Source organism: Neopsephotus bourkii, unplaced genomic scaffold, assembly GCF_033783945.1.
Source record: "Neopsephotus bourkii isolate Nb327-2 ecotype Australia unplaced genomic scaffold, CSIRO-AGI_Nbou_v1 NB_1686, whole genome shotgun sequence".
Classification (NCBI taxonomy): domain Eukaryota; kingdom Metazoa; phylum Chordata; class Aves; order Psittaciformes; family Psittacidae; genus Neopsephotus; species Neopsephotus bourkii.
In genome coordinates, this window is record NW_026902160.1 from 535,812 (window position 1) to 824,169 (window position 288,358).

A 288,358-nucleotide genomic window follows, 5' to 3' on the forward strand; every position below is an offset into this window, starting at 1 on the left:
CCCAGTTCCTACAGTTTAATTCATGACAACAGGATAATGCAAATGTAGAAGAAGACTGAACCTGCAGGAAAATGGTGGCTGCTGAAGGAAAAGCTTTTAAGTAACTTTCCTTCACTCCACCTTTACTCTGATGATTGGGTGACTGGGAAAATGGCAGTTGTCTGGTGTGATTCTGCAAAGGTAGGGTCACAGCTGACGCTTAGCAAAAGTGAAAAGTGGAAACTGAATGTCATATCTGAAACAGAATAATGAAACCTTATTATATCTCTGTCTGCAGAGCTACTCTTAAAAACAGGACTATTCCTAATGTCATATGGGTGACCAGAACACTTGCCAGAGCACTGTCATACAGGCATATAAGAGAGAGGGAATATATGTTGTGTGCTTTGTCATAGTTTTATACATTCCAGATGTCAGCCTATTGGGTAGGCTGATATATCCACGTCACAGTGTTCCTGACACTTTAATTTGTTTACAGTAAGATATAAAGAAACTATTCCCTAACTCCATGGGAATTAAAAATATTTACTGATATTACCTACTTGAATCTTATAGCAATTAAATCCAATTAATAAGCAATAACAATGGCAGCAGATTTGAACCTTGCACCTTAGAGTAGATAGCCTCTCTCCTTGCATGCTATGAGAATTATAATTCCAGTGCTACAGGAACACAGGAATGGAGGAAATCCACTGATTCATTCCCTGCTAGCACAAGCAACCATGTCATATAATCCTTTTTTGTAAATGTGTGGACCTGTATCTTAAAACAAATTACATTTTTGTTCAAAGAATTATATGAAGAGCTGCATTACAGCTGGGTAAGCTGCAATTTAGGAGATTGCTTCTAGGATTATTCCTGGTCAATGTATACTAATTTCTTCTTGTATGAACACTGTGATTTTGCTGCTTTCTGTAGTGTTTACTCTTGAGAACCAGAGGTCGAGTCCCATGCAGCCCTTCTTTTGTAAGGTAGGGATTATTCTGATGACTGTTTTGCTGATTTTGCTCTTTGAGTTCATGCTTTTTAAAGGTGAATGACCAAGATGATATACAGCATTCTAGATGAGACTTTGAACATTGTCTTACATAACTGCATTAAAGGAAGTAGTGTTTTCTGAAGGTTGTGAGATTCTGTTTCTCTATAAAACATCAATTTTGTAGTAGTTAAATTTAGAAGTTTAAAACCTCATCTCTTTAACAAAGGGTTTTATTTCCATCCTTCTGGGTTATCTGTTTTCTAGCCCTGTTTTTATCCACAGAGTGAACACAGCACTGCTTTAGGCAAATAGAACTAGTTTCATATATGACAGAATTTTTCTAAGACTCTTTTTGGCAACAGTTTGAAAATTCCCTCCCTACCCATAGTTTCTTTTTTGCTGCTGTTTTGTTAGCTTTAGTAATGACTAGGCATTTACTTGAACAAATAGTTTGAGTGATTTTTCTGTGTGTTTGGAGGTTTTGCTTATTTTTTGTTATATGTTTTATAAGTTAGGCATAGATTTCTCATCTATCTGGGACTGTTAACTGCAGGTAAAGATAATTTAAATATCTGAAATATTCTGACTAATTATAACTTGAAAGACCTGCCTAGAATTAAAACACTTGGTACAATTCCTGGTTTGGCAAAACTGAGACACTGCTGCTGTGTCTATATGAGTAGGGAGTTTAGAGTGTAATAAGTATTCAAGCAGAGCACATCAGGGGTTACTGAAGTTTATCACTGTAACTATGACATTAAAGGAACTCCCTCGTGCCTTCTCAAAGTGTGATCAACAAATAAACTCTTGCATAGGAAAATAAATTCCTTATTTTCAGGGTAGTAACGGGGTCAGCACAGTACGATATCACTTTCACTAAATGGAGCGCCTGTATTACATAAACACACACAGATGGTGCAAATGGAAAAAAATAAATAGGGGAGGAAACACACTGCCTGGAGGCAGGTGACTTTGTGAGTGATGTAAAAATAGAATGGAAAAGAACCTGAGGAGGCAGATGAGAAAACGAGACATTGAGAAACATGGGAGCAATTGAGAGGCGGATTGTGATAAAAGGAAAGATAGGAAAAAAAATGTTGGGCAAAGGGGCAAAGTAAACGCCTCCACAGAAAAGCTGGTAATGACAGGGATGAGAAGGAACACAACATTTTAGAAGACAGGAAAGTGAAAATGGAAGGAAAAACATAAAGCTGAATGGGAAAAGGTCCATTACGAAGAGCTAACACTAGTGAAATTCTGTGTATTTTGAACAGATAACTCCAAAAGATAACTTAGACAAGTTATAAATAGGATACAGTGAAGAGTGACCCCACCAGAGAAAAATAAGCCTCTGGACAAATATTTGGAAGCAAAAATATTTTTCAGAAACTCACAAAGAGCTGTTAAGTAATTTTTATAAAGATCCCATTGTAATTAAACCACATTCTTTCATGTTGGTATTAACAATTTGCTGCTTAAAATAGTTTGTGACTTTTATTCCTTGAATTCAAATTGGAGAAGCATTTTAAGATTTAATTTTATTTCAGGCCCTGCCAAGGTTAACAGTTATCCACAAAACCAGGCCATATATTTATGGACATGGAATCTCTTTTATGATGTTCTCAGTAAACAGCTATCTCTCTTGGAAAGTACAAAATCAGCAGAAAAAAACATGTCCAGAATTCCTAACTTACTTTTCCAGATTTGATCTGCCCAATTCAGCAGAGGCAAGAAGAGTTTATAACTCTGTAGCTGTACCCTAAATTGGCAGCCTGGTTCTGTGAACAGTCTGTTGTACTACAGTAAATGGGACTACTCAAATGAATAAATTTATTGAACTCAGTATGTATATGTTTGCAGGATCAGTTCCTATGCTGATAATGTAATGTGAAAGGCAAATTTGAAAAAGAAATTTAGGAACATTTGGTGGTGTTATGCAGCAAGTAAATACTAACCATCTGGTCTCTAGATTGCTAATCTATTTCCCCTGATTTTATGGGTAGCATACTTCCTGTGTGTGCAAGCTTGAGACTACATCGTTAAACTTTTGTGTTGATCTTTTTTTTTTTTTAGTGTTTTAACAGAAATATTTAACTTACTTTGCCATTTTGGAGAGGGGGAGAATTTTGTTCCTATGCATAAATTTTCTTGATGGAAATTCTTCATTCTCCTACATGTTATTTTAAGGTGTTTTATATAAGGATGAATAATTTCAAGTATGTTCTTTGAGAAACAGACCAGACATCCATAGTAAAAGATGTGAAGTTATATAGAATTGACTAATTACTACAGGTAAGATCTCAGTTTGATCCTGGTTGAAAGTTATGTCATAGAACCATAGAACACCAGGTTGGAAGGGACCTCAAGGATCATCTGCTCCAACCTTTCTTGGCAAAAGGACAGTCTAGGCAAGGTGGCCCAGCAACCTGTCCAGCTGAATCTTAGAAGTGTTGAATGTCAGAGAATTCACCACTCACTGGGGGGATTATTCCAATTGCTGATGTTCTCATTCTGTCCAAGAGGGATCTCCTTAGGAGTAACTTGTGCCTATCACCCCTCTTCTTTTCCATTTGACTCCTTATAAAAAGGCAGTCTCCATCTTTGTAGCCATCCTTTAAATGGTGTTAAGGTACATGGTGTTAAGGTCTCCCCTGAGACTTCTTTTCTCAAAGCCAAACAAACCCAGTTCTCTCAGCCTTTCCTCAGGTGGCTTTCCAGTCCTTTAATCATCTTTGTGGCCCTTCCCTGGCGCCTGGGCTCTCTCCAGCCTGTCCACATTGATTTTGTTTAGTAGCAACAAAAATGAACACAGTATTCCAGGCCTAACAAGTGCTAAGTAGATTGGGACAATGACATCTTTCTCTCTGTTGGTGATGCCCTTGTTGCTGCAACCCAGCATCCTCTTGGATGTTTGCTGTTGCTGCTCACTCATATTGAGCCTGTTGTCCACTGGGACCCCACAGTCCCTTTCCACAGTTCTGCTCCCAAGATAGGTAGATCCCAGCCTGTGCTGTACTCCTGGATTATATTTTCCCAAGCACACGACTTTATGCTTATCCTTGTTGAACTCCGTAAGGTACTTGGTAGCCCACTCTTCCAGCCATACCATGTCATTCTGCAGGGTGGCTCTCCCTTCCTAAATGTCCACTTCCCCACTGAGTTTGGTATCATCAGCAAACTTTGCCATGGTACACTTGATCATCCAGGTCACTTACAAAGACATTCAACAGCATTGGGCCCTGTCAGTCCCTGGCAAACCCCACTTGTGACAGGTTGCCAGCTGGAAAAGGAGCCATTAGTAAATGGGTGCAACTGGTCAGACAGTCCCCCACTCACTGCACAGACCACTTGTCAAGAGTGTAGCACGTCAGTTTCTCAAGGAGGGGGCTGTGGGAAACTGTATCCAAGTAGGAAATGTCCACTGCTCACCCTCTATCAACCAAGCAGGTTACTTTGTCAACCAAGTTTGTCAAGAACAATCTGCTCCTGGTGAATCCATGCTGGCTTTTCCTAATCATGTGATTTATTTGATTGGTGATAGCCGCCAGGAGGATTACTTCCATAACCTTCCCAGAGACTAAGATAAGACTGATAGGCCTTAATTTCCTGGATCCTCATTTAAGCCCTTGTTGTGGATGGAGGTGACATAAGCCTTCTTCCAGTCTTCTGAGACATCTCCATGATGTCTCAAAGATTATAGAGAGCACCTTGCAACAATGTCAGTCAGCTCTCTTACCTTCAGGTGAAAAAATTCAGAGCCTATCGATTTATAGGAGCCAAGCTCCTGTTTTAGTTCATGTACCAACTATTCCTCCATTGACAGTGGGTTTGTATTTGCATCAGCCTGGATTTTTGTTCCCAAGGCCTGGGACTCAACAGTGCTGGTGGAGGCAGAGGTGAAGAAACTGTTGAGAGCCTCTGCCTTTTCAGTGTTCTGGGGACTAATTCACCTCTCATGTTTAACAGTAAGCCAATGCTTTATTTCTGCTTGTTGTTGACATACGAAGAACTCTTTCTTGTAGTTTTTGACATCTCTGGCCAATTTCAATTTGAGCTGAGCTTTTGCTTTTCTAACTGCATCTCTGCACACTCTGGCAATGTCCTTGTAGTTCTCAGTGGGTATTTGTCCACTCTTCTATCTCTGGACACTCCTCTTGGCTTTGAGCAGACTCAGGAGCTCACGCTTAAGCCAAGGGGGTCTTTTGCCTGCCTATTTTCCTTGCCTTTAAAGAGGATGAACTGCTTTTGTAATTCCAGGAGAATGTTACTTGAAAAACTGCGAGTGTTTGCTAACTCCTTTACCCTCTATGGAAGCTTCCCATAGAATCTCCCCCAACCCCAAACTGAAGTTTGCTCTTCTAAAATCCAAAGCCTTTGTCTTAGTACTAGCCTTCAACAAGCTCAGCAGGAAACTCCACAATATTGCAATCACTGCAGCCAAGGCTATCACTAACTGAGATATCACAAAGCAGGTTTTCTTGGTTTGTGAGAAGCAGGTCCAGCAGTGCCTCATTCCTGGTTGGCACATCTAATATTTGTATGAGGAAGCAGTCCTCTACACATTCCAGGAGCTTGATGGATGATATGTGAGTTGCTGTGTTGTTCTTCCAACAAATGTCTGGGTAGTTGAAGTCACCCATCAGAACCATGTCTGTAAAATATTTGCAATGTGGTGAAGGGTGTTTGTTGTCTTCCAAATCTCTTGTCAGTTAAAATATTTCTTTAAAGAAAGTAGCTCATCTAAAAGTGTCTTTCAAAGTAGCTGCCTTTAGTCATCTGAAAATGAACCCTTTTATAATTCTGCTTTCTTAAAATGTGCTTCCTCCATCAGGTTCTAAGAATTTGGCAAATAACTCCTAAAATGTTTAGGATGTTAAACCATACATATCTGAATTTAGACTTGTAAATGTGTTAGTAACATTTTCAATGCAAGTCTAACTTCCTGACTGTAAATTGTTATCTTATGGGTAAGTTCTGGACTGCTACACATTGCAAGAAAAAAATGAATTGGTGCATACTACTAAAGGTATAAAATATGCTACATACTTAAATGTTGAGAAGTGCTTATCACAGCTTGAGGAAGTCTTGTTTCACTGAGGGAAGCAATAGGACTATCAATTTTCTATGAACTGCAAAGTAAACATATTTAGAAAATTAATTAAAACTACTTTAAAAACTCTCCACAATCCTCATCCTTCCCCCTACAGATTTAACTATAATTTATCTTTAATTCATTATAATTAAATCGAATGCAGTCTCCTTTATGGATGCATAAAACCTTGCTCACATGAACTTGTGTGATGTCAACTGTAACACTGTATTTTCTTTGAACTTATATGAATAAGATCTCATATTCTTCTTTTACGGTTACCTTGGAGCTTCACTAGACAAAGATGAAATCCACCACTGTAAAATCTTTCACAAAAATAAACCTGTCCACATAGGGTTTAATTCTACATCTTGTTTGTGTTCAAGAAGAGTTTTTATGCTCATAATCATGATGATTTTTGGCCAGAATGAACAGGTATCTTCTAATCTTAAAAGCCTTTCAGAATCCAGTTATGAGGTAGAGGAAGATGAAGTCAGCCTCAGATTCAGAAAATCAGGAATCAGATTTGAGAGCCAGGGGGAATCCTATCATTCTGCTTTATTAGGCATGGAAGCTGTTAAAACCAAAAATGCCTCTTCCAAGGTGGACCCAAGCATTTCTGCAGACCTGTCATGCCTTTTCAGCTGAACTTCAGGAGAAGAAGTGGTCACAAGCAATGCAGTGCATCTCTAGCAGGGATCCTAAAGACAGTCTGAACTTGGTCCAAAAGGACCTTCTGTTTTCTTCAAAGTTTGAAGATAGATGAAAAGCTTGGATGCAAATGGGACTTGGATTTGACTTGCCAAATCCCAAGTGGAGAGAGGTAAAATGCATTCTGATTCCAGAGTTTACTGGGAGTAAAGGGTCCCTCCACCTCTGTCTAATGCTTCCTAGTTTTTCCCGGAGCCAGGGTCCTTTACCAGGGGAGTTACGTTAAAATGAATATGCAAAGTCACCTTCTCCATTGCTTATCATGTGTGAACTTGAAGAGCTCTTACTTAGCCTTTTTCCTAAGGGTTAGGAATATGAGTAGCACTTTTATACTGACACTTGTGCCTCAGCATTTAGGAAATATGCTTAGCAATGAACTCAGCCAGCAGAGTCCAGATATGTCACCCTTGTATGATGTTTGAACATCACAGCCAAGCGGAAAGTGGCTTTAAAGAGGAAAAAAGAGGAGACAGGAGCAGAGCACTGGGATATGCCACTCATGATCCTAATTCTGCTTGCTGTTTAGATGCAAGGATAGAGCTTGCTTTCCCTGTGAGGAGCTATTGCTGAATATGATGATAATGACTTTTTTGGCATTTCCTTAGAGCCACAAGGAACACTTGCCTGAGATATTCCTTTTCCTTACAGCACCAAAAATACACAGTGCTTCTTTAGTACATGTAGCTGCTAAACAACACGCATTTTTAAGCCCAGTGGGACTGAAGACACTGCTTAAATAAGCCCAATGTGACAGAAGACACAGCTTAAACGGAGCAGCAAGGCCATGGCAGGTTAATTAGGCAATGTTGAACTATAAGGTTAAAGCTCCAAGGCTTAAAGAAAAAGAAAACCAAATCACAAAACCAACAAATGCTTCAGTAATGTGTCTCAGATATTCCTTCAGAGCAAAAAAGAAAAAAAAAAACAACCCACAAATAAATAAGTCTAGTGTATGTGTTTTAACAATACTAGGTGTCTGTGACACAATATGAAAGTGAAAGTTTAACATCATTCTGGCTCAGCAAGGTATTCTTCAGAAAATTAGGAATTTAGGACATATGCTATTTGCCCAGAAGAAACGGTGGGGTAAAGGTTTCTGTGCTTTCACTGACACCACTAGGGCCAAACCTAATTCTTGGGTCTCCCGTTCTTGGCAGCAGTAATTAGGTAAGCTTGAGCACTTGGAGTAGAAGCTTTGGTTATATATGTTGTATATATACATATATTTGTATATATACATATATACAATGCTCATTAGCATTGGAGGTTTATCATGACACCACCTTTAACCATATGTAATCATAGGTAAGGGAAGAAAAATGAAGGTCAAAGAGCAATAGTATTTCCAGATTTTGTATAAACCAAAATGCTTAATTTGATTTATGTTAGTGAATTTGGGAAAATAAATACAGCATACTATATTGCAGGGAGATAACTTTTCTGAAGATATGAAATAATTTGTTCGTATTGCAGTGCTATGCAAAGGTGCAATCATGACCATGGCCTAGCTGTGCCTGCTTTCACACTGAGAAAGATGTTCTAGGCTGTTTACCTTGTAAGCCTTCACTTTTGCAAATAGTACTGATCACAAAAGAGTATATTTAAGAGTAAGCGCACATAAGAGTCTGTCAACATCCCCCCCCTTAATCATATTTAATTAAATAACATAGTAGGTAAGGACACAATTACAAAGCCAAGTAGATGCACAAGGTATATAGATAGATCCTTCTAAGTCTAAGCAGGATTTAAGAGGATATATTCTCTATTGGCCAGTCCAGGTTTAACAAGATCAGTATCCTTGTTCTATTACTTCACAGTTCCCTGTAAAGTTTTCTTTACAACTGTATGCTAGGGTGGGAGACACCATCCTCCAAAGCAAAATGCATTTATTCTTCCTTTTCCCACTGCCACAAGTGTCTCCTACTAGGGAGAAGACTATGGTTAAAATAAAGGAAAAGATATTTCTAAAGATCAGATTAACAAGTAACCCAAGGTAGATATTGATGGCTAGCTGGTCATATGCAGTCCTCAGTGTGGAAAACATGATCTTTACTGATCCCTTGGGTTGGATTTTGACAGTTAACTGAAGGAGGATAATGTTTTGGAATTTAAGAAGTAAGTTCTCTAATAAGGATTCTGCTCCCAACCATGTTTTAGCTGACCAACACAAGCTAATGATAATGTATATGACATACCATATTCCCTGATGTTCAGAACAAAATTAAGCTAGGAAGACTGAAGTAAAGCTTGTATATTGAAGAAACATTTAATGCTGACAATTCTATGCAATTTTATTATTTTGAACATGTTGATAACATTAAATAAGAAAATAGTAATTTACATGAGGATATTTTTGTTTGTCTAAAATAAAATCTTTTAGGAGCAACCAACACTTTCATTCCTTTAACCAAGGTAATTAAACAATGGTGATTAAAATCACAGACTTTGCATCATGGAGCACATGTTTTGGTTGCATATATTAGGGTTGCTCATCAACACTGCAGGTTTAACATGACATCAACTTTAACCACATGTAATCACAGGGAAGGGAAGAAAAATTGAGCTCAAGGAGTTCCACTGTATACAAATATTTCAAATTTTTGTATAAAACAAATACTTGGACCAAGTTTATTTTCTGACTTCTCATCTAGGATTTGTGACTGCAATAATCACACTTCATTACAGGATGCATTGTAAACCCCTCCAGATCAAATCTGACAAGCTGTTTTGTGACAGCCACCCTTGGTGTGATTGAGATGTGTGTACACCCAGTGTTAAGCTCCTTAGGCTTATAAGCCAAAGCTGTTACAACCTAAAAGCCATAAATCCTTATCACTTTGTTTCACACTCTTTCTTCCTTTGTCTCCAACAGAGATGAAAACAGTAAGAAAAGTTAAAGCTGAGATCTTGTGTGGGTTTTTCAGGGACCATTAATCACCTTGCTCAAGAGTGTAAAATAAAGTCTTAATCACCATTTCGAAAAACACTTAAGAAAAGGACTAAATTAATTAATGATGAGATGGGTATTTCTGACTGCAAGTGGGCTGTGTGAGCACACCTCTTTCCACATCAGTCTTCGGTGCTCACTTCTTCCTTTCTGAGCAGTACTCATGTAGGAAATTCTGCTCTACTACAGAAAGCTGCCTGCAAAGACAAATTACATACTTCTACGCTATTACAAAAGTCCAATCAACTCTGTTGGCTATCACATACAGAATAGCTTTAGTATCTGTGAAAGAGGCAATCTGACACTGCCATGGAGTAATGATTTTATAGTTACGAGATGCTGATGCCACTTCTTAGCATGAAAACAAAATAAGGCATAATTTCTTTCTGTTAACTCTATAAAGACTCAAGGGGAGACCTGCAGATACCTCTGGAATAGTTACAATCTCACTTAACTACTTGCCACTTTGAAAGATTTTCTTCTGTTACAGTTGTATACAAGGTCAGGATGTTAGAAATACCTCATTGACCAATCTTATCTCCTCGTAGGCAAGGAGGTAGTGCAAGCCAATGCTAGATCTGGTGGGGTAGCACAGGCAACAGAAACAGTGGCAAATGACATACAGCCTTAGCAGCCTCATGGGACTGTTAATTGATGACAACCCAAAACACCACCTTTTGTTTGTGGAATGCACTTCTTGTCCCTGCAACTTCCTCCCAGTCAAAGGGATAAAGAAGTGTTGCTTCTTTGGGCAAATCTAGACCTCTGCAGTATTTGTTTAAATTACAGAACACCTGGAAGGATCAATCATGTGAGGCTTAAAATCAAAGGCAATTTTCTTCTTTATTCATTTTGAATTTTAGACTCTCTAAAGGATCAGTAACTACCTTTATAGGGCCCAGTGTGGCTGCATAAGTTAGGAGGTCTACCACCTTGCAATTTTACATTCGATCTTCTGTGAGGATGAGGTTATTTGGTTATTTTCCCTTTCAGAAGCTTTTCCTATAAAAACTGGTGAGAGAACAAAACTGGGATCTAAAATGATCTGACATGTTTCATGTTGGTAGGAATCTCCTTGGGACAGACTGACAAAAACACAGCAGAATAAGAACGCGGAGGTTAGAGTAAAAGAGCAGGATCCTCTATGCCTCCAAAGAGCTTTTTCTCTTGGCCTGTGTTTTTGTTTTGCCTGAAGACTCCAGTATACTGTGTTTCAGAAAGGGGAAGGAGATACTAAGAAACAATTGCCTTGACTGGATAAAAATCAGACAACTTACTGAACTCAAACCACCAAGCCACAGTTTTGCAGTTTAAAAGTTACCTTACAGGTATAACAGCAACAGTGAGTTGTAGGATTACTCTGGAGACTAAAAAAACCCCAAACACCCAAAACAAAACAAACCCAAAGCCAAACCAGACAGAAAAGGGAAGTGCATACTCCTTCACACAGTGACTGGTAGGCTCAGTTCTATTTCAGGTTTCCAGTGCACAGAGAGACACTTAAATTAACAAAACTCCCCACTTATAAAGGATTTCTACAAGTCCTGGCTAACAATTGAAGATTGCAATTTTCAGCAAAGATAACGATTTTTTTTCAGGTTCTGTAGGAAAGCCAAAGAGGTTTGGGTAATTGTTCCCTTTTTCTGGACACTCTATTCCTCACATATCTCTCAACTGATGTTCACTTTATGTGTGCTATCTTCCCTTCTATTTTTCCTATTTAAATTAAGGTTTTCTAGTATTTCCCTTTAGAAATAGTGCTGTTCCCAGTGTATTTTGAGAACTTGCTGCTTGTGCTCTGCTCTATATAGGTGGTAAAACTTCCCCTTTACACATACTCTTGCCCTTTGGACACTCAATTACTACGAAACGCCTCACCTACCCCCTCACCCTCATGGGATTGTTGAACCTAGTGCCACCCTGCTCCCTCCCACTTTTACCTTGTAAGCTCTGTCTCACTTTCTTCCCGGCCTTCAAAGGCACGGCATACCTGTTTGGTGCACCTCTGAACGCCTCCCGGCCCATCCTCCCTGACCAACCTGTCCCTTCTCAGAGCCGCCACACAACTGCGGTTTATTCTAACCGGTCTCTCCCCTAAGACCTAACATCAAGGTGCTGTTTAGGTGAGTACCGGCTCCACTTTGTTCTCCCGGCTCCAAGAAAACCGAGCAAGCTCTCGTTGGTGAGCGATACTGACCATTTAATCCCTCCCTTCACCCCGGTTTCGACCGCTCCTCCAGTCCCCCCAGCCCCATTCGAAAGGGCGCCGGCAACACGCGCTTGCGCACTGCCCCCACTCGGCGCGAAGCGAAGAGGCGGAGCCCCCGCTGCCCACCGCGCCCCAGCGAGGAGGCTTGGGGTAGACAGAGGAACTACGAGTCCCGGCATGCCCCGCGCGGCTCGCTCACCACGGCCGCAGCGAGCGCGGCCCTCGCAGAGCACGCCGGGAGCTGTAGTTCTTTAGCTCTGGGTATTGTCTCTCCCCTTTCTCTGTCCGGGAACCCGACCGCCACCCCTGCCGGGCGAGCGCGGTGACTGACAGCTCCCTGCAGCCAGTGGCCGGAGCGCTCTGAGGCGCAGCCCGGCGCCCGTCTCCTCGGTGACCAGGGGAGCTGGTGCCTCCGTGGAGTGGCCGGAGTCCCGGGACACGGAGGTGAGTGGGTCCGGGGCGAGGAACGCCCACCCGGCTCTCCCTGGCCCCTCGCCACCGAGCGCCTGGCCTGGGACCCCGCTCGGCGTGTGGCGGGAGGAGGGGGGCAGCCCATGGGCGGCCTGAGGGGAGCCGGGGGGAAGGGAAGGGAGCGCCGCGGACGGAGCCGGGGGAGGGCAGCCCCCGCGCCGCCCCCTCTGCGCGCCCCTCGCCTGCGGCGCTGCCCGCGACCCCCGGCGGGCACCACTGGGGCGGGGAGCGGCGGGGGGGGGGGGTCTCGGGCACTCCTCGCACCCGTCCTTTTACCGCTTGGGTTTTCAAACCGTCCCTGCGGGCTCAGGTGCCGCCTGTCCCCTCCCCGCAGCTCCACCCTCCCGGGAAGCGGCTGTTAATGTGTAACCCCGCGGACCGTTGCTGGGATGGCGCTGACCCCGCTCCCCTCGCCCCCCTCCGCGGCCTGCCGCTTCCAGCGCCCGCGGTGCTCCCGCCGCCGCCAGGTGCGAACCCTTCCCGGGACGCGGCTACGCTGGTGCCGCCGGAGCCCGCAGTGTAACGCGGAGAGCGGCTGCACCGGGTGCCCCTCTCCTGGCTCCCCGCTCTCCTGTAAGCGCCGTGGAGTGCGGACCACCCCGAGCCTGTTCCCGAGCGCTTTTAGCGCCGAGCAGACCTCGCGTGTCGCTGCTTCAGCCTGAAATGCTGCCCCTTCTCGCCGTTTTGGAACGTGTTTGCAAGAAAAGAAGGGGAAAACCACGCCAAAGTACCCAAAACCTTTTCACCACTTTAAATACACCCAAAAAGTTTAATCTGAATTGTAAACACACAACTTCATACGATAGCTTCAGAAAAGCTTGTCTGCAGATGCTTAGTCTAGTCAGACAAAACAGCGAAATGTCCTCTGTTCTTTATACAAGTGCTTCGGTGTGAGAAGAGTCGTTTTAGCCTGCTGTTACTAATTAAAGTCAGTAGCTTTTGAATGATTGCAGTAGGTACACCTAATTGTTTTCTGGCAGAGCAGTTGCTGCTTATACAGGAAGCATAATGGTATGTTTTGCCAATTGGGAAATGCTGATAAGGTTTTTTAGTAAAATACTGTCCCGCCCAAGTTCTCAAACAACTGGTAGCTGTCTTCAATGGGCTGTGCTGTTATATTTCTCGTGTAACTTGTCTATAAACGTGTACCACATTTGAATAGTGAGTGGAATTCAAATTACATAGCTTCATTTGAGCTTTGTAGTGGCATCATTTGCAAAAGCCAGTCCTTAATGGGTGGCACCACTGCTGAAGTCTTCTGCAGTACTTTCAGATGTGAGGGGTGAGGGAACAGTCTCCTCTGTGTGCTTCCACTTTGCATGTTTTATCCTCTTACAGTCTCACTATTGAAAACTGAAGTGAAGCACGTTAACATGGATCCTGTAGTGCTGAGTATCAGCTCGTTGTCACAAAATGAACTGGTGGTCACTGATGTGCTCTTTAACTTCGCATGCTCCCTCACTGCCCTCTGTAACTGTTAAGGTTAGAGTCTAACACAGGAGAATGCCTCCTCCTGTGTCTGTTAGTTTTGTTGCTATGAGTTAGTAAGAGCAGAAACAGGAAACAAACTACCTCTCTCCCTTGAAAGTAAGCAAATAAGTATTATTTTCTGTGGTGTATAGGGTTTGAAAATGACATGGAAAGCTAGCATGGGTATGTAAAAACACTACATAAAGAAATGCAGTGTTTGTGGGCTAAAGTGCAATTCAGATGTAACCAATATTTTTTGGTGTTTTATACAAAACAATTGATTGAAATGTTAGACTAAAATGAATGCTGGCAGGAAACCGAAGTCTTTGTTTTGCAGTTCTGTGACAAAGCTGATGTATAGGGGCAAATTATGTTATTTCACATATTAGAATGACTCTTAATTTGTAGATGTTAGTACTTCTGTCTGAAATACATTGTGAAATATTTTGAAGTATTAAGCTGTATTTGTTCTGTATCATATTACTAAGCTGTGTTGATTAAAATTTTGATGAACTTTCTGAAATCATAGGTTTTTATATTTGCAGTGTGCTTCAACTGGTAGTAGGATTTCGGTATTTCCAATGTTTGTAATAAATATATTGAAGTGTCACAAAACTGTGTTGTTTCTTTAAGATTTAGTTATTATGTGTTACAAATTATTCTGCCTTTATAGGCCTGTTTTTTCCTATTAAATGCTCATATCCTCCTGACCAATATTCACTAATGTGTTTTGGTATTGTACAGGCTTTTTTCTTTAGGACTTACTTTATCATACTTGGTGATAGTAGAAGGTCAAAGTAAGCTTGGCCATGTGTAGTATTGTGGTGTAACCTTTTCTCTGACCTACTGGATGTGACTGAATGTAGTTATGCTATCAAATTAATAAAAATCAGTGCTATAATTATTAGGAACAATTACAATAGTGTATTATTGGTAGGCTGAGTAAGAATCAGTATTTTGAGCTGAAAACAGCTCAATTTTGTCTTTGGTTACTTGTGACAGTTACTGTACATTATATATTTCACTAACAGTTCCATGGATTAGTAAACATGCAGACACTTGCAACAGTGCAACTAAATGATGCCTTTGTTTCACTGGATGCACTACACATTTTGTAATTTATTGCAGGAAAAGGGTATTCAGTTGTGTGTTACTTTGAAACTGGAGGTTTGTGCCATTTTTGTGCCATATCTCTTTAGCTCCAGGTTTCAAATCTGCAAAGCAATGAAAAGAAAACTTAGGCAATTAGACAATATGGTGTTTTTTTTTTTTAACAGTTTGTTACTCAACTAATCTCTGTTGGAACCTCTGATTATGAGAAATGTTATTTTCATGATTTTTCCATTTTCCTGACGTACTGCTGTTGAGTAAAGTGTATTTGAATGCTGAGGGTTCTTGCAGAGAAGCTGCATTTGTCCTATGTCTTGAAGTTTCCTAGATAATTTCAGTGAGCTGTTATTTGTCATGGATGTAGTTGGCACAAAAATTGCACAAGAATATTCAGTGAGGGAGGAAATCACTTTTCCAGTGATAAACCACAATTTTTTCCTCCTTTATTTTTAGTGTAAATACACTTTAATAGCAAAAAAACTTTTAATGTTGAATTACTTCCTAACTTAGCACTCACAAAATCACACAAATACATTAATATATCTGGAAGTCTTCACGTCTCTGGAACTCACATTTGAGAAAAGCAATGTATTAGCAGCTGCTGGTTTGGTTTCATAATGGTCAGGTTTTGATATGAAATTCCCTTATCAGTGGTTATCATGTGGAATAATGCTTGATGTGTAAGGGGTGTAAGTTAGGACGGCAAGTAGATAAATTGACTTGTGAATAGAGTTAAAGTAGTAAACGTGGAAGCATGAGTTAAGACAGCTCTGGGGTTTGCTTCTTCCCTAGAGCAGTCTAACTAAATTTTCATTGTGTTGTTTTTTTTTTTTTTCTAGTTACATTTAGGGTATTTTTGTTGTAGATTAGAAATGTAGCTGGAAAAATCTGTTCTTCTTATGAATCACTTCAAAATTAGAATATTTAATGTTATTTTTTTAATGACTGCTTTTTATTATATTTTTTAAAATCAGATAATTTATAATTTATAATTTAATATTCCTAATAGTTTCCTTTCCTCTTGCAAGCTAGGACCACACTTTCTGGTGCCACATACTGCAGTGCTTTATGTTGGCTGGCTTAGCAGCACAGTTTTGGAGGATACCTGTGGGACACATTGGGCTATTCTCCAGACAGTCAAGAATAGAAATATTCACTGTGAAGCAAGCTAAACCATGTATATATTCATGCTCATAGACTTTTATTTATTGTTGGGCATTTGTTGTGTCATTTTTTTTTTTGGCTGGAGAACTGTATCTTGAAATGTTTGAAATGATTGTTCTCAGAAAGTACCAGACCTAATTTGAGATAGCTGAATGCACAGTGACCTCTTAGTTCACAAGTTTAGCCTCATCAGGAAAAGGTCAATTTATGTTTAAGGCATGAGATTGGATGCGAGTTGGCAGGGGTCTTATACGGCAACATGTGAGTTTGGTTAAATGTTTGCAAAGCATTTCTTATGTTATGATTTCCATTCAAAGGTTAAGTGTGAATTTTCATTAGTTCTTAAAACTAAGAGTTTCTCTCCTCAAATTATAGGGGAACTGTTGTTATAGAAGCTAGATAATTGCTGTATTAAAACAATTTGCAAAAACTGTACTACACTGAACAGTCACAGCTGCACCATGGAGATATAAAAACCTGATAGCCCTTTGTTCATAAAAAATACAAATTAAAACCCAAAAGTAAAGCCAAGTGAATGTCTTCCAGTATGTTGAAGACTGTCGTGTTTAGGATTTGGAAGGATCATAAGGGAATCATATCCTGTAGTTGAGTATTTAGCAGAATATTCAAGATATTAGAGTGTCCAAGATATTTGGTTATCAAACAGCACATATGTACTGAAGTAGTCAAGAGAATCTTAAATTGTATTTTAGCTGTTTTCTGTAGTGTGGAACTTTGGTTTGCTCTGTTCCAGCCAGAAATACTGTGACAGTAGAGTGCTGTGAATTGCAGCACATTTTGAGTGTGGGGTACTTCCTTATTTCTGTAGCTGAGACCAATGTCAGAAAGCTTTCTTGGTCATTTTTCTTTCATGCAAGTGCTGGGTTGGACGCTACTAATTTAACACTTTAGATACAGTAAACAATGTGCGTCTTCCTGTGTGTGTATATTTGTATGCCTATCTATCTAAAATGTTGCGTGTTCTTTGCCCACATACACCAGATACTTGCTTTTAAGTACCTTGTACACTTTAAATATGTTACAATGTGGCAGAGTTACAAGTAAGCCAGGGGACCAGCTCAAAGCAGTAATTACTTTCAGATTAGTTCTCACTTGCTCAGACTGAGTTTATTGCGGTTTTATGTAGCTGTAGTCCTCCGGTTGTGTAGTCAGTCTTCCTCCAGACCTGTGGAAGTAAGAGTTCGTATCATGCCACAAGGGAATAGTTTCAAAAGTTGAACAAGTTATCGTTTCTCTTCTTTGTGTTGAAACTTTTTTACGCATTTTAACTCGCTTAGTGGAGGAAACCTCTCTAAAACAATGGAATTTACCTGAGTACAATTAGAACAAGACATCCAGATTCAGAATCAACACCAAAATGTAATGAAATTTACTATTTCTTGCTGTTCATATAAAACTGCTTTATCTTAATTGTAAATTCATTACTAGATTAATACTTGCAGCATGTGGAGCTTCCCCTAAACTAAAACACATGGATGATGGAATGACTGAAATGTATTTTCTACAGTGTTTGCATTCTGATAAATTATTTTTGAGTAGGTTAATTGCTTGGTTTAAGAGTAAATATGATTTTGGATCCCTTTGGTCAAATACATGACCTAATGCCCATTTGTTGTTGCATATGTAACTGAAACATATATGCCAAAGTTGAAGTTTGAGATACTTGTTTTAAGTTGCTTTTGTAGTTGTTTAATGGAGAAATGCAGGCAACTAGGGGTAATTTCTCCAACCTTTTTTACAAGTTTACGTTTGGTACCTGTTTCTGTATATTGAGTATAAAAGGGGGTAGGCTACAGCTGAGTAGATACACTTGAGCTCTAATTTGTATGTTGCTGGGAAAGGATAGATGAGCTGTGCTGTAAAATGTCATGGTATTTCAGTGGTGGTGTAAGCCGGAAGTTAAATGTATAGAATGTAACGTGGTGGAGTTGGGTAAGGTGAAACATGCTGTAGTATAAAAACACTGGCTGTCCATCAGAAGACTTTGGTTCTGGTTTTGATGCTTTGCCATTCACTTTGTCATTTTGGACAGACACTTTGTTTGCGTCTGCTATTGCTTTTGTATCAATAAAATTAAGACTGTGGTACCTATTCTTTTCAAATTGCTTTGAGTGTTATTTCTGAACAATAAAGGGAAACTGAGTACTAAAAAGCCTGAAATATGAGTGAGAATTAAAATATCTTTTTTTTTTTTCTTTCTTTTTTTTTTCTTTCTTTAGAGCTCCATCAGACGAAGGAGTGATACTCTTGCAGCATGACCAAAAAATGGACTAATTAAAAGTTTTCCTTTGTTTGGAAAACCAACAAAAATGTTTAGACCAGGGGAAACAGTCAAACGTCGACTCAACATGCATGCTCCTCCTCGGATAAGAAGTGTGGAAGTTGCTAGAGGAAGAGCAGGTTATGGGTTTACCCTTTCTGGACAAGCTCCTTGTGTTCTTAGTTGTGTTATGAAAGGAAGCCCTGCAGATTATGTTGGACTTAAAGCAGGAGATCAGATATTTGCAGTTAATGAAATCAATGTGAAAAAGGCCTCTCATGAAGATGTAGTGAAACTTATAGGAAAATGTTCTGGCGTCCTACACATGGTTATTGCTGAAGGGATTAGTCACATAGATTCATGTTCAAGTGATGAAGAAGTTGGTTTCTATGATGGGAAGGGGTGGCTGAAACCCAAACCTGACTCTAAAGCTCTGGGTATAAACAGAGCAGAGAAAGTTGTTGAAGAAATGCAGTCTGGTGGCATTTTCAACATGATCTTTGAGAATCCTACTCTTTGTGCTGGTAACTCAGATAATTCTGGACCAAAACAAAGATCGTTTTCAGCTTCTGCTGCTATCAAATTTGATACTGGCAATGAAAGTGTAAGCAATCCAAACCTGCTGTCAAAGGAAGACATATCCAAACCCCTGAGTGACGATTCAGTTTTTAGAATTGGGCTGGAGAGTGCAGACGAGTTCGGATTAGATGCAAGCATTTTAAATGTTGCCATGATTGTAGGTTACCTAGGCTCAATTGAGCTTCCTTCGACAACCTTGAATTTGGAAAATGAGAGTTTGCAGGCTATTCGTGGATGCATGAGACGTCTGCGTGCAGAACAAAAAATCCATTCACTGGTGATGATGAAAATAATGCATGACTGTATACAGCTCTGCAGTGACAAATCAGGTATACTGGCGGAATACCCTGCAGAGAAACTGGCATTCAGTGCTGTTTGCCCAGATGATAGAAGGTTCTTTGGACTAGTTACGATGCAGACAAATGATGACGCAAGCTTGGCTCAGGAAGATGAAGGGGTTCTGAGGACATCTTGTCATGTTTTTATGGTGGATCCTGAATTATTTCATCATAAAATTCACCAGGGCATAGCAAGACGCTTTGGACTGGAATGTACAGCAGATCCAGACACAAATGGGTGTCTGGAGTTTCCAACATCATCTCTACCTGTTCTTCAGTTTATTTCTGTCCTGTACAGGGATATGGGAGAATTGATTGAGGGAATGCGTGCAAGGGCTTTTCTTGATGGTGATCAAGATGCTCACCAGAATAATAGCACAAGCAGCAACAGTGATAGTGGAATTGGAAATTTTAACCAAGAAGAGAAGAATAACAGAGTTCTGGTAGTTGATTTAGGAAGCAATCCAAGTAAGCACATTCCTAACAGCATATGGGAAAATCCAGTGGGAAGGGGACCAAATCAGCCTTCTTCCCACTGGAATGGCTTCTGTCATGAACAAGAAGGAAACATTCCTTTAGAAGTAATTCAGAATGATAAGTCCCAAAATGTAAGCAAACACTTAAGTCCTTCTGCTCGTATTGAAGTTCCACTGGTTTCCTCCCGGAATTCAGTACCCCCATCAAAGAAAAATACTGCTGGCATGGGCAATCAAAGGTGGTTGCCTGTGCATGTTTTACAGGAATGGCAGCATGGGAATGTGAGTGACCAGGAGTCATACACTGATTCTACGGATGGCTGGTCTAGTGTTAACTGTGGAACTCTTCCCCCGCCAATGAATAAGATTCCAGCTGACAGATACAGAGTCGATGGCAACTTTGGTCAGCCACAGTTAAAATCGCATAAAAATGAATGGTCTAAGAAGATGTTTTGCATACAGAACAAATTTGGTCCTCCGCACGGCATTCGGAAGTCTAAAGAAGATAAAAAGGTAAGAATATGCTAATACTGGTTCTGAAAACCAAACAAACCCCAAACCCATCAGCCTATGATATGTTTACACCATGATATTTGCATACTAAAATTAAAACGTGTATTATGTCATTTACAAAGTTTCATATTAAGAAAGTAATATGGTTCTCTCTCCTTTGCAGAGGCTTTGTATATTCCTGTTTAATTGAGTGCAGCTCTGGAATTGTACTGCTGCTGGAAGTGTTGTCTGTTAGAGCTTTCTCACATTTCTTCTTGTCTCTTCATTGTTTCCAAATGTTGCAGTGGCATTGCAATAAAAGGAGACATGACATTCTAGTAACTTCAGTTCCTTCTGACCTCCAGCAGCAAAAGAATGGGAACAGTCTGGATCTGCAGCCTGGTTCCTTTTTTATTGAAGGCTGGCTTGCAAACTTTAGTGTTACCTATCTTTATAGAGATGTACTCTAATCATTAGTCGAAAACCTGTGTTATACACTTTTAACTTTAACCAATTTTATAATAAAAATTCACTCCAACAAATATCTCAATACAAGTAGTGTTAAACCTCTATTTAACACTACTATCTGTTTAAAAGGATAGTTGTTCATGGTGATTATAATGTCCAGTATAAGGTTGCAAAGCTAACGTTCTGCCAGTAAGATATAATTAAAATTTTATTCCAAATTATTGTTTCATCTACTTGTTTTGTCTACTATTAGGCTTCTATAAACCAAATAGAGAAGATATATGAAAAAAAAATTATGGGAGGAGTATCCGAGATAATGACATACTGTTCCCTTTGTCACATACATATTTTGCTGCTGAGGGAACTAATCTCATGGGAGTCTGCTGTTGATAACTGGGATTCTAGTGAAGTGGAAGTCATTGATCTTATACTAAAAGAGATAGTAGCAGTGTTGTATCTGAAACCTGCTGACTCCAGGGAGAGGCAGAATCTTATGCTCCACATTAGTCTTCAAGAAGTGTTGTTCTTCCTTGCAGTATTGCTTATATGATTGATTTAAGTGTCCATCATGCTATCCAAATCTGGCCTTTGAAAGGTTTTTTTTTTTACCTGATTAAAAATATCCAACTACTGCTCAGGTGGGTGACAGTAGAGATTATGTAGTTGTTTTATACTGTAATAAAATCTGAATTGGTGTAACACTCAGGCATTGACTTTTTGGGTATTAGAATGCAGAACTTTAGAACATTTTGATTTTGGTGTGGAAGGAGAAATTATTTTTTTATTGCTTTTCTTGCACTGTGAAGCCAACAGTTCTCACATACATTCTTTTATATACTTTTTGTGCTGAAATACACTGGTGTATTTTAAGATGAAATGACTGCTGCAGGCAGCAATGCTTTCCAGACCCACAATAATGTATTATATTTCAAGTGATCTTAAATACAAGTTGATTAACACTTTTCAAAAAAACAAATAGAAGTTATCCAAGCAGAAACTCTAAATTCATAAGTACTGCCCATGCAAAACACCTAACAATCAATTCTGTCCGCTACCCTGATGACTACAGGCTTTATGATCTCTTTGCTTATGGACCAAGGAAAAGGCCACCTGGTGCAGATGGATGTTGTTGGTCCCAGGTGCTCTTTGGGAGCTGGACCAGCTGCATGGGGTGCTGTTGAAATTCCTTCAGGGTCTGCAACAAGTTTGTGTCTGTAGTGCTGTCCACGATAGTAATATGGATTGTTTTCTTCCCCCACCCCCAAGATTTAAAATTACAAAAACAATTTCTGAAATGTTTGAGACCTTTATTTCATGGAAGTCAAGAATATACTAATGAAAATTTCTTAGAAAATTTTACACTTAAAGATGTCCAATATCTGGGTAAACAGTAATAATATTTTTCCTACTGTATCAGTCAGATCAGTCTATGCCAGAATATATGTTCCAATGCTAAATGTCTCAGTTAATCTTCCCTTTTAAGTCTATTTACTAATAAAATAGGCATTATGTTCTTTGATTAATAACAAATTTGTTTGCAAGACACATTTAAAACCCTCCTGCATGGCTTTAGCATTTCTTCTCCTCATCAAAGCTTCAGAACCTCTTTTACATTTTAATTTTGTTTTTCAGTATTATTGAAGGCTGTTGAAACTGATAAGAAAAGCTCATGAAAGTCTTAAAACAATTTGCAAGCATGAGGTGCAAGCACTTAGCATTATTCAGAGTAATTCACACAGAGGAAGCAGTGCTATGTTCTTGTCTTAAATCTTTAATGAAAATAGTCAGGGGATGTCATTATTGATGATCCTACCTCTGTACTTCTTTAGGTACTGCAGAAATAGGGAAAATCTATGCTTTCCCATATTAGAGCACTAATTTGCAGCCATTAGAGAATGATATTCAGAAATCGAGACCCTCTTTTTGCTTTGCATGAAAAGAAGAGGTAAGATTGTCTATTGCAAAACATTATTCAGCTCAATTAGATGCTGTGTTCTCTAAAACTATATAACCTCAGCGTCCTGTGACCTTTTTAAGTGGTAAGGACTGATTTTATGCAGCACGCTCAGACACATTCCAGTTATAGAATAAAGTATATAAAGTGGTCCCATGGGATTACATTCTTATTTTTACAATGTAGTGGCTGAGTCTAATGCTTCGTTTGGCAGAGCAGTCCTCAAATTGCTTTTTAATTAAGGTGGGGTTTTTTTTGTCTTTTACATTAATACTGAAGGGTAATATATCCTACAAGTGGGAATATGGAGAAGCCACTAGAGGGAGGAAAGGTTACCAAAGCTACAGTATTTTTGTGATGGACTCTGCACATCCATATTGCATATTGTCTTCCTTGGAGCTTTCATTACACCCTGGGGAAAGAGCGTGAGTTCCTGGATGCAGGTCTGATGTAGCAGAACTGCTGTGCAGCAAACAGGGTTGAACATAACATGTAATTCAGGAAAACATGCTGTACTGTACAGTGCTAGTGGGGAGTAAGAGGAACATAAACTCTGATTTTATAGCTGCACTGATAAAACATTTGTGAACTGTACACAGTGCAAGAGCAGATGTGAGAAAGCATGAGTGAATATAGCTATTTAAAATGGCACTTTCAGAACTGGACTTTGGAAGTGTTTCTTGTGGGTAGGAATAGATATGGTGTTCCAGACTTTGGGTTACAAGGAACTAAATGTGTTTACTGAGCTTTGTTTTCCCTTTAGTGTTGGAGTTACTTTAATGATGATTTGTTCATTTCACAAATTAAAATTGTGGTTAATTTTGTAATGATTAGCAAGAAACATTTTAAAAATATTAATGTTCTTGACACCGCTGCATTTTAAACTTCAGTGTGTGAATAGCTGAAAAATTTAAAAACACTTAATTTGGTTAAAGGTTACTGGATAGCATGAGGATTTTTGTTTTACTTTAAAATGTAAGAAATTTATCCCTCAATTATTGAGCTCATACTTTCACAATTTCTGTGTTTTATTTAATTAATTCATTAATTAATCTTTGCTTTTAACATTGTTGATGAATTTGGGAAGAGGAGAGCTACATCTGGGAAATTCTTGTTCTATTACCTCTCTTCTGACTGAGCTTCACTGGGAGGTATCTCTGGCTCTATGCACCTCTAAAATGATTTGCTGTGCTGAACTTCACAATTCCTGTATTTCTTAAAAGCTTCATGTGAACAGGTTTCCACTGAAGCATCTTACGAGACTCTCTGGGGGATCTCCTTGACTTCTATGGTCCTTAGACTAAAACAAGCAGTGGGGGGTAAGGTGGCTTCCAGTCTCAGAATGACTCAGGAAGGTGAATTGCTGTAAGAGTGCTACTGGGTAGGGAGGGGTGTGTGGTCTCATAAGGTCTAGGAGACTAGCAGATGAAGAGTCTGGTTATGGTTTCAGTGGGAATGGAATAACTCCTGCTTTTTTTTGTTTGTTATTCCTTTTGTACCATATTAACTTTGCTGTTGCACTGTTACTTCCACCTCTTCAGCATTTCACTAAGTTCCAGACACTTACCTACTCACCCTTCTGCGTGATTTTGGGTTACACAAATGAAAAGCACTATAAGCAATATGAAAACATCAGGGGATGTTAGGATTGGCAAGGGACTTGAGAAATTGCTGAACAGGGAAGCATTCCTTTCCCTCTAGACTAAATTAATATAATACATTTGATTTTGTTCAGCCCTCGCTCTCTGTTTTTGGGCTAGTGCCTGGCCAAAAATGTGTCTACCCATTACTGTTTTAAATTAAGTTTTACTGTGAAAATACTCCTTTTTCCACTAAAAAGCTTTGGAACAGGCAGTTTAGTCTTTGAGTTTCCTCTTCATGAGGACAGAATTGTAGGCATTGACCTCTGACCATTCTTTTTTTTCTTTTTGAAAGAAAGTCTGTTTTAATATTGTGGAGGTAAGTGTAACATTTAAGATCACAGGAGGTTTTACAACCTGATCTTAATATACAGTATTTGGGTACTAGGTTTATTCCAAAATAATATATCCATTAGAAAGTAATTAAAAAGCTGTTTAAGATTTTAGATATTGATTTTTTAGAAACTCTTTTCTGCTTCATATTTGTTGTAGGACTTCTATCTTGATGGCTTTATTGTTTGTGGTCTTGAAGACTATGAATTTGTAGATCTATTTGCAGATCTTAGAGGAATAAAAATCTAGATAATCTTATTGTCTGAGACTCACTGGGGAATGGTATTGCAAATACTTTTTTGTGTGTTTGTGTTTTTTTTTCTTTTTTAACCAAAAGCTAATGCTTTGTAACCTTCATGACTTAAGCTACAGAAAGTATTGTAAAAATGGTAGAAGAGAGGAGCCAGGTAAGCAGTACTGTGGGGTTCACTACTTCTACATCTCTCATTGCTATTACGTTTCCTGGGTTACAATGATTATTACTCTCTTTTGATTAGTTTAACTGTAACTTCTTCAGAATTGTCTTTGTTTCCAAAGCAAGTATTACTGAAAAAGATACACTGTTCAAGTTAAAAACGGAATAGATTTTTTTGTGAAAATTTGTAATTTGCTTCAAATCCAAGAGTTGCGGTTTTTAATGTTGGTAACTGGATGGTGAACCAACTGAAGGCAGATATTTTAGATGCAAAGACAATGTTGGCAAAGCTGTGTCATTCCCATATTTGTTTTTTGTTGTATAATTACATGGTTTTTTTCCCTTTCCTCTACAATTCTGTTTGCTCACTAGCTTAAATTGTTCCACCCCAGCTGTTTATAAAGCAGAATTAATGGCAGCTGGATTGCTATTCTTACACAGTACAATTTAATGCTAACATTTGGAATTATAGGCTTTGGTCTGATTAGAGATGTACATATATACCTTAAAGAGAACTGAAGTGAAATCCCAGGCACCAAGCTAGATCTGAGAATGTGCTAATGTGAATTAATGTGCAAAGACACATTTATACGAAACAGGTGGTCTAATAGATTTTGCTGGAAGAAAATAAAAAACAGTTAAAAGTTTAGTAATTTCATACAGCCTTTTCATATGTATTGTAATCTTCTAAAATAATGATTTAAAAAAACATCAGTTCTAGGATTTTTAATTATATCTGTAAAAAATAAAATGCCGGGTACTTTCCTCTGAAAAAGAAATGGGATAACATCTGAACAGTAAATGTCTGTAGAGCAGTACTGACTTTGTGGAACTTTCTCAATTCAAATTTACATCCTAGAGAGCTAGAATTTTTCATTACATCTGACTTTGAATGTTTTCTAAATCAAGCATAGGCTTGGACTCCAGTTAACATCATGACAATTAAGGGGAGATGAAGGCATCTTAAGTATTTCTGAGCTAGTTTTGAGTTGCAGTCATAGGAGAAAAACATCTTGAAAAACAATCAATGAGGAAAATAGTGTGGAGAAAAATAATTAGCATAGAATGATTTGAAATAATGAAAAATGGCTCTAAGTTTTGAATGTGGAAGCTTTGAGATAAGAGATTATAAAATTATTGTCTGCGTGTTCAGTTGTACGTAGATAGACCTCAGTTCCTTGCTGTTGAGAAGATTTAGGAAAGAAAAGGAGCTGTAAAATACCAGCTCTTTACCAGAAAAGAAATAGATCAATATGGAGTAAAGCTCTTTAATTAGCAAAAATAAATATGGAATTGCTAAAACTTCTCATCTGAAGTGTCTATAAACAGAAACATAAAAAAATGAAGCCTTGAGACAAAGACTTGAAAATTATTCCCATTAAAAAATGGCCCTTAAGACATCAATAAGTATGCAAAGATGGTACTAGAGAAGGATATTCTGCATCAGCAAACCAAATTTCAGCTCTTTTTGGCAAACTTGTAGTGTTATACTTTCCACACACCCCTAGCAGCTGTACCTTCGAAAAAACAGTGTGTTTGCAGCCTGCCTCCCCTTACGTTTTCTTCATAGCACATACCACTGGTGGTTAATACTTATTTTGTAATCAATCAGTAAAAACATCCACATATGTCAGATGAGATACCCAATATTGAGGTCAATATTTTAGACATTTTCCAGGAACAGCTGCTTAGAAAAATCACAGAAAAGGTGTGAAAAATATATTCTAATTTTCAGCACCATGTGATTTAGAGACTTTGCTCTGGTAAAGACACCATCCACATCATTGTGCATAATAACCTTTGTGAACCTTTGTTCTTGGATTTGTTTTTTCTTAAACTCAGTTGTGCTTTTGGCATTCTTAGTATCACTTGAATTATACATTTTGCAGCTTAATAGTATGGAAAGAAAATGGTGCATAATTGTAATTTGTATATAGTTTCATTTCAAGCTTGCTAATGTTTGTTATGAGAAATACCAAACAATCTTACTCACTTTATTTTCTTAGTCATTTTGTTTTAAGTCTCAAACACCAATCACTTACTTTCCAAGCAGAAGTCGACTTGGTTTTCTGCCATACAAAAGCTTTTTCATGACTGTAATATTCCTCAGTTGTACTATATTACTTTTGAGGAGGTTGACCGGAACTATAAGCAGCTTTTAGAATGTGTAAGCAGGCAATGTATTCATGAAACTTATTTCTTGATGACTTTTGCTTTTATGTTGATTATTCGTTTGCCTTTTTGTTTGTTACTGATTACTAGCCCGTACTGACTTAATGTTCCCAGCTAATGCCAGCTTAATGTTGAGGATGATTTGGAACCACTTGTAATGCTTGTACTTGTTATTTTCTTCACGTTTTTTCCTAGCGTACTCAGGTCTTTCTGTTCCTCTGCAATTTCCAACTAATAGGCTTCCAGCTTATAAAAGATTCTGTTATCTAGTTATACTGAGAAAACGATCTTACTATTCCATCTGCATTAATACCTCTAACATGTGTTTTCTTGTTTGGAAAAGGATTAGGATAGTACTGAAGCACAGGTGGTCAGTATTTTGTGCCTGCTATCCTTACTACACAAGAAAAGCAAGAAATTTAATTTACTTGGATGTCCAGTGTGGCAGGGCAGCCTCTTTTCTATGTCTTCCTGGAGTACGTAAAGATCTTACATTGTACACCATTCTTGATGATATTATGGGCCAAAATCCCTCTGTAATGGTTATAACACAGTGAAATGTGTCATTATCGTCTGATTAATAAAGAGGTATTCCTAAAAGTGATCAAATCTATTGACCAGTAATAGTGAATACTATTTGAATCCCTTGTCATAATGGTGCCAAAAAAAACCCCAAACCCCAACCCAACCAAAACCATTATAAGTATATATAATGATCAAGCAATCATTAAGTTGTTCAACCTGGAGAAGAGAAGGCTCCAGGGAGACATTAGAGCAGCCTCCCAGTACCTAAAGGGGCCTACAAGAAGTCTGGACAGGGACTTTTACAAGGGCATGAAGTCACGGAACAAGGGGGATGGCCTTAAACTGAAAAAGGGGAGATTTAGATTAGATTTTAGGAAAAAATTCTTCACTGTCAGGGTGCTGAGGCCCTGGCACAGGGTGCCCAGAGAAGCTGCGGCTGCCCCATCCCTGCCAGAGTTCAAGGCCAGGCTGGACAGGGCTTGGAGCAACCTGCTCTAGTGGAAGGTGTCCCTGCCTGTGGCAGGGGGGTGGAACTGGATGAGCTTTTATGTCCCTTCTAGCCCAAACTGATTTTAGGAATTGCAGTGTAATTAAAGCCTGTGGAAAAGCTGTCAGTAAAATTTGCATGATGTTAGAGTTTTTTTAATTGACCCTCACCCATGTAATCCAGCTTTGTGAGGCGATGCCGATCCATGGTGATGGCAGCAGTGCATGACAGCCTGGAGAGTGTTACTTCATTCTTGTTTTGATCCATAGCATATGGAACTCCACCTAGCAGCATGCCTACCTGTACCCCAGGACTTAGTGCTTCTGTTCCTGTTGGGGTCCAGGGCATGACCACAGCAAGCTCTTTTCCTATTTCCCTCATGTATTATTTTTATCACTTTCAGGGTAGGAGAGGCCCTAATCCAGAATCCTCTGCTTTGAATCCATCCTGTTTTCAGGCCCTTAGACCCTCACTTTACAAGTCCTACAAGTCTGCACTGTCAGTTCTTGAGTGGAGGAGCATGTGATGCTGGCTGATGGGATGAGGAGCAAAGGGAGGTCTGGCCTGCAGTCTTGCCTGCTCCCACTACTATAGTGGGGCAGTCAGCTGACTGGGCTGGTAAGTGGAAGAACGGGCACTTACGGATGGTAGCTAACAGCAGAGGAAGACTAAGGCAAATGGTCCAGAGCAGATTTGGGACCAATATTGATGACAGAATAATGTTTGTATCAACTACTTTGCTCCAAGATTTTCGGTATTTTTTTAGATCTTGTGCTCTGACTATATTGGCATTACTGTGGCATCCTTGTTCCCCATCCCTTTTCAGAAGGGTCTAAATTAGGAACTTTTCTTTCTGAAGTCCTTAACCTCCATTTTTTGGTAAAGATGAACTGCTGCTCCAGACTGACCCTTCTGCTGTTTATGATCTGAGAGTAAATTTGGCATGTTTTGAATAGCTGCAGAAGTTTCAAATTATGTGATCTGTGTGTCTGGCTTCTGAACTGTTATGTGCTTTACCATACAAAGTCATAGAGTCTAAACCTAAAAACAGTGAGAGTTTTTAAAAGCTTTAATAGCTGAAAATAGAATCATAGAATAATGGAATAGTTAGGGTTGGAAAGGATCTTAAGATCATCTAGTTCCAACCCCCTTACCATGGGCAGGGACACCTCACACTAAATCATGTTGCCCAAGGCTCCATCCAGCCTGGCCTTGAACACTGCCAGGGATGGAGCATTCACAACTTCTTTGAGCAAACTGTTCCAGTGCCTCACCACCCTCACAGTAAAGAGCTTCTTCCTTATCTGAACTCCTTAGCCTAATCTGAACTTCTCCAGTCTTAGTTTAAACCCATTACCCTTGTCCTATCACTACCATCCTTAAAGATGAAATAGGAGTAGGACAAATTATAATTTGATAATGTTATGGTTAGTATGATTAAGCTCTGTGACACATAGTAAAAAATTCTGTATTAGTTGAGCTCCTTAAATTGAGGCCTTTTAAATGGTGCTGTTCCTTCTTTTTTTCCCCATTAAAATCTGTTAATAAAAGCACCCTTCTTTTGTTACATGCTTTTAGAGGCAATTAATCAGAAATCAGTACTTAAATTGACACTTTTGTACAGACACTCACAAACAGTGTTTTTGTTAAAAGAATCTAATTTCTTCGACCTTTTAGTATAGGGAGATGCTTACCTGGGGATTTGACTCTCTGGAGCAGGATGGCCAGGTCTGTCTGAGTAGTGATGGTTGTTTCGCTTTTAAGCAGGGTTTAGCTGGGTTGTATAAGTCTCCCTGAACTGTTGTTCTGATGAATTTTTCTACCAGCTGGCAAGTGGTCCTACGAGACTGTTCTGACATGTGCTTGGTGCTTTTGTATTCTCTTAAATGCTCAGGACACAGAATAATAGACTTGCTCTACCTACACAGGAGGAGAAAACAATTTCTATCCAAATTACTAGATATCAGTCACTAGGGTTTTTTTAATTTGTTTTAGAGCTCTTATAAGTTTGTTCATATCATTCACTTTTTTATTTCTTTTTTCCCACAGACATTTAAAACAATTATTTCACTCATGCCTGTGAATCTTGTCAGATTAGATTTCATTGTGAAACAGTTGTGAGAGCATTTGAAAGCATCCTTCTGTAAAAGCAGGTGATCAGGCTTGTTAATGTTTTTCTAACTCTTTAGATTAGTCCCCCCTCCTTGTATATTTTATCTTTCCTTCTTCCTGCTTTTCCAAACAGCAGCCAAAATCTCTGTCCCATAAGATTCAGTCCCTTTAGTTTCCTCTCAAGGTCACAAACAGTAATGTGTTTTCCATGAAGAGATTAAATTTGTTAGATGTTGTAAAGCTGGCCTAGGCCTCACAATTTTTCTCCTTTTCCCCCCCTTTCTTGGTTCTTGCTGCTATCTTCCTGCGTTTTGTCATTGTCGAGGATGCTTGAGCACCTAGCAAAAATCTCCCACTTCCTTAACCTCTTGTAATACCAGACCTGCGAGTACCCTTTCCTTGCTACCTCTATCCTGCTCCTGTAGCTTTAAAACAGAGGAGAGGAATATAATTGTTTTGTTAGTTACATCCAGGTATTTGAATGAGAGGACATTATACGTTGAACTGTAGAAAGACACAAAGACTATGTAGTGCAAAATGGAAATTTTAGGTTGTTAAGTGTGCCAATTTGTTAAAAAGTTGCAATATTGATAAGTGCATTTGCTAGAATAAGAAAGAGCATGATAGAGCTTATGTCTATAGCTGGGAATTTCTTTAAGGTAGTTGAAGATGCTTTCTAAAGGTGTTTGGTTTCTTTGGCTTCTGAATAATTGATAAGGCTTCATCAGCTTGCTTCTGTGCACTCATGCTCAGGTTAGAGTATCGTGTTGACTATCATAGTTTCACATTGCATTTCTTTGAGTGCCACAGAGGGACTGTAGTGGTAGGACAAGGGTAATGGTTTCAGACATCAACAGGGGAAGCTCAGGTTAGATATAAGGAAGAAGTTCTTTGCTGTGAGGGTGGTGAGGCACTGGAACAGGTTGCCCAAAGAAGTGGTAACTGCTCCATCCCTTGGAGTTCAAGGCCAGGTTGGACAGAAAATTGGGTGACATGGTCTAGTGTGAGGTGGCCCCGCCCATGGCAGGGGGTTGGAAGTAGATGATCTTAAGGCTCTTTTCAAACCTAACTATTCCACCATTCTATGATTCCTTGGTAGTACCAATTTAAAGAGTTCCTGTCATGGTCAGGCTGGATTGGCAGGGAGCATCATCAGTTGTGTTGGCATGACTGTGGATCTGTGTTACAAACAGGATTATTTCATTTTGTAAACTACAGTTTATTGTTAGTGGAGGTGAGGGGAGAGCCTGCTGCAATTTGGGAGCTGCAAGAGTGGTCAGAGGTACATGCAAAGAGCTTGCACAACTGCTCAAAATAATACTGTATGGAACTTCAACCTAACCTGTTTATCAGAATTACTTTTAAGAGCTCATCCTTTTTCTTTCTGTCTTTAAATAACTAGATTTATGCAAGTCACCTTGTATTGTAACATTTTTGTACTTTCTCTCCCACTGTTTGCAGTCTATCATAAGCCCATATGCTTCTTCACTCCGTCTTGCTAGTACATGAAGTACGTTTTCCACTCTCTCATTTGTACTTTTCTTGTACACCTTTCCTGTTACCAGACATAAACTGTTCTCACTTGGACATATTCACAAACTGCTGCTATGTCCATCCCCCTGGGGGGACTTTTGTTTTCAATGCTTTACTTGTCAAGTAGATTAGGAAGTAGCTCATCTACAAGGCCAAATAAGCAGGTTAAAAGTTAAAAAAAAAATAAATATGCATTTGAAGGGAAAGACTACAGTTTGGTCAGTGATTGATGGTTAATTTAGGGAAATGTATTTGCACTTGCCATCTCCTGTTAGCCTAAGGAAAAGGGGTGATCTAGTCTTATGTTAAAATAAAATTATGCAGACCCATTAATTGTCCTGCTTTTCTCTTATGATTTATATGTCTAACTGGTATTTCAGTCCAAGCTAGTTCATAATTTTTACTTTGTTATAAGAATAGAAAGAGGAATGTTGTTTTTTAGATCACCAGTGTGTTAATTCCTTTAATCCTTTGTTGTTTTTCCTCTCCATCTGCCAAGTCATAACAGGATAAAGGCTTTTAGAGATATGCTCTTTTGTACTTTCACCATAATAGTAGTAGCAGGGTTGTAAGTATCAGTATTGCAAAATTCAAAGGATGTATTGCTGTAGCACGTGCTTTTCACTAATCAACTTGTTTTCACAAGTTTCTGTGCTTTTCTGTTTGTTTCTGGATTCTTAAAAGAGACTTAGTGAAATATCAGATGGACTTTATAGTTTCTAATACAGTTCTGTGAAAGGGCAGATTTTCTTGAATATCTAGGTATTTTTAGAGTTTTATTTTATAGATTCAGCAACACACTTTTTCCAGAATAGAATCTTAATGATATGATAGTAAGTAGTTCTAAGGTTTACAGGCAATCTGTGTTTAAACACAGCCCAATGCTGACGTAACAAATTTCAGTGTTTTAGTTTGGCAGATACCAACGAACAGAACAGCTTTTTGTTGGTCCTGTAGTGCAGTGTTTTGAAATCTTTTTAGGTTCATTTAATGTTTTTTAGTATCTGTTTAATAGTGTAATAAAGGCTTTTAGAAGTATACTTTTTATAGGTAATAGACTGCAAAATTTATATTAATATCAGTCGTTGCACAAGCAGTATCTTTTTGGTCAAATACTTTGTATTTCTTTAGCCATGCTGATTAGTACATTACAGTTGCAGTGGTTGTTCTGTCTTCAAGTCTTAGAAGCTTTTATTTCCAGCTGTTCAGAGTCCCATGAAAACCATTTGCCAAACAATGCTGTTATTTGCTTTAGCTACATGACTATTTGTGTGCATGTGTGTATGCAAGGCACTTTTTCAGATTGATCTGCAGAAGGAGGTTTGCCTTCATAGGCAAACCTTCCAGTCTGAATGCCTGGAACAGAGTCAAGAAAAGATGAAAAGGGAGACTTCTCAGCACCATTACCAGGAAATTAAATATATTGTGAACTGCTGTCTTTTTATTTTTCTTATTCTTTTTCTTTTTTTTTCTTTTTTAGCAATGTCTTCCTTAATTTCCTAGATTATTAATTTGACTCTTCAGAGCAAGAATGAGATTTTTGTCATCTGAAAAGGTTTTCCTCATTGCAGTTTTGGGGGAGACTAAAATTGGGAAATGGTTAGTTCAGTGAATTTTTATATTTTGGAAGTGTTTCTTAACCACCATTTTATTCTCAAGGTCCCTTTTTCCCTGGTCTTATCTTTGCCATTAAATACAGTGCTTAGTAGTGAGTTTTGTATGAGAATATCAAAACCTGTAAATAAAAACTTTGATTGGATCCTAATTTGCTATTTTTTTCCTATTACCACACAATTTGCAAGTTTTTTTGTCCACTCTTTCTCTTTGTTATGTTTCTGACCACGAATAGGTAAGCAGCATTTGCTTCTAAAATGGGGCATCTGGTGATAATTAATCTTATCTAGGATCTGCTTCTCAGTGGAATCTAATTAGATTTGTCTTCAGGCAGTTTGCTCCTCTTCCTCCAATTTGTAACGTTAATGCTTCAAGATTTTTTTGAGTGTTTGTTCTCTGGTTGTATGTTTTAATCTTCCAGAATTGTATACAGCAATCTCCACTGTTCAAACATACACTGGACTGTTTTTATTCTTTTTGAGCTCAATGAGAAAGAAAAGTGCAAGTCTGTTTGTTATTCAAAATAGATCTGACTGCTATTGATAATGTTTTGCCTTTGTTTCCTTTCACCATTTTTCTTTTATGAAAGATGAAGTCCTCTGAGGGGTGCATCTTATTTTGAGAAATACATGAAAGACAAGCCAGTAATAGTTACACCAGTTCATTAGTTTCAAAATAGCAGTTGTACTTGCACTAATGATGCCATTAATTTCACTGGTTTTAGAATTTGCTGAGCTGTTTGCAGTCTGATAGGGGTTAGGGGTTTTTTTTACTAATTCACAGATTAGAAACTTAAAGAATGCAAAACTAGTGAGGTCATACTTGACGAGTGAAACCTAGTGATTAATACACATTAATACACATGTATTAATGCTGTTTTAACAGGAATATACCAGGGGGAACCATGTTAGTGTTTTGGTATGTTATGCTGTAATAGTAATGGATACTGCTGAATTTAGTCAGGGGTTAATGTGGAGTTCACTGTTGGACACAGATTACTGCATTAGGTATAAGCTTTCAGTTCAGACAGGAAAGACTGCTGTGACTGTAAGGTTTGAGCCAAATGTGAGCCACTTCAGCGGTATCTGCCTGGATGAACTTTGAAAAGTTGCTCAAAAACCCAGGAACTGTCCTTATCCCGTGGGTGCTATCTGTGAACACTGACAGAGCATCTTCCCTTACCACACATGTGGTTGATCATTTTCGTAAAAGACATCTTTCCTTGTTTATACTGTACTTTTTAAATATTTTCTTAAAAACCTTAGAAGCTAATCTCCAGTTGCCAGATTCTGAGTTTTTCATCGAAGAAACTGCCCAGTTTTCTTCTCAATTTAAAAAAAAACCCTTAGTAAATTGAAAATTGGAAGGGAAGGAGATTTTGAGATTTCGTATGAAAATATATCACTTTTAATACTGAATGAAGTTGGAGTCTCAGCCTGTTGCAGTGCTGAACCCTGCTACATACTTGGGATCCAGATTCCTCTATGCTGTGTTATGTCTTGACATTTCTGAGAGCTTGTAAACAGAATGTGTTGTCAATACTGGTGGCAGTCAGAGCCCTGTTGCTAAAGAGTACTGTTTACTCCATGGGTATAAGCAAAGAAGCAGATACCTTCTGCTGGATCCCTTTTTTTTTAATTGCAGTAAGAAGGCTGTATAATACTTTCAGTGCTCTTCCCTACTCACCATTTGCATGAGATTAGAAAAATATGAAATTTATGATTGTCCTTTTGGTTAACGTGATGTATATAGACTTTCAAACAAATGATCAAAGGGATACCAAAGTATTTCAGAATTGAGAGCACAGCAACCTGCCCAAAGGAAGAAATAAATACAAATATAAAATTTAATAAAATGCAAATATAAAATTTAATAAGCAATTATAAAAGGACAAATGCATACATTTTTAAGCTTATTGTGATGGAGAAAGATGCTGAATTGAAATAGAAGAAAATTTACTCTGAATTAAAAGCCTTCCTAAAGCAAAAAAAAGTATCAGAAGACAGGAAGGAATTTTCTTTACATTGAGAGTTACAGTGAAAGGAATCCAAAATTTCAGGCACATAATCACAAGTTTTCATAATGCAGTGAGTTTATGTACATCTGCTTAGCACCAGTCACTATGTGCCTACTCTTCAGTTTAAGCTTACGCTTTGCCATTTGGCATAAGCCAAATATGTACATGCTGAGCTGTCATAGCTTAACTGACATCTGGTGACTCTTTAAAGAGGAAGAGTATTATTACAGGGAAAAGAGAAAGCCATTAGATGTAATTATTGCAGCACCAATTCTAGTCATAGAACATCCAAGTGAGGTAGTTTCTTTCTTCAGAACAGAAGTTCCCGCATTTTGTACTGTGTGATTTAAAATGTTGCACATCACACTAGGAAGCGCTTTTAAAAGACAAAAAAGTAGTGAAAGTAAGATTTTTAGAAGTGTGGAGAAAGATTCTAACAGCAGCTGGGTGAGATGATCTCTAGAATGGTAATTTCCTATAGAAAGACACATATTTTGTCATTGTACACGTTTTTCAGTTAAGGCAGTGAAAAGCTAGGATTGTCTTGTTTTTAATTAAGCCCTGTTTATTAATACTGACATGTAGCATATGTACATTTTAGCAACCTAGCTGATGACTCATGTTTATACAGTAACTTAATGCTGTATATTTATGATATTTGACTTGAGACTGGAAAAGTCAATACATGATTTTGCAGGGACATGGGAAGTGACCAGCTTGTGTTCAAATTGTGGTCCTTTTACAGGTTTGCAAATCCATCTCCTTGGAATTCTGTACCTACCAATGCTTACAATTCAGGCGTTGTCACTGTGATCAGCAATGTACTAAAGCTGAATAAGTAAAATAATAATACATATTTTCTGTTTCATTTAGGGTGCAAAATTCGGACATCCAATGGGATTAAATCAGGCTCCTCCCCCACGTTCTTCTGTTCGAAGATCATTTGGAAGATCTAAGAGATTTAGTATTACTCGATCTCTGGATGACCTTGAGGTAAATAAATTTCACTTAAAACTTACAGTAAATCTTAGAGAGGAACCTACAGTAGTTAATGCTGATCATTAATGAGAGAAAGTATTATCTATAGTGTAAGTTACTAATCATCCTATGGCGTTTAGGTGAGGGGAATGCAGGTTTCATGTATGACCTGACTTTTACAGTGTTTCTTTAATAGTTTAACTTGGTGCCAGCAATGGCTGCTCTTTCTGTGGTGAATTTTGACTTTATTTTACCAAAGAAGTGGTAAGTGTTCCATCCCTGGCAATGTTCAAGGCCTGGTTGGATGGAGTCTTGGGTGACATGAGATGTCCATCCCCATGGATGGAACTAGATGGTTTAAGGTCCTTTCCAACCCTAACTATTCTATGAGTCTGTGATCACAGCTGGTCATTTAAAGCAAAACAATACAGTTTTGCTGATCAAAATGTTCATAATATCTTATAAATCATGTAATGGTATCATATAAAATATCAAATGCTCATTATGCCTTATCATGCTCTGGTTTTTCATTCAGCTGATGATCATTGCATTGAGGAAATTTTGGGGGGTTAAATTTGTTTCTGGACCAGGCTCTTTGTATAACTTCCTAAGAATGTTATCTATTGACTATGGAAAAGTTTTTAAAAATACTTAAATATGTTTTTCCTTCTTATATGTCACCAGTTAATAAAAGGGAATTCCTAGTCTACTTGGTGTTGGTCATTGGTTATGGTGATTTTTGGCCTCTGATGTAATATAATAATGCTATTTCACATCTGGTATAACATCAGCTGATGCCTGAGCCTTAGTGGCCAGACCTCATCAATTTTGGTAAAAACAAAGAATGAAAAGCCATCTGAATTTAAAAAGCTGCTCTGCTAAGAGCCTTGTTCAACCAGCTGTAAGAATCTGGCTTCTTTATATCTTCTTCTCTGGTGTGCTTCCTTGGAAAAACCTGACCTGTAGTGATGTGAAGGTGAATGGAGGAATTTTACCCTTACCCCTTTGTCACGCTTATCTTGAAAGGAGGTTTGTGGCTGGGGAGAAACAAAAATATATGCAGAGCTCTTGGCATAGGAACCATGTAGTGCAGATTATACCTCTTTTCAGCATGGGAGGGAATGTGGCACAGTAAGTCCTCTACATGGGAAGGAGGTGTTTAAAAAGTGTTTGTGATGGGTGGAGGGAAGAAGGAGATATTCTGAGTTTCCTGCTGTGGGAAAATGTAGGAAGAATGGCATTTCACTGAGACTGAACTAAAGGGGAGCTCAGGGCACTGGATTTTTAGGGAAGACAATATATGGAAGGAGTTTTTGGCGTGCTTAGGGAATGCAGGTAGGAACTGTAATTACTTATTTCTCATATGTTTTAAAGAGTATTTTTCATTGTGGTCTATTTCTACCCTCTTGTCTGAAGCTTTTAAGTGTCTTGCTTTTTTTCTAGTCATGGAAAATACTTTGTCATTTCTTTGTACTTGTAACTTCAGTGCAGTAAGTGCATAACTTTAACAGAGCAAGATCCTCTGGATAAAGCTGTTTGGGACCTACCTGTCTAGCTACATCTTTCTTAATCAGAAAATGGTGATTCTTCTAATTTAAAAAAGCTTGTTACTATATATTACTAGTTTTGCCAGAATTTCTGATCACAGTAGGAGAGAATCCTCTCAGAATATCTAATAGCCTAGTGCTAGTAATTCATGTGCAATAGGAAAACCAGTTCATACCATGTTCTTCCAGATTAAAATTTCATACAGATTTACGTGCACGTCTCGTATTTGAGAAAGTGTTTTAAACACCAAGGATATAATTTAATTTCTGTTGTTGGAGCTGTTTTACATATATAAATATTCATTATAATAGGGACTTGATACTTTCCATTAATTTCAAAAGATGTGTTATAGTTACTGGCCTAAAAAGTCAATTTACCTCCATTATGTTTTAGTTGGTATTCAGCAATGTGTATAAATTGAGTAGCATGAACAAGAGAGATTGAGAGGCTGTCTCTGTTATGCAGTGTCCTAGTTCTTAAAGCTGTTACTTTGGATGGGGAAACTTACATTCTAGGTCAGGATGTGAATCGGACAAGAAGCAATTTGCATTAAAATCTGTATTTGGATGATTGCCCTTACTACATGTAACTATTTGGGTGTGGACTGCTCTCTCTCAGTACCTTCATTTGACTTTGAAGTCTCCTTTTTTCCCTCTGCATGCCATAAGAGACTGATATCCTAGCCACCAGGAGAAATATCAATCCAGAGAAGAATTAAAAAAACTCCATAAATCAAAGTAAAATAGTTTTAAGGTGTTTTGATTTTGATTCTAACTTTAACATTGCTACTGCAGCACTTTCCCCAAGTACTGTTATACTAAGTGTACTAGAACACAATGTTGTTAGTACGTGTTTAGATTATTTCAGCCATCTATTTAGAGTTGCTGGAAGAAGAAATAACAATACCAGGAAATTCTTAGAGACTCCACCTTTGGAATAATGTTTATGAGTGTATTATATAGGCTACTTGTTTGCTTTTGTGTTCTTCCTAGTTATCTTAGCAGAATGGATAAAGTACTAACCCAAGCATGAACTTGGGAAATTAATATGCTTCTCTGAGCTTGTGGGTTTGATTCCTGCTGGCATCTAACTTAGTCTTCTAAATTGAGCAGTATAAGTAGGTTCTGTGCAGTTTCTTTTATGGGCATATGCTGAATACTTTTCATTTGCTTATGGGTCTGAAGAAGGCTGTATTTGGATTTTTTGTGAAAGTATGAGCTTCCTCTTCCCATTCTGGGAGCTGTGGTGTGCGAAATACCAGCCGTCGGTTCTTCTGTCTTCTGCCATAAGGTGGCGTGATTTCTTTGCAGTTTCTTTTTATTTAATCTATGCAAGAATAAAGCATATTAGTATATATTATTTTAATAAATAAAACAAATGACTGAAAGAAAACATTTGATTTTTCTTTTAAACTGTTAGATTATGGCTGGCTATACATTCCCAGACAATATTCTTATCAGGTTAGAATTAGCTCTGATGATAGTTGCTTTCTCCTTAAGCATTTTCCTCTTACCTACAGAAGCTGTATTATGCATAAAAGAAAACAGACAAGTTTGTAGGATTAACCTCTAGGTACTGTTTTTACTAATAGAACCTGTATACAAGATTATTTTAAAGTTACATAGTTTGAAATAGGATGAGAGTGCAAAGTCAGCTGTTGCAGTTATGCTATGACAATGGTACAGAAAATGTCTCATAAAACATGCAATTTTATTTCTAAACTGTGGAAGTTGTGCTTTTTTACACCAGGGCTGAATATGACTGTCTTGTAAGTTTGAATTACATTCAGAAAATCAGCATGTCTAGTATATACTTTAATTATATTGTTTTCACAAGAAATGCATTTAAAACTTTTTATTAGATTGCAAGAAATCTGGTTTCATTAACAACAGATCCCTATTTCCTGTGTAGTAATACATTTTTGTATGTGGCTCGTTTGTTGTTACGAAATACTGTCCATTAATAGCCACATTGAAATTCTGTGATTTCCACCAATTTTACTTTATAACATGTTTGCTGGTTCATATTTGCAAGGTGTAGCTTAAGCTAATTGAAATTTGCCATGATTTAGGATTATTTAAGTTTCTGAGCATAATCCTATCTTTCTTCCTACTTCTGTTCCCTGTAGGTAAGTGCCAATGCTCTCCTCTTGCATTATTCTATCTGGGCAAAGACATTATTTATGGATTTATAAACACATTAAAGGCGAATTTGTGAGACTGCAGAGACTAGGACATTGCCTTTGTAAAAAAAAAAGCATTAAACAGAGTAATCCTTTTACTCTTTAACAATTTTGGAACCAGATTCCTGGACACTTTCAACTATAGGTCATTCTGTTCATATTTTTATTTTTCTTGAGGTCTGTAAAAATAGGGGACCTTTGTGGTATTCCCACAAAGTCAACAGATTTAGGTTCCTCCTTCACAAGGATAACATTCAAAGCTGCTGTTTTTTTTCTGAAAATGTTTGTGGCACTTTTACATTTGGTATTACTCTGTGCTTAAAAATAAGGCAGAGTAGCATCATCAGAGACATAATATCTTCGACAAACAAGCGACATGGTCTTTGAATATTGTTAAATACTCTTTCAGTGTAGACATCCTTTTAAAATTAAAGACTATCTAATTCTTTTAACTAAATACCAGGACAAAAGAGATGGCTGTTGATGCTTTTCTTCTTGTCTTCACCCTGTTTTGGAAACCTTAAAGCTATATCCTATATGAAAAAGAACATCTGCTGGAGCAAATTTTTACAGTTCAGTAATGTTTTCAAAGTTGGAATGTATCACAGATTTTAAAAATCAGTGTGAGGACTTTTGGTAGAATGTTCTCTCTTAATAATACCATTAATAATGTAGTGTTATTAGCTGTTATTACAGATGATAATGCTTGATTTTTTTTCATGTTTTGTTAATTTCACTAAAGCAACTTTTTTTTTTTACATTTCATTTGCTAATTGAAAGCACACAACACATCTCTTTGGTATGAGGGTTTTATACTAATGAATGACATGTCTCTGCTGGATATTAGCTTTGGCATCTGTGGGTGGCAAAACCCCCTAAATGCTCATTTGACTTAATAATGTGTTTTTAAGTAGGTACCTGTCTTTGTTTGACTGATTTAAATAATCAGACAAAGCTTACACAGGGAGATAACAGCTTGCATTAGACCAACTAGTAGACTGAGAGAATCCGATAAGAAGAGCTAAACATGCTCCTAACTTTTCTGACCTTGGTTGGTCTGATAAAATCTATTTATCTATTTAACTCTCCCTGCAGAGCTTGCTTTGCTGATGTTCTTAGATCGTCTCCACAACCATAACGCCACTACTGGCCAGTATAATTATGTGCTTTAAATCAGGTGGCCTGTTCATTCTCAGCTTATAAATGTGAATTTTAAAACATGTATTTTGTCTTAGGCTTCATTGCTTTTATTAAGCCACGATAATTTGCTATGGGCTTCCAGTACACCCAGGTTCTACCATGTCCTACGTTTAAGCATTGGATCTTTTGCATGCATTTTGTTCTATTTTTTATCTAAGATGTAACTGACCAATAGGCAGTTTTGCTGTCTGCTTTCATGAACATGGAGAAAAGGCCAAGTGTGAAATAAAACTGCGTGCAGGAATGAGATCTCCATTTCTGTATGCAAAAAGTAGTTCTGTATTTCTAGCATGCTAATAATAGGAGTATTAAAGGGCTACTCCTGTCTCCTATATGGATATTCTCAAGTTGAACTCCTAATGCTGCTGATTTGGATGCCCTATGGATCTGTGACCACAGTCTAGGGTCTCTGTTTCTGTTTTCCTTTCCCTAGAACTTGTCTGGTGTTGGTGGGTGCAGTAGCAGTGAATGACAGATCCTTCTTAGAGTGTGCCATCGGGGGTCATCTTTTTGGGCAGTGCAAAGTGTAAGATATGTGCTTAATGATTTTACAGCCACTTCCTATAATAGCTCAAGCCCTTTTAAACTATAATATCAAGCCTAAAATAACAAAAGTTAGTTATGACAATAAACACTGATTTCTTTACTTGGAATTACTGTAGCATATGTGGTCATGGAGCTGATAAGTATAAGGTTTTGAAAGCATCCAGTGGTTTCTGCCAGGCATTCTGCTCTGTTCAGACCTTGGACTGTTACAGTCCTGCTGGAGCTGTTCTGTGCTGGTAAGTGAAACAGTGCCAGGACATGGTGCAGGCAGGAGATTGCAATGGTTGTACTGTCACGCTGTTAGAGCTGTCATTTATGTGGCTTTGTCCTGGGCCAACATGTATTTTCAGACTTGGTTTAGAGGTTGGTCCTAATAGCTAGCATCACTGTGCCCAGCAGGCAGTTTGAATGCAAGCAACTTGATTGATAGGAGATTGGGAGACCTTGGTGGTATGATAGGGGCCAGAAAGTACCGGCTGTCTTCAGAACTACAACAGAAGCTTATGGTGCTATTAATGTGACTAATACGGATGCAGCCATTGTGTCTGTGGGTTATCATCATCTCATGCTGGATGCTTATCCCTTAGAAATTTTTATTTGGTGTCATCATTCTTAGTATGTCTTAAAGACTTCCAACAGCATATTTTATCCACATTTGGTTCTCTAGAGTGCTCTATTAAGAATTTCAAACTCTTCAGCATACTCTAGAGGATCTTCAGGCTTTTACTTTGGCATGTGTGATCTTACCAGATACTTTAGTTATATCCATTGTTACTCCCTAAAGAAGGAAAGAAAATGCTAGCAGTATGCATATATTGTTTCCACAGACTGGGCAGTAGCAGTAATGTTAGGCCTTTGCTGTTATTCGGTACTGTTCCATAATTTTTAAGAGATTACCAATATATGTTCCTAAATCTTCCCTGCACTTGTAGACTTTACCCTGGAAAGTTCTTATGCTTTTCACATTGATTTGTAAAGTATCTGACGAAGGTAGTTTGGTCAACAGATGAGTACAGTTGTGTGCAATCTCTTTATTGTGAATTGGAGATACAATCCAGAATGTTAAAGCGTGTGGGCTTTTTTTCCAGACCCTGAGAATAACGGGATTTGTTATTGCAATTGGTAAAATGACCATACTTTGATAATTTTACTGTTTAGTCTTTTATTCTGCCTTTGGGTTATTTTCTTTATTTCAGATTCTGGAGAAATCTGCCATGCAAATATGCATGTAAAATGTGGAGTAGTCAGAGAATGTGCTGAAAGCTGGATCTGGTCTCTACTTTGTGAGGTGCATATGGCAGTGCTCGTCCCTTACTGTGTTGCCTAGGATGGATTCCCTAAGGAATTCAGTCCCCCTTTGTGACAGTTGCCACTGTATGGTGAAATTTCTTCCTGAGGAAGCAGTCAGTGCATTGTCTGACCCTGCCACTCAAGTGCTGTCCAAGCATTAGAGCCTCTGGGCTTGGCTCTCCAACGCAAGCTGATTTCTGTCATAGAACAAGAGGCACAGCATATGTTTTCGGGGACTAGATATGAACTTGTATTCTGCATAAATCTTCAGGCAGCAGGCATTACTTCTTGTCAGCAGCAGTACTGCCATTCTTAAGATGTATGATTAAACGCATACAGGTGAATTCTTAAGTTGTCAACATCTCTGCTGCAGCCACTTTTGTGGAACTACAAGGATCAGCCACAGTGAACAAGTTAAAGTAACTACCTAAAGCTGCAGAGGGGTCATATCCCTTAATTCAGCAATATAAGTATCAGACCTTGCTTTTGGCTCTAACCTTTTGGTTCTGGTTTCCTTATATAGTGACAAAACAGTCAATGCTCACAGAGCTGGGACTTCTGGTATGTGGGCAATATCTCAAGAGTGTCTTTGTAAACTTTGGTACCCAGCATTCTTTTAAAATTGGGCTTACTCTCTTTTAACTGAAACTGTTTGCTCTTCTGGGTCTAATTCATGAAGCACATGACATTAAGACAGAATAGGAGCTTACTGCACTGGGGTCTGTTACTGAAACACACCATTATTTGTCCTTTGAGGCTGGCCCTTGCTTCAGTTCCTTATGTTATACTTGTTGCTTCAAGAGCATCTTTTAAGGCTCCTCCCAAGAAGGTGAGCAGTGAGTTGAAGTTACTCAAGGTAATAAGGACAACAACATTCTGTGAAGATGAGAGCAGGCTGCTCTTTTAAGACTGAATGACTGGAGAACAAAATGGCAGATGAAAATATATGCAGAGAAATGTAAAGCAATGCAAATGAGGCAAAATAACCCTAGCTTCCTATATCAAATGATTAGGTATGTCTCTGAGTTGCTTCTTGTCATAAGGGAGGTCTTTGAGTTATAAGGGAGAGTTGCGTGAAAACATCAGCTTAGTACAGTAGCAGTGACACAAAATCCTGCGTTATGAATTACCAGGGAAGGAATAGAGATAAAAAACCCATAATGATTTCATTGTAAACATCTCTGATTTGCCTACACCTGCTATCTTTATTTCAAATATATTATATTAGAAGTAGAAAATGTTCAGAACGGTGTCAGTAAAAAATCATGGGTGGCATGGAAAAGGAGTTGGGATTGACTTCTCCCTGTCTCCTTCGGGGTAAGAAGTCAGTCCCATTAATTAAAGGTAGCTGGAGCCAGGAGCAAAACAAACAGCAGAGGAATGAGATTGTTCATGCCGGAAGTGAGTCGGTCTGTGGGACGCCTCAGCCCTGAGTGCTGTGGATGCGAGGAATTTGCATGTCCTGGGGGAAAAGTGGACATGTATTTGGAAGAGAGAGCCACTGGGGATCATTAAGGAGACAAGCCATGCCGGGTTCAGGAGATCTCCTGAACTAAAGATACCTGGAGTCTGGGAGAATGTAATCAGGGAAATGTCCTGTATGTTGCCTTGTGCTACTTGTCAGTAGACATCCATGTGTGGCCACTGCTGGAAACATAATACTGGGTTTGATAAACCCATGTTCTGAACTGATCATGTTCTTAGAGTCAAGGATGGACATAGCTTCTCTTTAACTGTGGGATTATGGATCATCCTCTCGGCACAGGACGCTGAGTTACCTTTCACTTGGTGTAAACTAGTTTGCTTGTAAAGTAAAGGGCTCACAGACCATAATACCTCCTAGTGCAGTGTAACTGCCGTGGGCTCTGAGAGCATTTACTGTTCGTGCTAGAGCTGTTGGAGGGAGAGGGCATCTGCAACTTTCCGGCTTAGAGCTTCTGCTGCAACACGGCGTGCCCATGCGATTCCCTGATGGCAGTGAGGAGCTGGGTGACTGGTTTCATGCCTCACTGTTCCTGCCCTCCCTTGGCTGCTCTTCCTGTTACCTGGTATGTCTTTTTGTCGTGTCGTGTGTTAATGGGGGGTAAGGAGAGAGTTTTGTTCTATGAGACCTGGTCAGTGTTAGGGAATGAATTAAGGAGTTATTGAATGAACTGAATTGGTATTTCTAGGGTATAAACACAGAATATATATGGCAAAAATGATAGCACTGTAGCTCTGCAAAAATTGTTTCCTACCCCATATCTATGCTTAAAACGCTGTGATTTTGGCTACGAGCTGTTACCATTTAATTTTCATGGATTTGTCAGTCCAGTGAAGTTTAAGAAACAAAGTCATCTATGGAGCTTCTAAAGTTTTAAATCATCAGAACATTTCATCTGTTCTTCTGATACTTAAAGAAATACAGTAAAAAAAAATACAGTAAAAATCCCTTTACTTCCATCTGGACTGTGGAACTGCACAAGGATGGTATTTAAGCATTATTTGTTGGACAGAAAGCGTGTGTGTTTCTTTCTTAAAATACACAGCTTTTGCTGCTCTGTCTGGAGGCTAGGTGTGGTACTTAAAATTAGGAGAATCATGTTTCACTTGGAATGCAATCCTTGTAAATGCCAGTGCCCTGCTTACTCAAAGGAACGCGGAGCGTTTTGGTAGGATGAGGTAGATTGCACAATATGCATGCATGTGATTGTAATCATACCGAGACACGTACCTACATGCCAGAAACTGAAAGAAATTCACTGTGAGTCTTACAAGTTTTAACAATTTTTTTTAAAGATATTTTTAGTTTATATTGTAAGTATTTTTAATGCAGATTGATGACCTAATTCATTCAGATAATATACTCATCAAAGGGGAATGTATTAAGAAACAGAGTACTTTGGAGGAGTAAACGATGTTGACTCAATGCTTAAAACAAGTTTGGACAAACGTTCAAGAGAGTCCTGTAGGCCCTTAGTGAATGCATTTTGAATTAGCAGATTCCTCAGCAGCATGCTGTTGTCTTCACAGGAGCTTTATTGTTACACAGGACCTGCCTAAACACCATTTTAAAAGCTGCCTGTTCCTTTTGATGAGAAGATACAGAACCAGTATTGAGGGCGGAGAATATGCTGGGGAGGGAGGAGAATGGGAGAGGTGTTGATAGGACAACAGACAGAGAAGCCTCATTTTTTACTGGACTCTGGAAGAAGTAAATATGTGTTCAGAAAGAACGTAATAACAAAGTTGAAGGGACTGTTTCTTAACAATGAGCTGTTAAACTACTTATACATGGAGAAAACTTTTACTGATAGTCAAGTGTCTGTAAGTATAAAGTTTTGTTTGTCTAAAGCGAGCAGAAAACAGGAATATGGTTTAATGAGTGGTCTTCTGAGCTAAGAAATCTTGCAGTGAAATGTGATAAATAATGCTTCTAAGGATTCAATGAGGTTTTAAAGAGACAAAGTTTGTAAGTATAAGTATTTAAGCTGACTTTCTATGTAACCTTTATTATTAAATTAACACACCATTTTTATAGACATGTTTTAAATCTTTAGCACTGTATTGTTTTTAAATGTGGAGTGAGTATAATAGATATACCGATACTTCTCTAACGAAGATTTTTATTAATCTTTCACTTAATTTTCACTTCACTTGCACGTGTTTCTGTAAAGCAAGAGTGTCATGTTATAGCTATGTTAACCTTTTAATTGTTACAGTGTTTCCTATGTTGTGCAGTTGCAGTGATTTTTTTAATTTTCTTCCAGCTGGATTTTTATCCAGTAAACCAGAATCCAGATGGTAGGAGTTATTAAAATAACTGAAAATAGATGAAAAATAGAAAATATGAAAATTTTCATGCAAAACTTCAGATGAGTTTTAGCTTTTTGTTGCTCAGAAAGCGCGTATTTTTTAAGTAAAGGTACTGGCTGTATTATCAGTGTTTTACATGATAGTCCTTATGTTTATGTGTATATGCCTCAGAGTATAAACATCTTTAATGCTACAAGTATAGCAGCAAAACTCAGTTTTTAAAATGAAAAGGGAAAGAAACAGTTGAAAGGCTCAGGATGATATATATGCATTGTTTACTTAAACATAGTAGGTTTTATGCTTGGTTTTACATTGCTTTCCTTCAAATCTATTGATTCTTAAAGGTTCTGCCTGCAGTAGCAAGAAATTCACAAGTGGCTTAATGTGTTTCAGTTACCTGTGACTTATGTAATATGTAATTTAATTTACTATTGGGCTGCAAATCACCTTCCATCTGGATGTGCAAGCTGTACTGTTTCTACATGTTTTTATTAGTAGAAAAAATTAATTTGCCTTAAAATGTAGATCAACAGAAGGATAAAAATAGTAATTATCTCAAAACATTTTGGAAAAAGTGTATTTTTTATTATCCATTTACAATCAGGATATACAGAGATGTTTTTCAAAGTTTACAATACTGCTTTAAAAGCCAAATACTTGGTTTTAGAGTAGCTTTATGGATGGCAAATCTTCCTAAACGTCACTTTAAAATGTGTCCATCACTCTCAGAGGTGCAGGCAGACAGCAGGGGGCACCCGGAACAGCAGTTTGCTTCTATTCCCTTCACTGAATTTATTGTATGGGAATTCTTAGTGCTTGACAAGGAAGCTTGTATTCCGGTTATTTATACACAAGCAGATTCCAAGCGGTTTGTCTTGAAAACATTTTTCACTATAATCTCCCTGGAATAGGAAGGACTCTTATCTTTAAAATACATGGAAAGAAACTGCAGCATTGTAAATAACAGAATCTTCTCTCTTAATCAGTAGCATATATGGGATCTGTTTATTATTGAGTAGCTGACAAATCATTGACAAAAATATATCTAATATATCTAGAGAGATTATAGAAAATTTGTAGAATTAGGAAAATATCCCCCTCCCCCCCTCCTATTTTATGTTATAGCAAAGTTTTCTTAAATTTTGTGGGGCTTTTTGATACTCCTGCTTTTTATTTCAATACCTAGGGTCAGGGAGATAAATCACACTCTTAACAGATATTTTTTTCCTCTGGCTTTCATGCAAGTAGTTGTTACTTTCTTTAATATGAGATAAGAAAAGAAATACTTGTTGAGGCACAAGGTTTTTGATGGTGCATTCTGCCAGTGTCAAATTTACTGTAGGAATCTGTGTGACTGGGAGCTGGTCAAAGGGGTTGCCTGGTGGGTTTGGTGTGTGTGTTCCTCTTTAGGAGTCAGTGATAGATGAAATCCTATTCATCTTTTGACAAGTTAAAACTTATCCAGGCTTCCTGTCATTCTGTCTTTCTCTTCAGTTTTTTCTGCTCTGAAAACAAATGTAGGAAAGAAAATATGAGCAGGAAGTGGAGGGAGGGTAGAAGAGAAAAACAGATCAGCAGTATCTGGGGTCTCTACCCCTTTCCACAGTTTAGCTTCTATAAGCAGATGGATGTGGGTTTACAAATGTCATCTTTGGTATATCTGAACAAGGCTTTTAAAGCTGTTGTGTTATATTTTAACACTTTCCACTAATAACTTTGCAAATTAGCATTCCTTCTGCTTTTGACCTTTGAACTTTGAATTGCCTGCCTGGTTTACAAATATGGTACACAAAATCACAAGATTTTGAATTTGGCAGCTGCCAAAATAACTTGCGAAAATGAAAATATAGAGGGATGTGAGGTTTTTAAAGGCCTTTCCGAGTCACGTGACATTTTGTAGCCATTACCATTAACTGCTGCTGTCTAGTTTGCAGAGCTTGTTTGTGGTGCTGGTAGAGTCACTGTATGGAAAAAATGTGGATGTGCAATGCTTAGTTCAATGGAATAAAATCAACAACTCAAAAGGTCTGTTTAAATGAAAGGATTATTAGGTTTATAATGCCAAGAACATGTGCCTTGAATGTATAAAACATTGCCCACCCACAGCGTTCCTTACAATGCTCATTGCAGTTGCTCCGGTGAACTGCTACTCTTGCAGCTACATCCCATTGCATTTTTTAGGAGGTTTTTTTCCTCCTAGTCATTCTTTTGCTCTTATGGGGGACATTTTCACCTGTTAAGACTCTGCTAGTACATTTGGTCTTTCTAGGTGATTCCTAGTGGATTTAGGTTAACACTCAAACAGTAAAAACTATTGATAAGAGTCCTTTTTTGCTTTACCCCAAATAGGTGTTCACAGGGAAGTTGTGTAGGCATTCCTGATCCATTTATGCATTTCACTTACCCAATGGAAGGATTATTATTCACCTGGTTACCTGCATATTTGTAATGGTGTTGCTGTTAAGGTATTGACAGTGAAAATACATTCTGCATCCCACTTGTTTGGTGTCCAGCAAAATGCAGTATGTAAACAGCTCTGGCATTTTTTCTTTACAAAATTATATATTTTGAATACTTCTCTGCAGTGTTCTTCTGTGGAAATATCACAGCGTATTAGCTTCTTAAGTCGTAAAATAATGGAGGGTATAATTTGTAAAACACACTCCTTCCTGTCTAACCACCCATTTGTTTCCATTGCATTTCTTCACTGTATTAAATACTCGTAGAAAACAGCATTCAAAAGTGCAGTGGTGTGCCTACTCAAACAAGTCATCAATCATAAAATGAACTTTGTCCACTGCAGCAATTTGCTTATGTCTCTGGAATGCTTGTTAAAGTATGCTTATGCAATTAGCTTAAAATTTCTCCTCTGATCACTCCAAATTAAATTGAGAAGATTGAATTTTTCTGTTAACTAAGTCTCTTCATCCTAAGCCCAAAAGTAGGATTGTGTGCAGACTTGGACTGTCTTTTGCAAACCAGTCTTAATGTGAGATCTGGAGTAAAGTTTCTTGGCTTTTTTGCCTCATTTCTCTCTATACAAGTTCAGAGTAATATATGCCTTCTTCTTAGGGTTGTTTTTATATTAGGGGCTCAACCTAGGAACTGTATGGATGTGCTGCACTGAAAAAGGGAGAAGATTCCTCTTCCCTAAACTGCTACTATTAAGTTCACCTTGGCTTCAAGGAGATCCCTCTAGCATAAAAATGCCCACTAATAATTCCCAGTTTACAATTCTGGTGTTTATTTTTAGCAGAAAATTGTATTCTGATTGCTTAAAAGTAATAACAGCAATGAATGCTTTAGATGCTATTGCTACTTACTTGTGAACAGCAGTAAACTTTGTGAAATCTTATACTTTCCATATACAGTCTTTTGAAGACACTGCTGTCACAGGCAAGTTAATAGCACTTCCCTCTTGCATTACAAGTAGCCTATTTTGCTCTCTGTTCCTAAGGGGCTGTGCACAGAACTGCATTAACATCAGTTGAGCACAGGCTCAGGAAGCAAGGAAGGAAGGGAGAATATCACTTGGTTTCTGGAAGGAGAATTTTGTCTTTAGTGACAATGGGCTGCTCCTGGCTTTAGCCAAATATGCCAGGTTTCCTTGTGCTGTGGATTTTTACAAGCAATTTCTAGTGATAACCACTCAAAAGTTAAGCAGGATAGACCATTTGAGGTCTTACTTTATTCTGGCTTGCATTATGTAAACCTCTGAAAATAGTGGTTTACTATGTAAATATTTCTATAACTAATGTTAGGGTGATTGACTAATGTTTTCCTGAAAACTGTCTTGGAAATCTGTTTTATCGGATACAGGACTATCACACAATTCGTCGTCATTCTGTTTTTCTGATTTGTTATAGGAAACGTTTTAAAACACGATTGGAATGATTTATATAAAATGATCTAGATTTTCTGGTGAGAGATAATTGAGATCTAATCTGAATCCCTGACGAACCACAGCTTCCTGCATTGGCCTGTTGCTATGGGTAACATAAAGGGAGTAAAATAGAACTTCATACGAAATGCCTTTAAACTTTACTGGCATGTACAGGCATGGAACAGGACTGAATTTTTTAGTTTAATCTTTGAGAAGCTGCTGTGTTGAGGAAATGTTTTTTCCCTATTAAGTGAAGATGAATTTAGGAAAAGTACTGTTAGGAAAAATAACTGCCGTTTCTTATGAAGAGCGGGTAAGTGATATGAATTATATTTAACTAAAGCAAGGCATCGTTGCAGTGAGAAATTAGAAGAGGCTGTTGTTATTGGCAAGAAATCGGAGAAGAATCTTATCAGCTTCAGAATGCTTTTTGCTTAGCCTTTAAGCTTTTTAACTTTAAAGTAACTGAGTTAAAATTCCTTTGTAAATGCAGACATTGTGTTTCATTATCAGAGAAAAGGGAAGCTTACTGTACCAACCAGCAGTCAGATTTTAAATGTATTTATGAACTGTGCCCAATATGTGTGAAGCTAAAAAATCAGTATATTTATAATCTATGCCTGTCTTTCAATTCTGTGCAATGTATTGTGTATATGCCTTCTGTACCATCAATATTATATCTTTAGGTGAAACTGTATATGTGTTGTATATGTCTCTGTAAAGATCATTTTAGGAATGGATTTGGCATTTAAAGCACTATGTTTATATGTGATAAGGTTGGTTTTGTTTTGAGTAGAAAGTCGAACATTTATTTCTTAAAGGAATTCCAAATGTCTCACTGTTTACAGTTCATATATTGTTTTTATAGACTCAAATATTTGACAAAACCTGTAACCTTCAGAGAAGAATGTATTCAGCAAAATTCTTGTACAGTAGTTGTACTGTATTTCTTTTTAACTTGTGAATTCTTCCATCTATAATACTTTTATATTAATTCTAAATGCACTTCTTTAGTGGTAGAGAATTGAAAAGGCAAATTAGGTAATAGCCCTCCTTGAAGGGACATTCTGAAAGGGCATCCTTCTCATAGAACTCTAAGTCATGAAATTAATCACAATAGTATTCTGAAATGAGGATAAAATACTTAAATATTACTCTAAGATTTTGGTGAGAAGTACATCTGAGAACATGTATTAGGAGGAAAATCTAGCAATAGCTTAGAAGTCTTATGGCTTTATTTTTTATTTAAAATGTTAGAACAGTGCCTATCGTATTTTGAGACACGATCTCTCTCCCAGAGATCATTTGAGTTCATGGCATTTGTACAATGTTCATGCTGCAATGTATTTAAAAGGATAAAAATACGTGCATGTAATGTAAGTCCTGGAGTAATGTAACTGAAGATCTAGGGACTTGCTCACAATTCATACCTTGGCAAAAGGAGAAGTTGCTTCAGGTGATTTAATAATGGGTTTGAACAGAGCAGGATGCAAGCAGACGGTTGACTGAGTGATAGGCTTTCCCTGAGCTAAGTGGCAGAATGTTTGAAACTTGGCTATTTGTATTCAGTCTGTAAATGTTTGGTGCTTCATCCCTTACAGAATACAAGTTTCCCAAACTTATTCTCTATGTTGAAATCATATGGGAGAATCAGTTTAGAAGGCTGGTGGAGCGAGGTATGCTATTCCAAGGGGAAAGGCTTAATTACAGAGGCTTTTGTAAAAGCGTGTGTGCAGTATAATATGATGCTAGGCAAGTCTAACAGATTCTGAAGGCAGCAGTTGGAGAATTTGTTGCATGCAGCAAAAGGTCGATGCCTGTATTAGAAGGAACTGTACTTTTAAAAGGGCACAGGGAAAGGTCATTTTGAATCCCTTTTTCTCTGTATCTTCTTGGATGCCCAGGAAATAAATAGGCGTTTCTGTTTAGTTTGTCATTTTGTCACTCTTAGGCTAGGAGAAGAATACGTCTTCACTCTCCTAATAGATTTTATCCCTCCACATCTCAGAAGGAGTTGGAAATAGATAAGTCTTTTTTGCCTCAGGAAGGCACTCGCCCACATTCGATTAGCACAGATGATTTCATGTTGCTTCATTTATTGCTAAGGCCTGGCATTTCCTAGTATGTGTCACCCCTCCCAGTGTCCGCATATTTCCCTTTGTTCTACTCAGGTACTTGAGCATGACTCTGACTTGAATGACAAATCTTGAGGTGGAGAAAAAGGACATTTTTTTTGTGTTATCTGGGCATTCTGTACGCATGGATTTATTTGCTCTGTGTTAAATCTGGGATATAGGTAGGGTATTTTTTGGTTTTTCTTTGTGAAGTTATTATGACAGACTTTGACAGTACTTAGTTACTTTCCTGGGAGCTGATCTCTATAAAATGGAACTAAGTGGATTTTCTGGATAAGAGTTTCTGTCAACTGAAAGATGTCATCAGACTGGTTTCGTGCAGTGGTGTACACATCTAGGAGGTTATAGACCATGAAAGCTAGAAGATTCAGGTGTTTCAACCCTATGAATTATTCTCCTTTGTGTCCTATCTCCCTTTGTACCATGTTGTTGGTGCAAGATACTATGTTGTCTATTTCTATTCTGGAAGATGAATTAAAGTGCTCACAAAGGAGTTTTCTTGTTGCTAATTATTGTAAGCTAATACGTTTTCAGATTTATTGCAAGCAGATTCTGAGCACAACATCAAAAAACTCATTGGCCGTTCTGGTTTTTCCACCTAGCAAAGAGATGATACAAAGAGAAATTATCATGTTTTCTCTTAAACAGAACTTTTTGCTATCTAATATATGCTGGTGCATTTGCCAGTTTACAGAGACCTGAGACATCTTTTATGGTGTTTAATAACTGGGAAGCCGCTGTTCAGCTTGCTGGCCCTGACACTGAGCTCCTCACTGGAATCACAGGGATCACGAGCTTGCCCTGAAGTCTGAAGGGAGAGAGTTGCATCCTCCAGTCTTGCAGGGGCTGTGTGTGTGCCTGTATGCCTCAGCTGCTAATCCAGCTAGATGAGCAAGCAAAGTTCCCATTAAGAGATACACTTGAAGACATTTTAGTCTTCCTAAACTAGGTTTATTTTTTAAATTTTGGTAATTTGTTACCATCAGACATCTACCATGGGCCCTTTCCTAAACCAATTTGGAAGTCAGGGTAATTTGAAGAATTAATTTCAGTACTTACCTGGTTGTGAAAGATTTGATCGTGGAATGCAATTAGATTTTATCTCTGGGTAATAGTTCACATGTACATTCATAAAATGAATACATACATGTCCTGTCATTTGGAAGGAAATACTAAAATACTTTTTCTTTAACATTCACATTAGCCCTAACTGGCATGGGGTCATACCCTGTCCTTTCTTATCTTTCAGAAATGGCTACACACAGGATTTGTTTAATTTTATAGCTTTTTAATACATATAGTTTTTAATAGACAGTTATTAGTATGTATGTGGTGTTAAATTTCATCAAATAATCAGACACTATATGCATAGTAGCTCAGATTTTGTCCTGAAGAGCCTCCAGTGGTGGTTAAGCGTGAGTACCAAAGAATAAAAACAGCCCCCAACACACTGAACTTTTAAAATGAGATCATCATAGTATTTAAAAAAATCTGGTCTTGCAACTTATACCTTTGGACGAATCTAGACAAGTTTCAGCTGAAGAGTTTAGAACAGAAACTGCTTTGTCTAATTATGGATTGCATGCAGTTTCTGACAGGTTTATAGTTCTAAGATTTCTAAGTACTCACAAACACGTTGTGAACATAATACTGTAAATTCTTACACCGTAATTGCAAGCTTTAGTTTCTAGCTGTTTTGTTGAATTAAGTAGATTTAATTCAGTTACATAGATGAATTTAAAAAATGTTCTTAAATTATTCTGTGATCTACAGAAGTGTAGTATTTGAAATATCTAAATAGCACAGAAGTAGGTGTTTGATATTTGATACTGAGTTCTTTTCTTCGTATGGGTGATACTTTTAAAACAGGTTTAAAAGTAATAATTACTTAGACCTTGCAAGGAGAGGTTTTAAGATGTTGATACATGTAATGTATGCATATTAGCTAGAGCATTTAACACAAACACACAAACCCAACCCATGGTGTGTACAAAGCTCACTGTATTAAGTTATGCTGAATGGATTGAGGTAAAACTGTATCTCATTGTCCACAGAACTTAATTAAGTGGTACTATTAGTGTAGTGTTTGAACTTTTCTATGAAATCATATAATTTTTCCTTTAAAAATGATATTTTATAATTGTTAACTTCCCAGTTTTTTAAAAAAAAAAAAAGTAGTGTAACTTCTTTTTACATCATGACAATCCTATTCTTTTTACTTCATAACTTTCAAGAAGAATTATAGTTGATATTTAAACAGATTCGTGCAAACTGCAAAAGTAGATGACCATTCCTAAAATGTACATAGTTTGAAAGTATTTTTACTTTTTTCTATCTAATGTGCAAACTGATACTATTACTTGACTTTGAGTCATCCTTCTTTCATTGTTTGAGTAATGACATTGAGATTGTTTCTAATTTCTTATTCACGTACTGTACAGAACAGCTGATGATTAAACACTCACATTTATAATACAGATTTCAGTAATGTAAATTTGATTTTCTAAATTACAAACATGAATTAAGTTACAGCTTCTGAATGCATAGTATGCTTACTAGACTTACGTGCAAAGTGGAAATAGGAAAGATGTCCAAAGCCTCACTGAAGAACTGTACCCAAAGCAGAAACACTTTTTTGATACCTGAAACAGTGCTATTAAGTAGTGAGAGGCCTGGATAAACTTTTGAATATATTGATATGCTTCACAGATTCAGAAGCATTCATTTTTGTGTAGTTAAAGAACTATAATTTTTTTAATCTTACCCATGAAAGATGTATTTGTGTTCATTTGATGTAGCGCGAGGCGAATGATGTCAGTAGGGGCTAATTTAGACTTACATTAAATAGTAGATCTGCTGCTGTGAATGGTGAGAACACAACAGTTTATAATGTGTGATGTTCTTCAGATAGTGTTAGCAACAGTGTGAGATCTTGCAGTGAAATAGAAAATAGTAATTTTTAATAGCCATTAGAAATCGATCAAAAAATGAGCTGTCCTTCCAGTCATTCACTCATCTGAGTGTCAAGGTATAAGCACTGGGGTACATGTTTGGGAAGTGGTCACCTATATGGTGGTGTAGAAATATTAGCTGCTTTGAGGTAATTTGCAATCAAAGATGAGAAGTTTAGGGCAGATAAGCACATAAACTTTGGCGTGTCACTAGAAGACTATTTGTCCTTGAAAATTTGATGTGCTAGTAGAGGAGGTGAGGAGTTCTTGCCTACCTTATTGGAAACACTCTTAACATCCTTTTGGCTCTGTGGAAGTCAGAAATGAACAGCAGGGCAAGTTTTCAGAGTCACCTGACTGACAAAATATTGAATTTTAATTTTGATTCCCATCTGCATCATGTTTTCATTTTAAGTCTTTGCAGGTCAGTTTTAAGATACCTGCTTTCTCACATACACTGATTGATTGACTCTATTCATCTAAGAAGAACTGCTGGAATCGGTGTGGCTATTCACAGCAGGAAGTACTTTCTGCAATAAATACTAGTGAGATCAAATTCCAGGACAGTGGTTAAAAGGCCTGGGATGAATTTCATGGTTGGGAGGAAACACCTATGAGAAAGTAACAGCTGGTTTCTTTAGATTTTCCTCTCTTATCTGTTAATAAGATGATAAAAGTAGCTAACATTTCAAATACTATGTGAAGCTCAGAGATTTCTAATACCATGAACCTTAAGTAACACTTATTTTTCTCTTTCTTATTACAGTCAGCAACTGTTTCTGATGGAGGTAAGCTGAAGCTTATTTTTACTTTTATAGTGAAAAAAATCAATTTTCCATGTTAAACAATACAATATACGGTAAATAAGGTGACATATTACAGGATGGTTGTCCAAAGTGGTGCAGAACTTTATGCCTTCTTTCAGAATTGTGCTAATGAAAATACTGCAGGATTGTGTTCATATCCTTTCACTGATTTATTTGCATATTATTTTTTGTGACACATCTGTATATGCATGTTTTTATTGTAACTAGGCTTCTTCATTCATACTAATAAAGAGGCAGAGCTGGTAGACTTTTGTATAATAGGATGGTAGATAAAATCTTGGTCTCTATTTTATTGTCCTTTACACATACTCTTTGCTTTTGAAGAGGTAATGCTCTAGCTCCTAAGTTATAAGATGTATTGGTGCATGTGATGAAGTTGAAATTTCTTTGCGGGTGATGCATTTTGAGAAGGGGGTAAGTAATTTGATACTTGGAAAATCCCAGTATGGAGGTTTTGCAGTTCTGGAGTACTTCTAAATAAACTCCTCTTTATGTCACCTAACCTTGTTTGTTTTGATTTTCACATGGCTTTAATGTTTTAAAGGACATACACTCTTTGTTAAACATCAGAAGATGATTTCTCTGAACCTTTAAAGTTAATTGAAACAGTTAAGTATGCTTCCTTAATGGAATAAAGGAATCTGTTTAGGGTATACAGGAGATGGCTTTTCTCACTTTTCTTGCTTGGCAAGAGTTGGTTTACTGATCCTGCAGAGAAACTCACATACATATTTTTATGTTTGCTATTCTTTCACAACAGTATAAGGCAGTTTTATGGTATAAAAAAGGGACAATCTGTGTTCCCCAGTGCAATGAAATTGATGAAATATTTTGAAAGGTAAAGATAACTTTTTCTATGTAAATGCAAAATTAGAAATACTATTCACAAAACTCCATTGTGCCCTAATTTCTGATTCCTTGCAAAACTTAAACTACAAAACCTGTAGTTTTTACTGACTTATTTTCAGTTCTTCCAATATAAGTTTTGTGTGTCATTCCAATCCCATTTCCATGCTTTCACAATAAATTTTATACAGTTTTGTGAAGTGATGAATCTGAAGGCCATGTAGGTTGCAGAGGTGAAAGAACAGGCAATAAGTTATATGCATTTTTCTGCTGAGTTGACCTATTTTGTCAGCTAGTGTTGAAGATTTAACATGGATTCTCTCTTCATTGTTAAATGCTATAAAAGAGGAGGGATGTGATTTGTATAAAAAGTGGTAGTTGAACTATACTGCATAATATTAAATCAATGCTTAAGTACCTAGAAAGTGGATTCACAAAATAAGAACCAGAGAGACTACGGCCTGGAAAAGTGAAATGAAATAAAATCCTTACCAGTTTTATTTAAAGCTGCATTGAGTGAAAAGCTCTGGTTAATTTCTGAATTACTTTTTCAGGCTTTCACTTTTATTGAATATGTCACAGCACTGATTTTTTTTCAATCTTCTCTAATCTCACTAATTCATTAGTAGATCCACAGATTTACACTTGTTAAGGCATATCTAGATTAGGGAAATTTTCACTAGTGCAACTATTAGTATAGTAGTCCATAATTCCCTTCCTAGACTAAATTCTAATGTTAGTATTTGTAAGTATAGAATCATAGAATGGTTTGGGATAGAAAGGACCTGAAGCTCCTCTTGTTCTAACCTCCTGCCATTGACAGGGACACCTTCCAATTGACAAGGTTGCTCAAGGCCCTGTCCAACCTGGCCTTGAACGCTGCCAGAGATAGAGCAGCCACAACTTCCTGAGCAACCTGTTCCAGTGCCTCACCACTGTCACAGTAAAGAATTTCTTCCTTACCTCTAACCTAAACTTCCCCTGTTTAAACCCATCACCCCTTGTCCTGTCACTACAGGCGCTGATGAGTCCCTCTCCAGCATCCTTGTAGGCCCCCTTCAGATACTGGAAGGCTGATACATAACTAGGTACTATAAATACTGTAGTTAAGCTTTAGCCTGGGAAGGGAAATTTATGTGTAAAAAGCAATTATTGTGTGTTTATATACATCCCTTCAGTATAATAGGAAGCATGACGTCTACCTGTACATTTTATTTTGAAGGTCAATAAAGCTTCATGTCATATGGCTTTTATTTCATTAGAGCCAGGCACTGGGAATCATCTACTTCTTGATGCATTTACTTTACATGGTAATTCAGCTTGCGCAAGCCTGGGATGCCAAAACTGTGTGCTTGAGCTTTGCAAGATAGGTAACATGTAAAAGATACAGGTTCTTGAATTAGTGTTGTTTCCAGAGATGCCAACCAGTAGCAACTCTTAACTGTACCTGATTTGCTTAATGAATTGCAGAAAGTCAGAATGCAAGCTGTGATACTGTTTAGGTGCAGGATAACCGCTATGGATCAATTAATCTGCAGCACCTGGGCTCTAGAATCACAGAAACCATTTTATGTTACTACAACAACCTCTCATCAGTTGATTTCTCCTACTTCCCATTTTGGAAGCTGTCCATTCCTGCTGGCTGTAGTAAGAGTGAGTGTGTACACAGCATGCAGGCTGTGGCTGTGTGGCTGATGTTTTGAGCACTGTGCCACCTAAATCATCACAGGGATGGTCAGTAGTCCCCAGTTAGTGTCTGACTGGCTATTGATACCTAGATGGCACTTTACCTTGCTTAGATGGCACCTTTACATTGATCTGAAGGGAAAACCTTAAGGTCAAAGGACATATGATAGAACTACATGATCATTCATATCCCACATAGATATGTGGTGAGGTATTTGAGCTACTGAGAATTTCTAAGTCAGCTTTTACCTGCTATTCCCTACAGAGATCAGTTCCACAAAGCTGATCTATTATTTCCAAATGCTTAAGCATAACAGACACATTACAAAACGTGTCTTTTTTTGAAGATACTACTTTGCTGTAGTTTCTGCTGCTTTTTGTTTTTTAATGTTCTTCACCTGGAAGGAATCTTCATAAGAAAAAGCATTCTTAAAGATTTTTTTTTGGAAGGAATCTGATGTTTACAATAATAAATAATGTAAAACCCTATTCTGAAAAGTAACTCAAGAAGGTAGAGCAAAATATCCACAATGAAGTGCAAAATGAAACAAAACACTGTTTATACTTTTTTACCTTACAAATACAGAAGGATTGTCTCCTCCAACAGGTATATGACTTATTTGTCAACTGCGTTTTCAGCGCATGCTTGTGTGGCTGTGTTCCACCGTAACATAAATAATTCAAGTTCCTTTAGCAGCAGTGGCAAAAGGTCTTTTCTTTAAATTATTTATGTAGCATTTTATAATGCTTTGTGTTAAGTATACTACTGCTTTCTTCTGCTTGAAGCCATGAGGGTAAAGAATCAATTTGTTTAGAACGGTGTTAGAGGCTACCAGGAATTGCTGAGGGGGAATGCATTAGCTTCTCTTATCCCAAAGTTGCAGAGGAGCGATGTGCCGTACAATAAGGCTAATCTGCACCCAATGGGTTCCGGGACATTACAGCTGAACTTGGTATGGATTCAGAAAGATGGCTTTCAGTGAATGCCTTGAAGTATTTGATTAAGTGGCACCACAGTGGTTCTTACCAGCTTTATCCAGGTAATGTATTGAGTGATTAACTGGATTATCTTAATTATATGAATGTACACATTCTGATGATTACAAGTGATACGTGTAGCTTCTCACAATAATAAAAGGTCTTAGAGGGTTGAAAATATATATAAATATTATAAACAAATCCATACAAAAATATCCTTAATCCTAATATCCTTAATCTAATATTTGGATTTACTTCTTTATATGATTTGAATAAAAACCTTCAGAGCCATCTTATCCTGAATACTTTCAAGAATTTAGTTGATTAAATGCCTACATTTTCTTACCTAGTGCTATTTTTATGAAATGAAGGTAATAATTTATGCACTGAATACGTAAATAAAAATGTGTAAAATATGGGGTCTTGAGGATTTTTAGAAAGCATTCTGCATCAATTCTGTATTTGAAGAAGGCAATAAATTAAATCAAATGAGTTACCACACAAAGTAGTACTTCTTTGCTAGGTATGGTGGTTCTCAAACAGAACAGAAGCAAATTTAGGTCCCTGGGATTTGGGATGCTTGAGTAAGGATCATCCTTTTACATGTGTTGTAAGATCAGTTGGTGCTTCTACACAGCAAGGAGAAAGGAAGGCAGACATTAGGAAACTTCACAACACTGCTAAGTTGTCCATGCACCTAAACTGGGATTTTTCCAGTAAACTTCTCTGGCATCCTGTGGTTCCTGGTAGCTGGTTTTCTCTTTTTAAATGCTTTACAAGAAGCAGGAGGTCACTTTGCACAGCAGCCTTGTGGTTAGAACGTTTGCATGTGGGAATCAGAGCTCTTAGTTTCCTCTAATGATTATCACAGTGCTCATTAGACAAAATATGTGACTTGGTTGGAAAGTTTCTCCTTTCCTGCTTTCCAAGGTGGGCTGTGTGTACCTAGGAATGCAGGAGTTGTGAGAGTCAGGAAACCTGATACTGAAGTCTTACACTGGAAACATTCCTCTGCAAGAGGAGTGGAGCAGGAATTACAGCTTATACAGTCTTCATTTAAGCATAAATTAGATAAATTGTGTATTAGTATTGGTGAGTTTTTCTTCCTATCTGACCTTTCTTTTTCTCAGATTCTAACTGGTGTACCTGCACTAGGTTTTAATTGCAAGTTATCTATGTGATAAAAGAAACTAGTATAACTAAGCCTTTTCTGGGAAACTTTTCTGCATTGTTTTCAGGTTGACAAGTACTCCAGCAGAAATCTGTACGGATTTTAAAAGCAAACTGATCACATTTTGCTTAAAGGGGAAACAAAGTAGTGTCAGGGTTAAATATGAACATGAACAGTTCTTTCTGAAAAAATCTGAATTAGCTGAATAAAATTCACCCAAGCAGGGACAATTTACCGTGAATGAGTAATCCTTTAATGCTGCTGTAACACATTGGGAGGACCTGTGCTGGGAGCTCTCAAAATTGCTGAAAATGCAGCCTGATTTTGGTTCGTTTTCATGGGATCTCCAGAGTGGGCAGCTTAACAGGGGAATAAGAACCCAAGGCAGTTAAGAGCAAGCGTAACTCTGACAAGCTAGAGAGCAAGCAGCTGCTAGCTGTTAAAGGTAGTTAGCAGTCACCCACTGGTGTCAACACTCAGACTGTAATTGCTGCTTGGCCTTCTTGCGTGCCATAGGGAAATTGAACAGCCACCAGTTAGAGGGAGGAAGGTAGAGTTGACCTGTTAATGACTGCTGGGCATACAACTGTATGAAATCCCTCCTGAGTCCCAAGGTGCTGTCACTTGTGTATTTACAATTGACCACTTTGTGTGGCTACTCCCTAATTTCCCTCTGTCAGCCAAGTAGGTTTAAATGGTTTGGGTTGTGGGATGAGTTTACTTCTCATTTTGCCTGAGAGGAACTAGGAAACGTTCATCATTCATCACTGGAGAACACTGGGGATTGAACCCTCTAGGAGTGAGGCAGTATCTGAAACTGTTACAGATCTATCAAGAAGTTGGTGTCTATTTATATCGTGGAGTGTAAAATAAAATGTATCCCCCTGCAGAGTTAAAGCAAAATACTTCAGATAGTAAATTTAGATATCGTTCTCTTCAGATTCACATTAGCTTCTTTCACAATAGTTTTGCTGTGGTGACAGGTATTCTCTAATGAAGCTAAGAGTTGATTTTGTTATAGTGTTTCATATGTGTTATAGGATTTGCTATAAGAAAATTTGGCATTATTTGCTGAGTGCTTTTAATTAGTTTGAATTTATATGATGATTAGGCAATGAAAAATAGTTACAAAACTTATGTGTTATTATGGTCCTTAAATGTTATCCTTATTGAAAATACAAAGTTATGTTTTCATTCTTCCTTAATCCAATTCTGTATCTTTGTCTTCAAGAACAGCTTTGCTCATAGAAATTCTCAGTAGTTGACTCTTACATCTTAGTAAATATTTGCGAGCTATGGGATAAATTTAAAAATGAAATTTCAGAAGTTTTTTGTTTTTAAATATCTTATCTTTACAACTATTTTATAACTTTTCCCCTAATCTTATATCTTTGAATGGTCCTTTCATCAAAATTTACACTTCTAGGGAGGTATACAAAACATTCTATGTAGTAGTGCTTCGTAACATAGAAGTTGGAAATGTGAAGAGCTTTGAATATATGTATGTAACTATATATATAGAAGAAAATGAGATCTCAGGAGGTCTTATAAAGTAATAATTTGGTGAAATTACTCCTTGCTTTAGTTAGTCTAGGTAATTAACTGAGGGAGATAAATACCAATAAAAAATGTTCCTGCGAAGAACAGGCCATTTCTTACTGGTTGTGAATTCAGCTTTCTCAATCAGTTTACATTTATAGCAAGCTATACATTTGCTTTTCCATTTGGTATACAACAATTGAAGATACCACCTATTTTACTTGAGCATATTATTTTCTCACATCAATTACTACTAATTTTTCAAATAATTTAATAGCTGCATTTTTTTAATCCCATCATTGCAGAATCACATCCAGTTTGGTATCTCTAGTGCAACCTCTCCTGCTCAAAGCAGGGTCCATTATGAGATCAAAACATAGAATCATAGAATAGTTAGGGTTGGAAAGGACCTTAAGATCATCTAGTTCCACCCCCTCTGCCATGGGCAGGGACACCTCACACTAAACCATGTCCCCCAGGTCTCTGTCCCACCTGGCCTTGAACACTGCCAGGGATGGAGCATTCACAGCTTCCCTATGCAACCCATTCCAGTGCCTCACCACCCTTACAGTAGATAGCTCAGGGCTTTATTTAATTGTGTCTTCAGAATTAATTAAACCTCAGTTTACCTCTGTGTGCGAGTACAACTATAGCAGTTTTACGCTTGGGTTTACCAAGAGATGGGGAGAATGGTGGTTTGTAAAAGGTCATGCAACAAACAAGTAGCAAATTTGTGAATAGGAGCATATTGTCTACAGATCGTTCTACTTAGAGCATCCGTTTCTTTCACTTTTGCACTTTCATGAGCAGGTGGTCACTTTAAGAATATGTTTGTGCGTGTTCTGTCTACTTGTATGTGATAAAGATGATCTGGGGTTAACACTTGAAATTATTAGTTAGGCTGCTGCACGAGGTTGTCTTTTCCTGAATTCTCTGCGGGTTCTTGTTAGTTTGTTTTCAGAATAAAAAAAAAGTACTTTTGTTTTTGTCAAGATCTAAAGAATCTGGTCGTTTCTCAGCTTCCAACCCCTAGACCATTGCACTATGTTAGGTTGAGTCTGGAAGGGATTCACAGATTCCTGTTCTTATCAGAAATCAGAATAAATTGATACCTCTACTTACTGTGGATGAGGAAAGCAGCTGTTACTATCTCATTTTCCTTAGCGTCCTTTTCTGTAGTTGACTCTTTTCCTAAATTTTCAGTATTTAACAGAAGTCTTTTGTTTCCATGAAAAAGTTCAGAGTTCCTGTTTAAGGGAAGGTCTGCCTTCCTTGGTGCAGTCCACAGGGTGAGGACTGTAAGCACAAATTTATTTTGCGAAACAAGAAAAAAAGATTTCCTTTTTGTTCCTGCCCCTTTTGCTTCTGGCAGGGGATTGCTTTGAAGACACTCATTTGATTTTCTTTGCAGTGGAACAGAAGAAAATTGAGAGATGTTTTGGGTTGTTTTTTCTATGCTGATGCTCCTAATAAAAGAGGGGAGGGATATTTTGAAGTCTGCACTACTGTGAGCTTGAGCGTGAGGTGCATTAAATCCAGTAAACAATGCTGAAGAGTAAAAGTGAGTAATCCATTATTGACAGATTTGTTCATTCTTTCTATCAGAGCTGAATAGTACTGATCTAAAAGACTGCATCAGTGAAAACAGCCTCAGTAGCAATGCTAGTCTTCCCAGTGTACAGAGCTGTCGACGACTTCAAGAAAGAAGAGTTGCAAGCTGGGCTGTTTCATTTGAGCGTCTTCTTCAGGATCCTATTGGTGTTAAGTATTTCTCGGTAAGTTTTGAGAGACCATAAGATGCCTTTCAAAATACCTAATACTGCTGCGGTAATCTTCCTGTATTCTTTCTTCTTTCCTGGCACCATCCTTGCATAGGACAAGAGATAGGAGTTCATTCTTAACATAGTTATCTGAGCATGTTTCAAAGTTTGAACTCATTCACAGTTAAATAAGAGTTCATAGTGATACACATATTGCTATACATTTCTGAATGGTGAAAGTCAGATGAAAAAGGAATCTATATTGTGCTTCGTACCTAAGCTTTTAGAAAGCTTCCCTGTTTTGTAAAGCAGTTACATTTTGTTGTATTTGTATTTGTATGTAATTTGTATTTGTATAGCCTTTGTACAAAAAAAAAAAAAAAGGCAGCAGTTTCAGTAGTTTCCCGTAGTTTCCCAAGACTTGGTAATATTTTCACATTTACCTACTGAAATCTCAGAAGCCAGATAGAAGACTTTTTTCAGTGGTACAGTTGCTTCTGTTACTGCAAAATGCTTTTAGAAATATTTTCTGAAAACAATCATGGTAGCTAAAAGCATTGTTAAAGCTGCAGCTTGCAGGATAGTGCTGAGTATTTGCAAAATATAAATTAAGCTTCTTCACAGCACATTTATGAAGTTGTAAATACCATGATCTGTTTTATATTTGGTGGCATGGTTTAGTGGGAGGTGTCCCAGCCCATGCAGGGGGGTTGGAACTAGTTGATCTTAAGGTCCTTTACAACCCTAAATATTCTATAATTCTATGATATGTAAGGAAATTAAAGTGTATATACTTTTGCATTGTTGTTCTGGGGAGTATATTGTAGGTCCCAAATGTGTTGCACAAGGACAGCTTGTTCTGCCAAAATGGTTTTCACAGAGAGAATGTAAAGGAACCTGTGGTGTAGATGTAGATTATTGGAACCTGCAGTAGTCCAGAAAGATTCCTTTACTTGGTATAAAAGTATTTCAATATCAAAATGATTAATAAGCAGACTTCCATCATTACTGGCATGGGGACCCAAAGAACACATTAGCAGTGAACATCTGTTTGAGAAAACAGAGATGATGAAAGCAAATAATATGTCCTAGATATTATATTCCCTGTCTCTTAATTTTTCGTAGCAGAGTAGCCCAAGAATTATTAGTATTTTTGCTTAGATCTGAGACTTCTCATCAGACTGAAAGAAAAATTCCAATTCTGATCTGAAGTTAAAGTTCACCTGAAACATGATGTGGTTTGTGGCAGCACTACTGAAAATTTAGTTGTCTTTTCTAGTTACTTTTAAGCCATCAGTAAACTTACTTATGTGCACTTTAGAAATAGCTGCAGTAATTTTTCAGTCCTATGAAAGTTCAAAACTTGAATTAAATAATGAGAAAGTAGCTAATGTCCTTTGATTAAATTTGCGTACTGAAAGGTTAAAGTTACATTTCATTTCAGCAGAAGGCAACCTCAGATATTCAGGAAGTTTAACTTTTTTACCCTATTTTATTCTAACTAGAAATTATAAACATTGCAAAAGTGCATGTGTTAAATACCCAATTTAAAAAACAATTAGGGAATGTTGAAATCTATTGCGTGCACCACCATTTTCTTAAGGCTGGGTGGAAATCCAGAGCCATTGCTTAGATTCGCTTGCAACCTGACTATTGTAACACTGCACAGTTACAGATTTGTGCCAATATTCAAGAACATTGAAGCATCAGCATTTAATTCACAATTGCATAGCAAGCATCTTGGTGCATTTGGGATTCAGCATAGGCCTTTCCTGAGGACAGCTTTGTCACAGAGCAGGAAATACTCTCTAAGAAGAACAGATTTTGCATGTTTTGCAAATACTCGCATTTTGCATAATAGTTTGGTGATTAGAGCAGTCATCCGGGAAGCGAGAGACTTGATTGCAAGTTCCCTCCTCAAGTGGTTCAGAACAACATCTCCAGCTTCCCAGCCATGTGTGACAACTGCTAGGCTACTACATAATGTTCCAACAGGGGCACCACTCAGTCTTCTTGATGAAGCTGAATTGTACAGCCAGCTGTGCTCAAATCATGTGGCCTTAAAGAAAGCAAGCAGGAGATTGTAGTTTCATAGTGAAGGTGCTGAGTGAGGATGTAGGCAGTTGAGTTCCAATTCCTGCTCACTAATTTAATTCTCTTTTAATCTGTAATTTTATGCAAAATGAAGAAATTTCCCCTGACGCCTCTGGATTGTCTTTAGTACATTTGCTGTCTCAGGTTAGGTACATGAAGAGCTTTTGGTTTAAATTGAGAGCTTGCTAGTAGATTTAAAACCCTGTGTTTTAGTTCCTTTGTTGCTTTCCAACAGTTGGACTCCATGCAAATCTTAAAAGCGTAAATAAAAATAAGTTTTAAGTATTTTTGCAAAGATTCCCCTTACACTTCATTCTGAGACTTCCTTGGATGTTAAGGAAGCTTGAGTAATACCGGTGTGACACCTGAAAGAAGGTTGTGCCTTGCAGGCTGACTTAGTATTTCCAATGAAGCACTGATACCTAAAGTTCTGAAGTACAAACAAGCTCTGTTCCAATTTCATGAGTGCCTAGATAATATTTTTAGGCAACCAAGTTGTATTTTTTCTTTACCCTCTTGGCCCCAGTGGTTAAAACACTTTCAAGAGACATATGATGAGAAAATATCATATTATACAGAACTGAATCGGGGCAATTTGTGGTTATACAATTTCCCAGCTGAATGGAGTCCCATATAAATGTCCTGATTATTGTGTTGTCCTGGGTGTTGGGTATTTCTTTTCCCCACTAAGTGTATATTTTCCAAAGTGAACCCATGTAACCACATCAGCAAGCAGTGCTACAAGACTTTTTGTAGTTGCCGTGTGATGCAGAAAAACATTAATACATACAGGATTGATTATAGGCACTGCTTGATAAATACCTACTCTATTTTACTAGGAGGACAGCAGTTAAAGATAGCTGTTTTATAGTGTAACTTTGAAATGTTTTATAAATTACTTAAATTTATATTAAAAGTTCATTCACTAGTTTGGGGGTTGGAACTAAATGATCTTAAGGTCCTTTCTAACCCTAACTATTCTATGAATCTATGATTCTATGATAGTTTATATACTACTTAACACAAAGTTTCAAACTTTGTCTTTATACGTGCAAATGATTTGATTGCTACTTCATGGATTCTCCTCAGTCATATACATTTAAAAAGAAATCAGAAAGAGGAGAGGCACTAGGCTTATATCGAATAGGCATCGACTTTTACTTTAGAAGAAAACTGGAGTGTGATACTGACTGAAATGTCACTTTTATGCAAACTTACCAAGCATTATAAATATGTCACTTGAAATGGCAAGGAACGTTCCTCTGAGACATCTATTCATTTTTTTCCTCTAGGAATTTCTACGGAAAGAATTTAGTGAAGAAAATATTTTATTTTGGCAGGCCTGTGAATATTTTAACCATGTACCTGCACATGATAAAAAAGAGGTAAGTCAGTGTTGTACATGATGTGGCTTCTTCAAGATTATTGAAATTATTGGAGCTCTGCTTGGTCTTTGTACTGTGCCTTCACTAAAATAGGGTTGGAGCCTCAGTCTCCTTTTCTCAGTCCCGTGGGAGTACTGTCCCAAGTTGAAGATGTTTGATATGTTTAGACCACAGTGCAGTGTGGAGTTAGCTCTGTAAAAATGAGCTAAGGTTTACTGGGTGTTGAAAAATGGCTAGCTGCAGTTGCCCAGCGCAAGGGACTGCAAAGCAAGTTAATTTAACGTCTCAAAGAGGTAGAAATTAGCCTCTTGTGCTTTTTCAGCTAGACTGTCTTTAATAGCCAAGATACTGTGTTTATAACTAACTTAGCTGTACCTGCTGTCGTAAGTGTAATCATATTTGTTCACAAGTTATGAGAATCTCCATCTTATCCTTTTAAGATAGTCCTACATTGGTCAGACAGTTTTAGTGAAGTTTGTATCATGTGCAGGTTGGCAACGCTTCTGTCTACGTCACAGCCATATCTAGTCAGGTTTACACTGTGGAAATACATTTTCCATATTCCTCTTTGCTCTTCTGTGGTCCACTGAGGCTTTTCCCCTACTTTCTTCTGTCTTCTAGCTGTATTTTCTGAACACCAGCCTTAAGGACTCTGAGCTAGGTTTGGTGAGGTTTTTTTTTCTCACCATATCCTGAATGTGGGTGTTTCAAAGTAAACAAGGTAAAGATAGAACATGAATGTTTTTTACCGTAAACATTCTTCTGTATACTTACCTCTTTCTAACTTCAAGAATTTGAAGCTCAGACGATTTATTTAAATAGTAACTGTTATGTAAAAGGTCTAAAATCTAAAAAAAATCTGTTCTCCCTGCTCAAACAGCATTTGATTGCTTCATTTTTATTGTTTTCATAGTTTGATAATTTGATGTTTTATTTAGATGGCCACTTTTACTGCTTAAGAAATATTTAATGAATATTTGTACTTTTAAAGGGAAAACCGTATTTGTATGCCTAAACTAGCAAAAGCTGTTAAGTAAAAAATGCTTATATATAAAGGAAACTGGAATGGCTGTGTATATTTGGGTGGAATATATCAGTGTAAGAAATGCCTGTCTAAAAATATGGTTTTAAAGCAAACATACATTTAACATTTATTTTCTGTAGCTTTCTTACAGAGCTCGGGAGATCTTCAGTAAGTTCTTGTGTAGCAAAGCTACAACCCCTGTTAATATTGATAGCCAGGCACAGTTGGCAGATGATATTCTCAATTCTCCACATCCTGATATGTTCAAGGAACAGCAACTTCAGGTAACCATACAAAATGTGACTGCTGTACAGTTATGTCAATTATCTTTTACTTTGAAGTACTTTAAAATCAGTAAAAGTAGTTTCAGATGCTGTATGTATTACTGTGTATAAAATACATTGCAGTGAAGATGATATAGGTCCTGTTAGAATAGAAAAAAGCTGTATAATGGAAAGCTGCTTGACTTCTTTTTGTATATGTGTAGAAAATTGCTGTTAACTAAAAAATAATATGAAAAATGCTATTATTGAAATGAAGGTTTAGTGCAAGTAAATAATTCCATGTGTTGCAACACCATTGCATATGGTGTTTGCATACGGTTGCGTATTCATTTCTGTAGTGGACAGTTGTTTACACAAATAGTGTTTAATTTGGGTCAAAGCGGTTTGTAAAATATGTCTGTTGTGTTAAGGGAGTCCTTCCCTTAAGCTTTAATAGAACTGTTAGACAAAGAGCTTGTTAAAACTGCTGGTGTCTAAAGACCTCTGAAGTGGATGTATATTAATGTTCAGAAGAGAACAGTTATGTAACAACAGGATAAATTGTACATTTTCTGTAGAATTTAAGTTTCTTCTTTATTCTCCTAAGTAATCTCATTGGTAACTCCCCCACCCTAACATTTTATTAGTAGAAATAATTTTGAGATCATGTTATTTAGACATCTAGAATATAGATTTAACTACATAAATCTATAATTTTATAATTATAGATTATATAAATCTATAAATTATAATTCAGTTATGCAGATAAATCTGCATAAATGAAGCAGGTCACAATCTTAGTCTTTGTGCAGCATCAGATCACATGCTTTTGAGGCAATCTGAGCAGGTGGTTATAGTACCTCCCTACATCTGTGGAGATAGAAAGGTAGGTCTAATTGCTGGTTTAGTAGCTTCTAGCACTACAACTACCCCCAGTTTGCCTACCAAGGCCTGAGGCGTCTGTGAATTACCAGCCACAATCTTCACAGACATTCTTTTGTGCACTCTTCATCTTGGTTTTGTGGAGCCTGTACCTGAATTGTTTGGTGGAGCAGAAAGTGTTCTTATGAGCATGGTGGCTGCACTGAGGCACGTTTTCTTCCTTCTTTGAAAACCCCTTGTCCTTAGGTTGGAGGGCTCATGTGCTGGGTGAAAATGCTGATGTTGAAGTGCTGCTGTGGGTCTAATCCCAGCCACGTAGCTTGTGTGGACCTGACACGCTTATCTGAAATTGTCAATGCCTCTGTAGTTCTCCCATCAGAACCCTCAGTCAAACCTGGTCCTCACAGTGTAAAATTAGGTGAAGCAGAATGAGAGTTATTTCTGCCGAAGTGGACTTGGAGCTGTGTGTGCCAGCTGATTTACTAGTGCTGTGTTGCCTGGCTGAGGTCAGTGCTGAGTCATCAGCAATCTTGATGGCCCTTAATATCTTGGTTTCACTAAGGGAAAAAAGTCATGGTGGCGACACCATCTTCATAATGCAAAAGCTATACATTTGTGGTCTTTGACAAGAGCTTTTAGATTTCAGTGGTGAGCATAGAGTGACCTGAGGTGGTCATCGGGTGTTTATGATGCTTGAGAATAGGGAGTGTTGCTGTAGGGCTGTTGTGGATTTACAGAAGTGTGTGTGGGAAAGTGCTTTGGAAAGCGTTGCTGAGGCTGTTATCTCTCAAGCTCTGCCTGTTGGAAATGTTGCTAGAAGCTGCTTTCTGTCCATAGCCCGACAAATTTGCCCTTGATCCTATCAGCAGTGTTGTAATATGACCGTGTGGATGCAGCCAAAACACCTGGTTAGGATTTCACTGTTTCTGAGGAAAAGAACAAGCATTTTGAGTGTTTCCAGATGCAAGACAGTGTAGGCCACTGGAAGATACTAAGAATAATAATAATAAAAAAAGAATAAAAATCATTTACTTCATGTAGAGTTGCATAGGTGTGTATGTATACTTTTCTACCCTTGCTTATGTATAAAGTTCAAATGATTTTTTAAGATACATTTCTTTTTCTCATTTCTAAGACAAGAAATAGCATCTGCTAGATTTTTTTCCAAATAATCCTAATAATAGTGCTAAATATAGGAAATTGGGGATGTAGTGTGGGCTAACAACATACTAGGGCAGATGATGATCAGCTCAAGGTAATATACTTATATAGTTAACCTGTCATCAATCTGTCCAGGAAAGTTCAAAGGTTGGAATGTTTTTACTGTATTACTTACGCTTACTCTGCAGACTTCACCTCTACAGTAACTCTGTCTCTTAGTTCTCTGCAATTGCTTTCCTTTATTCTTCTGACCTAACATGGAATAATAATTTTATCATCTTCTGGTGCTAGACTCTGTGACAGGAAGTAACTCTGAAAAGATTTGGTTTTCATCCTGAAACTGTATTTAATTTAAGGTATTCGTTCCACACCTGTACTGTGGAATCAAATCATATTTTGGGGTCACAAATTGCATTTAGCTTAAAATACAATTATTTGTTGAGGAGTGCAACCTCTAAGTTTAATTTTCTTAAAACCTCAAAAAAGGTGAAATCTTTTGTATTTTTCAGTTACGCTGGGTTTTGCATCTGTTTTAGTGTTTGCATTTTTCATACCATTTTTCCCCAATAACCTTGCATCTGCAGTGCATCAGTGGGTCCTTGAGATTGAAGCTTTCTGATGTCCTGTAGTTACCTCTCTGTATTTAATGTTGTTTTGGCAATACACCACAGTATTATTCTTTCAAATCAGCAGAACACAAATTTTTCAAATCTATCTGAATAATTTGTTGAGCAGTGCCCTGAAGACTGCTTGTGTTCTGTAGTTGCCTTTTCCAGTTCTGCCTGTGTACCTGTAGTCAGAGAAAGATCTTAGTTTTCATAGCATGAGAGAGCAATTCCCCTTTGTGAGCAGTTTTTTAAGTGGGACATCTTTGACACTGGATTATCAATTTGATACTTCATTGAGGACACATCAGACTTTGTGCCAAGCTGTTCCAGCAGGTTATGCTGGTAAAACTAACCCTACAGAAGTATTTTTTCCACAGCTTACCATGCAGAAAACAGTGCATTAAAAAGCCCAACAAACATGACAGGAAATGGGAATATATAGGGGGAAGGCAAGATTGTGGAAGTCAGCATTCAGTCTGAATAGGTTTCTGTGATGCTGCAGGATCAAATTATCTCTGTGCCATCTTGCTATCTGCCAGAAAAGTTTTGGACTAATGCTTGTTGAGAACGGTGTCTTTGCACAATCTGAAGAATGATTTCCATCAGCAACTGCCCTACTGTGACTTCCCTGTAGACTCTTGGGAATGCCATGAACAGTTGTGTTGCCTATAACTTTATTTGATTTTCATGTCTAAAGAAGGTGGCATTCATACTGTTTTTTCAGATCAAGTGAATCATTGGAGAGCATATAAAGGTAGAACTATGGATTCACTTAAAATAACAGGTTTGAAACTGGAACAAGAAATTTAAACACTGTTTAGCATTTAAGAGAAAACTTTTCTTCCTTCACTTTCATGAAGTTAGCTTTGGTTGAATTAGCCTCAGACATTTGCTCCAGGACTGGTGTAGTGCTGCTTCCTTCCTATGTAGTTAAAGACAAATGTTGGTTTTGCCCAGAGCAGCCATTTTATGTAAACTGTTCTTTTGCAGGGTCTTGATTTTACATCACCTTGATAATTGAATCTTCCAAAGATGTTCTGGTTTTCATTATGATTGGGCACATGAACTTTGCATTAGTACAGCTCTCAGCTTCTCATGCGCTTTGCACAAAACATAACATTTTTCTGAACCTGCGCTTAAGGAATAGATCATAGAATCATAGAATAATTAGGGTTGGAAAGGACCTTAAGATCATCAAGTTCCAACCCCCTTGCCATGGGCAGGGACACCTCACTCTAAACCATATCACCCAAGGTCTCCTCCAACCTGGCCTTGAACACTGCCAGGGATGAAGCATTCACAGCCTCCCTGGGCAACCCATTCCAGTGCCTCACCACCCTAACAGGAAAGAATTTCCTCCTTATATCCAATCTAAACTTCCCCTGTTTAAGTTTGAACCCATTACCCCTTGTCCTATCTCTGCAGTCCCTAATGAAGAGTCCCTCCCCAGAATCCCTATAGGCCCCCTTCAGATACTGGAAGGCTGCTATGAGGTATCCACGCAGCCTTCTCTTCTCCAGGCTGAACAGCCCCAACTTTCTCAGCCAATCTTCATACAGGAGGTGCTCCAGTCCCCTGATCATTCTCGTGGCCCTCCTCTGGACTTGTTCCAACATTTCCATGTCCTTTTTATGTTGAGGACACCAGAACTGCACACAATACTCCAAGTGAGGTCTCATGAGAGCAGAGTAAAGGGGCAGGATCACCTCCTTTGACCTGCTGGTCACGCTCCTTTTGATGCAGCCCAGGATACGGTTGGCTTTCTGGGCTGCAAGCGCAGACTGCCGGCTCATGTTCATTTTCTCATCAACCAGCACCCAAATCATCATATTATGTTTCACTTTAAACTGGTGCGGTGTATTTAACGAGGTCTAAACAAAGTCACACCTACTGCTGTTTACAGCAGAATCGTTATGTCCTAATTTTGTGGGAGTTTGCATTTGCAAAATAGCCTCATTTTCTTGATGTTAGTTGAGCTTATGTAACCATTATCCACTGCATTTTCATTTCAGATATTTAACCTGATGAAGTTTGATAGCTATACTCGCTTTCTCAAATCTCCACTTTACCAAGAATGCATCTTAGCTGAAGTCGAAGGTCGTCCTCTTCCAGATCCGCAGCATGTTCCCAGCAGCCCCACCTCTAAACACAGCATCAGTTCAGAGAAGTCCAGTGTCACAACACCAAAAAAGGTTACCTTTTTATTCTTACCTGAAAACTATGTTCTTCAGTAATGTTTTTAAAGTTCTTTGGAAAATCAAAGATAATGTATAAAAACCATTAAAAATGTTAGTTTAGCGGTGCTGGCAAATATAATTACAAAACCTTTTTGTACACAGGAAAATATTTAGGTCTTTTAATCCACACTTTTGAATTGAATTTCTAGCTATGGACTTCCTGAATATAATTTTAGATCTTTGTTATTATTTAAATAAAATAAAAATGAGGATTATTTTAATACATCAGTTTAGAAGATAATTTTGATTGAGCAGTGAGCTTAAGATGTAATATTTTAACCTTTGCTGAGAGCAGATATTTTATCAGAAGGTACTGGGGAAAGGCTTAACCTAATCTAACTCACCTTTGCAAAGGATAGTTTTTTAATTTCTTAGCCTCCACTGCACTAAGATAACTCTGTGTAAATCAGATACAGTTGCTTAAAATTAGACGAGTAGTATTACTGATCTCCTGAAGTTATTTAGAGTTTATTTTTTCTTCATGTAGATAATACCACCATAGTATTACATAACTGCATGGGTAAATTATAACTTTGCATTTTTCATGTCAATCACTACACATTAGCCCATCTGCTATCACATATTTTTATGACTAGGAACCTTTTTAAAAGTAGTATTTTAAGGAATGCTTGTATAATCTAACAGGAATAGCTTGTTAAAAGCAAGTTTACTCTAATATCAAACATTCCTGACATTTGTACTCTTCAGCACTAATAAATACTTTGACTATACATGTAAATGTTAAGCAAAACTTTTTCATTGCCTTTAAATGCAGTTCATGTTTAAGCACAGCCTAAGGAAACTATCTGAAATACAGAAATGAATTTTTTTGTTTTAAAGGCAAGGTAAATGGTCTTTCCACATTAACTTAGGCATACTGGTGAGCTGTGGAGAGTTCTTTCATATGTGCAGGAGCTTTCAATGGCTTGTTTCCAGCTACTGTTTTCTGCTCCCTACCAAGTAGCACATTTCCATCTATGTATTTCCTTTTATTTCCACTGAGGGTTTTTTTGAGCTTTGTTTTTTTGCTGCTGAGGGGGTTGCTGGCACATACGCCTGTGAGTGGGGTAAAGACGACAGCTAACCTGACCATCACACTCTTCTTTTGGGAAGAAGTGTGGGAAGGTTTATTTTAGATAATATACTTACAACTGTGAAGGTTTATTTTAGATAATATACTTACAACTGTGATCCAACCATCAGAAAGAGCTTTTTCAAATACATGGCAGGTAAAACTAACACCAGAGGCAATGTAGGCCCGCTGATGAACGGGACGGGTGCCCTGGTGACAGAAGATACAGAGATGGCAGAGTTACTGAATGACTTCTTTGTCTCTGTCTACTCTGCTGGAGGCAGTCCTGAAGAGCCCTGTACCGCTGAGACCCCGGATGAAGATAGGTCAACGGAGCGGTCTGCCTTAGTTGATGAGGAATGGGTTAAAGACCAGTTGAGCAATCTGGATATCCATAAATCCATGGGTCCAGATGGGATGCACCCGCGGGTGCTGAGGGAACTGGCTGAGGTCATTGCTAGACCGCTCTCCATCATCTTTACCAAGTCTTGGGAAACGGGAGAGGTGCCTGAGGACTGGAGGAAAGCAAATGTCACTCCTGTCTTCAAAAAGGGCAAGAAGGAGGACCCGGGTAACTATAGACCGGTTAGCCTCACCTCTGTTCCTGGGAAAGTGATGGAACACCTTATCCTTGGTGCCATCTTAAGGCATATCAAGGATAAGAGGGTTATGAGGGGCAGTCAACATGGCTTCACCAAGGGGAAGTCGTGCTTGACCAATCTTGTAGCCTTTTATGAGGAAATAACGCGGTGGATGGATGATGGTAGAGCGGTGGATGTGGTCTACCTCGACTTCAGCAAAGCGTTTGACACGGTCTCCCACAGCATCCTTGCGGCTAAATTGAGGAAGTGTGGTCTGGATGATCGGGTAGTGAGGTGGACTGTGAACTGGCTGAAGGAGAGAAGCCAGAGAGTTGTAGTCTATGGGGCGGAGTCTAGTTGGAGGCCTGTATCTAGTGGAGTGCCTCAAGGGTCGGTACTGGGACCAGTATTATTTAATATATTCATTAACGATTTAGATGAGGGAATTGAGTGTACTATCAGCAAGTTTGCTGATGACACTAAGCTGGGAGGGGTGGCCGACACGCCAGAAGGCTGTGCTGCCATCCAGAGGGACCTGGACAGGCTGGAGAGCTGGGCGGGGAATAACTTGATGAAATATAACAAGGGAAAGTGTAGAGTCCTGCATCTGGGCAGGAACAACCCCAGGTTCCAGTATAGGCTGGGGAACGACCTGTTAGAGAGCAGTGTAGGGGAGAGGGACCTGGGGGTCCTGGTGGACGACAGGGTGACCATGAGCCGACACTGTGCCCTTGTGGCCAAGAAGGCCAATGGCATCCTGGGGTGTATTAGAAGGGGGGTGGTTAGTAGGTCGAGAGAGGTCCTCCTTCCCCTCTAGTCTGCCCTGGTGAGACCTCATCTGGAATATTGTGTCCAGTTCTGGGGCCCTCAGTTTAAAAAGGACAGGGACCTGCTGGAGAGAGTCCAGCGCAGGGCAACTAAGATGATTAAGGGAGTGGAGCATCTCCCTTATGAGGAAAGACTGAGGGAGCTGGGTCTCTACAGTTTGGAGAAGAGGAGATTGAGGGGTGACCTTATTAGTGTATATAAATATATAAAGGGGGAGTGTCACGAGGATGGAGCCAGGCTCTTCTCAGTGGCAAACAATGAAAGGACAAGGGGTAATGGATACAAATTGGAGCACAAGAGGTTCCACTTAAACCTGAGAAGAAACTTCTTCTCAGTGAGGGTGACGGAACACTGGAACAGGCTGCCCAGGGAGGTTGTGGAATCTCCTTCTTTGGAGACATTCAAGACCCGCCTGGACACGTTCCTGTGTAACCTTATCTAGGTGTTCCTGCTCCGGCAGGGGGATTGGACTAGATGATCTTTTGAGGTCCCTTCCAATCTCTAACCTACTGTGATACTGTGATACTGTGATACTGTAACCAATGATTTAATTTTGTTTTGGTGATAGTTAAGTGGTAAATCGAAGTCAGGAAGATCTTTAAATGAAGAGTCAGGAGAGGAGGACACTGAGAAGAAAAAAAGGGGAACATTTTTCTCATGGTCAAGAAGTAAGAGTTTGGGGAAATCACAGAAGAGAAGAGAAAATGGTGATTATCCAAATGGTGAGTAATCATGTTCCACTTTGTTTCAAAGGTGTTTCAGCAGTAGATGTGACTAATCTCATCATGTTTACTTTCAGTCTAAGTGCATCCTTGGGTGTGACAGAGGGAAAAGAAACTGTCAAGTCAGAAGGCCATAGTGTGGCTAGTATCACTGGAAGTTTTGCGGAAGCAGTTGTACAAATAAATAGATAAAAGTATGAAAATAGTTAAATTCATTTTTATCGACTTTCAAGAGTTTCTTTTTTTTTCCACTGCTTTTCAGTAGACTGCTTTTCTCTGTGCTGGAAAATGCTTTTTCAAGCAGAGAGCTACTGTTTTCATAGTAAGATAATTACAGCTCTTTACAGAGAAGTTGAGGAGCTCTGTATGCAAATAGTGCCATAGTTACAGCTATTTGAAAATTCCTTCATTATCTCTGTTTTTTTTCTTTTATTAGTACCACACTGGTATGCTCACTTTGAACACATTCACTACCTGTTTTCCACCTTTCCTGATTAAAATGATCAAAGAGTCAGAGTTAGGGAAACCCTTGCAATCTACTGTTTTGTTACTTATCTCTTTGTGAGAGTTTAAGGAAGAGTTCCTCTGTGAAAGCACCTGTACATGGCCTCTAAAGGAAGAACTGAAAGTTTTGCATAAACTCCATTGAGTTAAAAATAATAGAGAAATTCCACTGAAGCACTAAATTTGGACCATATTGTTACTGTGGTTTCTTCTTCTCTATTTTCTATTATAGGCCCAGACCCACAAGATGCCTTTGACAGTATCGATAGTTTAAGTGTTCTCATTATACTCACGTGTGAAAAGACATCAGAGGCATTTGTTTTATTGCACAGTATAAAGATTGGGTAATATTTCCTTTAATGAAAAATGTTTTTCTGAGCAGAGGAGCGTATTTGAAATAGCTTTCTGTATTATAATATATAATAAAACCAAGCCTTTTTACTGATTGCTGATTCTTTCCACAGATTCCCTTCAGTCTAATGGATTATCATACAGACGGGAATCACAAGGCTCCATGTCATCAACTGCTAGTCTTGACTTGGTAATGCCTGGCTCTTAATAAGAAGGGGGGAAGTGGTGAAAACAGTGAATTACTTATAATTTAAGTAATGTGAAGTAATTTCTTTGAAGTAATACATTGAGAAAGGACTTTTAAGTGATAAGGGGGAGGGAAAGGTTTAATATTAAGCAATTTTAGAATACTAGAAATGTAACAGGGGTTGTGTTTATATACCACTTTTTATTGTGTGCTTATACAAAAGGTATCCATTGTATCTTGTTTGTCTTAACTTTGGGCACCAGTAGAATTCCAGAATAAAACTTTGCTTTTCAAAGGGAGCTACTGTAGCTCTTTATAGAGTTTCTTCGACCTACTAGAGCTTTGAGATTCTGCTCCGAACGACACGTTAAAGCTTTCCCTCTACTTTGCATGTAAGCAAGTAGTATCAGGCTCATTTCTGTGGTACTAGCATATGTTGTGTTTCTTTGCTCTCTGTTTCTTTTAAAGTTGTGAATTTTAATTCTTGTCATTATGACATAACTATGCTCCTAAAATATGAGAAAAGAGAAGCAGGGGATTTCATTGCAAACACTGATTTTGTCATAGTAGGTAGGAAAATAATGGGTGAAAAACACTAACCATTTCTAAGCAGTATAACATGATTTCTAACCATCAAGTTATAACTTGATGGTGTAAAATTAATGAAATGCAAAATTAAAACAGTATTGAAAGTAGAACATAAGTGCAACATTTAATATTTATCTGTGTTGATATAGAGAAAGGCTATAAAATGGGAATTTTTACAAGTTTTTTCTTAGTCTTGATATCCCTCTAGTAAACTAGAGTTTAGCAACTATGTCATTTTGCCTATGCTACAAATATTGATGAGGGAAGCAAGCATGGCAAAGTGATGTCTATTTCTGTTGCAGAAAAGTCTTATCCCAAAAAGCAGAAAATGGGAAGCCTCCCTAAAGCAACAATCATAGAATCATAGACTGGTTTGTGTTAGAAGTGATCTTAAAGATCAAGCAGTTCCAATCCCCCTCCCATGCGCAGGGATACCTTCCGCTAGACCAGGTTGCTCCAAGCCCCATCCAGCCTGGGCTTGAAGACTTGACAGGAATGGGGTAGCCACAGCTTCTCTGGGCAACCTGATCCAGTTCCTCATTGCACTTATAGTAATGATTTTCTTCCTTGTATCTAACCCGTAGTGTCCTTTTAAGTTATGAAAATGGAACAGAAATTCACTTCAAAGATACTTTTGATATTTTGTAGTAGTGTTATTATTCTAGTGTTACTCTAGAGTAAAGGTTAATGCTGTGATCTTTAGCCTTTACCTATAACATTGTGCTTGTTCCCTTTAATAAAAAAGGCACACAGTCATTAAGTAAATTGTTTTAATATTTTAATTTCTCTGTGGTGTATTTGTAGCACTCGGATTGTGTTGAAAGAAGAGGAAATTTGTTTGGGGAGCCTGATGTTTAAAGGTGTCCCTCATCTCCTTAAATGTTGAATCACAATGTGCCAATAGTAATTTTTACACCAGAAGGTTATTATTAAGTATAGACACTTCACTATTGGAACCTAAATAAGATCTTATTTACTTGCACTTTTGGATTAACAGCTCTGTTCTATAGTTTGAGAGTCTTGTAACCTGTTTTGCACACTTTATCTAAAAATTCATCTCTTCTTAAAACAAATTTAGACTTGTGGAGTGCTGTTACCTGTACCTAAATATTTTTTCCTCCAGAATTTAAATTTATCTGACATTTGAGATATTTAGAAGGGTTTCTAAACTATATACATAGTAGAAAGTATGCTTCTTGGCTTGGTTGCTTTGTACAGACTCTTAAGGTTTATGCATATACCTAAATTTCCCATTGGGCAGTGACATTTTTTTCCTTTTTCCTGTCAAGTCTGAACCCTCAAGAGTACCTGCATTTGTACCAGATAAAGAGAAATCTCCCAAATACTGCTGCGTAAACCTTCCGGATGGTTCGTCTAGCAAAATGGCTGTGAAATCCGGATTCTCTATCAAAGAGATGCTCTCTGGGGTCTGCGAGAAACATGGCATTAACATAGCTGCAGTGGACCTCTTTTTAGTTGGAGGTGATAAGGTATCACATATTCTTGTGCTTTTTTAAAATCGCTTCCATACTTATTTTATGAATAAGAAAGTCTGTACTCAATTGTAATACATGTCTCATGGTTCTACCTGTTGGAAAACTGGAAAACCCAGTTGATTGAAGAAGAACTTTAGTAAAACTAGGACTGGTGGGTCATTGTGATCGCTTGTGGTATCTACACTACAGAAAGCAGAATGCAGCTGATGACAAAGATTTCCTTATAATAATAAGTTAATTTAGGTATCTAGCCCACGTGGCTTGTCCAGGGGAATGGTTAGCTTGTACTTAATTGAAAGTGTCCACAAAGAAAACAAATGCATCATAGCAGATGAAACTTTATTAAAGCAAAGAAACATAATGAAATTCAATAGTTCAAAGATGAATGAGAGGAATTAATGCTAGAAATAAGGTATGGTTTTTAATACTGAAGAAATTTTCCAAGACAGCAGTCTGTGTTGGGGAAGGTGGTGTGTGATAGCTCTTATTCCAACAGAAGTACCTCCAATTAAAAGAGAAGCTGTGGATTTGAAACATTTATGAATTTAAATTTGTGTTTACAGTCAATCTAGATTATTGCAATCACATAAATCAATGTATGTGCATAGTTATGTGCCTGTCTTTTAAAAATCTTAAAGATTGTTAACTTGCCACATTTTCTAATGCATCATTATATGCAATAATTTATTTAAGTTGAAGGACCTAGGCTTGGTTTAAAACATTGAGTTCCTGAATACCCGCTGAGTCCTGTGGAAATAGAAGTTTGGTCATTGTCTCACAACTATATGATATAAAGTAAAATACACTTTAGTCAGGTTGCATATTGTAAATTAATATCCTCTAGAATGCATACAGCCTATGTTAATAATTTTCAGTTACTTGAAATAAATTTTTAACCACTTTGCTGTTCTTTTAAAACATATTTTAACATTAATTTGCTCTATCTCCTTTTGTTCCTGACATGTGCTCTGTAGCCACTTGTATTGCACCAAGACAGTAGCATCCTGGAGTCTCGGGACCTACGTTTAGAAAAACGCACTTTATTTCGGTAAAAGTCAAAATTACTGTCTTCCTCTGTCATTTTCCACTCCATTTTACTCTTTAAGTGCACTGAAGTATATTGTCAGTTACCTGTGCAACAAAACAGCAGTTAATGCAGAAAAGAAGTTGTCTGAATCCAGTAAAAAAATCCAATTAGCTATGTAATGCAGCATCTTAGATTGTAATCCAGCATTAAGGGATCTAAGGTTCTTATTCGTTGTACAGGGACATTAGAAGAAATAGGTCTTAATATCAAGCAAAAAGTCCCAGTGAATAAGGAAGGTGACCTAATGTTTGTTACTGAAAATGATTGACTTCCACTGTTAACTCACAGTTTGAGTTTTTGTTAAAATCCATTTTTACTTAAGATTGCAATAACACACATATAAGAGATGCCTTTAGCATGGGGATTCTCTGAGTTACACAAGTGCCTAAGTTAAGTATCTTGCCTACATTTAGGCACCGATATTCCCTCAGATATGTTTAGTTTTAGAGCCAGCTACTAAATGTTTCCTGTACAGGTAATGGTGAGATTACCTCTAAAAGGTGAGATACCTCTAAAAGGTAGTTCAGATGAGGGTAGCTAGGGTAAGGATCAATGTGGTCCTACAGGGACATTTCAAACTGAGTACAGAAACATATGGTGAGTTTTAAAATGATGGAAACGGAAGCTTCCTGGATTGCTGTCTTGGATGCAAGTGGGATTTTGATGCCAGCATTCCACTATAGGGGTATTTAAATTATTATGATGTCTCAAGATGAAGCAGTTGTGAGCAAGCATGAAGGACAGATCTGAGGCCCAGAGGGACCTTCCACATTAGGAAGAAACATGTTTAGTAGTTTGAAGCAGCACAAGAATGAAAGGGAATCAAACTGCCTGTCTCCTAGTCTAATCCTAAATGCAACAATAAAAGAACAGGGCTTTGATATTAAATGGATATATGAATTGACTACATATTCCCATCCAGTTACATCTGTAGTGATGTGTCTAACTGGCAGATTACAGTAAGACTAATTGTATAAAAATTCATCTGAGTAAAGTTTTGTAACCCTGAATCTTAAATCAATGTTATAATATTATCATTGATATGGGTATAATATAATTCAGTATATTATATAGTAGTAGTATATAATATTTTATAGTATGCAGTTTTTCCCGATAGTCTGTTTTTTCCAAAATGCCAGAAAATGTTTTAATGTTTCTAAATTCTAAAAACCCAAACTAGTTCCATGAAAACACCTGAACTAAATATTTGAGGGAAAGGTTGTGAAGTAGAATGTTTGTTACATTATTGAGTTGTGCTTTTGAAGTTAATAAAACGTATTTTTTCAGGTGTTCTTCATTTTGCCTTTATATAACTCTTCTTTAGGAATCAGAGCTATTTCTATGTATGGGTACTTCAGGTTAATGAATATTAGCATAGCATATTCAATTTTGAAATGGAGATTGAGCAGTCTTTTATTAGGTGTGAGTTTGTTGAGTTTTCAAATTAAAAAGGAACAGTAAGTAGGCAGCACCATATGTTACTTGTGTGCTAATTAAAATGTAAAAATGTTCTACATTGTTTCCTTCTGTGGGTAGACACTATGTAAACAAAAATACTCCAATATTTGGATATTTTCAGACATAAGAGAAGTCTTATGTGGGTATATTTGGTTACCTGAATGTCTGCCACTTCTGTGTCAATGCCAGTTCATAATTAAAATTGATCATTTCTATTTAGTAGCTGTTGTATTTAGAGAAAATATGAAAGACAGAGTTTCAGTTATCCAGGTCCCTTGTTGAAGGGAAAAGTCAATCAGACTAAACATCTCCTATTTAATTTGTGTAAAAGAAAAGATGGGGTTTACATTGAATTGTGTTGGACAAAATCACTAATAACTTTAATTTCTCCTGATGATGTAAATTTTTTTTTCTGAAAGATTTTTGTTAGTAGTAAGCCTTCTTTTGTTTTCGGCCTATAATGCTGTTATAGTCAACTGTGTCTGTTATGCAGGAATCAGAGCACAGATGAAGAGCATTTAAAGAAAACCAAGCCCAAAGCTAACCATGGATCTGTGCAGGGAAATAAAGAAACGTAATAGTTGTTTGGGCTTAAAGATTTTCTTCTTATTTGATTTTTTTTCTATTTTGATGATATAAAATCCCAGAATAGAGTCTGAAGAGTCTTTATCCTTCAAATTCCAACCAAATGATTTTATACCTTTTGCGTAAAAACTTCTCTTGCAATTTTTTGTGATATGTCATCTAGCCAGCATTACCTGGAATTCCCTTCTATTTGTTCCAATGCTTAAAGTAAAACTAAAAATTACTGTCCAAGCTCACCTCAAGAAATTAAATAGGACATTGTGAGTTTCTTCTGGAAATAGAAAGAAAGATCTTTCTTGTATCTAAGGTATAGTACAATCATGGAATCTCTTTGGAAGCACTTCTGGACCAAAATAGAACAATCTCAGCATAAAGGTGAAAGTGCTATGGAATGTATCTAGGTGGTCTGAGGATCACCTTGCAATTAGGTTGGCTCATGTCTTCACTCAGCTCTGGCGAGTGAAATGGTGGAAGTCTTATTTGTATTAGAAGCACTTTATACCTTCAGGTTAGGATAGATTTGTGCTAATGAATGTTCAGGGTCACTAGCTGTAATCTAGTACAATTTTGCTGTAGACTGAATTTTGTATATTCTGCACATTTTGTTTATTGGAATATTTCATACTTAATATTACAATTGATGTGTTTCAGCCTGGATCTTGTTCCAATCAATCGATCAGTTGGTTTGAAGGCTAAACCCACTAAACCAGTGACAGAGGTCTTAAGGCCTGTGGTTGCAAAATATGGTTTAAATCTTAACGAACTTGTGGCAAGACTAGTAAGTATCTTTTGATGTAATTCAAGCTGCAATATTTTTGTCTGTAGAAGATCATAAAGTAGTCCCTGAAATTATTCCTATCCTTATAATTAGGTATTAAAATCTGTATTTATAACTACATGTTGAGATGGAAATGCGTAGTAGTCATAACCATTATGCTTAATAGTAATTATCTCAAAGCTTCAGTCTGCATCTGTTTCACATTCTCTTTCAGAATAAATCCAACATCCTAAATAATAGGGCATGAATTTAGCTTATTCCAGAGCTCAACTTTTACCATTATTAGCCAGGGAAAGTTAGTTGATGGAGATTAATAGCTTTAACAAGCTATTGTTCCATTATCCTGGGAATCATGAAAGTTGCCTCAAATTCCCTTGCAGAAAATTTTTGCAGAAGCCAACTGATTCAACTTTTCTACTACTAAACGTGACCAACATTTTCTTTATTCTATTATTTTGGAAATTCAAGAAGTGGAAAGTTCCTTTTGTGGTATTCCTGGGCTGCATACTGTCTTGGCTGAAGCAGGGGATGTTTTTAAAACATCTGAAAAACTTGTCGGTATAAAGTTAGCTAAATTACAAATTACAAGTAGTTTAGAATATAAAATTATCTCAAGCTTCCTCTGAAAAATATGTTTTCCTGAACATACTGATGATCCTAGAGTATTTGTGCCACCTCGCAAATTGGATGGTTTTTTCTACTTGTATCTTCTTTTCCCCAAATACCATTCTCCTCACATAGATGGGTTACACTCATTGTAATCAAGGCAGTTTTGCACAAACAGAATAAGCATTTTTGGAATGGTAATAAAAAGATTTATTGAGGTAATACTGAAACCTAAAAATGGTTTGATATTTTCCTTCAAAAAATGTCGGACTGCATAAATTTGCTCTGAAAACAGCCTTTTCTCTATTATATACAAACTGTGATCCGACTTTAGAATGGTGAGCAGGAACCACTTGATCTTGGTGTCCCTATTTCTAATCTGGATGGTCAGCGGGTTGTTCTAGATGAAAAAGAGCCATCGAAGGGTAGAGGTAAGTTGGCATAAAAGCTTTTATTTATCATATCAATTGAGTTTCGTAAAACTTTACCTTGGTTAGTTTCTTCTTATGATGCACAGGTGAGATAAATGTGATTAAATTTAGATATGTCACATCTAACATATATTCTTTTTAACTAAAATGGAGTGCAGTTTCTAAGGATGGAAGATTAAATTCATCTGTTGATAGCAAGTCCTTAACTGTTGCTATATGAAATTTTGCACTAGCAATACTTGAATGTTTTATTGGCATTCTGCCATAGGTACACATGCCCATTTAGGGATATAGAACCTAGTAATAATGATGAGAATAAAATGCCAAATAGCTTCTGTGAATTTGGCAATTTATTAATAAGAAACATACTGTATAAGTAAAACAGATGCAGTTTTTGCAGCAGCTGCATGTACTGCTATGGGAAAACTCTAACATGACAAAGTATCAGAGTCTGCATCTCCAGTTTTAAGTAGTGATTTCTGGATATAATATTAAAAAGGATATAATTTGTGATTTCCCTATACAAAATACTTTGAAAAACAGTATTTGATAAACATAACAGCTAACAAACTTTTTGCTAGATTAATGTAAGAAGCCTTAAGAGTGAAGGTTTGCTTTCATTAGGAAACCTTCTTATGAACATAGAATGCTTAGTTTTAAAAATTAAATGCAATGTGGTTAAACTAAATTGACTTAGAGCAGAAATTCTCTTTGAGAAATAAATAGGAGAATAAAGATGGAAGTATTTATTAAAGAGAATCAGATTTGTCATTTTTCTAGGAAACAGAACCAGTTGTCATTTTGATACAAAATACCAATCTAAATACTCTTGCAGATATTTAGTTTAAGGATTACAAGTAAAACTGCCATCCTATGTGCTGTCAACTGCTATAAAAGCCTAAATCATAAAGGACCATTCCAGCAGTAGGCTGATTATTTGGCATATACCAGTAAAAAAAGGGCCATGGTTCTGTGTTTGCAGCTCAGTCTGCAACAGTATGTTTGTTGTAGGCAGATGTAATTTGAAGGAGCCATTTAATTACTTAGAAGTAGATGAGGAAGATATGGCAACATCTGGAAAACAATGCATGAAACAGGTTGGAAAAGATTCAACATGAACTTTAGATGGTCTTTGTGACTGATTGTTTCTTTAAATTCTAAATTTGAGAATTGCAAACTGAATTATTAGCTAAGATTTTAAAAGCTATTTGGTCTAAATCAACTGAACATTTAGGAGAACTTTAAAGAAATGTCAGTTTCTTCAAATTTAAAAGTATTGCCAACGTTAGGAAACTTTGAAGGTGAAAGGAAGATTCTGTTAGGTTTTGACTGAAAAATATGAGGGATGTCAACTTTGCTCACTCTTTATTTTCTGAGTGCATCTTTGGGAAATTTTAAAGCAAAAAAAAACTGTTTTGTGCATCATTGTCACTTAAATATTTATTCATTGGGAAGTTATAAATTTGTAGTTACAGAAGGTATGTTTATGTTCAGCGTTTACAGATAAACAAAAAGGTGCATCAGTAAAACAGACTGCAACTGTCACTACTTCAAGGAATCAAGTATTTACTGTAAGTCTTCTGCAAAGATTTTTGTCCCTTAGATCATCTTTTGCATTCATCCATGATTCTGAATCCGCCAAATTCTGTAACTGGCTTGAGTATAGCTGTAATTCATTTGATATTTTCCCCACTGTCAACAGCATTTATTTGTGAGAACTTTGTCTTCACGATGAATCAAGTAGTTCTTTCACTGTGTTGTGTTTGTTGTTTTGTGTTTCGTCGGCTTATTTATATTTGAAATTATTAATTACTTGGAAATTCAAAGGCCCTTTCTATTATGTGAATTATTCAGAGTAAATCATATTATGTTTATTTATACATTTTTGGGTACTACCACGGCAAAGTTCTTTACGATAATCGAGATTAAATTAAACCATTTGTTGTGGTGAAAGAAAAATGTATTTTCAAACTAATATTTTTATTCACTTAGAGCATATTATGTATACAATGATATAGTCTAAATGTAAGTAGTACCTTAACTTTCCTTCTAATGCAGGGAGAGGGAAGAAGTCTAGGAAAGTCTAATTCTATCAAAATGAAAGGCGAAAATGGAAAAAATGCTAGGGAAGTCCGGCTGTCAAAGAGAGAAGACTCTATTGCAAAGATTGGGAAAAAAAAAAGTCAGAAAATAAATTTGGATGAAGCAGAGGGTATGTGAACTTTATAGTATTAACATAAGTAGTCTTAGAAAAATTAGAATTTTGTGTACGTGTAGCAAAACATATCATGTGTTTAATATGTGGAAATCATAGTCATGATGCTTACATTTTTGTTTGATACTGTGTTTGAAGTGTGAAGTTTTTGAAGCTGCAGGTAAGACTTTAAGAATACCTAAAGGTAGACGTAGGTGCCTAGTGGGATTTTCAACAGTGGAAGTTACCTAATTCAGGTAAAATCCTGAGGAATTACTCAATTGCAGTTGAATATCCCATTTGATACCCTTTGCAAGCCACATAGATTAAAATTTACTGCTGAAGTTACATAGTGTGCATATCCAAAGCATGGTTATGCACAGTTATATAGTTAATGAATGTTCATCTGTGAATAAACGTCCACTGACCAGAGTTAAAACAAAAAGCTGTGGCTGAAACTTTTATTGCAGGATAGATGTTTGTTAATATAAATGTTATTAGAAAACCTTAGTGCATTTTAACTTATTTTCTGTTGCTTATTATTTTGTTATCTTGTTTTCAATATTTTAATATTTTCATTTTTCTTCCTAGGGCTGAGTAAAAGTAACATAATTTGAAAACTTCAGAATTCGAGGCTTTCACATTTTATTTTGATTTTTGTGCAATTTGTCCAAGTTTGGAAAATGCGTATCAAATGTTGTAGAGTGTACTTTAATGGAAAACTAACAGAAAAAAAGAAAAACAAAACCCAAAACCAAAAAAAAAAGACAACTGTTCTATGAAGTTTGCTATTTCAGAAAGGAACATTTTTGTACGACGCATATTAGAAATGTTGCATGTTTTAATATGCATACTGCCATTTTTGCAAAACTTTGGCAATAAGAAGCATTTTGAAGCTTCCATCTTGGCTACGTTCAGGTTTTATGGCATTTGACAAAGCATGTTAAAATGTCATTTTTATGAATACATTGCAAAGCCTGCCAATTATGAATAAAGGATAGGAATAAAGTCATACAAGTGCAAGTGTATGACTTCATATTGTGCTAAGTTAAAACTGTTACTAACAGTCTGTGCTTTATTTTGTAATGGCTTCGGCTTCAAACAGTATTTATAAGCTAGGTTGAAGCTATTGATTTTAATGCATCTGTTGGAGATGGCCTTTTAAGCATCTTTAATATTCTGTAGTTTCAATGCTCTCTTGAAAAATTAGGACATGCAGAGACCCTGTATTAAGAATTACATATTTTTTATATTTATATGTTTTGCAACAAAGAGTTTGTTAATTGTTGTAATGCTACTTTTTTAAGGAGTGGTATAATTCTTGGCTTATGATTGATAAGTTTCTTGTTGCCAAGTTTTGAGACTTTCTAGAACAGTGGTGATTTACTATGAGTATTATTTATATATATATAAACATATTAAACCATGGGACATCATTAAGGACATGATCAGAAAATTCCTTGTAATTGTGTTAAAAATTCTATTAAAAGGCTGCCCCATCACTTTTAGTAATGGCTTCTTTAATGGTTATTGACTACCTATATGCTACTGATTCATTGCAGCACAAAATAAAATGGGGGTACTTAAATCATCATCTGATCATGTCCTATGATGATAATATCCTAGATTAAATCTACACCGTGAATTGAATTTAAACTGTGATACATACTATTAAACTGAGAGAAAGTCAATATAACTAGGAAGTTTACAACATTCTGAATCATTGAACTTTCAAATGGCATGGCTATTTTTGAGTTAAGATGGATAAAAACCATCCAGAATACAAAAATGTGCACCCATTGTCAGTGAGACCAGAGCCGCCTTTTGTATTAAGAATTAAAAAATCCTCTGTGTGTGTGTGTGTGTTCAGATTTATTAACTGAGTAAAATAGAAGATGTGTTCAAGGCTCAGTGATTTGCAGCTGTTTTAAACTGCAAACCTCTTACAATAGCAATCCTGATGGTCTTAATTATAGTGATGCTAGTGAACATTGCTGCAATTGAAAAAGTTCCTAATTAACATGGGATCTTATTTCAAGGCAGCATTGAAAGAATTGAAGATCTTCATGGAAAATAAATGTGCTGAAAATTTGTGTTTTAATGACATTGCACTTTCTGACAAAAACTTGTCAATTTTGGGTTTTTCCCCAATAGAATTTTTTGAACTCATATCCAAAGCTCAAAGTAACAGAGCAGATGACCAACGTGGACTGCTAAGGAAAGAAGATCTTATTCTTCCTGACTTCCTTCGTTTACCGCCCACTGGACCAGAACCATCCTCATCTACTCCCATAGGCCCTAAAGGCCTCAACAGGCGAGTTTCAAAAAATGATGGCAAGGATGGGTGTGCATCACCAACTGGAAAACAGGAGTCCGTACAAAACTTTAATGAAAATTCAGTTAAGAGAAAGGGTTACTCAGAAAATAAACATAAATCTGCTTTGACAGGACTCCACAGTCAGAAGACTTTCAGTGTTCCTTTTAATACTGCATTGTCTCCAATTCCGCATGCACAGGAAAACAATGCAGCAATATGGAAAAGGCAGTCAAGAGAATTACAAGCTGAAGGCATACAGATGGTAGATGATGAGAATGTGGCAGACTTGACTCTTGTGGCTGAAGGAGATATTAGTAGCCCTAACAGCACTTTGCTACCACCGCCACCACCAACACCACCATCAGACGTCAGTAAACTCACAGAAGCCAACTACCCACCCCCAACTCCTTTTACAGGTAATCAGGAAAAGTCTGGATATCAAAGATCCAATTCAGGTATTTCTAGATTTTAATAGTCTTTCCTTTTCTGTAAAACTACTTTTCCTTGGCACTCTTAATCAGTATTTGGCACCCATTAAAACAAGAAGGGAATTTCTCTTTGCACCTTAATTTTTTTACAAAAAGAAAAAAGGAAAAAAAAGAAAAATATTTTCATTGCCTTAGTCTGTGCTAACTGTAATATTTCTGGTTGCCTTTAACTAAGTACATTTGTTTGGATTTGGCATGTGGCCAGAAATGGACACATGCAGGCAAACCTTTCAAATACATCTGTACGCTATAATTATCTCCTTCTTTACCCTCGGAGCACAAAACAGGAGATCAGTGTTTTGAGCTCCATCGCACTATTGCGTTCCAGATTTTCTGATCCATTGGTCATAATGAGATACATGATTGGGGTTTGGAAGTTTAAGTGCTTTAGCAGGAACCCTAATTATGTGTTGAAAATTGCAGTACTGTTTGTGATTGAAATTGGAAATGGATAAACCTTAATTTAAAAAATAGCTCTCTAATAAATTAGGTATTTGTGACTAACAATAAAAACGTTGCAGGCTTTTTTTAACCCATTCTTTTCTACAGAGAAATAGATTGCTTCTATCACACTTTCTCCCAGAATATTCACACGTGAAACAGCTCTTTCTATTAGATAATTTTAAAGAAAATATGTAACATTTTTTAGGATGTAAGTTTCGTGGTCTAGCAATATCACAGAGCAATATTAGCCCAAGGCTGAAGTATGGAATTCCTTTATAAACATGGACTCTAATAATAATTGCCATTGCCAGAAACGAGTTTGAAGACAATGGGTGTTATGACGTTGACATTTTACAGTCACTGTACTGTACATTTTAATGTAAAATATAAGAGGTATCTATGTGCTATACATTTATTTTTGATGTTTCACAAACATATGGTGCCATAATTTGTATGATCACATTTCTTTGTGATGTGGGAATATACATTTTAATTATTTATCTTTTTACACAGAGTATTTGATACTGTTCTTTATCTGTATGGTTGATGATTTGTAAATACTTCTTTGGTTGTTGGATGCTTATAAATGGCGATGCAAATTATTAGTAGTATTTGAGAAATGTTCTATAAGCGCTACCACTTAATTTCTGAGGCTGAGTATTGAACAGACTTGTAACCAGTGCCTATGAATAACAAAACCACAAAATGTATTTCAGACATATTGATGTGTAAATGCATAGATTTGTGTTGGTATCTTTCTAATAATATGACAAGTGTACAACATAGGTATCAATTTGCGTATTTTTCAGTGAGAACTGTTAAAAAAACCATTTGCACTTAAAAAAACCTTCATGAATTTGCAGTATTTTAATGCATGCCATACATTTCTGTGTAACCACTGAACTGTAGCTTTCCCTTTTCCCACTTTCTACTTTTTACTTTGTAGAAATCTTTGTGTAGCTTTCACATGTATTTTGTATCTTTGTTCTCTCAGGAGTAATAAATTCTAGACCTAGTTACACAAACTGGTTTTAAGCTCTGATTTTCTTCCTTATTTAAAAACAATCTTTTCAGTCTTGGATTAAGAATTCTGATTTAAATTATCCTCTAATAACAAACAGATTAATAGATATGAACTAGCAATTACTGTGAGACAAAGTTGACAAACATTGTGTTTATTAATGATCAGATATCAAAGGGCAAATGCTGGCTTGAAATGCTGCTGGGTCACATGTGAAATCCATGGCATTGACAAGGCAGATAAAACAGGAGATTTCTTTCTAATGGGTCATAACAGGAACTCCTGAAAGGAGAATCTCTTCTGTCTTTGGGTTCTTGGGCTAAACTTTACATTCATTACTTTCCTTCTTATTTTAAACTAAAGCAACTTTTCCCTGGTCTCTAAGAAAAGAGCTGGTGATCTCTGCTCATTCGATGTGAAGTAGCCAATATAACAGCCTCTCTGTTTGGTAGTCTGGGGTAAGAAATGAAGGGTTGGATGGGTGCTGGAGACTGCATTACCCTTTCCATTCTCAAAAATGGGTCCTACATAACAGTACTGTGAAGCCATATCAAAGAGCCACTGCAGAGGCTTGTGCTGTTACCTAGGTCTCATTGTGCTCTGGGGGCTAAAACTGTAGTTTTTCCAAAAGTCACTGTGTTCACACATGGTCATGGACCATCATGAAAGAAAATGAAGCAGTTGAAAGACCTGTAGCAGTTCCCCTTTCAAATTATTCAGACTTTTCCACAGCAGATAACTAATACCCTACATAGTTTAATGTTTTTATACAGATACTAATTTTTATGTATTCCAACTGGTCTACTCTGCTTTCACTGGTGGTCGTGTAATCACCTGTGAGAGACCTTTAAGTAATCAAATAAAATGATTTTTCAGAACTAAAAACCTTAATTTTTTTTTTTTTTGAGGAATAGCAAAAATCTGAAATAAAGTTTCTAATCACTTTCCTGTTTTGCTACGGCCTTTTTGCATATGGTAACTATTCTACACTCCTCTCCCAATGCACTGTTTTATGGGGACTGTATTCTACAAAAGACCAGTGATTTTATGGAAAAAGTGTGGGACGAAACAAAACTTCTTTTTCCATGATTTCATGGAGTTTGCATGGAAAAACTATTCAGAGATGTGCAGTAATTATAATAAAGACTGCTGGAAGCAATCTCCAGTCAAGAATCAATATTTCAAAGGACTAAGTCATTAATACTGGTTGCTTTTTTAAGTGCTGTAATGGTTGTCTGTTCATAATCTCCTATCAATGGTTTCTTGAATTGAAAAGTTTGGATAAAAACATTAATGACTGAATAATTTTAAGTGGTCTATGGTCTTGGTTTCAAATTGGTATAGAAGCAAATGACATGTAGGCTTTCACTATGCACTGGGCTTTTATACATTGGGTTTATATATGCTGGGAAAAGGGGTGGGGGAGTGATGTAGCTACAGGGGACAATTTGCTAACCACAATCTGGTGTAGCAAAGCCAGGCCAATATCCATCCTTGTAATGGGTGATTCTTGAGGTTTTTGTTTTTTTGTTTAAAGGTCTAGAAAGCAAAATACAAGTAATGGGAACCAGCAAAATGAGGTCTGCATTGCTCAGAGCTATTGAGAACAGTTTTTCAAACACGGATCTTAACTTTCTTAAGTCAGATGTGTTTATACTGTAGTAATAGTTGGTCGTGAACTAAATATTAAATCAGCTTGCCACACAAGAATCATTACTAATTCTGGTTGTGTTTCTCATCAACAGAAAATGTCTTTATTTTAAGCCTGCTAGTTCTGGCAAACTTCCCACTTTAAAAATCAGGGGTTTCTGGAATCTAAAGACTAATTCTGAAATGCACTTACTTCATGTCTCTACAGATAATGCTGCTGGTACCCATCTGTGAAAGAAATAACCTAATTATTTTGTGGTGCAATTCGCTTGAAGTCATGCATTCCCTTTTGAAAGTGTTAAAATACTGATTTAATCTCTGGGTTTATGCTTTTTTTTTTTTTTTTTTTTTTTTTTAATTGCACAGTACAGTCTAGGTAATTTGAATGTTGTCCAGTTTTTCTTAGGGGGTTAGGTTTGCTCATTACCCAAGTGAAAAATAGCTGTCAGGGGGAGAGGCAGTCTTTCAAACCTTTACTCCCCTCAAGAGCTGTGAATATCAAGCCAGGGGCTTTGCACCAAGTTATTTATTCAGTGATATTCCACTGGGGCCTGTGAGTCGTTCACTGTGATTGTTACCTCTACTACAAACTAGGTGGGCATTTAAGCTTGGCAGCAATAGGAGTACCATTTCAGCCTTAGAAAGGATAATTGCAGCAATCCAGACTGAAATGCAGAGACAGTAGGTTTGTTCTTCCATTATAAAAAATAAAATATCCCCCCCTTTTTTCTTTTTAACATTTAGGATGAGAAATATCCTTAAAATGAAAGCACAATGACAGTCAATGGAGTTATTGCGTGCCAAGAAGTTATTTTTTTGAGTAAATGTATAGACCAGATACAGCAATTCAGTCAAAGAGTTTATTCAAATCTCTTTTCTAATAGGGATATAATGGTATTAGTTAAGTAGAGAGCCAGCTAGGGAAAATAAAAGCCTGGTGAACCCTCTGGAATCATACTTCAATAATATGGCTGTGGAAGGTAAAGGGTGAATTTAGACTACTTAAAGTTACATAACTTTTTTCTGAAGCCACCAGTTTGTTTCTGAAATAGAAGTACAATTGTATCCTCAAAATAAACTTGCTTCCTTTCCTACTGGAAAGAATCCTTTCCGAAATGGGATAGTTAGTACCAGTGCTAGGGTGGTTTTGCTTTGAGAGATAAATTATGCAGAAATAAAAGGCAGGGTGGACTCCCAGAGCCTGGGGCTGCCTATTGTTGCCAAAGACAAAAAAATAATTTCCCAACTGCTCTTTTTCATTATTCAGGGACAGGATGCAGTATGCTACAGGCGAGGAATAGAGAGCACATAACAGCTGTATTTCTGTGACTTCCACCTTTTGGCTGCCATGCTTTTCATTTATCAGGGTAATGAATTCCAAGCACAATAAGCCATGTTATGGTTAAGGAGATTAAAACTAATCACGTGTGGATATTAAAAAAAATCAAAACAGTCATACAACATATTTTAAAGACAATCCAGTGGTGTTTCCAATGTAAATCAAGATAACAACAAAAAGGAAAACACAAATGAAATAAAATGTTAAGAAAAAGAAGGGATTATGCCTTAAAAGGTGTAAAATTAATGCAAATGATTGTTTTTTTAAGAAGGCTGTTGTCCTGCAGTTAATTACATCCTTACTGGTGCTGTGTAATTTTATAAAAGATAATTGGATTCTAGATCAATATAGAGAAGTCCTCGTGGGGATTCAGTAATACTGAGGCCGAAATCTGTTAATCCTCTTTTAATCAGAGCATGGTTAAATGGGAGAATTACACGTAGGACATGATGGAGATCAACAATAAACAAAGGAGAAGGAGAGTTATGTGAAGAGTAGACAGCCAGGAAGCAAGGAAGGCCTGGAGGGATGATTATTTGAAGTGTAAGCTGCTTTCAGTCAAACAGATATGTGCTGTAGAAAGAATAACAACTTTTATCACCAACTAGATGAAACGTTAGAAAAATTACAACTGCTCTTTGAACCAAATGCGTATGGGCTAAACCCAGATCTATGAAAACACATGACTTGCATTTGGATGATGAAATTAACTTAGTTAAACTATTAGTTGAAATGTAACCGGTAGCCCTGCTAAACCACATTTTCAGATTTCTCTATTGAAAAATAGCATAACGAAAGGCAGATGAAATTGAAACTGATTCGAGTAATTCAATCCTCTATTTCCCAACATACTACTCTCTGGAATAATTAAACCTGTTGTTACCAACTACTGATGGAAAAACAAAATGAATATTAACAAGAAATGCTGGAAGGTCACAGTGAGGGCTGAATACTTGTAGACTTGCAGAGATGTCACATCAGTGCTTGGAAAGCAGTCTAAAAATTGTTTCAGTTTTAGCAGTGGAGAAACAAAGTTTAAGCAAATTGGCTGGTGTTATTGAGGGCATGCGTGTCCGTCTGGATCAGAAGTCAGAACTTTGCATTTTATCTATTCTTGGGCTGCTCATGGCTTTCAATGAGGTTGTGTGCAGTTCCCTTCAGCAGCTGTTGCAGTGTATATAAAAGATCGCTGCCCTCAGCAAACAGAGTTTGCAGTGTTTCCGTTTTTGCCTATACATGCCACTGGTGAGCATCAGTAGTCCTACCGGCTCCCTCTCCTATGTAATATTCAGAATTTGTCTTTCTGAATAATGTTTTGTGCTTTGTTCTGACAAATGTTTTTGAGATGAGTGTGATGAGAGAATTTCTATCTGCCCTTTCTAAACTTAATGCTGCAAATGTATTCCAGGAATTTCCAGGACGAAAGTAAATAGGCTGGTAATGCTGAGTGTTACTGCTTTGTAGAATAATCCACGTTCTAGCTTGATGCCTTCACTGTCACTGAGTCAGATTTCAAGGCACTGAGCATATGCTGCAGTTGATGTTTCATCATGTGAGTGAAATAAAGTAATATTTCCTTTGAAAAGATTTAGCATAAACTGTAGGTAGGAATCTTTAATTCAATCCGTTTCTCCTCAGTGTTGTTATCAGTTAAGAGATAAAAGGAAGGGAACTATTAAAAGAAATTTAACCTGCAGAATTCTAAATCTGAAATGTAAAGCATCCTTTTCCCTTTGGAAGCATAAATCAGTTTACAAACTTGCAAAGATTAACAGTATTAGCAGTATGTCAACCAGTGTGGAACTCATCCACCACTTTAAATAATCCACATCTGAGAAGGCTTAGATTTTGAAGTACCTTTTCCCAACAGTTTAGGACAGGAAGGGAGAAGTGTCTTTTCCAGAGTGAAACTGCCAGAGTAGATGTATCTTAAGGAAAAGAGTTATTTGTACTGAAATATTTCCAGGACTTTGAACATCCACTGCAGAAGTGACCCTAGCAAAGCTCTTTTTTAAGTCTCATGTGAATAAACGGTCTCTCAGGCAGCATATTATCGTCCTAGAATACGTTGATGTATGGAATCAGAGATGAGAACAGTGTCTGCCCGATATCCCGCATTATGATATACACTGGAGTTTTAATTTTGAGACCAAAACTGACTGGTTATATATGGGGATGTAAATAACAAATTTCAGGAACTGATGAAAACTTTGGTGATTTCTTTTCACAAGTATTTTAAGTAATATGAAATAATAGAATCATAGGATCATAGAATAGTTTGGGTTGGAAGGAACCTTAAAGATCATGTCGTTCCAACACCACAGGCAGGCACACCTTCCACTAGACAAGGCTTGTCTAAGTCCCATCCAGCCTGGCCTTGGATACTGCCAGGGATACTTCAGATTCCTACCTGCTGTAAGTCAGCACAAAATGATTTAACTGGAGCTCATTCTTTTTAACTGAACCTTTCTGACGTTGAAAGTTGAATGCCTGGGTTCAGTGGTGTAGAAGTCAGCAGGGCATTCTTGTTATCTTTCGGTAGAACTGAGCACCACCTAAACAGTAATTGGTTTGGACAAGAAAAGTAGGATTTTTAGCAAAGGTAGAATGCTCAATGAAGTGCTGAATCTATATGGAAGTGGTATCTGTCCATACAAAATTGTGTTTGGAAAATTATAGAATAGATTTTAACATTTTGTCATATATGAAATCCACAGACTACAGACTTTGAAATATAGAGCTCACCTCTTACAGGGATAGTTAAAAACCATCTACTTGCTTTGATTAAAAAAATGGTAAATATGGTGAATGGAGCTATAATGGGTATTGATGATTTTAATCTATAGGTGCTGAATTTAAGATCAGATTTAAATTATGCATTAAGTGAATTATAACTAAGATGTGGAGCATTGGAAATTAATCGATTATTAGATCCAGTATCTATTATGGTACAAAAACATTAACATTGCAAGATATGGTGTGTGGACTTTTAAATCCCAAATATCTGCATTAGAGTTATGTTTATTTGATCCTGTCATCTAAATTTGACAGTTACTACTCTTCCTGAAATTTCCAGGTGACTTTGTCTTTACCTGGAATATGGCCAAATGCTCCTTGGTCCTAAATAGTCTTCTGATCTCGTGCTCAGATCCTACTTAGAGCTTGAGGAATAGTTTATACAAAAGCAGAAAAAAATCTCTTTGTCTTCCTCTGTAAAGACATTTTTGCATAATTATAATGTTAAATTCAGCGACCTTTAGAATAATATACAAAAGCAAAATATCAGAAAAAGAGAAATATTGGTAAAGCAAGTCAGGAGATGAGCCAAAACCGTGCCTGATCATTAACATTATGAAAGATGCAGACCACTGTACTTAGCCTCCTAAGCAATCATTTAGCCACTCCGATTTAAAGACAGAAGGCAAGATGCATCATCCCATCTTTAAACAAGCTGGAACATATTAATGGAACCAGATGCACAAGAAAATTTCCTTAGAGATCTGTGGAATGCTGAGCAGGGGAGGTGAAGGTTACCAATAGACGTGATGATGCTATTCCAGTCTGAAAGTTAATCTGGTCAGCTAGTGCTCTCAGCACTGGTTTCCTTTCCCTTCTGCAGTTAGGTAGGGCATTTAACAGATTAGATGTGGGAAAACGTAGTTTCTGACAGGATTTGTGCAAGGCAAAACAATCCACAGAGGTATCCGTGGAGGTTTTCATCAATTCAGTGCACAAATATGTGAAGGGAAATTTAATCAGTGAAAGCTCTCAGCATGTTAGATGGTGCCCTGCATAGCTAAGTTTGCTCAAGTGTTACTCAAAAAGAGAATATGAGAAAGAAGCCAGTGCAGAAGTGTAAGCATCATTTAAGCCTCATAAAGCTCCACTGAGTACATGCAAACCTTGAGTCTATTTTAAATCTTGTGGGATACATTTATACACAAGTTATTTGGGGGCATCTCTCCTATTGCTTGTGTTAAATGGCCTTGCTTCATAAATGCTTTGTTTTCAAAAATGAGGAAAAAAAAAGGCACACGAAAGTATTTTTTTCAATGTAGTCCTACTCTTAAATCATCTTCCTGTTTGGTGTAAATGAGCCAAGATCTTTTCTGCTCTGGCAGAAAAAGAGAAATCATTTTCATGGTATCATCCCTTAGTAATTCCATAGTCTTTTGAACCAGAATCTTAGATAAGACCTTCTCTATTGCTGTCCTGCCTCTAGTAGTAATTTATTAAGGTGCTTCTGAGGGATTGCTCCTTAAAACAGCATTAATAGAAAATAAGATGGATTTATTCATCCTCAGGTGGGCTTATGCCTTGTGAAGCGTTAGAGCTGACATTGGCTTTATTTTTTCTTTGTTCCTATTAGAAAGCTTGCAAGCCCAGATGCTTCATGGCATGACTCAGTGGCACCATAACTCCAAGACTTAATGGGATTTCTTATATTTAGCTGTATAAAGACTTAGCAACCTAATAAAAACAGCGATACTTACACCTTCCATAGCGTTCCTTAGTAGGAGTTTCCATCTCTTTCATCTGTCATAGCCTGTTAATGCAGGCTGTATCTTTTGACTGTGGAAAGTGTTTCAGCTTGGCTCAAGTCAACAGAGCTATGAGACCTGACACCACCAGCAAAGTTGTTTCTCTACATTGCATTTAGTAGAAGGACATATTCTCAACACCAGCACAACTGGATGACTCACACTCTACCAGTGCAAACTATTTGTTGTAATTTATCATTACTTTGGCTTTTTAGAAATCAGAAATTTCGAAATCAGAATTTAGAAATCAGCAATTTAGAAATCAGAAAATCTCTTTTAAAACAACTTGAAAGAGATTCACTGGTCTTCAAAGGGCATAGAACAGTAGATTAAAGAGACCAAGAGTATAATTCTGTACATTCATGTTAAGGTAAACAATTTGGAATAAAAAAATAACATTTTACACTTCAGTCATACAAAAAGCAGTTAAAGTTAATAAAATGTTCAGCTGCAGGAGGAAGATGTAAACATGAAGCGTAATATAGCTCCATTAAATGTTAGCTGTAATTTAGTGGGTTGGAGTCGTGCTGGGCTAGCAGGGCTTTCTGCCTTCTCTCTGCTATTGCTCAGCTGATTGGTTTGGAGTTTGATCCAATTCCCATGGATGTGAAAAAAGGCAAGCATTACTGATGTGGAACATCCACATTATTAATGTGGGGTTGCACTCTAACCAGAGCACTAAAACAATATCGCACAACTTAAAATTTTAACTTGTTTTCATTAGATAGAAAGCTTTAACCCTTGAGAAGACCCTGGAGTCTTGATTGAAGCAATTTGAAATTGCTTTTTTGTCCTTTCATTTGCATTTTTCCCCTTCTCTGTATCAAAATGTTCTTGATTATGATGATTGCACAGTGAAATTTATTTTTCTTGAAAAAAATCTGTACACATCACTCTGTGGAACAAATACAAATAAAACATTTCAAAGCCAGCTATGGCATTTAACCACATGAATCCCATGGGATTTGCATGGCTACCTGTGCGAGTCAGGCATATTGGATAAGATGGTGTCTTTTAAAAGACAAGCTGATATACATAGAAAAAGGAGATTAACTGGAAGCCCTTACTCAGGTCTGCCTTTGTGCCTTGAAAATGCCTCTTTCTTCTTAGGTATCAGTTGGCCTAATAAAAGCAGTTCTCTCTCCCTGACAGTTTTGCCCCTTTATATATCATTATATAAATGTATATAGTTGAGGGGCCACCTCAACTGCAGAAAACGTGTTGATAACCTGATGCGAATCATGGCACTGGCTCATGCTTCAGTCCTCTTGTCTTGTTGCCTGTTGGAACAGGCAAACCAGGTTCACCTGCATTTACTTTAACAAGTGCCTAGCAGTTTGCAGCATCACACCTAATGCAAAACTAGCTTTTGTGGAGCTCAAGGTTTTAATCTCGGTTTAACTTGGGATCATGAGTTTGCATGAGTGGTTCTAGAGAATAGACTGCCCAAATCCTAACAACTGTGATTTTAGAGGCACTGTATCAAGAAAAAATCTAAAGGTTAAAGAAGTCGTGCATAACTTTGGTATTTCTTTAACATTTAACGTCCTTCATCAGATTAAGTTTTTTCTTTTCTAGTTGTCCTGTAAACCATGGCTCATAATTTCTTGGTTGAGGTTCAGGACAGTGAAGTGCAACTTCAAACTATCTTTCTTAGTCTCATAGAGAAATAATCTCTAGCCAAGTGAAAATAAGATCTCAGCAGGAGTCAGAGACCAGTTCAAGTGAAGGAACATGTCTTGTTTTGCTCCGGTGGAAGCCCTGTGTTCTCCTCTTTCACGTCTGGTTTTGCTGATGGGAGGGTTTTTGTTCTAGAGATGTGCAAATTCTCACTAAGTTGCTATTTTTGATGCAGTTTTTTAGAAACCTCTGAAAAAATGCTAAATTAAGACAGATACAAAGTAATGTTTTACATTTATCTTTGAGGTCAACTGTTTATTTACCTGCCTCGTACATCAGTAAGACTGCTTGATGGAGTGGAGAAATATCCCAGCTGACTACCATTGGGACCTCAGAGGAGGTTGCAATATTGAAAACTGCTAAAACCAGAGGGTACATAACACTTTTGTCTTGTGTTTTTTGTTCTTAATTCTTCTGTTAGGTGCAAACCACAGAAAGAAGAAAGATTCACAAGGGACTTCAGGAAACTCTTGTGAGCAGATGTCTCACAAAGCAAAGTCCAGCAGAAGCTTTAGTCCTCCTGCTGCAAGAGACAGCCCTGGAACAGAGCTCCCTGTGAACAGGATAATAGATGTGGATGGAGTCAAACTGGAAGACACTGGCACACGCTCCTGTGATGATTCTGAAGGGAACCTCAGCTTTGAAGGTTACATCTCTGAACTGAGGTCTTGCCAAGGGAGGATGAGGACTGGAGTTTACAGGACCTCAGACCTTCCCTCTCTGATTACTGTCAAGAGTGAGAAGAATAAGGGCACTGAGAATCAGTATAAAGCTACTTTTGTTTAAATCTGGTTTTAAGAGTTCTGGTATTTTCCTTGGCATTGGCAGCAACAGAGATATGCCTCAGAGACATGTTTCTGCAAGTTATAAGTTGTTTTCAATACCCAGTTGCCTTCAACGAGCCTGCCAGACCATCTCTTCTGACACGAGTCAGAATGCATAGAATGAACAAATCGTATTTCAGGGGAAGTGTTGAGTTGCTTGGTTTTGTTCTCTTACAGTTTCTATATGATTTTCCTGGGGATGATTCCACTGCACAGTGCAATTAAAATTATGATTTCCACCCCTACCCTTCTTGTCTTTAATAAAGGCAAACTAACTTTAAATTCCCCTATCCAAACTTTTATTTAAGATAATTTCACTTTGATCTTCTAATGCTTTTTTTTCCTTGTCTGCAGGATTCCCTGTGTGTCCGTAGGCTTTTGAAGTAAAATCAGTTACTGGTCTAAAAAGATTAGGATTACTTTCTTACTGTTTCATCACATTTGGGAAGAGGTCCAGGTGGAATTCAGTCTTGTCTTAGGTACTGCCTGGATGGATATGTGCAATAAGACCATTGTTATACAAGCAGCAAGAAGCAAAAAAACCCCTGTGAATTTCTCCTGCTGGAAATAATAGCTGCTTTTGTAGCCAACACTGGTGACATTCCCATACCAGAAATGTATATACTAATTACACAGTGGTGGAAGGGTCACCGGTTCCCTCTTCGTCGCTGCTCTTGGTGTCTTTGAGCTTTGGGGAAAGGTGGATTTTGACATTGCTCTTTTGATAAGTGGTTAAGCACACCTCAATCTCATTGTCAGTTCTAGTTTCAGTTAACCTTCTAGCCTTGGGGGAGTTTTGAGAAAGAAAAAAACCATTAAGACTACTGAACATGTTGCTTTTGCCACCCGCTCTTTTTCCTCCTTTTCCGTTTCTTCGGAAGAGGTTATGGGTCTGGACATGCAAAAGGGGACATGAAGGAATGAGAGCACTGGACCTCTGTTCATCAATGTGAAACAGTGCCGAGTGTATATATTGAGACCTTCTCGTGGTTCACTGCTTTGAGATAATTAAAACATCCTAGATCCTAGACTGCAGATCCACACAGGCAGTAAGTTTAAAGCATCACAGTAGCTATTCATTAACTTCTCTTTTTTGCTCCTCATGCACACCAAGAATCATGAATTTCCTGAATAACTGAAGATAGCAGAGATGGTCACTCAGTTTTCTTGAACTCAAATCTGTAAGATGAGAGAAAAGTACATGAAAGTTACATGATTTTGTAGCACTAAAGTAAGATTCCTAAAGCTTAAGCATTACACATCCAATACATCAGTGATGTAAATGGACCCAAGACCTATTAGTTTTAGTACTTCAATTCTTTCCTACAGATATGTGATTTCGCTCTTAATATTAAGGAAAATCCTTGTTAACATTGGGCTCAACTCTGTGTGACTGAATGAGGAAAAAGACAGCTGAGGGGCGATAAAGGCTGGACAACCCTGAGTGCCGTGGAAAGGGATAGGGACTGACTGTCGCATTCTTTTCCAATACAAGAACTAGGGGCCACCAGGTGAAGCTAGTAAAAGCCAAGTTCAAGTCAAAGAGCTGGATGTTCACCTTCTGTTTCCTTTCCACAAGCTGTGGTGCTCAGGAAAGAAAAGCATACAAAAATGCTAGTTATTAGATTCTGGGCGCAGCAAACTGGATTTGAGTGTTTCAAGGATTCAAAGGGAATTTGACAGCATGGGAGAGTCAAGCTGTGTGCAGGAAAATGAAGGATGTAAAAGAATGGAGTTTTCTTTAACATGGGGAAAAATCTTGGCACAATGCCTGGAAATCCTGTAAACAAAGGGACATGGGAAAAGCTGTTCCCCTCCCCACTGCACTGCCATGGCAGTTATTGGCATATTGTTTAAAAGAATAACTTCTTAACTCGGACTTATGGAGATTAATTTCCTAGACCTAGAAATAATTAACAGTATTAGCTCTTCTATTCAGTATCTGGCAGAATATAATATCTAAAGCTGCTGGAATCAGTTGTCACAGATCATGGAGTTAATAAAGAGGAATATGGACAGCTTGTCTCTGGCTGATGTTTTCCAAGATTTTACGAAGGATGTTGTCCAGTTTTAATCATTGTGTGACTTAATGTCATAATATCATTTTAAGTTGCCTCATTATACTGTGATTTCCACTACTAATAAAATCTACTTGCAATTAAAAAAGCAGCCCAACTGAAGTCCTGCTTGATAGCTTAATGCTTTATCTTGCCAGCTAGCTCCTAGAATATAACAAGATTTGATGTGACTTTCTCCTTTACTTTTCCCAGTTTTTCCCTGTTGAAACGCTGATTGTACAGAGAATTACTGTTACGTCTCCTTAATCCCACTATGATAAATAGAAGGGGAATTCAGTCTCCCCATCCTCTTATGTGGGAGAGGGAGTCCCGACCTACATCACTACTCAAATCTGAAACTGTAACAGCCAGTGGTACAAAAACCCCAACCCCTACACTTAGAAAAATTTGCAGTACTCTAAATCTTACTGAATGTACCAGTTGTCTTATATTTCCCTTGTTGTCATGGTGTCTGACTTTCAAATGGTAGTGGTTTCAGCTTCATGGGCTACAGAACATAAGTTGCAGTTTTGTTGTTTTTGTTTTAAAGACTCTGTGAAGAATAGAAAATATGCATATAGGGCAACTTGCAATGGGACTTCCCCCTTAGTATTACTCTAGCAGTGTGCCTTGTCAACAAAGCTGTGATATTACACACAGACAAAATAAACCACTGTGCAATTTAGCTCTAGGGGACTGCGTGACAGATAACCAATGTTTTTGAAATCACATAAACAAGCTTTGCAAAGAGACTTTGCAAGAGATTTACTGCTCTGTGGGAAGTAGCCAATACCTGGCTGTACCATGTCCTTTCTCATGCCCCTGAAGTCTTCTGGGGGATATTTAGCGTCATTCAAGGATGCTGGGTCCTTCATGTACTACTTCTCTGCCTGAAAGTTTTGGCCTCTTGCCTTTGCTGCAGTGTGTGTTGCCTTATTGCTCCTTTTCCTCTGATGCTGGAATTTACTGTTCCTAACATAAAACTATTAAAAGACGTGGCTCAGCCAGTAGTCTTGGTCATTGTAGCAGGGACAATCAGGACTTACTTATTTGGATTTCTGGGAAGTAGCCTGATTTTCACCACAAAACCAGTAGCTGTTTCTCAGCAGTAGTGCTACTGCTCATCCCAGACCTCTGCAGCATGGTGAATGTTGTCATTTAACTTGGTCTCCCCTGAGGCACTTGGTACCAGGAGGCCTGGCGATGTGCAGTAACGTGCCATAGCATAGAATCATAGAATCATAGAATAGTTAGCGTCTGTGATGCAAACACCCAGAGGTATCGTTTCACAGTTTCTCAAAGGTTTTGAAAAGATTCCAAGGGCTTAATCAGACAAAGGCAAACGCCAGGGCCCAATGGCAGGTCCTTATCAAACGGTGTGAGAAGCCAAAACCGTTTGTGGTCCAAGGCACTTCTAACTCCCAACCGCAGCTCATTGTGTTTGGTTTAGAAACAACTGTACGTTCTGCATCAACAGGCAGGTTTCCAAGCTCTGTGCGACTGTAGCAATCCCGTGTGACAACAGTGTTGCTCTGTGGATAATGTGGGTGTTTACCCTGCAGCGAAAAACAAGTGGCACATTCAACTTCTCTCTGCCTGTGCTCTTGGAACAGCATCCCAGCTAGCATCATAGGGTACTGAACCCTAATCCAATGCCAATTAAAACACAGGAAAATCTTTCATTGATCTTACTGAAATGTTTCCGTACTGTAGACCAACTGTCACTTTTAACCAGGTTACTCTTGATTTCTTTCAGGAGACGTTTATCTTCTGAGAAGTGCTGGATGATCAGGTGTCTGCAAATCTTGCCTGCATTACACTAAATGTTAGCAAATCTAATCCGTTGCACATGAGCCAACATGTTTTCTGAGTTGTTTGTGAGGAAGATAAGGAAAGAAAATATATTTTTTCATCTCAAGGGATCATTCTGTTGTACATTTTAAAATGTTCTTGTACAGAATTTGATTTGTATTCTTATTTTGTTTGTGGTTTTGTCTTTAGATGTCTATATAATGACTTTCTAATATGAAAACGCACATTGGGTTTATGTCTTATGCCTTGTCTCGATTGAGAAATCTTGTACTGCACAATAATGTTTATAGAATCTTAAGTGTGTTAAACTCATTTAAAATGTTAATTGTCTATGTAGTAAGTAAATAATTTATACCACTGGAACTGCTGGAGTTTCATTGATATCTAATTTCAATGTAGGGAAAAGATGTGGTCTAAGATTGCGGCATCCCTGCCCATGGCAGGGGAGTTGGAACTAGGTGATCTTAAGGACCTTTCCAACCCTGACTATTCTATGACTCTATGAACCTGCTGCCATTTGGACATTACAGCTTTGATGGAAGCCTGAGACAGTGTGAAGCTTGCCTGCATTTTATTAGATTTTGCAAAGATGTCTCCTTAAACCTAGCTTATATAAAGAAATTCCTTTAAAAAGAAGATTGTTAAGTATTTCTGCCAAATATTTATATACCCATAAATAGCTTATCCTCTGGAATTTAATAATAGTGGGTTAGGTTTTTAGCCTTTAATTAATTCCTTTTGCTCTATTCTAGCAACACAAAGGGACTGCAAACCTGAGGTAAGACAGTAGCTGAATGTTTTCCAGGTACAGTATAATCCTCTCTGGCTCCCCTTCTGCATAGTCTTGGTGGGTTGTCCAGTTCTGTGGTTTCTGAGTGGACAAATGCATCAGAACTGCTCTGCCTTTGCAGTAGGCACTGATAAAATATACAAATGCTCTGCCTAACAGATTGCAAGAGTGGAAAAAGTGGGGGACCTGGTGGTTCAGTATCTGTAGGCACTAACCAGAATACAATAACACAATGGTCCTGAAACCGTTCTCTTCTCATTCACCATCCTCTTGTCTGTTCTTTGGATGCTCTGAGCCAGAACAAAGGGGCATTCAGAAGTTTAAGTGCCAATTGCAGAAAGTAGCTACTGGTGGGAATGGGATGAAACAACTTTTCTAAGTCCCTGCTGACACTGTGTTGCTCCCCATTATAATCTCTTACCAGTTCCCAGTGATAATGCTGAATCCCACTTCTGCTGGCACTCCAGAGCATTTTCAAGTGAGCATAGTTTGCAGCGTCAGGGCAAGTAGGGGGCCTATAAGGATGCTGGGGAGGGACTCTTCATTAGGGACTGTAGTGATAGGACAAGGGGTAATGGGTTAAAACTTAAACAGGGGAAGTTTAGATTGGATATGAGGAAGAAGTTCTTTACTGTGAGAGTGGTGAGGATGGCAACTGGAATGGGTTGCCCAGGGAAGTTGTGAATGCTTCATCCCTGGCGATGTTCAAGGCCAGGTTGGACAGAACTTCGGGTGGCATGGTTTAGTGTGAGGTGTCCCTGCCCCTGTCAGAGGGGTTGGAACTGGATGATCTTAAGGTCCTTTCCAACCCTAACTCTTCTATGATTCTGAGTACTGTAATGGCCACTTACCCATCTCACTGGAGAAGGCCAAGAAATCCCGATTTTGGTAATAGATTCTTGAATACTTTGCATCTGCTTTGGCAGGATACACCAACCTGTGCCTTGTTTGATTTTCTGCCTGCAAAGATTTGCTCACAATCTCAAAACAGTAGATGACTTTGTTGCTGTACATCTTTAACCATCAATTCCTGATCAGGCTGATACAGAATAGAAAGACCAGCTAGAAGTTCGTTTAATTAAACATTTGGAGTTGCATAGTCTTCGATCAGGGCACAGAAATGAAACCAATGCCTCTCCCCATTCCTGAGAGAAGTAACTGGGGTCTATCTTGATGATCTGAATCTCTCCTGGAAAGATGAAAACACGTGATGAGTGGAAGCTACCCTTTAAGTATTATTGTCCCTCATTTATAGACATGTACAAACATCCTTTTCTGTAACTCTTTGCTGGTATTTACCAGTATACAAAGAGCATGAACTCAAATACCAATAATATCTATGTGCCTGCAACCTCTTCCATGCTTTAGAAATTTCCAGAGTCAATTCTATGGCCAGGATGAGGCAATGCCTGGCTGAGATCAGCCCTCTGTATGCAAAACAGTTAGCTGAAACTTGTTTCCAACAGGGAGATAATGGGTGCTGGTGGGCACGTATCTGTGATCTTGTGCTTGCTCATTTGAGTGTTGAGTAAAATGTGTGTGTGTATTGGAAAAACCAGAGCAACACATGCTGCAGCTTCACTCCATGGTGAGGACGGGAAAGCACATGCAGGAAGATGTTCATCTTCCTGTTGGAAGGTGCAGATGGGTAACACACTGCACTGCTTCAGTCTCCTGGAGAATGCTGCTTCTCCCATTAGATCTTGCCTGGGTATTTTCTATGCTCCTATGGGAAAGGGGCAGATACAGAGGGATGAGATTTTGCTGTTATTCATTGCAATGATATCAGCTTATACCAGGAAAGGACTTACTCTGCAGTGCAATAAGATGTCATTTTCCTTGTTAGACAGCTGTGAGATTAACAGGATTGGTCCTCAAGTGAGAAAAAGAAAGTCTGCTTTAATTCAAAATATATTTAACAGAACTGATCTAAAAATCATGATTTTTCTCTTAGGAGAACCCAGTTTGGATCTTCTTGCCTAACTTCAGGTATCTATTCCAAAGCTGCCTTTGTATTCTAAACACTGGTATTATTTTATATATATCTTAGAGATATAGCTACTACTTTCTATGGATATAAAGACTTAATTGTTTAATACTGTCCATACACATAAAGAATGATTTGCTTCATCCTTGAGTTGAGACATACATTTGGACAGGCAACTCATGCCTTGGATTTCACTCTTCAGTGTTTCCTAGTCTCCATTAATTACACTGAGAGCCCTGATACCTACCTCAGATGTAAATACATATGCAGGAGGTCCCTGAAGCTAGGTGGGGTGACTCTGATCTGCCAGTTCCTCCTGATGTGTGAACAATGTAAGTCAGTGACAGCTCAGATTGTTTCTGCAGCAATTACACAGAGCAGCAATTACATTTCTGCAGCAATTGCAAGGAGGTACAGGGAAGTGGGGGGGAAGAGAGAAAAGGAAATACAATTAGGCCACACTGCAATCTTCAGCTTAAGCCTGCTCTTGAGGCCAGCAGTGAGGTAGGGAGTGGTACACAGGTCACTTCTGAAGCCAGGATTTATGCAGTGGGGAGAGGGTTGTTCACCAGGATGGACTCAGGTTCTTCCTGAGACATCTATCTCTGCCTGCCTTACTATTGAGTGTGGCTGCGTGGAGACCTCATAGCAGCCTTCCAGTATCTGAAGGGGGCCTATAAGGATGCTGGGGAGGCACTCTTCATTAGGGACTGTAGTGATGGGACAAGGGGTAATGGGTTAAAACTTAAACAGGGGAAGTTTAGATTGGATAAAAGGAAGAAGTTCTTTCCTGTAAGGGTGGTGAGGCACTGGAATGGGTTGCCCAGGGAGGTTGTGAATGCTTCATCCCTGGCAGTGTTCAAGGCCAGGTTGGACGAAGCCTTGGGTGAGATGGTTTAGTGTGAGGTGTCCCTGCCCATATCAGGGAGGTTGGAACTGGATGATCATAAGGTCCTTTCCAACCCTGACTATTCCATGATTCTATGATTCTATGAAAAAGGGCCTTTTAGGTTTTGTCAGGGACAGAATTCCTATTGATTTGCTGAAAAAAATGTGCAGCAGTGTCAAACAGGATGAGACCATAGACAAATGAGAGCAGAGGGAGGTAATAGAGGGGAGGAGGCCATCAGCAGCGGGGCTTTTGTTTGCAGTGAGAGGGGAGCCCTGGTAAAGTACATCCATGTTCCTACATAGAATCATAGAAGAGTTAGGATTGGAAAGAACCTTAAGATCATCAAGTTCCAACCCCCCTGCCATCCATGAGGTAAACTTATTTCTCTGCCTACTGGTCACATTACCAGCTCTCCCAAACATCCCCAAGGCACTGGACTGAGCTCCAAGGGTTCTGCTTCTGCTTCAGCAGGGAGATGGAGAGGAGAAGCCCGAGGAGTCCCTTAGAGATTTGTCACCAGATTTGTAATGCAAAAACCCCAGGGAAAGCCTAGGCAGACACTGTGGTAGATTAGCAGGTTGACAATACAGATTGGTAAATCTCAGGTGAGTATCCTTATGATGATATTGCAACATCCAGTGTCCAAGCAACCCTGCCTGTCCTGGGCAGCTGCTGCAGTGACACCAAGTGATGGGGGTGTTCCATGTGCAGGATGCAGGTTTAGCAGAGGGCACCTCATTGTGTGTCTTCTCCTGATCACCATGGTCAAAAGGCTGATCAATGGGTTGGGTGTCACTTGGCACTCCAGTGCTTGGTGTATGGCTTACCTGTGAAGCAGAAAGTGAATGTTTGATGAGACATCTGGTTCCCATACATATATATACATGAAAAAAAAGAAAACAATATATGTGTGTGTATATATATGTATATAGATTTCCAAACAGGATATTTATTAGGGCTGCAATCAGAATCATTACAGCACTGTTTGTGAACTCTGCTCTCCACCCTGGAAATAACCCTGAAGTCAGGGCAGGCTGTGGGGCTGCTGTCCTTCCTGTGGGGATGTCTCTTCCCTGTTAGTGCTTTTTCCTACTTCAAAAAGGAGGACTTCAGCTGCCTTCAGCTGCAGCAGTGGAGCCACCTTCCCTCACACCTGCCTGACTTACAGACCATTTTAAAGTAAGCCATGGGGGCGTCTAATATGCTAATGAAGAAAGTGGGTGGAATAGCAGGAATTTGAGCACAGCTAAAAATGTACATGCCTAACAATTGCAAATCAGCCTGTGCTGAAGTTACCTAAACGGGTTGGCATCAGTGGAAGGTGGGTGCCTCTACACCTCTTCTTGTCAGTTTTCAGTGAGTACACGGCTAAAAAAGAAGTCATACGCCTCTGTATATGGGCCTACTGTTTCAGCCAGGGTTATCGGCAAGGGTTTATACCCAAGCCCCTGAGAAATGCAGTTACCTACTTCCCACTCTTATTCGTACGGTAGGAGGAACAGTCTCTTCATGCAAACACATCCTAGACTGGTTGCAGGCATAGTATTCTAGATCTGTCATGACATCTGGGCATATGAGCTAAGTACAATCTTGAAATGGACTTCTAAAATCTCAGGTAGTTTTTGCAACTAGGTCCACGTCTGAGGTGTGTACATGAAGGTTGTGCGCATTGTGGCTTGTAGCAGAGCTTTAAACCACTCACAGATTTGTGTGATTAGGGGTATAAAATCACAATCTGTTTTTGTTTCTGTAGCTCAAGCCCAGCTCTTCCACTGCTACTTTTGTATGATTTGATTTTTCAGTTCAGAATGAAAGTTCTCTGGATGCATGAAAGAAATATTTGTAAGCACAGCTGCAGGTATATACCTGCAACTGCACTGGCTGAATCTGGCTAAAAATGGGATTTCACAGAGAAGAAAGCACGAAGCCATTACAAAATCAGTGCACACAATAGCAGTCAATTGAAAAGAGTAAAATGACAGGCAGGATGTTGCCTGATACTGCATCCTGAAAGGGCAAAGCCACCCATACCAATGGGAAGAAGTATATGAGAGGTCATGCTCACAAAGTTGCAGCCTCATCAGTATGCTACATTCCTCTTTGGCATATAACATAAGTGTTAGCAGGAAAGACTGGTGCAGGAGTGGATGAAATGTAACTACATCTAACTACATCAGAGTAACATTTAGGTTAGTCTGAATGTGGACATGATGGTGTGGAAAGAGAAGATGCAAGACCAAAGAGGCCATGTCTGAGGGGTAGCAGTGAGATAAGAGAGTAGAAGTGGCAGATAAGCACCAGAATGTGGAGTCTGGTGAATAAGGATGTTTAACACCAAGGAGGAGAAAAACCAGGAGTCCAGGAACAGATCCATCTCCACGAAGAGCTGTGATGGTAGCATAGAGGTTTGCAGAGCTGCCAAAGGAGGGTCTTGTGCCCTGCAGAAGGCAGAAGGAAGAGAAAGACCCAATAAAGCCACACTGCTCATGCTTGAAAGGAAGACATTCACTTTGCTGCTCTGCAGTAGTGAGGCATTGGAGGCTGCTAGCAAGGCTGTGAGCCAGGATGGGGCATCCACAGCCAACATACTGGGGGAGGAGGGAGGGATGGAGGCAATGAGGGATTGAAATGAATAGAATAACATGATAGATCCGAGAACATTTTCGGTCCCTGGAGACAAGAGAAAGGAAATCAGTGCAGAAACCCCCAGAGCTGTGAGCTTGTGGGTGAGGGAAGCTGGAGGTGCCGGAGGAGTGTGGGAGGTGAGAGGAGTGAGGAGGAGAAGTAAACATTTGGGTGAAGGCGTATCTTTCTGTCCCAGGATTACGTGCTAAGCACAGCAGCACCAAACCCATGTTTGCTGGATCCCAGCAACCAGCCTCCCGCAGCTGCACTTCTCCAGCCTCGCTGCCTCTAGGAGAGGGGAGGATGGTTTGTAGAAGGATTTATTTGCTCTGCTGTGGTGTGGCAGAGGTTATGCACAGCTTGGGGGCTGCCAAGATTAACAGCAAAGCCTGGTGCAGGAGAGGAGGGACCGACACTCCGATTCTGAGAGGGATGCCAAAACCATGTTGATTTATTCCCCTGGGATTTCTGAATCTACCATGGATAGGAGGGGGTCTCTGTGGTTGCAGCGTGGCTATGTGTAAAGCTGTGTGCTACAGTGTTTAAGGCCCATATGAGTAACTCCACTTTTCAGTTTGATTTGAGCCAAAGCTTTTTTTTTTTTCTTGCTGAAATAAGCAAACAAGTGAAATGGTCTCAACATTTTTTCCTTTGCACATGGCTTTGGCAATAGGAATGCAATGGCTTTTCCCTAGGCACCAATCCAGAATAGAGAAACAGAGGTGGAAGGCTCACTTCTTGGCCAGTGGTGAATACTCTGGTTTTGGATGTGAGTGACCAGATTCCAGGGACAGATGTGACCTGTGTTCTTCAGTGTCAGGGCAGCCCTGATCAGTAAGTGTTAGAGGGAAGTGGAAAAGTTCCTCATGCACTCCATGCTTGTCATTAGACTTGGACCCCATGAGTATTAATTAGCCTCAGTTTTGCTGATTAGGATAGTCATTAGTTAATGAAGACAGCTGAGGTTTGGTAACAGGTCCCAGGACCAGGAAATGGGAATGATCTCAGGCAACAGAGATGAAGAGAATCCCACCTGACAGTGACAACAAGGTCTTCAGCATCATTTCCAGGTCCCCCAGAAGAAAGATTAGGGAGGATCTGTGTGTCAGCCTCATGTTGGCACTGAGACTCTTGCTAGTACAGCAGGAGCAGAATTGCCACAAAAGACTGCTTGTGTCCTATCCCTTCCTGAAAGATAAATAAATTGTTTTCTTTTTCACACTAGAAATACTTCTAATTACTTTTAATTGAGGTGCACTCATCAGGTGGTATAAATGTCTTGGTCACTGAACACTTGCAGAGACTTCAGATCTAGTGTTAGTTCCTTGTGCCAGTGATGCTGTAGCCTGCACTTCTCTTTTATCCAGGAATCTGGGTTTGGGCTTCATAATTAAAATAGCAACTGAAGCCTGGAAATCTGATCATCTCAGGAGGTAAAACCACCCCGTTATTTGGCTGTCATATGTTACATTCACAAAGGAAGAACCTGGCTTTGACAGAAGTAAACCTTATTACCTTATTACTATGTTAAAGCCTAAAAGTTTGCAAAAATGCATGGGGGAATAAATCATTATTAAAGTTTTCTTCAGTTTTGTGGTATCTGTGATTTCTCAGGAACATTTACAATGGTCTGGAAATGTAAAAATGGAGAACACATGAACATGCAGTCATGGGACAACCCTCCCCCTGGCTGCTTGGTAGCTGGTACATAGCAATGAATACAAATGGATATATATGTGTTTAAACTTGTCTTTTCCACTTCTGTCTAGTAAAGTAATTGCTGGAAAAAAAGGGAATTTTATTATTTCATATTTGTGGCTATGGTTAATTTAGTTTTTGTTGATATTTAATGTTTCAGGTTGGTTGTTAATATTGTTTCCTTACTACTAAGTAGCTCAGAGTCTGGGCTCAGTTTGTGCCTTTAGTAATTATTGTTAAGTTTAAAGAAATTAAATGTGGGAAGTGAGGAAAAGGCAGCATTTCCTGAAGCAAGATTCCTGTCTCTTTCTCATCATTTGTTGTGTGTTTATTTGCCTTTCCATTTTCCCATGTTGATGTCAATATAGAAGGAAATATGATTGCTGAAATTGAGGGGTTTTAGTCTTTGAAACATAAGGATTAGAGCCTGTAAACACACTAAAGATTTCCTAGTCTTATTTTGAAACCTTTCATTGACTTCAGCAGTAGCAGAATCTGGCTTCAACTGCATTTGGATTATGTGCGCTCCACAGGAAATGTTTAATATTGTGTGCAGCAAAGTTAAGAATCAAAGTGTGCCTTGCTTTGAAAGGAAAAGGGAATTTTGTTGGAAAACAAGAACCAGACTCTAGCTGCAGTTTCACTGGTGAGATGAATTGTGGCACAGTGTCCAGGCCTTAGAACTGACAAATATTCATCACCCCAAAGCCAGGTCTTTCCTCTAGCTCCTGTTTCCAGATTTTCTCTCTTTTATATATATATATATACACACACACACATATATATATGTACACACACACATTTATTTTTTAACTTTTATTTAATATTTTACATATCCTCATTTGAAATGGGCACTAAATGAAGTTTAAAATCTAAGGCTAGGGACTTTATCTTGAATGCCATGTAGATGGTTTCCATACCTTCATTATTTTTGTTGTTGTCGTTATGATATTTGCTCCATATACTCCTGACTCTCTTCCCCCTCTATGGAAAGTTTCTTTTAGTACTCTGGAAATAATGGGTCACAGGTGGATTGACTTGAGGATGTTAAGGGGAGCAGCTCTGTGGCCTTATCAACTCAACCTGTGGGATGATGGCTTTAGCACAGTGTTCTGGGTCTCTCAGGCTGTTGGGTTCTTTGCTGCAGCAATACAAACCAAACAGCATCTCTCTACAGCAGAAGGCACTTCTCTTATGGTAGGCATCCCCAGAGGTCTTAATAATGTGTAATCCAGTGATATCTTGAATGTGAGGGTGACTCTTTGGTCTTTGGCGGAGGGCTGTTGCAGGCATGGACTATGGATGCTCTGTGTGCTGAGGAGGTGGCTGGCTGCCTGCAGTGGTGTTGCCTTTGTCTCTGGTTAGTCCATTCCTGAAGTCAGGTGTGATTTCTGCTAGCCATCTGAGCACCAGTAATTGTGGCACCAGTACACATGATTCTTGCATCTCAGCTCTTTGCCCAGGTTTGTTTCCCATGCACACTCCTTGTGCTGCTTATAGCCAAAAACTTCATGATACACAAATATCTGTAGCCAAGACCTTATTCTTCATATTTATGAACTCCCAAGTGCCCAAAACTCTGTGAATTTTAAAAAAACTTAGTATCAAAATTGAATCTTCATTTTTTCTGAGTAGTTTCTTGCCAATGAGATGTGATGTTTCTCAAAAAGATATGTGGCATACTTTGTAATTACTGATTCTAAGAAAAGCCTGATGAAGGCAGGCAGACTATCTCCTGGTTATAAATAGCTGAAAGAATCACTGATCATTCAGCATAGTTTACAAAAAAACACACCTCAGATTCTATCTCCTCTCTATGACCTGTTCAGACACCTCTCTGCAGACCCAATGCAAGCAGCCTACATGTAGTGGTTAGGGTTTTCTAATGATTCATATCTGCCTGAGCCCTGAAATCACTATTGGGTCGTTATTCAGACTTCACTCAGAGGTAATTCCCATTGCATGGTGGTGCATCTCTGGTAGCTGTTGCAACTCCCAGCTTTGAAGTGTTTTCCTTTTCCTTTGTGACAGCACCATCCTTTCTGCTGCAGTGACTCCTGGTATTGGTGTTTCCTTTTTCTTATGTTGAGGAATTGGTTTGAGCTAAACGCTTAAGAGTTGTGACTCCTCATAAAGACATTCTGCATCTCCTGCTTGTAGTTCAGTGACTACGAACTACAGCAACCAGGAGCAGATACATGAACAAAGAATGCATTCTTGCTTTTCTTCTTTCTTAAGTTATGGGAAAATGCTCTCGTACAACCTGCCTTGGTCACCACAGAAATACAATGTTTCTGGGCATGGAAGTGGATGGTTTTTATTTTGGAAATGGGTGGAAGAGGGTATTTCTGCAGCTCTAAAGAAGTATCTTCATCTTCCCCTCTTTGTCAAGTCCTCACTCCCCCACTCCTCTCATTCTGCAGAACTTTTGGGAACTCTGAATGGAATAGCAGCTGATGGATTGTTTTGCTTTCTTTGCACAATTTCAGTAGCTTGGAGGATAAGCAGATGTATACAAGCCATCATATAGGCGTTGCTAGCTTGAATCCCGATGGTCAAAGTCAAGAATGAGGGTAAGAAGTAGAAATCTATGTTCCAGCTTTGCCAGGTGTCCCCAGCCAGATCAGAATGTCTGTACATCCTATTTCTATGTTTGAAATAAATGAAAATTGGCAGTTCTATTCAAAGAGTCTATTCTGAAGTTTTATTTACTTCAAATCTTCAGGCAGCAAACACTGCATAGAGGCAAAGAATTTTCTTTCTGCTTGTTTCTCTGTGCCTGATTCCAGGAAGAAAATTCTACACTTGCCTGGTTCCTGCTGTTCCAAAGCTTGCTGACAGTAGGAAAGATTTGTCCATAAACCTATATATGCATAATTATATTAACAAGAGCTGTTCCTGTGACAGCAGACACAGCAGTGGGGTAACACAGCCGGTGGAAATCCCCTCCAACGTTATAAAACATAGCAAACTCAGTGCTGAGGTAGCTCCATTGCACTGCCGGACCCTACTGCCGTGGTCTTGTTGCATTAAAAAGAAATAGAACAGAAATCAACAGCATCTGTTCCATAGCTGTGTTGGGTAAACTTCAAAGGGTAGAGCACAGCTTAAGCAAAGAGCATCGTATCCTTTCTGTTGTTGTGGCTCTGGGGATTTTGGGTGTGAAGAGGTGCGGTCCCTGATTGACAGGACATGGCTGGCAAAAGCCTGGAGCACAGACACAGTTGCACCAGCCAAACCTGCGGATTTTGGTTGTGGGGAAAGGTGGGGCTGAAACAGACTCCACTGGTGAAATCTCAGCTTTAGCAATACCCTCCCCATCCCTGTTAGAAACGCTTCTGCCATGCAGCTGTCTCAGCCAGGCACTTACAAGGCAGAGGTGGCTTTGCTCAGGCAGCTGCAGAAGGGAGCTTTTTAGTACACAAAACATTTTGTCAGAGTAATGTCTATTTTCTTTCCTTTCAGTTTTCCCAATCTGTTGCTGAGAGGCTGCTGCTGTAAGTCACAGCTGGGCAGGTAACCATCTGTTAATGAGTAATTCTTGTGTCTGATATTGGCATTGATCTGGTTCGTGTTTTGCAATGTAATGTCATCTCCTGAGTGGGCTTGCTTGAAGTTTCTTGTTATTGCTATACAGTGCTTTTAATTAGCTCCTGAAGGGAAGGAGATGAGAAACGTCTGGATGGTAACTGGTCTCTGATTGCAAGCAACATTGGATCGGCTCCTCCAGAGGTGCTCTTAAATGCTTACTGAACAATTAGTGATCATTTCTAAGGGTCAGGCACTTTGTAAACTCCTCACTCCCTGTGGTTTAGGAGAGTATCTTGCTACATGGCATTCCCATCTACCCACAAAGACCCACAAAGACATTAATGATTAACAATGAGAACAGCTCTGCTTACTTTGAAAACTAAAATACCCTAAAGTCAAGTAAATCACAGTCTCTTGCAAAAGCTCATTGCTGATTCACCCTCCTGCCTCAGCCCAGCCTTGGAAGTTTCCCTCTGCCAGACAAAACCTTTGTGAGAGGAGAGCAAAGATGAAAGTCTCTGCTCCTTTCACTGTTGTCTTGGCTCTGACTCTGAGCAGTGACTGTGCAAGGATGGTAAGTCTGATTCTTCTGTTTTGGAATGGTGGATCACCCATGTGCTGACTGGCAAGGCAGTGCTGCCTTGGGGCTGGATGAGTGAAGCTGCTGACCAGATCGAAAGGAAGACTGCTTCAAATGAAAAACAGGGATTTGCTAGGTGAAGGCTCGCAGCTGTGGTGAGAGGGGGGCCTGTAGGAGGGCTGGTCCCATGCTTATCTGCAGTAAAAGAGATAGCTTACATCCATGCCCTGCTAGGGAGGAAAAACAGGACGGGAGGAAGGACCACAAAAATTGAAACGCTTTGAAAAAGCATCTCAGAAGTGTGCTGACACCAGCACATACCTGCAGTAGCATGGAAGGAGAGCTGTTACCCTGCCAGACTCTACTGCTACCTGGTAACCTAGCATGCCGGCTTAGGTAACCATCTCCTTCTTTCCAAACCTCTCTGTTTTCATGCCGTGGCCTCCAGTGTTTCCACTGTGTGCTTTGTGTCTCTTTTTGGGTATGTCTGTGAGGCACCTGCAGCACTGCTGAGCATGGCTGTGGTGGTTTGGGTTTGCTAGCCTGCTTAAATGCCACCATGGCCTGGCATCCACCGTGGACTCTCAGCGCAGTAATAGTCTGGACCCTCAGTTGTGTGGCTTTATGATTAGCTTTATTTCACTAGTTAGGTTGAAACTAGCTCACATATAGTTGAATGATGTAATCCTAATTATCCCAGTGAAGTGCAGAAGGACCTCCCTCGATATCGCAGGTGGGAGCAGAGAGGAATACTCACAATGCTTAGGAAGAGATCGGTCCTGGCTAAAGCTGCTGCAGTCTGTTCAGTGCTGGCATAGTCAGCAAAGAGTGCAAAAACCTTTTCTTCCTCAGAACTGTTCAAGCCCTTCCTATATTTATTAGCAACAGATTTGTCTTACCACTTACTATGTCCCCTATTCAGTTCTAGGTTCATGATGTGCTGCTTCTTTGACTGTTTTTATGATGTTTCTATTTTGCTATAGCTCAGCTGTCAGCACCTTTGCTGGCAGCAGCACTTTATGTATATTACCATTTTAAATTATTTCCTGTGGTTTAAAATCAGCTCAGCCCAGTGCTCTGCATTTGCTGATCAGCAAACCCAAATAAAGCAGGGGTTGCTTTTTTAACTAATGCCCTGGAGGTTACAGCTAAGTGGCAGGAAAAGCCAAATGCTGGGATGTAATTTGTAACTGTGAACTGGCTCCAGAATGCATGTATGCTTCCTGCCGAGAGAAACAGGAGATGTGTCCCTCGGCAATAGAAAGAAGGAGAGCTTTGGCCTTTTTTGTGCTGTGCTGGGTCTTACTGGTTTAACAGAGACGTTTCACGAGCCAGTGTTTATTTATGCTCTTTCACCAGACTGTGCTCCAGCAAAAATCACACACAAATAATGAGATTTACAGAAGCATTGGAACAAACACAATTTCAGGGCACCCTGGAAAACATGTTTGTCCCTATAGGATGGTTCCCAGAGTGAATTTGTCTCTACAATCCACATTCTCTTTTTCTCTTTGTAGCACTACAAATCTGGGGCAGGAAGAGGCTCAAAACATGAGTTCATTCACCCACAAGGTACAAAGTCAAATCCAATAGGTTTCATGACAGTAAGAATGATCTGCCTGTCTGTATCCATGCTGTGCAAGTCAGTAGTAAGCCTGTCTTTGTTTCAACATGAATAAGGATTATGGAATGGTTATGCCAATATTAGTTTATGTGTACAGGGGAATTTGGGATTAGTTTAGGAAACTCAGGTAATTTTCCTTCAGGTGCAGATTAATGGGAAGATGCTGATGGTATTTAAGTTTTTCTGAGCTGGCATGGTTTATATTCACTCATAACACGGTGTGGCTGTAGATGTGCAACTCCTTTTGTTTTAATCAGAGCTGTGTCTGCCCTGTGACTTTAAAGCACATAAACTCTTTTTACATGTAGGTTCAGTTTCTACAACAGCTCTTGATCTTTTGGTGAGAGAAGGTTTTGAGCCCTGTGCAATTTGCTGGGTTGCATTTGTTTCGATGGCACCAAACAATCAGGCATCCTGTCAGATTGGGCTGTATGTGGGCATTGCAGACTTTCATTTTTAAAGCTTTTATTGTCCTGAGCTTTTGCTGTTAAAGATTACATGAATTGGGCTGCTGGTGGTGCCTTTATAGCTTAGAACAATCTTTAATAGCCTTTGGGATGCAATATGTCTTCTAAATGAGGATGTATTTTCACAGCTCTCTTAACTCATTATAATGAGCAGTATCAGAGAAGGTAGATATGAACCTTTGCTTAATTAGCTCAGACAATGAGCACCAGGTTTGACAAGGGGATAGCAGAGGGGCTGGCAGTAGCTGTTTCTCACTGACAGATAAGGGGATAGTTAGGGCAGATGGAGTGATCTATTTCCAACTGATTATGAAGAGTTTGGATAAAGGAATATGTTAATTTTTCCATAATGCTAATAAATGGCCTTAGCAGCTCTTTGAGATGACGAGTCTGGTCTCATGAGGGTTAACAGATATCTGAAAGATGTGCAGGAGACCCAGCTATCACGGAAAGGGTAAGCTCAGGACAAGGAGCAGTCATACATCGTCACTGAGAAATGGAGATGCACTGTGCTGCCGGCTCGCTTGTAAGCCCCATTTCTCTTCTGCAGCAGTGGTTGGCTTCCCATTCACACTCCTGGCTCTCAAAACTGATTGCTTTTAGTTTAATGGTTAAATAAGCTCTGACAGTTTTTCATTGTCTCTTTTATCTTCAGTCTGTCTCATTCTCCAGACTCATGTTGAGGGATTTTTTCCTGCTAGACTCCCACCACCCTTCCTTAGACTGCCATCACTGATGTAGTGAACATGAAACTTGTCCTTTTTAGACACTGGTGTCATTGATTTCTCACCAGTTGTAAGGGATCTCCTTATTCCAAAGGGAGGGTGGTATGATCAAAACTCTGTCTTCACCCAGCCTTTAAACCCTTCTTTCTCCCTACTGTTCCTATTTCAGTTTGTACTGTCTGGTTCCTTAATTGTCTTAAACAGATGTTACGATGTGATATGGAGCCTGAAAGGATGCTACTTCAGAAATCGATTTAATATGCTGTTACGATACTACGTAATTAGAAATGATAATTGCAATTAATGAATATAATTGGCATTTGCAGTACCAGCAATTGCAATATATTTTGAGCTGAATCGATCTGAGATCTTTATTCTACTGCAGAGCACATTAATCTTTCTTGATTCAGTCATTATGTGGGATTTTAAGCCTCTTTTTATGCACTAGAAATTGCAGAGACAGGAGTCCAAAGTACAGATGGAAAATGTGAAGATTTCTATCTTCATAATTTGAAGTAATAACATGTAATGTATGTACCTGTGGGTTGGTGATTGGCCGCATGATGAGTTTTTATTCTTGTATTTCAGTGTTTACGGAGGATGGAAATATATGCAAATTTCCTTTCCGGTACGGTGGAAGGTTTTATCACTCGTGTTTATCAAATCTATTTTCCCAAAAGAAATGGTGAGTTAACATTGCTCATAAATGAAGAGAGCATTCAAAGGAAAATGTCATCCTTTTAGTGTGTTAATCTTGATTCTAGAATAATTAACTTGAGCTTAATGTTGTGCCCAAGGAGACCCATGCAGTTCTCTTGCTCATAGTCATGGCCTTCAGGTCATGCTCGTGCTCAGAGGGGAGAGAGCCCAGTGATGGGGTCTCCAGGGCCACAGAAAGCTCAAGAACCCTGGAAATGTTTCCTTCTTGGCCTTCATATTGGAGTTGCAAATTACATGAGTGGGAAGAGCTTGTACAGAAAGGGCAGGACTGATGAAATGACCTGATGGAAACTCTCTGCTGAGGGAGAGATACAGACATCTGTAATAGATGACACTTGGTTAAGGAACTGTTTGATTTGTGAGGGTCATACTTGTACTGCAGCAGACATCATCTGATTTTTGAGGAAAGTTGGGGTTTTTTTAACTCCATGTCTCTGATTTCTATCCAGATTGGCACTAAATCCCTTTTGGACAGTTCTGTAGTAAGAGGTGAGGTATTACTCCTGTTTGCCGGGTAATGATTTATTCTAGTAGTGTGTTAAAGTCAGGTCTCCTTATATTGGACAAAGGTTATTCTTTTATGTACTCAGAAGTTGTTAAAAGCATTCATTATTCAGTTTGCGGTGGGGGTAACCAAGTGGAAACCCTACTGAAGCAAGCACTGAACAAACAAGCCTAACTTTGCAGATGAATCTGTCTCATGGACATATATTAAGGGAAATCAAAGGCAACAAAGCAGGGAATATATGGGTACCAGTAATGTGAAAATATATGCACAGCTGAACTATGTGAAAGGCATATAATTAGACGTTTCCAGTGTGGAAATATTTTATAGGATTACTTTTACCTGTCCATGCAGAGCAGAAATCTCATTTTTTTTTATACTGGGATATCCCATTTTTTATACCAGGATATCTAATTTTTTCATGATCTGTGTCATAATTCTGATGGCGAATCTGTTTGAAGTTTAACTGCTAGTGTAATGTAAACAACACAGCACATACCCTCTAACACAAACAGACATAGGGCTTCAGTCTAGGAGACCACTTCTGAATTTCTCTGGCATCCATAGGTACAATCCAGATAAGAAAACCCTCCAGGAAAGAACTGAAGAATATCTCAACTAAGGGAAGAGAACAGGAATAATTTTACAGTGTGAATCCTGTCTTGGATGAACTGTAGTCACAAAGAGCTTGACTTTTGGATCCACTTGATTTCATGCAATGTTTAAGATGATCTTGTTAATACATGACTCTGTGGATTTGTTTTTAGCCAGCTGGGCCACAGAAATGTTAAAAGAAGAAGGAAAACCTGTGACTGGCTGGATCCAAGGTTATAGTACATGCACTTCAGAGCTGATCTTGGGCAACTTGCTTCCATGCTTCCAGGTTTTTCAAAGCCATTTACAAGTGGGGAGAGGAGGAGGAGCACAGCTGGAGCTGTTTGGTTTTGACAGGCCATTTCACCCCATAGCTGACCTGGCCAGTGTTTACTCTTTTTTCATAAACTAAAAGCAGCCTAAATGTGTGACTTCAGGCACGGAGATGCCGGGAAAAGAACCCTGAATAGCGGCTGGGAAACTGCTCCATGAATTTTTGTTTGACTTGGCACTAGCCCGTGCTGGACTGATGTTGAATAACTGATCCCAGGGCACCTGGCAGGCAGCAGGCAGGGCAAGGCTTGTGCCCTTCCTGCTCCTGCCTGCTTCCAGCTGCTAGTAGGGATGGAGATGATGGAAGTCTGGATGTAACCTTCCTCTTTGGGAGCAAATAAAAGGAGACCAGAGCAGAAGAGTGCTAGATTATACATACACTTAATGGCTCCTTGTCCTTGGTCCTCAGGTCATACTTTAAGACAAGACTACAGTCAGGACTTAATAGTGTAAGCCAAAGCCTGCTCCAATAGGTTTTAATTTTATTACATATATTCTCATACTGCATATTACACAGATAGTGTGTGCTAGCCCATCATATTCAGCTCAATAAAAAGATAGTCCTTCAGCAGAAAGCATAGCAGAGCAGTGTCTGTCTTAATACAAATCTGGACATCGTTAATGATAGCTGCTCTGTTGATTCAAAGGGCTAAATGTGAAAGGCAATCAGATGTGACCTTGTCCATTTGTAACATTAAATGTTTCAATATAAGTCAGTCCTGACTGCAGAAACCTCTCCCTACTTTCTCTGAGAGCAATAAACAAGTTGTATCTTTATAAATATTTATTGAAAATATAGGAAAGGAGAGTAAATAATTGCAGTATTCAAATAACAAACTTCCTTTAACAGCATCCTGTATTGCATTTCCCTGTAATTGTAATCTGTCTTCACAGATAAATTCCTATTTAGTGGCCTCTTAACAGGTAATAAAGATGTCATGTAAGCTTGCCTGTTGTGTTGAAGAGAAAAAAAATTAGCTGTAACAGTAGTTAAAGTTCAGAGTATCTCCAGAAACTCAAAGCAGTTTAGGGACATACAAAATGGGAATGTGTTTAACACCCATGAGAGCAAATGGGGAGTGTGGTCTGCATTGCAGCCAAACCGTGGCTGAAGGAATGCTGCCAGTGCCCTGCCCCTGTGTCCCATGACGGGATGTGTTCCCTGAGATCCTGCACAAGAGGAATAGTGGGAGCAGACTTTGGTCAGATTTTGTCTGTGAAGGTGTTGACTGACACCTTGGAGGTGTCTTATCCTGCACTTGAGTGATGGATGTGAAGGTCCCCGTTGTGCCAGGCTGTTTTGGGTGGGCTTGGGTCTGTATAGGAATGGCGTGATCTTACCATCTTCTCTAGGATTAGGAAGATTAGTTATTTTGGCACAGACTGAAAACCATGCAAAGGAGAGCTTTTTGGCCATTATAATTGGATTACAAGATAGAGAGTTTATACAAGTCCTGGGAAGGAGAAGGACATGTGGGTTGAGCCAGGAGATACCAAGTGTCAGGCTCTGGATTTTTCTGGTGCTCATTGTCATTACTCTGGTGCTCTCAGGCAAAGTCTGGCCATCTCCTGGTCAGGACAACACCTGAAGTGGGTCTGAGGGAACCTCCAGACCTGGAACACTGAGAGCACCAGGTATGATCTTGGAGCTCTTTCTTTCCACCAATCTGCCACTAGTCTGAGGCTTTGCTTGCTCTCCAAAATGTCCTGTTATTAGGGCTCCCAATGCTCCTGATTGGTAAAATAGCCTGCTTTCCATTTATCCTGCCTATCAGTTAGGCCTCATCTATAATACACCATTTATGTCTCCATTCCTATGTTGTTTGACATACACAGATTTAAAATGTTGTTTAAATCAGTCCTTAGTAGTAGACTTCTATATTGGAAAGAAGTTCATCACTGTGAGGGTGGTGAGGTGCAGTAAGAGGTTGCCCAAAGAAGCTGTGGATGCCCCATCCCTGGCAGTGTTCAAGGCCAGGCTGCACAGGGCCTTGAGCAACCTGCTCTAGAAGAAGGTGTTCCTTGGAACTGAAAGAGCTCTTAAGGTCCTTTCCAATCTGCACCAGTCTGTGGTTGTATGCCTTTTCTGGTGTCATTATTTCAGCACCCATGATTTCAAGTTTTCACTTCTTTATTAACAATTTCTTGTAATGGGCTGATGTAAAGACTTTTGTTATCTCATAAATTTAGAGAGTGAGCCCATTTACAAGTAACAGAAAGAAATACTAAGCCCATTTTTTTGATCTGGCTGCTGGGGGTAGCATCCCATGAACCTGGAATGTCATCACCTTTCTGATAAGCCTTCCAGCAAAGAAGACATTTTAAAAAGCAAAGGAGGAAGACCAGAGAAGTAGGTTTGAGGATGTGCTGAGCTTTTCCCAGACAGCGAGAAATACATATCAGAAAATACAAAAGGATTATGTGAATATACAAGGCTGGCACTGAGGAGGCAGCCTGGCATCACAGGGGAGGACCAATTCGTTATAGTCACTACAAGGGGAGGGGAAGAAGGGGACTGCTTGTGAAGAACATTGGCGTAGGAGATCCAGTGGGTTGTGGAAAGCTAGTGGAAGAAGCCTTAGTCAGAATCTCTAACAGCAGAAAATATCTAAAAGGGGAAAAAATGAGTTCTCCGTTTGCTTAGAACTTGGCTGTTGCTGGAAAGACTACAGAGAGCATTAATTATAGATATTTTTTTAATCCCTAATGATCAGAATTCACTTGCATTTTTTAGGTGTATACAAGACCTTTTTCATTTGCCTCTTCCGTGCTGCCCAGTGTAACACTGCTCTTCCAGATCAATAATTACGTCAGCTAGAAAACCTGGAAAAGTTTGGATTCTCCTTCCCTGTCATTGCTGGCACAGATGAAGTGTTCAGTCAGAGAGTGTTTTGCCACCAATGACACAGCAATGCTGAGAATCACTTTTAGTGTACTCCTCACCTTTATTGTTCTGCATAATAAACTATCCTTTAAAAAAACACAATCCACTCCCCAATGAAGGAGCACAGAGAAATTTCCATCAGTTCCCAAAACAGTCATGAAGCTCGTCCTGCCTGTGAGAAAACAGCCTCTTTAAGTACATGCCAAGTTAATCTGTACTAGACAGACAAGCACCTTTCTTTTTCTGCACCGTCTATAATTGAGGTCACCAAACTTAATATATGTGGCCTATTCAGATGTTCCATTTGAATGAAAGCATTTTTAATGCCACATAGCATCTAATTAAGAAGCAAAGTAGGGCAGGTAAAATGGTAGAAGTGGTCTGCAATAAAATTTCGATCTAGCTTGTGACATCCTAAGGAGAAAAAATTTGATAACACAACTCTTCAAGGTATGATAAAAACACACATAATGAAAATGGATTATCAGGCACATTAAATAAAACAGACTCCCATTTCTTTGATGCCTTGTAGCTGATATTTATTATGGAATCACAGAATAGCTAGGGTTGGAAAGGACCTTAAAATCACTCAGTTCCAACCCCCCTGCCATGGGCAGGGACACCTCACCCTAAACCATGTCACCCAAGGCTCTGTCCAACCTGGCCTTGAACACTGCCAGGGATGGAACATTCACAGCTTCTTTAAGCAACCCATTCCAGTGCCTCACCACCCTCACAGGAAAGAACTTCTTCCTTATATCCAATCTAAACTTCCCTTGTTTAAGTTTGAGCCTGGTACCACTTGTCCTGTCACTACAGTCCCTAGTGAACAGTCACTCCCCAGCACCCTTGTAGGCCCCCTTCAGACACAGGAAGGCTGCTATGAGGTCTCCAGGCTGAGTTATTTTGCTGCATTAGAACTTGTTAGGGAGGATGTTTTGGTGGATAGCGCATTAGGACAGGATGCGGACCTCCAAGGTTAGGCCTTGGTTCACTCACACACTCCCTGTGTGGCCTCAGGGAAACCTATGGGTCTGCTTCTGCAAATGGAGAATTAAACATAATGCTCCTTGGAGTGTTTTGAGCCTTGGAGGTAATAGACCGATGAGGGCAAGGAATGTGTGCAGATAAAGTTGTCAAAGTTTGTCTCAGTAGGATTCCCATGGGCAGTGTGGTGTGCAGGGTTCAGCTCACAAGGAGAGGTTTTGTCTGTGCGTTTGGAAATCACCGCAGTATCAGTTATTTCCTCATTTCATCTGGCAAGTTAAAAAATAGAAATACTTTAGAGGAACTGAGTGCAAAATATGTTTGCTGATGAAAGCCACAGAACAGTGCTTCTGTGGACAGTCTCTTGCCTCCACAGGTTATTAAAGTAACTGACCGGCATCAAAAATGGGTTGGGTCCTCTTTTGCTTGTTTTCTAATGAATAAAAGGGACATAATTTATTTACTTTGGTTTTCATTGCTGTCTTTCATTTTCTAATTTTAGAAATGGGAAGAAGGTTGGGTTTTTCTGGAGGGTTCACTGGGGATTTCAGATCTGCTTCTATGTCTCAATCCGTATTTAATTTGAAAGAAATGGGGCAGAGCATCTTTAACAAAAGAAAGCTTATTTTCCCTCTGATGTTAAAAGAGTTTTAATGAAACAGATGCTAATTAGAAAAAAATATGAGCTTCCAGGTTGCTGAAGTTTGAAGGCCATACAGTCTCAGAGCAAACATCCAGGTTGTTGAAAGCTGCACTAAACTTCACCTTTTCTTCTTTTCAGGTGTTCAACAACACATAACTATGACCGGGACAGGAGATGGGGACACTGTGTTTTGTTTCCCAAAGACCATAGAGGTAAAGCAAGCCATTGCTGAGTTGCTCCAGGTACCTGGCTTCTACTTTGCCACCTGCAGTAAGGAAAGACAGGGGACAGTGCCTTCCCTGATGCTTTTATTTGATGTACACAGAGCAAGCCTTCACATTAAATGTTTCCAGGATCTCTCTGTGACTGTGCATAACCATGACATGAGATTGTGAATACCACACAGTCTTTAATGCACTTTCTGTTGACTAGTTTGAAATCATGGGGAGAAATTATGGTAACATCAATGTAGAAATCTGAACTCTTGCTGGAGCTGAGCACAGAGGTGATCATCTCCTTCACAGGCTGGATGTTCCTATTAGGTTTCCTTTCATTTAATCAGCTGCATTTTCTGTCTGACCAGTTAGGTTTTTAGAAGGCACAGGAACATTTCACGGTTTGTACAACACACAGCCATCACTTCCAGCTCTGCTTCCTTGAGATCTCATGGTGAAGAGCAGACCTTCAAAACCAGACTTCCTTGGGCTTTGGGCTGTGTCAGAGAAGACAACAGGACAGACGCATTCATTGCAGGAGTACTGAGGGACCATGCAAGGGTTACTTTGGTGAACAGTGCTACAACTTCATGTGGTCACCACACTCCAGTGCGACAATTACCTCATTGTGAAAGTCTGTCTAAAACAGGAAGCCAAGGTCTGTGGCAAACTCTTCTTTCTATGTGAGTCACTTTCATTGACACGCTTGGTGAAAGCACCATGTCCCAAGCAGTTCAGTGAGGATCATGCGTCCCTGTCCTCAGGAGTGCCTTGATGGCTGGTCCTTGCTTGTCTCTGTCTCCCCAGCTCCATGCTTCATGAACTGGATGCTGGGGAATTTCATTTTATGAAGAACGTATGTACCTAATTCCTAGTCCATAGAGTGACAGACCAGAATTGAAAAATCCAGTGTTGCATTGATCAGACTTGATGCCCCTGAGGTTTTTTTTGGATCTTTGTCTAAAAGCTGATCCTGTTCCTCTTTTTTTCATCTAACCACTTTCAAATGCAACTTATCTTCCCTCGTCCATGGGATATAGAATCATAGATTAGTTAGAGTTGAAAAGAACCTTAAGATCATCTAGCTCCAACCCTCCTGCCATAGGCAGGGAAATATGACCAGATGTCCTTAGATGTTCATTTCCTACTTTCAAATGAAGGACATTTTCCACCATCCCTTTGAAGGGAGTTTGCTGCCTGTCAGGAGTCTCACCGCCAAGCTGACTGTAATCTACTAGAGTGCTTGAAAAGCCAGCGTTAGCTGAATCATGCTGACAGTCTAAAATTAAACAGTGCACAGCATCATCACTTTAAACTTAACAACTTCAAATTATTTTCCAGCTTGGCTTTAAAACAGATTAACAGTAGATCAGAGACAAATGGCCTAACCCCGAAACAAGCAGCAATGTATGTGCCTTTGTAACGCAGTATGTCAGACATGAACCTAGACTTTATAGACACTTATGCTTGCAAGAGTCAGGTTCATGAATGCCCTCCCAGAGCTTAAAATGTTGGAAGCTTTAACTAATGACTGCTTTAATCCTCCAGTACAATGCTGTCATGGTAGTGTCTGGCTTTTCCATGAACTCTCCAAGCCTAGTGTTGCATTTCTGGGGTGCCTTGTGTCACCTCTGTCCCTTAATCTGCCCATCACCATTGCGCTGTGAGCCCCATGTGCAGCCACTTCCAGCCTTTTTGAGCTTGCTGCCTCATTTTTGCCTATTACTCATCACAGTGTTGGTTAAGGTGGCTTGCAACAAGAAAGGCACTGTGTCTGCCTGCCCCTTGCTGAGGCAAACACGGTCAATATCATCTGTCATTACATTTTAATGTCAGTGAGGGTTACTGTTCTTTCTCCAGGAAAAAGAGGTTTTATGAGTTATATGAGTGAGAGAAGAAAGCAAAGAGAAAAAAAGGATGGGATAACTGAAAGAGATCATTGCTCGCTGATGCAAAGACGAGACTATTCCTGGAAGGATTAAGAAATAAATTAAATAATATAAATAAATAAATAAATTAAAGTTCTTTAGCTGTTAATTTATTTAGAAACATAAGTCTGCTTATATTTTTAAGAAGCAAACATAGTATTTGGTCTTGGAGACTGTTTAACAGATCACCATCCAAGAGAAAAGATTTACGGTGAGACTGAAAGGAAGGAACGGCATAATAGCTGAAGGGAAATTCAAGCAAATGGGAGGCAAGTTTGCCTGCTGGGGAAGATAGCTAGGAAGAAAGAAGCAGTCAAACAGAATAATGATAATCTTTAAAATGTGGAAAATATATGTTTTTGTTTTGTAAAATTGAAAATCTTTGGGGCAATCTCAGCCACTTTAGAGATGCTTAAAAAACAAGGAAAAAATAAATTTTGGGGGAGAGCATATCCTTTGGTCATGAGAGATTGGTGAGGAGTATGTGAACTGGGGTGGCGAAGGAGCTGCTTGAAAGTAAAGGTTGAAGCACAAATTCTCTCCAGACCAAGAATACCGTGTGTATGTGGGGAGCCAACTTGAAACCGTTGGATCTGCTTACAAATCAATGTTAAGCAAGTGTTGGAGGCATTGATCCAGAAAATGCATCTGCTAAATTCAAGAGAAAGTTTAACCAAAAAGGACTTAACATCAGGATGAAGTGAAGCTCAGGTAGGAAGGCTTTGCTGGAAGGACATCTTACTGTGCAGAGTCAGAGCTTGCTGTATTGGCACCCAAAGCCCTTGTTCAACCCACCCCTAAAATCAGTGGGAACTTTATCACTGCAGTCAGGGAGTATTTGCTTAGGTTTCCAGCTAATCCTCCACTCCTGCCCAGGAGATGCCTATGGAGACTGTGTAGTAGCTACCCAATGTGAGCCCGTGCATTCACATGGGCCAACTGATCTGTGCATGTATGTACATATATGCTTAAATGTGCAATGCCTCTATGTGTGGGACTTCCAGATTTTGGGCACTCTGTTAGGACTACTGCTCTGAATGTCTGGAAATCTTGGACAAATGACCAAAACCCCAGGGAGGCCCAGAGTTGTCAGGAAAGTGTCAGACAGTGGGTCTTTTAGAGACATTTGGACTCATATGGAAAGAAGAAGTAGAGCAGTGTGGGCTGCATAGGCAAGAGGAAGAGGCATCATCCCAGAAGGGGCTCTGGGGAAGAGCAGTCCTGGTTCTGGGGAGAAGAGTGGCAGAAACAGAAAGTTTTTGTGGGAAGATGTGGGTAGGCAGGGGAGACAAGAGTAGTGCTCATTCAGCAAGGCCTCAGAGAGGTGAAGCTGAAGTCAAGGTGATTGCTAGCAATCATGGAGTGCTTCACCCATGCGGGTGGGGGGATAATGCTGGGTGGCTTTAGGCATTGGCAGAGCAGGCAGGGACTTGGCACTCCCCAGTTAATGGGTAGATACAAGTGGGCAGGATTCCCTGCAGGGAACTCTGATGTGTCCATGTGCGTATGAATAGAAGATGCTCCTGGACTTCAGGAAAAGTGGGAAGAGATGCAGAGCACCCCAGGGATGTCAGACCAGAGGGGTGGGTGGAATGTAGTGAAGAACTCCAGCTAGGAAAGAAATAGAGGACTGGAAGTGTTTTCTGCACGTTTAATGGGGGTATAAAAAAATTGCTAGAGCACCACTGTACCAGAATATGGTTTTGGAGACCAAGTCATGGTTTGCGTGTGATGGGAATAGGAAATACAGGATTTTCCTTTGAGAAAACATTACACCACTGAAAGTTTCATAACTATCCAACAGCAGGAACAGCAGGAATGTCACTGCCTTTACTTGTTTACCCTTGATATTATCCCACAGCGAAACTACCAGTGAATACATCCAGACCTGCTATCAGATAACAATTACACCACTCTGTTCTGAAGTAAATATTTTGATCCATGCAGGGGAGCCTCACATTTACATCACTGCAGCAAACTTCAGGCCGTACCTTCCATGCTTTGCTTCAACCCCGTATGTGTGTGCCTGTTTCTATATGTTGCATCCCATGCTTAAGTCCCACACTCTACTGAAGGAGCACCTGGATTGAGTAACCCTAGAGTTGCCTTTGCAGAGTTTGACTAGCATTAAAAAAACATTTGAATGCAGGCAAGCTGCTGGGCCAGCTCTGCAGCAGGTGTAAAACATGATGTTGGTTAGCTTCAGGGCAGATCCATCCCTCAGCACTGCCTGAAATCAGGAACATTGCCTGGCCAGCAAGACTCTTACGACTTTTGCATTGCATCTTGCCAAGTAAAGCTTCTGTCACAGGAGTTAGAGAGTTTCCTGGCACATCCCTTCCTCTCCCACTATATTTTCCCATGAGTTAGAAATCCCTTAGAAAACAGAGATATACTAGGCTGATCCAGTTTAATCTTGCTTGGCCTGATTTACTTGGACATGTCCTTGCCTTGCTTTATTTTATTTCCCTTTGTTCCAGCTGTCCATTAGTTTTGGCATAATCAAACAATCCATAGCAAATTCTTCTGTCGAGGGTTGTCCTTTGTGTAATTTGAAAGGGAGTTGCATGGCCCTGGTCATTGATGCTGAAGCGAGAAGCATGCAGGGCAGTAATCAGGGCAGAGACAGAGCTTCAGCCTTCCCTCCTCAGTGTAAAGGCACAGCTCCATCTTGTGGGCATTTGTCCCATCTTCTTCCTCACCACGGTGGCAGCTCTGGCAACTTCGTGCATGTCTCGACCTGCCACCTTCGAACAAGTTACTCTGGGGAGAAGGTTCAACTCAGTGATTTACCAAATGGTTTTTGAAAGCTGAATAAATACAGCTGCTATACAGCTGGAAACGAACCCAATGTAAATTGGTTGAATAAACTTTGTTCTAAGTTAATGATATTAAATTCACTGTGCATTGAACCAAAATGGTTCATGGAACCAAGCTGATACCTGCTACAACAAAGCATGGCTTATCTAGTGCCTACTGACAACAACTTCTTGTGTTGCATGTCTAGATCACTGTGCAAACAACCCTTGCCAAAACGGAGGGACCTGCTCTCCTGCACATGGCCATCGGAGGTACCACTGTTCCTGTCCCGAGGAATTCACAGGCGAGGACTGTCAGATGAGTAAGTGTCTTCTTCCATGAGTGTTACAACATGAAATACGAGCAGTATGCACAGCTTGTTAATGTTTGCTTAATGAAAAGGTAGTGCTGTTGTGATGGGAGAGACCAGTGCAGCACGAATGCTTGTGTAGGTGGATTTGCAAATGGTTCTGACAGACAATCCATTACTGACAGGACAGCAGAAAATAGCTTGATTATACAATCAGGAGAGACATTAAGCTGTGGGAAACACACAGAGCCTCTTCCCCGCCCTTTGCTGGTTTTAAGATTTAAATATCCCTAACATGCTTGGAAATTACTAATAATATCATCTAGTATGTAGGGCAGAGAAACATGAAAAAGCAGCAGAATTTCAGGTGATGCTTTTGTCCTTTATGTACATGCACACATGGGTCTATCACAACTTTTCTTGTGATGTCCGCTTTGCACTTGGGCAGCTTCAGGGTAGTAATTTTCAATGACAGTTAGGCCAAAGGGCTTTGTCTGGGGTATTTTTCCAGTTTTATGGTGATGCCATTCCCTATTTGCTGTGTGTCAAGCAAGGAATTAGTCTTTTAAACTGGGGGGTTTCAGCTGTGCTTGCTGCTATTTATTGAATGCTTTTCATAAAATCGTTTGGGTTGGAAAAGATCCTTCAGGTCATTGAGTCCAACTATTAATCTAACACAACCAAGTCCACTACTAAACCACATTCCCTGTAGCTCTAGACTTGTCTCCCAACAATAAGCAACAAAGCCCTTTTCAGTCCTGGTGATCCACAGCCCATCATCTTAGATGGTGCAGTAAAGTGGGACAGACACAAGTATATACCACTGATTTGAGTTTTTGTGTTTGCTGAATGAACTTTTAGAAGGACTTAAGTAATTGTGATGCTGTCATGATCATAGGGCTTTAGGAGAAACCTGCCTCTGCCTTAAGGTCCTGGAGCTGCTGCTACAGTGTTTTAGTACCTTCACGCTATGAAGGCTGGCTTGCTTAGAAGCATTGTCAACAAACATCTATTTGCTCAACAGAAGAAAAAAGAATGAGCAGCGAATGATGGAGATTGTGGTGCCATTACCTGTGAGAAATAACCTCAGAAAGCCTGTGTTGTTTTTAAACTGTGTTTCAGAGAAATGTTTTGACAACAGTCTCTATGAGTTCTTTGATGTGGGCATGAGCTGGTCAAGAGTCCAAGAAGGAGCTGTGGAGCAGTGCATGTGTGTGGACGGCCAGATTGAGTGTGAGAGTGCTGAACACAAAAGTAAGGCACTATTATCTGTTACAGCTATTGGCCTGCTTGGAGTGGGGATAAAGGACAGCAAGGATTTCAAAGCTGAGCAGCGATACACACAGTAATACTGCTTTTGCAGTTTAGGTACTCTCCCCGAAAGAGAACGTTTCAGCTTTTCTTTCTATGTGTGAGCAGTAATGCTGACCCAGGAAACCACTTTATTGTGTGCATTTTTATTTGAGCAAGCAATTATATGCATTAATACATTATATTTAGGGACATATGTCAGTGTTTTCTTTGAGAGGGATGCAATCCTGATCTGCCTTACGTAAAACTGTGCGACAGATTACATAGTTGAAGTGGTAAAATTTCTCCCCCAAACCTGTAACATGCCTGAGGCACACCCTCCTCTACTCTTCCCTGCACACCTACAATTGCTTCATATTGCTGTTTCACCTCCGGGTTTTCTTCCCAATCCTATCCCACTCTTGCGTTGCCATTGTATAAACTCTACCTGCCTCCAGGATCCCACATGCCCTGTAACAGCCCCAGAGTCCCCATGATTTTTGGCCCAACATCCCCACCGCTGGCTGGAGTGATGCTTATGTTATGAAGCCTCGTCCTTGTTTTGGGCCTGCGAGGTGCCCAGCTCAGCTGGCCAGATAGCTGCAGGGTATGTGCTTTGGGTTGTCACTTTCCTGATGAAGCCAGCACAGCACCTCCCTTTTGGAAGGAGAGATTATGATAAGTAAACCATATGCCTCACCTATATGTATGCTCTGGTATGGCTATTGTGCTGTTCAGTCTGGCTGACTGTTAACCTCCCAAGTAACTTACAGTGCCAAGTAAGCTTCATAAAAGTCCTTTGAAATAGGTAGAGGTGTTTATTTCCACCTTACAGAACTGGAAATTAAAGGATGGAGAGTTGGTGGCTTTCTACAAGTCTTTACTAAGCTTTATTTAGGAGAGTAGCTGGCTTTTCTGGGGGATCCATGGAAGACTTGGGAAATATGATAGGACTTAATATGTCCCAGTCACAGATTCTAAATATTTAACTGAGCTCCCTACTAGGTACAACACTATACATTTTAATGCAGCTCAATGGCAAAGTTGGAATTGGCAGAACCCTCTGTACAGAAAGAAGTGCTAATGCCATCACCATCACCACTAGTAATAATAATCACCACCCCCATTTTACCTATTGTTCATTGATAATATTTTTCAATAGCTAGGCTGACATTATCCAATAAGAGTGAAAACAATGAGACAGACCTCAGTGGGAAGAAATCAGCAGAGTTTCCTTTATTTTACATCAGGTGTACGCCTGAGATGAGTAAAAAAGGGAAAACTTCCCCAAACTGCACATGCACAGAGAAGGTGTACGAAAGTGAGTTAAAATGGACTGATTTTCCTGAATAGCTTGTACTTTGGTTTGACCTTTCATTTCTGCTTACAGCTTGTGTTCATGATCCTTGCCTGAATGGTGGAGAATGTAAAATGGTTACCCTCAGTGGGAAAACAGTGTGTGATTGCAAAGGAAATTTTGCAGGAAAGTATTGCAATATTGGTAAGTATAGCAACCCACTGCTGGGCAGAGAATTTGGAGTTTTCATCTGAGTGGGTTTGGCCTGTGTGTTGTATTCTGCCTTTGCAGACATTTCTTGTAGTAACTGAAGAGTCACACAGAACAAGTGATTAATGCAGTCCTCCGGCGTAAAACATAACACGCTCTTCACCACCAACACCTCGATTCTAAAAATATTTGTTCATGTCCTTGACTCCATGGAAAATTAAACACAGAATTCTTAATCCAATTATTCATGCCCATAAAATAAGCTCATAGCTCCATTTTGCAGCGTCAGTCTCAGAGCGGTACTCTACTGCAAACACTTCCCCACTCTATGCAACCCTTCATGGAGCAGGGATTTATACTTTGACAAAATCTGGCAGTTGACTATATTTGGTAGCACCAGATTATTGTGTGAAGTAGACTAAAAGTACACACCCTTTGTTTGAGTTATCTACTTCTTTAATTTAACAGCACCTTTAGCCCAGTATAGTTTACCTAAAGACCTTTAGTGGAACTGGTGTATCAAGGCAGAGAAATCTGTTTTTTGATGCCCACGTTAGTTCTGTGTGGTTTCTTATTAGCCGTGACATAGTTTTTGATATAGTTTTCCTCCATAAGGCTTAACATTTCTCACTGCAGAGGTTAAAACTGCTTGTAAAGCTTAATTGCATGCTAAATCCTCAAGTTATATCAGTGGCTACTTTTCAAAGAGAGCAGGTTTTAGGCACAAATTACAATAGACTTTTATTCATATCGGTCTTTGATCCCATCAATTTACTGGCAATGTCTTTCTGAGTATATAAATCCCAGGGCTCATCAAAATTGAAGACAAGGTTCCCAGTAGCTATGTGGTCACCTAGTTGTTCTGAGAGCATGGTGTGGTGAAAAATCATGGTAATGAACAATGGAATTGGCGTCTGGTGTTCTTTTTTTCGTATTCTGATAGCTGACATGCTGTAGCCAGCTATTTAAGCTGGGGAAAGAAATGATCTGGGAGACCAGCAGTACACCTGGAATAACAAATAGCAGAACTGGCAAATTAAATGACATATGAACTGGTCTTGAACCTTCACTCACCAGGTACCAGATGAATTGTGCAAAATGGGCTTGTGATTAAGTCCTTCATAAGGAGCAATATTTTAGTGATATCTGGATTTTTGTGCTGTAGTTGTGCTAGGGACACTTGTCCCATGCTTTGTGAATGCTGCTGCATGGATGTGAGTGAGGGGCTGTATGTGTATGACACATGTGAGACCTGGTGTCCTGGGCAGAACTGTGCACTGTTCATCTTCACATGAAACTGCTTTTCCAATTCCTATTTCGTTATCAGCTTCCCATGCCCAAAATGTGCACAAACATTCACCCAGCATGTCCTGGATTATAAATATCTGGATGACAGTGTTATAGCTGTAATACTGGTTTCTGTCTGCTTAGCTGAAACAAGAAATAAGCAGGTGCTCTTTGATTACTTGAAAATAATCAAGCACACATTTGGTTTGCTAAACAAATGGCTCTAGATGCTTACAATCCATCTGCACTCAGCTGCCTAACACCCCCACACAAAACGGGAACTGGAGGATTGTGTGTATGTGTCAGGGCCTTGCAAATGAGTTTAGAAACGGAAAAAAAAAAGCCTCTTTGCCAGGATTTAGTAATTCTAAAATTAAGTTGGTGCTGGAGCCTGTAGACATGATGGCATCTTCACACCAGGGCCATGACGTTCTGGTGCAAGCACCCAGAGCTTGTGCTCTGAGAGCACACAGAACTGACTTTTAAATATATGTTGGATTAATTTTTTCTTCAAACCTTCAATTTGATGCTGTGAGCACATCTGGCTTTTTGCTTTCTTTTCCTTTTTTACAGCCTTGTATAGTTTCCCTTGTCTAACAGGACTGAATTGTGAGGTCACCCTTTAGTCTGAATGGTTTATGCTTATAGTGCTTGATACAGAGCAAGTTACAGTGTCTCCAAAATGTACTTTATTCTAAATTATTCATTTATAGAAGCAACCCAAATTGGGATGCAAAAAAATGTCTTCTTTCTGGTTAAATAAAGAAAAAATTCAATAAACAATGAGTACCCTGAAATATTATTGGGCTGTGATGTTTGAGGTCTCCCCAATGTCCCCTGCCCTTGACTTCTACAAAGAATAACCAGTATTCATGTGTTTCTAATGGAAAGCCAGGTAATTTATCTTGATGTCACCCTCTCACCTCAACCCCAATATTAATAAATGAAATGCCATCCTGGGTCAGTTCTAAGTATTATTGTGACTGGCACTGGCAAAGCAGAGGATGTCTGCTACTTTGTAGAGTCTACAGTAAAGTAATGTAAATAGCAGGAAATACCTAGGAATTCCTTTTCCGGGTTGAGCATTTTCTTAGCAGGTAGCTGGACCATCATATTTGATAGACCTTTACCTGTTTTCCTTGAATTTGTCTAAACTCTTTAGAACTCCTTCATACTTTTCCCTTTCACAGCATGCCATGTCAAGAAGTTCCAGAATTTAAATAGATGTGATGAGAAACAGTATTTTCTATTGTTAGCTTAAAACCTACTGCCTGATAATTTCATTTCCCCCCTCTGAACAGTGAGTAACAGAATAATCATAACTTTTGTGATTTTGCAGCTACCTATTTATCTGTCCATTGTTCCTTTTTTTGGGCTACAGGGTCCCTGTCAGTACTCAAAAATCATCTTTTCACTGATCTTAAAATTCTCTTGCAAACAATAATTATATATATATATATGTATATATATTGCCAAGCCATTATCATAATGGCCATGCAGCTACTGGCGAATGATGAGCTGACAAAAAAATATGGGAGGTGATAAAAGTAACATAGGAGATATCTATAAAAAAAGGAGATTGATATACAAAAGACAGTTTCTAATATAGATTTCTATTCTTTGTGGTAACACATTATTTTCTAGTCCTTAAAGAAGCAACCTTCAGTACTAAAGAAAGAACTGCCATTTTAAAAGAAGTTCTAACAGAGTTTATATGCATAAGATTTCAGTACAGTTTCAAAGGAAATCAGATACACCACCAACAAATTTGTTCCCAAACAGTGCTGTTTAAAATTGTTCAAAAATCCATTTCAAATTAAGTTTAATTCATAAAAATTGCCTTTAAACATGCACTTATTTTCAGGAATAAGGATTTTGTATTAAGAGAGTATTTACATTCACTTCAGAGGCAGAGATCTTGCTGATTGAGATCTGGACCCAGGCTTTAGGTGAGGATTCATAATTAATTATCCAACCATGAGTAACAATAGTAGTCTCATTGTACAGAGATGTTACAAAAGTGACCCAGACCCAATCACTTCATCAGTGATAAATGTGGGGAAGAAGTGATACCTCAGAAGGATGTGAGGGTGTTATTTTATCTTCAGCACAAGATGGTATAGGCAGGTGGAGTGGAGAGGTAATTTTCTGGGAGATGTTTAACTTCAGAAGTATTTAACTTCATTGGAGGTGATAACTTGTGAAAAACAGTTATGAACATGCAATTGTAAAATCACTTCGACATTTTATGTTTCTTTGAACAGATAGGAGTCACGATAGAGACGCTGGGTGAATGTAGAGCACACACAGCTAAAGGAAGAGGAGGAGCTATTTGGCCAGCGGACACATAATTCATTATGATATGAATTTATGGAGATGTTAAAGGGAATTGGAGGGTGAAGGAAGGAGTTGTAGATTTTGTATTAAGGGATTGGTGCTTTTAGGTTTCTGTGGTTGAAACCCCACTGTTGCATCCACACTGCTGGACTTAGCTGATATGCAGGTGGAAACAAATACGTATTTTGCCCCATTTCCTGGGGTAAAAGCACTTCCTTTTCCTTAACACTGCTTTGTTACAGATTTTGTGTGTGGGGTGGCAGTAAATTTGGGAGTCTCATTTATGTTTTTAGGTTTATTCCTGATTTACTGAAGAGTATGTTAGTGGGGAATCTTCATTCTGTTTAATGAGTTGCAAAGTTTTTCCTGAAATGTTTAGTCTCTGTAGGTGGCTTGGCTGTGTTACTGTTGATCAGAGGAATAGTTCGTAGTCACATGTGGATAACTGAGGTGGGATTTAACGGTACTTATTGCAATGGTTTTTTAGCTTTCAACTGGATTTTTAGGGTCTAGGATTACCTTAATCATTGAGTGGTACATTGTCTTTTATGGCTAGCTGGGGTTTATTTCTGGCCCATTTGTTGTGTTAGGACTCAGCAACAGTTCAGGGTATGTTCTTGTAGTACTATTTGTGAAGATAAGATAGCCATGTAATATTTATTATATTACATGTGATATTTATTATATTTATCATATGAAATATTTAGGTAGCCATGTAACACACTAAATCAGTGGAATAGATGAGATATGGCAAATTTTGATGTTTTTCATGATTAAGCTTAGAATGAAAAGTAAGCGGTGCATGGAGAGCCTGTCTGGATTTGTTTTATTGTGGTTGTGTGTTTCAGTAGAGGATAGATTTGGGAGCATTGGGAGGACAACATGGAGGATAATATGTTTCAACTTTTCTTTGGATTAAAGTTTAGGTAACAATGATGTTTTTGCTAGTGTTTTGGTCATGATGAAGTATGAAGTTGCTAAAGTTATTTTTGAAAGCTCTTCATGTTTTCTAGTGTTTGAATTAGAGGGGTACCATAGCTTTAAAGAAAGTATGAGTTGGAATGCTAATTGTGGAAGGCTTATGGTTACATAAGGAGATGTGGTGTTGTATGTCAGAAATAGGTTGAAGATTTTTAGAAAAGGGAGATGACAGAATAGCTGAATATATAACTACATACAGGGAAAAAAAACTCTAGGCCAAATCTTTGGGGGTTAAACTGGGGGAGTTTGAGGTAATAAAAGAAGAGAAGAAGACAGCAAACCCACTCTTTTAGTGGTTGTTTTACTGAAACAGGGTGTTTGCAGTTTTCTGCTAATGTAGGTACTTCAGTAAAGGAAATTCAGCTCTGGAGGCTGGAGGGAAAGTTTTAAGTCTTTTTCTTCTGAAGGAGACTAAAGAAGATAATGAGTCTTTGCTATTTGATTTGTTTACCAAGTTATCTATAATCTACTAGAATGCTTTTGGGTTAGTGTTTGATTCTTTATTTCCTAGGATCACAGAGGAAAAAACAAAAGAAATAGGGTGAGGTGTAATAACAAGGTCAGAGCCAGCAGACAGAAAAGCATCATTACAATTTGATGTGGCTTGGAGAGGCGATTTAAGTTTTTTGCTGGGTTAAATTTTCATGGGTCCTCTGGAAGGTTGTATGAGGCTAGGGCAAGGGTTAATAAGGCAAAGACAATTTAGAGAAAGCCTTAGGCACTGTTGCAGAAGTAGTAGCGGTGGGTTGGATTTTCATCAGATTTTGAATTATTTCATAATAATTGAAATAGTGCTGAAGTTACATGGAGAAAAACCAGATCTAGTAAACTATTACCTGCAATGATAAATGGTAGGAGGGATTGAAAGATGAAGGAGTGAGGGAGCATGGCATTATCAACTAAGAACCCACCTCTGATTCATTGCACCAAGTGCCAATATAGCTGATGGAGAACAGGAAACTAGCAGTAAACGTGGCTTTGCAAGAATTACAAGGTGTCATTTATGGAGTTGTGCGATAATGGGAGGCTACTCTGATCTCCTAGGTTTCTTTATAGAGTTAGGAATCATAATAAAGATTTTGGCTGATACAAAGAAAAATGCAAAGGTAGGAAGCACCATTTGCATGGAGGATATGGATTAGTCATTTACATTTGACATCTTGGCAAATGCGGACTAGAGAAGAGAAAGCCACTGAGCTATATCGGTAGCAGTATGGCATACAGCAAGGATTAACTCTGTAAGGATTGAGTGACTAGGCAAATTCCAAGGAACTGTCAAAAATTTCTTTGGACAGAGATAGCAGCAGGTTCAAGACCAACAAAAGACTTCCTTACTTTTACAAATATATGTTTTTTCCAGATGTTGGTGGACACTAAGCTTTCTATGTTGCCTGCTGTGTTTCTATAGTGGTGTGTTTTTAGATAACAAATCTTTGTTTTAATCCTACTATAAATTAACACAATTAGTATTAGCAGCTACTAATATGAAGACGCTGCTTAGTACTTAATGTTATGATAGAATGCCTGACTTGGCAGCAGTGTTAGTCATTGGATGCTGGTTAATTCAAAACCATAAAGGTCTTCTTTTATTTGAGGCATGACAGTGGTGTCAGTTAATTATGTTTTATAGAGGGCACATCTCTTGAAATGTGAGGGTACTGACATCTCTTAATCCACACAACCTATTCTGCTGTATAATTGTCAGTTAGGAAGGTGGTTGAAAGCACAACGTGGTAGAAATGGTTAAGCAGCTCACAGGCTTTCAGCTTACCCCTTGGATTAATGCAAAAGTCTCCATTACGTTGTCTCTCCCATTGCCTTTCTCCCACCAGCCCATGCTGGGTGCTTCATGTGCTTCAGAAACCCTTATCATTACTTTCTATAGAGCAACTGCTCATCCTTCACCAAAATTAGTTGCTATACATCCTGTTTCTTTTCCTGACTGGAGACAGGAGCGTGACCAGCAGGTCGAAGGAGGTGATCCAGCCCCTTTATTCTGCCCTTGTGAGACCTCACTTGGAGTATTGTGTGCAGTTCTGGTGCCCTCAACATAAAAAGGACATGGAACTGTTGGAACAAGTCCATGAGGATGGCCACGAGGATGATCAGGGGACTGGAGCAGCTCCCATATGAAGATCAGCTGAGAAAGTTAGGGCTGTTCAGCCTGGAGAAGAGAAGGCTGCGTGGAGACCTCATAGCAGCCTTCCAGTATCTGAAGGGGGCCCATAGGGATGCTGAGGGGGGACTCTTCATTAGGGACTGTAGTGATAGGAAAAGGGGTAATGGGTTCAAACTTAAACAAGGGAAGTTTAGATTGGATATAAGGACGAAATTCTTTGCTGTAAGGGTGGTGAGGCACTGGAATGGGTTGCCCAAGGAGGTTGTGAATGCTCCATCCCTGGCGGTGTTCAAGGCCAGGTTGGACAGAGCCTTGAGTGATATCATTTAGTGTGAGGTGTCCCTGCCCATGGTAGGGGTGTTGGAACTTGATGATCTTAAGGTCCTTTCCAACCCTGACTGTTCTATGATTCTATGACTTATGTGGTTCATACTCTTAACACATAAGGACCTACAGGTTTATTCAAAAGAATAAAAGCTTTCACTATGAATTACCCTGATACTCCTGGAATTCCTATAAGGTAGTACATGAAACAGGTTATGTTCCTGTCAAAATAATATAACACTGGGATTTGCTTGTTGCTGCTGGAATTTCTTTCCCTTACTGATTGGCAACTCATTTCCTAAATACATTACTCCTTTCAGCTCTATATACCTACGTATTCATTTGTGTATATGACTCGGCAATCATAACTATTGTGCGAGAATTGAAGATAATCAATAGAAAAATGAAATGGAAAAAGAGCCAGCTGTTCCTCTTATCTAAGATATTTCTTTTCTCAGATATAAGAAAATACTGTCAGATTTCATAGAGTTCCAGGTTTAAAACTCTATATGGAGGAATTTATCTTACCCAGAAGACAGATTCGTAGATTAACTTTTGTAAGAAACATAAAGCTCTTAATTTTTTACCTCAGATGATTTAAGTACTTGCAAGTACACTGTAGAAAGTTACTTTGAAGAAGAAATGTATTAAACATATTCTAGTTTCAGTGAATGGAGTGTGCTATCCTTATGTTACAATGCAACTTGGGGAGACCTTTTGTGCTATATAAATCACTTTATTTTCACAGTCTGAAATCCATTCTTATTTCATATGGTTAATTTCTATTAAATTTAATTCATTACAAATGGATGCTGATTTTTCCACATTTCTGCCTATTTTCTGGCTCTGACAGATTATGTGTTTCACAATCAGGCTACAGGGTCAACAGGGGTTTGTTTCAGTGTTAGGTTCTGTCAGTCCAGAGGTGTTATCGTTATTCAAAAAACCAGGAGACAGCACAGCTATTTGAATCAGTTATTTGGTCTAAATTAGTGACATGCATTATCTCCTGTTGTAGTAAATCGTAAGTCCAAAGAGGAATATTGAAATCTAGATAAGCATCATAGATATATTACTGAATTATATAGAAGCACAGGTAAATAGATATATGGCTTCCTTTATTCTTCAGTTGGGGTTTATGTTCATTAATTTTCACACCCTGAAAGCTACAGTGCATGCTGTTATTCTTGCTTTCACAGACATGCAATTTGTTTCAAGCCAGGAGCAGTCCTGTCCTGGGGGTGCTGCCATGCAATCTCCTGGCTCTGCTAACTTAGACTACATATTTCCATCATCAAAGAGTGAAAGAGATGGCAACTGCTCTTTTCAGTGCAGTCAGTGCACACCTGGCCACCTTCCTAGATCTTTACAGAGATTTTCAGTGGCAAAGAGTGCCAATGAAAGATAAACCAAATCTTCCTTGTGGTGCAGTGCTAGGTTAATGTGGATGTCCTTTAAAGCTCTCTGTGTGGTTCGTTTCATTGTGCACAGAAATACTTACCTTATTGTTTTTGGAACACCTGGGTTTTTTCAGTGTTTTATCTGATGGACTGTGATGCCTGTAATAGCAATCTCTATGAATATTGTATTTATTGCCAGCTCAGACTAGTGGTTAGCTGCCGTTGCAGCAGAGGAAAGTGCAGCTCACTGAAATCAAAGACTTTTACTCCTTTCATCTGTGAGGAGATCTCATGGCTACTCTGGAAAGGAGATTAGGGAACTTCTAGGTGAACCAAAAAAATGATGGATTCAGTGATCCAAAAGGCAGGCATCCAATGGGTCAGCTCATATAGGAAGGAAACTTATACCCTTGCAAACGATGCCTTGGAGAGCAAGACATCCTGCAATGCTGAGGCAATGTAAACTGTAAACAATTCAAAGGCATAAAATTTCATTGCTTATTGCTATTCATTTTCACTGTTAATAGATGAAACAGGATTAGGTGGAAATATACATTGATAGATTTATAAGAAAGGCCTCAGACTTACAAATGCTGTCTTGCAAACCAGCTTCTATCTAGCGAGTGCTTTCTCTGACCAGAGCAGGGGATGTAGGGGCAAGCACTCAAGCCTTTGCCTCTGGAGCTTCCTGTGGCACTACAAGAAGACTGGACATGTGCTCCAGGAAAAGCTGTGGATGAAGGATGTTCTTCTAATTCCACCAAGGTTCTGTTTTAATTTACGATTTTCTAAAGAATTCTTCCATTGGATAATTGATAATTGAGACATTGGAGAAGATCTTTTGTAAAGCCAACTCTAAGCAGAAGCTTACATCAGCTGATATAGAGCAATACAAAAAAACAAATTAACATTGTATTTAATAACAACATAACGGGATGTTCAGGGATAAAACAAGGCATTACTGAATGAGTTACTGAAAACTATACCATCCCAGCATTAGAACCATAAGGGGAAAAATGTAGTTTTATTAACAGAATGAAACAACTTCTCTGGAAATAAAATACAGTCAAACCTCAAAAATATTAGCAAAATTGCTGTTTTGGAGAAAAGAAAATCTAAAAGAGACATCGTTTTCTACAAAAGAAACTCCTAAAAATGTCAAGTATATAACTACAGAACTTTGAAGCAAGATCTGCTGACAAAAAGTCTTGTGAAGTGTTCTCAGGAAGTTAGTAATTAGAACTGGTTGGATAACTGCTATTTCAGGTTCATTTTAATTTTAAGACCTGAAACTGCTTTTTACTGAAAAATGAAAAGGCAAAGAATTGGTGTGACATGCAGATAAAATATGCCATCCCAACACAACTAGAATGTTTTATGCGAACTATTTAAAACTTTGGGATTTAAAAATTATTTCTAGTTTTACTTTTTTTTTTTTTTCCTGAGAAGAAGTGAACAGTGGTGATAGTGACATAGGTCTGCAGATTAACTTGAATCTGTGTTTGCATCAAAACTTTCCTCATCTGAAAGTTTAGGTTATTTCTACTCAACATAGTGGTTGACAGTACCAGAGGGAAGCGAATGAACAGGAAAAATACATATATTATGCTGTCCATTCCTTTCTTCCACATAGCAAAATAAATATGTTTCAGAGTTAGGAGAAGTTGCACAAGCTATATAGGATTGGGAAAGAACAATTCCCAGCCAGAGCAATCCCTCAAGAACTGCTGAAAGCAGACCACCTACACATCATTTCTGACAAAGAAGGAAAAAGAGATTTTTTTTAGTGCTACAGCAGAAAGAAAAAAGAGTATTAGAAGCAAAAGATCTGTATGGCTGAATTAGTTGCAGAGATTCTTTTGGAAAACTGTTTCTCCTGAACTACAGGTGATCTACTCAGCTTTGCACGTACTTCTCAATGGTCTTAGATGCATACAATGCCTTTTAATGAGTGGTGATGTGGGTACTGTGTTGATACTGCAAACCAGTCGAATACAGCTTGCTGGAGTGGAGAATAGATCAATGGAAAGCTACTAATGAAACAACTGTATTAACTTAGATGCTTCTCCACAAGATATGAGTTTAAGTCACTTTACTCCTGTGCCCAAAATATTCTTCATAAAACTGAAAAGAAGAAAGAACTGTCTGAGAGATATCACTGTTCCTCTCAACAAGTGCAACATGTAATCTAAACTTCTTAGTTACAGAAGGAGAACATGAGGGATGATTTAGGAAGTGTCCAAATTCTTCCAGCTAAAATCTTCTGGCAGCTTTAGCAATGACAGGCAGACCTGATAAAGCAGAAATGTATTGGATTTTAAGCCTAACAAGGATGAGCACTTGTAAACACCATTTGCAAGATGTCTAAACCACGGATATTGCAGAATATGGCCCTGGTTCTGTACCAAAACAGAATTTCTTGTTTCATTCTCATAAAAGTAGTCAACTCTAAATCATTTCTGAATGTAATAAATACAGTACAAATAAAAATAGCACCTGGCACTTCCACGGATAATTGAAAGAATTTAGCATGCGGCATAATGGTATTTTTGTGACACTCTTTCAGGCAAACAAAGCAGCATAACTCGCAACTTGCCCAGAAAATAAATGGTAGGGTTGCCAAGAAGTGGTTACTATTGCTAGGGATACAAATGATAGACAAATTATTTTCTGGGAGCTCCTAGATTATGGTTGCTAAAATATGAGTTTGATGTAATGTTATATTCATACTTACTGAAATAAAAAGAATTTGATTCAGGGTGCAAGTGGGAGAAAATGCTGTTTCATCATCTCACAAGTGTCTGGAGGCCAAGCAAGAAAGCAAATTTTGCCACATATTTGTATGCTAACTCACACAGAAGGACTTGCACCAAACTTCTTGACCTCTAGGTCTCAAATAGGACCTCTTCCTATGCTTTCTTGTGATTTTGAAGTCTGTTGATACACTAGCAACTTTTAAAAATAATTGACATAAGCAGTTCAGTGCTGTGATACATTTTAATGCTAGCTCTAGGCCTCAGTTCATGTGTCTCCTTGTTCTGTCAAAGTAAAGAGATATTTGGCAAGAGCTGTCCACATTCTGTAGTGTGATAGATCATCCTCACAGTGTGTTTTTCAACAGTCAGGCAATATCATGATGATATATATTTAAGCATGTTTATAAGTTTAGAAGAAGATTCCACCAGTCTTGCAGATGTCAAGGATAACTCACACTGACATGGCTGGGTTAAGAAGCCCTCTGGGGCTCAAGTCACAATTAATCCTCTTTGTACATTAGATGGTTTTGTGTTTCCTTTGGGATACTTTGAGCTGTGTCTTGAGGTGTAGACTTTCTGCTTAGTGTAGCTATTGATATACAAATGCATCCACATACGTTTTTCAGCCATAATGCTGGTATGTGCTGTTGATAGATCTTGGCAGCTGGGTATACAGGTCATAGAATATGTATGTGTCAGACCTACTTGAAGAAATAACCCATGTGCAGGTGAAAAGGAAATGTGTTTTAAATAAGCAAATTCAATCTACTATTCAAGTTTCTTTTTACAAAATTGATGTATGTGCGATATCTAGTTACATGTATATAACATACATGGGCACAGTATATATATATATGGGTATGTATGAGGTATAAAAAGAAGTATGTTTCAAAATCAGGCCTTTTAATCACTTGCTGGAAGGGCAGGATGGTTTTCATTACTTTGCAACACAGATGTCTCTGAGCTGGTTGAATTAAGCTCCCTTTATTGTCAATGGAGATTTCAGTCAATGTAGTCAAGACTGCATGGCACCATTCATCTCGTCTTAAAAAAAGTCACTTAAAGCAGGCTGGATCAGCTTGGTGCTAGAAATGCCTGTTTCTCTTAATTGACTAAAGAAGGAGTCTCCAGTGATGAGCTCAGTTGTGTCTAAAATTAGACAGGAGGAATCCCAGCCATATTGCTGACTGTGTTGCAGATTGCTGACTAAAATCTCCCATACGCAGTACAAATTTTAGGTTTAATTTTCTGCCTGTTGAATAGCTATTTGTGCATGTGTTAAACAAGGCTAACTCACTACTAATTTTAAACAGGATTCTTTTTCAATTAAAAAAAATGCTCCTTTGTTGCATTCAGTTCCTGTGAAAGGTGAAAGGCACTACAAAGAATTGGTCCCACTGGCTCTCGTATGGGACATCAGCTGTGAAATAAGTATTTAACATGTAATTTGCATTGGTTCCTGACCAGTATCTTGTATTTTGCCAGTACCCAACCATCGGTGCTATGTTGGCAATGGCACAGAGTACAGAGGTACGGCAAAGACAACCATTTCTGGACACAGCTGCTTGCCTTGGAATTCAGACTTGCTGTACCAAGAGCTTCATGTTGACAGTGTTGAGAAAGCAGTACAGCTTGGCTTGGGGCCGTTCTCTTATTGCAGGTGAGAAAAGTTCTCCTTTGCCCTGTGTTTGTAAGTCAAGAGAAGTATGTATTGTGGAAGTGAGAAGGGCAGGAATCTCAAAGCAGGTGTTACCCCTGCCAGGGAAAAGCTAGACTGACTTAACAGCCTGACACAGGGCATGCAATTGTACAGAATACAAGATCTAGTAGATAGGCTAAATCAAGGGTCTTTCAAGAGAAGCTCAGATACAAAATAATGTTGGAAATTCCAGGTCATTCCCCCCCCCCCCCCAAGGATTTTTATTTTATTTTTCTCAAGCAAGACCATAGCGCAAAACCTTTGAAATTGTTCATAAATGACTATGCAAAAGGGAAAAGAAATGCAGTAGCCAAATTGAAATGGTTAACCTTTTATTTCTAATTCTGATATTGTGAAACAAGTAACATAAAGGAAAACATTTTCAAAAGTTAAAAGTTATTTGAAAATGAAAAATCAAAGCGCTGTATTTCAGTAATGTCGAAATGGGATGTCAAAATTCTTTCCTGGTTTTCTTCCAAACCAAATCTATTGCCAAATAAGATTTGACAGCGTTTCAATTTTGATGGACCCATGTATCAATAAACTGCATTTCTGATGAAGTTTTCTGTTCAGCTGTAATGAAAATAGCTTGTGGTAGGTAGGTTCGTGCTTTCTCCTCAGTGACATTATGTTCCCCCTGTCTCTGAGATCTTCAATGTATATCCACAAATAAAGGAAATGCTCCAGTTTAGATAGAATAGTGGAAATGATCAAATGCTGGGAATGGCAAACTTTAGATGATTCTCCTTAAATTATTGGTTCATGTCTAGATTTTGGTGATATGGGATGGGGTTCTTTTTATTGTGTATTCCCCCCCCCATCTGGAAGTTAGACCAGTATATCTGGAAAATCAGTACTGCACTTCCTAGTTTGTTTGATGAAAAAAAGCATGTATGCATGCTGAAAGTAGCTCTTCTTCTCCTTAAAACACAAAATGAAAATAAGCAGCTCCTACACCCTCCCTTAGCCCAGATCGGCTTCTATTCCAAGGCTTGGTCCCAATCCAAGCACTTAGGTATGAGATTCATAGTGTCCCAGCACTGTATGGCAATTTACCAGGCACATATTTTATGCTTTGATAAAACTTGATCCCTTTGATTTGCATCATTTAAGCATAATATTCACTTGCAGATTTGAAATGCAGAGAACAAAATGGTGTAGGAGCTGATGTGTTCATGTTCTGCAGAGCTGAGAAAAAAGCTTTTCACTTTTTTTGTCAGCTTGTTATAATTTCTGGGGATATCTCTGCTGCACTATATAATCCTGCAGATATCTTCTTCTTCAAACAGTCTAATTTAGAAACATTGTTGGTGGAAGATGACTCAACCTGTGTTGCTGCTTCAGTTCTGAGAATTTGAAAGGGCTTTAATCTTTTTCTGAAAAGCAGTTATATTAAAAAAAAATATATTGAAGAACCTTACAATAATAGACAGTGCTTCTGATAAATCCAGCTGAAATTAGCATTACTGTTTATCTGGAGCCCTGAAGTGCCTTGTCTATTTTTCTTGCTCTACTGAACATCTTTCTGCACCTTCAAAGTTTACCTATATTCTTGGAGGAGTAAATTGGGCAAATTTCTGGTTACTTATAAAGCATTGATAAAGACAATTAGGCTGTACCAGGGAGAAACTATATTGAAAAAATATAGTTTCTGTTTTAAAAAAAAACTTGTTTAATACCAAGGTAACAAAGGGCTAAACTGATATTCCTTTTATTTCTTTTTCTTTTTGAGGAACATAACATTTTCATTTCCTCAGACTCTCCAGGGAATGTGAATCTGAGCTTCCCAAATTCGTCTGTGCTAGCTATTCTTGTGATGGATTTTCTATGAATCTACCTGTGTTGGAATTTCCTTGCTTAATAAAATCACCTAAAAAAAGGAACCTCTCCCATGGGATTTAGTCCTGAAAATAGATGAGCTGCTATCTGTTAAAACACTTCAGTGTGGGCTGTATTTAAACCATGTGAACATGTTCATGCATCCAAATACTTGTAGGCAAATTTTACAGGTGTTTAGTCATGTGTCTGTACTTCAGGTCCTAGAGAACTGTAGACTGGGTTGCCGGTAAGCATGATGAACTCTACTGAAAGGCTGCATTTAGGGCTTAGCAGCTGCTTCAGCACTTCATCAGGTGGCTCAAAACCTGAGAGTCCTGTCAGTCCTCTTCATGGTGCAAGAGGAAAAAGCAGAAAGCCTCTGGGAAGCCTGGAACAATGCTGTGTTTAATGCTTGTAATTTACTATCTCCCTGAATTAATTAGAAATCCAGATGATGATGAGAAGCCATGGTGCTACATCATGAAGGACAACAGTTTGTCTTGGGAGTATTGTGATATTCCATCCTGTGGTATGTAAAAGCTCTCTTAAAACCCATGCTATGAATGCATGAAGAAAGGTTAATTGATACTAGAAAAAGCTTCCACTGTATAATTTTGAATGTTCTACTGTTTCCAGGAGTGTTGAATATTTTATTGCTTGCATTAAATCCAATGGCAACAACAGGTTTCTCTTGCATTTTTTTGAGCTGTGATTTTTGTCCTGAAACAATAGTGGTGTCACACTATTGCTTTCGGTCACAATTATCCCAATATCACCAACTTTTCTGCTAGAACATGCAAGACCACAGAAATGATTAATGCTTTGGTACAAATTGTCATCACTCAGGGAATTACAGGCCGAGAGAAGTGAATGGGCCTCTGTAAGCAAATTGAAGGACTGGAGCCTGAAGCCATAATGAGGCATAGCGTTTAATTCCAAAACCTGAGGATTCTGCTCTTCCCTAAACTATTAGTTAGTTGTCGTTAATGTTGTAGCTGACTTTCAGAACATAGTTGTAATCTGAAACAGAAGTTTATAAAGTACATCTTTTTATTTTCCTTCTTTGGTTCTAATGTATTCAGTAGGCAATACTAACACAAGCGTCCTAGTCTTTGCGATTGCAATGGCAAAGCCCAGTGCAGAATCGACAAATGAAGATGTGATGTACCATGCATTCTGTTGTGCCTCCTCGGGTAGTGAAGGTTGTATATCTATGGGTAAATGAAACAGTGTCTGGGAACTTTCACAGCATTTGTTTTACTGTAGTACAGGCATAGCCAGCGTTGGGAATAGACATAGCTTTCAGTCTTGCAAGTCGCATGAATGAGATTCAGTTGTACGTGAATGTTTAATGATAATTTAACAAACCTCCCATTTTAAGATGCTTATAAAATTTCCAGTCCTTTATAGTCTGATGCCATATCCCTTTATGTCTCAGCAAGCAGGGAAAGGAAGCCACTAGTTCCAGACAATGTAGATAGTTTTGCAGTTACCAGAAGACCATGTGGGAGAAGACACAAAAAAAGAAGTTTTGTGAGACCTAGGATTGTTGGGGGATCTTCGTCCCTGCCTGGATCTCATCCCTGGGCAGCAGCTATATATATTGGAGAGAGTTTCTGCGGTGGAAGCCTTATTCAGACTTGCTGGGTTGTGTCAGCAGCACACTGCTTTGCTAACAGGTAAACTCACCCATTAACATGACTGTAGGTCCTCTCCTCCTCAGAGTCTGCTTGTGACTCACAACAAACCCAAACAGAAATAAGTAAGAAAGAAGATGAGGTTATAAAAGACCAATGTTTCAAAAAGAGTTTCTGGCAATTTGGTTGCCTTTTATGAGCTAAGAAATAGCTTAGAGTCCTATTATCGCATAAGCCCATATCTTGCTCCTTAAGAAGTCTTAAAGTGACTAAATGACCTGACTGATGGAATAAGGTAATGCAGAGCAGGACATAGAATGGGAGCTTGCAAGTGCAGGAGTCTGCATGGAGATATATCTAATTCTCTTCTCAGTTACTTTTTTGGGTGTTTATATCTGCTTTGAGATATAATAGAGATGACTGCTCACTGCTGTGGCTGTGATGGCCAAGCACTGATTTATTCAAGACAATACTGTTGGTTGACACAGATAGAGTGGGCTGAGCCAAAGGGAAGAACTGAACTGTTAAATCTTTGAGGCTGATTTCCTTGAGAGGTGTTTTGTGGGGCTTTTTCATCTATTATTTTTTTTTGGTCTCATGTGGGACACTGGAGAGAGTATTGACCACAGGATGCTCTTACTTTATTCTAAATATTGCACTTTATACGATTGCTGAACAGTTTTTCTGATTTCCGTATAAGCACATAGATGGGAAAAAACATTACATCATTTCATACCCGTTGTTCCTTTGCATAGTAAAGAAGCCAAGAGAAATGGAAAACCTTGTGCCAGAATGCATACACTGATAGCTTGTAGAGCTAATAATACCATTGTGAATGCTGTACTGAAGCATTTGGTTCTCGAGCCACAACGCATTTGTTTTTCAAATGTTGTGAAATAGCTACTAACTTTGGCAGCTATTCAGGACATTTCCACCCACTTCCAGCTGGTGGTTTGGTACATACAGATTTTCCATAATTGCTGCATTGTAATTTGCACTCTTTCTTACGTTTAGTACCTCTGTTAGCCACAGTTGCAACTGGTTTCCGCTAGGCGACAATAGATACCTGCGCAGATAACTTCTTTTTTGTTTTGCTTTGTTTCCTTTTCTGTACCCACTCCTGTTTCATTTCTTTTTTCCCTGAATGAACTATCTTTCAGTCATAGTAGAACCATTCAGTGCCTTTAAAATCTCTTCTAAATACTGTTCCAGGAATCACTTCTTTTTATAGGCCCCAAAATCTGATTTCTGAGCGGGTTGGTTTGCCACTGTAAGAATACTGAGAAAATCCTGGCCTTTTATATAGATTGAAGAAAGTTCTGTTGTCCTCTTGTTTTCCAGTTGTAAAAGAATGAACTTTGAATTTTCCTTTTTTAAAAGAATTATAAGCATAGTGACTGTCGCAAGGTAGCTGGCGGCTGAATGTGCTGCACTTAGACAGAATCTCTTTCCTCTTAAGTATGTTATTGTTGACCATTGCTTCATGCTCAGCACTGGAGAAAAGTCCACAGTTCTTTTGTAGTTTTGTATCTGATGGACACTTGCTGATGCACAGGAGTACAACGAGGGCAGCTGCAGTGATGTTAGCCACTCTGCATTTGTGTATGACGCGTGACAGCAGGTATTTTCTACTCCTGCACTGGAGAGCAAAACATGAGTGCTCCAGTGTTCAAGACACTTGCTAAATAAATTCATTTCAGACTTGTGCACATGAATATTAAATTAGTTCTAAAAGAAGAGTAAATTTTAATTCTGTTGCTTTCAAAGCTAGAGAATTAAGTGCTTTTCCTGAACAGCACTGTTTTCATCCTGATTATTCCCAAATGCCCCTTTCTTCCCAACTGTTGTACTGGTTCTCACTAGTTTTCTGTCCTATGACACTGGATATGAAAGGACTGTGATCTTTTTAAGGTAAACAATCGATGGCTAAAAAAGATGGTGTGAATTGCAAAAACTGCATTCACCTCCAAGTGTGGTTTTCCTCATCAGATCAGTGTACTGTCGGAACCTTCATCCACCAAGATGATTCTTATTCTAGACAGGAGATTTAACACAGATCAATCTAATCTCAGAGCAGAAGTGGTGATAGCTCTTAGGTGGAAGCTGCCCAGATGTTCCTGAACTGTCAATTTGTGAACGCTTTTCAAATCTTGACACATGCCTGTGATATTTTTGAGGGCTTGGTTTCCCAGAGAAATGAGGCATCCACCCTGCCTCATCTTCTGGTCCCCATTCCTTCCCCAGTAATTTTTGTACATAACGGCAATATCTGGCCAAAGTTGTCTCAGTTAGGTTTCTAGAACAAGAAGTGTTTATAGCCCTCAAAGGTGCTTGTTAGCCAGACAGCAGCTGGGCAACAGAACCTCTGATTGCCTTTTCCTTCTGTCAAGGAGCAACAGCCTTTAATTAGATTAATCTGGACACACAGAGCCTGGGACTCACTGTAACATGAATTATCTTTTTCCTAGCCTCAGCAGGTAGGAAGCCTGGGAAACAGGTCAAGGCATTATGAGAGGGCAAATAATGGATGTGATGGGGGGCTGAGGTTATAACAGTTCAAGGGGTATGCAGCCATTGGAAAATAGTTTTCATTTGTCTTGCTAATCACAGAACTGCTTGTTCTCTTTTCTATTACAGTCCACTAAAATCCACTATTACAGTAGTTCTGGGTCAACATATATTTAATAAAACAACCGATGTAACACAAACATTTGAAATAGAGAAATACATCTTGCATCCTCAGTATTCTGTGTTCGACCCTACTGAGCATGATATTGGTGAGTATTTTTGTCTCACAATTTTATTTTCTATTTACTCGACTTGTTTTAAGTTTAGTTGATTTGTCAAAAAACTGCCTTCATAGTGGAAAAATCATAGAATCGTAGAGTAGTTTGGGTTGGAAGGGACCTTAAAGATCATTTAGTTCCAATCCCCACCCCCGGCTATGGGCAAGGACAAATCATAGCTATTAAGAGAAGCTTTCAAGAGCAGGGGTTCTTAGTTCTACCAGAGTTATAACAGCATCTGAAAGCAAGACAAATTCAGATGAGAAATAAATTGCAATTTTTAACTAATTATGATAATTAGCTTTTGGAGCAATTTACCTAGATACATGGCAGATTCATCATCACTTCAAGTCTTTGTGCGATTAGGCATTTTTTCAGCTGAACCAGAAACTGTGGGCTTGATGCAGGAATTGCTTGGTAAAATTCTATTGTCTGTATTGTATAGAGGATCTGACTAGATGAATATAATAACCCCATCTGCTCTGAAAATCTGTGTTAGTAAGAGTCATTTTTTACACTGAGAGAGATTTAAAAATCAGCTGTCTTATCAGTCAAAAGTTAAATGCCCTTCTGATTGACCTTATAATATTAGTCAGAATGAGAATAGATCAGCAACTTGCTTCTTATCTTCTGATCTGCTCTTGTGGAAGGTGGTACCTCACCCCAGGGTGTCAAGCTGTATGAGCACTTTGTCTATGAGACTACAGCATTGGGGATGTTTTAGGTGAAGCATGGACTGGCTTTTTTGCTCCTGGGTGGTGAATATTTTTTACTCTGTAGCAAAAAGCATTCAGATTCTGTGTTGGTGGGAGCTGTGTCACAATGTACCACGAGATGAACTGGATGTGGGGTATTACCCTGCTCTGAGATATCCTGGTGCAAACCATTGTTGGTACTTTGAGATCTCCTAACTTTTGAAATTACATTGAAATTTGGCATGCCTCACTAATGTGCAGTATCCAAATCTAGGGTCAGCTGAGCATGGAGTGCCTAAGATGAGCCCAATTGCAAAAAAAACAAGCAGGTAGAAATTGGGGGAGTGTGAGGGGAAGATGTGGAAGCATGTTGTGCCCTGTCAGTGGTTTCTACTGATACAGCAGAAGAGGTATTTCCTGCTTAAAATGCTTTTCTAAAAGAAACAACTACCGTATGAGTGTTTGCTGGGAATTTCAGGGGATTTGGGAGCAGGCAGAGTTGGTGGGGAAGAGGAGGTAGGTGAGGAAGAAAAAGCTGCTGAGTATTTGAACATGGTTTTTGTGGGCTTCTCAGCTTGTGAGATGCTCTTTATGTGTTCCACAATGGCCAAAAATTGTAGTCAGTAGGGAAATAAGACTAATAGGCGTATCCATCTCATAGCTCTGTCCTCTTTACCTAGTGTGCCTAAACACAACATGCTGCTCTTGTTACACCAAATACAATGACCCCTCTGTTGCTCTACAGCCAAATGCAGGGGATTTGCTGCAGGGGAACCAATATTTCTCCTATTTTTTGACATCTTTCAGTACCAGGCTCATGATGCTGCACAACTCTGCATTTACAGTTTTCAGCCCCATGGAGTGATAGTAGAAGTTGTGTAGGTTGTGTAACTCTTTGTAGCTTTCAGAAGCTTGGGTTTGAAATATCCTGATTTTTCTATTCCTTAATTTTCAAGATGTTGAATTTTGCTGAACTTCTTGATAACAGAGCATTAAATACACCGGCTCTTGCAGTAATTATTTTTCAAATCAAATTGGAATTAGGCAGGTGGCCAGACTTTTAGAAGCAGCGAGCACTTGCACATCCCACTTATTTCAGCTGAAAGTTGTGGATATGTCACTGTTATTTAACTTTAAGGTGGGAGGAGACATATGTATTTTCTATCTTCTCTACAAAGGCAGTGAAGCAAAATCTGTTCAGTGAGCACAGCATAAAATAAATATTCCCACAAGGGGAGTAGCTGAATCTTTCAGCCTTCAATTTGTGGTGAAATAAGGTGCTGTTGAGATGAGCCTGTCTGTCTTTGATTGAAATATCTTAATTAAGAGAGGCTTAGGGGATAATTAAAGTTGTATCTGAGACCCATTGCTGCCAATCCCGTTAAAGAAAGGGAACAATCACTTTATTCCTCCTATATTTTCTGTTCTGCAGCTTTGATTAAGCTGAAGAAGAATGGCCAACGTTGTGCAGTCAAGTCCCAGTTTGTTCAGCCCATCTGCTTGCCAGAAAGTAGCACTGTTTTCCCTGATCAGTTCAAATGTCAGATTTCTGGATGGGGACACAGGCATGAGAGTGAGTAAAACAAGAGCTGGTGTCTGTGTAAAAAAATTATGATGACTAAAAAATAATGCTGGAGTATGTGTTATATGACTGATAGTTTTGTGAAATATTTTCCAAGAGACTTCTGGTGGGAATCTTCCTACATACCTTTCGATGTTTACAACATTTGCTTTTGAAATAGTCACCCTGAACTTCCTTTGTAGTTCCTGGAATTTGGAGTGTGGTTCCTTTGGCCAAATGTTTGTGTTTATTTTAGGATGAGATGAGCTATGAGCTAGCTAGATCTCCATGGACTGGGAGGGGAGCAAGTGGTTAAGTTATAAGTCCAAAGAATTGACATGTTAGTTGAATGTATCCTACCTCTGGTTTCTCAAGGTAGATACCAAAAACTGCAAACCAAACACAGTCAGCATACTAGGTCTGTAATGGAGATCTTTACCTTTGCCAGTAATGAACTTTGGAAACATCTACAAGAGAGGGCCAGGCAGACTTTGGACTAAGAAGTGCTTACACTCAGCTTGAGAAAGGTGGAAAAATACATCCTATCCATCCAGATGAGGAATTCCAGGATCATGAACCTCCTGCTTGGCTGTGTTGCTTTGATGTGCAGATGGCAGAAATTGATGTAGACAGATGAGAAAGATGGGGGAGTTGGCTGCCTAATTTTGGTTAGAGATTTAGTATGAGCAAATGTTGTCTGATCTAAATGTGTACTGTAAAGGCAAAAAGAGGTAATGGAACTTTTAATAAATTGATGATTTAATATCACATCTGGAAGGAGGAGAAGACAGGAGTTCTCGGAGTCTGTTCATGAGTCTCTAGAAAACGAGAGAACATGAAGTGGATTAATGACTTGACATGGAATACCAGTATTTTAAAGAGCATGGAGTCTGACTGAAGGAGCAGAAAGTGATCTGATCATTAGAAAAATAATTATCTTTTAAAGGGATCCACCACACAATATAACTGGGATGTGCTAACTGTGTTTATATGTTCTATTGTGCAGTATGTTTCCATGTCATGCTCTTCACATTCAATAAAAAATGACTTTCTTTTCCTCTCTGGGTTATTTTTTTCAAGATGTATCTGGTTATTCAGATATCCTGCAAGAAACACTGATTCCAATCATTCCCGAGGAAAAGTGCAGAAATCCTGAAATTTATGGAACAGAAATCACTGAAAATATGTTCTGTGCTGGCTACTTTGATAGCAAATCTGATGCTTGTCAGGTAATGCTGTAAGTTTTCTCTGCAGATAATAGAAATGTATATTATTGCCAGAAATGTTGCAGTGATACAGTGCTCACTTTTGACATTAAAGTGCTCCCAAAGAACAGAAAGTTTCCTAAAGAAAAGACAACTTATGTGACTGCACCACCTTGCTTCCATCTTTGGTTTGTAATCTACTAAGTGTCAATTAAGTTCTACAGAAGGGCAAGACCTCCAGGGTGTTATATTCCTCCTACCTTCATAAAAGGTCATGGCTACACACTGGAGAGTGAGTTGCTTTAACCCCTGGCTGAGCTTGCAGTGGGATGGCAATGGTTTGCTGAGCAGCTGGCAGGGAAGTTGTGGGAGGCCAAGCAGCATGAACCTGTGTGGAGCCAAATCCCTGAGCTGCTTCTGCCTCTTACCTGAATAGAAATAAGGAAACCTGAGCAGGAGGTGCAGAGCAGTGGTGGTGTTTGGAGGAGGAAGGAGCTGAGGTTAGTATTTAATGAGGCAGGATTTAATGGCATAGAGTATCAGTCAGTTGGAAACGGTGTTTCATGACTTCAGTCCTTCATGGAATGACCTCATGGTCTTACTGCTTTGCATGACTTTTTGAATTATGTCACACCTTGGCTCCGAATAAGAGTGCAGAATTGTTGTGGTGATAGATGAAACTATTTTTAAATGAAGGATCAGATTAGTCCTTACATAAACCTTAAGGTTTTACCTAGAGTTCATTTTGAAGGTTATTCTCTTATTAAAATAAATGTGGCAACAGGCAGCACATAGCTAATAGATGGCAGTGAGATTATGCAAAGCAAATAATATAATGTATGCTTTGTGCTGGAACCCCTATAGACGTCATAAAATTGTCCAAAGAAAGGTGTCAAGACTGAAATAGCAGCAGCCAGCAGTGGCTCAATGCTTCCAAACCAGAGCTGGAATTGATTCTTGTTATTGCCTGCAAGCGTTCATACTCACCAGCGAACTAGAGGCTAGTTCTTCCTTGCCTTATCCAGGAAGTACAAATAAAAGATACAGCTCTGTACCTGATTCTCATTCCCTGCCCTGGAAAAACAGAGTTGATCAGGAATGAGAGGCAGAAAGAAGAAAGAAGAGGGAAGGAGAAAGGAGCTGCACAAGACAAGTAGTCTGGAGAGAGTTGTGAAGTCTGAGAAACAGTGATGAAGAGTCACTGATGTTGCTTAAGAACAGTGCTCATGACATGAAATCATTATAAGTGAATCAGTAATTCATTTTTTTTGGTGACAAGTCTGCTGTCAGGCTTTTTGTGTTCTAAGGACAAATAGCATAAACCTCTAATGTCGCAACAAATGTAGCTGACCTCTGAGTTTTCTTAATGTATGCTTAGTAAATTAAATTATAAACCATCTGTTGTGTATTAAAATACTTCAAGATCAAGCAAGAGCAAGTAGATAATGTGTTCTGCTTGGTTATTTTTAAAGATTTTATTGGTAGCTTTTTTGTTTAATCAGTGCACCAGATACCAAAATTGCCATCAATAAGATAATCTGTGGAGAAATAAGCAAGTTCTGAGAAGTAAATTGATCTCAGATGCACGATTTCATTTGTTGTCCCTCATTTACCACAGAAATGTCCTAGTATAAAGGCAACATAATTTCCTTACCTACTTTGCTCCCAAGGTGTTTCCTTTTTAAATAGGAAAAAAATGTATGTCTCCTTAGGCAAGTAGAGTGCTGGTTCCTTTCACCGCTACTGTTTAGTAAGTCACATTTTTCTTCTCATTTCCAAGACCTTCATTTCTGTAGAAGTCAACCTCAGCAGTGTGTCATCAAACATTGGTTTGGTCTTATTTTCAGTTTATGGTTTTAACAGCTAGGTAAATGCTCGGTAGCATCAAATTCAACAGATGCAAGAAACCCCATGTGCCACATAAACTTATAGCATCCCACAGTCACATGGAGAAGTGTGTATGTATGTGACACCTTTCTTTGAATGACGAAATCATGAAAACTTCCATGATATCTGAGAGGTGCAATAAAATGCACTGAGAAACTTGCCAAATATTCTCTGCCTTACATAATATGCAGGGCCCATATTACAACATAGCCTAAGCCTCAAAGACTTCATTACTCCCATTGAAAGTGACCTAAATCAAACATACTATTCAGTAGGTGTCTGAATCTAAAAACATTTCAGGTTTTTAAACAAAATCTGATATTTTGACACTTTCTTTCTATGTGGAATTAACCCCTCCACCATTATATTAGAGGTATGTCTAAAAAACCCCCTTTTTATAATGAAACTTCAGTAGACCACTACTTCCATATCTTCTTTTTAGTTAACATCTCACATTCAAACATTCTTAATTTAGGACTTTCCCAAACTGATCTTTTTCCTACTGCTTTTTATCGATTTAGATAATTTTTTATTCACTTTTAACACAGGGAGATTCTGGTGGACCTCTGGCCTGTGAGGAAAACGAAATCTCTTACCTCTATGGGATTATCAGCTGGGGAGATGGCTGTGGCAGAGTCAACAAGCCTGGAGTATACACACGAGTGACGAACTATGTAAAGTGGATTAATGAGAAAATAGCCCCTCGAAAAGCTAGTTGAACACTTGAATACGATAACCTTTGAAGCAGGGGTTAGGGGGTCTTTTGGTTTCATTAAAGTGGCATAAATATTGTACTATAAGTTACAGTATGGTAACTGTCATGGTAATTCTTAGCAATTCCAAACTGGTGCTAGAAATGAAATTCCCTCCCCTCAGAAGTGATCTCTTGAATTTCAGGGTGACAGACACCAGTAGATCAAGATGAAGGCGCTCCTCGGCTAGCTGCAACAAACCAGTTCTGGGGAAAAAACAGGGGGTTTAGGTTTTGATTCAACCAAACATGTAAGCATATTTTTATGTTCCACAAGCATAAGATCAGGATCCTGCTTCAGAGCTCTGCTGAATCTGATGTGCAATCTTCCAGCAAGGTTAATGCAATGCTCTCTGAGAACACAAGGCTTGCTGAATAATGTTGGGAGTCAGAGCACCTGATTTCAGGCCGATACAGTCAGGACCTTCTGCAGACTGTGAGCTGCTCCGTGCCCTGAGGACAGCAGTGGAACACTTCACCTTAATGATAAATGCCTAAATGTTTCATCAATTTGACAGTGTTTTGAAGCTGTCTTAGGTTTTGTATTAACAGGCTGTTCAACTGTTTAGGTAATTCAGAAAGGAGGTTGCTTTTAAAAGAGTTTTAAACTGGATGGCTGGGGGAGCAGCTCAGCATTTTCCTTGAGGATTTGGTGATCTCATAAACCTCAGGCTTTGCTGTCATGGTCTATGGAATTGTTATGGGAACAATCAAAGAAACTATTACAATATATAGCTACTGAGAGGCTGTGGATTCAGCTTTGTTAACAAAAAAAAGGCAGAAAATGATTCAATAAAAAAAATCTCATTGTATAAAGAATGGAAAACTGCAACTTTTATTTTTTATTATTATTATTAACACAGGGAACCTTTAGCCGGGTCAGATGTGTACATTTGGAAGTGTCAATGTGAACTGTATTTCTTCTGAAAATGAATGTTTTGAATTCTCCTGTTGTTTCAAGCAAAGCTCTGTTTTAAGATAGATAATTTTGGTGCCTAGTTACTCAGAGATATGTTTCATTTTGTAGTACTGGCAGCATCTTCATGGGTTCCTTAGTTGTGATAAATGATTTCTGCAGTTAAAAGAAACTTGGTAAGGAAAAATAACCAAAACCTGAATTTGTTTAAGTGCAAATGTATAACAAAGTTATCTAGATAAATGACGTAAACTGTTTAATAAAAGGTTTTACCCTCTGTTTCTTGGACTTAATCTGTTATGGATAAAGTTACAATTAGATCTTTGAATCCCTCTGTAGGTTGTTCAACAGCTTGCAAGCTGGTAGAAAAATTACACTTTTCTGTGCTGGAAGGCATCGGAAAAGCTCTGCATAAAGGATCCATTTCATCTGGTGGTGCTCCCAGTTTTATGCAAGCGTTGCACAAGTTTCCAGCACTTAGCTGTAAGTGCTTGGATGTGATTTTCAGCTGTGAATACCGCGAATGCTCAGACCAAAGTCTTCAGTTCATTTTTCTGAAGCACTAAGCACTAGCTTGAGAAAATGAGATCCACCTCTGGGGTCTTGATTCCAAAACAAGCTGAAGACTTGTTGTCTGGCTTTGCCTTCCTGGCCATTTGCAGTATGAGCCTGGCTTGCTTAACTCCATAAAATGAATGCAATTGTGCAACAAGACTAAACAGTACCTGCTGCTGAAAGACAAGTATTAAACCACCATGAAGGAACTATTTACTCTTCTTTGGAAAGGATTCATTTGGAACAGGTTTCCACAGAAAGCTTATGCCATTCTGGACATCCGTATCTGTTCTGTGACTTCAGCTTCACTTTGAGATTAATACCCATCCCCTGTACATGCTTTTAATCTGGCGTGTTATACGTATTCTCTCAGTCTTGCTGTAAGGAAGGCAGCTGTTTGATAGGAAAGGTGTTAGACTGGTGTTTCTGATACGTTGTGTAGAGCTTTTTAGTTGTCCCATTTTGAAAATCTATGCTGCTCATATCAGTACATGGCAACATCAATACAATCAATAACACTTATTTTTTTAAACATATTGAATATTCATAAGGTGAGACAGTCTATTTTCTGCCCTCAGAGGTCTAAATGATAAATCTTCAGTCAACACTGTCATACTTTGAATGCATTAAAATTAATTTGTGGCATTGATTTGGTGGGACTAAAGCATTTAAGCATCTGGTGTACAGCAACTAACAGTGTATTAAACATTAAAGCCAGCCTAGGGGTGGCAAGTAAACATCTAGGTGAAGCAAGAGGTCCTTGCTTGAGCTCTTACACCCCTGACATTGACCACATTCCTATGGGGCACTCCAGCACCTTCTGCCTCCTGGCTTTCGGTGGAGCATTACCCCATAGAAACTTAATCTCTGTATTTTTCTCTTCCCTTTGAGTGTTTATAGCTTTGGTTAAAATGAAAATCCAACCTAAATTTCCTAGTGAAATTTTATCTGGTATTTTTCCTAACACACTGAAATTGAATTTGAATGCAAAGCCAGTTGAACAAACACCTCCCTAATTCATTATGAAACACACTTAAAAATGGTTTTATTAAATTATATGTTATTCCCTGCAAACTGACCGACTCAAAGGGAAGAAATAAATCCAAACATCTAAACCCCCTTCTATTATGCTATTGAAAGAAAAATGTGCTGTATAAAAAAAAGCTGAAGAAATAATTACCATCAAATAAGATGCAGTAGGAGTATTTTTAGAATAATGGACTCTAATTAGTCCATTGCTGGTTGAAATAAATCCGAGGACATCATTAACACATCTTATTCTATTAATTGTAGCTGCTCCGGGTTTGGTGTAAGTGGGTTGTTATCTTGTGACAATTGCGTTGCAAAGAAAAGGGGGGGAAAAAGCGAGTATTTTTATCCGGGGTAGTTGGCTGCATGTCTTCTGGGAGGTGAGAGGAGCAGTAATTACGGGTTTGGAAAGAGGAATTTGGGCACTGTAAGAGGGGTGGGGGAAAAGGGGTGTTTCTGCCCGCCGGCGCCAGGCCCCGCTCCGCTTAGCCAGAGGGCGCATAGATCCGGTCCGGGCTTTCCTACCGCCCCCAGCTGCCGGGCTGCTCAGCGGTCAACGGCAAAGCCCGGAGCGGGGTTAGGGCGAAGGAGTGGGGTCGGCGCCTTCCCAGGGTCGCACCCGAGGATGTCGGCGGGGCGGCCGTCGAGGGGCTGTGGAGCTTTGGGTGCGCCCCTTGTACTTCCCTCTACTGACACCCTGCAGGAAAAATAGTCATAATTAATTAACCCCCAACATCGCAATACAATACATGAATAAAGAATCAGGGAAAAGCTTCCCGGGACCCCCTCTCCCTTCAGCCAGAAGCCTCCCCGTCCCCTGCCCGCCCCACTGCCCGGTGGGGCCGGGGGCGCCGAGGAGGGCAGGGCAGCGCTGGCCGTTCGCCCGCGTCGCTCCCTGTGCCTGTGCGGGGACCTAATAAAGCTATTTTGAAAGTGACCCCTGGTCCAGAGCGCGGGGAGGGAGCAGCGAGCCGGGCGCAGCTGTCCGGAATCATGACTGAAGATGACGGATTCCGTGCTGGTGGAGGGTCACGTCAAGTTGAGAGATGGAAAAAAGGTCCCTGCTCGCAGCGCCCCTTCGGCCCGGCCCCGCGGCGGGTTGGGGCCGGGGGTCCCCCACCGGCAACCCTCTCCCCAGGAAGGGAGAGAGCCCTCTCTCCCCTCCTCCGGCCCTGGCTAACCCTCTCCTTTTGCCTCTCGTTACAGTGGAAGAGTAGGTGGCTGGTGCTGCGCAAGCCCTCCCCGGTGGCAGGTAAGAGGGGGCCCGTCCCGGGGGAGGGAAGGCAGGTGCCGGGGTGTCCCTCCCTCCCCCGCCCGCGGTTGGGGGTTCCAAGGGCAGGGAATTCACAGCGCTCCCTTCGAGGTTCGCAGCCGCCGGAGATCACCCTTGACAGGGCTCCCCTCAAGCCGTCGTTGCTCTTTCCTCTTGTTTTTTGTCTTATTTAATCAGGAGAGCGGGCAGTAAACTATCTGGCAACGAACCAGGCGGACAGAAATAGGAGGCGGCTACTGCCGGAGCCCCCCGGAGTCACCGCGGCCAGTGCCCGGTGTAACGTTGTCCCTTGGGCTGCCCGTGGTGCCTGGGTGTCGGGTGTGAGTAGTTTAATACCAGGCGCTGACTAAAACCAGAGGGAAAGGTGACTTCTCAAGGCACAGCTCTTTGGTTTTGGATCCCGTTTATTCTTCAGGGTGATTGGTGGCTGTAAAAAAAGCTGGCATTGTAAGCTCGGTAGGTATTTTTGATCAGTGTTTTGACATAAAATATCACTTCGATTTAAAAATAAAATGACATTTTGAATTAAAAAAAAAAAAAAAGAGAAAAAAAAAATCACTTCCCTGCTTCTGAAGGGGAAATTGAAAATGTTATTCAAAGCCGGCATTTTACTGCTGGAGAAGCAAAAGTAGGTTTCAGGTTTCCCTAACTGTTCCTAACAGAGAACACATTTGGGCCTGAAAGTATATATTTTCCAAATAGAAAATGTGAATCTGCATTGCTGCAGAATGGATTAAGGTGTCTTTTCTAGGATGTTGCTGGTAGGCTAAAGATTTCTTAGTAATTGAAGGTCTTCAGATCTAACTTGCTGTACTTGAGTTGTTAGTTGTGTGTTAGTGTCTTAAATGCCTGTGTCTTAACCAGCTTTGTTAAACTTCCCTGCATCTGTAGATCCTAGAGCTAGTATCTAGACATGCGAACGTGGGCCTGGATTTCTGAGTAAGACAAGTTTGAAGGGCGAAAATGAGGGAATTTGCTTTGAAAACTTACTGGCTGATCCTGTGGCTTATTCCTCAAGAACAGTATTTTATTCTAGCTAAATTATCCAGGTTTACCAGAAAAAGCCCCCAGTGATTTGCTTCTCGTGGTCTATAAACCATAGCTGTCCTTTCTTCAGACACACAACTGTATTGCAGAATGCTTGACTCTCATCATTGCAGCTGTTTTTGCTAACAGGTGGATGAAAACAGTTGTTAGGCAATGCAGAGCTCTGCTTTCGCTAGAAGAGGGTTCAGTCTTTCGGTCATTTTTCACCTCTTTGGAGATTCGTGCATCCTTTGTTGGGCTGAGGGTGCAGGGCACCTCGTCAGGGCTTGGAGCACCACACCCCAGCGTTCATCAGATGGTGCACAGGGGCTTTTTCCTTATGGTATGTAGGGGAGCGTAAGCTGTGGGTGGAGCAGCTTCCATACTGATTGTTAATTGCACAACCAAGTGCTATGTGATAGGAAGGGGGAAGAGGAGAGCTCTTGTTAGAAGTGCAAAAGTTAGGGGAAGCCTCTCCCCTTTTTCTTCTCTTTTGGGGTTGCTTCTGAAATGTGCGTTTCCCATGGCACTTGAATTGCTGCATAGTTACAGTGTAATAAACACCTCTAGGAAGGGGTTAAACACCGGAAGATATTTTACTTTCAAAAAGGTGTGGCACATAATGGTTATTTAGCAATGGCTACTGTGTAGCATTTAAGTAGGAAACTTGAGCTGACACCAACAATCTGGCAATGCAGCCTGCTCGCCATTTAGTAGTTGAGTAATCTGCGAACTACTGTAAGAATTTCATTTGTGGTTCAGCATGTTCTGATGGAAATACAGATGACACCAGCCTCTCAGTCTTTAGTGTTGATAACGTGAACAGCTATCGTAGTGTAACTTTTGATGCTCAGAACTGAATGAGTCCCACACTCCAGAGACTGAGAAACCACTGGATTGTTGGAAAGTAAAACGGGGAAGATTTTTTACTTGCCTCCTTATTTCTGAGCCTGCAGATTACCCTTGAAACATGCCTTGAATGTTTGCTCCCTAAAAGCAGGGACTGCAAACTACCTGGGAATGGGGTGGGAAAAGGAAATTGAGTTCTTGCATTGACTTATTAGACTGACCCTGAGTTTGTAAAGCACCATTGTATTGAAAAGGAGCACTGAGAAATGTGTTATGTTCTATATTCTGCCTCATCATCTCTGACAGTTTTGCTTCTTTTAGACTGTTTGCTCATGCTTGTGTACAAGGATAAATCTGAACGAGCAAAAGGGCATAAGGAGAGGAGCAGCATGACCTTAGAAGACATCTGTGGCTTGGATCCTGGGCTACCCTATGAGGGCTTGAATCACACACTTGCAATCATCTGTCTCTCTCAAGTTGTGATGCTGGGATTTGAGAACAAGGAAACAATGTATGCGTGGGATGTACGAATCCGCTACAGTTTGGGGGAAGGTAACCTTTCTCTTATCATGCTTTGTTTTTATCTTCCGGGGGAAAAAGGGCAAACAAAAACATAACTAAAATGCAAACAGTGAAGTATAGTTAAGGAAAAGACTGTCACTCATTTGAGAGTGAAGAGACTGGTCTTCACTTTGCACCTTAAAGCAGGTCTCTCTTATGGTAGGTTTTGGTCATGGTATTGCCCAGTACTGACAGCTAACTGTGGGAGCATTTGGGTTTTGATTTTGGCACTGAAAGTGTGTAGATTTGAAGCAAAGTGATCAGATTTCTATTTCTGGTCCTGCAATTTACTTAAGGATTTTGACAACAGGTTTCAGAGGGAGCCTGAATTAAGAGGAGGAGAGTCCTGAGTTGCACTTGACTAGTTTAACCCTAGTTTTCTGAGCTGTCTACTAGGTGTTGTATTTATAATGCTTATTACTGATGGTGTCCCCTTTCAGGAAGAGACATCTTGCAATAGGGACTGCCATCAGACACAATCTTTCCAGCTAGCTTCAATCTTATGCATCCTTTTATTTTCTTGGTTAGCAGCTCTAAAATGTACAATGGTGAACAAAGACTGATAATATTGGTAATTCACAGTATCTGTCTTATGTTTGTTTAGTCATAACTAGGGAAGGAAGGTAGGTGTAGGGAAGATGCACATTAGCCATCTTAATCATTTGTTACATATGCTTTGCCATCTGTTGCATTGCTGGACTCATTCCTTTGCAGTACATACATAGAAAGATGGTGGGAATTTTACAGTAATGAAATATAGAAGTATTGCAAGAGAGATGTATGGGTGAACCACTTGGAGCTGTCAAATATGAAGCCTTGCATAAGGGGAAAGGTTAGAAATAGTTTCTGAACAATACATGCACGAGTAATCACACACAGAATCGACGAGTAGCTGGAGTAGTTGATACACTTTGATGGAGCTGTGTTGTGTTCTGGTTCTGTTACTTTACTGGATTTAGGATCTATTTACAGCGTACACTTGTCCTAAAATCTGAAGGAGAAGGAGAATTTGAAAGGCTAGGTCTGGCTTTCATGATCTTGCACTGATGCAGTAGTGGGATAGAGTATTTAATCTCAGTCCGGTTGTGATAGGAGGCAGTGTAGCAGCAACAAAGATGTTTGCTTTTTGTTTTTAAAGGAAAGTGAGGTAGGAATATGGTCTATCAGATGATGATGTGTGTAGCCATGAAGTAAAGATGTAGTGAGAGAGAACGTGTGTGGAGGTGAAGAAATGAAGAATAAAGAAACCAAGTATAATTGGTTGAATTGGCAATAATTTGTTGAACATCAATTTCAAAAAAAGCTTAGGGGAAGGAGGATAGAACAGAGTACAGAAATTTGTTTCAGGATTTCATCTCTGAGTGCAGGTTCAGTTAGGAGAAAGAAGCCAAATTAAAGTGAGCCTGGTTTGAGTAGGAAGAAATAGAAAAGAATGGAATCATAGATGAAGAGAGGATGGCGACTGGTGTTTTTTCTTGAAGTGTAGTAAGGTTGCCTTTGTGTGCCTTGGAAGTAAGGTTGCTGGATGATAAAAATAGACCATGGACAGATGACCTCAGAGTCTGGGAAGCAAAAAAAAAAAAAATAATAAAAGAAGGAAAGGAGTAGCGGAGTTGTTCCTGTTCTTGAATGAAGACCACAGAATGGAGGCATTTGCACTGGAGTTCCTTGTGTTTTCCATCTGCTTTTAGCAGATGAGGTGGATGTTATTCCTGGAATAAAAGAACCAGGATTAGAAAAAACACTGGGATTAAGCAAGTTGTGGCATAGGTCTGGTGTGAGAAGAGTGCTTGAGCCCAAACTCATTCTGAGGAAGTTAGCATACTGCAGGTCAGTGATCAGGTGTGAGGAGCTAGAGGAAATTAGGAGCTTAAATAGCACCTTTTATTCATGGACATATTCAGCTTTTTATCTTATTCATTATTTTGTCAGAGAAGAAGTAGATGGTTGGGAAGAACTGAAAAAAACCCAATCCTATTTACAAAGAAAGCAGCATATGGCAGAAGCTTCATGTCCAGATCTGTTGTTTTGGTTTTTTTTTCCTTGACTTTGGCTTTAGATTTGGGTATGCTGTTTTTTTTTTAACAGTGGTCTAGAATCTGAGCTGCAGCTCTTTGTTTTTAGCAGCTGTTGTAACTTGCAACTGATTGTGTGAAGAGTGTACTTCATTCCTCATTTATGAGGCAGAAAGAATACTGATGCTTCTGCTCCTGTGGTTTAATTGCCAGTGAAGTGCTGAGCAGAGGGGTTGGAAATGATATCAGATTCCTTACTGAATGTTATTCATCATTATGGTTTTGATATCTTCTTCATAGTTTATGTTTAAGCAGGTTGTGTAAGAACTGTGTGCCCAAAAGGGGACATCGTGTGACTACTGATTTGCTCCCTAGCAATACTACTGGCAAAGCTGTAAGTAGAGCTGTGGTTAGTTAGATCTATCTCTGTCTCCGTGCACATTGCACTCGAATGACTTTGTGGCTAATTCTGCTGGAGCCTTAGGGAACTTATCTAATGCACGTCATAGATGAGGAGTTGACTTACAGCTAAGATGGTAGCTAAGAATGTAGCAAGTGTTTAGATGAGAAGCAAGACTCGGACCTAGCTGAAATTCATGATGCTTGAAGAAGTATAAGCAAGAAACAGGGAAGGGTGGTTGTAAGAAGTGAGACTACCTGGAAGTTTACCCTGTATATTTCACAGTCAGGTAGCTGTTTGTATGATCTCTGAAGGATAACCAAAAGCTAAATCTTTGTGCTTCTTGATAAATCTGAAAGCCTCTGACTGAAAATGTAACAGTCCTGATTCTTCTCTGTGCCAAGACATATTTTTTGTCTTTCTTTTTATTGTCTAATTACAAGAGAAAAGAAACTGGAGGAGTAGTGGAGGCCAAAACAGTTTGAGAATTAAGTGCCCGCTCACTTAAATTGCTCCTTCTGCAACACTCTGAGATTTGAGCCCTTGAAGTGGGCCCAATAGCTTATAATTCAGAATGCAACAGCTCTGGAGGAGAAGGTGGGAGACCAGCCTAGAGCAGTTGTTACTTTAGGCAAAAACTCTTGCAATACAGGGGATAGTGGAGTTGGGGTTTGAATCTGAATTTTGTAAACTTGGATGAGATGGGTATTTCCTTTTCTTCTCCAGTCTTTTGAAGTTTATGCTATGAAATATGAAGAATTAACTGACATCTAACAGTGCTTATTACCTATGAATCACTTACTTTCCTAGTAATTTTAAATGTCTGGGCATCTACCATTACCAACTCCCAAAAGATTCAAAGGTGGGAAAATGTAATTTTTCCCCATTTTACTGCTAGGGAAGGAATGAAGCTGTTTATTAAAGGCTGCAAATGAGTCAGTGACAGAGCTCTGGTTAGAACTTGCCTACTACTTTGAGCCTTGGCTTTTGGGCTCCTTGGGCACTGTGTTATGTGTGTGTGTGCATGCACTTAGAAAAGGAGCGGCATGGGCTCTTTGGAGAAGGAGACAGAAAGAAACCCATGTGGTGATGCAAGGATGGAAGAGGTAACTGAAGTGTTGGCTGGATAACTGACTAGTTTGAGATGGGGAATAGCCTGAGTTAGGATAAATTAATAATTTTATGTGTGTGTATATATATATATTTATATATATATTTATATATTTAATTTGTTCTTTTCCAGTCCCAAATTGGCATAATAGAGAGTAATGAGTTTATAGCTACTCATATGTGGCTGTTTGGGCTCTGCTTAGAATCTTTATGCTAGAGCCTCATGGTGTGGGATGGGGTTGGTCCACATACCACAGATGAATAGGATGGCTTATATCACGTAAGTCATGGTACCTTCCTTCTGTTTTCCATAGTAACATTCTTTTTCTTCCTTATCTGATAGTTCATAGGTTTCAAGTTTTTGTAGCACCTGGCACTAAACTAGAGAGTGGGCCTGCTACCCTGCATTTCTGCAATGACATTCTCGTCCTTGTAAAAGACGTTCCTCCTAGTGTCATGGGGCAATGGAAGCTTTCAGATCTGCGTCGGTATGGAGCTGTCCCAAATGGATTCATCTTTGAAGGGGGTACCAGGTGCGGCTTCTGTAAGTACAAGTGGAACTTGTCTTCTAAAAGATTTTGAAACCTCATGTAGAAATGTAAATGGCAGTCTCATTCCAAATGTAGGTTGCAGAACCAGCTGTGCTGCTTTGCCATACAGGCAGTCTCTTACCAGAAGGTCTGTTCTACTGAGCAGATTTCTGCAGGCTTCAACCCTGATGTTCAGTAAAAATGTGACTATGTGGAATCCTGACTGAACACTGCCCTGTGGCTCTTCAGGTGTTCAGTCAGGATTTCTCTTCTCAGGTTCAGTCACCTATTACTCTTGGACACAGAGCAAAAATAAGGGAATGAAATTTTATGGGTTCTGTCATGCAAAACATAAAGAAGAATAGTTTAATGTTCATATTCTTAAATTGTGATCAATTATTTTGTTGTTTGCAGAGGGAAAATGACACAGAGCTTTGAGGTTACAGGTGGCATCAAGGCTCTCATTGTGTAAAGGCAAATGTCTAAATACCATAGATGACTTCTAGCCCTTAAAAGTTAGGAACTTCTGTTCCTTTCCCTGTTAGTAGGTTTGTCACTTTATGGGACCATGAGATTTATGGGGTCTAAACGAAAGCAAGCAAGCAAGCTGAAGCTAATTTCTGTACCCTAATAGCTAAGATGTATGTTTAGAGGTGAAGTAATTTCTTGTTCCAATGTCCAGTTTAGCCCATGCTCTCACTTCAGATAAACACAAAGAATTGTGCAACAGTTGAAAAGGAAAGATAATTAGTGCCTTTGTATAATATCACATAAATCATTAGAAAACAAGGTTTTAACTTCAAAAGTTTGAAGCCATGCTGAATTGATGAGCTCTGAGTGTGAGTGGGTATGCAGATTGCCAGTGTAATGTGAAATTGCTTGACTTGCATAGACTCAACAGTTATATCCTGATTCCTGATTTAAGACACTTGTTTTCAGTGTGGAGGATTTGGATTCAAATCTTTCCCTGCCTAATTCAGAGGTTACGGTTAAAGAAGTTTTTCCACTGTTTGAAGGAATGTGTTATAGATTGAGAGAAAACAAATCAGTTTTCTCTTAAAAAAGAAAAACGGGTCTCCAGCTTGGCTTTCCATTGTTCATCATAACCCTTTCAGCCTGGCACTTCAACCAGTCTTCACTCCACTGTTTTCTAATCTGGTCTGTACTTGATCTGTCAATGAATATATTATAGAAGATGGTATTGAATTCCTTGCTAAAGTCAGTGAACAAACTGCATCCACCAAACCAGTCATTTTATCAAAGACTCTCCAACTGGTTAGGCATTATCGTCCTTTTGTAAGTCTATACTTGTCAGTCCCATTCAGCACCTTGGAAATGGACTCATATTTCTATTACTTTCTATTGGTGAATCTATATTTTTGCATGCATTCTTCCTGTGAAACTCTGAACGTGGAGGATTAGTGTAGTGGATTTTTAAATACCACTGTAATAAATACCATACTAAAAGGAACTGATAAGCTTGTGGTTGGATTGCCTTTTCTCTCCATAAAAAACACCCTGAAGCCCCAAAGAGAAGCACAGCTTACTTTTGGATATTTCTGTTTTAGAAGTCATGTCTTAAAGGATATGAAATCTGTTTTAGCTTTGTATTCCTTGCTTCTTCACTAGATTTTTCATAAGTATAAAATGCTTAATTATATTTACAATTAATAGCTCAGTATAGGTTTTGTACAACTCCAAAGTGTTTGGTGCTCAATCCAGGCAGAAGGAAACCATCTGAGAATATGATGAGATTTCAAACATTAAACTGGGTGCATTTTCAAGACATTTAACACTAATTTACTCTTAAATAGGAAAAACAGTGTTTACATTTTGAACTGAACATCGAATTTGTACTGTTAGAGATCAGAAAATATTTTCTTCTGCTCCTGACAGCTGCAAATTTGGCTCTCTCTGCCCCCAGCTCCTCTATCTGCAGCTCAGTCACACATACCATTTACGAAAAAGCCTGGCATCCAAGCCTAGGAGTTAATTAAGAGGTTTACTTAGAGGAATGGGCTGGAAAAAAGGAGCCTTTCACTTTCCTAAGTTGCTAGCTCAGAGTGCACTGCTCTCAATTAGAGACCAGCTGCCAGGAGAATCTTGACTTGGAGGTTAGTGTGAAAAAATTCAAGTAGGGTAATAAAAGGGCATGTTAGCACTGTGAGAATTCAGGCTCCCTAATGTTCAAGTACTTCAGTATTAGCTTCCATTAGCAGTTTGAAGCTGCCTCATGTTTTCTAACAGCATCCCCTAGAAGAAAGGAACTTGGAGGACCTGTGGTGCCCTTTGAAAGAGCAAATGATGCTGCTGCTATTTGCAGGATAAGCAGAATTATTTCCGTGATTTTTTTGGACGAAATTAGGTTCTTTCTGCTTTCTAAGACTTCTGCAAGTGGCTCTTTAAAGTTATTCTGAAACAGTGGAAGTGGCTACCAGCATATCTGAAAGAGCCAAAGGAGGAGATGAGGAAACCTATAATGAATGGGAATTTATTTGAAAATAAGAAGCAAAGTGGTTGAACTGGGGCAATGTCTGAATTTCTTGAAAGATTCTGGGCTGCATAGGTTAACATTTCTATTTACGTGCAGGTATTTTTCTTTATGTTACTTAAGCCTACTGGAAGCAGCAGACATTCTTATCTTCTTTTTAGTAGTCATGGCCACGTCTTAGCTGGCAATAATAGGAACACCAGCTGGAATTTTCACCAGAGAGAAAGGTAGCCTGAGATACCTTCTAAAGAAGGTTGCATGAGGCCAGGATTGAGAGTGTCTGGTTTGACAACATGATGATTACCATGAACTGAACTGCCATGGTTTGAACTTGTCCTGTAGCTTTAGCTCTAGCATTGCTTGGCACCTGTTAGGAGGAATAATTCATGGGAATGGACTGACTCTTTCTCCCTGTTTTCACACACAGTACAGAATTTTTGGTTACTGTGCCTTTTGACGATGTGATTGCCCATGGGTTTGCTTTTTTAATATGATGAATTAGAACAAACCATTGACAAGTTTTAATAATATTTGAAAGTTTTATGAAATTGGCAACTTCTCTTGAATGTTCAGGAGAGACTGTACAACGCTTTACTGATGACTGCCACAGAGGCTTAGTGTTTCAGCCTTATGCAAGTGGTTGCAGGCTGCTTTTCACCAAGTCTCTTATCCTATGATGAGAGTGAGTGAGTGAGCTCTTTGGTCTAGTAAACAGCTGCATGGTATTACAGTGATGCATACCACATATTCCTTGGCTCCCAAATGCTTCTGCACCAAATCTGTTCCAGCACATGATTGATATGTCTAATTTCTAGTAAGAAAGCAGAAATGTAACTGGTGGATTTTATATATGCATTTAAAACATAGTTAAGCTTTAGCTATTCATATGTGTTTTACAAGGACCCTCAAGCTTCTTTCCCTTGCAATCTAGTTCTACCTAGCAAAAGAAGAACGAGGATGTTTCCTGTGAGTTGATCAGCAGCTGTGGTGATCATGTGAATAATAGAATCTACAAATAAACACTTTATGCATAGGTATATATTGGATTTGTATCCATGTGCACGTGTGCATTCACTGTTTGTGTTAGTTTATAAACCCATCATATTTCATCTTAGGCTTTCCAGATATATGATAGTTCTTTGTAGAAATCATCCCTTGAGTTAAGCAGCCTGCTTGTATGCACACGTATACTTTTTTGTTTCCATTAAAGTCAAAAGCCTGTATAACCTCTTAGGAGTTTAAGCACGACTCTCGACAATAGTGTAAAAGAAAAAAGTGGTCCAGGTGTACTCTGTATGACAGAAATATCTAAGGAATGCTCTTTTCCTGAGTGGTAACATGGATATGTAGGATTCTGCTGAATTATCAAGCCACTTGTATATCATTGCTCTTGAGATACGAATGTCTTCTGTCATGTTGTCTCTATATCTTGCTTTACTTACTGTGTATGGAATGGGAAGGTCATATTCAGAGTCCATCAAAGCCTTGTGCTGCCCTGCTGCCTCAAGAAAGGCATGGCTTCTGGCATCATTGTGATTCATGGGGGAGGAGTCATACCATTTAGGATTAGGCAAACTGGTTTCCCTAGGCTCCCTCTACTCTGTGAAGGGAGGAGAAGGCAGCTCAAAGGAAGAACTGAATTTGAAATCGCTCCTGAATACATACTTTGCACTTAGCTTTTTCTAATTCAGTGTTCTCTGACTCTTTGGCATCTCTTGGGCAGGTGAAATGGGACAAGACTGAGCGTGAGTCACCATCAGAAACATTCATACCTGTCAGACTGCGTGATTACAGTTGTAATCTCCTAGGTCTTTGATCCTGAAGCCACAGCATGTATATGTGCCATAAGGAAAAGTGGGGCAAACTTGTTTTTAAAAACAATACTAAGAAACAATGTCAGAGAAGTGCAGAGTTAACTAGGCTTTACTCTGGTTTACGTTTCATGATCTTGTGTGTGCTCATCTTTCCAACCGCCTAAACATACCTCAGTGTTTTAATATTTGTCTATTCTGAGTCTCAAGTAATACATTTGAGACCTTGTTCTCTAGAAATGATTGGCAAGCCAGCCCTTAGGTATAAATTTAACTTCTACCAGACTGCTAAATTTCCAGCAGTTCATCAAATGAAATAAAGTGTTTCAAGAACAGGATTTCCATTTCTTCAGCTGAAGAAGTTTTGATCAGTAAGATCTGAAGAGGAATTCGATGTGGTGGAGTGATAAATCAAGTCACTAAGATGCTGCTAACAATGTTGTCTTGAACAGACTTAAGCAGAGCAGACAAAGATTTAGATGGGACATAAACTAAAAATGACAAATAGACTGTTGATGAGAATATGCCTGTCCTAGAGTGTTCAGTTTACAGCTTGCTGGTTACATCTAATTTACTAAAATAATTATTTTGGTTTGTGGCCCACTGTTTACTATCCCCATCGTTTGAATCCATAACCCTTCGTCAAGTAGTCAAAAGTGGATCCATTGCTTAAGTAAAATGTGAATATCCTGTTGAATACGACAGCACATATATGTGGAAAATGATGGGGATACAGGCATTCTGGTAAAGACCAGCTCTGCTCCTTGGACTAAAATTGGCAAGAAAGCATACACAACTCAGAATTGGCTAGAGACACACAGAAGGGAAATTTATGTCCAGATTAGGGGCCCAGGTCCCTAAGACACTAATAAGCAAAAGCCTTCTGCAGGTCTGAGGTTTGCTATTGTGGTTTTCTGGTGTGCATGGGTGGTCTTTTGCCTGATGTTTTAAGATTTATTTTTTCATTTCCTCATATAAGTTATATTTGACTGGCAAGTCTCAAAGTGTTCTGTGGAGCACTTCTAGTCTTGTGTGTTGTCCGTGTAGCCATATATCATGCAGCTCAGAACTTGTTTGTTTACTTAGTGATTCTCATTCTAATTTTGCTTGGGGCTATTCTTAATGAATGGAAAGCAAAATATCAGAATAGAGCAAAGGGTAAAGATCTGATGACAACCTGTGGAGTTGTGTTACTTTCTGTTAATAATAGGCACATAAGACTTAGTCTAGGAAAATTTATACTATAATCCAGCAATATAACCAAATCCTAATTCATTGGGATATAAAAAGCTGCTCTCCGTTAAAACTGGGTAAAAGTAAAAATGCCTTGGTTCATTTTGATAAAGGCACTTCAAGTATTCCTGACTATTGCATAGCTAAGGTTTGTTCTACAAAATTTTAAGGGTATAGAAGAATAAAAGACTCAGATGGGTGTTGAGAATATGGCTTGTATTTTGGCATTGCTCTAAGCGCCTGAATCTCAGAAAATTAGTGTAAAAGATTAGGTAGCTATTGAATTTATGTGTATGTTTGTGATATAGTACATGTGTGCTGACCTGAGGTTTTTTTCTTTTTATATCTTTTCTTTGCATAACATCTTGTTGATGTCTTTTCATGGCTTGCACTTAATACTGTGTTATATTATAAATAGCATCATTTAAATGTATTTCTAATGTATCAAAGTGAAAAACACATATTTATGTTGTGCTTTCTTGCAGGGGCTGGTGTTTTTTTCCTTTCTTGTGCTGAAGGAGAGCAGATCAGCTTTCTGTTTGACTGTATCGTCCGTGGCATCTCCCCGACGAAGGGCCCTTTTGGTTTGCGTCCAGTCCTACCAGGTTAATATAGGAAGTATAAAGTAACTGAGCAAAGTAGGAGCTTGCCATGTCTAGCACTTTATTGTTGTGATTGTAAGACCAGCTCGCAGACACTAAGGGTGTAGAAAGTGCAAAGTGGTTTTCATTTTGAAATGTCACAGTATAGATTTATAGTTGAATGTACCCAGTTCTCCCCTGGTGATGTGGCTCATTCATATTCCTGGTGATATTGTTAACTTTAGCCTTCTCTTATTTAACAGTACTAAAATATGGCACTTTGGATTGAAAGAAACCCTAACCTGTAGTTTTAAATTTACATATTTCACATATTTCAACTTGGATCCATGTCTGCATGACTATTTTGGTAGTTTAATGGAAAATTGATTTCTAGGACATTCTGAATTCATCTGAAACATTTAGGCCAAAGCCTTGCCAACCTCAGAAACCTTTCAGGCCTCCACACCACATTTCAGTTTTGCAGCTTGAGTTCCTTTTCTGATGTTGAAGGACTAAATTCCTTTTCCTATTTCATGGTAAATGCTGCATGTGCTGTAATGTCTAGAGGGGGAATTTGATGGCATCACAGTAAGCCCTGTTTTCTTTTGACTTTAACAGATGACGAAATATAGTATTGAGTCAGAATGACTGTGTCAAACAGGGCAAGAATGTCAAAATGAGAGTACAGAAAAATATCTGTGAATTGTCAGTGGGTTATAGTGGGAATAGGCAGCAGGAATGGCGAAGGATGAGGTCGGATTTGTGGGAAATACTGATTTTTTGTATGTGTTAGACAGTTAACAGGAGTTTGTCAGGGTTTTAATAATGTTATAAGATTAAGATCATTGCAGGAAGGAAACGTGATGGGAAAAATTAGATCTGGATGCAAAGCCTGTGAAAATAATGATGAAAAGTTAGCTAAGCTAAATGCAAGGCTCAGTTCATCTCTTCTTTCCCATAGTTGTAACACCAAATTAAATAAAGTAAGAATAATAGTAGGCAGTAAAACCTCATATGATGATCTGAGCTTGCGTTCAAGTAAGTAGAGTTGTTAAAAAAGCAAACTCCAAAACTCAGTGACAGAAACCCAAAAGAGCAGCACAGGTACTTAAAACTCTGCTATTGAACACATTTTTCTGCATATCTGACAGTGTATTACACATATGCAACTCCTAAATTTGTCATTTAACAAAAATTTGTCTAGAAAAATCAAGCCTGCAAGTAACTATTCTGTTGTCTTTTATTATTATTTTTAAAAATTTAATTTTAGATGGCATGTTCATTGAAAAATTTATTTTTAAGAGACATGTAGAGATAATTGTGCTTTCACATCTTGGTTATCAGCTCTGGCATTTGTGGGTTATTATACATAGCCACATACTACATTCCCTTTCCTCTTTACAAACTCTGACCTCACTGAAGTGCCTAAAGTAGATTTGGAATAGCCTGGGAGTTATTTGGTGTTTTTTTGGAAGGGAAAAACTCTTTTCTGAAGTCTTTCTTCTTTTGTCTTCTGTGCTTGATGGACTTGCTGCTAAAATGAGGTGAATATAGAGTCAGCCACTTGATTCCACTTTGTTTCCCTGACAGGAAACACTTTGTTTTACTGGCACGAGCAGTATTCTGTAAGGAACTGTGCTCACATACTTGCAGACTCCTTTTTCCAAACACTTTGACCTCTGTAACTTACATTTCCTTGTGTCTTTACCTTGCCTCCCCTAGTTTGTCATTACCCCCATGTATATGTCCCTTCACAGAAAATTTGTATTTAAGTTATCCTTCATTTATTAATCCCATACAGAACTTGCACAGAGCTGTTTAAGGCATATGCAAGTGTACAATAGTAGTGAATCATCCATAAAGTAATTTTCCTTACCAAGTATGCTATTACACAGAGTGTAGTGTATTGCTTGAAAAGGTCAGGTCTCTACCAGCTACATACCGTATCTGGCAAGAGTATTGAAATTTGCCTAACCTTTTGAAAAGGTTAGTTATTAAATAGATTAATCATCTGCACACCTCTGGTAACTAGATCAAAACTCAGTGTTATTCATACTTACTGCAGAGAAGAATGCTACACAGCCTCAACTGCGCTTTATATATGTGGTGTTCCTCTTTTGTGCAATTCAAAAGCTTTTGTGGGAAGTGGTCTTCTCTCCACAGTTTGATATTTGAATTTGGTTTCTTGCTGTTGCCTGTACCTTTCCAACATAAACATGAAATATGCTTGAATTACTCTTAGGTATTTTCAAGAAAGGAAAAGAAACAACACAAAAGGCAGCTGTAGAGAGAAAAGTATGTAATGTGGTGATAAAATGTCACATTGATAGTGTTCTTGGACACCAATGTATGCAACACAATTATAATCTAGTGAGGTTATGCAGTCAACATCTGCTTACTCTGTCTTTGTAAGAGGGGTAATGAACCCAGTGGCTTCATATGCAAACAGCTCAACCATATGGTTAAATGGAGTGCTGAAATATTCAAGTGCTAGCATGAAATTAATAGGAAATGGTCAAGACAGGTTTGAAGAAGATGGAAAAATGACCACTTTTCTTACTTTTACTTGCCAAAGTGATTCTTTGAACAAATGCAAAATGCACAGTATCCAAAAAGAGTTTGTAAACTGCAAGTGCAAAGGATGTTTACTCAAGTAAAATATTCATATCTTTTCTGGATTGTAGTTCTGAAAAATATACTTACTCCCGTAAAACTTTGTGTAACATAAATAGATGAACACTATATGTACTTTATTATGTAATGTATCTAATATGTAATGGAAATACTGTGCAATGGAAATCAAACTTGACTGATTGTTGAAAGCTATCAAAACCTGGTCTAATCTCTCATAGCTGCCCTGCTTTAAGCAACAGTTTAGACTAAAGAACTCCGGACATCCCTTCCAACTGGAATTATTCTCTGACTTTTTGGGAATGGTATAAAATGATTATGAATATTCTAATGATTAAAAAAATTCTATTATGTGTACATCTAAAATAAAATGGAGAAGGAAAAGCACATTAGATGTATTACAGTATACTACTGTGTGCTATCCATAGATGTTTTTAGGCAGTGTAGCATTTTAAATAAAGGACTCCAATGAGTGGCAGGATGTGTTTGGATGGCCTTGTTTCCCCCAGCTCCTAGTTGGAAGATATTGGCTACTTGCATAGTCTCTTTTTTTTTTTTTTTGAGAAGATATTTAGAAACCAGACCAGGGAATTTCATGTTCTTGTCTTGACAGAAGTCCAGGTATTGACATAGTTATGAACACTGATTGCATAGTTTGCAATCTGTACTGAATTTGCATGCGTATTATCTCACAAATGTTTGTGTATCAGATGTGTGTTGAACTCCTTGTTTTCACTAGCAAAATTCATCTTGAACACCAAACATGAACACAGCAAAGACCCAATAGGTGATCAGTGATATTTTTGATTAATGGGTAGACCAGTGTTCTCTAAATCTAAGGCTATGGGACAGTCTAGTCTTGCAGGCTGGAAAGACCCTGAGAGTAATCATGGTAGTCTGGATGCTCTCTCTTAATTCTGGAAGCTGTTTCAGGATGCTTTGTAACTGACTGGAGTGTGCAGTACTGCTTGCTGAGGATCTACCTGATGCTCTTTCTTTTTGTTGAAGCTTGATATACCTTTGGCCATTGCAAGACAATTCTGTGGCTGCCTTCTGCAGTACCTGTACCAAGTCAATCCTCCTCAAGCTTTTAGGACATCTTTTTATTCTTCCATCTTACAAGGGGTGGAGATGTTAGCATGAAGGTGAGGGTTCAGGCCTGATTTGAAAATGTGCCTACAGTTACAAAGATAGAAAGAGAGGACAGATCTTCAGCTTGTTATCTAACTTTGTTTAATGAATTAACCAATGTTGCATTTTAAAGATGCATATAATCAAGCATATCTTGGGTGGTTGCTGACTTGATGCAATACATTTTCCTGACAGGTGCTTACTAAACAACCCTGGCGCTTTGAATTACTGTGACACTTTATTTGTATGTTACCAAAGTATCCAAAATCTCCCACGATGAGCAGCTGATGTGGCTATAATGAATATCCACCAACGTAATATAAAAATAAAATCACCATCAAAGGCATTTTAAGTCCAGCCACATTTGATGTAATCCTTCCCCTTTGTCCCTAAAGCAGCAAATCCTTAAGAAGATTTCAACGAATGCCTCACATGAAAGATGTTTGTTCATAGCAAGGGATCCACTTTTCTTTGGAAAATGAAAACGCACTTACTTAATTGAAAGACCTGAATATTACTGCCTAAATTCCATGGGAGTAAATCACGTTATAGGATACATTTGTTAAGAGTTTGGGAAATGAAGGTACTAATTGCTCTTGGAGTTGGAGCTACCGCAGGATGTTGTGTAGGACGAAGCTGTCTGAACTTCCTTGGACAGCTGTCTCAGTGCCGGTCAAGCTGCTTCTGTCTTCCTGAATTAGTAATATAGTAAATTACTATGCAGTTATTTAGATGCTTTGTATTGTGCATGCAGAAGTTATAGGATGATGCCAACAAATCCAACTTTAGCATTGAAAGCCTTCTTGCTTTTATCATTTTTAGGCCATATTTCTACCCTCATGTGACAGGAGGTATTAGGTTGTGTGCCCTCCAGTATGGACTGGTCTCTAAAAAGTGGCTGCCTGTGACTTCAGGTCTTAGTCTGATCTTGTGTCAGAACCTTCTGATTAGTTCTCGGTACTCTGTAGCCAAAAATACTTGTATAAGAATCTGATGCTTCTGGGAAATAGTACTGTGTGTGTTCTCCATAATAGGAGCCTTGCTTATTAGCAGAGAAGGTTCAGGGCAAACCAAAGGTTTTGGAAAGACTGATGGACAATTATCTTTAATACCTGCCTAAGACTTAAAGCCTGTATGTGTTCGGCAGGTTTTGAAACTGTTTCTCTAGGTATTTCCTAGTATTTGTTGAGAAAGGGTTTTTCTAATTGATATTCCACAAAACTGGGAAATGAGAGGTCACAACACGCAACTAAGGACCTAATTTTATATCCACCTTTTATACATAGACAGTCCTTAAGGGGAAGTTTGACTTGAAAAATTATCAGTCCTCTTGGACAGGCAGTATGCCTAGAGATTACATGTTGTTGGGTGACATGCGTTGTGTTCTGTAGCTGTGTAGCTAATAGGGAATGTGGCTTCTAGAAGCAATTAAATACATGAAATACGAACTTACTGCTTACTGTTTTGCTTCAACTTCCTTCCTACCTTCCCATCTTGTATTTTATTATAGGCTATTTTTGCAAGATCAGTAGTTTGACAAGGTCTTTTTAGATATATCTTTTGCTGTCTATAAGATGGATATCAGTTACTAAAAACCCAATAGTTATGTATGTTTCCTAGTAGTGGTCTTAAAATCTGTATTTATCAAGTAATCATATTCTAAGGAAAGTGGAATGATCTTTCTTAGTGACAGGTTTTGTTGAGGGAAGGGTTAGTGTCTGTTGCATCTTGGTTAGACTAATTTGTTGATCTGTTATGCCAACTTTGTATTCAAAGTGCTCATAGAACATCTTTGTTGAATCTTTTTGGACATAAAGGCATTTAACTTGATAAGCAGAGTAGCTGGAAGAGAGGACATTAAAACAGATTCAAGCAGCAGCCTGTACTGCTGTATGCTACTGAGAGGATCCTTGCATGGACCTGTCTGGGCTGCACCATAGGTGCTGGTGGCCAAGTCATGTATTTTTCTTTGGCAAAAGTCCATATGGAAACACTGGGGGTTTTGTTTGAGTAAGCTTACACAGTTTTGTTAAGTTAAGTAAGTTACACAGGTTTGAACTAGTCAATGTTTATCATGAATTATATTGCAATGGAAATAAGAATGAAGATCTAACAACTTAAGCCATATCAAACAGTCCTCTTTTCTGTTCTTTAATTTTGGAAGGTGTCAAGAGACTGAAATCAATCACTGTTTGAGCTGGGACACACAGAGGTCACAGACTGTGTTTGTCACATGCGTTGTTGCCTTGTCCCTGTTAGACCATCTTTGATTTCCAACATATGCTGTTATAGGAGGACTCTGTGTACGTATGGCTTGTCCTGCTCATCTTACCCAGATTGCTGACTGCTAAAGATGGAAACCCCCTTTACATGGAAAAGAAAGTTCAGCATTGTCTCTTCTGTTCCTGTGACACACTTGGATCTATCCAGGGCAGATCAGAAAGTGAAATACAGTTAGGGACCAGAGTTGTGTCAGCTTGTTTCTCAGGTAGTTAATAATTTAGGGACTCCCATGGAACTTCAGCTCACCTGGCAGTGCTCCTTCCCTGATTGTGAGGTTGATTTGACTGCTGTGTTGACAACATCAAACCCAAGTATTTTAAAACTTAAAGACCTGGAATGATTTTTTATTCTTTCGTAATTTCAACTGTTTCTTGTCTTACTAACTCAATCACAGCAATGTATAGCCTTTTTGTTCCCTTTTCCCCCCTCTTATTAAATGACTCAATAACTAAATGTTTTTGTGGTATGTTACTACTACTCAGATGATCAGATATACAACAGCAGTTGTGAGGAAGCTGACCTGTTTTATGTCATTAATTACTTTCTCTATGTAATTAAAAGAGCTACTGAAACTCCTAATGCTGAACAAGTTAGCAGACCATATCCTTTGCCACTGATCTACATGACACACTTCCCAGTGCTTTTTGAAGAAATCTGTAATCTCTTGGGATAATGGCTATTATTTCCAACATCTGGTTTTGTTGTTGTGCCTGGCTAGAAACAAAATGGTTTGGACAAAACTGGCCTGTTTCACTGGTGGAAGTTCTTCCACATTCTGTTTAACTTTTGGTCTTTCTATTAGAATAGGGTGAGCCTTTTTCAGTGGTTTCAGCTGGAATGGCAAACTTACTGAAATGTGTGGGAAAATCCCTGAATTGTATGTTTTAGGAGTGTTTTCTGTATTCAACATGAAGACAGAGAACCATCAGGCTACTTATTTAATCTCTGACTTCTGAACTTAGTGACCTGAACATCAAACTTGAAAGCAATGTCATTGTAAATAAGCGATCTGGATTGGAAGGTATCAGATGGTTTCATCACTATGACTTGAGTTTATGATGTAGATTTGCAAATTTGTGGGATGAAAAATCTGGTCTTTCTTGATGATAAAATTCCCAAGGAGTTCAGTGAAGTCAGGACACAGTTTACAGGTCACATACTAGTTTTCAACTCCTTTAGACCTGCTGGATGCTAATTTTCTCTGTAGCTATTGTCTTTGGTGCTGCGCTCTTCAGTATTCTGTTGCTGGTGATAACTCTTACAGACATTGGGCATAACCTCTGAAAGTGTCTTTGATACTTAAAATTATAACTTATTATGTAGCATTTATCCAGGATGTGCTTGAAAGCAGATTGTCCCATACATTTTCCAATCAGCATTTTCCCTTCCTCTGGTAGAAGATCAAACATGAGAACGTAAGAATAGCTAACATTCTTATCCAACATGTCTTCTTTTTTCTTTCCTTCTTTTTATATATTTTCTATGTTTCTTCTCTTTTATTTACTTGTTTTCTATTTTTTTTTTAAAGATCCAAGTCCAAATCCAGCCTATTCAGAAGAAAGATTGGCTCATGAAGCTTTGCAGTTAGAAAAGCGCTTGAGCTTGCTGTCCCACACAAGTCGCCAGGGCAGTGGAGGTAAGCAAAATAAATGGTGTTCCTTCCTCCCCAGGTTTGAGAAATGACCATATGTATATAATTATAAAAAGCTGAGCTTAAAAGAAAAATAATAGCAAATGGTCAAGATATTTGATTTGGCTGATGTTGCTTGTGGGGTGGCTCTTTAACAGAATTGTCTGAAGTACATTGATGTAGATCAGAGTTTTTAACTGAGCAGAGTGAGTTTCGGATCAAATGTTGTTAAAACAGGAAAATCCATTAGCTTGCTGAATCTTACTGAATTTGTGCATGTGTAGCTTTCAAAGAACTGTCTGTGTCAAGTTTGATACCTGCTTAAGTACTGGACTCACTCCACCTTGTAAGATGGACTGACTTGTGTAGTTCAAACACCAGGCTTACAGCAGATTTTGTTGTGAAACCTAGGACTCCCGTGCTTTGGCTAGAAGTGCTACTATTCTTGCTGTTTGTGGTGCTTTCTGTGCACATTCCTTCTGGAGTGGTTTATGCAACAACGTAGAATTGGTAAAGGGGCCTATGCCCTCAACTGCTATTTGAATTGTCTAAAGCAGAAGTTAGATCCTCAAAGCATCTGCCTTGCTCTTGACTCTAAAGCCTATGAACATGAAAACAGCCCTGGAAAGATCCTCAGGCGCTTACTTATGTGCCTCTGTACACGTCCATGGCTACTTTCATCTTGACCCTGCTGAATAATGTGGTGTGTGACTAAATTGCACTGAGACTTCCTGAGGAATTTCTTGGTTAGCACATAACTACTAGACTTGACTCGATTAATGGAAAACAAATGAGACTTGATAGAGAAGCATGTTTGGCTGGTTGGTTGGTTCTGTTTGTTTGGCTGTTTCTTTTGTTTCTTTGGTTTTTGTTTTGTTTGGTGGGGTCTTTTTGTGTGTTTTGGGTTGTTTGGTTTTTTTTTTTTAATTCAGTCATTCTGGTTAGAAAACATGGTCCAATATCAAATACATTCTCCTAGGAATGTTACAATCCTCAGAGAATGAGGATCCTAAACTTTTTCATATTCTGGTCTTTGAGTTTGTCATAGGAAAATTAAATAGTTGTGTTTGTGGGATATATCATAACACCAACACTGTCCCTGTAGGTTTGGTAGGAGAACATTTGTCTGAATCTGAATACTTTGAATACTCTGAATACTTTGTCTACAAGACAGTGGTTCTGCCACTGTCTTGGAGAACATCTAGCTCTACAGAATTGGAGCATTTTCTTCAAGACTGTGGGAGAGCATCCCTTCCAGAGCTCTAAAGTGCCCAAAATATTTTTCTAAGAGAAGTGAGATCAAATAAATTCAACAGTCTTATTTTTTAAATGAAAAGAAATGGTTTTGTAAGCAAAATAACTTCAATTTAACAATTATAGTTCTTCTGCTGGGCATGTTGCTGAGACCTACGCTAATATTTTTGTAACTTATGCCTTCTCTTTAGAGGGCTGTATGATTTAATCTCAGAAGTTACATTCACACAGGGGTCACAAACCAGTGTCATGCAATGGGCACTGGGGGAAAAGAAAGAATTAGATTTCATGGCTTAAACATTGCTATTGTGTAACAGTCTATATCAAGAATTACTCTGTGAAGAGCAGGAGAATTGTTCTAAACTTTTCCCTCAACAACTCAGAGTAGAAGTAGCCTAGTAACTCCAGGAGCTCAGGTCACAGTTTGTAGTGGAAACTTTTTCTCTGTACTCCATCTGGCAACTTACTGCCCAAGGTTCAAAGTTAACAAAATGAATTAGAATTAGTACCCACAAAATGATGCTTCGGTCAGCCCTTGTTTACACAAAGAAGGAAGGTTTAAGAAGGAGGGAAATAACATTGTTGACTGTGTCTGTTGTTAATAGAAGGTGGGTTTTTGTTTTGTTTCTGCATATTTGTGTGATGTTTGGTTTTTGTCCTAAGGACATTTCATGTGAATGTTTAACTCTTTCATAGTCTGTCTTGGGTAGCAACAGTTGCCTGTAGAAGTGCCCTCCTTGCAAATACCAGTGAGAAAAAAACACCAAACCCCATTTCAATGTATGCACAAATGCCTCCTGGGCCATCCTTTTGTATGTAAAAAAAAATAAATATATATATATAATAGTAGTATTGTCATTTTTGTTCATTGCAGTGATGTGTACTTATGTTTTGGTATGGATATTATGGAGAAGTACAGTGCAGGAGAGCTCAGAGGAGAGAACAGGACAGTCTTAAGTTTGATTTTATTTTTGGGTCTCTAACATTCACTTTTTCATTCAGATAAGATTTAAATAGAAAAAAAATGTACAAATAAGATATAAATTGGTTGGTATGGCTCAAATATAAACATGGAAATGTCTCATATGGATATGCATTACAGTAACAAGATTTTCTTCAGAGCATCCTCAGCTATTCTGAGCATGGGACTTTGTGACTATTCACTGTGATTTAAGATAGGAGTATCTAAAATAAAAACAATTAGCTATCCAGAAACAAAATATGGTTGAAAGGGGAGAACTTTGTGCTTAAAAGCTAAACATTTAACCCTGAAAGCATTATGTTCCACAATGTGGTAGGGTTATGGCAAGATTACATAGTATCGCATTTTATATTTCCTTTGGGGATAGAAATTATTGCAGGAATTGTGTCTTTCTGACAGAAGTTCCCCTTACAAAAAGCAGATGGAATGTCAGGGTCCTTTGCTGTTTGTTAATGCTTGCAATGCTTCAATTTGCTGATTGTATTTTAAAGTGAGATTGATGTGTTCTGCTTTTCTAGGAGATGAGAGAAGTCTTTCAAGCTCATCTTCAGAAACCAGCCACTCGGATGTCAGTGTTGGGAGCAGGCTGACAATTTGGCCAGAGCAGTCTTCAGCCAGCACTTCTCAAGAGAGTCACGGACTGGCATCTGCAAAGGGCATTCATCTTGGGGAAGAAAAGACCCTTCCAGAAGGGGCACGTGGCACCACTAAACCACCTCCAAAGCCCCTCAGATCCAGACAGCTACAGGAAATAGGTCGCCAGAGCTCGTCTGACAGTGGGATAGCTACTGGTAGTCACTCTTCTTATTCTGGAAGCTTCTCCTCCTATGCTGGGAGCTTGGACATTTGCCCTGGTGATGAGTTTGGATCATTGCTAAGCTTGCCTTTGGACTTTCCTTCGGATCAGAGTTTATGTACTTGTCCTCACAGTGAGCCCCAGAGAGGTGCGGGGTCAGAGTATCAGGTTCCCAGCTCTCTCAGACACATTTATGATATACCAAGGAGTTTGTTACAGGCAGCTTCCAAAGATGTACAACCGAAAAGTGCAGATTCCACGCTATCCAAGGACCAGGCTCTGTTGCCTCAAGGTGCTACTGACCCAAAACTGCTACTACCACACTTGGAAGCACGGAGGATACCTGAGCACAGCCAGGACAGAAGGAGGCCTCCATCCTTACTGGTGGAAAGCAACAAGGACTTGAGTGATGAGACCTATGTGGATTTTGTCTCGAGGTGGTCAGGCACAAAACCACAAGGCCAGGTGTCAGACTCCAAAAGCAGTGAGCTGTCACCTCCTGGTGGGCCCTCAGCTGACCCCTGTGACACATGTAGCCCCCCCCTCGGGATGACAAGAGCTCTTTTTTCATCTTGTCCAGTCTGTGGTGGACTAAAGGTAAATACCTAACACTGAGCAGATGTGAATGAGCCTTACTTAATATAGCATGGTTAATTTAAAATGACTTAAGTTACAGGTCATGAGTACTATTGCTTCCTTTATAATTTGAACAGTTAATAACTTCTGTGTTGTTTATGCTCTAGTTGAGAGGCTTAGCACACAGTTTCCTCAAAATCTGTGCCTGATCAAGAAAACACTGAACCATATAGGCCATCAATCATTGCTTTTAAATTGGCCAGTTTTGGCTTTGGGTTTATGAAAGTGGCTTATAGTGACAGAGATAGAAGCTTTACAGGCACTGAGAGGGTTGAATTTGTCATATAATAGTAATATAGCATGAAGGACATTGATCTGCCTTGCTGCTGGTATTTCAAAAAGAAAGAAGAAGGGAGGTCAAATAGGGGGTTGGAACTGGATGATCTTAAGGTCCTTCCCAACCCTAACTATTCTGTGATTCTATGATTCTATGTGCTGCTCTTAAGGTGACCACAGTGCATATTTTTATATTATTGATGTTTTTGTTTTCTTTATCATTGTACTTTAAGCATGTCTTGCATGAAAAGCCAGATTAGTAAAGCTTCTCTCTGGGGAAAGAGAAGATTGTCAAGTCAGCATTGCAATCCATAGCAGATCAACTAATCTGGTATTATAACTGGACAGTGACAGATACTTTAGAGGAGGATACAAAAACTCATTAGTGGTCTACTACTAGTGTAGTATATTTGCAGAAAATACTATTTCTGATCACCAGTCACATCAAGACTTAAACACTAAAGCACTGAGATTCATATGCCTTTCTAAACACATTTGCTGGTATCTGTTACTATGACTTTGATGTTCTCATAAATTATCCTTGAACCTTGCTAAACTCTTGGCTTTTTATGGCAGTAATTTTCATACATTAATTATGCATTGCAAGGAAAAAAAAGTATCTGTTTTTACCCATTCTGGAGAAGACTTTTTTTCTGAATGTTTTTGCTAAACCAGAAGGCAGCAAAGCTGCTTGTGTTGGTGAGCTGTTGAAAGGCTGGGAAGGTTAGAGGGAGTGCTTAAATTAGACAGTGGGTGAAATTGGGATTCAGCAAGAGAGACTTTTGGCTGAGCAATTAAATACTGCCATTGAAGTGCATACATCTTAGTTGAGCATGTGAGATTACATAAATCAATGACAAGGGCTTGAGTGTATAGTAAGTTATGAAAAAAAAGCTTATAAACTTGAGGGATTATTTTCTTCTAATACAGTGTTCCATGCATTTGTATTGGCTGCCTTCACATCCCTGTGTGAGAGGCCTTATAAGGTTTTGCTACACTGGTCATTAGGACGATCAGTTCCTTTCTAAGATCATCCTTGCCAGCCATCTGCACCAAAGGCCCTCAGTAGCCCTCTAGCCTAATTCAGCTTCCCATTTCTGCTCTCTGTGCAGTGCAGGCAGAGGCATGCACAGCAGTGGATCTACTGATGGCTTCCTGTCTCTGCTGCCTGTAATTAGAGAGAAGGTGGGAAAAATGCACAAGACTGATTCCTGGAAGGGGTCTGCTCTGGGATCAGGAAGCTCCAAGATGACTTTGTTATAGGCAGCGAGGAAAGAATTAGTAAAGATACAATTAGCTCACGTAGTCTAAATGTTTGAGTGATCTGAATTGTCAGTTTAGACATGACCTTATCAGAGTTTACCCTGATACCTGTGGCAGACAGGAAGCTAAAAGTGAGTATTCCATTGTATACCTTCAAAACCATTGAACGCTAAATTATGCCACTTCTTCTTTAGCTGACTGTTGACCCTAACAACATACACACCCAGATCTTTCACTGCATAGTGCTGTCATGTTTCATGGTGTTTCTAGTTGCCTTAACAGTATCAGTTGGCAAGAATTTCAGGAACTGCCAATATTTGAGCAAATTTCATGTAACCCTCTTACTAACTCTTGTTTTAGCATGAAATATGCACATCTGCTCCTGCTTTTTTTTTTTTCCCTACCCATTTGTAAGCAGTTGGGAAAGAAGTCTGATTAAATAGAGTGATTCAGGGGTTTGGTTTTACTTTTGAAAGGAAAAAATAACCTTTGGATATATTGTCCTGGATTCTTAATTTTCAAGAAGAGTTATTTTAGTAGTATTTAATGAACACGGTCTTTGGCTCTTCTCATGGCGAATACAGTATAAGCACAAATCCATATGCTGTAACTGAAAAATAATTCTTATTCTTTGTGCTCTGAGCATAATACTTTTAAGACGTAGTTAGGGCCAGGAGGAGTTGATTTATGGATTAATGAAGGCTCCAGTTTTTTACATTTATTCAAATTCATGTTCAGAAGGCTTTAGTGTTTGGAGTTCCTTTGCAATTTCAAGCTAAGATGTTAATTAAATTGTGTTGATGGTTTTTAAATGCCTGCTATTTAAAGTGAGTTACCTGAGTTGAGAAAAGTCTGTGGCAGTAATAAAAGATATAAACATTGGTTTGTTTTTTGCCCTGTATGTAAACTTTGGCAAATTAAGGTTAGATTTGGGCACGTTGTGTGTGTGTGTTGGAGTTCAGCATGTGAAGAGTTGGAGGCAGGTTGCAGGATGAAGGGAGGCGTGGTAGCGTTTGTGATTGGGATTGACTTGGTTAAGAACCACCTGCTCCACTTATAACAAGAATGAGGATGAACATAGGTAGAACATACCCTGTGAAAGTGCCAAGGTTCAAACAGAAAATAGGGCAAGGAAGCCTTTCTTTTTCACTCTGGATAAAGTATAGAACCAGCATAAAGAAAGTCACTATTATTTATATTATTTCTATATTGTATTTTGCATTAGGCACTGGGCATGCAGGGTGTTTTGCTTTCTGTTGTATGTTATTGTAGAGTGATCAAGATGTCCTTTACTAACTAAACAAGGTGTGCCTTTCCTATGTAATTTTTTCCTAGGCAATTTCAGTGCTATAGCTGATTGGAGAGATGAAATCATTGTGTTTTGTAAGTATATTTTAAACTCAGAATGTTGGATTGTTATGGGAATTCTGAGTAAGCTGTAGAGATTTATTATGAGACTTATTGCATTTTCAACTACTTATCTAATACTATTTTGATGAATAGAAATTCACTGTACACTTGTTGCTCTGTAACTTCATTTGATGTTATAGTATGAGAAACTCTGTCAACCTTTTTTATAGGGTGCTTTTTTTACACCACCACTGTTTGTAAATTTTCTTAGAAGTCTGAAAAAAATAAAATTATTTTCCAACTGGTTTTGTCCTTTTCAATCTCATAAATACTGCTTTTAGTTTTGCTTTGCTTTTAGTCCCCTGACCTTCATCTTCCTGCAATTAGAATTAATGTGGAATGATTATGGCTGTCTTTTCACACTACTTAGTGTTATACTCAAATCACTCTTGACAGCTCAAAATGTGCTTATTAGTAGGAATGACTTTCATATATGTCTAGCTCACCCTAAACTCCTATTTATGGCAGTGGGAGTTCTTATGTATGTAGAGATACAGTCTTGATTATTGCTTTGGTAGTTGGTTTGCCATGATAGAAGAGAAAAGAAAGTCAGTTTGTGTGTGGCTGTTATCATCAATCTTGTGTTTGCATTCAGCCACCCGCTTTAGTTGGCGATTTAAAAATACCCAAACCTCCTTGGAGGCAATGGACACAAATCCCCCTTGAGGTATTTGTGTAGTTCCTGCTACCACAGTAACTGTATGCCTCAGATTTTGAATCTCCCAGTGTATCTGTATAAGCAGAAATACAGGAATGCTATGCTCAGGATGCCCAAAAGAGGTTAGGGTTTTGACAGGTAGCAGTGGTGAGTGGCTAAGAATCGTTCCCTGTACAGCACAGAGAAATCTGGTACCTGCCTTGGGGGAATGTAGATCTCTGTTTAATGGGGAGTTGCTTTCTTCAGCTGATAGGGAATTTGCCTCTTTTAGTCTGTTCTGTAGAAACTGCTTTATTTTGCATTACAACTTTAAATGAAGGCATGTGTGTACTGTGATCTTTGAGCAGGAACTTTGCTCATTTTATTTAACAAGGCAGCACCATGTCACTGCAGCGCTTAGTAAACACATGCAGCCTTCTGTGAGTGCAGAATCTTGGGGTAGATCTGGAGCTACTAACTTGTTTCCACTGTGCACTGTAGACCAGGTAGAGATTGAGCCTTAGAGAGCAAAGCTGGTGTGTCCTCAGGCAGAGAAGTGTTTGAACTCTAAAGAACATCTTGCACCGAGGTCTGTTTTGTGGTCTTGCTTGACTGGTTTAACCAGGGTTACAGCTTGTAACTTGGTTGGGAACACAGCCTTGGTCTTCCAAATCCTGTACAAAATCCTTAACCCTGGCTTTAGATGGTGTTTCTCCTTTCATTGTCGATGCTGCTTTTGAAAGTGGTAAAGGAGAAGTCCTATAAGATGTAAACTTGTGTAGTGACATTCAAGAAATAGAGGCTGCAAACTACATTGTTACATCCACATAACTGGGAATGTTTGTGTTTTTTTTAGCTTTTAATCAGGTACTTTTCTAATATAGTATTACAATAGATACCAAAGAAACCACAATATATTACTACCTACAACTTTAATGTAGCTATCTTTTTTCTGTTGAGCCATTACTTCTTTCCCCAGGAGACTGAAAGCTTTGTGTGTTTATCTCATAGCATGTTTATTTCCCTGCTTTCTCTGAAAGTATAGGAACACGATTATCATAATTACACACCTTTTAAATCTCTTTTCAAAGATTTCTTTTTTACAGTATTGATGTGTGATGCTGTCACGTTTTATGCTTCCTCCCACCTTCAAAAAAGCTACAGGCTATCTAAATCAGTTGAGAGGATGCATTTGTCATCTGCTGCAGAATTGTTTCTACTTGTTTTTCTGCTCTAACCTCAGAGCTCTGGGCAGTTAGGTAACACACACACTGTTAAAACTGTAACAGGAACAGTTTGTGCTTCAGAGGAATCTAAAATCTGTTGTCGGTATTATTGACCTGAACGACTTGGTTTGTGAGGCTCACATACGTTTTGATCATTGATTCTGGATATTACTGGCTTTTGGCATGAATTGGAAAACTTGAATTTGTGCTCTCTTTTTTTAAGTTTGAATTCCAATTGTTTTTCTTTAAGTCCTGACTGTGATACATTAACCTGCAGTGAGGTGCATCTTCCATAGCAGTATCACCACTAAATGAGGTGACAGCACTGGAAAATGATTTGGCAATCTCACATTTTTCTTGTGTTACTGTTATTGTAAAAGGCTCTGAAATTTTTTACAATAAAGTAATGTTCTTCTTTTGGCTTTTCACAGCCTCAAAGGCATCTTTAGGAGCACCAATTTCTCCACAACATTTTTCTGAGATAGAAAAAATCCATGATTGCTGCTGCCCTTGACAATGAAATGCAGCAATTTCTGGAGCTGGTTGTGCTAGCAAAAGTGCACAGCACTGTGCAAATGAAAAATTGGAGCACCAGTATTGCTCTCCAGTTGAAACTGGCAGAGGAAAGGGGCATAAATCAGGTGGGTGTAGTGTCAGGCTTAGAGCTTGATTTGTTTTGTCTTCCTTTTTGTAGCTTTTTTTGTAGTTTTGGCCATGATCCCAAGGCTATCACAGAATTAGCTCCCATCCCCTTACTAAGGTGCTGTTGGGTTTGCTCGTGCACTGTGTTGAGATGTTGCTTATTGGAAGTTCACAGGGGAAGGAAAATCTTTTCTTCTCAGTTTGCCACTCTTTGTACAATACTATAATGCTTGGCAAGAGGCTTTACTCCGAAGCAATCAAGCGAGTGAGATGCAGCTTCCTTTTATTTTGGTGTTGCTGGTAAGGGCTCATAATAACTGATCTGGCTCTTCCAAAGTTTTGCATGGAGGAAGTCACTTTTAATGGCTGTGACTTTGGATTTGAGACATCACAGTAAAAAACAAGACATGCCAGATCTGACTTGCCTTTTTGGCCTTCTGGGAGGCTGCCTTTCCTCTTACCTTAAAAAATAATACTGATGACACTCTCTGGGGAAGAATCCCCACAGCATTCCTGCTAAGAATAAAGGATTCTAATCTGAATTCAGAATAACAAGAATTAAGCTCTCAGCACTTCTTGGTATCAGGCACTAAATGAAACAGCCTCTGGTCTGTAGTGGGAAAAGGTGTGCCTACCACAGAAGGACTGGTAAGTGAAGTGATAATAGAGAAGAGAGCATCTTTCCTGCAGGAAGGAATGTAGACAACATAGCTCAGTAGGATTCATTCTTCTGTACTAAACGGAAGTGTTGCTGGATTGCTTTTCTGCCACAGAGCCAGTGAAGATACTGATAAACCATGGTATTGACCTTCTATACCCATTAGAATGAACAAATGAGAAGATCTACTTCCTCTCCTAAATACAATCAAACCTGATAATAGATTTTATTATTACTGCAAATGATGGCTACTTTTTCTTTGGAAGCAATAGCTTTTCAGAAGAGAGATAAAGAAATGTTTTGAAGGAAGAGGAATCTGACAATAAAAGCTGGAAAAAATTACTCCCTTTGGAATGAAGGGTTTGTGGAGCTTTTATTTTTGATCCTGTTGTAAAGAGACTCATCAGATTGCTTGAAACATGGCCAAGATGGAAAAATGGAAGGCTTTTTTTTTCTGCCTTTGTCTTCTTTTTCTATATAAAAATCCCTGTCCTGGAAAAATTGTACAAAATCCTGTAAAGTGTTAGCAGACACTTTCTACCTTCATTTTCTAGAAGGGTGAAAGTAAAATTCACCTGGAGAAAAAGAAACCACAAAAAGACATTAGGAAAGCACAAATTACATTGAGCAGTACTCAGCAGGAAGTAAATAACTCCAATAGCAGCCCTGGATTAAGATTCCTAGGTTTGATTCCCCTGTGGTTCATCTCCTTCTGCAAGACCATAAACAAAGCTATTTTTAAAATCCTCAATTCCTTGACTTGCATTTCTGCAAAATGTTTGTCATGCCTATCAATATTATAGTTTTAAGATGATGGACTAAAGGCTATGCGGAAAATATTCTGTTTTGATTAACAGTCACTGATATCAGAGTAATTGCGTGGCTCGGAAGGAACTGGCGAGTGTCAGTAGGATAGCAATCATGCGGATGGGATGTCTGGAGAGTTTACAGCAGCTCACTGTGAGTAGATGAGAGGATTGAAAATGGGTGCTCAGCAGGGATACAGCCTTTCCCACTAGCTCTTTTTGACAGAGCCACTTAAAACTGGAAGTATGCAAATTAGAAGGATGAAATGTGTTCCAACACAATCACACAAACAATGCTTAAACTTGTCCACAACCCATGGTAAGACATACGAGTGGAATTAGTTTTGGCAGTTCAAGATGCCCAGTATATTTATTGCTTCAAGATATCTATGGAAATACTTACTGTCTGGCTGATAGTATCCCACATGGACTTGTACTAAGATTAGATTCTTAAGGTATTGATTGTGTAGAGTTTGTGATGTAGGCAAATTCTTACTGTTTTTAATATAACTGTGGAACCCTATACCAGGTTGTATTACTTCGCTGATAAACAGCAACTAGTTTTTCCAAATATCGGCTTAGTGAAGTTTAATAATATGACGACAACATCATCATGTGGGTAATGTGGTTTTGGCATTTGTTAGCAAGAAAAGTGCAAGCGTGGCAACAAATTCACTGAATAGCAAAAAAAAATACATTGAAACCAATTTGAGGAATGAATCACTTAAAAATATCTAAATTCTCAGAACAGAATGAATACTTCCCATGGGCTGTAGACTTAAGAAAATGTGGATATTCTGTTCTGGCATAGAACTGCCTGCCAAACAGTTTTCAGGATGAACTGCTTTAAAGCTGCCGTACGATTTTATGTATTGCTCTACTATGCATAGTGATGAAGCTCCTGCTGAAAGGCTAGGGACTTATCTAGAAATGAATTCTTTAAAAGTCCACGTAGTAGACATGACCAACAAATTTACCTCTCATGCGGTTGTGCAGTCCTAACCAAAATGTCCCACTGAGATCATCAAAAGCCTTATTGCAGACTTAGTAGGCTTTCCTCTGGCACTCTTAAAACGTTTGATTTGTAAGAGAATTGGGCTGCATGTGTTTTAAAAGAAATAAGATGAATCTCTGATATCTGGGAGACAGATTTCGATCCCTGTCTGAGTGGGATTGATTGCTCTGGACCTCAGGAAATAGAGAAAGAATCTGTACTGAGCTTTGTTCTTGCCCTGCCTGGCTTAACGTTGGATGCATTTTACAGACCTGTGTGCTGTGTTATAAAGCTAGTTGTCCACTTCTGGTGGGAATCTGCAAAGTGCTGATGATGGTGTTTTAGGCACTGTCTCACTTCAAATAGGGGGGGAATCCCAGGTTGTGCAAGAGAGGTAAGAAACTTGAAATTTGGACTGATCTAGGAATTCTGAATTATGGCTTGATTATTGTGGCTCTGACCAGCTTACCTCAGTCTACCCAGTTTTATAATGTTTTGTCTTTATGATGTTTACTTCCTAAGGCTGTTGTCAGGATTGATGGGATGGTGTTTCTGCAGTACTTTGGGTGTGGACAATTTTATGCAAGTGCTGAAGAGTATAGTAAACTTTATGTTTTCCAAACTGCAGTGAGAGACAATACGTTGTTTGGCATTTGTGTGAACTGTGGACAGGAAAGGAACACATTAGTAAGAGAACTAAGGAAGAAAATCAACCTGCCAGAATGGAGCAGCTGCTTTACTATTCCTTTTCTTTTTTTGTGAATGCTTGGAATTGTATCACTAATTTTTATAACCTAATGATCAGTTCAAAGCCATTTTCCATTTAATGAAAGATCACAGAGCAATGGCACTGAATACGTTCTTTTAACAGAATTCTTTTGCATGAAGCTGAACTCAAAGAATGGTGTCTTTCAAGAACTGCAGTTACCGGAAAGAAGCTGTTAATGCAAAAACCTGTACACTCAGTGGATTCAGAAAGTCTACAACTGACAACATGGCAGTTGAAAATCTGTTCTTTCTAAGCACGGGGATTAGCCTTAGGGTTAAGCAAATCTTCAGCTTTTAGAAAGGAGCAAGATTTCAAGAACATGCTTGAGGATATGACTGAAATTCAAGCCAAGTTGTAACAACAGCAGAGGAAGAATGAAAAGCATCATTGTATTACTTTTTCTTCCTGTATTCTGTTCTTGAATTCTCATGAACAGGTACGCTGCATCAAATCTGGTTTTTCAAATTATTTTGATGAGATAATTTTTGATTTTCTTTGTAGGTGCAAAGCTGGTTTTGATGAAGTTTGATGCATCAATGTGTTTGTAACAACTCACAATTTCTGTGTGTGCAAAAGACTGAGCTTCCTCGGGCGGGATGAGAATGTTAAGATTAAAACAAGCAACTGTTAACATGAGCCATGTGATAAACGACAGCCAGGATGGAGCAAGTTGTCTTTGTTTAAACCCAGCCAGACAGCTTGTGCACACACTCCCAGTGAGTGGTGCCGGGCTGGAAGCAGTTGAGGCTGGCTGGGGTTAAACCACGACACAAGTGAATACCAGAGTCTTCCACACAGATTCTAGGCTGCAGTAAAGCATCTTTACCGCATACAAGCTCTGCTTGTATTTCCTTCTTGGTGTTACCTTTTCTGTATTTCCATGTTCCCTTTCCTAAAGCAGTGTAGATGAAAGAAAGCAGTCCTCAAGGCTTTCTCTGGAGCAGCTCAGTCCCATACAGGTCCAAGGGATAGATGAAAAAGGGGCTTTAAAATTGACTTTGTGTTCCTGAGTCTTGTCACATGAGGATATTGGGCTATTTGCAGTATAAACTGCAGCAGCCAGCTGCCAATCAACTGAAATGACTGCTTCAACAGCTGGGAATCAGTGGGGCATGAACTCTGGCTGTGTTCCCTCTCCCCTAACCACATCCTCTGCAGTAGTCTGGATTCTGTGGAATCCTCTGTTAATTCAATGCTGATTGGAAGCAATTTTGAATGTACAAGAAATTTGAGCCTGGAAAATATTAAGGAAATATAAACCTTTTCCAGATCTGGTTTACTACAAGGACAGAGAAGTGCTAAGTGGGCTATATCAAGGCTAGAAACTGTAGACTTGTGTCCTCTATAGCACGAGGAAGATGTTTCCAGTTGAACTTTGCCAATTCGTCTCGTTCCTTAAGACATAAAGTCAAGCAGAACACATGTGCTATGGAGATAACGACTATAGAAAGCTTTGGAAAACTACAGAAATAATTATACCTAACAATATATAGCAGTGCTCTCTGATACAGGAGAAGCCTGTGAGCAGCCCCCATGCATAGTTAAGTATCTGTATCCTTTAAGCTGTGCGGTTTAATTATAGTTTCATTACCTTTGACAAACCATAATTTCAGTGATGGGCTGGGGATAAAGGAAAACACTTGTCTTAATTTTACTATTTTGAGCTTTCTCTCCCTTATTTGTCCTTCTTATTCCACCCATTTCTTTCTACTTATGCTCATTGATTATCTTGCTAATAATTTTTTTTCTGGGAAAAGTTGACTAGCCTTAGCCGTAAATGTGAAGTTGAAAAAGAAAGAAAATGAATGAGAAGATCATACTGCAAGACTTTGATTTTTATTCATCATAGGCTCATAATTTGATCCACTCTATTTCTCTCTGTGTGGAGCAGGATGCACAGGTTATAACAAGGATCCTTTTCTTCATGTCTTTATGTGGAATGGGCTGGAAGGAAGGAATCAAATAACTAGTCTAATGTAAATTGGCATAGCTCCATCGGCTACAAAACAGGCCCAAGTGTATTTTTAGTGCAAGCAGAAGTTCAGCTCACATTGTGGAACAATGTTCCTTGGGGGAAGTAGAAGGGAAAGACTTTTCTTACGGTAGTCCCTAAGTGAATGTTTCAAAATGGCTTAACATAAACTTTCTCCATCTGTAAGAACCTGTAGAGGTAGGTTTAAATTGTCTCTAAGAGCTGAGATTTCACTTTAGCAGCTTCTGAAATATTTTCACATTTGAGCCATTCTCCATTTACTGCTTGTCACTGTAGCTATTTGAAGTTAAGCTATTTGAAGAAAAGAATCCCTTCTCTTCCTGAATAGATGACTCGGACTTTAAATCCTGTTGCAGGCAGAAAAGTTGAGTAAAAGGGATACCTTATGCACTTTTGTATAACTGGTGTAATTAATTTTCTGTTAATCAGAAACTTTTTGACAAGAACAGCTGTGATGTTAGTATACTTGCCAGTACAGTGGCATAAGAACTATTTTTCATAGAAAGGTTGTAAAATATCTTTTATGCACATTGGTCAAAGCTCATCCCCTTTCCTCATCAGAGAAGGAATATCTCAGTGTCAAGAAATGAAAAGTTTATCATGCTTTTTGTCTTACACATCTCTTCTGATGTAAATTTGCCATACATAGCTCCTTTGCTAATCAGGAGAGGAAGGCTATCCTAATATCTTTGAGAACATGTGTACGTACGTGTCTCTGTTAATGATTGTCCTTTTCATTTATATTTAGTCTCTCCAAGCTTCATGCTAAACAGGACTCCTGAATTGACTTCTAAAATCCTGAAATAGGTTAATGCTCCTGCTGCAGCAGAACTCTTGTTTCTACTGGGATGCACGGTTCTAAGAGAATCACAGTATCACAGTATGCTAGAGATTGGAAGGGACCTCAAAAGATCATCTAGTCCAATCCCCCTGCCAGAGCAGGAACACCTAGGTAAGTTTCCACAGGAACGTGTCCAGGCGGGTTTTGAATGTCTCCAGAGAAGGAGACTCCACAACCTCCCTGGGCAGCCTGTTCCAGTGTTCTGTCACCCTCACTGAGAAGTTTCTTCTCAAGTTTAAGTGGAACCTCTTGTGTTCCAGTTTGTACCCATTGCCCCTTGTCCTATCATTGTTTGCCACTGAGAAGAGCCTGGCTCCATCCTCGTGACACTCCCCCTTTATATATTTATATACACTAATAAGGTCACTCCTCAGTCTCCTCCAAACTATAGAGACCCAGCTCCCTCAGTCTTTCCTCATAAGGGAGATGCTCCACTCCCTTAATCATCTTAGTTGCCCTGCGCTGGACTCTCTCCAGCAGGTCCCTGTCTTCTTGAACTGAGGGGCCCAGAACTGGACACAATATTCCAGATGAGGTCTCACCAGGGCAGAGTAGAGGGGAAGGAGGACCTCTCTCGACCTACTAACCACCCCCCTTCTAATACACCCCAGGATGCCATTGGCCTTCTTGGCCACAAGGGCACAGTGTCGGCTCATGGTCATGCTGTTGTCCACTAGGACCCCCGGGTCCCTCTCCCCTACACTGCTCTCTAACAGGTCGTTAATGTAGAAAGAATGTAGAAAAACACTTCCCATGTGTAAAGCCCTCCTAATTTCATAGGTACTTCTGCAGTACTGAGATGCTCAGTGCTGGCACAGTTAATCTTGTGAACTTTAAAATAGAAAAGAAATGGATCATGTGAGGTGTTGCACTCAGTCTACATGAACCTTGCCATTCCTGTTTCCTCTATATGCTGAGCAAGAATGAGATGAAAACACCACAGTGCTTGTTATCCCTATGGTAGAATCAAGTCTGGGATACTCATACCTGTTTGGACCCCTTCTGAGCCTTATTTTCAATAGCATGGTAGTTTTGCTGGAGTTTCTTCCTTCTGTGGTTTTTGCTTGGTGCAGAATGAGTGGAAATTAGCAGATCTATTGTACAAAGAAGCTCAGACTGGCAAATGTGGGGAAACTGAGTGTGTTTTAAATATCAAATGTTCTTGTAGAAGTGTAATGCTACCCCCTGTTGGAAATTGGAATATATGAAATGTAAGGCAGAATACATGGAATTGAAGCCTCTTTGACTTCTTGTACATTGTTTTTTTCCCCATTGCTCAATAGGACGTTAGAAGTGCCAATCTCTATTAAAAAAAAAGAAGAAAGAAATGAAAAGATTTTTTGGCATAAATAGGAAAGATGTTTTTGTTCCAGTTATCAGAACTGAATGCAGTTAAAAATAGTCTTCATGTTAAAATACAGCTGTTGCCATAGATGCCTGCAGCTCTACTATCTTTCTGTAAGAATACAAATATATAACCTATTATAGTTAATGTTGATTTTAATTGTTCATAAACATCTCTATCTGGTAAAGAGAAACGCATCCATCTTTTTGCATGGCTAAAGCTACTGTACATACTATTAGTCAGCTGCATTCTGAAAAACAGCTCTCATGTGCACCTGTGAAAATGTGAATTACAGAATCCTAGGATGGTTAAACAATGCTGTGGGTGCACTGTTGAACCTTCAACAGTCAGGACAAATGTGTGTTTGAACTCTTGCCTAAGCATTACAGCAGGAGTTTCTATATATACCTTAGGAGAAAGGGTTTAACTAAAAGGAGAGGGAATGTAATGTTGCTATGAAAACATCTCTAAAAAGTTGACAACACAATCTTGAATCAGAAAATTTGATGGGTGTCATGCTTAAATTAAAAATTGTTCCTTTCAATAAAATTTCAGAATATATCTTCCACTACTGTAAATTATGACAGCTCAGCTGAGGAGTAAGATGGAAAAATGTACCTGCTTCTTATTACCTGGAACAATTAGCCTTATTTATTTTGGCCCTAAGAATATATGATATACTGAACTTTAGATTGTATCAGGGTTATCTGCCTTGGATTTCAGACCTCACAGTGGAGAAAAAGAAGTTATCATTTCTGAGCTGAGTGGTTTTGATGGTTTAGTATAATGGCAATTGTATAAAGAGTCTTTCATGTCCTGAATGGCAGAATGATTGTTATGAGATGACTGGATTGTGATCTGGTGAAAGATGAGGCAGCAGAGGCTGATCTTAATGCATTTTATTATGTATCTCCCATCGATTCATAGTCGTATTTGTTCAGCATTCTGTGTTCTGCAACCAGGAGATGCTGTGCCCCAGTTGTCAAGTCTGATGAATATACCCTATGACATTTGCATATGGTGTTTTTATTTTCCATGAAGAATTGTTTTTAGTTCCTGCCTGCTAACTCTTGCATGATTCTGGCCATGTTTATCTAATAAATTGAATTAAAATTGGTCTCAGAGGCAATTTGCTATGTCTGGCATAGCCATTTCTTCTGGCTGGCTGAATTCCTCAGCCTAGTCCTGGCTCCTGCTATGAAAGCCCTCCTGTATTATGAACTGCGAGTGAAATGTGTTCTGATCATGCTCCAGTGTCTTTGTGCTGTGAGGTCTGTCAGGAAGCTTAGATGATGTTATCATTAGTGTCCTCCTTTTCATTTGAGTTGCTTATACAGATCTACTTAGAGGGTTTGGTACTGCATTCTCTCTCTCTGCAGCTTGTCACTGTATCTGTCCTTACAAAAACTCCTTGAAATGATGAAGTGTTACCTGTATAGAAACCAGCACTTCTGATTTTTACCTGTGGTTAAGTAGGACAGACTCTCAAATTCACAGAAGCATTCAGTAATTTTGTGTGACCTGGAACCATCAGACCAACTTTTTTTGAAGAATCATGAGAAACATAAACAGCATGAAATTCATTAAATTCACAAAAAAAAAAAAAAAAGTGAGACAACATCCAAATCTGTGTTTGATGGAGGTGATAATGTGTCTTTACTGTATTTATGCTTAAGTTGGTGTGGTTTGTGGTATTTCCTTGTAACCACAAGCTGTCTGGCTGATACTGGTGTTAGGACAGTTTGTGGTGGTTTGGTGGTGTGTGCCTTCAGATTTTGCTGTCAGCTTGCAGTGAGTGTTATTGATCTGGGCCAGCTGGACATGGTCTTGACTTTTGTTTTTTTGTCTAACAAGTATGCAAGCTTGACTTGTAGTAGTGCCTGGAAACAGACACAAACATCACTGGTGTGTTTACACCAGGTATTTCATATGCATTGGGGGGTATTGCATAGCTGCTTCCTCTAGAATTCTATCTAAACACTTTTGTACCTAAGAAGACATGTAGGTGATGGTAAAAGGATGTTATTTAGGTTGAAAAGTTAAGCCCCTTGCTGTTAAGGAATTGACAGATTTACAGTTGCTCGTCCCATCGTGATTTTACCCACACATGTGTTCCTCTTGTGCAGTGAATGAGGCAGATGTCCTGTGGAAAAAAGTGGTATGTGACCATGTAATTGCATTACAGCCCAGTTGTTCAGCATAATCCTAGTGTGACTCTGGTATGCAGTAATTCTATGTCTGTTTTTGAAAAGCAAAAGACAAGAGCAAATCATGTGCCCTGTTGCTGTGTCAGCTTCCCCATGCCCATATATTATCAGTAGCAGAGCTTGAAATCTGAGCCTGTAGCATTGCAACCAAGGCTCCCACCATCTGAATTCCAGGGCTGGCAGATGGAGATGGCTTTTATCTCAGGCTGGAGGCAGGGCAGCTGGGCCCAGGTACTGGCTTTTGTGCTACCTGTGGCAGAGGACTCAGCCCAGCTTTTCTTTCTGTCCCTCGAGCAGACAGTTTCAGGGTATGCTGAAGGCAAGGCATGTCATTTTTGGAGATAATGGTCATACTCTGCAGTGGGTGCCAAATGGCTCATGGCTGTGGGCAACTGGGAAGTCCACAGCAAGGAGCAGAAGGTTCCTCTCAAAAGATGCATATCAGAATCACAACTGAAGGGTTTGTAAAAGCAGCAGAGAGACAAGATGTGTACACAAATCTAGAGCTAAGCAATTCTTTGGGTTTTTTTCCATCTCTTGTTTAAACAACCCCTGTAATTTGTAGGTGAGTTGAGCTGTGATTACCCCAGAGGTTTTAGAAGGTGCATTTTAATGTGACACTGAGCATGGTTTGCCAGTGCCACTGAAATCGCCAGCTTCATGCTTCAGAAAATAGCTGATGTTGGGGCTTGGCTGAGCAAACTGAGATGTTTCTGAACTGACTTCAGAAATCTCTCTGTAAGCCGACAGTTGGCTTGTGACACATGAAGCTGAGTAATCAGAAGTTTGTGGCTGAAACTGGAGCCCTGCACCTGAAGCATGCCACAAACAGGGGTTTGTTTCATTTGGAGTTGTTATGAAAGGTTGTAGAGTCTAATAATTTCATATCTTTCGTTCAGAACCTGATCAACTGCTAGGTGTTGTGAAGCAGCCTGTCAAAGCAGATGACCTCTAAAGGTTGCTCTGCGTGCCTGTATTTATCACTTTCCTGGGAACTTTTTTATTTCCCTGTGGCAGCATGAGAATTCCAGCTTTAAACTTTTCTGATGATTTGCTCCAAGAATGACTCATAATCTTTCATCCTCATGAGGAAAGCACCTTACCTATCAGTTTCATTAGGGACTGTTTTCTTTTTGCTGAGATACCTGAGCTTTGCAGAACTTCAGACATGGTCAAGATTTTTCTGGTTTCTAAAAGCAGTTGATGCTTCAGTTTTTGTGATGCTGATTTCCAAACCTTCAGTCAGGATTTCTCATTGAGTCCTTTGCTCCTTTGTGAAGCTGCTGGCAGCTCAAGGTGCTATTTTCATAAACCATACAATATAAATGTAAACTGCTGCCTGCCTGTGTGCACAAATTACACGAAGCATTCTGAGGGATTGTCAGGAAGGGCCATCACCGATATGCGGCAGGCATGAAAGTGTTTGCTCATTTTTGAAGCCTGCTTCACAGTTTCTGCTTTTCAGGCACTGTCCTCTGGATTCTGAGTCATAATTTTGATGGTTTTCTCTTGAAAAACTGGATGTTTTGCATGGCCCTGATACTGAACAATAGCTTTAAAATAAAGGAGGAGAGAGCAAAAATCTAGATCATATTCTCTATGCAAATTAAGCAGCTGACCATTGTTGCAATCTATCCTCTCTGAGTTAATTTTTATATGTGCTGCATAAAAATCGCATTGTGCAAATAGTTGCTTCTATTTTTGAGTATAAATTCCTCTTTCATAACAAGCAGAGCTGCTTATTTATGTTAGGCCTGTCTTGTTCCAATCTCAGGACGCAGTCTGGGGCAAAATTTTATACGAGAGCTTAGACTAAAGCAAATGACATCTGAAAATCACAGAATGATAGAAATGTTTGGGTTGAAAGGAACTTTTAAATGTCATCTAGCTCAACCCTTCTGCCATGAGCAGGGATATCTTCAACTACATCAGATTGCTCAAGGCTCTGTCCAACATAGCCTTGAACACTGCCAGGGATGGAGCATCTACCACCTCTTTGGGCAACCTGTGCCAGTGCCTCACCACCCTCATTGTTAAAAAAAGTAGATTTCTTATATTGAGTCTGAATCTCCCCTCTTTTAGATTAAATCATTACCCCCTTGTACTATTGCTACAAGCCCTGCTAAAAAAGTCTGTCCCCATCTTTCTCATACGCCCCTTTCAAGTGCTGAAAGGCTGCGATAAGATCTCCCTGGAGTCTTCTCCAGGCTGAAAAAGCCCAGCTCTCTTAGCTTGTGCTCAGAGGTGTTATGTCCCTCTGATTGTTTTTTGTGGTGCTTCTCTGGTCCTGTTCCAGCAGGTCCATGTCTTTCCTGTACTGAGAACTCCAGTTCTTACTAGATTCAGAAAAATGGAGGTATAAAAAGCTGCCAAACTTAGTTGAGCTGAAAGAAAAGCTTTATTTCTAAAGATACACTAAGAGAATTGCATCAGCTGTGACTGATGAGGTGTGTCTGAAATGTTGACAGTTATCAGGCAAATGGCATCTCATTCCTCTTGCCAGTGATGGTGGAGCCCAGCTCAGCATTACAATCTACAGGAGCTGATCTACTTTTTCTTGGAAGTGTGGTTTCCTCCTTTTTAGGGGGAAAAATATGAAACAAAAGTGGTTTTGTTCTTTGAAAATACATGCTTTATCTGGAATAATTATCTATCAGTTCATACCCTTAAAGCCAATAACGGGAGGGATTAGACATAAGATAATATTTTCTTTCTTTCTTTTCTTCCATCTGACTCACAAGCTCCTGGCTCGTTCTTACTCCATGGAAGTAAGCTTACAAAGCAGTTTTTAAGTCCTCTTCCCACTATGAATCTGGCAAAAATAGGAAATTGCACTGTACAGTATCTTTGATCCTTGCTGTAGAGTTTATACTGGGACTTTGGGACTAACCTTGTGTCCAAAGCTACTGTTAGCAGCTGTGGAACAGAATTGGGTTTGCAGTCCTTGCAAGTGGTTTGAGTATATAGAGCAAGGTAGACATACTGCTTTTAATATCTCTTTATATGGGACAGCATTTGTGTCTGGTAATGTTCTAAAAAGAGAACTGATCTGGTAAATCCTATATTTCATGAAATATAACATGAATGTAACTTTGAAATAAAATGAAACTTTAAAAGAAAAAATAGAAAGAAAAAGATATACTATATATACACAGAGAAATAGAAAATCACATTTTGATTGTGAAAAGGATTATGTACTATGATGGTTATTTGCACACACAGAAATAAATGCCAAGGCTTAGGTTCTGTTTAGCTGTTTAGGGCAACAGAACTAAACTATGAATAATCATCCAGCTTATCAAACTAGTGGGTTCTCCTAACATCTATCATTGGACCATACCTAAGATATTTGGAAGCAGAACATAATGAATGTCATCTGGCAGCAGCCTGATAGTTACCAGAGTTAAAATAGCCCTGGACATGTAGTTCATGATGTGTGATACACAAGAGGTACGTATCCATTTACTGTGGGTGTTGTACTGATGAGGCTGTTTGAACTAACAGCCTTGCATCACATACTTCAGCACTCGGCTCTTGCATCACAGATAAAAGAATCTACATTAAAAGATATTTAACTTAATAGACATTAACAGTAGTAATATTGTGAGATATGCAGGATTTAGATACTCTGTTAGTTATTGTCAGAATATCATAGCAGGCATAACAAAAGAGTACTATTTGAGTGAGGTCACTTACCCCTTTTCTTCTTTGGTGTAACCGTATGGTAGGTTGAGATATGTATTATACTTAGAATTTGAAAACCATGCATTTGCATTTGTGCATGATGCCATAATAATTTTAAAAGTTTCTGCTATAGACAAAAGCATGTTTTGTCTGAGTTTTGTAGAATTAAAAAAGATACCATCCTCTCTACTGAGTTGCCTCAGTGGTAGATACTGTAAGTTGGTGAAGTCTCTGCCTTAGAGGACTGCAGCAGAAATAATAGAATATGATTTATTGAAATGGAAATGAAGACAACAATCTTGTAGGCTGGAAAAGCCATGTTATAACAAAAGACTGGGTTTATTTTTGTTACTATCCGAAACTCAGATTTTTAATCACATCTGATTCTTTCGTTATTTGTTTTCTTTCACCATTCCCCATAATTTCAATGATATTTTATCAGTCCCACATCTGATGTAATTTCACATATCTAACTTGTTTGCCTTCTTGCATCTCTGTCAAGTATAATCTAATCTTCCAATAATAATTTTGCATATTTATTTGATGTTATATCCAGCCTTTATAAATTTTCTCATCTTATCTATTTTGCACATTTTTATGAAAAACTTGTTAGCATTTATTTTGTAGGAGTGACGTGCTCCAGGCACGGAATGAGACTCCATTTTTGAACGAACTGTACCTATGTTAACAAAATCATCACTCTTTAATTTCCAGTTATTTCCATGTCATAGAGTATGTGCAGAAAAAAAGACAAGTGATGGCTTGAATTCTCATGCACAGGACAGAATGTCCTACTGATTCATTTTAACTTGCATTAAGTAGCACATCACTAAAAAAATATCCCTGCAACTGAAATGTTTCTAGCAGTTTGGCATTGATGACTTTTTAATCCTCATTCTTGCAGAGCTGCTGTACTTGTGCAACACTGAGGGAAGGGCAAACCAGCAAAACTCAATTTGCAAGTAAATTGAATAGTTAACTTGAATTTAGAGGGGGAGCTGAGCTGTTTAGCAAGTAGGAAGTATTTTGCAAATAGCAACTTTGCTATATGGTGAAAAGAACACTAATCATAAAAATATTCAGTTTATTCTTTGTTTCTCTGTGCTATTGTTGCTCATAATATTTGTGATGATGAAAGAGGACTTGTCTCTGGCAGATTATGTATAAATAAAGACCCAAAATACTATTCTTTCTTCAGAAAACTTTCAATCTCCTTTCAGGTTTTCAGCTTTCTATCCTTTATCCAAGCCTTTGCCATAATTTGGGATATTCTGATGTGTTAATGCATTTATGGAAAGAAAGTTAAATTTATTCTTCCAGCATGCTATCTAGTTTCATGCATCAGGCCCATGCCCTGAAAGACAGCAGGGCTGTTCAGGCTAATGAATCTAGAGGCAAAGGTGAGGAAGATAAAGATATTTTCCCTTTGCAAAACAGTTTTTAATTGACTTTCTGAACTAAGTAAGAAACAGCTCCCCCCGAGCTCCATGAGTTACTCCCCCAGGGAAAAGCTTTGTGTATAAAGGCAAAATAAAAAAATGCTGGAAAGTTGTAAGATCCTTTCTTATTAGCAAGATTTGATCTTCATGTATTTCAACACTGCAGTCTGCCCCTTCCTACTCCATTAAGTAAGCTAGCAGCTCTCACCTTCATAATCTGCTTTACATCCACAGACATAACCAAAGTCAAGGAAGTTATTTTAGTATGCTGTATTAGTAAACCCCTGATATGTTACTGGTGACAGGGAAAAAAACAAAAACCCACACCATTTTTCAAGTCTATTATAAATAACAAAAAAAAGGTATCATAATTCTATTTAAGGGAAAAATATTTTTAGCTAAATATGCAGAATTGTGCTTGTAATAGACTCTAAAGTCCTCTGTGCAGATACTTCTGCATATTCCCCAGTAAACACAGTGATTTCTGTGGTGGCACACAGTAACTAGAGAAACAAATACCATCCACTATGGTTAAATTAATAAAATGGTCCTTTTTGAAATGCTGTGGGATTTTTTTTCTTTTTCAGAAATGAAATTTTTGCCATGATTCTGATTTCCTCCCCCTCTCTTAACTTTGACTCTAAACAGTTGCTCAAATTCAGTGTCTCATATTAAAGTATGCAGCTAACGTAAAAGCAGAAGTAAATACTGAAATTATAGATTCCACGTTTACAATGGGATCAGGCAGAAACCTCTTGTCTATTGTGTGTTATTCCATTGCTGACAGATGCTCTGTGTTGTGGATTTCAAAACTGTATTTACAAAAAGAAACAGCCTTACCTCTCCCCAGCTGACCCAAGTAAGCTCTTTCAATGAATATTCCATCAGCTGAAACAGAATCAGTGTAATCTTTTCTAATATTTTTTTCTGGTATATTGCAAGGTGCATCAAACTCAAAGAAAGCATTACCACTTTACCTGAAGTTGAATCTAGTTGCTAACTGACAGGTTTTTGTGATGGTCACATGTAAGGAGCTTTACATCTTAAAACATTCATCTGAAGATAATGTGCAGGAATTAGTATAGCTTGAAATTCTGCATGCATAATAAATAAGTGATCTATTTTGTTTGCTATTGAGAAATTTGGGGTAGTCATGCAGTGCCTGTATAGGGGGAAGACATATGTAATGCATATGTAAAGTTTTATGCATATCTGAAAAGCCACCACTTTGTAAGAAAGCAAAGGAAACTGAGAGTTATCACAGGACACATCTCTGTGTATTTAGGTGAAGAAAGTTACTGTACAGTGTCAGCAGGAAATGTACTTTGATTGCTCTGGAACTGAGCTTTGTTATTGCTCAGCTCCAACAGGTATATAATATTTTCCACTTCAAAGCCCAGAAGACACATTTATTTGTCAGAGGATAAATCATGATGACAAACTCTTCTCACCCAGACTGAAGAAATAAAAGAGATTTCTTTGGCAGAGTGGTAGATACCTTTGGCAGACCAGACTGACCTCACAGCCCACCTTAACGTTGCAGTGCAAGAGCAGCCTTGATACCATCTGAAGATGGAAGTGCCAGAGTATCCTCCAGATCAGCTTTGAATGACATAGATACTATAGCTGGGGAGACTCCTGGCCTGCAAGAATGTTTTGGAACTTAAGTGTGAATGGACACTGGTACTCTGTGCATGACCACTTTGATGTACCTCAGCTGCCATTGTATAACCATGGTACAAACAATGTGAAACATCTGAGATAGCAAAAAGCTTTTCGAGAAAAAGACTCTCATGTCACAGGTGGGATATGTAGGCAGCATGAAGTCAGTTTAACCTTTATTTTGGTTTTATGGAGCTGAGTTTGAAGTACACCAGGACTCAGTCTGCCTACAGCACCTACCATTTTAGGCAAATACAGGCATGGCCTTAATATACATCTGTTAATCCTGTTACTCCAACTTGATATCAAGTCTCTCTGAATATTGCGTTTTCTTACTTTTTCTGTTTGACTCACAACTAATTTAATAATGCTAACCTTCACTGTGCCTGCTACAGTGTTTGTAATTCATCCAAAGCCAAATTAGTTAGCCTTTGATAAGGTACATGAAAGTTTGGTAACTTGTACACGTTTGAATACCTTCAGGTCTGAGCAGCTTTTTGTCTGCTCTGGATTTTAAACCAACTTGTTAAGTTTTTGTGATGGTGATTTCTCTGCCATTCTTCCTATATTTCTTGAAGGTTTTTTCCATTTCTTGAGAAGATTTTTCATTCTAAAATTTTCTGTTTTCTTTAGGGAACAGCAATATTGCAGTCTGGAGTCTTACCAGCTACATCAGGTAGGAGCCATTTAGTTATTTGCTTTGTTAAAGAATAATGTTTTAGACTCAAATTGTGATGAGAGAAACAGATTTATGGAAGCAGAACTAAAGACTATATTGAGAGGCATCCTGGTTGTAGTTGGTTTTGCTCCCACAACTCATGACTGACAAGTTTGAAATACGTTGTAATCTTTAGTAATTTTTGTTTCAAAGGTTAATGTATTTATTTTCCCCTTCCTTTTGTAATCTAAAGAAGCTCAAATTTGTTTAATGCTTTTTCTACATACAGAGTCCAAAAATGTCAAGAAAGTGTTCTTTTTAGGCTATATTAGAACCAAGGGGGAACCTGATTTAAATGTTCAGTGTGTACACCCAGTTTTCTAAATAACACAAACCCACAGGAGTAGATCCTTACCAGGAGCAACATGGAGATGCCTCTCTCATGTCGGTAGAACTGTTGTTTAACTAGCAAAGTCCGTAAAGGGAGGAAGCTGAGTGTCTGGCCTGGAAAGATTATTTAGGAAAAGGTAACATGCGGAATACCTTTGCATTGTAAGTTGCCTATCAGTAGAATGTGTTGGTCATCTGGAGTCCTCTGTCTAATGTCACTGAACTGGTCTGGCACCTTTTGCATCATAATTTTACTTTAAAGATAATATTTCATAACAATCTGGTTTTGTTTACTGTCTCTGTCTTAGACCTTGGAGAGATCCGAACAAAGAAGTTGTTTATTATCTTAAATGTTTTTATATTCCTTAAACTGCTTACTTGATAATTCATCAGATCCGTTAAATTTCTCAAGTCGCCTGCTTTGGATAGACAAGAAAGAGCTCTTTGTGCTTGGGTTTCTTTATTACTTTAAAAAACCTGTGCAAATATGTGAAGAAGTAAAGCCGATTGATACTTGTGTGAACAGATCTAGTGAGATACCTAGGATCAGCAGGTGTCTCTGGAGAAGGCTATAAGTAACTCTATTACTTTGTCTGTCTCAGAAGCATTTAGCAGATCTTGTTCCTAGTTATTCCATTTGAGTCAGTGGAATTACTTTTGATTTATAGAGGTGTAAGTAGAAGCACAAATTGGATCATTTATCCTTCCTTCTGTTACTCAGATTTCTATTCCTCTAATCAACCCAAGGCAACCAGAGCACTTATGGTTAAAGTGTGTGTAAATACACGGGGTCTTGGGTTTATAGCTGCAAGTGGTGGGCACAATATTATTTCTACATTAAATTCAGTGGCAAATTGGTTGTGGATTCAAACAGTATCTGACAAAAACTTGATTTCAGGCTATTCATGCAGATAAAAAAGCTGTTTCAATACCTATCAGTAAGCAAATTGAAAATGGAGAAATTCAGGAGAGATTTTAAGATCAATGGAAAAGGAAGATACAAAACTGAAGATATTCAAGTGGGTGGGTTTTCATGTCTGGTACACTAGGGAAATATTGTTTAACAAAAGAATTGAATACTTCCCTTAGGCAAATGCAACATCCAAAGCCAGTGACTAAGTCAGAGCTATCTTTGTGGGGTTTTCATCCCCCAAATGTTCTCATATACCTGTAGAACTTTATTCTTCAATACTACACTAGTTTTTCAGAACACAAACCCATGTTTTCTCTGCCTCCTTGTACTTCTATTATTCTTAGATATTTCATTTTTAAGTATTGTCTTTTGTATATGTGACCATTTCAACTATAATTAAACTTGGCATTGCAAAGCTTTCAAAATAATACTATACGCTTTGAATGTTTTGCTTCCACCATCTTTAATCCAAGCCACTAACTGAAGGTTTAATCTGTTGTTGAGGAAACATAAGTGCATGCTAATTTGAAGTAACTGCATTTGAAATCTATCTTGAGCACGTACATGGCAAGATATCAGTAGTCATGAATAATTGTACAATGACCCAATACACAGTTATAATATTTTCTAGTGTAGCAGTCCACTTAGTGATAAACACGATTCTTTTTTGTCACAGAAAATACTGTATTGTATTTTAATTCAAATACACTGCATGAATGCAAGCTCACTTCTTCAGTGCTGTAAGTGCCTGCATGTTCTGTACAACGTTTTTTTATCTTAAATGCCTTAGCTCTGTAGCAAGAAATGGAGCTAAAGAGTCAGGATCAATTGATTATTTTTCAGTTTGTTGGTAGTGAATGTGGGTGATGATATTCTATTTCTACTGTTAGTTACGTATGCTGAGGAATAGACTCAGCAACTTCAGAGAAATGTGTCTAATTCTAATGGCAGGCTGAAAAGTGTTCATAAATGCAGCAACAATTCTGAATTGTATTACTAGATGGAAAAAACCCCAAGTTGTGGTGAATCATTTAATTCTGGTTAAAATAATTTGGTTGCCTTTGTTATAAATAACTTTGTAAAGATTGATTAGAAAGAGAGACTGAATTAGATTGCTTGCACTTGTAGGAGGAAAGTATTCCCACTCTTATAGCTTTGTACTACAGATCAAGGTAATGGATTCTTTGGGGTTTTATGATGTGGAAATGCCTGCTCTTAAGTATAATAGATTGCATTTATGGTTATTATGGACCTTAAAATACCATGACAAGATAGAGGTTCAAAATTGCTATTCACATTTCCTGATTTCTGAGACTGATGGATTCTGGAGGCACCTAGGTTTAGTACATTTGGTCTAAGGAGTTCTCACGGGACATACACGGGGTTTCTCATGAATGTTTAAGATATTCTATAGCATGATCTACATGATGCAGTTTCAGAGATATGTACGTAGGTCCTTTTCACACAAATTTGCTTATGTGTTTTGAATTAAGGGATTGTGAATGAGATGTATATTCGATGTTGAGAAGTGCAGCCAAAAGCCAGCACATGGCTTCACAGAATCATGAGCTTGTCCTTATCCTTCTGGTACTATAAATCAAAGTACTGTAGGGGAAAACAGGCTGAAGGGGATGGCTAGCTCAAGCCTCTGACCTGAGCTTGAACAAACTTTTGTATGTCTGCAGGTGACTGTTTAGCATGTCCTGCAATAAAAATCATGAATCAAAACTTTGAATCATCCAAAGTCCTTTGCTATTCTCACATTTAGAATGTATTTGCTAACAGTTGTGGTGTTTCTCACTGAGATTTATGTCTGTTATATAAATCTTGTGCTCCTTTTTAGTTCATTGCAGCAGCTCATATAGCAACCTTCAGCTCTTACTTATCATGGCAGGGGGGTTGGCACTAGATGATCTGAAGGCCCTTTCCATCCAATCAAACTATTCTATGATTATGTCTTCATGCTGTCCTTCAAAATATTTGTATTTTCTCCATTGAGTAGAACTTTATTACAGCTCTCCTGGTTTATGAACGATGTTTAGGCCATGAGGTTATTTCTGAAGGGGGAAAAATGCCACTATTTCTGTCCTTAGTTGCCAACCCTTCCAAGTGAATTGAACTATGTGAACCCCAAGATTTCTGTTTGGAGAAGCTAAGTTGAGAGCAGGAAAAGATACTTAGGATTGCTTAGGGACACTGCAATCTCTGGAGAAGGTGTTTCATGCAGCCTCTATGTGCCATATGTGAGAACCTTTTGTCCTTTCCTGTTAGACACAGGGAGCTGATTGCCTAGGCATTCCCAGGATCCAGACCCAAATCTGGCATTTCAACACTCACATTAAACTTCTGTAGTGGGAGGTCTAATCTCCTTGTACTTCTGTGGTACGGCATTACAAAAATCGCTGGCTGAATGGGAAAATAAGTCAACAAGTATCCTCTCATAGAAGCAGTGTACTTTTATATTAAATAAATGTGTTAAATGTATGTTAGTTTTTGTGACTGTTAGAGTCTTATTTCTTATTTTACTTTTTCTTTTTTTTTGGCGTGTGTCCAGTTCCAATTTTTTGTATTACAGAGGAGCAAATTCATTAGGATTGCAACAGACACTTACTATCTGACAACCCCTTTACTTGTAATACCAAACCTACACAATCATAGAATCCTACAATGATTTCTGTTGGAAGGGATCTTAAAGCTCATCCAGTTCCAGACCCCTGCCATGGGCAGTTACACCTTCTGCTAGACCAGGTTGCTCCAAGCCCCATCCAACCTGGCCTTGAACTCTGGCAGTGATGTGGCAGCCACAGCTTTTCTGGGCACCCTGTGCCAGCGCCTCAGCACCCTCACAGGGAAGAACTTCTCCCTATTATCTAATTTAAATCTTCCCTCTTTCACTTTAAAGCCATTACCCCTTGTCCTATCACTACATGCCCTTGTATGCCCTTGGTGAAATGTCAACTGAATGCTGATTATGAACATGGTATCTCTATTAATTTTTTCTTAGGTAGATAGGGAGTCAAAGTAGGGAGGTATGAAATTAAGTATATAACAGGTGATGGGTGCTGAAAATGAACTCAGCTGCCTGACAGCTTAGCTTTTGTGATGTAAAAATAGGCTTTCATGCATTTTACAAAATATTTATTGTGAACCTATGCAGCCTGATACCTCTGCTTCATGCTTAGGAGTAAGCTTTCAAGGAATTACTTGAGAGCAGTGAGAAAGAAGAATCTGGGCCATACTGTGATAGTTGCTGTTGCTTAGGTTGAAAATAATTTATAATTCATATTTTTCTTTCAGGAAATGTGCTGTCAGCTCTTCAGAGTATACTGTGATTGAGCCAGGAAAGGACTGTGTGCTGGACAGTGTCCATCATAAATATGTCATGCGTCATAGGGCTAAACACTGTAATAGAAGAACATTATTATAATGAGAAACTGATTACTAAAACCCTGCTATAATACGGCATGCTTTTCTTGATTGTGCTTTATTTTATAAGTGTGCTCAAAATAATTCTGTAGGGAAGAAAAATAGGAGCTCAGAAAAGAGAAGCTGACAAAAATATCTACTGCATTTACAAGGTAAACCTTGGCCTTAGTGGGTATCTGAATTAGCAGGAGCCCAACAGGAGGGGGAAAAATAAAGTCACTGTGGTAAAACCAGTTGCTAGTGAATGATCCAAATGTCGCTGCCTCATCCTCAGGGCTAGATCCAGCAGGTTCCTGTTGCATGGCAGGTGGGGAGGCTCCAGTCTCATGAACCCTAATGGCTGCCGCTGTGCACCCGTCTGCTGTTTTATTTGCTGACTTTCAGCGGACGGGGGAGCCAACTGGTGGGGTGAAGGGATTTATCAGAGCAATCCCAAGCACAGCTACCTGTTGGGCAAAGAAGAGACTTAGAGCAGCCCTGCGGAGAAGGACTTGGGGGTGCTGGTTGATGAGAAAACAAACATGAGCCGGCTTCAGTGTGTGCTTGCAGCCCAGAAAGCCAACCGTATCCTGGGCTGCATCAAAAGGAGCGTGACCAGCAGGTCGAAGGAGGTGATCCTGCCCCTTTATTCTGCTCTCGTGAGACCTCACTTGGAGTATTGTGTGCAGTTCTGGTGTCCTCAACATAAAAAGGACATGGATCTGTTGGAACAAGTCCAGAGGAGGGCCATGAGGATGATCAGGGGACTGGAGCACCTCCCATATGAAGATCGGCTGAGAAAGTTGGGGCTGCTCAGCCTGGAGAAGAGAAGACTGCGTGGAGACCTCACAGTAGTCTTCCAGTATCTGAAGGGGGCCTATAGGGATGCTGAGGGGGGACTCTTCATTAGGGACTGTAGTGATAGGACAAGGGGTAATGGGTTGAAACTTAAACAGGGGATGTTTAGATTGGATATAAGGAAGAAGTTCTTTCCTGTAAGGGTGGTGAGGCACTGGAATGGGTTGCCCAGGGAGGTTGTGAATGCTCCATCCCTGGCGGTGTTCAAGGCCAGGTTGGACGAAGCCTTGGGTGAGATGATTTAGTGTAAGGTGTCCCTGCCCATGGCAGGGGGGTTGGAACTGAATGATCTTAAGGTCCTTTCCAACCCTAACTATTCTATGATTCTACGTTCTGGGGTGACAGACAGTGGTAAGCCCATGCCATAGTGACCATGCCACAGGACTAGAAGTCCTATCTTTTCTGTATTCCTGATTTGCTTCTCCATGCCCTTTCTGACACTGAAATCTCAGGAAATTACATACACCAGCTTTTTAGAACACAAAGTGAGGAACTTTATTTGCAAACATAGTGATTATTTCAGGTATGGTTTGGTTTGGTTTGGTTTGTTTTTTTTCTATTAAGAAAACACATTATGTGACCTTCATTCTTGGCCAGTGCAGATCCCAAGATTCGGATGTGTAAAGATTTTTGGAGTAAATGTATGTAAAGTATCTTTAGGTATATTTTTCAAATAACAGACACAGAGTTTGCTGGTACAGGAAAATGGTAATGATTCTAGCTTAATACTTCAGCATTTTTAAAGATGGAAGCCTGGGTTGGAGTGGCCCTGCCACATGGGAAGATGAATAATAGCTAGAGGTAGTTAGATCCTCTGTGATTCTTTCAGGCACACTAAACAGGCCTCTTTGTAGAGCAATATTTGAACAGTGAGTGTTTTTGCACTTATTTCTAGCTTTGAGTGATTCTGCTGCTTCTAAAACTGGCTGCAACTGGTGAAATCTGTAGAGCAAGTAAGCATTTTTAAGCATCCCCTTCAGCATTTATGTCTTGCAGATAATGTCATTTGTATAGAAGCAAAATATATGAAATGAATTTGAAAACTGAAGCATAACAAACTCAGAGAAGTTTTACAGGGCTATTATACAGCACCAGGATGTCTTTTACTACATTTACATGAAAATACCTCTGTACTTGCAGTGTTCCTCCCGTCAACCAGTAGCTCTGGGCTTTGGGCGCCCTTTTAAGCAAGGTATCTGCTTTGAAAGGAGGACATGCAAATGTTGCTTGGCTGAGCAAATCAAAGTACTTCATAATAAAGTTAGCTTTAATTCAACAATACATTATTGCAGAACGCAGTGGGTTTTTTTCTGTCCTGACTCCTTGTCAGCACATTTAGTAGCCCAGACCTGCAGTTTGTGACCTATTCTGTGAAGTCAAAGTAGAGGCTGAGCAGTAAGAAGTAAAGGCAATGTAGCGTATGTGTCTAGGTGACCGTATCTGAAAGTGTAAACTGTCTGGGATCAGTTCATAATATTCCAGGTTCCCTCTCAATTTTTAGTTTTTTGGTGGCTCTTTCTTGTAGCATATGTGCTGTAAGCCGTGCTTATTTTTGATGAGTGGGCATAAAGAAATAACTAAGGAGTTAGAAAAATGTTTCAAATAGTGCTTGTCTTCATTGAGCTACATCAGACATTTGAGTCTAATCATATGTAGGAATGCAAAACATTCTGCAGCTTATTTTCACTTTGTCACATTTTGAATATCTTCTTCCTCTTACACATCGAGGAAAGAAGAACAGAAATAACTCTTTTGATGAGCTACTCAGTTTTAACAAAGACTTGAGCGAGTCAGCCACACAGAGCTGGATGGCAGGGGAAACTGAAGGAAATTACTCTTAACAATCCCTTGTAAGATGAAAAGAATGATGGAAAGGAGCATCTGCCTCTTGCTGGATACTTTATGTGTTCTAAAATCTGTCTTGCAAACTTGCTTTTTCCATTTCTGCAAGTTTTATCCTAGGATTCATAAACGAGGAGTGAACCAGCTTATACGGTAGCTGTAAAGATGAAAGAAGAAAATATCTGGGTTGATCTCTGTTGGCACGTGTTTATACAACGCAATTCAAAGCTTCAAAAAAATTCCATGACAGATTTGACTATATAAATATTTTTTAGTTGCCAGATTTGAAAATGAGGAAAATGCAACAGGTCAAATCCTGAATCGTTAACATAGTTCTTTCAAATGAGCTCCAAATGGGAAAACTTCAGCTTGACCATAAATGGATTGGAATAACCTGCTGTTTTAAATCTCCTTTCCTGTCCTGTGCGCTTTACACAAATCCTAAAAATGTTGCTTAAATAGTCATATTTCCTCTGGAATGATTTGTGCTGGATTACATCAAGCTTTTGAGGAAGAAAAAACCCATAAAACCCCCACACTAGTTCTGTGATGTAGCTGTAATTAGTACAAAGCTGCAGTGTCTCTTCAAGTAAGGTAAGGCTTTTAGTTGCATAAAGTGCATTCTGATATTTCTAATGATGCAGAGACAGGATGCTATGATGTAAGAAAAAGGAAAACCTGTCACAGTGAAAATATAAGTAAATCAGCCAGGCAAGGTCTGTCCTATTTTTGCATTTATTTTTGTCAGCTGTCAGTTTTTAAAGGTGAACTACTCACTGTACTATGTGAAGCTTGCACATTCTGATCCCTTTTGTTAAAATACAAAATCAGTTTCTCAGTATGATATGCTTGAAAAGTGTTTGTGTAGCCTTGGATTACCCTATATATGCTTTTATTTTATGTACACAAGCACTACAAACCAAAGGTTTTAGTTCTGTTGTGTACTTCGAAATAGGTGTTTGTTATTTTTCTTTAATTCATTGTCCTTGGTGAAATAATCTGTGGGGTTTATTTAGGTTTACTTTATACAAGCTTAGGAACAGTTTCATAAGCTTTTAAATTATTAGATTTAGGGGGACAAAAGTATGAATGCATACTTTATACAGTGGAAAAAAGTCAGAAATTGCCATTTTCTTTAGCTTCCTAGGCCATGCCGTTCTCTTGGGTATTTGAGACTTCTATTTCTTTTATAGAATTTCTTCACATTGCATAAGAATTATGGCAATTTTTGGACACTATTTTAGAAACAATCTGCAGAGAAATGTCTCACGTGCTCAGAGACTATTCATCAGTTTTGGAGAGTGTGTTAATTTTATACCTGATCCCCAACACTCAGCAGCATATGGCACAGCTGCCCTGTCACCAGCGGCAGGGTTACTCATACTTACAGCCTCCTACCTTATTTCTGTTAAGTACCCCTTACTTGCACAAGAAGTTCCCTCAAAATTGTTACTGTGAGGAAGTGAATGTCATTAACCTTAATTAAGGTGCTCACAATGACAACAGGAGAGAGAAGACATGGCTGGATAGGGGTATTGCTAACTGAACAAGTAGGTATAATGCTGATTACTTTCTGATTAAATAAAGAAGGGATGTGCAGATGTAGACAAACCACACTAGATGTGTACCACTCTATAGGCTTCTGAATTGCTAGCTCTTGTTCCCTCAGCCTTCTGTGTTTCCTACTATACCTGGGACAGCTTCCTGCTTATCTGAATAGGGCTGGGGAAAGGAGATTGACTGTGCCACCTCAAAGGAGACTGACATGCCCTCAGTAAAGTGTTCCTGGCTGTAACACTCGGAATGGTATTTCACAAGAACCAGCTATGACCTAGAGTCAAATTCCGTGGCAGCAAGATCCTTTGCCTACCCTTCGCCCTGCCCCAGTTCTGCAGGTCTAAAACTGGACAGTGAACTACTGAAGTGGATATAGTCCTTCCCATGAACTTACCAGGTTTTGAATCCGGTGTGATGACATTTTAGTGAAAATTTTAAACAGTTGCTGCTGAAGTTAAGTTATGGATTGGAAAGGCAAATCCCCACTCAGTTTTCATTGCTATTTTACTTCTCAGTTGAAGACGACTACCTCTGTGAGTAAGGCAGTACTCACCAAAACCAGGGAAGCCAATATCCTGAAGTTTTATAGCTGGTATCCTGTCTTTCTAAAGAAAGAAAACAACATCAGTTTATAATATCACAATCTGAGGATAAAGAACTTAGGGGAACATATTGCTTGAGTGAATCATAGAATCACAGAATAGTTAGGGTTGGAAAGGAAGACCAATGACTCGTAATTCTTATTGAAATTTTTCTTGATGTTTCAGAAACACCTGCTAAAAATGATGATGTGCAGCAGATACCTAATAATAGCATCAGGTATTTAGATATAATATGAATATCTCTCTCTGAAAACAGGTGGTGCTTCTGTCATGGCAGCTTCTGGGTCTTTGAAAGTGCATAGAGGGCACAGTCTCCAAGCTGGTAAGTATGAGTGATTATGAAGTATGTGTGTGCATGCAAATTTAAGCTAAATTAAACTTAAATTATTTTAAACTTAAAAAAATGTTAAAGGTAACGTGTGACTTGATTCCCTATTGTAAGACTTGCATATTTCTTTGGGTTTTTTGCTTTGCAGGGGTTTTGTTAGAAAGGCATTGACAGATGGGATAAGTTTAGAAGAGGCAGTGACAGATGAGATAAGTGTCAGAGCATAGGCAGTAATCTTATTCACAGCAGTTAAATCCTGCCAGCTCTTTAACAAAGGACACCCACCAGAAAGATCTCACCTCATGCCATGAGAAATCCTGTACCCTAGCAATGACATGGTGGGAAAGAAACCCCACCACATTTAAAGATACTTCTTTGTGACAATGGAGAAAAGCCCAACACCAGCAGATAAATTTATGAGTGCTTATAATTCAAAATAAATCCAAACATGTTCATTCTGTGGATGTAGCATTTTTGCTTGCCTTGCTTGAACTTGGTTGGAGACTGAGATCTTGAGAGGACCATGGGCATCTTTTTTCAGCTTAGTGCTCTCGAAGGATGGATGATGTTGTGCAGCATGGCCTCTTACAAAATGCTGATTTGCACTTGGAAAGCAAAGTTATATTTGGAAGGGCTAGTTTAATCATTTTCTACACAGCTTTGTCAGAAATCAAGAAGTTATCCATCATGCTGGAGGTGGAATTTTAACAAGAGTCTTCCAGATGCTCTTGAGATCACCCACTCACTTCTCCCTGATTCATGCATTCAAGACAGCTTTGCTCCCAATTTGATGTACAGAAAACGCACTGTTGACTTCAGTGGCCTTCAGTGTGAATACATGTATAAATGACCTAATGTTTCTTTCCTTGTTACACTCATTAGAAAATGCTGGCATCACCACTACAGAAAAGTCAACACTAGCCACTGTTTATACTTTCTAAGATTATTCAGATTAGAACGTTACAAGTCAAAACTAGAAAACCATATGCTTGTTTACAATTTGCAAATTCCTAAGTCCAAAACCATTGACAGTGTTCCTGCATTCTAGGTCCTAAAGGTGGCTATGAGATGCTAACACTTCCTTCAGAACCTGGAACTCCTACTAGCCTTGAGGAACTAGGTGAGTACAGATCTTTGCAGCCAGTTGCATCAGGGGACACTGTTGCTTTTTCCTTTCCCTTTTTTGTTGTGATCTCTTCTAAATGTTTATTTTTGAAGTGTTGCCCTTTGAATATGTCAGCTTTACAGGCGTGCTCACACAGGCACACACACGCATACTAATCCTGGGGCTGTGCTATGGCATTGGCTTTCTTCCTGCATCATTTATTGCACATTTCTGAGGATGGTGCCTACATAGGGTAGAAAATGTGAATAACTAACAGTTGCTGAAAGAAAGGCTGAAACACCAGTTTCAAAATTAATTTACTTCTTCCCTCCCATATTATACTATCTTTTCCTTTCTTTTCCCTCTGATTTCAGTGCCACTGCATTTTCTTTTTCTCTTCTCCTGTTACTTGTTTAACTATCTATTTTTCTTTCTACCTTTTACCTCTTTCCTTTTAAGCAATCCTGATATTCTGCCAATTCTTTCAGAATGTTGTAAACATGCACTTGGTCTGTTTTACTCTCAAGTTCTTCGTCTGTAATGATCTCAAATACTGGTCCTCTGATCCCTCTTGTAAACATCTTCTACCTGCGTCCACCCAGAACAGACTGCTGAAAGCACTTTGTCCATGGCACTCGGTGTGACTTGATTTCTTAGTAGGAGATTTTGACTGTCTTGTACTTTTCAAATAAACCTTTAACTTCAAACAAATATAAGCCATTTTTTTGTTTGTCTAATGACATTTGGTGGATTCTTTCTTTTGTGTGTGTGTGGGTTTTTTAGTGAAGGAAAAAATGAAAATCTGAGTATTTCTATGTTCACAAAGAAAGCACATTTCCTATTAAGTCACTACTGACTACACAAAAGAAGACTTTCCTTTCCTTCCATTCCAGCTTGTCCAACTTTGTTCTTGGTTTGTTGGACTTGGTGGTTGGGATTTTTTTAGTTTGCTTGCTTGTTTTCCTTTGAGGGTTTTCTGTTCCATGTGTTTCTTGTGCTTTTCTTGCATGAAGCTCTACCAATTAATATGTTATTCTCCATGTGCATTTTTTTTAGTTCTTAGGAGCATCACTTGCCTTGTCTGCATCAGGTATGACATCCAGCTTCCTGAAACCTTTCAACTAGTTAGCTCTATAGAGAAGTTTGCTAGTTTTTTGTACTAGCTAACATTAAGGACACTTCACTTAACTCCTGCTGTATAACTTTAATGGCATATAGAAAGACTTCAAAAGTTACCTTTTCCTTCGTGACTGTTCATGACTCTGTATCAGTCCTTAAGATTGTCATTTGCTTACTACTTTAACAGTTGCTGGGGAGGGACTCTTCATTAGGGACTCTAGTGACAGGACAAGGGGTAACAGGTTAAAACTGAAACAGGGGAAGTTTAGATTGGATATAAGGAGGAAGTTCTTTACTGTGAGGGTGGTGACGCTCTGAAATGGGTTGCCCAGGGAAGCTGTGAATGCTCCATCCCTGGTGGTGTTCAAGGCCAGGTTGGACAGAGCCTTGGGTGACATGGTTTAGTGTGAGGTGTCTCTGCCCATGGCAGGGGGGTTGGAACTGGATGATCTTAAGGTCCTTTCCAACCCTAACTATTCTATGATTCTAATTTGGGGTGTAGGTTTTCAATGCTGTGGTTCTGCTGAATCCCTTTTGGCACAGTCAGGCCAAATTCCTTTGAAATACTTTAGACAGAATAATTGAGAACTTTTTCTGAGAATTATGTTTGATGACAATATAGACATTTCTTCTGTGTTGTGTCTTCCCACCCTGGCCTGCCCTCCCCCTTCCCCTCTTCATTCTGTTCTTAACATCTGGCTTTGGAACAACAACTCAAAGCCTGACTGTCAGAAAAATAATTGGTTACTTCATGGATGTTCCTATGTTTTCTTTATGAAAATCTGTCAGAAAATTTGCCAACTTTCTATGCTTTTAAAATTTTGGCTGTATAGTAAATGCTTTGATTTAAATAGCGTAAGTCTGGAGAGATTCTATTATCCTGGAAACTGCTGTAGCCTCTGACAACTCTTCCTGTTGCCCAATCTTGTACAAGCTATCTATCTCTGCTCTTCGTAATACAGTCCAAGAAAAAGAAAAAATTCCCTTTAATGGTTATTCACATCTGCTGTTGGTTGGATATAAGAAGACATTCTTTCCTGTGCTGAAATTGATGCAATTTTTCCTCTGCACTCTTCTGTCTCAAATTAATTTAACATCAGGAAGTGTTTTCAGGTTAAGAGCTTCCATTGGACTGGACAGGCAGGCGATTAAGAGCCTGCTTAGTAGGACAATGAGAATGCAACTCAAAGCCTTGTCCAAGCCCAGAAGGAATACAGGTTTTTATTTGGGTCTCCTGTAGCCCAGGTAATTCTGGGAAGTCCCTTGGTATTCATGGACTGAAAAACTGCATGTAAGTGCCTGACACCCAGAAAGGATTGAAAGCTGGATGGCCCGTTTGGTCAGTGAATGGAGCATTAACCTTCTACCTCCTCTCTTAGTTTCACGTTAGATGAGATTACAGTAATTGAAAGAAGGGCTAGAAGAGGTCTTGAGAATTCATTCAGTACACAAGAGAGTTGTGTTATGTCAGAATGACTTTATAGAGACCTATTTCTTGTTTCCTGTTTCCTGGTAAGTGCTAATCCATTTCTGTTTTGAAATGTCTAGAAATACTTCAGCCTCTGAGGGATTTCCTCTTGCATTCTTGTGATCTTTACTGGTAGAAAGGTTTTCCACTGTCTAATCTACCTTATTCCTGTAATTAAACTCTTTTATTACTTGGTCTGTCTTCACAGGAATCATTCCTACCTTTTTTAGCTCAGTACAGGGGATCTGTCAATGTTCTCTCCTCAAGCTTGCCTTCCCCTTCCTTGCAACAGTTCTTCAGTCCCTGTTCTCAGAGCATACTGTCTGAACTTCCGATTTTGGTTGCTCTCTTGCAGGTAATACAATAGGTTACATCTTTCCACAAAAGATGCTTCATATAAGGCTTTACTAACCTGAATTAAAGTTGAAAGCCTTGTGAAGTAGAGTTGCATACATTGCTTCTGTATAGTTTGCTTTCTGTCACAACATAATAACAATAGTGGCTGTGGTCTGTGGTCTTTCACATAGATCCTGACTTGATCAGTCTCTCAGGATCTTTTCAGGTAGAAACGTTAGTCTTCCATGTCCCATTTATGACAGAAATGTACTGTTTGGCAAGCTGAGTTGTTGCTGCTGAATGATAGCTTTTGGAACATTTGATGGAACAGTGTGTTTTTATGAAATGGATAATTGGTCGTTGCGAACACTGGCTATAATAACATGTTACTTGTTTTAGAAGGGGCAGTAGGTTATTCAGCTGATGTCCCTACATCAGATCGACCCCACAGCGAGGCAGCCACCTATGTTAATATTCCTGTCAGCCCCACTTCCAAAAAACAGCTTCATTACATGGAACTGGAACTTCAAGAACATAGCACAAGCATAAGAGGTAAGGAAGCTTATAATACTATATAAACAGCAAGGGATGCAGTAATGCAGAATATATAGGGTATGGAGAATCTGAATTTCTCATCTATTTCTCACCTACCCATAGGCTCTTGCTAACAGAGGAGTTGAACCCTGATATGATTCTGAGGCAGTTCTTGTAATTGCCAACTCTTTTGGAAAAGTTTTTTAAGTTGTGAGGTTCTATAAGACGATGTATCCCTCTGACAGATGCATTGTACATGCACTCCTTCTGAAGCGAACATTTCTGTGTCTGTGCAGCTTGACAGACAGTAATTTGCTTCGTGTTCTCAAGATTTTCATTGCACATATTAGAACTACACTTAATTTTTTTTCTTGATTGGCTTCAGAAACAGGGCTGTGGGTGTAGGTGCACAGGGCTTGCTCCTGAAGATACTGCCTCTGGAGCCATGCAGCAGATGCTTAAGAAAAGAACACAGTGTTCTATCTGCTCTCCATGAGGATGTGTGACAGTGCTGCAGAGAAGCAGCCAGCTCTTAATTTGTCTGTATCTAGGTATTTTACTTCTAATGCTTAACTTGGACAATTAGCACATAAACAGGCAATATAGCTACCATGTGTTGTCATTTAGAGATGCACTTCTCCTTCCAGAAAGCTTGTCTGGTGTCCTCAAAGTTCATTCTTTGGTGGGTTGATGATTGAAGGGAAGCCAGGGTCAGTCGCTGGTACCCTGAAGACATCTAGTTGGAGGGCTATAAAAGCGTTATATAGCAAGGAACAGCATGCATCTGAGTTCATTGGCTGTTTTCCCCCAAAATTAAATCCCCTTGGGGTACACATCAGACTTCCCCATCTTCCCACATCACCCACCAAGTATATCCAGGTCCCTGAGCAAAAGCAATCCCAGAAGTGGGCCTTTACCTGAAGCAGGAATAACCCAGACTGTCTTTCCCAGCAAATTCTTTATGTGCACCACAGGGACTTTATCCCCCTCTACAGTATTTAAAAGGATCTGACATTTAATTGCTCACCTTTGGTATTGACGAGTTCCTATGTACAGTTTATAGCTACTGAGATTTTAATTGTCACACTTTTAATTTCAGCAATTTTATTAGCTTTTAAATGCAGCACTTTTCCGTTATTTTTTTTGTTTATATGATTTTAGTTAAGTAATTCTAAGCTTTTCCCAGAATTTAGTGTAGGTCTCTGTACAACAACCCGTTGAGTTATGAAAGTGATGTTTTATTTTCATTTTAAAGACAGAGAAACAAGGCATTAAGAATGAAGAGACAAATTCCATACATTGACATAAACTTCCCTAAATGGCAACTACTCTCCTAAGCTTAACTTGTATCACTTCAAAGGTGCCTTTAATAACCATAAATACTTTATGTTTTCATACTAAATTTTTTCCAGCCTCTGGCGTTGTGTGTCTGTGCCTATGTAGAATTGTTTTACTCCAGAACAGACTAAGCAACTTTTATTTCCCTTATTGCCAGTTATTAAATGAAATTGTCATTCTGTCTGAGGCTGAAATGGTTGATCTTAAGACATTCACATGCCTAATCCAGGCAAAGAAGAATCTTTGCCAACTGCACTACCAAAGGTGTTTTCTAATACTAGGAGTTTATTTATGGACTAGTATCTGGCTGATGAAGGCTCTGGGTCAGTTCTACCCAGGAATATGCGAGGGGTATCGTGTCTTACAGGGTTTCATTTGGTATTTCAGGGAGTGGATCATCCCGGTATGCACAGATTGACATTGCAGCCACCGAGACAGCCCACAAGGTGGGAACACAGCACGCTCAGTGCCGGGAGGAACGCTTGCAGGAGCTAGAGCAGAAGAAGAAAGGGGCTCAGCAGTGACCTGTCTAGGAAAGGACTTTTTGCTCACCCTAAACTGGTACTAATTTATCTTCCAAAAGATTCACATTTATTGTAAAAAATACTTGTACAAAATGCTGCCATTGCTTATTGCATTTATACCAGATTCATTCCAATATCTTGATTCCTAATTGGAAAGCTGGTAGCATGAAGCAGGTGTGTGGTCTTTCTTTTTGTTTTAATTTGGTTACAAAGTCCAGATTGTTATTTTTTTTTTCATATGCAGTGACAGATGTAAATTACCTTTTTCTATAATTCTAAAGTCCTGGAGAATCTGGAACCAATTCCAGTGTTCATTAAATGGTGGCATTTTCTTTAAAACTAAAGAACTTGAATGTGTGCAGGTAAGGGAATGTGAGTGTGTGCGTGGTAAGTGCACACATATGTTTTCATGTGTGCATATGTATGTATGTAAGCACACATTACTGATAAAATATATGTATATATTTGAGTGTATAAAATATGTAAAACCGCTATTAATATATTAATGGACTCTTACAAAAGCAAGACAACTCCGTGCCTGATTTTTTGCAGGCACAGTTTTGTTCAATTTACATGCTATTTATGGACACGCTTAACTTTACCTGTTGGTAATTCAGTTTTATACCTCACCAAGAGCTCTGCAGCATTAACTAAAGTTGCTCACGTTTAAAAGTTGCTGTGTCGGGGATGCATATGTGTATGCATACAGACAAGAGCACACACAAACAAGTTATTTAATTTAATTATGTTTATAAACCAAAGCAATGTGAAGGGACATTTTGTGTGCTTCTGTTCTTAAAATACTGTGTCAAAACATAGGCTTTGAATTCATAGTTGCTGAGTACCTACAATTCTAGACAATTTTCCTGGAGCTGAAGGTCTGTATCACTTTGATTATCAGGTCTCATGTTTCTCACCCAGAATATCTCAAAATGAAGGTATTCATTTGGAAAACAGAGTCCTTTATTTGTATCTCTAAAACTATCCCTATGTAAGCCATCATCAAAAGCAAATAATCCACCTTGGGTCTAAAACTTCCACTGAATAATTCTCTGCTGTCCCTAAATAACATAAAATCAGTTCTGTGCAAGAGGATGGTGTCTTCAGAGGTGCTACAGAACTGAGGCACAGCAGGATGTTATGTTGTAATATAGATTTACCCACAAGTCTGTGACATCTTGCTTTTGTACAGTGAAATTATATGATTAAAAAGTTGACTTAGTTTCTTGCGTTGCATTGTCTCTGTAGTTCTTGTGTTCTATGTATTTGTCCTGATACAAGATGCTATTTAAATAAAATGCTATGGCAGAGACACTAGACTAATAAGGCAGTGTACTTATGAAGAAAGCAAAATTTTGGCCTGCAATAACATATCAGCTTTGGCTTCCAGAAGTTATGGAGTATCTTGGGTATTATGATGTTTTGACTGTGTCCTCTTAAAATACAATACCACAGTCCGAGTTTGGTTTTGAGATATGTGTTATAATTTGGTGAGTTTTGTGCCAGCGAGGGTTTCGCTAAATGATTTAGAATGAGAGTGAGGCAGAATTCAACCTAGAAATTTGTTTGAATGTAGCTTCAATAGTAATGTAAAATACCAGAAATCTCTCAAAGAAATAAAAATGTTTTCCAGAGTTGACAATTGCCATTGTCATCTGTCCTGTGCTAAGACCTACTTTTCTATTTATCAGCCCAGTGTATTTCTGAGGGGAAAATAAATACTTCTTATGAGGTTCCCAATTTAAAAGAGTTTTCTGATTTGACAAATGGACAGTGGTGATCTGCTTTGTAAACACATATTCAGTGCAACTGGAATGCCCTGGACATACAGCTCTTTGGGACCAGGTTGATCAAACTGAATTGTTATGCCATTAAGGATCCTCCACTAGATTACTTGCAGGGTTAAATCTCTTGCTTTGTGCCTATTTAATATTTAAAATGAACATAGCTTGCCTGATGCACTGAAACGCAGCATTTTCCATTGTGATACATATGCTACATATAATACATGAAGCTACATAACAAAGCTGCAATATTTCTGTTGTAAAAAATCTATTTACCAGCAAACACCAGGTTCTCTACAAAGGCTGCCTTCCTGTACATTGCTCAAAGTTACACTGAATCCTGGACTTGCAGCACAGGTAAAGATTTGACACAACAGTAAAAGTCATCAGATTGCTGCTGCTGACCTTACACAGGGAGCCCCAGTTTTAAAACTATTTTTTTTCAGGTTGAATTGGGCTGTGAATCTGTGCATGCACATAGTTTTCTGTGCACATTCATTTATGTACATCAAAGTAGCTTCAGCTAGAATTAGCTATGTGGATAATGTAGCTATAATTGTATAATGTAGCTATAAATTGGTATTTATAGCCTCTTTAATGTCAACATAATTGTTTCTCCTTTTTTACTTCACTTGAGTAGAACAAATATGTGAAATTACTTTCACTTACTTTTCAAATTCACTTCATATTCTCATGCACTAAATCGTATTCAGGAGGTTGAAGCAGAAGAAACAAACCCTACTGTTGCACCTCTTAAAAATGGGTTGATTGTTGGTTTTGTAGTACCTTAGAGGCCTCCCCGTCAAATTATAGGCTTGACATTTCGTTGAAGAAACCAAAGTTTTCTCATTTGAACAACAGGAGCTCACAGCAATGGAAAACTTTCCCAAACAAACCAAATAATGTGCCTTCAACTTCCAGCAGCGAACAGGGAAAAAGGAATTGAAACTATAATCTTCTGAGCAGGCTTGTGCTCACCACATAGCTTCCATGGGTTAACTCTAGTACTGCTGTTAATGTACAAATAGTTACAGGTTTATCCCCAAGCTTTGCATAAAATTTGTGCATAAATGGTCTAAAATACAGTTTGTGATTGCTATAGGATGATTCCAGATTCAGAGATCTGAACCTCCTCCCGAAAAAGAAAGATCTCTCCCACTTTTGGAGATAAATGTGTCTTGTAACTTCTACTGGTAAAAACAGAGGCTTTGCCATTTCTAGTATAGCAGTCTACTGGTCAGATCTCCTTCTGCCCTTGAGGAACTAATTACCAGAAGAACAAAACAATGTGATGTGGCTGATACTTCTGTAAGATGTTCTTGAAGTACTTTAACATGGCAGAAGTGCCAGTTTGGGGATGGTGCTCTCAAGGGTAAGAAAGCACACTGTTATCAAGTGCAAGAACACTATCGTGTTGTGTACTTACCTCTTTCTTTCTGATAGTCCTACTCAGTAGGTTACTGCCAAATGTTACTGCTACTTCAGTGGGTTTTATGGTGTTGCTCGTAAGCTCTTACGGGACATTTTTATATGCAAGTATTTGGGTGATGGAATTTCTCCATGTTAACGTCTGCTGCAGGGTGGAGGGCTGGAGTTTGGAGGCATTTAATTGCCCAACAATACAAATAGTTGTCTGGGTTTTAATAGCACTCTAGCATGTAATGGTGGAAAATTCCAGTAGGTGTCTTTAGGTATCCAAATGTATTCGAAAATCTGCCCCAGGAGCTGTTTTTAGCAAATGACTTGGAAATATTCCTTGTTTTCCTCTCTGCTGTAAAAAAAAAAAAAAAAAAAAAAAGGAGGGGAGGGGGAATGTTAATTAGTGTATCTTGGAAAACTATATTCGAATTTGAATTATGAATGCTTATATTTTTGATGAGATGCTGAAGCATGCACCCTTTGGTAAGTACCTTTTCTAGTCTGTCTGGGATTACACACACACTGTTGCTAAAACAACCACAGGAATAAGACACAATGAGTTGCTAGTCACCCATTTCTGTTCAAATCATGCATTTTTTTGTCAGATGAAATTGCTGTGATGTTTTTATGTCACCTTTTATCTGGGAAGAACCTCAGCTCTCATTCAGCCAGTCATATAAATGTTATTTTGCAAATCTAGATTGAAAGGAAATCTTAATTTAACATCATACATCCATAAGGACAAACAAAGGGGGGAGAAGGATGGATGACTTAGAAGTTAATAAAATTTGTAAGGGGTAGCTTTGAAAATGTGTCTTTCAGTGTAGCTGTTTTTGGTGCTGGTGAAACCTCACCTCGAGTACTGTGGGCACCTCTGGGCCCTGTAGTTGGATAAGGATGTGGAGGTCCTTGATCACGTCCAGAGGAGGGCTGAAACACATGTCCTGTGAGAAGCAGCTATGGGCTTGGATTTGTCTAGTTTTGTCTGGTTTAGCAAGAAGAAGGCTGCTCTCTCCAGCTTCCTGAGGAGGGGAGGTGGAGAGAGAGGCGCTGATCTCTTTTCCCTCTGATCCAGACGCAGAATGCCTGGGAATGGCTCAAAGCTGTGTCAGGGAAGCTTAGAGTGGACTTTTGGATGCATTTCTTTACCAAGCGGGTGGTCAGACCCTGGAGGAGGCTTCTTAGAGAGGTGGTCGATGCCCCAGGCCTGTCAGAGTTTAAGAGGCATTTGAACAATGCCCTTAACAACGTGCTGTAGTTTTGGTCAGCCCTGTCGCGGTCAGGCAGTTGGACCAGATAATTATTATAGTGCCCTTTCAACTGAAAATTTTCCATTCTACTCTCTTCTAAAGATTACCGGCTTCAGGGTAGCCTCAGGACAACGATGATCAGTTGGTGACAGATTAGAAACAATTCTCCTAAGGACTTTTCTTTGAAAGGCTGGAATGTAAGAGAGAGAAAAGTACAGGTAGTTCATGTCCTAGATTTTGATGCAGTAAAGAGCTTTATGAGACACTGGACAGGTTTAGGGAAGTGCAGTTGCCAAGTAAACTTTGAGCTTAGTAAAAACTTCAGGGTGAATGAAAGTTAACTTTAAAACTTGCTTTCAAACATCTGTCTGTATCAGAGCATCTAGAAATAATTCAAATTTATTATCCCACTGTGTACACAGAGGCGTATGTAACATCACCGTTTCACTGAAATAATAAGTGTCAACTTATCTGAGGAATGTGCCGTGGGGGGGTGGGATCAGAAAGCAGATTTAGCATGACAGTAATTTGTCTCTACATTACATTATACTGTTGTGAAATCCCTAAAAATAAATAATTAAAAAAAGCCCCAGCATCTGCTATTGTATAAGTTAAATTTTACTCATTTGTGGGCTGAGCTGGGGATTTATGGATAGGTCCTATACAGAAAATAGACCAGATTGCATGCTTGGGAAGGAACCTGGCCTTTGATTACCAAAGTTTTATTATGTAATTATAATATATACATCATTTATTATACATATTATGCTCAGATTCATCACACATCCATGTCTCTGCTACACTTGGAAGATGCACGCCATAGCCTTTGGTCGCTGTAACAGTTTGTCCTCTTACTACCAACAGTCAGCAGTACTGGACACATTGGGAAGCACAGGAAAAATTCATATTGTGAATTTGACGAAGTAGGTAGGTGTCAGGAGACAGCTGGAAAGCAACAGAAGAGCTGCAGCAGGGTGGCAGAAGAGTATACGAGTCTGTAAGATGTAGTTTGGGCCAGAGCTGGAGGCTTCCCGGCTGATGTGTTGCTTGTTGTACAAAGTGTAGTTGTAACAAGGAAATGGAGTTTCCTGGAACAGGCTGAGGTTGCAGTTGTGTCCTTGGTTACAAAGATGTGCTCTTGAAGAAGGGCTTGGAGAAGGGCAAGCCGAGTGTTCCAGGCTGCATTTACCTATGTGGAAGGTGTCCAGACTGTTGGAATGTGGGTTTTGTGTAAGAATCTGTGTCAGTTTGGTGCAGATTAGGAAAAAGATGTAACCTGAAATATTTCTGAGAAAAATGGAGAGAAACTTGCTCCATTTCCTGGATGTGGTCTGCTGTTGGACTGAAATGTACAGTAAGCCCTGATTCCTAAGCTCTTGCCATGAAAGGCTCTCCTTTTGGAGATGTCACTTTTTGCACATAGTTCTTCCCACCCCACTTTTGTTTTCTTAAACTTTAAAATGAAACAAATACTGCACCATCAGTGGCCACTGGCACTGGTAAGTATGAATGAGGACTCTTTACACTGACTGGGTGCATTTGAAATTGTAAATGAGAGTCCTAGAACTTGAATCAGAATTGAGGGCAGAGAATGGACTCTTTCCCCATTGAAAGACCATCTAGTTAATGGTTCTGGTTTAGCAGTCTTCTTGAACTGGAAACAGATTTGAATTTTGAAATTAGGCTCTCAGATCTAATGACAAGCATTGCAAATTGCTGGGATTCATACACAGGTTTCCAGCTCTCTGTATGTTTCTTCCTAAAATAATAAAACTCACTTCCCTTTTTAAAGTAAGTTCCCTGGAAAATTTAGAACTGCAGAACATTAGATAGCATTTAGAAGGAGGCTTATTTCAAAGTGGTTCAGCACTCACATTGCCCTACAGAAATCACCAGGTTTAAGATACAGTAAAACAGTTATTGACAGGTGACTTTTGGGACTGAAAACAACTAGTTTTGTTAAAATGGATGCACAAACACATCAGTGAAGGAACAAATGCTATATTGATGTATCCACTGTTTTTGTGTTCACATGTTAAGCATCAATACCTGTGTGTTGCTTTCTTTTTGATTTGGGAGACTGCTCTTTTGTTGAGTGGTGGGATAACACACATGAAGGTTTGGACATGAAAGTGCATTAAGGACTATTGGTAAAAGCGTTTGGGTGACAATTGCTGCTGTACCAGGTAAGATTCAACTTGAAATATTTACTGAGTATGTAAGTTTATAGATTTATTTTGGCTGAACTGGACAGATTTTATGAAGACTTCCATTTTATGACTGTGGATACCAGTACAAGAAATCCATAGTGTCTTTCGTTTTCTGCAGATTAACAACATACTTCCCAATAGGTGTCATGTGAATGGCCTGAAATGCATGTTAACTGTGTGTTGCACTTGGGAATGTTGATTCTGGCATTTAGAAGCTGTCTGTTAGATAACATTACATATATGGAAAATGTAGTCTTTGTCTTTCACTGCTCCCTGTTCTCTGTCACAAGGATAGGTCTGTTTGTATTGAAAGCAACAGTCTATTCTATTCTATTTATTGACATTTATTTCATGACTTTTGTTATTTATTTTAGTCTCATTAAATTATATGGGAAGAAATATATATTTAAAAAACAATTTTAGAACTGCCTGTATACTACTTACTGGTAGATGTTCATATGTGTAATGGCACATTCTTAAACAAACCAACCAGCCCCAAACCTGAATACCTCTCTGAAGCAGTGCCAAACGTTGACAGGGAAGGTCTGGGGATGGTGACCCAAGCATGTGAACTGTGTGTCACCTGTGCCTGGGTTAGTCCAGAGCTGAACACTGTACTTGGGTGTTTGCCTTGTGTCCCTGGGGTCCTATGTTCTTTCACAGTGTAACTGACTGCACTAATTCATTGAGTACTGAACTGAAATCTGGTGAGTTAGGACTTGCCAGTGCCCTCTGGGGTCAGCAGAGTGAGATACCTGCAGAAGCAGAGCTGCCGACCCTGCGTGCTGGGATCTAGGCAGCATACACACAGGTATGATTCATGTTCTCCTCCTGGGAGCCTGGGAGATCTCATTCAGGGCTTGAAGCCCTTGTGAACGCTCAGCTAAGATCAGTCTTTGAGACAGCCTCATCCTGGATGCTTCTTTTCTGGACCTTCTGTGCAGAGGCCCCATTACTCTGGCTATATGGACACTGAAGCACACAGCAAGCAGGATAGCCCTGCCATGAATCCTGCTTCTATCAGCACTGAGAGTCATACCTGCAGGACTCAGGTCACTACTGCAAGGTGGGGCTGAAAAGCCAGATGGCACCTCAGCATACAAATCATGATCTCTACTTGGTGCATTTAAATTCTCTGCCTATTATTTGATGTGTGGAGCATCAGAATCTCTTGGGAGGGGAGAGGGGAAATTGTTGCAGCAATACATCTGCTGTAGTGGCTGTTCCTTACTTGACTTGGTAGAATGATGTAATCTTAGCTCCTCCACCAGCACATAGGACATAGTGTTATTTTTGTTGTATTTAATGCCTTGGGTATTTATTTCCCTCTCATTTCCACCCCCAACCTGTTTAATAAATAGAATCTGTTCTGTGTGAAATCACTGACATGTTTACTTAAATTGAGGTTCTTTTTCAGGGCAGAATTTGACAGCCCTTATAACACATAACATAAAATGGCCTGATCTTTCCTTTTTTTCACCCTAAGAAATGCAGTTCTCTCCTCTTCCTTCTGCTCCGTTTTTATATTTCAAATTGTTTCTCAGAGTGGTCTGAAAAACTTGGTAATCTGAATAATTACGAAAAGATCAGATAAAATACTAATTAAGGAAGATGTGAAGGTTCAACCCGTTTAAAAGCTGCTTGTTCTTTCCTATTCAGCTGTCTCTTCCATGTATTCCATGAATTTCACTAGATACAGAGCTGTAGGCATATTTCATTTATACCTTTTATCTTGGCTTTGAGTTTTTATTGCTATTTACAGAAACACAAAAGCAGTGACTCAAGGTATTTTTTAATCTTCAGTGTTTCTAAGGCTACTCACTTTTGTAATTTTGGTCATATAAATTGCCTTGGAGACTTAAATCCGTAATTAACTGACTTGTACATATATTAATGTGTGAGGTGCCAAACAGGAGCAAGACTGAAATCACAGTTTACAACTCACTAGCCTGTGCACTGTACCCAGACTTCAAGAAATAGGGAAAGCCCTAAAAAGCTTCTGGAATGGGAATGGAGACTACTCCTAATGTCTTCTCTATGCTGTCGCAGACTCTACCTAAGTCAGCTACTGACTACACTTCAGGGGAAAGCTGGATTGAGGGGCAGCAAACACTGCTTAGTATTTTCTCCTCTAGGTTTGTGTGAACAATCTTGTTACTGATTCATTAACAGCTGTGTTAAATAACTACAGTGCTGGCCCCCAGCCTCCAACTTTTGCCACTGATGATCCGTGACTCATTCTGAATTTTAAATTACTGAAAGTATTTTGTCAGCCCCTTGTACTTTGAAGCTCTTGCCAAGCGTTACCTCTGCTGAAGCCTACCTGGCCTTTGAACCCAACTACTGTCAGGCCATGTGGGTAGACACAGTACAGCCAACATCTCTGTTCACAGCCTGTGCGGAAGCTGCTCTGCACTTGGAGACAACCATCATCACTGCTGATCTGACTTTGGTTATATCTTTTCACGAATCCCACACCACGTGGTATTCCAAAATTCTCCAAAACCTCTTCAGTAAGCACATTTATTTCAGTTACACACTAAAGACAAAACCCAGTTTTCTGCTATGCCCTCAAGCAGAGCATACTCTGCCCACCTTTATTGGAGGCTGAGATACATTGCTTTCTCTTGCAACAGATTCTTCCCAGCAGCAGTATCTGAACATTCTCAGTGAAAGCTTTCCCATTCTTGTACAATCCACCTAGGATTGCTGAGCAGCAGCTGCTGGTGCTTTGCTTAGTTCCTTTCCTCTGATGTATTTTGTGCATGTGTTCAATGCGTTCAAACTCTTCACTCAGGAGCCAGTAGTGCAGGCCTCTCCACATCCAAGCTACAACTACCAAACTGACCTGTGGTACAAGGACTTATTTCCTACTCTACCAAAGGATGTAGAGATGTCTGCATCTTCCACAGAGAATACAGAATACATTTCTGTTCTGCATTCACCTCCAAAAATGGAAAAAAAATAATGACAAAGATAGACAAACCTGTAAGATAATGCAGCTATTGATGTTCTATAGAAGGCTGAAGAACACTAACACAATAGTCTGGGGAAGAAATGGTGTGTAGCATCTAAGAAAAAAAACCAAACCGGTTTTCTCATAAATGGTTTTTAGCTATTGCTGGGTTTGCTTTTTTTAGCTTACCAACCAAAGGGAACATACACAACAAACTGCACGAACTGAATCACCTCTAAGGTGACTCCTAATATTAACAGTAGCCTGTGTTTCCCTCAATGGATAATGATTCTCTGGAATATAAATAACTGTTAGCTTACATTAAAAAGTAAAAAAGAAAGAAAAGAAAAGCTGATCAAAGTTATGAGTCGGAATCTCAAGGTAAGACTGCTCCCGCAGTTTGTTTTGGTTCAGATCACTTGCATGTTATGAAATAGTCTTTATGTACAGAACCATACAATTTTTAGCAGACCATGGACCCAGGTACTGCATAATACACAGTGTGGCTGATTTTGACTGACTATCTCTTAACTATTTCTTATGCAATAGGCATGGCAAGCAAGGCTCAAGAACAGCTTCCTCATGCAGTACACTACAGCACTGCAGTCTGCGAGTGATGGCTCCTTAACCAAGCAGCTGTAATGATTCACCTACACTGGACCTTTGCCTTGACCTTTTTCCTGGAACAGTTTCATGTGAAATGCCTGAGAAATAAAAGAGTCAGCATTATGACTATACAGAATTTCAACCTAAATGACTTATAACAGAAAAATCTGGTCCTGAAAGGGAAAGTTATAATAATCTTTACTGGTACTGGAATATGTGATCAGAGATAAGCTGGTTTAGAACACCTCTGCCTATTCAGAACACAGAAACACATTTTTGTGGTGGAAAGCTACCCTTCCTGTCTTAAAAACTAATGTGTGAGTGAACTTTAGATTAAAGGAATAAGCAACATGCTCAAAATAATAGGTAGGGTTACTCCTCACTAAACGGGAGGGAAGGAAAAATAAAAGCCTTACCAGTATCTTGTTTTAATTTTTTTTAATGACTAAGTGTTACAAAACCAAGCAACCATGAACAAGATAATTGTACACATACATTCAGTAACTTCAGATATGTTAGCCTGTAACTAAGTTGTGTGATTCGACCTCAATACTTGTTCCCTCCTTACTTCTCCCCCTCTCACGTGAAGGAGTCATAATCAGTGCAGCTCTGAGCTCCTGCTCAAAGTCAGTAGGAATATTTTTGTTAGCTTCAGTAGAAAATGTAATAGGACAGACACTGAAAGAAAAAACTTTTCTGGCCTCTCTTTTGACTCTCTGTACCTCAGTGTTTGCTTTCATTGTTCAAAACACTTTTCCTAACTATCAGATTAGTGTTCACATTATTTTTCCTTTTGACACAACAGCTTATTTCAAAGGCTGTTACTTGATTCAGACCTAAGATATATATGATCCAAGATGTGCAACTTACATTTATAATCTAATAATTTGATAGTGCAAATAGAAAACTAGCAATTAAGTAGACAAAAACAAATTTCTTCCAGGACAACTCTGTTCAATCCTCACTATTTCAGAGAGACTCCTTGGTAAATCCTGTTGAAAAACCACATTATCTGTTTTGTGTTATTCCTTATGCATTTGATTGATCCCATGAAGGGGAACCAGTTTTTACAATTCATTGTGTTGAAGACCTTGAGAGATTCTGCTGGATAAGTCTTGCAAGTGCTTCTTTACCTAGCAGAAAAACAAAACACATCACACAAGTTTTAGTAAAACCAGGAATTACCAGTATCATATATTCATATTTTCCTGTCAGTACATGTGACACCAGCGAAGAGCAGAGACCAGGGAGATTTCAGGCATTTTAGAATGAGGTCTATAAAAGACAATCACGCATATCCTGTATAAACATGGAGCACAGGCATGTCTTGAACAACTCCTATGGGAGTCATTCAACTTGCATGAAAAATCAGCACTGGATAATCTACATACCCTCTACTGCCAAGTTAAACTTTCAACATGTATGTACACTGGATTTATACAGACCTTATATCCTAGTTCTTTTGTCTTTTCTTCCAGCATGGCGTATTTCTCTTTGTTTCTGTTCAGATGATCCTTATCTCCAGTTCCCTCTATGTGCTTCAGTTTCTGGTGTGAAATCTCTAACTGTTTCTGATAATGATGGTGTTTTTCAATTTTTGCTTCGAAGTGTTTCAGCTCCTCCTAAAAGAAATACACACAGTTTCATAGGATTTTCTTTGCTTTCTCTTTTCTTGCCAAGACTATTTTACTAAGTCAAGAACAGAAAACTTCTTCAGTTCCCTGCTTCTTACGAAGATGTGGACAATATATTATCATCACCACCCAGACATCTAATTTTGAAAGCAGGTGCTGAAAACCTCCTACCGCAGAGTCCTCAAACAGACTGCTGATGATGCTAGGAGATGATAGCAGTGAATGCCAAATAAAAGTTTATATATAAGAATAGTGGACTGGAGGGAGGAAGGCAGACAATTTTTTAAAGAAGCCTCTTTTCAAAATCTGATCTTAAATCTGCTGTTTTCTGCTCAGACTTAAACTCTGTACTCAGAGTTAACATCTTTATGTGGAAAAATATCTTTCAGTCAGAGATCTAACTGCAATCCTACTTACCCGAAAAGATTCAAGTTCTTTCTCCGTGAAATTGGCTGATTTGGCCATGTCCCACAAATCAATCACTCTTGGTTCTTCAAATTCTAAACAAATATGACTAAATGAAAATCTGGACACAATGCTTTCATACCCAACTTCCATGAAAGATGAGCATGCCTTCTGACATACATACACACACATAAATATATTAAGCACTGCATTACTTGTATGCCCATTTAGATGAAATGGGAGAAAATCCAAATACTTAAAACTACAGTACTGCTGTAGCAAGCATCTGTTAAAAAGCAAAGAAATCCCCAGGAACGGAGTAACACTACTGCTTGCCCTGCATGTTGTCTCACTTACCTACCCTTCTGGGGTTGAGGGCACAATATCCCTACTCATGTGGGCATGGAAGACACAACTATGCCCTTTACAGGGTGTCCTACTGTCCTTCAATAGGCTTTTAGTATTGGCGTCTGAATAGAACAGGGCAGTTGTATCTCTTCCGCCTACTGTGGTCAGACCATGTACTGCAATTACATCTGATTGCTTGCCCACTGATTTTAAAGTTTTTAAAATGCACATTGACCCCAAACAAACAGAAAACCCTCTGTATCATACCACTAGTTGCATCGTATCCCTGGTGACTGACTTTACGCAAACGCTCAAATCCCTGATTGATGCTTCTTAGCTTGTCTTTGAGTTCCCTGTGTTTGTTGTGCAAGATTTCCTCTTTCACCAGGTTCTCTTCAGGGTTAATAACATTTTTGTGGATATCTGTTGAAGAAGAAGTGTGACCGTGAACCAAATCCTCACAGATCAAAAGCTCCAGAAAAAAAGCCTAAATCTGAGGTGAACAAATGATTGTAAGTTCTAAGCATTTGAGCTGAGTGTAAATAAAGCATCAACACCACACTTTAAGAAGCAGTAATTACTTTTACAGGTCAATATTAAAGACTAATACCCCTTAGTGCTGCAGAGGGTAATATTATAGAAATGCCTTTTAATTCCTACTGACCATCAGCTAAGATTTTAGTAAAGAAATGTTCTTATTTCCTAGGTTAGAAATATCCCAAGGAAATGGGATAGGGATGGTTTATGAGTCCTGAGCCTTCTTCCGTGGTCATTTCACAAACCAGCAGGCCATTGGATGTTGAAATGCCTTCCAGCAGCTTCCAGCTTGGACTCTACAATGCAAACATCAAACTGCATATAAGCTTTAGAATACTCTGGCTCTAATGATTTTAGCTGGCATTAGTAGAGCAAGCTGGATTCAGATCCTTAATGCTTTAATATACCATGAGGTGCATAAGATATTCAGGTATATCCTCTCGGGCTCCCAGCTGGTGATACAAAACACACATGTTCTGCAGACCTTAGGACGCCATTTTGCAGCAGTGTTATCTATGCTTGCTGTATGATTTCCAGTTAAGTACTATGCCATCATTGCTAATCTGATGGTACTGTCCCTAGTTGAAATGCAGACAGAATCAGAGAACTGGAATAATTTTCATTAGCAGGCAAGATTTTTGGCAGCTAATGCAGAACTAAACCCAGAAAGTATCTGGAAATGTCAGCATCTGCACACAGTTCTGACAGAAATGTCAGACTTCGGGAGTTTCAAAGGAACTTGGAAACAATGGAGGCAATGGGCACAGAAAACAGTTGTACTGATTTCTAACTGTCTAAATAAAGTTTAGGCACCTTCTGTTCTGCTCACAGTCTCCAGCAGAATATTGTATTCATGGATCTTTTCTTTGTGATGCTTAAATTCTCGCCAAAGCTTATCCAGCTCTTCATCAGAGAACTTCCCAGAGGACTTGGCCTGAAAGAAACATGAGCTCATTATGCCTTCCAGGCCAAGTGCTTTTAAGTACACTCAAACAGCCAAAACTTTTTCCCAACACACTTAGAAAAATATTAAACCCAGCTTTTCCGTAAGATCTTTTGTTTTAAATCCCTTTATATTAGTATGAGGTCAGGATTTAGACATCAATGGATACGGTGGCTTTAATCATGTCAAGAGGAAGTTTCCTTCAGACTTATAAACCTAGATTTGCTATGGGCTACCAGTGAAAAGTGTCTGTCATTTCTATGCCACAGGAAAATGTTTAATACAGAAATAAGGGCCACTGAGCTTCACATGCTACTGTAAGGGGACTCTTTGCATGATGGATGCAACTTGATATTAAGTACTGTCTTTTAATCTTACTCTATTGGTAACTGAAGATTTTATCACTGCTGTGCATTTGCTCTGCAGTGATTTGTTCCTCACTAGACTACTTTTGGCAATTAGGGAAGCACTGGTTAGACAGCAGGAGCACTACCCACAAATCTTGTGACCTATTTGCTGCAATAAGTGATGGAAGGTGAATGTTATAGATACCTGTTCAGCCCCAGACTCTTTTTTTTGCTTAGGGAATATTTCTATCTAATGCACTTTACCATTCCCCAAACCACATGACATCATGTCCCTTGCCAAAGCTATACCCAGTTACAGCAACATTGTAAAACCCAGCAATTATTTTTCTCTGCTTTGCTACCACTGCAGTGAACTGGTGTAAGAATTGTTTGCTTTACCTGACTTCCTATTTCTTAAAACTTAAATTATTTAATTCGCAAAGAGTATGACTCTTGTCAGTTTTAATTGCCTAGACTGACAGTTTATTTTTTATATGCATTAATGCAAATTTTGGAAATTTTCATTTGAATACCAGGTTGGGAAAATTCTTATGTAACATCCCCCACTATACATTTCCCTTTTAATCAGTGTATGAAATGATTCTATTTTAAATACAATTTTTTTAAAAAAAGCCCAGAAACAAGAAAACCAGGAAAATCAGCATGAAGTGTACTACCACACAGTGTAACAGTCCCACAAAGCGAAATTGTGAGTTCAGTGAAATTTAAGGAAAAACTGTCTCCAATGGATCCAAGATTTTATCCTCCATGCAGACTGATGCAGGACCTTTCTTTGGTAAAGAGAACCCGCCATGCCTGGTGACCTGGATGCAGATGGCATGCCCTGAGAGCACAGCTTGGCCAGTACTTAAAAGCAGAGTAATAAAGCTATTCAAGTTAGGCAGCTCCCAGAATACACAGATAGTAATTCAAAGAAGAAACACTCTCCAGTTCCTAGAAACCTTACTCACCTTGCTCCATAATTTTTCCAGTCTTGGATCACCTAGTGTATCACTTTCTGTACCATCTTTAATGTAGTTGGTATCAACTAGTTGAGAGTCCTTCTTTCCATTCATTCCATATTTAGTCATAATGACTGCAAGAGAATAGAAAATACAAAAACAGTAAAACCAACTACAGATGTATGCAAGATGAGAGACTGACTACATCCTTGCTTGCAGAGCTCTAGTTTGCAGCTCACACTGAAAAAGCTAACAGAAAACACAGCGGTCTGGGTTTCGTGAGCTCTTCTGAAAACACTAGGAGCAAAGGAATTGGTTAGCCTCCTGCAGCTCCTTACTGATCTCCAATGAACTCATGTGTGCTCAGTGTCTGGAAAGACAACCTGTTATTTCATGGTTCAAACATCAACACAGGTGTCCAACCATGCATGTGTCTGATGCAAAGTTTAAACTTCTTCTGCAAAGATATGCCTTACCATTTAAGTTGCGCCTAAGTTTGGCTTCTTTCTCTCCATCTTCATCTAGCCCTTCAGCCTTCAGTTTTTTCCAGCTTAGCTCATCCTTTTCTTGTATTTTTAGATCACTGTGCAGCTCTGCCAGTTTCACAGCAGAGAGCTGAAGCTAACAAGAACAGAGAAAGGTTTGTATTCAGTTATATGGAGTCATCTCTTGCAGCAGTGTTACCTCAGAAGCCAGTATGGACGCACAGCTAGTATAGCACAGCATTTTTTCTTTAATGCTATGTATCCATCTGAATTTAAGGTCCTTAAGGTACGAGTTTGTGCATACATAATATCTCTTGCTTACAAACATGGCTATGCCCCTGCACAGCAATGTTAACAGAGCCATCATGTTAATGATGTTCTAAGATTCTGTGAGTCTATGATCATCATCTGGCCTCTCTCAGCTCTTCAGCTACTTGGATGACAGTGGAATTAAGTAAGGTTTAAAAATTTGTGTCTTTCTTTGGTATTCTTTCAAGTAATTTAAATAGGATTTTCCTTCCACTTTTAACAGGACTGCCTTCTAAAAACCATTCTACCTTAAAAATGTCCAGTAGAAACAACAAAAAATGTAAAAAAAAAAAAAAAAACCCAACAAAATATTCATTAAATCAATTCAGTTTCCCTAATTCACAAAAGGCAGAACTGACCCAATTTCTCCAACAAGATGACATTACTCCCATGTGTGCAACAACAATACTTGTGGACCACGTCCTAAACCTATAGATACAGTGAGCTGGTAAATTTTATTTGTGATTATGGTTTTGGAGGACTCTGAGGATAGTCCTGCAGGTCAAGGAGCCACTTCACCAGCAATTTTTACTATGTTCAAAGAGCAAAAATTGCTAAGATCACTTCTTAACATGGTTCATGTGCATTAAAAACATACAAAACCTACAGGCATTCCTGTCCCATGTAAAAGAACAAAAGGTAAGACATTGAGGCTGAAGCTACTAAAAAAAAAAAAAGTAAGATTTCAAGGAATGGTAGGTCAGCATGAAATTTTGTGAAATACAAAGAAAACAGGAATAGAGATAATGACTAATATAATGTTGGCTAAGCAGCACTGCTTTGGGACTGACTTCTGAACTTCTGTATTTTAGACAGTTTAGCTCTTCAGTTTAAAACAAAGAAATATAACAAACCATATTAAAGCTTCAGAACTTCTTTTTTTTGTGTGTGCATCCTAATTACAATCAGCCAGCTTCTAGGAGCTCAGATCCAGCTCTGAACCAGCTGGGCTCATCTGTCCTAGGACAAGCTTACGGGAGTTGCCATTAGCATCAGATTACAGATTATGAAAATTCTCATTTTCAGTGAGGAAGCAGTATGTTTAATAAACACAGACTCAGAATTCAGTATTATTTTTAAACATTAGGCTGATACTGAAAAGATTTAGCCATCCACTTGAGTTTCAGCAGGTTACTTGATTATTTTCAGCTAATGCACTAAACTCCTACTGACAGGAATTCAGGAACCTATGCACATTATTGCTTCTGATTTCAGCTTAGACTGTCCAATTAATTAGTTTTGTGCTACTGAATATAATTATTTCACTAAGTTGTTTTATTTTCCGGTATCTTGCACTTGGCTTACTGAAATAATCTTCTAAAATCTAGAGTAGTTAGAACCACAGGCAAATATGAAATTTATAGAACCCATTAAAACTTCTCATCCCTCTAATACTAAAGCAAAGAAGTATTTCTATTGTCTTCTTTACCATCTGCTTTTGGGGAACTGCTTGACGGAAACTAAGCACTTAGAAGGAACCACTTTATTTATGATTTTTAGTATGTGCTAAATTAAAAAAACCCAAACCTTAATTGTGCATTTATTTGCTTTTCTGGAACTGGATGGGCAGAGTGTAACTGCTGCAGTGGCACTAAGTAACAACATTGTGCTCAGCAAAACATTGCGCCCTGATCTGTCAGGAGAAAGACTGGGTGAAAAGCTTGCTGTAAGTTCTGAAGAAAATGACCAACCACCTCAGCAGTTCTGTGCTCTAATGTCAGCATCCAACTGGCATGTATTTAATACAGAATCATAGAATCATAGAATAGTTAGGGTTGGAAAGGACCTTGAGATCATCAACTTCCAACCCCCCCATATGTAGTTAGGTTGAGAAGATCCAGTATAAAAACCACCATCAGTAACTTGTATAACAATTAATTCAGCTCCTAAGTACTTCAAAAATAGGAAAATACTATTTTAAACGTATGACTTCACATCAAAGACACATTACTGTATAAAAGATTACACAATGCTGTTTAATTCTCCACAGTCAGTGCAATCTCAAAATATAGTTTTCTGTTTTCTAAAAGTTCCAGAGAATATCAGAAATTCTAAACATAAAGTTTGGAGGCGTCATCAATCAAGCATTATAAAATCTTAATAAAAACTAAGTAAATACATTAAGTCTACTGGTCCTTAAGAGAAAAAATAAAGTATAATCAAATCTCTCCCAATTCCAATAATGTTTTTCTGATTCTCATTACAATTCACTGCAAAACTCAACTGTCCTTTTAAATATTGTAAGTCCTTTCAAACCAGTTGGAAGCCTTTCGCTTGTCCCATTTATGTAACACAGAAGTGAATACACAAGCTAATTTGAAGTATATAGCTCAAGCACTGCTTCCTTCAAGATCATCTCATGTAAGACCTTAAATGACATCATATAAAAAAACGTCAACAGGTAAGGCTCCACATTACTAACATAAGCTGTATGTTGATAACTAGAAGCAGAGGTGAAAAGCTGAGTTTAATGATTAAATAACAAAGCACCAAGTTCCTTACACTCATTCCTTATTCCTTATGCTGCCTGGATATTAACATCCAAGACAGATACCTGGCAATTCTGGGAATAAGCACTGGAAATCAAGTTGTTTGCTGTTCACCTGGCTACAGACATTATGTGCATTATCATTACCTATGCCCTCTCTTCTGAGAGCAAATAGTTCTTTAATTTTTTAGGAACAACATGTCCTAAATTCTGGAGCCTGGGATGGCCAGGAAGCTGGAAGCCCTGATAACAAATGATGCTAGAACTACATCAGTGGCAACAATCAGCACAGTGGATTCCTAGAAACCAGTGGGCCAAACCTTGTGAAACCTACGTAATATTTGTCATTGGTTCAAATAATTAGACTTAGGGTCTAAGAAAAACTCTTGTATTAAAATCACTTTTTAAAGAGTCTCTATAAAATATCTATGAAGAGACCCTGGAGGAAGATCAAAACCTCCCTCCCCCAGGGAAATGGGAAGGAATTCCAGCTTGCCAGCTCCTGGTTCCCACTAAGTAAGGTTTTGGGGCTTTCTGAAGGACTGCTTATTCAGTTGTGTGTTGCAACACTGAACTGCAATATCTATCTTTTATGTCAAAACAAAGAAGTTCTTCATTTTCAGTACTATTCTCCTTCATTAACAAAATGAAGAAAATAGTTCAACATTTGTACTCACAAATATTTCAAAGCAGATCTAACACACAGGCATAGCTTTCCCCTTATTTCAGACCTTGTCCAGACTGAAAAATCACTTTCTAAAACACAGGCTGGGTGTCAACTGTATTCAAAAGTGAAATTTAGATGGTCACAAATTTAGTTCAAGTAGTTGTTGCCTCTGTAAAATCTGGTCCTCACATGTAGAATTTACTAAAGCTTAGTTCTTTACTCTGCAGTTACCTTCAATTTACATTTTAGCATCTTAACATAGGTGATGTAAAGCACCTCTGATGTGAATTTCAGAAGATCTAGGTATGAAAATAAAAAAAGACTAATTGGAAAAATAAGAGGAAACTAACAATACTATGACTGTAGTTTATGTCTAGTATCCATGTCGTTTCTTCTTCAGCTGTCAGGTCACAGCTGGAGTTTCATTATCACACACTGCCCTATGATCTCTTATCCTTCTCCCTTTGAGGGAACAAGTAATTTTGATACCTTCTGGCATGCTGGAAGGCAACACTATCACAGGAGTTCTATTTTTATACTAAACCCAGGCATGTCCTGCTTCTAACTCAATAGCTCAGGCTGGGGAATGTCCATCTATGATAAAAGAAATCCAAAATATTAACTATATTCTTTTGCCTGAGAGAACTGACCCTTTACCAGCCACAACCCTAACTTCCTTGCTCCACAATATTCACCGGCTGAATATGGGTGTGCAGTGTGCTCCTCCCCTCCTGTAGGAGCTGTTCTGCTTGGCTGTAATTAAGTATTTCCACTGTACTTGAATACTTTTACTGTATTTTCATGTTAATTACGTATTTCCTTAGCTCAGAGTGAGAGAAATTCAAGTAGCATTGCCAGAAGTAAGGCTTTCATCTGGGAATGATGATACCTGCATGTGTATCACTTGGTATAAAGGAAGGTGACATAACCACCAAACTAGAGGGGTTTTTACTGTGCAGCAAGCTACTGACGTGTGCAAAGCAGGAACTAAGGCCTTAGGAGATACGGGCGCATCGTGCCCCTTAACAGAAGAGCTAAACCATTAAAGCAGCAGGTGCAGAAGCCAGATCCTCCATGGTACCAGGGGTTTTCACTCTTTTCCACTTTCTGGGCATGTGGTATCACTGCTAGATTTAAACATGGGAAGAGATACACTTCCCATGACACAGACATACATAGCAGGAGAGGGGAAGGAGATACCCCCTGAGAGAAGACCTTATCCAGCACCGAAGTTCCCAGACGTCCGGGAGCTGGGCTGTGTGGGATCTGAGCTGCCCGTCAGGCCCAGCCAGACCTCAGAACCAAAACCAAACCAAAGCCACCGCAGCCCGGAGGCCCACCACCAAGCCGGGGCCTGTCGAGGCGATGCCTGGCCGGACAGCCTCGGTTTCTCCTCACACACAGAAGTCCCCAGCTCCAACAGCCGTCCGCTCCGCTTCTCCTGCCGTACGCCATCTCCCGAGGCGGCTAACAGGGAATGAGTGTCCGCACCAGCCAAACACGACCCTGGGTCCCCCTCGGAGCGCCGCCATCGTCCCCACTCCGTCTCACTCACCCGCTGCGCCTTCTCCCAGACTTGGTTCAGCCTCAACACACGGAACTCCCCGGCTTCCCGCCGCTTGGCTCCGGCGGCCGCCAACCCCTCGTTGGCCTCCCGGGAGTACTTCCCGGCCTGGGAGGCAGCGGCCAGAAGGAGCGCGGCACCGAGAACCACCAGAGCCCGCGGCGCCGCCATGTCGCACTGGGCGGGGAACTACAACTCCCGAGCAGCCGTGCGGCTTCCCCGCCTCAAAGCACCGGGCGGCGGCCGCTGAAATGCGGGTTCAGCGCCCTCGTCGGCAGGGAAAGAGGTGTTTGTATAGGGAAACAGGCTGAAAATCCAGTTTAGGTCGGAAATTTAGTGTCTAGTTTGGGGTCTGGGTAGCGTGGGAAGAATTAGGTTTGAGCTGTTTCTTTTCAACCGGCTTCGTGTCATTCGCTTGAGTGTTTGCTTCATAAAGCGTGGAAATAACGGTGATTGTGGCACTTGTGAGTGGTTTGGTTGGGTTTTTTTTTCTGCAGCCAGTAATAACTACAGCAAACACTTTCCTGCAGCCTGTGTGTCCCTCAGGTGTGTGAGGAAAGGAGGACGTGTTGGGTTTAAACACCACCCCTGTGATCAAATGAAATTGACAGATATTAGCCAAGTGTTCAGGAGTATACAGGAAAATAAAAGGCAGCTCAGGAATCAGGAAAGACAAGAATGGGGACCAGCTCCCCAGTACTCCCTATGAGGCGAAGAAGGTCTTTGTTCTCTCTTGGAGGTGGTACTGGAGGACACCACAGCCCAGGTTAAGACATAGGTTTGGTGATGTGGGGAGAAAGAGGACTTTGAGAAATGTAATAACAAGTAGATTGGGTTGTTATTGAGAGGTGATCTATGGGAATGCTGCTGAGGTTGGTGGTGTATGGTGAGTGCAGCTCTTGGGCAAGAGGCAGCCTCCTTTTGCAGTGCTTCCTCCTCAAGTAGGAAGCCAAAAAGTGCAGTAAACAATGGGAAATCTTTCGAAGAAGTCAAGCTACGTTAAGAAAAAACCCATAATGCCGTGAAAATTACCAGTATTTAGTCCAGGGTTGGTATATATCTGCCCCAGTTTTTAAAAAATCTGCTAAAATTGAATTCTGCTATGAAAGAGGTGCAGGAGAGGCAGAGAACATTGCCTCTGAGTGTTTCTGAAGGGAAGGCAGTGGAGAAATCTGTTCCTTCTCCTGTCTTCTTATCATAAAATCACATAATAATTAGGGTTGGAAAGGACCTTAAGATCATCTGGTTGTAACCCCCTGCCATGGGCAGGGACACCTCACACTAAACCATGCCATCCAAGGCTCTGTCCAACCTGACCTTGGACACTGCCAGGGATGGAGCATTTACAGCCTCCCTGGGCACCCCATTCCAGTGCCTCACCACCCTAACAGGAAAGAACTTCTTCCTTACATCTAACCTGAAAGTCCCATGTTTAAGTTTTGACCCGTTACCCCTTGTCCTATCACTGCAGTCCCTGATGAAGAGTCCCTTTCTAGCATCCTTGATCAGTCCTCTTCTGCATACTGCAAAGCTTGTCTTTGGGTCTTGGGGTCTTTGGCATAGTAGGGTATTTCGGTATTGAGCTTGTTTAGCAAGGCAGTGGTGAGGTTACTTTCCTGAGCCAAGCTGGTAATAGACACAAAAGTTCACTTCATAAATTCACCTCAGATCTCATGTGTGACCTTGAGCAAATTCCAGCATAACTCTGTAGTACTGTCAGCACCAAGCCTTATGCATTATAAATCAGTCCTAAGAAAACAAATAGATTGCCTAAACTATAATGAGATTTCTGAAAACAATGCCCGGAGGATTTTTACTGGACTCTCATTTTTGCCTTGTAAGATCTATAAACAGCTCATTTTTTTCTCCTCCATATTTTCCTTAAATCAGTGAAGAGATTCTCAATCATATGAACCTAGAAGCTGTTACCATAAGGCTAAATTGCAGAGTAAAAGTATTGCAGTGTACTTTGCATTGAAGAGCAATTAAAGTGAGCATTGAATTATACACTGAAGTTGTCTTGGGTTCAGTCATTTTTTCTCCTTCTTAGTAGCTGGTGCAGCGCTGTGTTTTGACTTTAGGCCTGGGAACAGAGCTGATAATGCTCATGTTTTAGTCTGATCAAGGACTTTCTGAGCCTCATGCTCTGCCAGGGAGGAGGGGAAGCCAGGAGAAGCAGAGACAGGACACCTGACCCAAACTGACCAAAGAGGTATTCCATACCACAGCACGTCATGCCCAGGATGTAACTGGGAGTCACCCGGAAGGGCTAATACACTGTGGGGTTGGACAAGGTATCAGTCAGTGCTTGGTTGGGCTGGGGGGCAAGTTACTGGTTGGCTGGTGCTGAGGTGTTGTATTCTCTTCCCTTATTTCTTTTATCATTATTATTATTGGTGGTAGCCGCAGTGATTTGTGCTATACCTTAGTTACTAAACTGTTCTTATCTCAACCCGTGGGAGTTGCATTCTTTTGATTCTCCTCTCCGTCCCTCCGGGAGTAGGGGGAGGGCAAGAAGGGGGGGAGTGAGTGAGCTGCCTGACTGGTTTTAAACCATGACAGAAGTATAGCGAATTGATGAAGGGGAAAGAAGGCCCATCAGCCTTACCCAAATCTTACAGGGGTCTCCACATCAATTTTAGGATTTAGATCTTATTTTAGTGTCATTACAGTGTATATATATGTATTGTAGACAAATTCTGGAACAGACGGCTTCGTCTTGTCTGTTATTTGAAGTATTGTTTGAGTTTTCAGGCTCTTTGCAAATAAATTCAACCTGCTATATAACTTCTTACAGTTCCCACTCTTTTTCTTGTATTAAAAGTAGTTGTGCACAGCTTTATGCATTTGTTTGCTTGCATTTTTGAGCTACACTGGGAAAAAAAGCTTAGAAATTGGTAAGGGATGATTTGCCATTAATTTGCTTACAGTGGCTTGCTGGATCTCAGTCTCCAGGGCTCTTTACATCTGTGTCAAGTGACCACTGCTTGATATTCTTCTATATGTCCTGGCCCAAGTGCTTCACTCCCAGGTGTAAAAAGACAAAATAACTGTATGGAGTTCTGTGTAGAGACTTTGAATTTATGTTGGTGTTGATGAGACTAAACTCATAAGAGTGTGCCTTAATGTAAATAAGAAACAAGCAGTGGGAGGTAATGGGAAATCAACTCCATTGTTTCCTATGCACTTTTTTTGTCAAATGACAGGCTAGGAAAATGTTGGCTTTTCAGCCTGGAGAAGAGAAGCTGCATGGAGACCTCATAGCAGCCTTCCAATGTCTGAAGAGGGCCTACAAGAATGCTGGAGAAGGACTTTTCATTAGGGACTGTGCGATTGGAGAAAGGGTAATGGGTTCAAACTTAAACAGGGGAAATTGAGGTTATATACAAATATATTTACTATGACAGTAGTGAGGCACTGGAACAGGTTGCCCAAGGAAGTTGTGAATGCTCCATCCCTGGCAGTGTTCAAGGCCAGGTTGGATGGGGCCTTGAGTGGCACAGTGTAGTGGAAGGTGTCCCTGCCCTTGGCAGAGTGATTGGAACTAGATGATCTTTAAGGTTCCTACCAACCCAAACCGTTCCATGTTTCTATTAGATTCTCCCTTCATTTTTCCTTAGCATGGCTGAAAAACAGCTCAGCTGGATCCTGAAGACTGTGCCAAAAGTGATATAAACGATGGAAGTGTTAAGCTATTTTGGACTCTTGTTTGCATTGGTCCAGACGGCTGTAGCTGAGTTGAGGAATAATCACTTTGTGTATATTCATTATCCCTATTAAAAGAGAAGCATTAAGAAAACACTATGTAGAGCACATTCAGAAGTCTCTTTCTGCCCTTTGCTCACTTGAAAAACAAAATTAGAGAAATTTGGAATGAGGATGACATTACAAAGCAGCAAAAAGATCAGAGAAAATCTTAGAAGAAAGATGGACGTCTAATGGCATTTATGGAACAGTGCATGGTAGAATACAGTGGTAGAATAAAAGACTGAAGCTAATGCTCAGAGGCTTGAATGTGATTTAAACTCATTTCTGAGCACAGTTTCAGGGGATCTTTTTCTTTAAGAGGCAACGTAAGAGCTGGACCAGCTGCTTCTGGCTTCTGTTTTACCAGAATTAGTTCACCATTGAATTTGCACCTTCACGTACTATATATACATCTACAATTTTTTTCAAGTGATAGAAGCTGACCAGCATTTCAAATACTGGGTTTCAGGGCTCTGGAAATGAGAGCGGTTGTGGCCTTCTCATCTCCATCTTCTAACTCAGAAATGTGGTCTAGCAGCCTCTGACTGACCTTTGCTGAGGTAATATAATAAATAGATCCTTTTGAGTTTATCTAGATAGAACAAGTGTGTCCAGACTATAAAAGCAATAATAATTGGTTCTTGGCTATAATATAGATGTGTATTTATAGTCATATTTAGAAAGAAACACTACATAACTCAGGAGTTTTGAGAATGACAAGCAATTATGAATCCTAAATTTCTTGATTAAGAATAGCTATCAGGAACCTATTATATCTGTGCTATAACTATGCTTTTTCTCATTTAAAAGAAGATTAATCAAGATCCAGCACTCTTTAGTGCTTTAGTAAATTAAACGCATCATCGCAGATATCTTGAACAGGATAGTCAAAGGCTGTCTTGATCTTCTCTTTCCATTTGGAAGAAAAGCAGTAGTATAATGTCTTGCTAAAGAATGTAACACCAAACAAGAAAAATAATTTCAGGTACTATATAATTCAGAAGTTCCCCCAGTGACAGATTTCTGTACAGTTCTGCTCTTGTGTATGAAGTCTAGCATTTTTTACTTCTGGATTTTGGGGAGGGCTTTTTAGCAGTCATCCTTATATCTGTCTCCAGGATTCTCTGCATGGGTAACTTTAAGTTCCCTGTCCAAGGAAGCCTACATAATGTGTCCTTTTCCAGCATCAGAAGTTTTAGGTTCTGTTTTGTTCCAAGTCTGAATCATAGGTTTTGTTTGTTTTTGTTTTGTTTTGGGATTTTTTTTGTAATAATTTTGACCATTTAAATTACATTAAGCTGTGTAACTGCTTTCTTTTCCTGAATAGCTTCTTTATATTTGTTGGATATAATTCGGTGCATTCAAGCCGAAAGTTAAACAATGCCAAAGTGAAGAACATGAATTGCATAATGTGCTGAAAAGGTGAACTGGTGAAATGTTTGTTACTGCATTAGCTTCTCTTTAATAGGAATTACTGGAATGTCAAAGAGAACTAACGAGACTGAAATTTATTTTTAAATATGTACTTTCATAAAGTGGAACCTTTTTTTTATGCATTTAATTTTACTGAAAGAAAAAAAAGCAAGTGTTGGTACAATATTACTGTAAAACATCTCTATAACGTAATGAACAGCTTTCTGTTGCCATTGTCTTACTAAAATTACTTCCTTAGCTAAACTGTTTAGGGCTGATGCTAAAGAGAAGAGCATGAAAACCAGCTCATGAATTCTGCCCTTCTAGAAATTATCTTTGTACCTAATTAAAGGGGACCTTGACTTGTTTGGGGAAGAAACAAAATTCTCACTGGCATTCTTAGCTGTGTAGTCAGTGCTCCTGACTATAGCTCTAGATGACTTCTGGCTGCACTGATAATTCCATCTTTCTTTTTTATCCAAGGTTTTTATAGGCTCACTTTTTCTTCATAAATGCAGTGGGGATAGTAAAGATTTTCTAGGTGGAATCTTGAATAGTTTCAATGAGAGAGAGTTTACAAACTGAATAAATTCAAAATTTGAAATGCGAGGTGATTTCTCAAGCACTCAGAATCCAGAAACCATGTCTTTGTTTTATAATCCTGGTACCATCGTGGACTTTATTGTTGTAAGAGTACTTGAATTTTTAATATTAGGTATATATGTATTTTAGTAGACTTTGGGCTTTAAATTAGTATAAAATATACAATTAAAGTAAAATAAACAATCAAGTTGCTAACAGGTATCTTACCTGCCAGCGTCATGCAGCTCCTCTCTGAGATGAAGCCCATCCGTGCAACTCATGGCAGGGTATAGTTCAATAAAAAATGCAGGAGCAGTTTAATGAAACAGAATATGAAATAGCAAGAAGGATTCTGAAAAAATGCCAAGTGCCATGTCCTTGAATACAATATTTAAGTACTGATTTTTTTCTCTTATAAAACTATTACAAATAGTTAATTGTATCTGTGTTCCTCCTGAATGATCTTTTCTGGCATTCATCAATGCAGTGTGGAAACAAACCTGACAGATACTCTCCTTTACATCAGTTTTCTGTCAGAGTGTATCCTTTTTTTTTGTAGGGATTTAGTTAAGGACTCTTTAAAAGTATTGTTGCAATGTAACTTGATCCCTGTTTCTCCCACAAAAATATAGTACAGCAATCCTGATTGCTTCTAGGCTGCTGATTTTCACTGTGAGATGTGACAAGAGGAGGTCTTCTGTATTGAGCAAGTGTGTAAGTGTGTTCATATTTGGCTGTGCAGCCACCTTGAATCGTTTATGCCTCTTGCTTCTCTGCCTCTTGTACTTCTTTATCCTTTTCCCATCCAGCTTTGTCTGTGTCGTTCGTTTTCATACCTTCATGATCTTCCTTCATTTTTAGTGTTCACAACAACTTTCTAAGTGTACCTGCATAATACATGCTTACACCCCTTTGTTTTCCTTCCATTCCTCCTCCATTGTTTATATAACTTTCAAACTACCAAGCAGTAGCTGTACCTTTCAAAATTTATTGGAACTTCTGTCACTCTTTTCCTAAATGTGCAAGGAGAGTTGTATATCACAGTTCTGCATTATTCCAGTGTGGCACAGTATCTTTTTTATATATGTTGAGACATAGAGAAAACATTTTATCTTCTGGTTTATTTGTTATCAGAACTCTTGAAAAGAAGCAGAATGTTTTTCAAGTTACTGTTGTATGGAAGACTGAATGTTTGGTGAGCATCCCTCAAGAGATGGCTTGGTGTTTTAGAGTATTATAAGCTCAGGCATGAATACTTGAGAATATAAAGGGAGTAGTTCTCATTCTCAGTGCTGTTCCTGAAATTTCAGCTGTTTAGGCAGAAAAACGGTCATAGGAGTTGTGGAAAACTGAGCCAAATAAACAGATGGGATCTTCTAGTCCAGCTGGAAGAACTACTCTTCTGTGCCAGGTTCAAATAGAGGATTTCAGAGCTAGAAAAAAATCTACAGAGAAATTCCTCAAGAAGGGAGAGTCTGCAGTTAAGTTAGGAATTAACTAGCCAAACACTGATTTCAGGGTATTTTGTTATCCTTATTGGCTATGAGGCATTCAAATATAAAAAGTTAAGGAGCAGTGGCTGAACATCTGCTCAGGGGGAATGAACTCAAAAGGACAGTAATTGTAGTGGGAGATAAGGCCACACCAGTCTCAAGAATGAAAGCACTTCTCATCACTTTCTTAGCTTTCAGTTATATGACTGCCTGAAAAATAACTTGTTAGTCAGAAGACTTGCTTCTTGCCAGATATAAGCACTATCCAAGTAGAGAAGTGCTGTGAAGAAGAGTTATACAACAGAGGAAGAAGTACTGAGCTTATAAGGTAAATGGTGAGTGTGAGCTATGGGTGGGATGATGAAGTTACTTTCTTTGCTATAGTCTGGGTCAAAAAGTGAGAACACATCTGCACTAGATGTAGCATCCTGCTGTCGTACCTAGTTGTGTCAGTTGGATTCTGGTGGTTCTGCAAAGTTGACTACCAACAAGAAAAGAAATCAGTGTAATTTTCAAGAAAATTGTTTTCTGGGGAATAGCGGTTAAATGAAAATACTGGTTCTGTATAATGTTAAATTTAATATAACTAATATTGAGCATTAGAGATGACAAATCTACCAGCCAAAAATATAAATAAATGGAATTCTAAATGCAAGCCACTTAATAATTTCTATTTGTTTTTCCTATATAGCATCCAAAAAACCCCAAACAACCTTGATCAGAAAAGATGAAAAAATAAAGTGAACAATCAAAAATCTGCTGCACTTGGGAGTGAGTAGCAAAATCCATATGTGCCTGTTTGCTGACACAGGATTAGGAAGAAGGTACACAAGAGGAAATGGAGGATGTCTTCAGGGTTCCCAGAAGAAATCCAAATTATGTATGTATGTATGTATGTATGTAAGTATCTATCTACCTACCTATCTTCACTTGTGCTAAAGGACATGTTGCTGAGAGATGCAGCCAGTGAACATTCTTGCTGAAGACAGCAATGGAGCTTGAGCTGGAAAAAGGCTGTTGTTTTTATACTTCCATTTAAAAGACACTGGTGATCTGCTCAATTAAATCAAATTATAGCAAGCCTAATTTCTTCAGTGTTGTCCTAACTGTCAGGTATCTGTAAACATTTATTACACACAACTAATGAACAAGTGAGAAGTATTCTTTGTCATGTTGTTGATAAAACCTTTTCAAATATCCTCCTTCCATCCAGGCTGCAATTCTGTATGCTTGGTCGGCACAAAATGTGCTCGGAAGGGAAGCTTAGGAAAAATCCTTTTCAGATATTTTCAGGGAGAATGAGGATTACGCCTTATCCTGACTGCCCTCTATATGTACCCAGGGTATGTAGCCCTCACTTTGCATCACATTCTATAGGCTCTTCTGAAATCTAGAGCTAAGCAAGTGCTGTTTCTCTTGAGATGATAATTAAAGTTCATTGATCAGAAGGAAATACTGTTCAGCAAGGAAAATTTGCTGTCAATACTTACCTGAAAGTAAAGTTGGTTTTATTTTAATCAGAAAAAAAATCATATTATGGAGCGTGTATTTAATGCATCCCAGTGCATTGAAAAAATATGGCTATGGCTGAGTAAGTTAGCTATGGCCCAGGATTCCTATTCATCCTCTGTTTTGGGATGTATGTTGTCCAGAAACAACTTAAAATGCTTTTGAGTAGATGCATTCCTTAATGTTCTCTGTCTGCGTGGATTATTTGCAAGTGGTTTCTCCAACTTGAATGGATAATATAGAAATCCTGGTGTAGGAAATACTGGAATGTGTATTAATTGAAGTGAGACTCAATTAAAGCTACACGTTATCTTGGATTTGATTCAGACCTATTAAAGTTCACAGGGGACTTTCTCCCGATTGTTGCACCCTAAAAATGATATAATTCAGCTCTAGAAAATGGGTCTTTGCCATGTTTTGGGTTTGGGTTTTTTTTTTCAATTAGGGTTAGTGATAATATTCTTCTTTTACTGTATCAGGGATATTGGTCACATGGGAATATTTCTGTTCCATGCCTCAGAAGAGCCATGACGGTTGGACATGCATAGTCCTGATTAAAATTCTATCACCATAATAACTTTTAATATTCTATTTAAATTTGTGGCAGCTCTGGAAGTGTCTATCAGAAAAAGACCATCTGTGGGAAAGAAGAAGTAAGTCATTCTCGCACTGCATAGCTGGCTATCATAAAAGAATGATAGAGATGCGTACCCTTATTTCTCCAGGCTTGACAGCTGGACAGAAAAGCTGAGTCATATTAACTGGCTGTTGGCAGGTAGAACAGATTGGGTCAAACACATTCCGTGGAATATGTCAAGTGCACTTAATCTTCACAGAAACTGTAACCAGATTTTCAACTGCACTTTTTGACATAATGGTGAAGAATTTAGACTGCTTTAAGCTACGTTCATCCTGTCATTTATATATAGAAATCCTTTATTGCAACAGTTTTCTCTCAGGTGTGTCTCTGATCCAATATTTAAGACGTTTTTATTATCTCCAAGTTTTTTACCCATGAAGAAGTTGTAATTGGTTAAGCCGTACTGTTTGGCTAAGTTATGGGGATTTCAGAGAATACTTTATATATTCAGAGGTGGGACATTCTCTTCTGCTTTGCACATCAATTTTGTTTGCTAGGGACTTACGGTTTTGCCATGGAGGGCTTCATGTCAGTCCCTGACCTACACCACAGACTGTTTATGATTCTGTGTGTCTCTGCAGACTTGCATTATGTCTGACTAAATGACTAAGGATTTGATCCAAAAGACATTCAAGTCAAAGAGAATTTGTTTACTTACACGGATTTTGGTTAAGGTCTGAAAGGTTCAGGCCTGCTCCCAGTGAAGGGATAGAAAGTTGTCTTTTAGTCTGTGAGCAGACATGATATGGGTTTACTGTTGAATTAATAAAAAAATGTAAATCTAAAGTAGAAGAGTACTGATTAATTGAAAGTGCACAGGAAGAAATGCTGTCACTGTTAAACATGACCACTGAAGATGAGTGTAGATAGTCATGATTTCTGCTGTAACATCATCAGGAGAAATTTAAGGAACCACAGGGACTGGCATCACATCTACTGCTTACTCATTCTGTTCATCTACTATGCCATAAACCCAGCTTTTGATATAGGTTTTGGAGTGGTTCCTTTGCAAAACATTGCCTAGAATATCTGAGGTTGTGCATGAGAAACAAAGAAATAAAGGGGAACCCTCCCAAGAGCTGTTTCTTCAGAATGGTCTTTGGCCACAGGAGGGCAATACTGTTCTATAATAAATTTGACATGCTTTATTTGCTGAAAATCTGGTTTGCAAACACACCTGAGGGGGGGAACAGGGTTGATCATGTTTAACAGTCATCAAAGTCCTATTGATTAAAAAGTGGATTTACGCCTTTAGCTATGTTTGCAGGTGTTGACCAGTGAGTCCTCCCAACACTGCTGTGAATACAATTCCGCTTTTCAGAAAAGCAAATTGCAGCGCAGAAACTGAGAGCTGTGATGAGATTGTCCTGCCATTTCAAACTGAGGTAAGGAGAGCTTAAACTGAAAATGGTGAGAGTCTGAGGGTGTGTGACTTACTAATACTGGTTGGAGTATCTGGCTGGGAAGGGTGGGTCTTATTTTTCTTTTCTTACTTAAGAAAGTTTCTGTATATTTCCCCTGTGGCTGAGGGCATGTTCTTCTATACAAGGACCCACACATAGGAGCAGGACTCTTAACTCAATAGGTTATTGATTCATGCTCTCATTCTTAGCTGGTCAGATAAATCTTTCCTGGAGAGCCCTGCAGGGTGCTTAGAAGATTCTCCAGAGAAGTATTTGGGTTTTGAATCCCCAAAGCAGATGAGACTGTTCAGTGTGCTTTCTGTGGCTCCTAGGTGAATAAGAGCTATCACTGTTGGGTCTTCTGAAAACAAATGGAAGCTTCACTGTTGTCTCTGTGAAGATTAACCTGCTAGGAGTACTTTGAGACTAGTGGATTTAACCTTTAAAGGGAGAGGAATACTTGATTTACACAGACTGCGAATTTAAGCATGAGAATGGTGGTGGGCACCATTGCAAATGTATGTTTGAGTACTTTATACATCACTTAGCATACTTCAAGTATATATGCATTAATATGTAAGTAATCTGTGGAGTCTGGGTATCTCCTGGAGACAGGTGAACTCCCCCAAAAAATAGAAAATGAAGCTTTCTAAGGGCCATCTCTCTCATCTGCATTATTAGTATACTGAGAATGGTCTTCAAGAAAAATTGAAATAATGTTTAAAGTTAGAAAGGCATATTTATGAAAGGTAGATTGCTAACTTGCAACTAACCTTTGAGGTCAACTGGAAATGAAAATGTTTCAGAGAACAAATACTGCTAAGCTGCTGCCCTTTTAGCTTCTATTTCTAAATAAAGGCTCAAAGAGGTCCCCTTCTGAAAGACTGAAGGTCTTAAAGACCTTCTGAGTGGTGTTTTCAGTCTGTAGATCAGACACTATTTCTGATGGGCCTGCAAATGCTTGGTATGGGCCTGCAAATGCTGAGACCCTTGTCTCTACCTTTCCTTTAGAAGTTGCTATACTTCTACTGAATGTATTTAGAGAAAGAAAGAGCATTTGTGTCAGGTATGTTTTAAATGTCAGTTCATTTATTTTATGCTTTACTTTTTAAAGTGTGTTTTCAGCTTCATAATCTGGGACATAATCTTTTCTTTTGCAAGAATAAGTTTTACTGCTTTTATTATTAAACTTGTCTAAGGGGAGCTGAGACAAATCTGAGCTTCAAGGTTCTTGCATTGGCAAGGAGGTAAGGAAGCAAGTCCTTTGCAGTGCTTGTAAACCAAACTTGCAATTATCGCCTTCCAAACTACTGGAGTAATTCTGGGAGTTTATATCTTCAAGTACTCAGAGAAGAAGAGGAATTCCTTGTTGTAATCTGCAGCCCATGCCTCTGACAAAGGGCAGGCAATGATGATACAAATTATGATGTGATTAATTTTTCTCAGCTGAGTAAAGGATTTTTTTTGGCGGGGAGAGGGAAACATAAATTTTGCAATAAGATGCTTAGGTAAGACTCTATTTAAGTTTACACATAATTTAATTTGTACGTATAGATAAAACGTGTGGAGCCAGTCACCCAAGCCTGGTGCAGTTGTGTATGTACTTAGGTAAATTCCTTTCTCACTTTACACCGTAGTCACTGTTTCTAACTGAAGCACTACATTCCAAATCGCATACTTGGCTTTGATGTCTTATCCCTAAATATTGAAGAAGAATTAGATTAATACTTCTTTGAGTCTTTGATTGTCAGTTTTCTAACACTTAAAATATGTAAAAATGGTTAAAGATTATTCCGATTGTACTTCCTGAGGTATTTTCCTATACTCTGCCACACATGGTGTATTCCTACACATATTTTCTGTCACAATTAAGTCACTCAGCAGAAGTCATGAGTACTCAAACGTCAACAGATGTAAGAGAAATGTCCCTTGTAATGAAATCTGTTAATAGCCTCATGCTATATAAATCTGTACAATAGCCTTATGAAGAAGACAAGATATACTTCCTTTGTGACCTTTAGGACAAATCAGCCAAACCAACAAAATACAGAAAATAATGCCCTGCATGGGAGTGAAGAAGGTGGCCAAGCATTGGTAGAACTTTTCTGCTGATGTTTATAATTTTCTTCTGCATTTTAAGTAATTCACAGTGATTAGTACTTCAGATGCTTATTTCTGTCCCGTTTCTGAAAGTTAGTAGACAAGCCCAACTTTTTTAGTTCATTTTAGAGTCATAGAATCAGATAATATGTTTGGGTTGGAAAAGACCTTTAAAGGTCATTCAGTTCCAGCCTCTCTGCCATGGTCAGAGACATCTCCCACTACACCAGGTTGCCGAAGAACCTGTCCAACCTAGACTTGAACTCTGCCAGGGTTGGAGCATTTATTCTTTTTCTTTAATATAGTCAACCTCTTTTTCTGGTTAATCATAGAAATACTTGCAGTTTCTTTATTCACTGGCTTAGGGGCTAGAACAGACCATCAGGGTTGGCTCATCTGACCTCTTGTACAAGCCAGACCAGAGAACCCAACTCCATAATCCCAGCATAAATTCTTCTTGAGACAGGAAATGTGGCTTTTAGAAAGACACTACATTTTGTTTCAGACTTCCAATGACAAACTCACTATATTATCTGGTAAGTCTAATTGCCTTCACTTAAAAATTGCTTGTCTAGCCTGGATGTAATTAACATCAACTGGCTGGGTATGTCTGTGTAGTTGCTCAAGAAAGAGTATCTTAGAATAGCAGCAAAGAAAAACTTTCTTGCGTCTCTTGTACCTGATGCCTTTAGCAGTCTGCCAGAACTGTTCACAGATATTTTTGGTCTAAGCTTGGAAAAAACACACACAGGTATTTGGGACAGAAGAATTAGCATTCACAAAGGCTAACTTTAGCCAAAAGAGTCCAAGTATCCCTCTGTCAGCAATGAAAAGAGAAAATGGTACTTGCAGACACCCAAGCTGGAATATTTAAAGGTAGGCTTCTGATTACCCTGGGCCCTGAAGGTCCCTCTATAAATATCCTTTAGGGTCCACATTGTACACTTATTTTCTGAGAGGTTTCATTATGTTCCCTTTTTCTTTAGTGGCCCTTTGGCTACATGTCGGGGACTGAAGGAAATATACTTCAAGAAAGAAAGGCTTGACTTTTCTTGAAGAATCTGTCAATAAACACAAAAACATTTAAACCTGAATTAAGGGTAGTTTTCTTGCCTCTGCTAGATGAATTACTAGCTGAAGAGTGTTAGGTGATTGTTTACTCTTGTAGGTGAAAGAATAATTGTACTGCTGTAGGTCAATGACCTTTAAAGTCTCTAATAATAAAATTACACAAACTAAAATCACCTCTGACCTCAGTCCAGAGAGATGGTGTGTATTCTTTGTTAAGGCTGTTGTTCTTAGTGAATATTTTTATCCTGTTTTCAGAGTTTTATTGTCATGTTTGGTTTTGGTTTATGCTTTCGTATCCTTTGGTGATGAAAAAGCACATTGTGCGTGGGACTGTTCCTGAGTCTAAAAACATGATAGCACTTTGTCACTTTTCACATACACAAGCCACAATGATATTTAATCTGGAGAAAAGTATTGTTTGTGACCATTGGGGCATATGAATTACAGATTTTTATTGATACAAAGAAGAGTGTGCTTTATTCAGTCAGCTGTTCAACACTGCATCGACTTAAGAGACAAGACTGAATTTCAACAACATGTCGGGCAAGTACTAGAGGGGCATGATTTTCTTTTTCTCTTAGCCTTTCCAGAACTGCTGATATTTTTATCTTGACTACAGTTGTCAGTTTAAAGGATGAACCTTTTGTGATTGGAGCCCTCTAACGTTAGGCAAATTGGTCAGGCCCACTATTTATTTGTGGCTCCTAGGTCCTTCTACAAAAAAGATTCTAACAGGAAGCTCCAAGGCTGTAGAGGTGCTCAACTCTGTACTCTTTTGCAATTGATTTTTTTTCAGCTGTTACTATCATCACAAGATGTAGCTAATGGATCCAACACCGTGTCAAAGATACTCCTTTGTGATATACTGCAATAAGGGGTGCTTATTTCTGTTTGTTAGTTAGTTGTTCCATTGGGAAAAAAAAAAAAAAAAGCAAAAAGCTGCTTAAGTTTTTAATCCTATTACACGGTATTCCAAAAGGTCAAGTTACTGTTCTTTTTAAATACAATTTAATTGAAAATGGACAGTAGCCTGCATCTTCAGGCGTAATGAGGCAGGCTATTGATATGCACCATGTGTCCCTGATTAAAATCAGAAGGCTAGGAATGTTCAGCCAATTAGGCAATTTGTGAGACAGTGGCCCGATTTGTTCGGGACTGTGGAGAAGCAGGTACGCAGAAATATACTTTGTGTGTTCCCTGTAAACAAAAATAAGAAAGTACAAGGTGCTGAATGATGGCCAGGCTGATAAAGCCAATTAATTGGCTGAAGTCTCTTGTTGCTTTTTGTTTGTCCCCCTAGAAAGACTTATCTACAGTAGAAATCTACAGTGTATTTAAATAAATAAATACAGAATATTGTCTCCATGAAGCAAAGAACTATTCATCTGACATTAGGATTTTGCAAAGAACAGTTTCAGAGCATGGATGAAAAATAAAGACCCAAAGACGGTGGTGTAGTTCAAAATTATCCATAAAATTCACTTACTTACAGCTGTGCTGATACAGACAAGAAATTCCTGTTGTTGCTCTCTGTTGTTTGTTTTCTGGCTGTGCTGCATATGGTGAGTTTTCTCCAAATCAGTTGTGTGCTGCAGACAAGGAATAGCATTTACTCATTTTACCTTACTGAAAATAAGCAAAAAGGGGCAAAGTTAGGTCTTCACAAGAACATAATATAAATATATATTTCATGATTAAATGTGCTGCAGGATCTCCAAGAACATTAAGTTGTTCTCTAGAGACAAACAGAAAGTTCAGAAATGTGAGGGTTGTGTGCCCAGGGAAAACACAAAGTCCTCCAAGCACAAGCAGTTTAGGAAGGTGTCTATGTCATATCCAGTGATCATGTTTGGCTTTATTGACAACTGAATTATTGCTTTGAGACATTAATGCAAAGACCAAAACCCAAGAGTATAGTTTAACATCTGGAAAAATCTTTTAATTTTTTATTATGAGTGTAGCAGTTTCTGAACACCTCATTTTGCAAGTCTGTCTAAGAGTAGGTGTCATCACCTAATACTGTGGTTAAAAGAATGACATTTAGAGATGGAAAAATGTGGCTTTCATGACAAATGGGCTTTTGGGTCATCTTAAGCAGGAACACATTAGCTGTGGAAGATGTTTACAGCCACAGACAAATAAGTCCATACCTTTCAAGTTCCAGTTTTGTCTTTCTGGCTTATCAGAAATTACAGCTTGTACAGACCCTTATGAAGTACAAAGACACACCCAGTGAAGTAGTAGTATTTTGCAAGAATATGCCTGATCTTGAATCTACCCAAAGAAAGAAAACCTCTCAATAGGTTTGAAACATCAAAATTACCTGTTTTAATAAATGGATTTCATTAGTGAAGAAGGAAATGTTTAATTAGCTCTACTCTAGGAGACACATGGGGGATGTTCATCAGATTTCCAGATTTGTTAGAGCTGCAGTTGTTTCTTAACCAAAGAAAATACGGAGACTGGCAAGTAAAGATGGGATAGCTAGCAATGCACTGTCATCCATGAAAAAGAAATACCACACTGCAGAGGCTTTAACTGAAAACCCTCACATAATTTGCTTAGCTGGTTTACAAAACATGCTTCACAGCTCCTGAGTGTTTGAAAAACAGGTTGGTTTAATCATGGACTCAGGGGCTTTATTCACAAGAGCAGGGGAATTAAAGTTCAGCTACTTTGTGGTTAATCCGAAGGTGACTGGTATTGAGGTGCCTAAGAGATAGTTACTGAAGGCGATGAGGGTTTTTTGGCAGCCTGGTGCCTATTCATTGTATTTGTGCTGAACAAGGAAGCAACTGGAACACTAAAATAAAAACCATGAATCATTCAGGGAATGTATCAAGTCAGAATTAAAGAGTTTTATTTATTTTGCCAGCCAAAATTTTGGTAGAAAGTGTGATTCTTATAATGAATGCAACTGCACAGTAGAGCCTGACAATACCTATTGGGTATTTGTATTGCTAGTAGGGGCAGCAAATATAGGAACATTTACCTATGTCCCAGTCTTGTCCAACAAAAGTCATCTGCAGTCATTTGCCATCTGAGCAGAGGATTGTGTGGCTTTACTTCAGCTAGCTGCTCTGTGCTGGGAAGTTTGCTTTAAGCTGTAGCCCATGAGAAAAGGCAGTTTGTGAGGAGAACAGTAGCCCTGACTTGTTAAAAGCTATCCTGACTCAAGTATGGAACATAGCTCTCAAATCCTCCTGTAGCACTTCCACTGTATTTGAAATAATGAAGTGCTTACCAGACTGTGGCAAGTAAGTGTGATGGGCTAATAGCTATGGTGTTTCCGTGAGAGACATCAGTGCTAGACTCCAGTTGCTGAGTACCTAATAAAAAAATACTGGAAACATCCTGGTTTAAAGATTTCTATTTTTCCAACAGAATTCTAAATTCTTTGAAAAGTGTAAATTTGGTAAGAAGGTCTAAAGAAACCCTTGTTTTCTAAAACTTGTTAGTTAGCTTTGTTTTAAAGGTATCATACAGGAGTGGGGAAGGAAGACAAATTACATATAGCTTATGTGAATACTGACAATCAGACCAGTGTGTTAACAGACATTGCATCCTTTTGTGGCTTGGTTTTATTATTTGATGGGTTTTATTTGGGAATATCCAACATACTGAAAGTGAGACAGGGAGAGGGCTGTGCTACATTGTGAGATGAATGAAGGTAGGAGCTGGGACAGTTACTTACTTTCATGTGTTCATCAAGACATAGGCAGTCCCAGCTATTTTAAGCACCCTCAGGATTAGATGGTAGCTGAGCAGGAGTTTTGAGGGGCTGATTTTGGAAGAAGGCATCTCAGCCTTTTTATAGATGCAGTCCCAAACCAAACATAGGGAATCACAAATTTATGAAAACACCAATCAGTGAATGTGTATGAAGGTCTGTTACTGTTTCTCAAATTAAATTATATCTATAATAATTACTAGAGTATTAAAACCTGATTTTTCTTCCACATGTATGTATCAAGTATATATCCTACCCAGTTTAAAACTGACAGTTTCCTTTTATATTGCCTGCAGCTCAGAAAGTTTTGGAAATGTTCATCATCATCTCTAAAATCTTACTTTGTGAAATGAAATCTGTATTTTGTCTGAAATTTGTATTTTTTTTTATTTCCTTAAGCTCCCGCTATTCCTCACATGTGATGTACTCATGTATTCTAAATTCTATCTCATCAGGAAACTTCATTGGCATACTTTTCTTTTGATTGATGTAAGTTGTGAAGACATTAGCTAACATCAGTTCCAACACCGATTCTTACAAACTTCAAAAAGTGGAGTCCTACCATCGCTGTCATCACTCCCAGCTCCTTCTTTTCTTAGAATTTTTGCCTTGATTTCTAGGTCTCAATTTTAGGACAGTAAGTGTGGGCTTTGCACCATACATTGTGCTTTACTGGAAGTTTAGATCTATTTTATATCTTGTGCAGTTCTTGGGCCTTAGCTCTTAACCCCAGATCATCTTTATTCTTTAAAAGACACCTGCCACTTTTCAAGTGCTTTTTGCTTTACCTTGACTGTAGTCATAAGCTGAAAAATTGTGATTATTTACTGAAACTAAAATGATATTCACTGAAACTAAAATGTTATTCAAAGGAGAAACTGCAGCTTTCTCTTCTGGAAAATGTAAGATCAATCCATCAGATAATCATGTGTTTAGGGTTATGATAGCAGGTGCATAATGTCTATGAGGCACCCATATCTTTTTATGTCAAACCAAAATTATAGCTGTCTTTTGATAATTTGTACTCCAGAGTCTTGCCTCCAGAGGAAAAAGGTGAAGGAACAGCATCTGAAAATTAAATACCACGTGGAGAACACAATTTGCCTTTCCTGTCTTGGAATTAGAGTTAATTACAGTCAAAGAACCCTTAAACCTAGATTGAAATTGCAGATTTTGCAGCTACATCTGATAGTTCATGTCTTGCAAGTAGTGTCATAGAATGATTTGCATCAGTTTGTACTCGGTTTGGTAATAATACTCCTCTGACAAAGAGTTCCAGCTGAGATGACAGGCAATATTTTCAAAATCCCAGATCTTCACTAGTTCTCAATTTGTTTCTCCTCCAGTTTTCAGATATTATATTGTTCCACAGCTATGCAAGTTTGCCCTGTGCTCTTGATTTTTTCTGAATGTGTACTTGCATAATGACATCGATGGAGAGCCATCCTGGTTATATGAAGAGCATTGTATTCCTATTAAACTCATCATACACTGCTATTACTGAAATGTAATCCAAACCTAACCTTTGTTTTTTCCTCATCTTCAAAACTAGCCTAACACTTAATTCTTTTCATAAGGGTTTACGAGTAGTACTTACGTTAACACTTCTGCAGCCTCACAAGGAAAGCATAAAAGAAGGTCATCCCCTGAGCTGTGTTCAAATTTCCTATCTTGTTTAACAATCTCAAAGCTTTTTATAAATATTATCAGTGTAATGCTCAGAACGTGGGGATTATAGCCTGTTTGTCTGAAGATTATTCCAAGGGAGAGCTGATATACCCAGCACCTTGTCTTATTCTCTCCAAGCTAGAGACTGAGATAGATACCCCAAATTCTAACTCTGTGCTGCTCATCACATAGAGTTTCTTCCATATGCCTTCATAGCAGGTGTGCTTAGTGGTCCACCTCATCAATTTTAAAGTAAAAATGAATACATTTGCTTGGCTTCTTTTAGTGAACATCTCCAGAAAGATTAGTATCATCAAGATCACCCTAAACAATTCCAAGCTGATGAGCACAAACATAAAATTATTTGGAGGCTCCAATTTTAAGATTGCTTTAATAGCTTCGAGCTGATCATATCCTTTCACAACCACTTCTTGTATAGCAGTACAAAACAAATCTAAGTGCTATCCTATTTCTTCTCCCACCTGTTTATGTGAATGCCCCTACAGCAAACATCTTTTATACCAAAGCAACACATTTCAATGCTCTTACTTCAAAGCGAATGCTGACAGAGGAAACACAGCGGTATGAATACTTAGATTGTCATAGGAACTGCTGGAATAAAAAGTTTGACTTAAACACATCAAACAATTCTGATTTTTTATTATTATTATTATTTCATTGCAAACTATGTGTTCACTTCAATTTACATCAGAGCAGGCTGTTTATTAGTGGGAAGCAGCAGCAATTTTGAGAGAAGAAAGAGTCAATTCTTAATCAAGCACAACAAATATAAACAAAAACTTCTTTCTGTCTAGACAAGTGACTAGTGCCTGAACTTGGTGGGGAGGACCAGAAGACATATTGATATCATGAAAATATATAGGGAGGCTTACTTCAAGAAGGAAGAAATGCCATAAAGACAGCTTTTAGAACACTATATTGACTTTTTAAAGAGAATTCAACTGTGTTGAAAATGAGATATATGAATGTGTTGCTTTTCATCTCGTTTCAAAAATACAGTTTTCAACCTGTTGACTGGAACAAGCCTGCAATCATTTTGCTTCTTGTCAGGTCCATGTCTCTGTCAGATGTTCTTTAAAAAGGCTGTTTGTTTTTTCATACATTTTCTCAAATGTATGGAACCACATGTAGAAAAAACTTTAAAGATTGCAGGATAGTGTTATATAGCTATGTAAGCTACTGAACAAATGGGCTATTGCAAACATTTTGTGGCACATTGTGCTATCTTCTGTTGTATCACCTGCCTTTCTGGGGAAAATTCAGGTGTATGTGTTGATATCCCCTGGTCTTGCAAGAGAAGTTTCAGCAGCAAGGCTGAACTCACTTTCATACCTGGTTTCAGAGAAAAAATGTATGGCAGAAATAATTACTGACACTTTGTATGCATTGAGAGATGTTAAATTTACAGAAATATTAAGTATGTCCATTAATCTGCTATGAGCAATTCCCCTCCCAGTAAGTCATTCATTTTACCATTTATTGTATTCAGTCCCAGCCAACTTATTAGCATTTCAGAACAACATGCCAAAATTAAGCTCAGGCAGAAGTTTACAAGTCATGCAAATTGGGCCTATGAAATTCATAAGAGCTTTGAAAACCAACGTATACATGTCTAAGTACATCACAGTTTCATGAAAAGCAACAATCGTTACAATTTATAACTATTTAACCAGCTGATAAATAAGGTCTTTGGTATATTTGAACTCTTCGTAAGGCTTTAGACTGCACTCTGTTATAGATAACAGGCTTTATTGAAGATCAGTGTAAAAACAAATGGACTTATGATATATGCCTAAGAATTTGACGTCTGGGAATGTTTAGAGGTTTCAAAAGAGAAAAGTCACAATGACAGCACATTAGATCACAGCAGTTCTACACTGAGTGAAAGGTCTTTTTATGTTCGAAGTGTGTCCTGGGTTCAGCAGGAGCAGTCATTTTTTCTCCTTCTTAGTGGCTGGTGCAGCACTGTGTTTTTGACTTTCGGCCTGGGAACAGAGCTGATAACGCTCAAATGTTTGATCTGGCCAAGGGCTTTTCTGAGCCTCATGCTCTGCCAGGGAGGAGGGGAAGCCGTGAGGAAGCAGAGACAGGACACCTGACCCAAACTGACCAAAGAGGTATTCCATACCACAGCACGTCATGCTCAGGGTGTAACTGAGAGTTACCTGGAAGGGCTGGTAGACTGCAGGGTTGGAGGAGGTATCGGTCAGTGCTTGGTCAGGCTGGGGGGGGGGGGCGAGTCATGTGTCGGCTGGTGCTGAGGTGTTGTATTCTCTTTCCTTGTTATTTCATTATTGGTGGTAGCAGCAGTGATTTGTGTTATACCTTAGTTACTAAACTGTTCTTATCTCAACCTGTGGGAGTTGCATTCTTTTCAATTCTCCTCTCCCTCTCTCTGGGAGTAGGGGAGGGCAAGAAGGGAGGGAGTGCGTGAACGAGCTGCCTGACTGGTTTTAAACCATGACAAAGTGTTAAATGTAGTTTGCAGGAATATGCTTTAATTGTTTAATAACTATAATTTTGTTCTAGTTGCTTTTAACAAATTAAAAAAAATGGTTAAAAAAGTAGAGTGCGTATGTATGTCAATTAGTAACTATGCAAATATGGTAGCTTACAAAAATGTCATTTATTTCTTCTAACTTGGTATCACAAAGATCAAAATTGTATTTGGAGTTTTAAATAAATCCTCTTTTTGTCATTAGGTAGAATGGGAAAGTCAAATGTGTAAGGTTCAAAGTGACACAGACAGACATTTCATGAGATAATGCTGTCTAGTAATGTAATTTTTGTCAGTTCTGCCAGACTGACTTAACAAATTGGAAAATCTCTGTGCACTATAAAATTCTTCACCCCTGTCAATAGTTATTAACATAATTCTGTTTATTCTTTCTGGTAGGATTTTGAGCCTCTCACTTTGGTATGCTGGTTTTGCCATCTTGAGATTCAGTCAATAAGTTCCCAGTGAGCATTGCTATACTGTTAATGTATTTATTTGTCAGACATTTGTTATTTCCTTATCTAGACAGGGTGGCTTACAGCTCTACATTTCTTCTCTGACATGAGTGTATAGATTTTGGATTTTAGAGGATTACACAATGCTTTTAGAGGAAGTATTTGTATAATTTTAGGGCAGTTACAAAACTTACTGTTTTTTGGCACGTGTGCCTTTGTTAAGAGCAAGCGTATGTTTTGACTCTTATACAATCAGCCCTTTAGTTCTTCTGCCTATATAGAGAGCAAGATAAAGAGCAAATCTGTGTCAGTGCCAAAACCAGTTCTTGCCACGTGATACCTCGGCACTTCCGGGCAATGTTTTCTGGGCCTTGGCACTGGGGGAAGGCAAAGTGAAGGATTTTTACCTATAATGTGATTCTGACCTCTCAAGAAACAATGTGCTACAGCTTGACAGCATTGGATTCATCCATTCCCGTTTTATTTTGTCTCTCAGGAGGCAGGAAGAATGCTGAAGAATCCTGTTCTGGAAGACACAGAGGCTGCTATGTGCTACCTCGTACCTTACTGGTTCTGCTTAAACACCACTGACTGTAGCCAGGTCTCTTCTGTCAAGAGAATAATGCTGCCAGATCAGAAGCCTGGAGGTTTGAACATAATTCCATTTAGGCTAGATATGAGGATCATTGCTGTATTTTGAATGAGTACATGTTTATTTTTACTAAAACAAATGAGGTCAACTAATCGATAGAGCAATTTCTGAAGTGCTGGAGTCTCCATCACTCCATCACAGTTGTAAGTAGAGAATGCAGGTTTTCAAAAGGATGGACTCTGCTTCAGTCGTGATTAAAACCAAGGAAGTTTGTTAGTCTGCTTTATGCAGAAAGTTAGAAATTGATTTCACAAAGGTCCTTTCTGGTCTTTCAGAGGAGGAACACCTTTTTTATTATTAAAAGGAAAACCATTTCTGCATCACTAATGAATTGATTGTTTATAAGTTAATTGTTTTGGCTTAGTGTCTAATAAACTCTACCACTTTCAAACTTATAACTGATTTTCCATTTGCATCAATTTGTAGCAATGAGTCATAACATCACCAAGGGCTTTTTTTTTGCTCTGTCCTGCAGACATCCTTATATGCTGGTGACTCCATTAACCATAATTTGGATGTTTTCAATCAGTTTGATAAAGACAACATTAATTTTTTGTTAGTGACAAATTTTTAAGATCAGGCTGCTATATGGCATTAAGTGAAATGCTTTACAGAGATCTGAACATATTATGTCAACACAATTACATTTATCAGAGAGATTGAAATCTTGTCGGGGACCCTGCCTTCTATCAGATTCAGTTTCCAGCCTTAGTGAAGAGAAATGAGATAGCACTTCAGTTTAATGTTTGAAGTCAACTGAAGTATTAACCTGTCCTTCCCAAAAGGTAGGTGTTAATTTGCCTATCTATATCCATGGTGCGTTCATTTTTAGGAACTTAAACCTTTTATATGCTGCTTCCTCATAAAAACTGACAGATGAAATGGAAGGGAGGTTTCATTTCACATAACTTTAATTGTGTCGCAGCTCTAGGACCATCCAGCTTTCTAGCTGAGGCAGAGGAATGCTGCGGACTCATTAATACCTGTCAGAAGTTTTACTTTACTAAGAAAAGTCATGATTCAGAAACAGCCTCCTGGATTCTCAGAACTGTAGAGCATGTACTTGTCCGAAATTTTCCCAAAGCTGATGGAAGCGTGTTTGTTTCAGAGCTAATAAATTTTCTTATTTTGTGAGCAATTTCTGCTTTGATAAAGGGAGACAGCACTGTATGAAAGATTTCAGTTTAGAGAGTATTCTAGAGCAGCAGTTTGGCTTTTGCAAGTTGTCAGAGCTTGATTGACTTCAGCGACATTGTTCCAGTTTGCACTGTCTGGGTATTTGGCTCTGCTTCTGATTGCACTGATTTATTTTTCAGCTTCATCGGAACCCCTCATCAAAAAGATTTCCTCCAATCCCTTCAAAAGCAGGTATTACAGACATTCAACTATTTTCTTCCTTGCACTGAATCCTAATCTCTGAGAGGTACTCGCTGCACCTTGTGGGATCCTATCCGTAGTGCAGATACTCTGCTGCATTTTGTTTATGGAAACATCTGAAATTTACAGGTATTTTTTTTTACTCATCGTTATCACATATACAGATATTCAGGTTGAGCGTCTGCATTCAGAACTGAAGTAATTGTATTTTCCTGCCTTTGTACTGACAAGTGCTTGGGTGGTACAGAGATTTCCAGACCTTGTTTAGTTGGCATTCAGCACAAGTTACATGTTTTCCATTTGGCATTATTTATGTAATACACCCACAAAGGCAGATACATCCTTGCTGTCCTATTATCCACATCGCAAAATCTATCTAAAATCTATCTATCTATCTATCTATCTATCTATCTACCTATCATAAAAAAGAACACTACCTTTTCTTCTTAAGGGACTTTATGCTCTATATTTCAAACAGCATGAAAAAGTGATGAAAACACCTCTACAAAACAGAGAAAGAGATGCAAGATTCTTCACAACCCCCTTTTGTCTTGGGAGCTAAGCCATGGAAAGCACCCCAAACACCCCACCAGCCAAAGGCTGAAATATTCCTGTGGCCTCATCTCATGTGTAAAATCAATTGCCTATTTAATATTAATAGAGAGTAAATAAATCTTGTGTAGTTGAAGGTAGAATCAGGTTTAGGTAGCCCTCAAAGCAGGAGAACAAGTCCAGGGTGTCAAAAACTAAGAATACCTATGTGTTTGCAAGCTAATGAAAGCTGAAATAGTTCTGCCCCTCTGAAAATCAGATCATGTCTGTAGAGGGCCTACATCCTTCTGTTAGCCAAGAAAGTTTAAATACCTCTGCCATACTTCCTCCCTGGGAAGATGATGAGTTCAGAGAAGCCCACTTTTACAACCCCATTCTATCCACAGCCCCAAGCTGAGATGAAAAATACAGCTAACACTGCTTTTTTAAAGAACCTCCAGCGATGTCAAGTTCCATTTTCCAGGCAGTCTTTTCTAGTTTTTAATTATCCTGAATGACAAAACATTTTCTCCTTTGCAGCAATGTAAGTTCATTATACCCTGTCCTATCTCAGTGGACATGAATAATGGTTTTCTGTCTTTGTTTTTATTGCAATCTTTAACAAGCTGGAAGACCACTAAGTTTTCTCAACCTTGTCTTATCCACACACAGCCATTCCAATCCTTTCAGGTCTTCTTTTTTATATGCTGTATGCAGCACTCCTCTTTATACAATATGACATTTTAACAATGGCATGTTTGCCTCTGTGGTGGCAGTAGGCAAAGTCAAATGCATGGAATTACTAGGACAAATCTCGCCAGTTGACTTTTGATGTTCACAGTATATTAAAACCTATAGCCAAACTAAGCTTTGTCCTTTATACATTCCCATTGGATTGTCTCTGGGGTTTCTTATTCTTGTCACCTGGAAAAGGAGATGAACAATACGGTTAACAAAGTTTGCAGAGGTAGTAAGTTACACATGGTAGTAAAGGTGACAGCTGATTACGAGGAATGGCAGAAAGAACAGGTCTGAATGACTGGCCAGCAGAACATCAGATAGAATTTGGTGTAGATAAATTGATGAATATAAGAAAAACTTGTGCGAATTTCACTTAATGGGCTCCAAACTGGCATTACCACTGGGTGGGAAGGTTGGGGTTTGGCATGACCAAGTTCAAGAAGGGCAAACAAGGATCTAAGGCATGAAATGGCTTAGAAGGAAAATGGCTTATAGAAGGAAAAGTTTTGTAAACTTGGAATCTTCTGACTGGAAAAGAAACAGTTGGGATGAGAGCCACAAAACCATAGTGACCTTAGATAAACTGATGGGGACTTTTTATATAAAAAAAATAGGAGTGTTGGGTGAAAACAACAGAAACCTTATTCTAATCAGGCAGGAAGAACCAATTCATCACATAGTTGGTTATAGACTTGTGAACAACCTTGTCGAGGATATTGTGGCTGCTGAATTCAAAGGAATTTACCATGGTCTCAGAGAAAGACTGGAAAAATGCATGGAAGAGAGCTTCACTGAGGGTAGCTAAACAGACAGAAAAGTGCATATAGCCCAGGAAACCCTTGAAGTAGAGACTGGTAGAAGGAGGGAAGTCAGGGTAAAATGTCTTTGTACTGAATTTTGGTGCTAGTGGTTTGTGGAGGCAGAATATTAGGCCACATGGGCCTTTGGTGTCACTCAGTACTACCTTTCTTCCTGAAGTCAGACCAGTGCACTTCATTTTTGCCAGGTCCAACTAATATTTCTTCTTCAGAGATGAATATGAAATTCTGGGCTTGTTAAAGACAATGGCAACTTTCTCATTGACGTCAATAGATGGGCACTTCATTCCAAGGGCTTCATCCGCAATAAATTGTTCTGGAAGCAAACTTTGGAACAGAAAAGCCTGCCAGGATGTTGAAATTTCTGAGAAGATAATTCAAATAATGTTAATCAGAATGTCCTGATGCACAGAACAAATTACCGAATGACAGCTGTCAGAGAGAAGGACTTAGCTAGAGTAGTATTTTTATTTATCATATTTGAACTTTAAGGTTTTACACTTTCTTCCCCAAACCAGGAAACATTATTCTAGAAATAACAGTTTTCTGAAAATAAAATTGTTGTGACCTTACCATGGTAATATTGTCTCATTCCTGTTTTGAAATAGAGCAATAGAAAGAAACTCACAAGACTAGTCAAAAGTGACTCCTCTTCCAGGGATGGGACATCCACAACTTCTATGGGCAGCCAGTTCCAGTGCTTTACCACTCTCATAGTGAAGAATTTCTTCCTAATATCTAATTTGAATCTACCCTCTTTCAGTTTAAAACCATGACCCTTCTATCTATCCCTAGATACTCTTGTCAAAAGTCCCTCCCTCAGCTTTCTTGTAGGACCTCTTTAGGTACTGGAAGGCTGTTACAAAGTCCCCCCAGAGCCTTCTTGAGGATAAACAATCCCAACTCTCTCAGCCTGTCTTCATAGGAGAGATGCTCCATCTCATTTTCATGGCCCTCTACTGGGCTTGTTCAAAGAGGTCCATGTCCCTCTTGAGAGCCCCAGAGCTGAACACAGCACTGCAGGTGGGTGTCGCAAGATCAGAGTAGAGGTGGAGAATCACCTCCCTTGAGCCCCTGGTCATGCTTTCTTTGATGCAGCCCAGGATATGTTTATACTTAGATATCTAAGTATATCGTAGTATAACTGTGTCATTCATGTATATCAACTAGGTATATCATGATGATATCATGGTATATGATCTAGGTATATCATGCTGTAAATGTATTTTAGTCTTTAATCTGAAGGCTCTGAAATGAGATCCTTTCAGAGCAGTGATGCTGGAAAAGATTAACTGATGGTCTGGCAGTTCCTAAATTCTCCTATTTAAATTTATTTTTCGATAAAAATTTTCTACCAGATGTTCACCAATGTTATTTTTTTTTTCCTATTGAAACACATACTCAGGCATCCCATTATCTAACTTTGCTAATCTTCTAGGAAGATCATATTTGAATGTAATATATTTTCTGTTTCATAGCAGCAAAGAGGTGCACATTCTTTACTCTGTTGTAGCATAGCAGTGTCTGACAGCCTGCCACCCCCAGAAATAAGTGATGAGACTCACAAGATTCTTGCTTCTCCAAAGTCATTTATCCAAACTGACACGTAGGCTTTAAAAGAAATGTTACAGCTGGTGGGTCAGAATTGTATGAGCTTCATATAATTCACTTTTCATAAGAAGCACAAAGCTCTTTGTTATGTAGATCTGTGTCTGCGACAGTGATGTACTGCATATCTCATGTGCCACCATTCCTTCCTACCTTCATTCCTACGTTCATATAAGCCGTCTTATGTGGGAATAGAAATATCCAGGTGGCATCTCTAATATGTATTAAGGTAGGGACAAGCAACGGGAGACATACTGAGGCTATAAAGCGATGACTGCTGAATTTAGGGCCACATTTGTACTCACCCTGAGGCAGCCAACAGAAAATAATACCGATGACACCTATATTTTATGCAGTGCTTTTTAAGTGTAAAGCACTTTACAAAGGTGGTTAAAAAAGCTGTAATGGAAATTGCAGCCACTCTTTGCCTCAGTGAATTGTCCATCCAGGAAACTACTAATAGTGCAGTTCTGCACCATGAGGTAATCTTGTCTTTTGAGGTCAGTCCCTGTAGGGGACTTGCTGCATTTCATCTGAAAGAAAACTCTAGGTGGGAGAAAAGAGTAGGACATGAAAGATAAGAGAACTGAAGTAGTCAGTCATAAGTGGCTCATGTAGGTTTTTAAGGGCAGCCAGCTGAGTAGTGCCACTTATATGACAGATTGAGCAAGTATCAAACGTAGATACCATGGTGAAGTTATGCAGGTGATAAGTTTTATTCTGCTGTGGAAAGTGGATGCATGATTGGGGGTTTTCATAAGGAGGTGCTTTTCCCAGAGCACAGTAAAAGTTGGCTTTCTATAGTTACCAAGTGCCTGGTTACTTGGGAAATTCAGATGTGTTTGGTGTGGAAGTGGGATCTAATTTAGCAGAGCTCCCTGGGAAGAAGACATACCAGCTTTACCAAAGCCTCCACTTCTGCCTGGACAACTCAAGACATTTATATATTGTTTTGCTTTGGTCACCTTCCATTTCTCTGATAAGCAATTGCAGGCATGGGGTTAGTATCCCACTTGAGACCACTGCCGCCCCTAAACAGGCCAGCAATTGCTAATGAATAATGCATAGGTAAATCTAATATGCATTTCAAAACCAGTGGAATTTTTCCTTCTTTCTGTTTTTTGTTTCAAATGTTACAAGTTTCAACTCCTAACACTGCAGGCACTTAAAATAGGCACACTCCATGCTGTGGAATCTTTTCACCAGGAGAAATCTTTAATACCAAAGTGAAAGAAAATACATTTCAGGAGCTAAATTTTTCTGGTTGGCCTTTTTATTACAAGTATTTTTCTTGTCTTATTTTGTAGGCAAAACTCCCCACTGCTTTTCTCCTAGGTAAACTATTGCAAGATTAAAATATTTTTGCATACATCTTCTGTGATATCTGTCTTTTCCTGTTTGAGTTGACATAACATTTGTTCTTGCATGTTTTGCACTGTCATTCATTGCTTCCAGCAGTCTCAGAGGTAGTGCACAGTCAGTGACTCTTAATGCCTTTTCTGAGATTTCCAGTGGTGACAAAATTTCATTAAATGTGGTGATTTTATCTTCTTAACAGCTTTTGCTTCCAAATGTTTAATTTCCCTCCTGTTTGATGTTTTTCTCTTCATTATTTCAAGGTGAATGTGAACAAAAGTAATCTTCCCTTTTGCCCTGGTGTGCAGTGGGATGCAGTCAGCAGTGTCGGTATGGTAGGCTGAAGGAGGAAGGGCACATGCACAATGCTCAGCATGCTTCCCCATCATTTGGAAAATCCTTTTCTTACACGCATTTCATTGTGAGAATTATTGGAGAGAGCCTGGTCTCCACAGGCTCCCATGTCAAGTTTCTATTCAGGTGCCTTCACTGTTGCACAAAGGTTTCCATAAAGCAGCAGCTTATTCTATCAAATAGGACCAGAGGGAGAAAAGAGAGGGGAAGGGACATTCTAAGACTTTATTGCTCTTCTGAAGAATTGGAAGCTGCTTCTGTGAGCGCTTAAGTCAGTGAAGCATAGAATTTGCTATCTCCCTGGGCTTGGATCATTAGCTGTGGTGTTATTACAGGTGTGCAGGTTAATATAGGCCTGTTTCAATTCTTTGGGGATTTGAAACATGGGAAAAATGCCCCATCCCTCAATGAACTCTTCCTTTAGTGATTACCTTCTCTTGGAGCACCAGGGCCTTTTTCCCCTAGGGCATGTAATTTTGCTGTTACTGAGAGGAGGAGTCTCAGTCAGATAAAAGAGGCCTTTGCACAGCAGAGGTGCTGAGCAGAGCTTGATGTCTTGTAAAATTATGCACTGTTTTGTTTATAAACTTGCTACTGAGCATGATTGATTATTTTTCTTTTTAATCATTGCATACATGATTAAAATGATGGCTGAAGGACTTGGATAAAGATGTGGTAAAGATAACTCACATCTAAAGTAGGATCACAGTTCAGGGAAAAAGATCTGCAGAGAGAGTTGCACAGCCGAAGAACAGCAAAGTGTGTGTCTGTGTATCAGGCATAATTTCCTGGGAAGGAGTGGTGGGTACAGCAAACAAGAGGGCAGAAATTCTTCCTAATGCCAGTAGCAGAAGTGCTGTAGTTCTGATTCTCCACAGTTGTAAACAGGTACAGCTCCAAGAGATAAATGAACAATATCCTTTTGAAGCAATAGTAGTTTATACCATTTGAAAACAGGTTCTCTGTGGATCGAAACACTCTGAAAGGAAAGCTTGAGTTTTATTATTAATAATAAACTTTCGTAAGTAATTCTAGCTAGAAAAGCACTTCAAATGATGTGTTTCAAGAATAGGCTTATTATGTCCAGCGTGGTTCATGGTCTGTCATTCTCAGGGGGTGTGTTGTACATTGTGATCTAAACCTACTGTGAATGACTTCAAACACTACTGGAAGCAACTGATTTTTGCAAAAACACTCTAATTGGGGCTGGCTGTCTTTCTGATTATAAGCTGTAGCCAAGCCAATAAAAACGATCTTGAAATATAGGGATTAGCTACTTAAAACAGTAGGGATGAGTCTGATGTCACCTGGGTGTTGGAGCTGACCACTACTGAAAGAAAACAGTATTTGTTTTGAAAACAGTTGTTCTGAAACAGTTGAAAAACATATGTAGAAAATGGTATTAAGTATAGAAAGTCATAAAACGTAGAAGACAAATATATTGTCAGCAAGAGAAATGACAAATGTAACATGGAGAGCATTGAGACTGTCACAAGGAAGCAGGACTGGGAGATTCTAGTACTGATAATGTATGATATTTTGGACACTGCAGTAAAAAAATTTAAGCAAGATTATTATATTATTTAGACCAATTTCAGTGCAATATTCTTTCGGGTTGGTGTATTTTTCTCTGATTTCTGTTGATACAAACTAGGACAAGAGTCAGCACAGAACCTCTTAGAACAATTCTTTAATTTAAACCCAATAATCTTGGTTATGTTTCTTTTTCCCAACATTGATTGGGAATTCTCTGAATGCTTATCTAACATGGACCCTCATCTTCTTCATGAGTCTTGTGTTCCTCCCAATGCACTCATGTCAAAATTATTTACATAATGATATGGGCAGTAGAGTGAGATGTATTATTTCCTTAATGGATATCAAAAATAACCTCCAATTAATTAAGTTACAGTGTTGCAAGTAAGGTATTAAGACACACTAAAATAATTTAGTGGCTAGAGAGTGGTGCTGAAGCATTCGTCAGGTATTTAAAATATGTTATTTCTATACATAAAATTGTTCTGCAGTCTATGGGCTGTTGGACTTATGTAATGATGCATATATGCTTTTTGCCATAGAACTTAACTATCCTGCAGACTCAAATACATATCAAACCTTTACCCCTCAACCATGGCAGTAGGAAGGAAATGTTAGCCTGCTTTCTTGCTTTCTCCTGCCATCAGAGAAAACTGCATTTGGACAGTTTTCCTGCAGGGACAAACTATCACTATTCTGAAAGACAGAGATGCATCTACTGATAGCATGTTAACACAGGAGCTTATGAAGTCCCATAGCCTGAGGAAGCACACGTGGTACCCAAAATTACCGTCCACCACGATGTGTACTAGTCAGGGAAAAACAATTAAATATCAGATTCCAGAACTGCTTAATTTTTCTTATAAAATCTATATTCTTTTAAATCTTCCCTCTTCACAAAGGAATACCATGACATATGTTTTTCTTCACGTTCATAATCATGTTATGTGGTAAATTCTTTGTTTTTCAGCTGCAGCAATACCTTCAATGAGAGGGTCTTAAAATAGGTACATATGATCTGGTGAGCACAAGTGCCAATATCATGTAAGCTTGCTCTAACCATGGAAATTTAATGTGAGTCATACCGGACAAACTAAAATCTAGGGACTTAAGTCTGTAAACTGGCCAGGTCAGTCATTATGTAAAGAAGGAAAATAGGTCAGAGTAAGCAGAAACTCATTTTCTGTTTATGGAATGTATTTGAATGTATCATTGGCCTCAATTTCAGTACAAAATGATTTGCTGAATATTGGGTTCTACTCAGAGGCAGGTAATAACTGGTTTCTGATTTTCTTAGTGCATGTTTGGGATTATCAACAATATCTCAAACTTTTTATCTTCCATCCCTAATTAAAAGAAATACAATTTTAAGGATACAAATTTAGTACTTCTGAAGCCTGTATTATCATAGACTCAAAGTCTGCTTTCTTTGGATATTAACTGACTCCATTTTTCAGTCCCAGAGTAGCTAAAATATTTGAAGCAGATAAACACAGAAGCCCAAAACAAATTAATGTTTGCCTCATTGTGCCTCATGGCAGGGATACTAAAGGAAATGTCAGTCTTTCATCTCCACCTTGATGGGCTTTGATTAGGCCTTTCAGGAACTCATTTCTGTAAGATTCATTCAGTTTTGTAATTTCGATTTCACGTTAGTAAACAGATCCAGAGGGACAGAATTCACACATCACCCACAAAAACATCTCACTCAGCTGTTTCTAGGAGCTGCTGCTTAACTTTTGCTTTCAGTTTTACTGTTGAACTTGAAGTATTTTGAAGTGTCATTACCTTCTGTGGCATTATGAGTTTTGCACTCAGCAAAATGTCAGAGAGTAGGTATAGAAATTCTGTCACGTTCTTGGTTTTGTGCCACTGATGTAGGCGATTTCACTCTTTGTGTCAACCATATTTTTTTTCAATTAGCAAGACAGTTAGCTATAAAAGCATATAATTTCAAATGTATGCTTTTCATGTTCCTCATTGCCTCTCTTGTCTGCTAATTAATAAGGTTAAGCAAAGTTTTTGTTGATGAAATGCAGCCACTGCATTTCATTCTGCCATTTCAAAGAAGTATGCCCCAAATTTGTTTGTTTTCTATTAATTTACATTAACATAACCTACAAACTAATTTCTCACCAACAAACCTAACTCTACAATCCTTCCTGTATCCTTCTGGCCTGATTTGATCTGCCCACCCTCCTTATGCAGGTTTTAATATTAAGCTACTCACAGCTGCGTTTGCAGAAACCTTGACTTTTTCACAGAGGATTTTCTTACCCTTGTCATGATTTTTGCAAATGACTATCATTTATGTGCCAGCCCAGTAGTTTCCATAGCTGTGTTTCTAGCATGGTGTTAAGAATTCATCAGTTGCTGGCAAGATAAGTAATTTAAACAGTCCCTGATTAAGTGATTGCCAGGGAACTTTCATGAGCACATCTCATCTCTTTATCCCTGAAACCCATTGATGTTTGGACCACTTGGGAGACACAGGCTGCTGTCTCTCCTGCTGATTGTTGTTTCCACCCATCTGTACAAGGGGTGTTTGTGTCTCTAATCCCTTATCTAGCACTTTGGCTCTAAATTGGCAAAGTCATTCCCCTTTTCACTGAAGATTTAGAAAAGAGGATTCCCACCACTAGGTGCAAGATAATTTAATGCAAATATTAATCCAGCAAGTGCTATAAAAAAGCAGACATAGGATAGTGATATATGTCTTCCAGTTCAGAAACAAAATCATTTGCAATGAAACAAAATCTATTCTGCTCAGATAATGCTATTGACAGAAGCAGGGCTGGGTAGTTAAAGCGTTGTGTATAAGCAAAGCCAGATCATTGGGATCCTAGGGCTGTTCTTGCTGGCATTCCTGTTCTCAACAGGAGTAGGGCTTGGTCCAGAAAGTGATGAATTTTCTCTTTCTAGGCCTATAATTCTTCTCAAAATGCCTCTTTTTTAGGGTGCTTCCAGTTTCTGCCCTGCCTCTTTCCTTTCTTTTGGAGGACCTGGAGAAGTCCAGCATTGCATCAGTGAGGGGGAGCTGTACAACAACTTGATAATGCCAAGACTGGGAATTTATTACCTCATCTAATGCCCCATCCTATAGCCATGTGAGCTACAAGGGGATTCCTGCCAGCACAGAGGGGTGTCAGGTTTGCAAAGTTTCTTGCAAGTCTTCCTTCTGGTCTACACAAGAAAGAGTTGACTAACAAGCTGCAAAGCTGTTGTGTGGCCTGGGACCACCTTACTCTACCATTTGCAGTCAGGGTTTCAGAGCAACTCTGTATGTGTGCAGCATATAATACAAGGACACCAGGGTCTTGGCTGACAGTACGTTATAAAGTAACCTAATAATTCACCTATTAAGCCTTACTTTGTGGTATGTTTTGTCATATGTTCTCATCATAGACAGTTTCATTTTACTTGATTGCATTGATTTTTCTTACAAATATCTCTGTATTAGAGTGGAGGATATGTTAGATACACTTCATTTTTTCCTGCGTGGTGTTTTACTCTGATTGCAGTTCTTGGCATGAAATCAAAAGACAAAACTCACAGGCAATATAATCCCAGTAAGAAAGACAAAGTTCTCTTGTTAGGAAACCTCTATAAGGAGCTACTGTGTCCATATGGAGAGATTGTTGTTGCTCCCTCAGCACAGAAATAACAAGGCTTAATAGCTAACCAAAATGACAAATTCTTTCTACGTAGTATTAGAGAGATATTCTGCATCAACAGCATGTCCCTGACTGTGCCATTAAAATGGAGCCGAAAGTAAGAAAATCAAAGTACTACTGCTTAATAGTACTCATAGTGGAGAGACATGAATGTTTAGTAGAAATATGTGTTGCTCCACTTGACGTCAGAGAGGGCTGCACTGGGTTGGTTGGTGGGATGATGCCAGTGGACTGTATTATAAAGTTTAAAAGGATGCCTGTGATCTTTATAAATGACTACAAAATGCAGCACATTAACAAAATGCCTTAGAACTTAGAGTGGAAAAACTTTTTTAATATTTTAAATGCCCTGACTTACAGCAGTCAATAAATAACTGTTTCACGTTGTAATAAACTTTAACTTTGTTTTCTGGAAGCAACTTCCATACAAGAAACTATAGTCTTAATGGAAATACTGAGCTATTTCTAACACTAGAAAAAGTTATTAAAGCTTCATGTGAATGGCCAAGCAGGGCATTGCCGATGTCCTTTCTATTTGTCTTCCTGCAAAGGTAATATTGTAGAAGTAATAGATGCAAGGCAATAATGGATATAAACCAAGTAGAAATATTCAGCAAACCAAGTGGATCATAAATCTAATAGTACTGAGGAAATTATGAGTCTGATTCTGACTTTTTCCTATATTGGTGGACAAAAATCAGGAGTGTCTCCTTAGCTACCAGTGGAGTTACTTGTGCAGGACAAAGGAAGCAATCTTTGTACTTTGAAATATTGCACATATTACTTGGAATGTGAACAGAATAATGAATTATACTGCAAAAAGATAAGGGTTTTAATCAAAATGAGCATATATTATAAGCAAGGTTTAAGCCATATTTGAAATATATCTAGGGGGATTCACAAGGTGGAGAGGATTACCAGGGTAAGCTATTGTTTGTTTCCCATGTCTCTAGTTGTCCCTGCAATGGGTAAAAGACGATTTTTCTTAGAAATGAACATTTCACAAATGTTCTTTATTTGACTGAATTGGAAAACTCATTCATGAAACAAGAGGGGATCTTTGGGGCTCATGTAGACAGGTTTTCTGAATAGGTGTTCTGCAGCATGAATACTGCAAATGCCTGACATCTTAGGACAGGGACAATGTATGCAGGGTCCTGGCCTCTTGAACGTGATGAATCTTTTAAAATATAATGGCCGACCAAAGATTCGTAGAATCATAGAATAGTTAGGGTTGGTAGTTCCAACCCCCCCTGCCATGGGCAGGGACACCTCACACTAAACTACGTCACTCAAGGCTCTGTCCAACCTGGCCTTGAATACCACCAGGGATGGAGCATTCACAGCTTCCTTGGACAACCCATTCCAGTGCCTCACCACCCTTACAGTAAAGAACTTCTTCCTTATATCCGATCTAAACTTCCCCTGTTTAAGTTTTAACCTGTTACCCCTTGTCCTGTCACTACAGTCCGTTAGGAAGACTCCCTTCTCAGCATCCCTACAGCCCCCTTCAGATACTGGAAGGCTGCTGTGAGGTCTCCACGCAGCCTTCTCTTCTCCAGGCTGAACAGCCCCAACTTTCTCAGCCTGTCTTCATACAGGAGGTACTCCAGTCCCCTGATCATTCTCATGGTCTCCTCTGGACTTGTTCCAACAGATCCATGTCCTTTTTATGTTGAGAACACCAGAACTGCACACAATACTCCAGGTGAGGTTCACAAGAGCAGAGTAGAGGGGCAGGATCACCTCCTTTGACCTGCTGGTCACACTCCTTTTGATGCAGCCCAGGATATGTTTGGCTTTCTGGGCTGCGGGTGCACACTGAAGCTGGCTCATGTTCATTTTCTCATCGACAGCACCCCCAAGTCCTTCTCCTCAGGGCTGCTCTGAATCTCTTCTCTGCCCAGCCTGTAAGCTGTGCCTGGGATTGCTCCGACCCAAGTGTAGGACCTTGCACTCGGCATGGTTAAACTTCATGAGGTTGGCATCAGCCCACCTCACAGGTGTGTCACAGCAATTATCTTTGTACTTTGTAATTCTAATAAACAGCTTAGTGATTGGTTTATTTACTAAGGGCATTTGAATCAAATCACAGCTGCTGTTTAATTTACGAAGCAGTTAGGATCATCCTCTAAATGCATGGGCTTTTGACCAAGATAAGCATGTGTGAACACTTTCTTTCTTCCAGGTATCATTCAGTAAGCATTGCTGTATTACAGCTTTCAGTCTTTAGATTAGTAACGTGCATTTAAGTAAATCAGTTTATAGAGCTGTATATGTAATAGTATCTGTTTGACTTTCACAAGGCAAAAACTTTTTTGCCTCAAGACGTTAGTACTAAAGTGCGTGCAGTGCAGGTTTGCAGATGCACTGTGTTCTGACAAGGCAATCACATTCATGATTACCTGCTTTGTGTTATTACTTTATGTGTCCATTCACAGACAATCCCATAAGAGGGGCCAGCTGAGATTAGTTTTATACTGGCATCTTCAAATGATGGAATTGGTGGATAAAAATCAAGTTTATTTCTTTCAAATACAGTTGCTGTAGTAGATGCTGTTCCATCCACAGCTGTAATCCCTGTATACAGGCATACTGAACTGAAGAACAGAACAAGTGCATCTCTGGAATAGTCTTTCCACCAAACAAATGTGTCCTGGTATGTAGCCATCAGCTGGGGAAGTGCTAGTAATATATGGACTGAGCCTGACGAGTTAGCAGTTCCTAAAATCTGATCTTGTGTATGGAACACACTGGACTCTAAACTGTTGCTACTGATTCCCTTCAAGCTTGGCTGCTTATTTGAGGTGAATATGTTAGGGCTGCATTTCCAAACTGTCTGGGTACCATAGGATAAGGAGCACTGAGGGGGTAAAATATGGGATTTGAGCACTGCCTAAAGCCAGGGCTTGATGTCCTTCATAGTGGAGGTACATTTCAAAATGCTTATCTCACTTTTCATAGCTGTTAGTTTGCATATTTGAATGTAAAGGAGCTTGTGATTGAATTGGCAAAACAATTCTTTTGTTGGGGTACAACTATTGCCTCAGATGAAGATATCAGTGGTTAATATGCTAACATTGATTAGTATTTGTGAAATTATGAAATGAAATTATTTCAAAATGAGGATTGCAAAAGTTTGTACAATTCCAGTTTCCTCTAAGGCAGGGAGGCTTTCCTCCTGATGAGAAAAAGAATATTATTTGCATAACACTGCTGCTTACCTTATTTATGACATTTTCTGGACCTTTAGATGGAATATATTCTGAGAACAGCTGCATCTCCTCCTTCAGAAAGAATTCTGCTATTCTATAACACATGAGCATCCTGGCAAGTTTCATGAAACTGTGTGAAGGTAGAAGTGGAAGCTATTTAATTTCAAGATGTCCTTTCCCCTATGTTGCTGGAAGCCTTGGAAGCTATGCATTTACACAGGCAGTGCCCACTCAGCAGGGACTTACAGTCTAGCTGTGTTTTTTACATTCAATGGTTTTAGTTTCTTCTATCATGAATACTATGAAAGAAATATGGTTTAATTTTCTATTTAATTCTTGATTTAAAAAATCTACAATTTTAAAAATATAATTCTAACCCCTCAAGGCATGCAGTGTTTCCCAGTCTTGCTCCATTCTATTGTCCCAGTCAATTCAGAAAGGTCACAAATATCCCAGAACTCTACAAATTAGGACTTCAGTGCTTTCACTGGCAGTTTTTGAAGATATTTGTAATATTTTTTTTCTTAAGTCAGTGAGAGCTTTTGTATACATGAAGGTCACTCATAAAATAGCCTTAATTGATAGGTGTCCCTGGAGGAAAGTATTGCTTTGCTTTAAATAAAGATATTAAAAGACATTCAAGATGTCAAAGAAAAGCATAGATGTAGGACATTCCAGAATTAAAGACGCTCAAAGCCTAAGTTGCCTAATGTGTGCATATATTGTGTGATACTGTTTTAATTACTGTAATGATACTTTTTTCTTCAACTTCAAGACCGTTTGCTGGTTTCAACATCTATTTGGCAAGTTCCATCATCTTCATCTTTGAGAAGATTCCAGCTTCTGTGTTCAGGGGATGTATTGGTCAAGATATCTGTTGTTGGCTTTGCAGGCAGTTCTGGCCAGCGATTTGAAGGACTTAGAATAAGGCTGTTATATACATAAATAAGGTTATTTCATACAAATCCCTCTCAAGCACTTGTCTGGGTTTCAACTCTCTGCTGTTAGCTGAGGCCAGAACTCTAACTCCCAGTGCTGAGAGCTGCCTCACCCTTTATGGGGGCTCTGGTTAGACTGGGATTTCCAGTTCTGGAAAGGTCAGATTTTTTTCTTGTCTAAAATGAGCAGCCTCTGGGGTGCTGCTTCAAAGTGTGGCATTGCCTCCACTACCATATAGAGCCGAATGGATAAACAGCTAGACAGTATAATACCTCCTGGTAGGGAGGACAGAACGGCAGCTTATGTCAGTGATGCTCAGCTTCTGTTCAATAACCTGATTTTTAGCCTGTTTCCTATGTTTACGTCCCTGCTAATTGAACATTCAATTCTAAAGTGACAAAAGCTTGTCTGAATTTCAAAGTAACATATTCTGGAGGACAGCAGTCTGCTGCAGCTGTATACCTCCAGTGACTTCTGAGTGCTCATTTTCTGTTGCTATTAAATCAAGACATTTCAGATCCACCATGGCATTTTAAATGGGTCTTAGTTTAGGAAGTGAGACTGTAAATGTGAGATAACTATCATGATCATTATGCAAACAGCCCCACAAAGTTCACATTCTGCTTGGAGCAATTTAAAACCTTTCCCTGTGGTTTCAGGTATGTTGGCCTAAGAAAGAGGATTGTTTG

General features: G+C 38.9%; 4 protein-coding genes and 1 long non-coding RNA gene across 14 annotated transcripts; 4 read left to right on the top strand and 1 right to left on the bottom strand.

The window, feature by feature from the left end:
* Positions 1 to 12,177: 12,177 nt before the first annotated feature.
* Positions 12,178 to 102,930, top strand: RGS12 (regulator of G protein signaling 12). Of its 8 annotated transcripts, XM_061376014.1 has the most exons (18): positions 12,182 to 12,379; positions 18,391 to 20,337; positions 36,460 to 36,579; positions 56,861 to 56,882; positions 64,747 to 64,916; positions 68,288 to 68,380; positions 69,545 to 69,688; positions 74,331 to 74,510; positions 77,605 to 77,758; positions 78,727 to 78,803; positions 80,678 to 80,878; positions 81,859 to 81,932; positions 84,666 to 84,792; positions 85,733 to 85,829; positions 87,324 to 87,400; positions 87,888 to 88,041; positions 90,178 to 90,795; positions 101,925 to 102,930. In XM_061376014.1, the coding sequence occupies exons 2-18, from the start codon at positions 18,481 to 18,483 to the stop codon at positions 102,287 to 102,289; spliced, it is 4,530 nt and encodes a 1,509-aa protein (XP_061231998.1). In that variant the 5' UTR covers positions 12,182 to 12,379; positions 18,391 to 18,480; the 3' UTR covers positions 102,290 to 102,930. The 8 variants fall into 8 exon arrangements, with proteins under 8 accessions (XP_061231991.1, XP_061231992.1, XP_061231993.1 ...); XM_061376007.1 differs by lacking the exons at positions 90,178 to 90,795; positions 101,925 to 102,930 and adding an exon at positions 88,615 to 90,042 and having other exon boundaries at positions 12,178 to 12,379; XM_061376006.1 differs by lacking the exon at positions 101,925 to 102,930 and having other exon boundaries at positions 12,187 to 12,379; positions 90,178 to 92,297.
* A 15,175-nt stretch (positions 102,931 to 118,105) lies between these two features.
* On the top strand, positions 118,106 to 162,268 carry HGFAC (HGF activator). The gene is made up of 14 exons (XM_061376026.1): positions 118,106 to 118,293; positions 119,817 to 119,871; positions 121,704 to 121,800; positions 127,920 to 127,993; positions 132,932 to 133,045; positions 134,156 to 134,287; positions 135,714 to 135,824; positions 148,520 to 148,694; positions 150,995 to 151,080; positions 151,990 to 152,230; positions 154,826 to 154,965; positions 157,102 to 157,242; positions 158,311 to 158,459; positions 160,871 to 162,268. The coding sequence occupies exons 1-14, from the start codon at positions 118,228 to 118,230 to the stop codon at positions 161,039 to 161,041; spliced, it is 1,752 nt and encodes a 583-aa protein (XP_061232010.1). The 5' UTR covers positions 118,106 to 118,227; the 3' UTR covers positions 161,042 to 162,268.
* Positions 162,269 to 164,331: 2,063 nt separating this feature from the next.
* DOK7 (docking protein 7) lies at positions 164,332 to 229,259 on the top strand. Of its 2 annotated transcripts, none has more exons than XM_061376024.1 (12): positions 164,332 to 164,630; positions 164,780 to 164,825; positions 167,028 to 167,273; positions 171,151 to 171,351; positions 177,358 to 177,477; positions 185,027 to 185,134; positions 187,883 to 188,757; positions 211,282 to 211,324; positions 221,130 to 221,195; positions 222,250 to 222,321; positions 225,629 to 225,781; positions 227,489 to 229,259. In XM_061376024.1, exons 1-12 carry the CDS (start codon positions 164,577 to 164,579, stop codon positions 227,623 to 227,625), a joined length of 2,121 nt encoding a protein of 706 aa, XP_061232008.1. In that variant the 5' UTR covers positions 164,332 to 164,576; the 3' UTR covers positions 227,626 to 229,259. The 2 variants fall into 2 exon arrangements, with proteins under 2 accessions (XP_061232008.1, XP_061232009.1); XM_061376025.1 differs by having other exon boundaries at positions 164,335 to 164,630; positions 167,043 to 167,273.
* Positions 229,260 to 238,031: 8,772 nt separating this feature from the next.
* On the bottom strand, positions 238,032 to 248,736 carry LRPAP1 (LDL receptor related protein associated protein 1). Its single transcript, XM_061376027.1, has 8 exons — positions 248,531 to 248,736; positions 243,503 to 243,647; positions 243,036 to 243,160; positions 241,588 to 241,708; positions 240,505 to 240,660; positions 239,902 to 239,984; positions 239,296 to 239,472; positions 238,032 to 238,983 (listed from the first exon to the last, which is right to left on the bottom strand). Exons 1-8 carry the CDS (start codon positions 248,708 to 248,710, stop codon positions 238,918 to 238,920), a joined length of 1,053 nt encoding a protein of 350 aa, XP_061232011.1. The 5' UTR covers positions 248,711 to 248,736; the 3' UTR covers positions 238,032 to 238,917.
* A 356-nt stretch (positions 248,737 to 249,092) lies between these two features.
* On the top strand, positions 249,093 to 260,575 carry LOC133224517 (uncharacterized). 2 transcript variants are annotated; one of them, XR_009728865.1, is made up of 6 exons: positions 249,093 to 249,587; positions 255,592 to 256,109; positions 256,497 to 256,598; positions 256,988 to 257,117; positions 257,763 to 257,936; positions 259,245 to 260,575. It is a non-coding gene; the product is annotated as an uncharacterized LOC133224517 (long non-coding RNA). The 2 variants fall into 2 exon arrangements; XR_009728866.1 differs by lacking the exon at positions 256,497 to 256,598.
* The last annotated feature ends 27,783 nt before the right edge of the window (positions 260,576 to 288,358 follow it).

Bases quoted from the DNA above. Each gene is read 5' to 3' on its own strand.
- DOK7 (XM_061376024.1), top strand. From the start codon at position 164,577: ATGACGGATTCCGTGCTGGTGGAGGGTCACGTCAAGTTGAGAGATGGA. The intron at 177,478-185,026 runs GTTAATATAGGA...TTTTTTTTAAAG, and splicing joins TTTGCGTCCAGTCCTACCAG to ATCCAAGTCCAAATCCAGCC. The intron at 225,782-227,488 runs GTAAGGAAGCTT...TTGGTATTTCAG, and splicing joins ACATAGCACAAGCATAAGAG to GGAGTGGATCATCCCGGTAT.
- HGFAC (XM_061376026.1), top strand. From the start codon at position 118,228: ATGAAAGTCTCTGCTCCTTTCACTGTTGTCTTGGCTCTGACTCTGAGC. The intron at 118,294-119,816 runs GTAAGTCTGATT...TTCTCTTTGTAG, and splicing joins GCAGTGACTGTGCAAGGATG to CACTACAAATCTGGGGCAGG. The intron at 135,825-148,519 runs GTAAGTATAGCA...GTATTTTGCCAG, and splicing joins AGGAAAGTATTGCAATATTG to TACCCAACCATCGGTGCTAT.
- LRPAP1 (XM_061376027.1), bottom strand. From the start codon at position 248,710: ATGGCGGCGCCGCGGGCTCTGGTGGTTCTCGGTGCCGCGCTCCTTCTG. The intron at 243,648-248,530 runs GTGAGTGAGACG...TGTTCTTGTTAG, and splicing joins TCTGGGAGAAGGCGCAGCGG to CTTCAGCTCTCTGCTGTGAA. The intron at 239,473-239,901 runs GTAAGTAGGATT...TATTTCTTTTAG, and splicing joins AAGAACTTGAATCTTTTCGG to GAGGAGCTGAAACACTTCGA.
- RGS12 (XM_061376014.1), top strand. From the start codon at position 18,481: ATGTTTAGACCAGGGGAAACAGTCAAACGTCGACTCAACATGCATGCT. The intron at 78,804-80,677 runs GTAATGCCTGGC...TTTCCTGTCAAG, and splicing joins CAACTGCTAGTCTTGACTTG to TCTGAACCCTCAAGAGTACC. The intron at 81,933-84,665 runs GTAAAAGTCAAA...GATGTGTTTCAG, and splicing joins GAAAAACGCACTTTATTTCG to CCTGGATCTTGTTCCAATCA.